The 243793-nt window shown below is 38.3% G+C and overlaps 1 protein-coding gene across 1 annotated transcript; it reads left to right on the forward strand.

Moving 5' to 3' along the window:
- The first annotated feature begins 11716 nt into the window (after positions 1-11716).
- On the forward strand, positions 11717-242487 carry LOC136872318 (zinc finger protein 341). The gene is made up of 14 exons (XM_068227436.1): positions 11717-11848; positions 11946-12047; positions 20264-20368; positions 46552-46805; positions 81607-81774; positions 137067-137411; positions 154313-154468; positions 160260-160355; positions 174342-174458; positions 181940-182130; positions 192404-192665; positions 202853-202979; positions 220754-220908; positions 242059-242487. The coding sequence occupies exons 1-14, from the start codon at positions 11818-11820 to the stop codon at positions 242485-242487; spliced, it is 2538 nt and encodes an 845-aa protein (XP_068083537.1). The 5' UTR covers positions 11717-11817.
- The last annotated feature ends 1306 nt before the right edge of the window (positions 242488-243793 follow it).

Genomic DNA, 243793 nt, shown 5'->3' on the forward strand with positions numbered 1-243793 from the left:
CTTATTCGCCAACGTTCTAAAGCTAGGTCTGACTCCAATAATTTCGTCTGGTCCGTTCATTTCTTGAAGTCTTTGTCAATTTCGATTATCCAATTACGTTTTTCTTTTAGTGAAGAGGCATAATTGAATATCACTTTAAGTAAATCGTTCATTGATCATTCTTTGAAAATGGCCATCAAATTTCAGGCGTCTTTTCCTAAATGATATTTTCTCAGAATGCTGGTGTAACTCAGCAGACCTCATTTTCATCCACACTCCTTCTATGCACACTGAGACAAAAACTTTCCTAAAGACTTTCCTCCTTAGGTTCTCGAAATTTTTAGTTAGTGATTGGCACCAGTGATTAGGTTTTTAATCCATATAATGCTTCAGTCTTATGGTGTTCTAATTTAACATTCCAAGTTACTGAATTTTTGTTGTACCTCTTCCACGTAATACTACAGGTATAGGCTTTTTGTAATTTAAACATTCGCTCTCTTTATTTCCTTCACGATTTAATTCCGATTGTTGGATGATTTCCCCTAAGTATTTGAATCAATCAATCAATCAATCAATCAATCAATCAATCAATCAATCAATCAATCAATCAATCAATACTGATCTGCATTTCTGCCCAGGTGGCAGATTCCCTATCTGTTGTTTTCCTAACCTTTTCTTAAATGATTTCAAAGAAATTGGAAATTTATTGAACATCTTCCTTGGTAAGTTATTCCAATCCCTAACTCCCCTTCCTATAAATGAATATTTGCCCCAATTTGTCCTCTTGAATTCCAACTTTATCTTCATATTGTGATCTTTCCTACTTTTAAAGACGCCACTCAAACTTATTCGTCTACTAATGTCATTCCACGCCATTTCTCCGCTGACAGCTCGGAACATACCACTTAGTCGAGCAGCTCGTCTTCTTTCTCCCAATTTTTCCCAGCTCAAACTTTGCAACATTTTTGTAACGCTACTCTTTTGTCGGAAATCACCCAGAACAAATCGAGCTACTTTTCTTTGGATTTTTTCCAGTTCTTGAATCAGGTAATCCTGGTGAGGGTCCCATACACTGGAACCATACTCTAGTTGGGGCCTTTACCGAGGTCTATAGCTGCAGTCGCTTAAGACCTATCTGTGTCGGTACGACGTAAAGCAAATAGCAAAAAAAAAGTTGGGGTCTTACCAGAAACTTATATGCCCTTACTTTTACATCCTTAGTACAACCCCTAAACACCCTCATAACCATGTGCAGAGATCTGTACCCTTTATTTACAATCCCATTTATGTGATTACTCCAATGAAGATCTTTCCTTATATTAACACCTAGATACTTACAATGATCCCCGAAAGGAACTTTCACCCCATCAGCGCAGTAATTAAAAATGAGAGGACTTTTCCTATTTGTGAAACTCACAACCTGACTTTTAACCCCGTTTATCAACATACCATTGCCTGCTGTCCATCTCACAACATTTTCGAGGTCACGTTGCAGTTGCTCACAATCTTGTAACTTATTTATCACTCTATAGAGAATAACATCATACGCAAAAAGCCTTACCTCCGATTCCACTCCTTTACTACTATTTTTTTATATATATATAATATAACATAAAGGTCCGATAATACTGCCTTGAGGAATTCCCCTCTTAATTATTACAGGGTCAGATAAAGCTTCACCTACTCTAATTCTCTGAGATCTATTTTCTAGAAATATAGCAAGCCATTCAGACATCCTTTTGTCTAGTCCAATTGCACTCATTTTTTGCCAGTAATCTGCCATGATCTACCGTATCAAATGCTTTAGACAGGTTAATCGCAACACAGTCCATTTGACCTCCTGAATCCAAGATATCTTCTATACCTTGCTGGAGGGATTTTGCCAAACTGAGTATAAGTATCGAATATCCTTCTCATATGAGATTTGTGTATGTATTCTACCGCCTTCACCGCCAGGGGGGTAACACGTGACACCCTAAGCCTTTCAAACTTTAGTACCATCGGGGACAAGTAAGCAAGCGTTGACGCGGGGAGGTCGGTGAGGAAAGATACTAGAGGTTGGCAGAAGTAAATAGAAACCATGCAGACTCCGGTAGGAGTCCTGCGGAGGAAACATCTTCACTGGGGTATTCATATAAATGGGATTGTAAATAAAGGGTACAGATCTCTGCACATGGTTATGAGTGTATTTAGTGGTTGTAGTAAGGATGTAAAGGAGAGGGCATATAGGTCTCTGATAAGACCGCGAATAAAGTGTGGTTCCAGTGTATGGGACCCTCACCAGGATTACTTGATTCGAGAACTGGAAAAAATCCAAAGAAAAACAGCTTGATTTGCTCTGGGTCATTTCCGACAAAAGAGTAGCGTTACGGAAATGTTACAATGTTTGGGCTGGGAAGACTTGGGAGAAAGGAGACGAGCTGCTCGACTAAATGGTATGTTCCGAGCTGTCAGTGGAGAAATGAAATGACATTAGTAGACGAATACGTTTGAGTGGTGATTTTAAAAGTTGGAAAGATTACCTACAATATGAAGATAAAGCTGGAATTCAAGAGGACAAATTAGGGCAAATATTCGTGTATAGAAGAGGAGTTATGGAATGGAATAATTTTCCACAAGAGATGTTCATAAATTTCCAAATTCTTTGCAATTATTTAAGAAAAGACTATAAACAACAGGCAGGGTATCTGCCACCTGGGCGACTGCCCTAAATGCAAGTCAGTGTTGATTGATTGATTGATTGATTGATTGATTGATTGATTGATTGATTGATTGATTGATTGATTGATTGATTGATTGATTGATTGATTGATTGATTGATTGATTGATTGATTGATTGATTGATTGATTGATTGATTGATTGATTGATTGATTGATTATTGGGAAGGCCGAGGCCCTACCTTGCCCCCGAGTATGGGCGCCCTAGGTAGAAGAACCTTCACAGAACTCTTGTCGGTGGATTTCCGAACTCAGAGATACTGCATTAGGTGCTATTCACACAATTGAATCATTTATATGAAAATAAACATGATTTCCTTGACGTACGTGAGGGTCACAATGGTTTGAAATCGAGCCCAAAACTGAAGACTTGAATATAGTTTTATTGAGCAAGTGAGCAACTTCTCATGTACCGCATCTTAGAGGGTAAGAAAACAAAAAAGTTATAGGTACCATACTGCCCAAACGTTAGACCAAGGTCTTCTGTAGTCTATAGTTTTGTTGAGCAAATGAGCAACTTCTCCTGATTCTCAGAGTGTGTAAAAATACATTTAATTATAAGAGTTTTGTTCAGGAGTAGAATAGTGGAGCAAGGAAGGATTGGTCAAAGCAGTTTCTAACAGACGAAACATAAAAAAAATGGCTTTTGGTTTTGTTACGGAGTTATCCGTGGTAGTTAGAGGTGAAAGAAGGTGCGGGCTGGAATAGGTCTCAACTACAAAATTAATGTTAATTTAAAACTTTAACAAAGGTTATATTTTCTTTTCAAAATCAACAAATAACAACAACAGAGTAACAGGTACCAAGTAGCAGGAAAACAAGTTAAGAAATTACAATTCGTTACAAGATTTGGGCTTCGAGCCCCAAGATTAATTTCTGAGCTCTCAGCTCACCACCACAATTGCTAAAGGGCAGAAAACCCCTATGTACGAGGAGCACTTGCTCCTAATTACAATGTTAAGAAAAAGAGCAGACCCGCTCTCAATTTTACAAGCCTATCAAAGGCTACAACAAACTTCATTTCTATCTGCCCTTAAGGCACACAAGGAAACACGGATAATTAGTACCCAATCTACTGGGCCTTCGCAGGAAGGAAAACAAAACGGGTTAAGTAAATGGCCCAAAATACAAAATGAATGGAGGCGATAACTTGCACTCCTACACCAAGTTTTTGTCTAAAACCTATGTGGCGCTAGGCCGATCATACAGGGGCTAATCCCAAGCTAGGGAGGTGACACGTATGAGAAAACTTTACTACATTAAAGAAGAGAAGAACGGTTATGAAAACGTAGTCACCCCCTTTTCAAAAATGAAGGGGAGTTCGAGAGGGTGAAGCACACTCTATCCCCGCTTTACAGATTTGTAATTTATAGATAGACAGAAAATAATTTACATCTTAAAAAGGTAGGTTACATACGAAAGGTTCCGAACCTTCCCCGAGAGTTAAACTGCTGAGCTAGCAAGAAATGAAGATGTTAACAGGCCATTACCTTGTAGATGAACTGCTGCTTGAAGGAAGAGGCGCTTCCCGCCCCCTGCTACATATTCACACACTAAGAAAGATATTAGTGAAGTGGCACCGAGACAAAAGTCAGCAGTTTTTATACCCTCGTGGAACATTCGAGACCTTTCAGGAATGAGTAGACAGACCCTTTGGCTTTTATTGGATAACAGCAAAAACTAATACACAAGATGAGGAAGAAGCACCTTATTGGTGGAAAATTAATTACATAAATTCCCGATTGGTTGCATTCAAAACGGGCGGAAAGAAAGGATTTATATTGCCAACCCACAAACCACAGAACAAAATTTAGTAAAAAAATCTTAGGAATACTAAATTTCTTCAAGAAAGTTCCTTCCTTTACACCAGAGTGCATTATCAAAGTTTAGGTAGAGACATCTGTTACAGAATGTCCAAACTTCTTGATACGGAGCAAACAAACACACATCAAAATAGACACAGTTCAGAACACTTCAAAATTACCAAATTTACAGTTGTGACATCTTCCGAGAAACCATTGAGGTAATACAGTTTGTTAAAGTTCATGCTTTCTCCTGTAGAGAAGTTTCAACCGTGGCAATATTTGAATTAGCGGCGTGGAGGTGTACCGCCCGGTACAGGTTTAATAACGAAGAGCATACAGAAGTTGAAGAATGCTATCATCAAGCGATTTTATAGCCAGAAATGTAGCTAACAGCAAATACACTATAGAGAATACCTTGCGAGATATCGTAAGACATTGATTGCCAGCGCACCTAGCTGGACGGCCTTGAAACTGACTGTAGTAGTGAACTATACACTATGAATTATGCCGAAAGTGTCAGGTTCCAAGTCGTCTTTAATTAAAAAGCAGTTGCAGGAGTTTCCCCGTTTCATATCGGGTAGTAAAATTATATGCTGTGACGTTCACAGCAAAGAGATGAGTGAAACTTGTTTTATATTTTCCGCTAACGAGTTATTATCAATTTAGCAAAATAAATGTGGTTTTTAAGTGATGCTTATTAAAATGCTGTACGTAAAATTGAAGCCGCCTAAAATATTTGAGAACCTATTTGAGAGTATTTTAGGCAGCTAAAATACCATTCAAGTATCTAACAATCCGAGGCCAAGTACCGGTAATCACTATTGCATGTTTCTGTGGTGGTTGGAAGTGTAATGTGTTGTCTGAATATGAAGAAGAAACGCGTTGATACAAACACAAACACTCAGTCCCCGATCCAGAAGAATTAATTCCCGACCCAGCCAGGAATCGAATCCGGGACTTTCTGAATCGAACACCTCAACGCTGACCATTCAGCCAAGGATTCGGACAAAACGAAATCGTCATTGAGTTTCATTATTTATGTCAGTATTAATATTCAGCTTTCGTAGTAGAACAAAGCAAAGAATCATTATTTCTATCAGTTTTAACATACAACTTTTGTAGTTTCAATCTTGCCGCCTGAGTTTAAGGTCGGGCCACCAAGTGTGCCACTGTCAGCATGTCTTTCAGTTTAGCACGGGAGAATACGGAAGTGTCCAGTATTATCTATAGTGTGTTTGCTAATATCTAAATTGAAACTTTTGTAACAATTGTGCAGCATGAAACGCTAGATTTAGCTACAAAATAGCTAAGTTGGCAAGGTTGCTGCGCTTTGCAGGAAGTAAGTGTACTGTATCTGGTACAGTGGCGTATGATGGGATCAAGACATGGACTCCACCAGACTTAGGTTATCCCTTTTCGATTGTTGGTTTAGTGAACGTCAAGCCTTAAGCGTTTTGAGCTGTAGCCAATAGCCAACGGAGAAGCCTGTTGTGTTGTGAAGGCTGCTTCATGAGCTACTGCCCTGGCCTCAGCCATTGCCAATACTCAACACCTGAGCAGTCGAGATGATAGCCTAAGGTTTAGCAAATTGAAGTTCGGTTTTGTGGCTAAATGGATAGAATGCTTGCCTTTGGTCGGATGGCCCCGGTTCAATTTTCAGAATCTATCCCCTCGTAGGCCTACTCTTAATTTCCCTGGCTTGGGGACCGGATATTTATGACATCTTGTAACGGTTCAAATCCCGTTACAAGATGATATCTGTATTTTTATTATTGTATGATTTTATCTGTATTTTATTATTATTATTATTATTATTATTATTATTATTATTATTATTATTATTATTATTATTATGTCAGTATTATTATCATTTTATCTGTGATATTATTACTATTATTGTAATTATCCGTTTTATTCAATTCGATTTTGCAATTGCCTGTTGCTTGCAAGATTGTACTTAGATGTATGCATATATACGTATGTGTAGGATAACACTCAATACCTGTACAGTGAGAATTGTTGTATATATCAGAGATTGGATGTGACGTTGGGACATTGTGCAAGATTAGTGGCGATTCTGCCAAGTCATCGCCGCGCCATGGCTACGGCATTGTATTTATTTAGATATGCGCTCAGCGAGTCGGCCGCCGCAGGGCTATTTCACCACTGTATGTAATATCTGTCGCGTAGGTGGGAGTATGTCATTGTTATTTCTGGAGATTACGTAGTTGTGTCAACCAACGTCTATATAAGGTGGATGCATATTGTAGCGTCAGTCATTAGTTATACGGATGCAGTACAGTGAAGAAGTCTACTAGATCAAGAGACCTTAGTTGGTCAGTCAACGAGTGTGAACGAGAGATGGAGAAGACTCAGTGAGCCATTAATTATTGGTCATTGAGAGAGTGAGGCCAAAAGTTAGGTTGGTCGCTCACTCAGTTGAAGACACGGACGCAAGGGCTTACCATGGAGTCAGAGAGGGCAACCCTGGACCTGCCAAGAGGTAATACCATATTGACTTACAAAGAAGTCAGATGATATGGAGAAGAAGCAGTCACAAGGATGTATCACCAAGTTAGGCGTGACACATCTACAGTAAACACCAGAGCAATGGAATACGTCGTAATTACACTAAAAGTGTTGAAGGTACAGTCAAGTGAATCAGTGAGGGAAATATTTCGTATAAATTGTTAAATGTCCGGTCAAGAAGAATTCAAATTCATGCCTAGTTTCTTTCAGTTGCAATGTCATAATTTCATATTCTCATCTGTTTTAGGCTCATTCTCCACGAGCAGGTAAAACGCCGCTGTTCGCCCGCTACAAACCCGCTTGCGGAACAGAACCATGGGGTATTTGTAGAGCTGTCTACACGAGCGGTTTGCACGCCGCGGGTGGACGCGTCCATGAGCGGGCAGGCGGGTCTAACGCCAGCAGAGACGTCATTCCCGCTAGCGGTAGAACAGCGAATCATTCTCCACGTGGCGGCAGTGAGCAGTTCACCCGCCTCTGTCGCACGATAGGAATTGCCTGAAGTGTAGTATATTCTTTACTAGCTGATGTACCTGTGCTTCGCTACGGAATTCTACATTGTATACAGAATTCTAGGTTGGGTAGTGTATATGTTGTGAGCAAGATTGTATTAAGTTCCATACCTCTTAACGTTACCCTACAAACGCGACGGGAAAGTCACCGAACGTCTTTTCTCATATGAAGACTGTATTAGGGAATATCCATTGTAACAATAGGCCCGCTTGCCTACCGTCAGTCAAAATCAAGTTGGGGAGCATTATAATGGCAGACACTCAATCTCCACCTGCCTTTTTTACATCCTCAGAAAGACTGTCTTAGTCATTTTCCCAGCTGAAATTAACATAGGTCATTACAATGATGTCAGTAGGAATGATACGATTAAAAGCAATCTTTTGATATGAAATATTCGATCAAATGAAAAACCACACATTTTCTCACTTTTAATGAATAGTACTACGCTTGCGATCTAACATTCCAAATTTTCAGAGCTGGAGTGACCAAGCCGCAGACAATCGTGATCCGTGAACACTCTTCGTCTTTTTTTCGGGGGGGGGGCAGGGTCGAATAGTGGAGAGTCCCAAGGCAAAAACTATGCCCTTTTACTACTCTTGTTTCCTAGCAATACACAATGAAGCGGAAAATCTCAATTCACTACACTGGCGGGGAAAGAAACTATCTGACTTGGAGGCAAATTCTTCCTCAAAGCCAGAGGAGAAAGCCCCTCTTCACGGCTAATTTGGAATAAAATGAATATAGATTTAATACAAGTGAAGCGGAAGAAGCTTTTCTTAAGAAATGGCTCTTTTCAGGGTTGAATTTTGAATTATTTAGTGAATTGTGGTGCTATAATTTGGAGTAGACCTAAATTGTAATTCTGGACCAGGTCATACTACTACTACTACTACTAAGTGAGCCTCTGCCTTAAATGTGCACACTGCTCATTCAAAACAGCGCGTCAGAGTAGGGATGGAATAGCTGGAATACTATGATGAACAAGTGTGTTACGTACCAGCAGTATCAGGAAATGTATGAACCAGAGGAATGGAATGCTAAAGATGAACGTTTTCTAACTCCCCAGCTATTTCTCGCCAATATTCAGTCAGGCTGTTATACTCTGTACGCAGCAGTAATCGGAGTTAAGCGGCAGCATAAGAGCCAAAGAACATCACAACAAACAATGGTCAACATAATGTTATTGTTGCTCAATGTTATGCGCTTTCGATATAGTAGGCCTTCACATTTAGTTTTCTTCCGACTCTGAAATACCACTCTTATCATAGTCGGTGTGGTGAAACTGAATAAAACATAAAGGTAAGGGTGTACTCTGCTCAAAGGCAGGTCCGAACCTCCGCAGAGGTGTGCCTGGGCCGGAGTTTACGTGCGGTGGAGTGGCCAGTTCTTTTCCGCTCCTCCATTCCCTTACCCCCACCAACAGCGTGTGGCAACCTATCGCAAGCTTGACCACGCTCAATGCTGCTTAACTTCGGAGATCTCACGGGATCCGGTGTGGCAACCCATCCCAATCTTGACCACGCCCAATGTTGCTTAACTTCGGAGATCTCACGGGATCCGGTGTTTCAACACGGCTACCGTCTTTGGCAATAAAACATAAATGGTCGGAAATTGCATTATCTCTAACTTTTGTTATGGAGTACTTTTCGATAGGACCAATAACCTATTGTAGGTATTAAAAATACATTTTAGGTGCCTTTTCCTAAACTGCAGCTTCATCCAGCGTGAATAAAATTGTCTATAGCTTAGACTGTAGTTTCTTATTCCCCGACTCTATGTACCGATTTTCATCATATTCTGTTAACCCATTTTCTCCTGATTCGGCGTTGATATGGACTTAGCAACAAAAATATAAATTCATGAATGTCTCTGTTTCATAGCCGGTACGGTAAACATGTAAGAGACATAAATGATCGGAAATTTAATTCTATATAACTTGATTTATGTAATATTTATTGATAAGACCACTAAAAATATAAACATTTGAGAATTAAATTTCAGGACTTCCCCTAAACTACCACTTCACTAGTTTAGTAATACGCAACTTAATAAGTTCAAAAAGCTCATCGAATGAAGCAACTGGCATTCTGTAATATTGGAAAAACATTTCCGGATAGTTCCTGTGTTCGCACAACTTTAAATGAAATTGTCCAGTGGTGAGTCGATTCGATAACGCAGGGTGAGTCCACCAACTTCTTTTCTTACCAGGTTTACTTTTTAATATTGCTAATAACTGTAGTTTAACAGCTCCGACAACACAACCTATTTGTACGATATCCATCATTACAGTATGGCGGGTTTATCGCTGGTGGAGAATGGCTGCGCGTGTCGCCGGCGTTTTTGACGCTGTTTACAGGCGTCAATTCAACCGCTCGTATAGAATAGGCAAAAAGTTTGAGCGTTCAGGCGGGCGAACAGCGGCGTTTTACCTGCTCGTGGAGAATCAGCCTTATAGCAACAAGACTCACTATTTTTTGATATATTATTTAAAGAATATATATTGTTCTATCAAACGAATTCATAGTTTCATTTCTTTGACAGTAAAATATATCTTAACCTCAAAATTAATGGGGAAACCGAACGCCAATCTCCTTTTCCCAGAACTTATATGGTATGTTGTCAAAAGTAAGCTTATTACCCCACACCCTAGAGATAGTCAAGAGTCTCATTCTATTATTGCTGTACTGAGTGACAGCTGGCGCCCTTCAAATAACGTATGTGTAAGTAAGCAGGTAACAAGTAAGTGTGAGTACAAGGTCCAACGAGTGTGTATTTTATTTAATGAATGTTAATTTTCATAATTCCCATTTTAAATGCAGATATTTTCAGATTTTCAAGTTAAATGCAGATTTATATGTTTGTAAAATTAGTCAGCGAGTTAGGAAGTTCTCAATCTTCCCCATTCATTTTATTCTCATTACGTCACCACCAAGCCTATACAGATGCCATGCACCATTATTATTATTATTATTATTATTATTATTATTATTATTATTATTATTATTATTATTATTATTATTATTATTATTATTATTATTATTATTATTAAATAAAAATGTTGAATTTTACAGTGGTCGTACCCAACGTTCACTGGCTAATTACCTTCCTCGGAAGATTAGTGGTGGTGTCCGACCCATGATCACGGGTTCGATTCCAACGAGCAATATAGAACACTAAACCTGAAAGAGTGCACTTGATTTTAGCAGGTCTACCTATAACAATAAAACTATATTACCGGTACTCCTATGACAGCAGCCCTGCAGTGTCTTCCTACAAGGATGCAGAAGTAAACGGGAGTGAAATACCAGCACTCTGTTATCTATATAACGAAGTCAGAAGGATGAGGTGAGGAAGTATATACGATGAGTAACGCATGGTTGATAGTTAGCAGTGGCTATCTGACGGACCGAAGCCTAGCACACCTATTCTCCCTGGTCCCCACTCCTATCAGGCACACAGTGGTAAGCCGCGTGAGGAGAGTCTGGGCTGTAGTATCAGTTCCCGAAGCCTTGTTCTGAGAAATACGTGCGACATTTTTTCTCATTGCTTTCAAGGGCTGTAAATGGAACAATGTGTCAGATGCTTACATTATAATGTGCTTTAGATTTCCATCGTTCGCATTTGAGGTTTGGGCTTCACTGATAGCCTTGGTAGCTCTCAGTATACCCCAGTGGTTTGGTATTACCATAACTCGCTATGGAATTACTGTGCGAGTGCCGGTAGTCTCTTCTACATCTGTCGCATTTCTATTACAGACTCTAGCGCAAACTAAGCTTAGATTTTAAGATAAAGAGTAGGAATATAGATTTACTTCTTCACGATAAGTATTTATTTGCATGTTCAGATGAACCACGATGAGCTTATCCCACCCTCAAGAAGATTCGTCAGGTGTTGTTGGCTGCTCTGACATTCTTCACTTTCCCATTCTAAAATAAAATCAGGATTCATGAGAAGAGGTGAGAAATATCGCAAAGCATTTGGTAGGAGTGCATATATTCGGTAATAAACAAATTGCTCTTGGTACCAGTGTTAGTGTCAAGAAAAGAAAAAAAAAATATTGAAAAGAAATTTCATGTATCGAATTTTGTGTTGGTCAACATGATTAAATAAATCGATTGATGCACTTGTTCCTCGAATCATCTCGCTGGTTAGCGCTGGTTAGGCTGCAAACATGTATATGGCATGAGGATGAGAGTGATTGTGACAGCTTTTGTGTTAAAACTGAACATGTGAATAATTTCGTCGAGTGAATTCCTTTTGTACTTTCGTTGACATGGCACATTTACTCTTCGATGCTTTAAATGGTAAAAGGTGTTTATGTGTATGTTTATGTATAATACGGTAATGGTGTAGTTCATACCTGTGTTATTTAAGAACTTTTATGTGACTGTTTGTTTATAGGTGTGACGCTTGACAGTCAGACTGCATTGACGGTTCAGTCACTTCTGGAAAATCAAGTATTACCTGGATCATCTACTTCTAACATCAGCATAGGGCCACCTAGTAAGTAGGGTTGATGAAAAACTATCATCATCCTCGAACTTAATCAGTTATGAGATGGCTGATAGAATCTTCTCAAAATTTCGAGGATTCTAACACCTATTATATGATACCTAACGAGAAAAATGGATTCATTGCACATGTAAACATTTCACATTATCAGCCCTTTAACCTGTTTGGTAGTCAAATTTTGACAGATCATATCACTTGTATCCTATACCTTTCGTTCCTTTACCCTTGCTTTTACGGGAATAACGTGTTTTAAAATGTACTGTAGGTGTATTACTGATTAGTAGCCTAGAGGTTCTAATTTCATACCTTTCTGACTAACCTGTTGTGCCAACAACAAAATGAGAGAACAGATATACATTTTTGACCTGTTTCCCTTCCTATTTTAAACAATATGAAGTTCTGAAGTTATTTCAGGAATTATATTTTTGTGGGGCTCATATCACTCACAATTTTCATTTTTATGCAATTTTAAGAGCATTATTTCATGCCTTGAACATTCTTGGATTTAAACAATTGATCAAAGTTATATTTCTGTAGCTTTTTGATGTAATCAGTGTAGCTATTGTGGAACTTTATTTATGCAAAATCTGTATTGTTTACATAACATTACTGGATTGTTGCTAGTAAAATTTAAATTTGTAGTCTGAAAGATATAGCCTATTCTCTGGGTTGCATTGGGCTTTATTATAATGCTACTGATTATAGTATATATTACACATAGGCCTAGGCCTCTTACTGGGAAGGATATTTACTAGGATCTAAGGGTTGGTTCAAGATAATCTCAGCTGATGGTGAGAGTGGTCTGGGTCTAGAATGCCAAGAATAATAGCCAAGAGGATTCATCGTGCTGACCACTTGTCACTCTATAGTATGCAGGCCTTCAGGCTGTGCAGCAGTCACTTGGTAAGTCAAGACATAGTCAGGGTTGTACCGCCTAGGGATTTTGTATTTTCCTTTTGTTGTCAGTTAAGTCCACTGACATTGCTTACTTTCAGATGAATGAAGTAGTCTTCTAAATGTTTTCTTTTAGTATATTAAGTCTTCACACCCTGGCCAGACAGTCATGTGCTCACTGGAATCTTCTGATTTTAATAATTCCAGTGACAGCATTTTGCCATTCCTACTTCCTTAAGTTCAGTGTTGCCTTATCCATTTTCTGGTGTCAGAGTCTTTGACATTACCAGAGTCATCCTGTGGGCGGGATAAGTGGGGCAGTCACCTGAGGCCCTGCAGTGTAAGAGGAAAGAGCTATTTACTCTAGGGAAATAAGTATTTTACTATTTATTTAGTAGTAATCAGACACAGTTATGAAGTACTCCATTTTAGCCTTACACTAACTGTATAACAATATAAAATATTAACAGTAAGAAAACATTTAACAAAGAAGAGACTTAATATTAACAAATTATTTAAATAACAAATAAAATAAATAACAAGGAGGGAAAACAGATGTCACTACCATCCATGACAAATTACGATCGACTACTTACGGAACTGAAGCAGAAAAGAGAAGACATTTGGTTAGATTTCTATGCAATGGATGCTATGACAACGCGGGGATGGATGGAAGCAAACTACGAATTAAGACATATTGTAATTAGATTAGCTGTTCATGGTTTTCACTTTAAGCTTTGCAAAACCAAAACATTTCATGAACCTGAATTCGGACGCATGTGTAAATTGTGCGATCGTGAATGTGATAGATACCACGTCTTAACATGTCCTAATAGAGGGAAATCGTTGATTAAGTTCTGTTCAGAAGAATGAGACCTATGTGGCTTGGAAATGTTAAAATTAATGTACTTACTTACATGGCCATTTGGCTGTAATAAAACTATTATTAAAACACATATTATAGGCTAATGCCCATGTTACTAGCAATGTTCTGTCCAGGTTGTCAACAGAGAACCGATAGCTTACTCTTTTAGTATACATTTCAGTTTGGTTTTCAAGAGATAGGGAATGAAGACATCAGTTTCATGTAGGGCGTTTTGCTGTTGTGGAAAGGCGATAGAATATGGAGCATTGCTGGAGTGTTACGCACACTGGGGAACATGGAATAGTGGTCTATTTCACACACCCTGTGGATAGAGGACGGAGACGAAGAATACACCCGCATTATCCCCTGCCTGTCGAGGTGACTAAAAGGGGCGACTGGGGGATGATGAAATTAGAACCGTGAGACTACTTGTGATTAGTACCATTACGTGAGGAGCACTATGGGTCGATGTTAGGCAAAAGTTCAGTTAGACTTACCATTTTTCAGCGCATGCATCTAGGCGCGATTGCAATGTCATTTGTTTCTCTCTCGCTCGCGTCTCGTGATGGGCATGATCGTGCGGTGGACAGAGCTGCCAACTGTTCATATAAAATACCAGTCCTAGTGCAGCGGTGCTACTTTTGAATTGGTCTGGATTGGTTAGGCCAATGGTCCGGATTAAGCAGAGGGTTCTGGGGGCGTAAGCTCCCAGGTTAAAAGCCGTGAAGCGGCCCTAGGCCTCCAGTATCCCACGTGACGCCTCCGTTGGACTTGTGTATTTCTTGTGCATGGGTTGGTAATGGAATTCATTTTACTTCATTGCTTGGAGTGACATTATATACCATTGTGTCTCACCCAATGGAAATGCTGGTACATAGTTAGGTGATGGACTATGGCGCGTGATAAATTGTATTAGGTTATAAAAGCAAAATTATTTCTGGGGGTTGGCGGGTGGGTTCTTGGCTGTCGCAGTGAACACCTCTCTCCTCTACAAGTATTCCAGTTAAGATTTCTAACATATTGCATCCTTATCATGCTATAAAAATGTAGTTAGTCATACTGAATTTCCATCCGATGTTACTTGCGATTAGTACCACCATGTGAGGAACACCATGGATTTTTGTTACCTAGGAGTAGTACCCTTATGTGAAGAACACCGCGGGTCTGAGTATTGCCTGTGTTTAGTACCATTGTATGTATCCCATGGAGGCGGGATGCGGGCACTCGGCTGCGTACGAGAAAAGGTGGCGTTCGCTACACTGGAATGTGTCTGTTCCTCTGCGATCAGAATAGGTCAGCGTTACCTATGAGTAGTACCACTATATGAAGAACGCCTCGGATCCACGTTGCCTTTGATTAGTTAGTACCACCATGCCAGGAACATTATGAGTCGTCGTTACCTGTGATTAGTCCAGTACAGGAGAAATACCATGGTTCTGCTTTACCATTGGTTAGTATTATTATGAGGGTCCGGTGACCTGGATTTTGGACTCCTGTTTTTAACATGCATCATCTCAGAAAAGAAGGCATTGCGAATTGGATCCACTGATTGTTTTGTATTCATGTTCATTTTATCATCATCATTTGTTTTATATTTTAGTCAGTGGATACATTTTGAAGTTTTAATTATCATTTCACATTGTTACCTCGTACCACTAGGGGCTGATGACCTAGCTGTTAGGCCCCTTTAAACAACAATCATCATCTCATCATCATGTCTATTTCAGATCCTATATGGATGAACATGTAATGGAAAATGAGGCAACATAGATGTGCATTGAGGAATACCATTAACAATTCTGTGAAGAAAGCAGATCTGTGTACTGTAGATGTTTACTCAGGTCCAAGATGTTGAATTATGACAGAATTAGGTTGGTACTGTGCTGTCTCAGGTTGGGGTTACAGGTCTCCACAATGTACACAAAGAATGAGAATATGCGGTTCATTTTATTAACTTGGGGGCGCAGCAGCTGATGAATAGATGGGTGAGCAGAAATCAGAGATGGGAAGAACATAAGTACAGAAGTATAATTTAAGAGCATTTAAGTCACGAATTTCAGTAAATCTGAACAAAAGTCCATGAGACCTCATGGCATGGGATTTAACTTGGTCTCTGTGAAAAGATAAATTTAGTTAGCTATCATGAATTATTCCAGGATCTGTGACTTAAGTGGAGTGCCATTTATTTCATACCTGTGGGTAAGCTCATGTTCATTTTGCAGGATGAAAATTTTAATGCATTCTTTAACATTAATTTTTGGTTTCCATCTAGTTATGCAGTCATAGCACAAGTCTAAAGCCTTTTGAATGCTATTGCAGTCACTGGAATTCACTATGTTTTTGAAAATGTTTAAATCATCTGCGTATAGTAGGCCTAATATCGAACATGGGGTGCTCTTTATTTCATCTGTGATGGGAAAAAGCAAACCTCTAGGTGGAATAAATAAAGTTCAGGAAACTCAGTCATAAGATTACCAGAGTTTCGTCCCAGTGTGGCATGGGCATGGGCTCATTAGGTCGATACCACACCTTCCCAAGACACTGGCTGGCTAGTATGCCAGTAGTGGCACCACTGCAAGCTATCATGTGATGTGGAACAAATTAAATAAAATTCAGGAAAATCAATCGTAAGATTACCGTATTTTTAGTCATCTTGGTGGAAACGTAAAAAGGAAGGCGTATCAGAAATGGCTCCAAACAAGAACTGATGCAGACAGGGAATTGTATGCAGATGAAAGAAACGCGAGCGAAACAAACAATTGTTGAATCCAAGTGTCATGGAAAGATTTTGGTAATAACCTGGAAAGGCTATGTCAGGCAGCAGGGAAACCTTCCTGGACAGTAATCAAGAATCTTATAAAGGGGGGGAAACAAATGAATAGTGTTTCGAGTAAATCAGGTGAACTCAAAATATATATTTTTTATTTTGCTAGCTGCTTTACGTCATCTGTGTCGATTCAAACAGATACTGTATACCTGAAAATCGCCTTCATTGTCTTCTTTCCTCCTCATTGCATTCCTATTTCGGGGGGGACACCATCAGTCATTGTAATTGTCATCATCATTTGCCTGTTTTTGATTCTCTCTGGGCAGGGTAATTTACTAATGCCCCCTCTCTGTCCTTCCACCATTTTTCTTTGAACACTATGCCAGTGTCTATTCTTCTGTTTTTAATGGACTCCCTCACTAGAGTGTACCTTGATTATCTTATTTTTGTTTATTTTATTGTTTCAAAGATCCCACGTGCTAATGCTCGTATTGGGGCAGTACATTAAAGAGAGCTGGCACAGTTACAATATTAAAGAAAAATTGAATTATTTATATTACAGAGGTGATAAAAATTGATAATTTAAATCTAAAATGTAGCATTTTTCAAGGATACAATTGTTGTTTAAAAGTTTATATAAACACAACCATATAGCTCAAAATGAAACCTTGAAAATAAGTTCATTTAAACAGACTAAATTCAGGAACAGTGAGTGGCAGTGGACAAAAGCACAGCGAGTCGTTGAGCAAGGAATGTTTCATCATCACAACAAGGTCGAGCAAACCTATCTGATCTCCCGCATGCCAGCCAGTCACACACAACTGTGACGTCTGCAAAGTTGAAACGTGTACACCCTTATTTGAGTTGATCGACAGATCACAGTCAAAAACCTCGCGAGTGGGTCAAGGGGAGATGTCGGGGAAAGGCGAGGGGGGTGAAGGGGAGGAGGGAATTAAGGCAGGGCTGAAGGATGTGGGAAAAGATTTGGAGTATTCAAAGCTTTGTTCACGCTGGGTTCCTTGACACCTAACGGAAGACCATAAACAGCTAAGAAAAAACAGCTGTGCGGAAGTGCTTGCTCATTATGAAGCTGAAGGTGACAATTTCTTGTCAAACATTGTCACAGGTGATGAAACATAGATTGATCATTTCAAACTGGAAACAAAACAGCAATCCATGGAGTGGTGCTACACCAACTAGGAAAATGTTCAAAACCATACCCTCGCCTGGTAAAGTCATGGCTATGGTCTTCTGGGACTCTGAAAGAGTTATTCTGGTCGATGTCCTTCCTTGTGGTGAAACGATCAACTCTGAAGTGTATTGTACTGTTCTATGAAATTGAAGAAACGACTTCAGCATGTTCGTAGCCACAAAAATGCAAACAAACTTCTCCTTCTCCATGACAACCCAAGACCTCATATAAGTCTGCGCACCCAACAGGAGCTCACGAAACTTCAGTGGACTTCTTCCTCATCCACCCTACAGCCCGGATCTCGCGCCTGCTGACTTTCATCTCATTGACCCAATGAAGGATGCACTTCACGGGAAGCACTATGTGGATGATGGAGAAGTTATCAATGCAGCACGACGTTTGCTCCGACATCGAGTTGAGTGGTACCATGCAAGCATACAGGTCCTCATATTACGGTGGCGTAAGGCCATAGCATTGAACGGAGATTACGTTGAAAAATAGGGAATTGTAGCAAAAGGATTGGGGAATAACATGGTGTATTTGAATCCCCAATAAAACCAACCTATTAGAAAAATGTGTTGCATTATATATTGAACTCCCTTCATATAAAAGGCTCTGAGTGCTTTATTTTGAAGAATTTGAAGTTCTACTATTTGTACTTGAGTGCAGCAACTCTATACAATATTAGTGTATTGTAGATGGCTATGAATTAAAACATAGTAAACACTCTTTAAGTTAGAATCGGGAATCATTCCACTTATACACCTATAGTAGGTACTATTTCACTCTGAAATTTTAAAAATAAGGTCACAGCTGCTTCATTCCTAGTCCTTCTTCCCTATCCTATCATCATCGAAACTGTGCAAGTTAGTTTGATGCTAAGTAACTAGCAAAAAAATGAAATACTGAGAAGAGCTGAGCAGAGGTGGTGTTTTGTTAGCTCCATATAGCTGTGTGTACCATGGGCTCTTCCAGGTCTCTTTGAGTGGGATATCTCTAAACATAGCCCATACAGCACTGACCTCATTCCCTGTCACTCTACTCTTCTTCTATGAGGGAGAATCGAATATAAACAGGATTTTATTTGTTATTTAAATTCATTTATTGTAAAACACAAGGCAGTTACAATTTATTTTTCCACATAGTTTCCTGCTTTAGAAATGCATTTGTCCCAGCATATGGGTAGCATTTTGATGCCCTCATCGTAAAAAGATCAGGGTCATGTCTCCAGCTAGTTGCGTACGAAGTATTCCACACTCTCATCATCTTCAAATTGTTGCCTTCCTGGAGCTTTTTTAAGCGGTCTGAACAAATGGAAATCACAGGGCGATAAGTCCGGGCTATACGGAGGATGATCAAGTGTAGTCCAGTGCATTTCCTGTAGCTGGGAGACAGTTAGAACTACAGTTTGGTCTGCGCATTGTCGTGGAGGAGGATGATCTTTCGAGTCAGTTGGTCTCGTTTGTTGCGACGATATGCAACCTTCGCCTTGTTCAACAGCTCGCAGTAGTAAGCAGCATTGATTATGCGTCGCTCATGCAAAAAAAAAATCGATCAACAAAATGCCTCGCCGATCAGAGAAAACGGTTGCAAGAACCTTGCCAGCTAACAGTCGAGTCTTGGCTTTCACTAGTGCTGTGTCCCTTTTCCTCCTTACTGCCTTGTTTGAATTTAGGTGTGTATTGGTGGACCCATGTTTCATCGCAGGTGACAATCTGACTCAAAAACCTTCTTCTGCAAACCTTGCTGTAAGCCTGTGACAGACCTCCAACGTCTCAACTTCAGATTTTCGGTCAAAAGACGAGGGACCCATCTGGAACACACCTAATGGAACTGTAGGTCGTTTGTGATGATTGCTTGACAGCTCCCATAACTGATTCCGACTTGTTCTGCAATTTCTGATACTCTCGCCCGTCGATCGTTATTAATAATGTCTTTAAACGCACAAATGTTTTCGTCTGTAATGCTGGTCTGAGGACTGCGATTGTGTTGCTGATTTTCCACACGTTCTCGTCCTTCCTTGAACTTTTATGCCATGCAAACACACACGTTCTTGACAATGTTTGATCACCAAACTCTGCAGTCAATCTCGGGCAAATTTCCGCCGTTCTAACTCCTTCACGAGCAAGAAATGTTATAATTATGCGTTGCGCAGTGGAGGGTTGCACCTGTTGCTCCGACATTGTGAGCGTTACTGATGAAACTGCAGGAAATAGCTAACAGCATACTCTCCTCACGCCTAACGGTCCCGCATAAGCATAGCAGAAGCGCGGGGCCAGTTCTACCAACTGTTGATATTCAGGAACAAAAATCCCGTTGATATTTGATCGACCTTTGTATGTAGCAGAATTATCTTGAGTAGTGCCATGCTACAACTGCCTCAACCATAGTGAATGCTCATAATTTTGTTTGTTTTACTGTTCGTGTAAATGTTAGTATGAGTACTTACAAAATTCTTTGTTGCTTGATATTTTTTTGATGTTTTACAGCAACTGTTACTTTGGATGAAGAAGATGTATTCCAGTGTGGGAGATGCAAAAAGCAGTTCACATCTTTTTCTTTATTCATGTGTCATAAGAAGGAACACCATCCTGGTGAGTACTTACCTGCTAGTATTTAGTACAACACCATGCTAAAAAAGAAAAGTTTTGCATATTTCATTTTCATATGGTGTGTGTCATAATACCTCATACATGTATACAGTATGCAGTGTAGGCCAGTACAATGATGCTAAACCCAGTTCACGTTTGATAAGTGTTCAATAGGAAGCATTTGTTGTGTCGATCAGTTTAACATTACCACTAGCAAGGTTGGCGTTTTATAGGGACCATGCATAAAGGATGTAACTGTACTAGTGGCACCACACAACACAATTTAAGTGTTGACCACACCAGCAATAGAGTGTGATCAAGGAATAATGCTTCTCAACATTGAATGCAGATTTCTTTCAATTAAAAGTTCAGAACTCAGTTTGTCAAACATTTTCCATGCATTAGTGGTCATGCAAATTGTGTGAAAGAAATGAGAAGAGATGGCATATTAATTATATCCACAGAAGTGTTTCGGTAAACTTCTGTGACATTACCACCACACATTTTAAAATTTCGGCGACTGTTATATACATGATTATCATTTCTTCTCCTTATTAAGAAAATATGAAACTGCCAAGTCTTCTTGATTTGGAATGTAATGAATGGAGAATACCTCTTCCCTCTAAGAGAAGATGAAACCTGTACACACACAAGTCTCTTTTTTTTTTGCTAGTGGTTTTACGTTGCACCGACACAGACAGGTCTTATGGCGACGGTTCGATAGGAAAGGGCTAGGAGTGGGAAGGAAGCAGCCGTGGCCTTAATTAAGGTACAGCCCAAGCATTTGCCTGGTGTGAAAATGGGTAACCACTGAAAACCATCTTCAGGGCTGCCGACAGTAGGATTGTAAGCCACTATCTCCCGGATGCAAGCTCACAGCTGCACGCTCCTAACTGCACGGCTAACTCTCCTGGTAGATAAGTCCTTTTTGGTACATCAACAATGAATGTTTCTCATCCAAGACCAGAGCATAAACTGCTGCCATGCTTCAGGGAAGAGAAGGGAGTGGAAGTGGGGTGTATGATGGAGACAGAGATAATGCTCCGCACATAAGCACAAGTTTCCTCGTTCGACTTGCACAGGCTTGTTCTTGTCTCTTACGGGCAAAATCCACAGTTTGTTTATTAAACAGCCGTAACTGCACACACAGTACAGGAACACACTGTAATTAAGACACACTTATCAGTCAAGGAATACACCAGATCATTTCTCCTCTCGTCTGTTGGTCGCAGCAACGTTCTTTATTATTTAACATGCTCAAAGATGCAATGCTGCCGCCCCACGATTGTGTATTCCTTCACTCACAACATTGTAAATGGAATGAAATGCTGAACAAAGGAAACAATTCTCCCAATGGTTTGATTACAGTAGATTTTCAATATGCTCCCCTCCTACTTCAATGCACAGTTCGCAGTGGTGTAGTAGTGACATCTGGACTCTATTCAGGATGTGTGGTGTGTTGCGCATTACCTCTGTCTCCCACCTCCAAATTCCCCTCCCTTCCCTTCCGTCTCCTGACGCACAGCAACAGGCAGAGGCTGGCTCTCTGGCATAGCAAATACGGCAAATTCATCAGTTTGAATCGCACGCCCAGAAGTAACAAAGTAACTCATTTTCTCGGAAAGAAAAATTTTCTCCGTCAATCTGATTGCACCATTGTTCTTAACATAACACAAAGAGCATTCCTGATTTTTTTCACAATAATCATCATCATCATCATTTCCCAACTCCAGTTTCCCGGGTGTGGTGTACAAGCGCTCGCCATCTTCTTCTGTCTTCATACATCTTCTGATCCAGTACATCTTCCCATTTGTATCCTCTCCCCTCCACATCTGATCTTACAGTCTTTATCCAACGTTTTCTTCCCTGTGGTCTTCTTCCTACGAGATTATGGTCAAAATATTTTCTGGCAGGTCTTTCCCTGTTCATTCTCATTATGTGCCCATACCACTGAAGTCGGCGTTTCTTGATGGCACTGATAATAGGAACCTCAATACCAGCTATTTTCCTATTCACTTCATTTCTGATCTTGTCCTTTCTGGTTGTTTGGTTCATGGTTCTAATGAAGCTCATTTCAGTTGCTTGGATTCTATTGAAGTCTTTGTTTAGTAGGGTACATGTCTCTAAACCGTACGTGAGGATTGGTACGAAGTAAGTGTGGTGTGGTACATGATTGTTTTCGCTTTCTGTGGTATTTTGCAGTCCCAGAGGAGATTTTTGACTTGACTGTAGAAGTTCGATGCTTTCTGTGTCCTGCTGAGTATTTCCTGCCTAACAGTGTTGTCTTTCGATATTGTGCTTTGGAGGTACTTGAAGTGGGAGGCTGATTCGATTTTTTTCTCCTTCCAGAAATATATTTGAGCTTGTTCCTTCCCTGTTGATGGTCATTTCCATTGTCTTTGTTTTGCTCATCTTCAGTCCAAAATTTTTGAATGTGTTGTTCCATTCATTAAGTTTCTTCTGAACTTCAGCTTCTGTCTCTCCCCATAAAAGCACATCATCAGCAAATACCAGGGCGTTTGGTTCACTGTCCATTTTCTTGATAGATTTGATGACCTTGTCCATTACTATTACGAACAGGAGTGGTGACAGAGCACTTCCTTGTTGGACACCTCTCTTTGTTTCAAACCATTTTGATCGTCCGTTGCCTATCTGGACACAGCTGTAGCACTTCCGGTATAGCATCTTGACTTTGTCAATTAAGTACTTTGGCACCTTTAGGTCTTCCGGACATTCCTATATCTTGTTTCGAGGAACACTATCATATGCTTTTTCAATGTCCACAAATGCAGTCACAAGATTTCTTCCGTATTCCCTGTACTTTTCTGTCAGCATCTTTACTGCAAAGATAAGATCCACAGTACTTCGACCTTTCCTGAACCCGTGTTGTTCTTCCTCAAGCAAAGGTTCCACTATCTTCCTAAGTCTTGTTTCTATGATCTTTTCCAGCAGCTTCAGTGAGTGTGACAACAACGTGATGCCTCTGTAATTTCCACATTTCCATCGGTTGCCCTTTTTGAACAGTGGGATGATGACTCCTTTACTCCAATCTTCTGGAATTTTGTTACTTTCCCAAATCACTGATAACACTCTATATAGCCAATTCAAGCCTGGTATTCCAGCTGCCTTTATCATGTCTGAGCTGAGATCATCAAAGCCTGGGGACTTCCCATTTTGCATGCTCTTTAGTGCTGTTTCTACCTCAAGCCATGTTAATGGGTATTTGTTGTTTTTGTCTTCATCTACACTACAATCATTGGTGGTGGTGTTGCCCCCATCTCCATTTAACAGCATGTTGAAGTACTTCTTCATTTCATCCCTGATCCCTTCCTCTGTTTGTACTAAGCTACCATCATCTGTTTCCAGTGCAAGGATGTTTATATTTTCATTTCTTTTACTGTTTACTATTTTGTATAGTAGTTTCCTACTTCCTTGACAGTCATCCTCTATCCTTGCAGTAAAGTCATCCCAGCACTTTTCCTTTTCTTCCTGGATCAGTCTTTTTACAGCCAGTTTCTTTTTTCGGTATTTCCTGTGCTAGATGTTCAATTTCTAATTCATTTCGTCTATCATCTGTTTTCTGTTTTTCGAGGTCTAATTTTCTTTTCAGTATATTTCTATCTTTTACTGCTGTCTTCACTCGATCATTCCACCAAGGTGTTTCCTTCTCTTTAGGTGTGGCACTTGTTTTTCCACAAATTTCCGTGGCTTCTTTTACAAGGGTTTCTTTGAATAAGGACCATTCTTCTTCTACTCCACCTTTCTCAGTTTTGCGTAATTTAGCTGTTATCCTTGCTCCATAGTTTCCTTTCTTTTCCATGTCCTTCAACAGCCATGTCTTAATTTTTGGCATTTTCTTTTGTTTAATTTTGGGCACATGAACATCTTTTAGGTCAGCGATTAATAGCCGATGGTCGCTATCTAGGCACTCGCTGGGTATGACTTTAACATCTGTAACATACTGACCTGCTTTTCTATCAGTGATTATGAAGTCGACCATAGTCTTGAGCTTTCCATCCCAGCAGTATCTCGTTATTTTATGGCTGTCCCTCTTCTGATACCATGTGTTCTGGATGATTAAGTTGTTTCGCACACAGAAATCAATCAGGCTCTCTCCTTCAGAGTTTCTGTTACCAAAGCCATGGGGGCCAACGATGTTTTCACAGTTTAGTCTTTCTTTACCAACTTGGGCATTCAGATCACCCATAATGATTGTGTTTTCCTCCGTTATTTGTTCCTCAAGTTCGATAAGGAATTGCTCTTTCTCTTCTGTGGTACATCCTGTCTGCAGTGCATATACTTGTAGGACAGTTTGATGTGCATTACCAACACTTAGTCTCATCTGGATGATCCTATCACTCACATATTTGACATCTGTCTGTGTGTCTATATCTTCATGAAGGAGGAAGCCAACTCCATTTTTGGATTCATCATTGTTCCCACTCCAGTACAGTACATATCCATTTCTCAAGGGCTTTTTCCCATATCCTTTCCATTTTGTCTCACTCGACCCCAATACCTTGAGCTTACGCCTCTCCATAAGGTCCACAAGTTCTTCATATTTGTTGGTGAGAGTAAGGATATTGAGTGTACCAATTTTCAGTCGCTCTTTCTTGGGAGGGTTTTGTGTCTTCTGGTATCTCCGATGAGCATCAGGCTTTTGGCCATCATAAATTCGGACGGTACGAGAAGAATTGTCATGTCCGGTATTTAATTTATTCTTCCATCCGAGGCTTGTTTTAGGTTTGAAAGCAGTATATTCATACTCAACTGTTGACTTGCTAGGCCTAACACAGGTGAGGATTTTCTTTCGGGGTTTACTCCCTTACCCTTTGAAGATCCCTCTTCTCCACAAGGCAGTGGTGTCCTCTTCTAATTTTCCCCAGGGAGGATGGGTTGCCTCATCCGCCATCTCTGTCATTCCGAAGGTCTCCTTCTCTGCCAAAGATGCCGTTAAGGTCTTCACCCGTAACCCTGGGCATGGGTTCCACGTTATACCCTGTGGTGCTGGGTCCTTGTCTGAACTTAGCCATCCTTTCACACCGGTTTACTGATGTGGAGGATGCCCACCCCCGCAGCGTGGATGCGCCAGGCAAGAATTACTCAAGTGGAGAACAGGGAAGGTGACCCCTCTCTCCCTTGAGCCGGGTTAATGGTTGCGTATGATGCCACAACCAAAGGCTTTTTCACAATAATAATTAAATTAATGTCATAATGGTCCACCTTTTCAATACTATTGTAACGAGTTGGTGGGGTAGTAGGATCAATTAACATTAGACTGGTAGCTTCAATACTAAGATTTATTAGCTAGGCACTAAACTACACAAGACTACACACAACTTTTGCTCATAACACACACTTACGCAGTTCGCGCGCTCTCTCTCCCTTCGTTTCTCACTTGATCTCACACTACACAGTTTTACACTCACGCACAAGGTCTCACGTCGCACGGCTACACGTTCTCCCCCCCCTCGCCGACAGTCCGCACTGTAGCGCACTAGTCCGATAATCACGGCAGTTCACATACTTCACTACACTGGCAGTCGCTCACGACTGAACCACACCAAATTCTAACTCTGTCTAACTCACTAACTCCAGGCAGGTCGTTCTTCTCTTATATACCTGCGTTGGCTCTTCTAGAATCGTCCGGATGCTGGATGGATCCAGGAACATCGCGAGATGGAACACTCCAGATTAATCGTGGAGTCATTTCCATACTCCTCTGCTACGGGACCGCGAGCGGAAGCGAGTGGGGCTGGCCTAGCACTTAAGCGCTGCTAGTGATTGGCGCAGTTGAAGCATAGGGGTGGGTCTATACGGTGCCGGGCCGGGCCCACTGCCAGTTGACATGGCGGACGCTATGACCATTACACTATAATATGCAATGTTTTTGAATTACAGTACATTACTAAACTAGGGACTAGGTTTGGCCTTGGCTGGCCATCTTCAGCCTTCATCTGGAGTATGCTCATCATCCAGACTCTTTCTTGCATTAATATTCATAGAATTGTTAGTTCCATCACTGCTAATCATTACAATTTCAATTGCAAAATGGGAACTGGTAAATGTAGATTCTGTAGTCAGATCATCAATCACCAAATCTACTTGAGTGGTGTTAGCAGTATGCAAGCCACTGGACACCACTGTAAATAACCACCAGCTGATGCAGAACTGCTAGATGGTGTTTCCACATCAACCAACGTAAATGAAATGTTCCTATAGTGCTTGTTATAATCATGCTGAAATGCTGTTGGACACTGTCAGGACAACACATGAAGATATGGTTAAAACTGACACATTCTTAATTTGTGGATGGTATAAATTCGCAATTCATTGCGGTGTCCATAAAGTTAACCCGAATAAATTATAGATAAAATTAATGAATTAAAGTAGAGAGCGTGTTAGTCAAATGGCATAGGTTATGAGACTTACCTCTCATTGCGACATGTGGTGCTTGGCCTATTGTTGTGTGCCTCATACTAACGGTTGTGAGATTCAAAGCAAAAGGGAGAGGCAGGGCAAGGGGAAAGGTCGGAGAAGGAGAAAGGAGAGGGGCTGGAGGGGAGGGGGGAATTAAGTCGGGGCCGAGGGATGTGGGAAAAGAGATGGCTGCTGAGGAAAGGTGCTGTAAATATTATGAAAAACTGAATTATGACTTGTTGGTTTGACGTTTCTAAAAACGGGAATTAGAAGGTCAAATAGGATATTTCATTTTTCTGAAATATCATTAAGATTATGATCCAGGTAAAAATATTGTAACGTGTTGGCGGGGTAAATAAGTAAATAAATGAGTACATGTGTACCTGGTAGCAACCTATTTCTAAGATTTATTAACTAAGCACTACCACTACAGATTTACACACATACAGACGATAGCCGAGCCACAAGTTACACACGTACACGATCACACACTTACAGACGGTTTGCGCTCTCTCTTGGTTTCTCTTTTTGTTCCATCTACAATGACACACACACACGTACACAGAGTCATCGGTTATTTACAGTACACTCTCTCAGCCACTCAGTCACACTCGTTAGCGCTGTCACGGTCGTCAGCCTCGCAGGTCGGGATAGTATTCGCTGTTCACTCAACCCGTTGAACTCCGCAGTCTTCACACGTCGTCTCCTAGTGTTCCCTTCTTCGCCGCTCCAGAACACAAGGGACGCACACACACATACGACGTCAGGGGAACAGGCACGAGTCCTCGGCTCCAACAGGCTGATACTCGATCAGGCTGACATCTCAGCCCAGGCTACCACTGACTGCACTCTCCGCTCTCTAACTCTCACTCACCAATTCTCACTGACTAGCTCTCACTGACTCCAGGCAGGTCGTTCCTCTCCTATATACCTGCGCTGGTTCTTCTAGAATCGTCCGGACGTTCGATGGATCGAGGAACCTCGCGAAACAGAAGACTCCAGATTAATCTTCCAGTCGTTTCCGTAGTCTTCTGCGGCGCGACCACGGATAGAAGTGACAAGGGCCGGCCCAGCGCTTGAGTGTTGCTCGCTGATTGGCGCGCTCGAGCGTAAGGGGGGTGGGGCGATGGGAGACGCCCCCGGCGCATAGCAAGTTAGCATGGCGGACTCTACAACCATTACAATATGTATGAAGCAGCTTTCAGTAATGTAAAGGAGGGGTCCTTTGTTGATGATTTTGAGAATTTTCATATTTTGTTTTATGTCTGTGAATTTGTGATTATAGTAATGCATATGCTGTCCTACAGCTGAAAATTTATTGTACTTCAGGGCATTGACGTGTTCCAAGTACCTTATGTTCAAATTTCTCCCGGTCTGTCCGAACGTAAGAAGAATTACAACTGTTGCAAATAATCAGGTATACTCCTTATTTTGAAAAACTATTGAACTTGTTTATGGATGTGGCGTTATGTAAGACTTGTGCATTCCTGTTGTTGGTTTTGAAAACTTATTTACATTGTACTTATTAAAGATGTTGGTGACTTTGTAAATTTGTTTGTTGAACGTAAAGATAGAAAGGGAGGAGTTGTTTTGTTTATCTTTTTTCAAAGTTGTAAAGGGGCGATGTTTATATTTACTGGTATTATTTTTTCAATAAAGGAACTGTTGTATCCATTAGATTTAGCTATATTACGAATGGTGTTCAACTCATTTTTGAGGTCTCTTTTAGACATTGGAACATTGAAGACTCGGTACGCCATGCTGTTGTATGCTGCTCGTTTGTGAATTTGGGGGTATAAAGAATCTTGACAGATTGTAGTGACTGTTTGGGTGGGTTTTCTGAAAATCTTTTATCTGATAATAGTTAAGTCTAAAAAATTAATTTTCCATTCAATTTCGGATTCAAGTGTGAATTTTGTATGTGGGTCAATGTTATTTAGATTGAGGGTGGTAGCAGTGTCTGTGATGCTCTCATCCATAATTACTATGGTGTCATCTACATATCTTGCCCAGAAAAGAATGTTGTCAAAGTTATTACTATGTATTATCAATTTTCGTTTGTTCTAAAAATCCAAGTAAATCTCAGCTAAGATACCCAAGGTCGGCCATCCATAGCCAATCCTTGTTGATAAATAGCATTATCGAAAGTGACATAATGTTGCTTATAACTAGAGCTCGGATTTCCATGCACTATCAAATCTCAAAATATGTATGCATTCATGCACTATCAAATGACAGAACATGCAAAATAAACTAGAAAATATGCGCTATCAAAATTCAGTTCCATATTTCCTTTTGAAACACTGTACAACAACAAATTTATCCACATTTTCTTCATTTAAGTTCATTCTTTTATCTGATGATGATGATGATGATGATGATGATGCTTGTTGTTTAAAGGGGCCTAACATCGAAGGTCATCGGCCTGCTTTTATCTGACAGAACATTTCTGAACACAGAAAATTATCTTCCTATGTCACAAGAAGTGACACGTTCATACTTAAACGAAGACATTTAGGACAAAGTATATCTGAAGTTGTTTCTTTTAAGAAAATAACTTAGAAATTCCTTTCCCTCAGTCCATTTAGACATGATGTCTCTTCATAGACTTTTAACAGGTGGCATAACACCAACACTTCACAGCACAGCCCAACACTAAATTACAGTTTGAAGCGTGTTAGCGTACTGCTTTCCAACTCCCTTCTTTTCGCAAATAGTTTGGCCTCAGATGTGTGACCAGTGGGAGTTCGGGGAAGGAAATTTGTACCAAGGTTTGTAAGCTTCTTTCTCAGTAACGCGGCGTCACAGAAGTGTGATTCCAGTTTTGATTCCTTCGTCTAACATAGACGAAAAAGAAATAGCCGTCATTTAGTAGTATAAAATTTAGGGTTCAGTTTTTACTGGGACACCTTATTTCTAAGGATTAGAGCGTTCGACGTGGAAATCTTCCTGCTTATGTCAATGTTTACTCAACAGAGAAGAAAGTGCTTGGCTAATTGATTATAGGACATCTATGCATCTTTGGTTGTCAAGTAGTATGCCAGGAATACATTTTCTTTCTCTCGCAATGATAGACAAATGACGTGGATGTACAGTCCCAAATTGTGCAAACCAATGTTCAAAAAAGGCACTATCATGCAAGTTAACATAATATATGCGTCAAAGTCAGAAGAAAAGTCATATAATCTACTATAAATGTCCAATTATTTGCTATTAAATTCAAAATTTTCAAAATATGCATTATGCGTGAATTTTCTCCCAAAAAGGCCAAAACATGCAAACGTGCACGGAAAAAGGATGGTTATTTAGAATTAATTAGTCATAAAACGAATATTTGCAAGTTTTCACAAGTGTAAGCAGCTTATTTAGGAACATGCATTTGCATGGAAATGCAGGCTCTACTTATAAGTAATTTAAGCATAAGAGTTTTGTCTGTACATTGCTCAGAATTTAAAAAGGATGGTATTTATGTATCGGTCGTGTCCATAGTAGCAAGGAAAATGCACTTTTTAATTTTCCGTATTGTCTGTACGTATGTACACGCATCATGAGAAAACGGCTGAAGATAATTTAATGAAAATTGGTATGTGGTATCCGGGAATAAGTCGCTACAATCTACGCTATAAATAATCTTATTCATGCTGAGAGAAATGGTAGTTTAGGGGAAGGCCTAAAATTTAATTCTCAAATAGTTATGTTATTAGTGGTCCTATCTTAAATCAGTATACAAAGTCAGGAAATAAGTCGCTACAATCTAGGTCGTAAATAATCTTATTCACGCTGAAAGAAATGGTAGTTTAGGGGAAGGCCTAAATTTAAATACTTAAATTTTTATGTTAGAAGTGGTCATATCTTAATGAAAATTGGTATGCAAAGTTGGGAAAAAAGCGCTACAATCTAGGCTATAAATAATTTTATTCACGCTGAGTGGAATTGTAGTTTAGGGGAAAGCCTAAAATTTAATTCTCAAATATTTGTGTTATTAGTGGTCCTGTCGACAAATACTACATTACTAAAGTAATATTGTATTAAATTTCCGATCATTTATATCTTATACATTGTTACCATACTGGCTATGATAACAGATATTCATGAATTTGGATTTTTGTTGCCAAGTCCATATCAGCGCCAAGTCACAAGAAAATGGGTAAACAGAATTTATTGATATTCGTTATGTAAAGTTGGGGAATAAGGAACTACAGTCTACGCTATAAATAATTTCGTAAGACGCCTTAATATCATAGAGTCGAAAGGAAACTAAATGTGAAGGCCTACAATACAGAAAGCTCATAACATTGAACAACAACAATATAACATTACATTGGTCATTGTTTGTTGTGATGTGCTTTATGTCTTCTGTTGCCAGTCATGCCCGATGGATGGGATTACTGCTGTATACCGAATATATATATATATATATATATATATATATATTTTTTTTTTTGCTTTACGTCGCAGCAACACAGATAGATATTATGGCAACGATGGGATAAGAAAGGGCTAGGAGTTGAAATGAAGTGGCCCTGGCGTTAATTACGGTACATCCTAGTGTGAAAATGGGTGATCACGGAAAATCATCTTCATGGCTGTCGACAGTGGTTCGCAAACACACTACCTCCCGGATGCAAACTCATAGCTGCGCTCCCCTTAACGCACGGCCAACTCGCCCGGTTGTACCAGCCTGAATATTGGCGGGTAGTAGCTGTGGAGTTCGATAACTTTGTTCTTAAGCATGTCATTCCTCTGGTTCTTAAATTTTCTGATACTACTGGTACGTAACAAACTGGTTCATCATAGCATTCGAGCTATTCAGTAACTACCCTGAGGTACTGATTGGAATGACCAGTGTGTATATTTAACGGAACAATGGCAGAGGAGTGTTCATGGCTGTCCGCGGTCTGGTCATTCCAGCACTGGAACTTTGGACTGTTAGATCGACATCATAGTACTGTTAAAGTAATGAAAATAATTTTCTCCGTATTGAAAGAATCTTAATTTATAATAATATAAGAAATTTATTTTAACTCAACCTATTCAGTACAGTACAAGATGTTAACACGTTAGTTAAACATCATTAAAAATCGTTGAGACATGTTTCGCCCCTTCTGTGGGGCATCATCACTCATATCAAATACCTCAAAATTCTACCAGACATCTGGTTGGAAATTATAAAAATATGTTACATGAGTGAATACAATAAAAAGCACTTACAAGATCTTATCATTAACAAAATATCAAATTAATTAAAAAATGTTACACTAGTGAACACGTTGGTGAATTTTCACTCAAAACAAGGCCGTCATATGTACAGTATTGACAATAATGGTAGTTAAAGTCTTATTTGGTGCTAAGTTCGAAGACAGTTTAAAATTTATATACAAATGTTGAGAATGAATGCAGAATACATATAATAGCAATTTACTGTACGCGTATTTTACATTGTAAAATAATGTGGAAAAGCATTCCAAATTACTATTATTTTCCATGAAAAAGAAATTTTTTTTGGACCTCAATATTACGGTCCTGGTGCAGTCTAATCAGAAATGGCTTCAAGATGTGAAATTTCGTATGTGATTTATGACCAGCGCATGTAAAAATGTTGCATTACGTTGTAATTCAACTTGGATGTTTATGTTGACTAATTATATGTTAGACTAAAACAAAATAGTTTGTCGAAGTATCCATGGGCTAATCACCTCTGTTGGACACTCTCTATGAAGACGGAGTGCCTAATGCTTGTAAACAACAGTTGATATTTGATTCAAAACGAACCATGTTGAAAAAAGTTAAAATAATGGCTTGAATGAGGGCGGTTGAAATGTTGTTAAATCTTCCGAATTGACTAGTATTTTTAAGTTTTCTGTGTGTTTATGTTGTTGAAGTATGGGATTTCAGTTTTATTGGTTGAATGGGCTACAGTCGAAACGTTGTCCGATGTAATTAATGTTGAGCTGTCTTATGTATGTGAAAATCTGAAAGGAAGGATAAGTCCTTAATTAGTTGAGTGAAATGACGGGAAAAGAGAAAGAATGAATGTGTTGGAGAATTGAGACTGTGAAGTTAAAACTTACCTGAAGTGTTGTTGGGCTGTTACCTTATTGCTAAGAGGTTTTTAAAGCACTGGCTGTCACTAACGTCTTGCTCCTCGTATTGTATGTGTGACGTTTTGGTGGAGGGGAGTGGGCCTGTGATTGGTGCATGGGAAGGAGTTGTGTGTATAGGAGGGACATTCAAAAAATGGAGGATTTCTTTTCCGACAATTCTTACTCAATCTCTAAAGATCCTACCTTAAAAACCCAACGTAGTCTAAAAACACTCCTAAAAAACTCACCTTTCTTATGTAACGAACACGAATATCATAAACTCATCAACATGAATCCCAAATTACCCAGCGTCAGAGCATTGCCAAAAATACGTAAAAAGGACGTTCCCATTCGACCTATCATAAATAGCCAAAATAGTCCGACGTACAAAAACTTCACAATTCCTCCAGAAATTTCTCAAGAAACATTTTACATTCCACAACAAACACCGTATAAAAAACTCAATAGAACTATGCGAAACCTTAAATAACTTTAATTTACAACCTAACCAATTAATGTGTTCTTTCGACATTACCAACATGTATTCGAACATTCCCGTTAAGGAAACTATAGAAGTCATACGAAATAATCTTTCCAAACACAGCACCTTAAGTTGTATAGAAATAGAAGAATGTTTAAAATTGCTAAATTTCGTTGTTCATAATAATTATTTCACTTTTAACAACAAGATATACAAACAAGAAGGTCTAGCTATGGGCGATCCCATCTCAGGAATACTCGCTGAAATTTACATGGATAATCTCGAAAATAGTAAAATAAGAAATAGCATTAATTTGTGTCTTTGGCTACGCTATGTCGATGACACATTAGCAATAATAGATAAAAGTTGCAACAATAGTGAAAACATACTAACCTACTGCAACGCCCCTAATAACTATGAGTAAATGACGATGGTCATAGGGACGAGCGCTTACAAATAAATTTTCAGCAGAGCAAAAAAATAAGATAAGACAGTAAAACATACCCAAGGAAATAGACAAGAGGAAGCATGTAGGGACCAGGAGCCTACCCATTTAATGAGAGAGGACGGGATCAGGAAATTGCTTAGCAAACACACCAAGAAATGACACCAGAAATATTCAAACAATTTAAAATAAGATATAATAAATAAATCTTTTTACACTACAATTTAAACCTTTGGATAAAATTTAAATAACTTGAGAAAAGTATTGAACTTACAATTAGCACCCAACATTTAGGGTAAAATAAATATTCAGAAAACCAACGAATAATATAAGTAGAAGGAAATTCATTTCTAATAAATAAAATCATTCATTTCTTTACAAACAACCATTCTTATATACCTATATACTGATGCATCAGGAAAACTACGTAGGTACCATGGTACTCACATGTTTGACGTATTCTAAAATTAAATGAAATTTTAACATTTAAGCCCGAAAGGGGAGAATGGGGTTAGCAAATCAAGGACTGTGACAGCACCCGGTAGAAGTAAATGGCCCACACCAAACCCGGATACGAAGGCAGCACCACGGAACGTGACAGTCAAATCAAGCCACGATTACGAACATGTTACAATCACAAGCTCACACGGCACCGTTTAAAAGAAATATATCCCAAGTTACAATTAATTTTCAATCACCAAACCTTGGTAAACAAACGTAAACATGAGCCACAGTAACATCAGGAAAAGCACGAACAGATCACTTAGCATAACCCAGAACACAATATAAAACCAACTGATTCAGAAGAAAAAAAAATCAATACAACGAATAATTTTATGGAGTATAATTCACGATACAGTCATCGCGGCAGCCACAATGCACACACCCATCACACTAATAATGTTACATAACTGTCAGGCACGAGGAGATAATAACAACAATACCCACACGAAAAGATAAGATAAGGAACCATCCTATTCTCCAGGGGTGTCCAGCCCTCGACCTACTAAACGTTACTTGTATTGTTGAAACTGATAACATTTGTACGATATTACACCAACAATGGAGTGATATTTAATTTAAAGCCCTCAAAGGGAAAGAATATAACTAAACCAGACTCAACTCAAGTATTCACCAAGAAAATTAAGCATAATTCAACTTACCAAAGGTGACTAATAATAATAATAATAATAATAATAATAATAATGTAAAAAAAAAGATTAAAGAAAATTATAGAGAGAAATGTAGGTGCAGTGTTAGGTCAAAATACGTGCACAGGATAGCCAAAACATGCGACAAGCAACATAATTCGCACAAGGAGACAAGCAGAAACACAAATATACGCCAACAATACAACACGTAAGAAAACGATAAAATGCCACAGTTTAAAGAAAAGCGGCACACGCATACGGGCATTACAAGGAAAATCACAAGCAAAAACACCGAAAGGTAAAGCCCGAGCGAAGAGAATGACAAATTTAAAACAAGGACGTGATAAAAATTTTCAAAATGTTATCTTAGCACAAGGATGGCCTACCGTTATATACCGCACGTACACTTGGAGCAGAACACGGCATCACAAAACTTAGATGTCCACAATGTTCATATTTCACACCAATTCGAATAGAACACATACACGCACAGTAAAATAATATTAATAGCAATGATACATTAAAATACTTACAAGCAGGTCTTATGCCAAGATAAACTCACCTCGTAGTTTGACCTAACATTTATCACTCCACAAGTACAAATAAAACTACCTATATAATTACATATTTACACATTAACACACATATTATACACCAAAATAAAATGTTTAAATTCCCATTACTCGATGTGGTTTTTTGTTTATCATCCAACACCAGTTGGAGTACACATCGTTCTGGTAACAGTCTCCGCTGCCATCATTGCTACAACCAGCCTCCAAGACTTCCTGCGCAGAATACAGCGCTACCAAGTTCGCCGCTAGGCGCGACACCTGGAAGACTAGATAGCGCCCTGGCGAGCAACTGTCACATCACACTCGTTAGTACTACATTCAATCTGATAGATAGCGTAGCAGTCCCCGTAGCTGGCCTACAGTGCAATTACACGTTTAGAAACTACACACATAGAGTAACCATACAACGGAAAGTTCATCTCTCCTCGTATAGGCAGAGCAGGTACTTAGTAGCCAAACGTCCAAGGTGCTAGGGCAGATATAATCCAAGTTCACGAAATACGAAGTCTTTCTTAATTTATACTTCAAATATAGTCGAACTCCAGCCTCATATGAACGTGGTAATATAATAGTTCAACACAGTTACTAGGCTGGGAACCCAAGGTCATTAGCAGAGAATAAGAATTACAAGTGTCAAAAATAGACACAATTTAAATAAATGTCCAATAACCGTAGATTGTCGAAGGTATATGATTCAATAAGAGTTTCTATTTTAATAACGCCACACTACTTAAATAGCCTAGACAACTGCATCAAGTTCACCAAAGAGGACGAGGACAATAATTTTATCAATTTGCTCGACATTACAATTACCAGGACCTTAAACAATTTCGATTTCCAAATTTACAGAAAACCTTCGTTCACTCCTACAACCATAAAACAAAATTCTCTTCACCCACAGTCACACAAACAAGCCTCATTTTACAGCTTAGTGTACAGAGCGCTAAAAGTTCCCATATATCATGGAAAGAAACGAAAGATCCACCTGATCAGTACTTATTTATTAAATTTCTTAATAACAGAATTAATTAATCAGGACAAAAATTCCCATGTCAACCTCCAACTTGAAAAAAGAAATAAATACCATAAAAGAAATAGGTAGTTTTAATGGATACAATCCCTCAATCATACATAAAATAAATAAATTGAAATTGACCACGAACCTCTCCCCAATGGAAATAAAAAACAAACCAAAGTACGCAACCTTTACCTATATTAATCCCATCATACATCAAATCGCTATCCCTTTAAGGAAACATGATATTAAGATAGCCTTGAAGACCCAAAATTCAAATCAAAAGTTATTCTTCAACCACAACAAGATAAACTCGGACAACAATAAATTTTCGGGTTCCGGCATTTACAGACTGAAATGCGCTGAGTGCAATAGTTCGTACATCGGTCAAACCGGTAGAAGCTTCACAACTAGATATGCAGAACATTTTAATGCCCAGAAACACAACAAACACTCAGCAATGAGCATCCATATGAAGGACACAGGACACAGTTTCACCACAACCGAACAAGATCTCCAAATTTGAAAAAGACTAGATAAAGGCAGACTCATGACCGAGTTTGAAAATTTTCTTGGACCAAAAATACAACAGTAATGAAAACTTAAATGATCCAATAGACAACCGAAGCCTTCTTTATGAACAATTAATAATTTCGTTCAACAAGTTAAACCTGAAAGACAAAAGATTAGTTGACGTCCTCAAAACAGCCTCGTCAAGCACCCCCACTAATCCGTTCAACTTTTCACGCCCCTGTTCTCCCTCCAATACACACAGCTCCTTCCCATGCGCCAATCACAGGCCCACAGCCCCGCCTTCTCAGTAGTGTTGGCTACTGAATGCATGATTCGAAGCAGTGTATCGACTCATTCAAGTGTCCGAGTGAATCGATTCACAGGAACTGCGAGCTCACGGCACACGATTCAGCTTACTCCCAGCGGACAGTGCTGAGTGGCGCGCTCACTGGACGTTGACGGGGAGCCGAGCTTCCGCTGCAGCGAGACAGTGAATCATGGCACATCGAAAGAATCGTGAACAAGCGCGGCTCAGTGAGACACAAGATACACACGGCTCCTTATCGGCTCACTGGACACTGGCGGGTGGCGGAGAGCCGAGCTTCCGCTGCAGCGAGACATACAGTGAGCCATGGCACCCCGAAAGAATCGTGAACGAGCACGGCTCAGTGAGAGACAAGATACACACGGCTCCTTATCAGCACACTGGACAGTGGACACTGGTGGAGAGCCGGGCTTCCTCTGAAGCAATACATACAGAGTCATGGTACACTGAAAGAATCGTACGCTAAATGGACTCCTGAGCTCAGCTCATTTGAAAATAATACCCACTTGCATTCACTGTCCTCTTCTTACAGGGAGGTTTAAATAATAGATGGATTTATTTTCAGTGTTGGAAAGGTAGTCAAAACATAATTCTAAAGTAGCTAGTAAGTAGGTTATACTATTTATTAGTTTAATGAAACTTAGTATTATAACTTAGTTGACATTTGAAAATTAATTAAACTCAACTCTAGCCTCCCCTATGACTATGAGTCATGCTCATGACCACTCAAAAGTACCTGTTTTATATTGGGAAGAACGGCTCAGTATTGTCTCAGTTGGTATGTTACATCGTTGCACAAGACTTCAATAATATGTGGCATCTGGGAGATAGTAGGTTCGAATCCCACTGTCGGCAGCCCTGAAAATGGTTTTCCGTGGTTTCCCATTTTCACACCAGGCAAATGCTGGGGCTGTACCTTAATTAAGGCCACGGCCGCTTCCTTCCAACTCCTAGGCCTTTCCTATCCCATCGTCGCCATAAGACCTATCTGTGTCGGCGCGACGTAAAGCCCCTAGCAAAAAAAAATAATATGTGGACAGCAAGTGAGCCGACTGATGCAGTAACTTAACCAACAGTATGTTGAATCAGAAAACCAGTGGGCTACTGTACATCTCGGGTAGCCTATACAAAATATGACGATTTAAAAAATCCTCTGCTGATAAAAAAATACAGTACATATTTTCAAAAATGACTTAGCGAGCTGGACGTGCGGTTAGTATCGCGTAGCTATGCGCTTGCATTCGGGGGATGGTGGGTCGAATCCCACCGTCGGCAGCCGTTAAGATGGTTTTCATAGGTTTCCCCATTTTTACACCAGGAAATCCCGGGACTGTACCTTAATTAACGCCATGCTGCTACCTTCCTAATCCAGGACCTTTCCCATCCTGCGTCGCCGGAAACCTTCGATGTATCAGAGTGACTAGCATTTTTTTTCTAAGAAAGGAGTTCACAGTATGAAGACCAGATGGCAGCAGCGAACAAAGAATGCTGTTGCTGCTGTCTTACCATTACATGCTACACAGATGCAGTAGGAGCGGTGACTCTAATGTGCCGTGAATTGGATCACTGTATCGATTCAGCAACATGATCGGAATCAAATGAATCGATTCAATAAAATGAATCGAATGTCCCATCACTACTTCTCAGGCCCACTCCGCTCCACCAAGACATCACACATACAATATGAGGAGCAAGACGTTAGTGACAGCCAGTGCTTTAAAAACCTCTTAGCAATAAGGTAACAGCCCAACAACACTTAAGGTAAGTTTTAACTTCACAGTCTCATTTCTCCAACGCATTCATTCTTTCTCTTTTCTCGTCATTTCACTCAACTAATTAAGGTCTTATCCTTCCTTTTAAATTATCACATATGTAAGACAGCTCAACATTAATTCCATCGGACAACGTTTCGACTGTAGCCCATTCAACCAATAAAACTGAAATCCCATACTTCAACAACATAAACACATGGAAAACTTAAAAACACTAGCCAATTCGGAAGATTTAACGACATTTCAACCGCCCTCATTTAGCCATTATTTTAACTTTTTTCAACATGGTTCGTTTTGAATCAAACATCAACTGTTGTTTACAAGCATTAGGCACTCCGTCTTCATAGAGAGTGTCCGACGGAGGTGATTAGCCCATGGATACTTCGACGAATTATTTTGAGTCTAAAATATTAGTCAACATAAACATCCAAGTTGAATTGCGACGTAATGCAACATTTTTACATGAGCTGGTCATAAATCACATACGAAATTTCACATCTTGAAGCCATTTCTGATTAGACTACACCAGGATCGTAATATTGAGGTCCGGAAAAAAAATTCTTTTTCATGGAAATTAATAGAAATTTGGAATGCTTTCCCACATTATTTTAGAATGTAAAATACACGTACAGTAAATTGCTATTATATGTATTCTGCATTCATTCTCAACATTTGTATATAAATTTTAAACTGTCTTTGAACTTAGCACCAAATAAGACTTTAACTACCATTATTGTCAATACTGTACATATGACGGCCTTGTTTTGAGTGAAAATTCACCAACGTGTTCACTAGTGTAACATTTTTTAATTAATTTGGTATTTTATTAATGATAAGATTTTGTAAATGCTTTTTAATGTATTCACTCATGTAACATATTATTATAATTTCCAACCAGACGTCTGGTAGAATTTTGAGGTATTTGATATGACTGATGATGCCCCATACAAGGGGCGAAACATGTCTCAATGATTTTTAACGATGTTTAACTAATACGTTAACATCTTGTACTGTATTGAATAGGTTGAGTTAAAATAAATTTCTCATATTATTACAAATCTTTGTACTGTTCGTTGAAAGTGAGAAAATGTGCAGTTTTTCATTTGAGCGAGTATTGTATATGGTAACATTGCTTTTAATCCCTGCATTCCTTGTGACGTTTTTGTAATGGCCTAAGTTAACTGTAGTTGGGAAAATCACGAAGACAGTCTGTGTGAGAATCCCGTAGCGAAGCACGGGTACATCAGCTAGTTTATAATATACTAAGGCCCTGTACTACGACAGCCAGATAAAAGTGCGGTATAAATTTATTTGGCAGTTTGGACATTTATCTGGAAGTTCAGTTGAAAACGCATACTACGACTTTCATTTATGTGCAATCTGGGAAAATATTCTCGAGTATAGCTATGCCGAAGTTAGAGAGGCTGTTAACGCTCTTATCTGGAATTTCGCTTCTATCGGGGACGCTAGTGTAAAGAATCAAGATGGCTACACATCAAGATGAATCTACATCTGCATGATGCTGTGCAAAATTAAGTTGTCACAATGTAATCTATGTATATATTTATGAAGTATGTCATGTTTCCTATCCAGCTATCACAGAATTCTTAAAGATTTCTCAAGCTTGCGAGTTGTTGCTACTGACTATAACATAGCACACAAGCAATCAACAGGAAGCTTCATGGGTATCCGTGGTCGTTAGGGCAACATCGTTTGCTGCTATGCAGTTTTTCGTGGGTTTGAGTCCCAATAGTCTAACATTTTTTTACCTTCTAAATTGTAGTCGGTAGGGTACTAGAGGTAATAGTACACATTTCCTAATCATTACCATGCGTGTCAAAAGCATGGGTTCTATTCCAAACCTATCCGCGACGCACATATGGGATAAAGGTACCGTATACGACGTTCATGGCGATTCGTCCATCGAATGAGGATGTTAAGGAGGTTATATTTCTTTTACTTCATAACAACTTGCTACAGAAGTATTTACGCTAAAGTGAGATAAATGCTTGCCAGTTACTATTCTCACATTGTATTGAAAAGAAAGAAACTTACTACTTATTCAATGAGCAAACAATAAATTTAATTAATAATAACATTAATGATCCCACGCTTGATCAGTGGCATTAATCACGAATATAAACTTTACATTCGCCATAACGCGCATCCTCATAAATAATACTAGACAAAGAAAGATACATATTCTGAATCTTAACTTTTGCGTCCAGGTTACATTTTCAAGTCTTTTTATTTTCTATAACAGTTTCAGTTTCGTTGTACAGAATTTTAACATTTCTTCGTATGTGTATATTTCAGTCCTAATTCTGTTTTTGACCTGGACTTCCACATTATAGCTTGGATTGGATTTTAGTAATACAGTTTCAAAAGGAATAGAGCTAAACAAACGAAAACACCAGGGAACACGTATACCACCGCGCTAAATTTCACTATATTTTCAGTAACCTTATTACCAACCCAATAAAAATGTTACAGCATCTTCCGCATTACAATACCATCGTTAAAATCCGTTGGTAGTACGCAAGAAAATATTTAACTTCTAGTTTGCAAAATTGCAGTCTACGTATCTGGCTGTTTACCTGACAGTCGTAGTACAGGCCCTTAGGCTGCTGTATTTGGTTAAATTGTTTTGAATGATGGGGTATACCTTGGAGATTTGTATGCTAGGATACATGTTTACAATATCGAATGAGTGGAGAGAATTATTGGATTGAATGTTAAACTTTTTAATTTATCAATCAATTTTGTAGTGTTTTCTGATGCCTTCTTAAAAATCTTTGAGCCAGTATCCAGTATTTGGGAGATCATGGGTTCGAACCCCACTGTCGGCAGCCCTGAAGATGGTTTTCCATGGTTTCCCATTGTCACACCAGGCAGATGCTGGGGCTGTACCTTAATTAAGGCCACAACCGCTTCCTTCTCATTCCTAGCCCTTTCCTTTCCCATCGTTGCCATAAGATCTATCTGTGTCGGTGCAACATAAAGCCAATAGCAAAGAAAAAAAAATCTTTGAATGAATTGTGATGCTTTATATAACGGACTCGGTCTAGTTAATGAACGGGCAAATGGGGACGCCAGTTTTGTGTGTCTTGGGGAGGGCTATGGCAGTGGGTAAACCTGGGTTCATATCAATTAATTTAGTTTTTTCTTGATCTGTCAATAGATATGAAGTATTCTTAAGGGTCTGCGTAAGTTGATGTTGGATTCTCGGGGGAGGGTCCTTCTTTACTGGAGAAATTGAGCTATCTTTAAAAAGTTGACTTGTTTTGCTTACATATTCGTTTTTGTCCACTATAACGGTATTGTTACCTTTATCTGCTTTTGTAATTATAAAATTATCATCATTGATTTTCTTCTTGAGAGCATGTATTTGCTTTTGTATGAGAATCGAAACCTTGTAGCTATTGTCGTCATGAGTAGTAAGGGTTGAATTACAGGAGTTAATATTGTTTTTTTTGGGTTAAGAATGGAGTTTAATTTTCTTTTTAATTCAATTCTTACTTCATTTTGTTTATCTGCTGGCAATTTGCTAACGGCTAATTCTGCTTGTACTGTTGTAGTGATGGCTGTGTTCAAAGTGTTAAAATTAGGCCAATCGTGTGATTTTTTTTATATATATAGTTATAATTTATCCTGTATGTACTTAAGATGGAATTGTTGATCATTTTTTTGAAATAAAATGTGTATCATCTTGTAATAACAACTTTATTATAGATGAAGCAGGAAATGCCAGTGTTAAGTACCTCTACTGTTTGTAGATCAGTGGTCTGCAGACATTTTATATCACCCCCCTCTTCTGGAACATAACGTTTCTTTTTTAAAAAAATTTTATGTCACGCTCCTCTTCTGGAACATGACGTTTCTTGTGTGCCTCCCCCTGCCCCCCATTCTTCCTTCTCACTTCTTGTACCTTGCATAGAAAACTGCCTCACCAAAATTTTCCGCTTGGATCTAACAATAATAATAAAAAATGAAAATCCACAGCCTGTTTGCAGTCATTCGACCAGGTCAGGAATGAAATGAATGAAGCCCCCATTTAGTGACGAGGGTAGGAATTGTGCTGGCTGCCGACTGCCCCACTCTGGGGCAATGATTAACGGCTGATTGGTGAAAGGATATGAAATGATAGTGGAGAGGGTTGCTGGAATGAAAGATGACAGGGAAAACCAGAGTACCCAGAGAAAAACCTGTCCCACCTCAGCTTTGTCCAGCACAAATCTCACATGGAATGACCAGGATATGAACCACAGAACCCAGCGGTGAGAAGCTGTTTCGGCCATCTACATTTGACAACCTTTGCAGTATTTTTAGCCTTCTCTGCCAGTATCTTTTCATCCTTTCTCCAACTTCCTTCTTCTGTTGTTCCGTACAGGACCTCCCTTTCCTCACTAGTGTTTCCCCAGTCTCCTGGAAACTACGGAACGTTTTGACGAGTTGTCTAAATTTATTTCTGTCCATGATATAATCTTCAGGAGCTCCCGTCTTCGTCAAGTCCAACCTCACTTCTCGAAATCAGTTCAGCTCTGTATTCCTCTTCCTGAAGAATTCAAAGATTGTCTTCGTCATTATGTCACTGTCCATCCTCAACAGGTGTCCATGAAACTGTAACCTTCTCTTCCTCATCTGTTCAACCACTCCTTCAGTTCTTTGATACAGATCTTTGTTAGATTTGAGTCTCCTTTCCCCCTTTTTTTTTTTTTACATATGGGCCCAGACTTTTTCTTAGCATTTTTCTTTCTCTCCGGATATCTTCAAGTCCACCTTTTGCAATCATGTCCAATGTTTCCACTGCATGCAGGCATTCCAGTTTAAGAATGGTGTCAAGATGCGTCAGTTTAATCCCATAAGATAAAACCTTTTATCGCAGTTCAGTAGGTTTTTGAAGTACCTGGTGAGAATATCACAATTTTCCATGTTGTTAAATCCCTAATTTCCCTTCTTCATCTCTGAAGCAGAGTCCTGGTGCATGATACCTTTTAATTGTGATTTGAATGTCTGGTAGAAGTCTCGGGTGTTATTCCTCTGCATGTCATCTCGTGTTTTCTTGAACTGATCTTTTTCGTATTGTCTCTTGATCCTTCGAAATACCTGGGCTATTAATTTTGTCTGGGTTCTGAAGGATAATAGGTCCGCTTCCTTTTTGGTTGTGCTCCATCTCTTCCACGCCTCTGACCTATGTCTGAGTGCCTCATCACACTCTTCATTCCACCACTCCCATCTCTTTTGTTTTGCCTGGAGGAGTGTTCTCTCAGCTGCATCATTCACGTAGTGGTCTGAGTCGACTTCTTCTCCCCTCGCTACTTTTACATTCATGATTTCTTTCTTTGCTGACCTAGAAATTGCTGCGTGATCAATCTGAAACTCTCCCAAAATTTGATTCGGAGATCTCCAAGTCTCCTGTTTTCTTGGTAAATGCTTGAAATGTGTTGACATCAGTCGAAGTTCAAAGGCACGGCACAGTTCAATGAACCTCTCACCATTCTTATTTGCCTGTTTGAGCACTGGATATTCTCCTATCTCTCTGTACTTCCTCTCTTTGCCAATCTGTGCGTTGAAATCGCCCATCAGCACCTTGATATTCCTCTCTGGAATCTTCGACAACTGGTCTTCTATTTCTTCCCAGAACTTTTCAACTTCGCATGATCCTTGCAATTATCTTCATTTATCGGGCGACGGGCATTTATTAGAGTGTATGTCTTGTTTCCACATCCTAAGTGCAGAAGCGAGAGTTTTTCTGATGGACTTTCAAAGCCTATTTATTACACTTTTGTCTACTATAAAAGCTGTCCCAAGAACTAATATTAGAATCGGGAGATTGGCAGTGAGATGGATGTCCTTTCACCTCTTTTCTTCATGTGTGGGCTTGAGAAAGTAATTCACAAGTGGTGCAAAGGTCTGACTTATCAGGGGTTGGAAAGGGGGATCAAAATGTTATTAAAGAGCCTGAATCTGACAATCAGCTGTCTAGCCTTTAAAGATGATCGTGCTGTCTTTTCTCTTTTTCTAGACACTGTCACAGAACAAATCAGTGAACTCAAGATGCAAGTTGCAAAGGCTGGCATCCAAAGAACTGCACGTGGAACAGGAAAAATTAAGATAGCAGAAAATTTTAAATATTAAGGTGATTAGGTACTACCAAACACAACTGAGAAAGAGGCCTTCATATTAATGCTGAACATGATAGAAATGGCTGTCAGCACCGGGAATCAAACCCGGGCCTCCGAGGATGGCGGCTAATTGTGCTATGGAGGTGGACACCATGAATTGCTAGACTATGCGTTGTAGTTCATAGTGTGCCTTCGTCCAGTTCATAGCAAACACGGTGTCTGTGATGTAGAACCATTCTCATAATACTGTTTTCTTTCCATGTAGCTTTGTTTGTAGTGGGATAAATTCATTTGCACCGGGCGAGTTGGCCGTGCGCGTAGAGGCGCGCGGCTGTGAGCTTGCATCCGGGAGATAGTAGGTTCGAATCCCACTATCGGCAGCCCTGAAGATGGTTTTCCGTGGTTTCCCATTTTCACACCAGGCAAATGCTGGGGTTGTACCTTAATTAAGGCCACGGCCGCTTCCTTCCAACTCCTAGGCCTTTCCTATCCCATCGTCGCCATAAGACCTATCTGTGTCGGTGCGACGTAAAGCCCATAGCAGAAAAATTCATTTGCAGATGGCAACACCAGTTTGCAGCAGAGTTCTTCCGTGAAGAAGAGTTAGATTGTGAGGTTATTACATAGTTCGGAGGAAATACATTTGAAAAAGTGTACTAGTCTTCCTTGTAGATTCTGTTTGGTAAGGCACTTCCATAATTAGTTTCAGTCTCCCTTGTATAGGTAGTTCCTGATGTTTGAAGCGTGAAACTCAAATATTTAAAGTTGCTTGTGATTTGTAGAGGTTCTCTATTCTCGTAAAATGTTTTCTCTGTTAGGGCTATTCTTCCTGTTTTGTGGACAGTCATTTGCACTGTTTGTTGTCTGCTGGTTAATTGAAATGAAAATGAAAACTCTAAATTACCAAGTCCCTAACCCACTTATTCAAACCCTCGTTTTAATCATAATTGGCACCTCTCAACAATCTGAATGCTTTGTTTCTCCTCATTTTGAATTGTGACACCATGGCAATTAGACCATGGACTGATGATGAGTTGGAAGAATTAGTGACTAGGCAAATGAAGAATCACTTTTTGAGTGTGAAGATCATGTCAGTAATGCATCTGAAAGAGTGTGTTCTGATGACAATTACAGCAGTCCACAGCCTGTACAAAATTGTGTAGGGGCTTCATGTTTTTAAACATCTAGTTTATTTTTGCATGCCTGTTAACATACCTGGTTGGTTTAAACATTGCTTTGTTTATACAGTAATATAAAGTAATATATCTGTTTACTTGTCATTAGGGTCTGCTGGGAAGGTTCCTACCACTGGTACAAATGGTGGAATGTCCTTATCTCTGGAAGGAGACCTTCAGGGACAAGAAAATCCTCAAGTTCCTGGGCATAGTGATGCCAATGGTTATCATCATCTTCAGGTGCACACACTTCACAGTGGAGTAACATCTCCGGACTTGGGACAGCCGATAATCCTCGGTGATGCTGATATATTATCCTTCAGCATAGATCAAGCCTCCCTCAACCTTGCCTCCTCAGCTCAGGTAACTCAGCACAGTTCAGACTTGGAATACTGTACTGTATTTATAAATGTGTGTAAGACATAAGACTTAACCCTGCTGTCCTCTACGGGTCTATATGATCCGAAATGAATATACACATTATTTTTAATATTTTAAATACCAATAAATGTTCATGAATCTCGGTGAGTTTGTCTGAAAATAGAAGAGCAGCACAGGTTTAAAAAGGTTTTTAAATAGTTTAACCCTTTTTGCCTGAATAGTGAAAAATAATAAGTATACTTGATTTTTTCACCTTATTCTAATGTAATATGTTCAGATAGTAAATGCTAATACTTTCAAATCATAATTTTAATTTTTGGTATGTTTTTGGGGCCTGGTACTTTTAAGTACCATCAGGCATGTAGGAGGTTTCATATTCGGGTAGATAAGAATGTTCACATTTTGGAATTATATCACATTTATTGTCTCAGAATATTAGTAGAACATGTTTTACATACCTAAAACATATTATAAAAATGTGAAAGTAAAATTTAAAGGAAATATGTGTAATAAGAGTGAAGTTTCCTAATATTATTGTTCATATGTAGAACATCTTGCATACATACTATACAACTGACACATTATGATACTCTGCAAAGCAATTCTTTTTTTCATTGCAGCAAAGAAAAAACACTACATATAGTACACTTTGAATGCGGTCTTGACTGCATCTTCTTTCTCGAACACACCTCACATCGACCACGGTCTTTTACAAAAACAACAAAATGATTTCCACGATTACTTAGTCTGACATCACTGGGCATAGAATATTCTGTTTTCCTCCATTTTGGTAGACAAGTTTGCTCTGGTGACTTTGGTGACCTCATATCACATGAAAGTTTTCCTGGAAGAGGAATTTCTTTCTGGTCCATCAGTCCTAAGGCCACATTACGCCAGAATGCCATTAGAGGGACTTTTTCATGCATATTACAGTATATGATGTAGGCATTGACAAATGCTATCTCAGTCATTCTCCAAAGTAATCTATGCCACCATTTTTTGGATCGACAGTCTAAACCACATACGCCTCGAAGTCTGTCAGCATGGTCCACTCCACCCATGTGTGCATTGTAGTCTTGCACAACAACCGGGCAATCAACAGTACCACATACCTACCAACTTTCCCGATTTAGGCGGGAGACTCCCGATTTTCCACAGTTTTTCCCGCCTCCCGATTATTTTATTATTTCTCCCGATTTTTGCTTATTTTTTGGTGAACTTCAAAAATTTGTTTTCAAATCCCGCCATTTCAGCTTTTTTTTTTTACGCCAGTGGCCGGCAGTCCTTCGCTCATTGGCCGTTTTCAAACGAAATATCGACGTTTATTAATGGGAGAAATGTGCGCGAATGTGTGATGATTATTGAAATCTGTATATCGCGACGCGTATATCGATTGTCAATCTCTCGTTCTCGCGTGCTATGTTCGTGTTCGTTCACATCAGTCTAGTCGATTCTAGAGATTCAGATTCTAGTCGCTAGATATGGTTTCATTTTTAGTAATTTAGTAACAGAATTTCAATGATAACGACTAGTAACTTTTCTAGAGATTTTAGGAGACATTTCCGACAAATTTTAATTTATCTCAATATAAATAAGAGTGTCTGTACATTGCTCAGAATTTAAAAAATAATATTTCTGTACCGGTCGTGACCACAGTAACAAGGAGAAATGCACGTTTTAATTTTCCGTAATGTCTGTCTGTCTGTCTATCTGTATGTATGTACGCCCATCACAAGAAAACGGCTGAAGAGAATTTAACAAAAATCGGTATATAAAGTCGGGGAATAAGTCGCTACAATCTAGGCCATAAATAATTGAAGGGTACAGAGAAAGAACGCACAGAGTCAGGGAAACCACATTTTCAAGGAGAGCATTTTTAAACTTTGAAACGCTTTTATGATTGTAGTTTTGAATATATCACAGTTTAAAACATATTGTTGGGTGTGTGAACTTGTTGGTGATAAGCTTTTAGTAAAACACATCATTATTGGAAGTTCATACAGTACAAAATAATTTTTTTTGTCCACCTCTACATTGACTCTGATCGTTCTTTCTCTGTATCACTAGGCATAGAGATTGTAGATCACTCAAAATACTAGCAATAATTTCTGTTATTATGTTAATGATAGCAGTTATAAACTGAGGAGTTGACTACATATATATTATAATTTGAATGTTAAATTTTCCTTGAATGTCCAGTTTTCTTTCTTTCTTACTACTGTTTTAGAAGAGACGTCTTCATTTTTGTGTCTGAAATGGAAACAAAAATTAATATTACTTTTTATTATCTGAGAAGTTCCGAGTGATGAAGAAGTGAAGAGTAACGTAAAATTTTATACCTCTAGTAATCGCTGTCCCTCTCCTCTGGGTGGTTCTTCTCAGTTCCGACTACTGGAAGTGTGTCGAAAAAATGTTGTGCTTCCTGTCTGCAGAATTTCTTCAAGGATTGAATGTCTCTGTATTTTGCTACATTCAAAGGAATACGTTCTTTATATAACATTTCGGGTTCTATGTGCCGTAGGTGATCAGGTTGTTTGTTACTTTGTTTACCTGTTTTCTTTACAATGACTGTTGATCTGTATCCACCATTGTACGTGTCCCGATGCTGAATTGTTTGAGTATTTTCAGCTGTAACCACAATCTGCTTTATAGGGCGTGTAGCAACTGCCAACTTCTTGCTGTAGTTCTGTTGTAAGGCATTTCCCCAAGCTTTGAACATTTTCAAAGAACATTCCACGACCCCAAAGGGTGTTGGTTTGACTCTGGCACTAGAAATTGCGTCCCGCCAGTCTCCTGGAGTTTCGGCTGGCGTCTTTTGGTTAATGAGGGCCATATTCCGGTCACACTCCATATATGAATGCCCTCGCACAGGGTAAGTCACTGTAATTTTGTCAAACCTCTTTAACACAACCGTTGTGTAATGCAGAAACCGAATAACTGTAAAATTCTTATTCTGTCCACTACAGGCATCGCAGAAAATGTGTAATTCACGGACTTCAGGGCTTAGAAAGTTTGTAAAAAAGTGGTGAAGCATAGATACCACATCATCACTTCCCTTTCTGGCAACTGTTTGATCATAAGTGTAAAAAACAGCTGATCCATTGGAAAGAATGTGTACATTAAAAAGATAAAAAGACAGTTGTCTTTTGTAGTACACATCATTCGTCGTTATATTTGGAACAGGCAAGTTTTTACCAAAGTCTATAGTGATTGCTTCGTATCCTTCAGTCTTCTGTGCATGCTTTCTGGCATTCCGTTTCACACGGTAAAACCAGTCAGCGTTGCTCTTATGAAGCTGCATCTCACTGTGAAGGGTTTTCAATTGTTGATCGAATTCCTTAATTTTCTCTGGATCTGCAGAGTTACTTTTGGCTTTTTCTGTATTAACTTCTTGTGCCTTTTGAACATCACAGGTGCCGGAACGTGGGTACCCGAAGGAAAAGTTGTAATGCGTTACAAAATATTCTCTAAATTTTTCGTATGAAATTTGAATACTAGGGTTACTTTGAAGAAACATTCCCAAAAGCTTTTTGACAGTTAAATCCTCAGGTAGGTATACCTTCTGTGTGTCACTAAGACTGTAGTGTGCTTTACGCCCTTTCAGAGATTTGAAAAATGTGTCCATTGCCTCATAAGTTGATTGAGGTAATTTATTCCCCCCTCGATTCTCATGTTTTCCCCTTTGATCCACTGGAGCTCTTCCAGTCCTTGATAATGATGTTTTAATTGTATGAAGCCGACGGGGTGTTACACCAAATATAGACAAAAACCCCTTAAAACAAACCGGAATCTCAGCAAGTTCTTCATCTCGGGAAATTCGTACCTTGTAATTGTAGGAGAAGCTGTTTAAATGGGCATTCTGTTCATCCTGCCTAGGTCGCCTTTGTTTAACTGCATTTACACTGATCAAACCTGATAAGTAAGCGTTTTGAGAATTTCTATCTCCAAGTGCATTAAAATCCCTAATGAGGGCATCTCGCTCACATTCTGAAACATTTTTAAAACATTCATAACGCTTACAGCCGCAGTCACTGCCTGTTTCATGCATTGTGTCTCTTAACTTTTTTGATGCACTAAATATACTGCCATATTTACGTTTCTTTTTGGAAGAACCACTTATGTAACTGACATTACACAGTTCACCATCACTTGAGCCTGCACTCATCTCTGCGAACTTTTACAAAACTGTGTATAAACAGATTAATGAACACGGTCTCTAAACAATGACTTTTCACTTCACAACCACCATAACCTCAGAACGAGTTTCAACTGGCAAGCTATGGCGCCACATGCAGTATGCAGGGGCAGGCTAGGCAATATCGTGACTCTGTGCGTTTCTTCTCTGTTTGAGGTTGACTCTGATCGATACTTCTCTGTGCACAAAATCTTTTCCAGCGCATAACATGGACTACGTTCGTTTATTCTCTGGGTTGTCTGCACGTGGTTATGCCTTACATGGTGATGAATCCAATGGTACCAATAACTAAAAAATAGCTTTTAATTTTCCGTAATGTCTGTCTGTCTGTCTATGTGTATGTATGTACGCCCATCACAAGAAAACGGCTGAAGAGAATTTAACAAAAATCGGTATATAAAGTCGGGGAATAAGTCGCTACAATCTAGGCTATAAATAATTGTATTTATACTGAATGAAATGGTAGTTTAGGGGAAGGCCTAAAATTTCATTCTCAAATATTGTTATTATTGGCCCTGTCATTAAAAACTACTTCATTAAAGTTATGAAAATTCCTATCATTTACATCTTAACTTATACATTTTTACCGTACCGGCTATGATAAGATATATTCATGAATTTGGATTTTTGTTACCAAGTCCATATCAGCGCCGAACTACGAGAAAATGGGTGAACAGAAATTAATGAAAATCGGTATGTGAAGTTGGGAAGTAAGGAACTACAGTCTACGCTATAAATAATTTTGTTCACCCTGCTCGAAATGGTAGTTTAGGGGAAGGTGCCAAAAATTTAATTTTTAATTACCTATCTTATTGGCCATATTGAAAACTACTACTTAACAAAAGTTATAGAGAGTACAATGTCTGGTTATTTATGTCTTATTCAGTTTTATCGCACCGACTATAATAATATTGGTGGTGATGGTGATTAAATTGTGAAGATGATTATAAGAATGAGAAAAACGTCATGAAGGAACGATTACTTAAATAATAACACATGAAGTCATGAAGAAAGGACTCGCTTTAGATAAGATGCTGTAATATCGCAGAGTCGGAAGATAACTAAATGTGAAGACCTGCAATACAGAAAGCTCATAAAATTGATCCACAATAACATTACATTGACCATTATTTGTGATGATGTGCTTTGTGTATTCTGCTGGCATTTATCTCCGATATTACTGCTGCGTATCGAGTATAACAGCCTGCCTGAATATTGGCGGGAAGTAGCTGGGGAGTTAGGTCTCTCTCTTCTTAAGCATGCTATTCCTCTGGTTCATAAATTTCCTGATACTGCTGGTACATAACACACTGGATCGTCATAGTATTCCAGCTTTTTGATCCCTTCTCTGAGGCAGTGATTGGAATGAGCAGTGTGCATACTTCAATGCAATAATGACACAGGAGTGTTTTGCGGCTGTCTGCGGCCTGGTCATTCTAGCTCTGGAACTTTCATCTGTTAGATCGACACCGTAGTACTTTTTGTTAAAAGTGAGAAAATATGCTGTTTTCCATTTTATCGAATATTCCATATGACAGCATTACTTTTAATCGTGACATTTGTACTGACGTTATTGTATTGACCTATGTTGACTTCAGTTAGGAAAACTATAAGGATAGTCTTTCTGAGAATACTGTAGCGAAGCACGGGTACAACAGCTAGTTATTTGATACAAATAGCATTGAGCTTCACATGATCGCGCAGGCACTTGATGCAATATACCGTAATCTATGCATTTACTGAGTAATGGCATCTGAGTGCATGACTGATTCACACGTGTGGAACATGAGTTCATACTATTTTCGGAAGGCTTATCAGAGGTCAATCATCTCACTCACATACTTTCTGTGAGGTAATAGAGATGTGGAATTTTTAGCCTTGTAGCCTCGTATAGCAGCAGTCGGGCTGTGAGACTATAAGTGTTATAAATATATCATAGTACTGTATTGCACAAGTCATGTAGAATAAGCAGTTTTGACCAATTGTAGCTCCTGATTTCTCCTGATTTTTCCCGATTTTCACATCAGAATCTCCTGATTTTTGGTTTTGTAAAGTTGGCAGGTATGGTACCATTACTTCCATCCTTTTGTTTCCTAGAAATAGTTGTGGCTTCTGTTCCATGGAAATTAGATGCTAAGCACACACCTTTACTGTCTTTCCATAGAAAAACACTGATGTCCATCGAAGAAATTCTATGGTCAGAACACCCCCTTCTCATTTCTTTTTCAGTCATAAAATTCTGTGGGATTCCCTTTCTAGTCATTCTATTGGTTCCACATGCTAGAGTATTATTCCTCTTTGAACTTTTCAAGAAGTGGGAGAGAAGTAAAATAGTTATCAAAATACAATTTTCTGTGTTGTCCCCAGAATGGCTTTGAGAGGCTCAGCACAACTCTTTCCCCAAACCCATAATTCTGGAATTCTTGTTCTAGGGCCTGATTCTTCACTTGATAGATGTCAAATTTCAGAATGTACCCCCTCTGATCTGCAAAGCACCACAGTTTATAACCCCTTTTTATTGGTTTCATGGGATTGTACTGCTTGATACTACTCCCTCCCTTGAACAAAATCATCGACTCATCAATTATATCAACATCAGTCAACCTGGCTGCTTTGTCACACATACTGCAAACCTGTAATGTAATAGATACTAGTACATTGCTGCAGTCGCTTAAGTGCGGCCAGTATCCAGTATTTGGGAGATAGTAGGTTCGAACCCCACTGTCGGCAGCCCTGAAAATGGTTTTCCGTGGTTTCCCATTTTCACACCACGTAAATGCTGGGGCTGTACCTTAATTAAGGCCACGGCCGCTTCCTTCCCACTCCTAGCCCTTTCCTGTCCCATCGTCGCCATAAGACTTATCTGTGTCGGTGCGACGTGAAGCAACTAGCAAAAAAAAAAAGATACTAGTACTTTTATTTGAGATGCGGTATGTCTTAATATTTGTAGAAATATTCTTAAACTAGCGAGATACCCGTGCTTCGCTACGGTATTATACTGAAATTTATAATTGAATGCTTATTGTTTTAGATATATAATCCTCCGAAATTCGCGATCTGACTCGTTTTCTGCGAGAATCCACCAAAATTCCCGATCTGACTCGTTTTCTATTATTTTACGGCACGTTTCCTCCCATTTTTCAATCTTCCTTTTCAGCAATCGATTTCGTACTTCCCGGGTTAGGCTCAGGTATTCCTCCCGGTCAGTTGGGTCCGTAAATCTGTGCCATCTTTTCCTATAATCATTTTTAATATGGATAAAATCCTTCAGGAGATCCAGCGTGGTGTCATATTGGGTGCCTTGGCGGCACTGAACCCGCGGCCAGGCTGCATTCTTAGTCATTACCCGTCCAGGAGCCGTTTCCAGCGCGGTCCGCACATTTGACGACGGTCCGGAACATTATTATTATTATTATTATTATGTGTTGCTGGAATGGCTGATGACAGGGAAAACCGGAGTATCCGGAGAAAAACCTGTCCCGCCTCCGTTTTGTCCAGCACGAATGACACATGGAGCGAACGGGATTTGAACCACGGAACCCAGCTGTGAGAGGCCGGCACGCTTGCGTCTGGGCAACGGAGGATCCTTATAAGTACATTAATAACAGTAAAATCAATTGGTCTCACCTCCTTCTACACCCCACCGCCGTTAAGTTTATTTACCGCCACCTCCCCCCCCCCCCCCCCCCCCCGACGAAAAATTAAAAGAAGGCTTGTTTCTTTATGTTTAAGGGAGATTCCAAACACCAATGTTCACGTCTATTACCTTCAGCTTTGAGATATAAGTATCCCCATAAAAATAATTTACTTTTTGCACTTCATTTCACACTACTCCCCCCCTCACCAAGTGAATTTTCCCGCAAAAAATACTTGTTTCTTTAATAGTAAAGGATCTTCTAAATACCAATTATCACGACTCAAAATTCTTCAGTTTTTGATTTATGTGTCCTCATTAAAGGAATTCAACTCCTTGACACTCCCGCCCTCCAAGATGGTTCCCCGCCCCCCCCCCCCCCCCAAACGCGTTTTTCTTTGTTTTTAAAGGAGATCCAAATACGAATTATCACGTCTGTAACAACTTTAGTTTTTATTAGATGTATGTATTCTCATACAATTAAGTCAATTAATATTTCAATTCTTTTCCCCCCCCCCCCCCATATTGGATTTTCCGACAATACGTGTTTCTTTACTTTTAAAGCAGATTCCAAATATCAAATTTCACGTCTGTAATATCTTCATATTTGAGATATCAATAGCCTAACTAAAAGAATTCAACACCATTTTCAGTCACTTTTACCCCACCCCCCCCCCCGCTCCACCCAAGTGGTATTTCCGAAAACTAAAAATACACGTTTATTTATGTTTAATAGAGATAAAAAAATACCATTTTTCACTTCTGTAACATGTTAAGTTTTTTGAGATATACTGTAAAAATTCTCATTTTAAAATTTCACCCCTTTTGAGTTCCTCTTAAGTGGAGTTTCCCAAAACAAATCACATATGTTTCTTTACATTTACAGGAGATTCCAAACACCCTCTTTTTACGTCTGTAACATTTTACGTTTCCAAGATATTCTGTAGATATAGTCTTTCAAAAAATTCACCCCATTTTGTCACTCCTGTTTAACCGCCATTAATTGGATTTTCCAAAAACTAAAAAATACGTGTTTCTTTATTTTTAAAGGAGATCCCATATACAAATTTTCAGTTCTGTAATATCTTTCGTTTCTGAGATATATGTATCCTTATTAAAGGCATTCAACCCATTTTTCACCCTTTTAAACCCCTCCTATTGGGATTTAAGGAAACAGAAAAAGACGTGTTCCTTTATTTTTAGAGGAGAATCTAAGTACCAATTTTACATCTGTAAATTTTAAAGTTTTAAGATAGACACACTCATTTTAAAAATTCACCCCCCCTTTTCACCCCCAATATTTGGATTTTCCAAAAACGAAAAAATACGTGTTTCTTTACTTTTAAAGTAGATCCCAAATACAAATTTTCAGGTCTGTAATATCTTCAGGTTCTGAAATATAAGCAGCCTCATTAAAGGCATTCAACCCATTACTCACCCTTTTACACCCTTCCTATTGGGATTTTCCGAAAACAAAAGAATACGTGTTTCTTTATTTTTAAAGGAGATTCTAAATACCAATTTTTACGTCTATAAACTATAAAGTTTTGAGATATAGATACACTCATTTTAAAAAATCACCCCCTTTTCACCCCGCATTAATTGGATTTTCCAAAAACAAAAAATACGTGTATCTTTATTTTTAAAAGAGATCCCAAACACCAATTTTCAGATCTGTAATATCTTCAGTTTCTGAGATATAAGTAGCCTCATTAAAGGATTCAACCGCTTTTCACCCCTTTTCACTCCTCCTATTGCGATTTTCCGAAAACAAAAAAATACGTGTTTCTTTATTTTTAATGAAGATTCTAAATACCAATTTTTACATCTGCAAACTTTAAAAGTTTGGAGATATAGATTCACTCATTTTAAAAATTCACCCCCTTTTCACCCTCCGATTAATTGGATTTTCCAAAAACAAAAAATACGTGTGTCTTTATTTTTAAAGGACATTCTAAATACCAATGTTTACATCTATAAACTTTAAAAGTTTTGAGGTATAGATACACTCATATTAAAAAATCATCCCCCTTTTACCCCCACCATTAATTGGATTTTCTAAAAACAAAAAATGCGCGTTTCTTTATTTTTAAAGGAGATCCCAAATACCAATTTTCAGGTCTGTAATATCTTCAGTTTCTAAGATATAAGTATTCTCTTTAAAGGCATTCTACCCCTTTTTCACCCCTTTTCTCCCTTCTTATTGGGATTTTCCGAAAACAAAAAAATACGTGTTCCTTTATTATTAATGAAGATTCCAAATACCAATTTTTACATCTCTAAACTTTAAAACTTTTGAGATATAGATGCACTCATTTTAAAAATTCACCCCCCTTTTCACCCTCGCATTAATTGGATTTTCCAAAAACAAAAAAATATGTGTTTCTTTATTTTTGAAAGAGATCAAAAGTACCAATTTTGAGGTCTGTAATATCTTCAGTTTCTGAGATATAGGTACCGGTATCCTGATTAAAGGCATTCAAGCCCTTTTTCACCCCTCCTATTGGGATTTTCTGAAAACAAAAAAATACGTATTTCCTTATTTTTAAAGAAGATTCTAAATACCAATTTTCACATCTGTAAACTTTTAAAGTTTTGAGATATAGACACACTCATTTTAAAATTTCACCCCCCTTTTTCACCCCCTTAGCGACGGAATATCCAAAAACCCTCTCTTAGCGAGCACCTACATCTTAATATGAATATATCCCCAAAATTTCATTTCTTTATGTCCAGTAGTTTTGGCTCGGCGATGATGAATCAGTCAGTCAGTCAGTCAGGACAAGCTACTTTATATGTATATAGATTATTGAAGAAAACATCATAAATGCCAAATAATTTGCATCAGTAAAGCATTACGTTTGGTTTTGGATATGACTAACATGAGACCCTCCATATGGCCTGACGGTACTTCTAAGTATCTCGCCATTTACTAACTATGTATCCACACCAATTGCAAATTTCATCAATTTGAGTATTTTATTGCATTACAGAAGGATACTTACATGTACTAAGATCACTTGCAGGTCGAATGTAACAATAGGAGCTAAGAAATAATCAAAATGTCATTTGTTTTCAGTGGTAACACTATGACTACACTCCTAAGAATAAAACGATTTCCCGCATTTTTCATCAATAGCAACGTCAAAAATGAAATAGCTCTGTTTCAAAAATTAGGTACTTGAAAGTACCATGAGGAAAATATAAGGGTGGTATTTACTGAATAATTCCAAAGCCACGAAATATGAGATGGTACTTTAAAGTACCGTCAGGCAACAAAGGGTTAAGTAGTTTGAGCGTTTAAACTGTAATACAGTATTACCCCGCATTTACATTCCCGGCTTTTACGTTTTCCCGTCTTTTACAACATTTTTTGTTGGTCTTCTGAGATTTCCTATGCTCACAATGTATTAAAATCCTCGCATTTACGTTTGCAAAATTTTATGCTTCCTGCCATTTACACCAAGACAGACTGTTCAAGAGGAAAAAATTCGAGGTAAAATGGTGTCGCAATTAACCTAAAACGCTTTGAGTAACCATGGCATGACGACCAAATCAAACAACCATGGTCTAGAACTCTCAGTATTGAACTTCCGCTTAACCAACGCAGTGCATTCTTTGATATCAGCATTTAGGGCAGTCGCCCAGATGGCAGTTTCCCTATCTGTTGTTTTCCTAGCCTTTTCTTAAATGATCGCAAAGAAATTGGAAATTTATTGAACATCTCCCTTGGTAAGTTATTCCAATCTCTAACTCCTCCTACCTATAAACGAATATTAGCCCCAATTTGTCCTCTTGAATTCCAGCATGCTTGTGTAATGAACGCCACGAAAGAAATGGAAAAGCCTAAGAAGAGATCAAGAGCTCCTAACTGGGATAGTAACAGAAAAAATAGGCAATTGTAATTGAATCGGTGAGTTGAAAAGGGTACACATTACAAAATCCTTACTTTTCGGGAGAAAGGAAAAACTGTTTTGCAGCTAAAAGGAAGGTTTGATCAAAACAGTTTCTATTAGGCATTTATATACCATATATCTGCATATTCAACTAAAAAATATGGAAATCATATTACGTATCTTTTTCAAGTTATACCATTTTTTATGTCAAGGAATATGTTCCTTATTATACTCAAATTTGAGGAAGATCTTTGTAGAGGCAATTTCAAAAGTCTATTAAACAGTAACACATTATTACACAAAAATACGTCCAACCATCATTTATTTTATAGTTTTGCATTGTCATTCCGTCTCTTTAAAGTGTTTTACTTTACGAAGATGTCTAGCCTCCATAACCTCTAAATGGTGTATGTCTTCTATGTTTGAAATATCGTGAAGATCATCGTTATCATCCATTCTTTCAATGTGTGTTCTTTGTTAAATGGTTAAGTCGAATATTTCACCACGATTATATTACTGCAGACAGTAAATACCATGAAAATAAAGTTCACTCGTTTCTTTTTCCGCTACTCGCTGCTATACAATGCTTATACAAAGATCCTGGTTTGTATAAGCAATTCAATGAATAACTATAACAGATGTATACACAGGAGGCTTATACACGGTTTATTAGTAACAAATTTCACATAAACGGTGTATAAACCTTGTATAAAAGTTTATTCGTAAGACAGTTTGTCTTTCCCGAGTGCGTTGTTTCACAGTTATTGGTTTACAATTGGAGTTGTTAAAGTTATTGTTGCTGATTTGTTACATTTACTGCATTTCATTTGTTACTTTTTTGTTCTTCTTATGTGAGTCAAGCGGTCAAGAATAATAATAATAATAATAATAATAATAATAATAATAATAATAATAATAATAATGTCATTCTGAAAAATATCTCATGTGAATTGCCGCGATCTTCCTTTCCTGTCGTGTGTATTTGTTAATCCTTCTTTGTTATTGCTTTATTGTTTTCCTGCTAATAATGGAAAAAAAGAAGGAAAGAAAAACTTTCACTATGGATGAGAAAGTTTGAATATTAGAAAAGGTTGATGCGTACCGCGGAACACGTGTTTAACTGGCACACGAATTGCAGCTTCCTGTATCCATGCTGAATACAGTTGTGAAAAGCAGAGGAAGCATTACATCAAGTGCTTCAGAATGAGGACCAAACTCCAAGAAAAGGGAGTTTGTGCCATACTGCAAATACGAGAAAATGGAAAAAATTGTATAAAGTTGGTTTGAAACTTCTAGAGCCATAGGCATTCCAATTGCTGGTGTGCTCTTACGGGAAAAGGCGCTTAAAGTGGCAAACATTCTTGGCATTAAAAATTTCAGTGCGTCCAATGGCTGGATCGACCGATTTAACCTATAAAACTGTTTGTGGGGAATCTAGTGCAGTGTGATGAAATTGTGGAAGAATGGATGGATGGAAGATTGCAGGAGCTGACCCAGGAACATTTTTAACCTAGATGAAACTCAACTGTTTTTCAGTGTGTTGCCTAGCAAGACTTTGGCATTCAAAGGAGATAAATGCCATGGTGGAAAACACAGCAAGGTGAGGCTCACAGTGATGTTGGGAGCCAATGCTGATGTCTCTGAGAAGATCCACCCCTATGTAGTAGGGAAATCTAAAAAGCCTCGTTGCTTCAAGAATGTGCAATCCTTACCTACTGCCTATGATGCCAATCATAAAGCTTGGATGACCTCAGATCTTTTCCGACAGCAATTAATTGCTCTGTATTAAAAAATGGGTGCGCAAAATAGGAAGATCCTTTGTTTCATCGACTATTGTCCTGCACGTTCCATGGATGTTAATTTGAGGAATGTGCAGTTAATTTCTGCCTGCTAACTGCACAAGCAAGCTACAACCTATGTATTTAGGGGTTATTTACTCCTTTAAGTTGGATTATAGGAAGAACCTAGTGCAGCAAATTTTATTCCTTATGGATGCTGGAAAGGATCCATCATCATTTAAAGTTTCAATCCTAGATGCGCTTCACTTCGTTGCAAAGTCTTCGAAAGCTGTGAAGCAGACTACCATCTCATTGTTTCTTGAAAGCGGGATTCTTCAAGAATCATGCCACATCTCGGGTGCCAGAAGAAGGCCTGCTACCTGATGTATAGAGAATGTTGCAGTCAGACTGCACTACTGAAGATTTTCTTCGGGTAGATGATTTTGTGATCACTGCAGAGGAAAGAAGTGAGGAGGAGTTGGTTGCTGAGCAAACAGCAGCCGAGTCTCCCACCAGTGATGGTGATGAAGCAGAGGAAGACAGTGAAGTGATGCCTACCAGTGCTGATGCATAAGTGCAGCAGTGGATGTTTTATGCACGTATCTGTCATCTGTAGAGGGGGGTGAAAATAATTTTCATAACCTTTATGAGCTTGAAAAACAAATAGAGAGGTCATAAGAAATAAGAAGTTGAAACAGAGATTGATTCTGGACTATTTTGGTAGGAAGCAGTGATTGTGTAGTTTTCCATCTAAAATAAATTTGTGTTAATGTTGTAAATACAGTTACAATAGTAGCAATTAAAATGTTTCATTCAGAGAAAATATTGCATCTTAGATAATTCTATAGCCATTCTAAGAAAGTAACAACTGTATATTAAAAGAATATATTACACAAATTTTTAACCATCTACCAGTAACCTTCTCCTGGGCAAAGGATGAGGAGAATTACAAAGGCAGTGTAACAGTTAATACAGTACAGTATTTAACTTACATGGACCTTTATTTGAGGTAAGTACAGTAAATCGATTGAGATTGAAATACTCTATAAATTAATAATATGCATTTGTGTAACATTTACCTCCTTTTCCAGAGCATCTTTATATATACAGTACCTATACAAGTTCTTTCCCACGATTTACACTTTCCCCCCTTTTACACCATTATTCCTTGGTCCCTTGAAAAGTGTAAAAGAGGGGTTATACTGTAGTTACATATGTAACGTTTGGGTCATTGTGACCGACACAATTATGATTACTGTTATTCAGATTTATTTTAAAGAATGGAAATGTTGAACTTTGTTTTTGTTATGTTTTATGGGAAAAGTGATTTCTATCATTCCAACTTACTCAGCAATCAACTAAGCCTCCATGTGTTTACGACAATGGACTTGTTTCTTGTTTCTTGCTCTTTAGTAAATCATAATTGGCACCTCTCAACAATCTGAATGCTTTGTTTCTCCTCAGTTTGAATTGTGACACCATGGCAATTAGACCATTGACTGATGATGAGTTGGAAGAATTAGTAAGTGCCTAGGCAGATGAAGAATCACTTTCTGAGTACGAAGATCATGTCAGTAATGCATCTGAAAGAGTATGTTTTGATGATAATCACAATAGTCCACAGACTGTACAAAATAGTATAGAGACTTTTCTTTCTAAAAATGGGAATATAAAATGGCAGTTGCATCCACCAGCACAACGCCACATACCAGCTTCAGACATCATGAAGAGTACCTTTGAATTTAGCAGGCAATCAGAATGGCACCAGAAAGAAATTGGGGATTGAGGGTAGTATGTGATCTCATTTTTGAGTTACATGGTCAGAATATCACGTGTGACAACTTTTTTACGTCATACGGTTTGGGACAACAGCTTCTGAAAAGGAAATTGACTATGTAGGGAACTATATGGAAAAATAAGCCAGAGTTTCCACATAAAATGATGAACAAGGAGGTACTAGCTCTTCATTCTACTTCACAAATGACACTACTGTGTTCAATTATATTCCTAAGAGACGTAAGAATGTTTTACATATGAGCACTCTCCACCATGATGAGGAAATCAGCGACAGAGATGATAAGAAGCCAAAGAGGATTTTGGATTATAATTCAACCAAAGGGGCTGTAGACATGCTTGATCAGCTATCAGATACATATACATGCAAATGAAAAACCACAAACCATCTTTGAGACGACTGCAAGCAGGTAGAGATGAGTTATTTATAAGGTTCAACGTATTGAATACTAATTACGTGTTGTATAGACATTATTCACAACATTTATTCAACATGGGACCGGTTTCGACATTTAAATGTCATCAGCCATAAAACAAATCACAAACAAATGAGCAAGGACACATTAATTAAAACTAGTGTAGAGTCACATTGAAATATGTACATTGAAAGTCTTTACACGTCCATTCACACCATGTGTCAAACCGTCAAAACAAAAGAGCAATGGCATAGAAAAACTGGCGCAGTGACACACTGAAGTATGTACATAGCCTCTCACTATTCAAAGATTAAAAGAAGGTTCCTTGATATGTTTTCATAGCACAAAAGTCGTTGTACATCCATTCACATCCCATGTTAATTAAACAATAATAATCAGATCTGGCGTAGTGACACAATGAGATACAGTATTTGCATGGTCCTCTCACCAATCTAAGTCAATAAAAGGCTCCAACACACTTCCAAAGTTAAGTCATTAAAACGTCCATATACGCTATGTGTCAAACAAAACGTCAAGAAGTTACTGGAATCACTTGGTATACAATTTTTACCTGTTAAAATTTACACTGATGTATATGAAATTATAAGAAATAGTCAGTGGTAATAGGTTGTCCTTCAGTATTTTTCTTACAGTACAGATGATCAAAAAAAATTTCTCAGTTCAATTTGGAAGAATTCTATCAGCTTTGGAACAGCATGTTCAGACGTTAACCTTGTGAGCGGTAGGTCAGGAGGGGAGAAGGTGGGGGTGGGAAAGGGAAGGATCATGTTGGGGGAGTAGTGGATTTCAGGTGGGTCTTTTGAACAGTGTGGTGGGGGTCTGTAACTTGATAGGGTATTGTGTATCGCGCTAAATATTGACCGCCTACTCGGAAGATCAACACACCTAAAGACTTTAATTAAAAAATCAAAAAGAATGTTGGTTTTTTCTGAGATTTTGTTCAGGTTTGAATTGGAGTTTAAGAACTGGTCTAAGTGAATGAAGCAACTTTCTGCGACATCCTGCTGGTATATTGCACCCGCTCACCTCCTGAGTCCCAGACTAGCCTTAATCACAGGGGTGATCAGATCGTATAAGACGTTAAAAATTTATTTTAAAAAACAATAAAAATATATATAGGCACACCAAATGAACACAGGGATGAACGGGGCATGCAAATTAAGGTAACGGCTCGTTCATGGATATAAATTATACACTCCTCAATAGGAATGGGAAGTGACAACTTAAATTTCATGGGCATACTGGACTATGGAAACTGTTTCCTATTGAAATTGCAATGAGGAGCAATTTATTGACTTATTTTGCAAACTGCACATGATGCCAATTATTACATTGGGAAACTTCCATCCTGAAAAAGAAATTATGTAATACTTGGATTCACCTCACTACTCTGGTAGTGTAAAATATTTGGTGAATTCGCCCCATTGGTTACTGGGGATCGAATCCACATCCGTATGAGTGGACATTTCACCGCTGGAGATCTTCTTTCGGAGACGAAGGCATGAGAGTAACTATTTACTGTCATCTCCCCGTTCCGTTAGACATGAGTCACTTTCGGTATATACATTCTGGTGGGCCGGACTCCCACCGTGGGAATGTTATCGTATTTAAAACGGGAATTTATAGTACGGACAAACTCTAGCCTATATTTCCAGATTCACAAACATGCCAGGTATAGCTCATTAACTCAAAGCTTATCTCAATATTTACATTTATCAATATGACAAGACGTACTGAAAGGTTCATTACTATGCTCTGACAATGAAGACAATGTGGGTTATTTCGCATCTACCGCTAACAATCTCCCACGTGGAAATTCAACATCTGGTTCAGACCAGTTCGACACATGATGACTGTCCCTATCATATCTTCCTATGATTATTAAATAATTACATTATCATTCTTTATCTGATCATTATCATATTCTTTGATTACCATCAATTATTTTATTATTATCATTAATTTCAATTATAATCCTATATTTGATTATTATCATTTGTCATTCGGGATGATTATGTGCTAACCCTTGCCGACGTTTCAAACAAAGGGTCTTCTTCCTTGTAATTTATCTGCACAAATTAATGGTCAGTTTCCTATTATTATTATTATTATTATTATTATTATTATTATTATTATTATTATTATTATTATTATATTTGTAACAATAAATCATCGTCCATAAAATATCTTAATTTCCTTTCATCATAATTATTATTCTCAAAATACTATTGCAAGTTCTTCTTCTGCCTCTTCAACTTCTTCTTCTTCTTCTTCTTCTTGTACCGGTTAGTACACCTCTACGCCGCACATTTGAATTTTCCGCCTTAAAATATCTCCCTACTGGAGAAACCCAGAACTGTACTGAACTAACTCTACTGTTTATCAGAAGAGGTCATTGTGTGTTTTTGATTTGCTTTTGTTTTTCATTGATCAAGAAGTGCGGACATTCTCTAACAGAGGTCTCTACCAAAAAACTATGATTATGCACTCTAGTGTGAAGGAAAGAACTTTCTTGAAGAAATTTTGTATTCATAAGTTTTGTCTTTACTAAATTTTGTTCTGTCATTTGTGGGTTGGCAATATTAATCCTTTCTTTTCACTTGTTTTGAATGTAGCCAATCAGGAATTTCTGTAATTAATTTTCCACCAATAAGGTGTGGAAAAAATGAATGATAGAATAGAGAAGAGCCGACTAAGATGGTTTGGGCACATAAAGCGAATGAGCGAAGAAAGAATGCCAAAAAAGGTGATGGAAATGCAAATCCAAGGAAGGAGAGGCCGTGGACGACCACGATTGAGATGGAAGGATACCATCCAACGCAGAAACCTGGACTGGGACACAGTGTTGGAGGAGGAGTGGTGGAAAGACCGAAAAAAGTGGAGAGGAACCGTATTTGCCCTTACCCGGCTACAGCTGGATAAAGGGAAATGATGATGATGATGATGATGATGATGGTGTTTCTTCATCGCCTTGTGTATAAGTTTTTGCTGTTATCCAATAAAACTTTGTGGGCGGGTCGTAATCATTCATTAAAGGTCTCGAATTTTCCACGAGGGTATAAAAACTGCTGATTTTCTTGTCTCCGCACCACTCGAATAACATCCAGCTCAGTGTGTGAATATGTAGCAGGGGGCGGGAAGCACCTCGGTCTTCAGGCAGCAGCTCATCAACCTTTAATTTGCTATTCAGGCCTCGTAGGTTGGGTACTAGATACCCCTGTGTCCTTATAATTATGCCTTGAGAGGCAGTGTAGAGGAAAGTTTGTTGTTGCCTTTAACAGGCGTGAGAAATTGAGAGCGGGTTAGCTCTTTCTGATGTGTTAGATGTGCCTCTAGGAGGCCCAATATGTGTTTTTGGAGCTAACGCTCCCGGTAATGAAGGGGTTTTCTGCCCTTTGAGAAGTAATTCTGTAACTTGGTATTGTTGAGCTAAAGTTCAAAGATTGTCAGATTGAGGGCTTGGAACCCAGGACTTGTAAGAACCCAAAAGTCGGGCTTTCATTTGTAAAATTTCCATTGTTATTTCACCTAGTGAAAAATGTTAAATTGCCTCTAAATATTGTTAAGTTTAGATATTTTTGAAAATATAACCTTTATTGAAATTTTAGGGTAATTTTGGCCTTGTAGTTAGACCCATTCCAACCCGCACCTTCTTTCAATTCTGCTGTTCCACAGATACCTCGGAACAATTATTATTATTATTATTATTATTATCAGTGGAGATTATCATTATCGCATCACTTATTCATCATGGATTTAATATTTTACATTGATCTCACCATAATTATTCTCAAATTAATCGAATAAATTCTTCCTATTATTCCTCTTCATATTATTATTATTATTATTATTATTATTATTATTATTATTATTATTGTAACTTAATTTCACGTGTTACACTACCGTTAGCGATATTTATGGTTAATGCATAAGCTTTTACAATTTCACTCTGCTTTGGCACAAAGCAGTTGATTTAAGACAAGATTCTCTTGGATTATTATACATACATACATACATTATCATTATAGACTGTTATGCCTTTCAGCGTTCAGTCTGCAAGCCTCTGAGAATTTACTAAACGTCGCCACAATCCTCGATTTGCAACTAGTGTTGTGGCCTCATTAAGTTCTATACCTCTTATCTTTAAATCGTTAGAAATAGAGTCTAACCATCGTCGTCTTGGTCTCCCTCTACTTCTCTTACCCTCCATAACAGAGTCCATTATTCTCCTAGGTAACCTATCCTCCTCCATTCGCCTCACATGACCCCACCACCGAAGCCGGTTTATGCGTACAGCTTCATCCATCGAGTTCATTCCTAAATTAGCCTTTATCTCCTCATTCCGAGTTCCCTCCTGCCATTGTTCCCACCTGTTTGTACCAGCAATCATTCTTGCTACTTTCATGTCTGTTACTTCTAACTTATAAATAAGATATCCTGAGTCCACCCAGCTTTCGCTCCCATAAAGCAAAGTTGGTCTGAAAACAGACCGATGTAAAGATAGTTTCGTCTGGGAGCTGACTTCCTTCTTACAGAATACTGCTGATCGCAACTGCGAGCTCACTGCATTAGCTTTACTACACCTTGATTCAATCTCACTTACTATATTACCATCCTGGGAAAACACACAACCTAAATACTTGAAATTATCGACCTGTTCTAGCTTTGTATCACCAATCTGACATTCAATTCTGTTGGATTTCTTACCTACTGACATCAATTTAGTCTTCGAGAGGCTAATTTTCATACCATACTCATTGCACCTGTTTTCAAGTTCCAAGATGTTAGACTGCAGGCTTTCGGCACAGTCTGCCATTAAGACCAAGTCGTCAGCATAGGCCAGGCTGCTTACTACATTTCCACCTAACTGAATCCCTCCCTGCCATTTTATACCTTTCAGCATATGATCCATGTAAACTACAAACAGCAAAGGTGAAAGATTACAGCCTTGTCTAACTCCTGTAAGTACCCTGAACCAAGAACTCATTCTACCATCACTTCTCACTGAAGCCCAATTGTCAACATAAATGCCTTTGATTGATTTTAATAATCTACCTTTAATTCCATAGTCCCCCAGTATAGCGAACATCTCTTCCCTCGGTACCCTGTCATATGCTTTCTCTAGATCTACGAAACATAAACACAACTGCCTATTCCTCTCGTAGCATTTTTTAATTACCTGGCGCATACTGAAAATCTGATCCTGACAGCCTCTCTGTGGTCTGAAACCACACTGGTTTTCATCCAACTTCCTCTCAACGACTGATCGCACCCTCCCTTCCAAGATGCCTGTGAATACTTTGCCTGGTATACTAATCAATGAGATACCTCGATAGTTGTTGCAATCCTTCCTGTTCCCTTGCTTATAGATAGGTGCAATTACTGCTTTTGTCCAATCTGAAGGTACCTTACCAACACTCCACGCTAATTTTACTACTCTATGAAGCCATTTCATCCCTGCCTTCCCACTATACTTCACCATTTCAGGTCTAATTTCATCTATTCCTGCTGCCTTATGACAATGGAGTTTATTTACTATCCTTTCCACTTCCTCAAGCATAATTTCACCAACATCATTATCCTCCTCCCCATGAGCTTGACTGTTTGCAACACCACCATGATGATTTCCTTTTACATTGAGAAGATGTTCAAAATATTCCCTCCACCTCTCCAGTGATTCCCTGGGATCTGTTATGAGTTCACCTGAATTACTCAAAACACTGTTCATTTCCTTTTTCCCTCCCTTCCTAAGATTTTTTATTACCGTCCAGAAAGGTTTCCCTGCTGCTTGACCTAGCCTTTCCAGGTTATTACCAAAATCTTCCCACGACTTCTTTTTGGATTCAACAACTATTTGTTTCGCTCTGTTTCTTTCATCTACGTACAAATCCCTGTCTGCCTCGGCCCTTGTTTGGAGCCATTTCTGATAAGCCTTCCTTTTACGTTTACAGGCTGCTCTCACTTCATCATTCCACCAAGATGTTCGCCTTTTCCCATCTTTACACACACTTGTTTCTAGGCATTCCCTTGCTGTTTCTACTACAGCATCCCTGTATGCCACCCATTCACTTTCTATATCCTGAACCTGCTTACTGTCTACTGTTTGAAACTTCTCACTAATCATATCCATGTACTTCTGTCTAATTTCCTCGTCCTGGAGATTTTCTACCCTTATTCGTTTGCAGACAGATTTCACTTTCTCTACCCTAGGCCTAGAGATACTTAGTTCACTACAGATCAGATAGTGGTCTGTATCATCGAAAAATCCCCGAAAAACTCGTACATTCCTAAAAGATTTCCTGAATTCAAAGTCTGTTAAAATATAGTCTATTATGGATCTGGTACCCCTAGCCTCCCATGTGTAGCGGTGAATAGCCTTATGCTTGAAGAATGTATTCGTAACAGCTAAACCCATACTAGCACAGAAGTCCAGCAAACGCTTCCCATTCCCATTAGCTTCCATATCTTCCCCACATTTACCAATCACCCTTTCGTATCCTTCAGTTCTATTCCCAACTCTCGCATTGAAATCGCCCATTAGCACTATTCTATCCTTGCTGTTCACCCTGACCACGATGTCACTCAATGCTTCATAAAACTTGTCAACTTCATCCTCATCTGCACCCTCACATGGTGAATACACGGACACAATTCTTGTCCTAATTCCTCCCACTGACAAATCTACCCACATCATTCGCTCACTTACGTGCCTAACGGAAACTATGTTGCGTGCAATGGTATTCCTGATAAAGAGCCCTACCCCAGACTCTGCCCTTCCCTTTCTAACACCTGTCAAGTACACTTTATAATCTCCTATCTCTTCCTCCTTATCTCCCCTTACCCAAATATCACTTACTCCTATTATTATTATTATTATTATTATTATTATTATTATTATTATTATTAAAAATCGAAAGTTTTACATTTTAATTTCCACTCTTTAGAATTCAGTCACATATGTTAAATCCTTTTATGAACCACCAAGATCTGCTTTATATCGGTCGGGACAACACGGTATTCAGGACTGCACCTTCAGTTTCGTACTGCCATTAATTTTATGGGGACACATGTCCTCCTAAGATACATCTCACAACCTATGGCACATCGCGGCTGGGCAAATACCTCCAATGTCGGCGATTGATAAACTATTCCTTCCAATTTATTTGAAGTCCATTCTTTTTACATTGGAACTCTTCAAACATTTAATTCATAAATTAATCCTCGGTGCGTGGATTCTGCCACTCATAACACCGGAATCGGCATTTTATATCATCTTAGGCCTTGAGATTCATCTATTTCATCATCACAAACAGTACGGCTCAATTTTACTTCATGCCGGATTTTCGTCCCTCATCACTTCCAAGTCTAAATATGGGCTCAAACCACTCTGGGCTTTCAACATAACGTGACCATTCTATTCACGTGCCTCTATCGCTTTTAAACAACTTTTAATGGTTAAGATAACGTCCAAAAACGTGAAATCAACAATTTACGTAAAAATCAAACTTACTGCCCGAATTAAAGTCTTTAACGCTACATGTTATCTCCACATTGATTATTATTTCCGCTAGCAAACTCGCAAAGCATTATCGTTATTATTATACTTTAACTTGAAAACGCACAAAGTATTATTATTATTATTATTATTATTATTATTATTGTTATTATTATTTACGTAAAAATCAAACTTACTGCCCGAATTAAAGTCTTTAACGCTACATGTTATCTCCACATTGATTATTATTTCCGCTAGCAAACTCGCAAAGCATTATCGTTATTATTATACTTTAACTTGAAAACGCACAAAGTATTTTTATTATTATTATTATTATTATTATTATTATTATTATTATTATTATTATTATTATTATTATTATTATTGTTATTATTATACTTTCCTTCGCCAACTCACAAACATTATTATTATCTCTCACTCCCAAACACACCAAGCAGTATTATTATTATTATTATTATTATTATTATTAATTATTATTATTATTATTATTATTATTATTATTATTATTATTATTCATTATTATTATTATTATTATTATTATTATTATTATTATTATTATTATTATTATTATTATTATTATTATAGAACTTGCGAACACACAAAGCACATAAAGCAGTATTATTATTATATTATTATGACCTTCCGTACGCAACACAAATTTTACCCTCTGGCACTTTCATAATCTGGCTGTCTGGTAAGAAATATTCATACTAACATACAAATAATCACCGCAGTGATTGAAAATCAAATAAATGGGTTAGCACAAAAAGAAATCTAATACTTGAAATGAACTTAAAACGAAGTATTCACAAACAACATGCATTAATTGAAAGAAATGTCCCATATTTACATTATATACAACAAACAAATACTCAGTTAATTAATCTAACCCATAATTACGTTAATATAAATTAGTTCGTCCGTCTATCTTAAAAATCGTGGATTCGGAAGGCGATCCTTGTTAAGTAACCATGATTAATCTACACTGAATCCCGTTTTGTCGCGATAACATCCCCAAATATTAAACTTGTGTACTCATTCCTATGTACAATTCCATTGTCTCGTAGCGGATGAGAAGCCTCATGGCCTCATGGTAATTTACTCGTACATCATATCGCACTTTATAAAATTAACACAACAAAACACTTCTAGGCGATTACCCATGATTAACACCTTACTAGAGAATTTACAATAATTTATACGAGAATTAAAAAAAAACACTTATAGGTGCCTCTAGACCCATTACACTTGCACAATATATTCTTCCTTGAGCCCGAACTACAAGTCGTGACACATTACGACGAAGTGTCGTTTCATTCTCACTGGCGCGTATCGTGTTCTTTAACGGCACTTCCTGACATATACGATGCCGTCTTGTGATCGCCTCGCTTCTACAGTTCCCTGCTACAATAATTGTTACACCGTCTATCATGAAATATTTATTTCAGGCTCTGAACACTGCCTTCAAAAGGTACTATCGGCATTCCGTCGATCCTTTAAATTCCAACACATGAAATGTTGAGAAATATATTATTTTCACATACAGTGATACTAATAATTTACACTCGATATTCTGAATAATTATCACTGTTCGTCTTCACCTTCATGACTACTAATGTACTTTCAACTTTAACAGAATCTATAATGTGTTTTCTGGTACAGAGTCACCGTGTCAGCGTATCAAATTATTTCAAACGACTGGTTGATGTGAAGCGCGACTCCCTAGTATATATGGTCAGCCTGGTTTCGCGCATGGTTTATCTGCGTTCACTCCAGAGGGAGGGGGGTTGGTTATCCTAAATCGGCATTTGCAGGTGGATTTGGATCTCTGAATTTATCCCACTTAATAAACTGGCGATACACATTCACGTGTCTTATTCTGATCTCATATTGTTCAGCGATCACGGAGATATTACTTGATTTCTGTCCTCCACTTTTTGCGCGCTAAGTCGGCGTCCCTGATGGCGTGATCGTCTTGACCAATGGCGAGATAGCGTGGGTCATTTCCTAGAATTCTTTACTTTAATTTATTACAATTACAATTAATCAACATGGGAATGATATCAAAAAAATCCCCTCTATTCAATTTTGTGGTTGGAATAATTTAATTAGTGTTATCGGAGAAGCTAACTGAAGTTCACCTTAGTTTCTCTTATGTTGGCGCATCTGCGAGTCTCTGATGAATTTTGTTATTGGCTAACACTGCAGCCGTTAGTTTAAATATCTTTTCCTGGCAACCTGACAACAAAATGCCTCGAGGTGTGGATTCTTTATTTTGTCATATTCTCCGTATTGGTGATGCACTTGGCCTCACCTTGTTCAGAAATAAATGCTCCTTCACTTCCTTGTAGTAATTATTTCTGTTGTTGTGAGCGCTTGCTTTTAATCCTCTTAACTTCTGACCAGGAAATATTCTACCCATTATGACAGGCTAAACTTTGGCGACAGATTGTCGCGACCACGTCTGACTATGTTGAAACTCTTCCTTCCACACAAAACTGACACAGTACATAATTTAATATTCCCATATGTCTGCATTTATATTATAATATCAAATCATGATAACTAGGGTCCATCTCATCCGGGTACAATATATAATTATTGAAACTGAAGAAATTATTCTTAACTACTAGTTTCCAAATTTCCATGAAATCTTGGATCTCAAGTGCTATATTTATTTAGATTGTTTTGGATTATTGGGAAAAGTTTCTTAGTATTGATGCTCGGATAGATATTTGTTATGTCGAAAGAATGCTTTGAGTGGAAAGGCTGCATTTTAAAGTCATCTAGTTTTTTAACTAACTCAGTGGTATTTTTCACAGACTTATTTGGCAGAAAATTATAGTTCTTTTTTAGAAATTTCTGGATGAATTTTGATAGCTTATATAATGGGCTTGCCTATAATTTATGATGGGGCGTATATGGGGACGCCGGTCTTATGGATCTTGGGTAAAGCTTTCACTACTGGTAGTCCTGGGTTCATGGTTATTAGTTTCGTCTTCTCTTGTTCTGTGAATAAAAATGATCTATTTTTTAGGGTGCCGGGCTGAGTGGCTCAGACGGTTAAGGCGCTGGCTTTCTAACCCCAACTTGGCAGGTTCGATCCTGGCTCAGTCCGGTGGTATTTGAAGGTGCTCAAATACGACAGCCCCGTGTCGGTAGATTTACTGGCACGTAAAAGAACTCCTGCGGGACTAAATTCCGGCACCTCGGCGTCTCCGAAGACCTTAAAAAGTAGTTAGTGGGACATAAAACAAATAACATTATTATTATATTTTTTAGGGTTGCTTTCAGGAGATGATGTAATTTTTGCATCATATTTTTTTTAATCGCCGAAAATGAGCTATTCTTGAAAAGTTCTAGTTTTTTCAATGTAATGAGTTTTATCCATTGTTACTGTCGTCTTCTCTTTATCTGCCCTAGTGACAATAAGGTTCATATCTTTAATTTTCTTTTTGAGGTTAATTATCTGTTCCCTTTCTACAGAATATTCTTGGTTTCTATTGTTAAGCAGTGGTTTTCTATTTGATGCATGGATTTTATTCAGTTTTCTCCTAATATCAAATCTGACCTCATCTTGTATTTCCAGGGGCATTTTATTAACAGCTGCTTCTGTTTCGATAATTAATTTGGTAGTGGCATTGATTATGTTAGTGTGTCGGAGCCTTCTATTGACTTAGATTGGTGAGAGGACCGTGTAAATATCTCATTGTGTCACTACGCCGGATCTGATTATAGTTGTTTAATTAACACGGGATGTGAATGGGCGTACAAAGACTTTTGTGCTATGACAACATATCAAGGAACCTTCTTTTAATCTTTGAATAGTGAGAGGCTATGTACGTACTTCAGTGTGTCACTGCGCCAGTTTTATTATGCCATTGCTCTTTTGTTTTGACGGTTTGTTTGACACATGGTTGAATGGACGTGTAAAGACTTTTAATGTACATATTTCAATATGTCAGTACACTAGTTTTAATTAATGTGTCCTTGCTCATTTGTTTGTGATTTGTTTTATGGCTGATGATAACATTTAAATGTCAAAACCGGTCCCATGTTGAATAAGTGTTGTGAATAACGTCTATACAACACGTAATTAGTATTGAATAGGTTGAACCTTATAAATACGAGGACGGTTTGAAAAGTTCTCGGAATCACTGCTAGATGTCAGTGCTAAAGCAACGAGGTTCCCGCGCAATAATCACACATCCTCTGTGAGTGAACACGTGGCGCATCAGTGCTGTAGCTGCAGGAGTGTGGTAGTGACGACTCTTTGTTGTTGTTCCCACGTAGTGATTTGTGACAATGGAAAAAACTGAGATTCGATCAGTGATTAAATACTTTGTAAAGAAAGGTATGAAAGCAAAGGAAATTCATGCCTTCTTTCAGAACACACTGGGGGACTCTGCTCCTTCATTTTCAGCTGTTGCCAAGTGGACCAGCGAGTTTAAATTTGGTCGAGAGAGCTTGGATGATCCGCGTAGTGGATGGCCAAAAAGTGTTACGACCCCAGAATTTATCGCAAAAGTGCATAAAATGGTCATGGAGGATCGTCGACTGAAAGTGCGGGAGATTGCTGAAGCTGTAGGGATGTCTTCTGTACGGGTATATTATATTTTAACTGAAGAATTGGGTATGAAAAAATTATCCGCAAGATGGGTGCCGCGGCTCTTGACATTGGACATTAAATGCACCAGATTGGAAATGTCTGAACAAAGTCTGGCCCGTTCTCAGTGCAACCAGCAAGATTTTTTGCGCTGATTTGTGACTACATATGAAACTTGGGTCCACTACTATACCCCAGAGACAAAACAGTGGTCAAAGCAGTGGAAACATGCTGATTCACCACCACCAAAGAAAGCAAAGGCAGTGTGTTCGGCTGGAAAGATCATGGCCTCAGTTTTCTGGGATGCAAAAGGCATTCTGCTGATAGATTATCTTCCTACTGGCCAAACAATTATGGGGCAATACTATGCAAATCTCCTAGACCAACTATAGGAAAAGATACGCGAAACAAGGCCTGGTTTGGCAAGGAAAAAGGTCATCTTTCATCAGGACAACGCTTCGCCGCACACAAGTGTTATTGCCATGGCAAAACTTCATGAACTGGGGTACGAATTGTTGCCACATCCACCTTATTCACCTGATTTGGCACCATCAGACTTTTATCTATTTCCCAAGCTGAAAATTTTCCTCGGTGGACGGAGATTTTCTACAAGGGAAGAACTGACAGCCGAATTGGAGAGGTATTTTTCAGGCCTGTAGGAATCTCATTTTCGAGATGATCAAGGCATTTGAACATTGCTGGACCGAATGCATTAGTCTAGAGGGAGACTATGTTGAAACATAAAAGCAGTTCCACCAAGGTAAGATACTTAATTCTAGTACGTTCCGAGAACTTTTCAAAGCACCTACGTAACTCATCTCTGTGATCTCGGTTCAATACGGAAACAAGAATGAAACTCATATCTTTGAATGTGCAAGCAGGTATGCGAAAATGGAATAAAAAAGATAAAAATATGACAAAAGTATAAAATTTCACAGAGAAATATTACCATAATATAAAAAAAATACCAGAAAATGACAAGAAACATTAAAAAGCCAAAATATGACTTTGTATGACCCATGAAAGATTGTTTCAGTCACCGTAGATAAAATCATGCATAAGTTGAATTTTTCATGGAAAGAATATAAAGAAAAAATGTGACATGTCATAAACATCTGCGCCCTAGTCATGACTGTATAGAGAGATCTCTAATCATTATTTACAACCTCGTTAATATGATTAATCCAATGAAGGTCATTCCTCATATTAATGCTTAGGTACTGACAGTAATCTCCATGAGATGCTATCACCCCATCAGCACAGTAATTAAAATTGAGAAGATTTTTCATCATGGTGAAACTTAAAACCTGACTTTTCATTCATCATACCACTGCTGTCCATCTTACAATGTTGACTAAGTCTTTTTATAGTCACTCACAATGTGTGTATGTTCAGTCCTCAGCCCAAAGGCTGGTTGGATCCTCAACAGCTCCACCATTGGCTGTCATAGTTGGACTAGGCCTGACTGAAGAGCGATACTAGGGAAATGAGGAGTGAATTAGTTTCTCGTTGCTTTCCTCACTGAGCCAGAAGTTACTATTACATATCAGTCCACCATGTCCACTGAAATGTATGCACTACCCGACCCCAGTAGCATCAGTTCTAAGTAAATAAAACATTCTTTACTACTAAAAGTACGAATGGTGATGCAAAATGTTTATAGAGTCCCTTATCACAGACATGATGACATCATACAGGAAGTCTGTCGAGAAACCCACATTAGACAAGATATATATATAAGAAGAAGACAGAAAACTGAAGAGGTACCAAAAATACCCAGACGTGGCAGGAGTTGGTTAAGGGGAAAGGAGGAGGATGATATTGGTATTAAAAAACATAAAGGTCCAGTAATTCTGCCCTTTGTGCCCCTCCTCCCCCCACCCCTACTTTACATACTTTGATTCTCTGAGTTCTCTTTCCTAGAAATTTAGCCGCCCATTCAACCACACTCATGTCTAGTCCAATAACCCTCATTTCCATCAGTCATCTCCCCTATGATTACCCTATCAAAAGCCTGGGAGAGTTCAATAGTGAAACAGTGTATTTGACCTCCTGAATCTAAAATATTTGCTATATCTTTAGTCTCATTGGAATAACCTTTTTTTTTTCTTTTTCATTTAATCTGCATTTACGGCAGTCACCTAAGCGGCAGATTCTCTGTGTTGTTTATCTAGTCTTTTCTTAATTGCAAAGCATTTGGAAATTTATTCAACATTTCCATTGGTAAATTATTCTAATCCCTAACTCCCCTTCTATATACGAATATTTGCCCTAATTTGTCCTCTTGAATTCCAACTTCATCTTCATATTGTGATCTTTCCTACTTTTAAAATCACCACCCAAACTTATTCATCCGCTAATGTCATTTCACGCTATCTCTCCACTGACAGCTCGGAACATACCACTTAGTCAGGCAGCTTGTCTCCTTTCTTCCAAGTCTTCCCTGCCCAAACATTGTAACATTTTCATAAGTAGTTTTTTTTTTAAATTTTTTATTTGCTATTTGCTTTACGTCGCACCGGCACAGATATGTCTTATGGCGACGATGGGAGAGGAAAGGGCTAGGAGTGGGAAGGAAGTGGCCATGGCCTTAATTGTGGTACAGACCCAGCATTTGCTTGGTGTGACATAACTAGTTTTCGTGAATTACTGTGCGATTTCTAACAGCTGTTTTTTTATGTTTTGTTACTTTTGACCAAAAAAGTAGTATTTTATCCCACTGTGGGCTGGTTGGATCCTCAACAGCTATAACCTAGTCACTGAAGATGCGTACTAGGGAAATGAAGAGTGTTGGTCTCCAATTGGTTTCCTCACTAATTTAGTGTGTGCTATTACATATCAGTCTGACAAACTCACTGAAATGTATACAACCGAGCTCGATAGCTGCAGTCGCTTAAGTACGGCCAGTATCCAGTATTCAGGAGATAGTGGGTTCGAACCCCACTGTCGGCAACTCTGAAGATGGTTTTCCGTGGTTTCCCATTTTTACAACCAGCCAAATGTTGGGGCTGTACATTAATTAAGGCCACGGCCACTTCCTTCCCATTCCTAGCCCTTTCCTGTCCCATCGTTGCCATAAGGCCTATCTGTGTCGGTGCGACGTTAAAGCAACTTGCAAAAAAAAAAAAAAAAAAAAAAAAAAAAAACAACTCTGTAAGAAAAACTTTCACACTACTCATCACAGGGGCAGGCTGCATAAGGATGACCTTACTACTGTTGCTTATACCTAGGGGCCTGAAAAAAATCACATTTGCAATAAATGCAAATTTTTGAATCTTGTACTGAATCCAAGTCTACGGTAATTCTAATGTGGAATGAAATTATTTTTACGCATAAATAGAAGTGCGACAAAATGCGAATTGTGACCCAAAATGCGAAATCAGTATGAATATGTAATTTTGCTGTGAATTCTGCAAGAATGTGCTATTTTACTGGCAAAAACAACATAGTTTGGCAAAATCGTCAGAAATACTCAAAATATGATGCATATATCTTTTGACCATTCCGATCGATAAAGAAAAGTAGCCAATCAATTGCTGCTTGCTGACTTTAATCGATATTTACAATGGGAATAGCAAGGGGAATAAGATCTGTATCGATTAGTATCGGAATGTAAATTGAGTGTCATGGAAATAACGAGATAGATCAGCGTTGTTTTCCTGTTGTTCAAAATTGAAACTAGTGAAGAGTAGAAAGTGGAGCGATCGTTTAGGTTATGGGGCTCACAACAAAAACTGCGCACGAAAGGGCTCAGCAATATGCTCAGGATGATTTATATGCCACAGATTCAACGACAGTGTTTTGCAAGTGTTGTAATTGCCGAGTTGGGTGGGAAAAAAAAAAAAAAAAGATAGCATTGTGAAACATGTTAAATCTGAAGAACACATCGGTAAGCGACGCAATAACAAAAGTTCAACCTCTGCTGCTAGTACGTCTCAAAGAAAGCAATCTTCTGTGCTTACAGAGTTAGAGAATTGTAAACGACGAAAAATTTCCAGAGATAACTTCTCAAAACGCACATGTGAAGTATTTGCCAAAGCAAATATACCTCTGGATAAGCTGAAAGAAAAGAGCTAAGAGCCTGGATTACTGAGTTTTCAATTGAAGAGCTGCCATGTGTGAGAACTCTACGTGAAGTATATTTACCAGGTAAGTTTCGATTTCATTGATCGGGTACGGTTTAGGTATTACAACATCGAAACCATGCGCAAAATTGAAGGATAACGAATTTGAGTGCGATTTCCATATCAAACTGTCTTACCTGTACCCAATTGATCCTGTAATTTTAAATTATTTTGTTATAATTTGAGGTCCTTCTTCCTTTCTAGAAGTTGCATCTGACCACCAGAAAAGAACAGCAGAGGCTCTATTGGGGAAGAACATCAACATACTCTGTGATGAAACTACAGATAGAATGGGCCGTTGTGTTTTTATCATCATATTCCAAGTCCCTGCTGGATCGAAAAGAGAGCTGCACGTTGTTTCTGTGAACTATCTTGATGCAGGAAATGCTACAAACTGTTTTAGATGCTCTGTGCAGTTTTAATGTACTATATGATGCAGTTAAAGAGTTTGTTAGTGACAGTGCCCTGTACATGACCCGGAAAGTATCTAGGAAGTGTAAAAAGTTGATATATAAGGTATATATAAGGTATAATGTTATGAAACATTAAGTGTGGTCATAGGGGATCATTTAATGCATGTACAGTGCTGGGCACATATCAGCTTGGTTGGCAATAGTTGGGTCGCAGTGATGACAGATTTAAATCATGTGGTTGCGATTGTAAAGTCTGCATTTTTCAACACAAAAAAGTGAAAATATAATTATTTACAATTCTTAACATCAAAGTATGGTGCTTCAAAGGAAGTAAAGCTTTTTCCTGCACCTGTCATAACCCGATGGAATAGCTGGTTTCAGGCTGTCTTCTATTTGAATGCTTACTTTACTGATGTTACATTTTTCAAGATGTCTGACATGAAGGACATCAACAACTGTGGTATTAAGTACCTGACTGATCTGAGTGACCGGGAAGTGAATAGGCTTCACTTCCACATGGTTTTTGTCACAGATCATGCAGCTGGATTGGTTGACCTTACTGAACTTGAAGGGTCTCTGTATCCTACCTCTCATCTCCTTTACCCCAAACTGCATAACCTTTATGCCAGTTTTACCTTCATTTGTGAGGGGAATTTTTCTGCGGCAATTAATGATGCTTTGATTAAGCTCACTCCTCTACAGTAGGCTGCATGTAGAGACACATTTGTCAAAGGTGCTCATTCTTCACAGTGCAACATGCAATTCAAACCCAGATGAAAGAAAGTGAAGAATGTGATGTCATGCTTGCAGTTCAGAGTCCAGCATTGAAACTAAAGACTCCAACCGTAAGCATATTGTGTCAATTTCTCAAGCTTTGTATCCAAAAAATATAATTTTGAATAATACTTATAAATTAGATCAGCTTGAGAAATTGTTTAGAGTAACAGATCTCTCATGAAATGATCTGGTTTGGTTACTGTTCTCTGAAACATGCAATTCAAACCCAGATGAAAGAAAGTGAAGAATGTGATGTCATGCTTGCAGTTCAGAGTTCAGCATATTTGCCAAATAGTGTCTTGAGTTGTTGTGGACCCCAACAAACAATGTAGATAGCAAGTGTGCGTTGTCCCATTACAACACAGTGGTTACAGACAGACGGTGCAATTTGATAAAAAGCAATGCCAAAGTACTGACAATGCTTTCGTTTGAACAATGAATTTGTATTGTGTGTGAACCAAGGACAGTAATTGCACTTCATAAACTTGGAATCATTAAAATAATTAACTTTGTAAATAGATGCTAATTTTAGAAAAATACTGTAGATGCTAATTTTGGAAAAAGTAGTTGCTAATTTTGAAACAAATAGATGCTAATTTTTCAGGTCCCCTACTCATATCTCACTCAGTTTCATGTTGTCAAAGCTAAGGATTAAACTGACACAGGACATTGAAAATAAGAAATTTGTTCTAGCCCATACCAGAAGATATAGTGCATTGTGAGCACTGGGTCCCACCAGAAATGGATCTGGACCAAATTCGCTCTCTCATTTCTAAACCTGAACTGCCTTCTATCAAACCAGTTAGTATTTTGTAAATACAGTATGTCTAATATGATCAGAAAGAACGCTTTCCCCAGAGTTTACAAACAACACATGTCAAGCTGACTGGCCTGTAATTATCTGCTTTATGTTAATCACCCTTTCCCTTGCAGCCAATAAGTATTTCAGATATGACACTATAACCCAACCCATTACCTGTAATATATCCTCAGAAACTTTTGTATCTTATTGCAGATGTCTTTATCATCAAAGGAACATTTCAGTAATTCGCCAGTATTAGTTGTCTCCTCTATCTGAACATTATTGCTATGTTGTAAAACAGTATGGGAGCCATGGCCAGAATGTTGAAATCACTTGAAGTTGTAATAAACCAGAATTTTAGTTGCTTTCTCAGAAATTGTACTGTGCATTGGTGTAAGAACATCAGTGGGTTGTTTGAAAAGAATTTTGATAGTAGACATTCAGAAGAGAAAGTGTCTAGGAAGTGTAAAAAGTTGATATATAAGGTATATTTTTGCCCAATTCTAACATTTGCAGTAGAGACCTGGACACTGAAAAAAACGAGAGTAAAATCCAGGCAAATTAGATGAAAGACCAGAAAATTCTGTCAGAAATGTGGCTGTCAGGCATTAAATTGGTGTAGAAAAGTTTTGAGGCAAAATGGAGAGAAATAAACTGAGTTGTCTTTGACATGTTAAAAAGGATGGAAGAGGGAAGGATACCAAAGCAGATGACCTCTCAATCCATGCTATATGAACCTGGCACAACAGGTGTATTTTTCATATAAATTCAATATCATTTAGAAATAGAATTGTCTTTTATTATGTTACAGGGTATACCATCTCTGTCGAATGTTGTCCAGAATGGAGCTTTCTTGACTTCTGCTGTGGATCCCTTGGGCAGTCCCAAGTCTCTAGTGGAAGATGAGACAAACTCTACTTCCAGCAGCTTTAATGTAGCAACATTGAGTGGGCAGCCTATCATTCTCACATCCTCTGAGGTATGAGTCATTTTGGATAGAGAGATTTTTACTGTAGATGCCAAGAGTCTGGCTGCAGGATACTATTGAAGTTGAATATCATTAGAATATGTTTACTGAGCAAGTTAAGGGTGCACAGTTGTGAGCTTGCATTCGGTTGGGTTCAAACCGCACTGTCGGCAGCCCTGAAGATTGTTTTCCATGGTTTCACATTTTCACACCAAGCAAATGTGGGACTGTACCTTAATTAATGGCCTTAATGGCTGCTTCCTTCCCACTCCTTGCCCTTTCCTATCCCGTCATCGCCATAAGACCTATCTGTGTCAGTGCGACGTAAAACAAGTTATAAACAAATAAAATAGAATATGCTTAATTTTATTTGGATATGAGTCAATAACTGATTATTCAGACTGTTTTGTGGATGAGTGAAAAGAGTACCAGTATGAATTATTTGTCTATGTGGAATGTGGAATTACAAAGAACAGAGACTCAGAATTGTGGTAGTGGTAGATTATTCTGAATCCTTATTCAGAAACAGTAGACACCATAGGTATGGATTTATAAATAACAAAGCTAATAGTACTTTATCATTATTCGGTATTTACGCAAATAATTCCCGCCACCGAACAATCCCCACACCCTAATTTTAGGAAGGATCATTTTGAAAAAATTTAAATGAACTAAAATTCCCTCCATCGAAAGAGTAATGTACGCATAAACAAGCATTTCATATCACTTTGCGAGGTCCGCATGGTCTTAACACGAATATCAATGTGTAAATTTACGGATATAGCTGCTTTGCCTGAACGTATTTGAGATGATAAAAATACATTATCACTGCTGTAAAATATATTTGCCATGAAAATTAGCAAGTAGGCCTAGGTATTTCACTTACCTAAACTTGCAATAGGCTCGATTCCCTGTAGATCGGAAGATTCGTTGTCTCTTGCATCACTAGAATCCTCTCCTAAATGACTTACAGATTTGTCACACTCAACGTCTAAAACACTTTTCACACGTGGTCTCTTTTACTTGGATATTAACACGACCGGTGGTGAATAATTCTTTTTTGAAATGTAAACACTTGAAAAAGACACACCGGCAAACACTGATGTTAATTGTGCGATACAGTAAAACCTCATTAATTCGAACTCTTTGGGACGCAAAAATCTGACTTCGAATTAACTGCCAACTCGTGCTCCGGAAATGCCAACCGTTGCCACGTCACAAAATATTCAAGACCCGTTACTGCATACAACTAACATTGATTCACAGTTTAAAACTTTCAAATGCCATGGTAAAAAAGAAATTTCCAAAATGTATCCAACAAGGTGCATGTACAGTATTCAAGTAATGCACTTGGATAACTCAGTGGCAAACATAACCTCACACAATGAAAGAAAAAAAGAAACACGATTCAAAGACGAGGACAAATTATGCTGGCTCTACTGTGCAAGTGCTTTATTTTTTGGATTAATGTACTGTTTGCCTTTTTAGATGCCTTGTACTTCCACAGAAAGTAACCAACGCCCTTAAAACATTGTGGCTTATTGAGCTTTCCTATGACGAGGGGAGGAAGTCTTTCGCTTCCGTCTGCATTGCAACATATTACAGTGACCCCATCTCCTTTATAAAATTTCCGTTTTGGCTAGGCATAAAAAAACAGTGCACTTGCATTGGCATTGACAGTATTGTTTGGTGCGTACAAATTTATTGTAATTATGAGCTACGCTTTTTCACCACCTGTCGGCATCGCCAGTGTTCACGAATTTGCTTCTCCTAACACTACCTGTTACGTGATATTGTAGCATTCCTTAAAACGCTGAATACAAAAGAATTATGATTTCACTGGAACTTAGCAACTATGAAACACACTGTCGACACACCAAAGTGAAAGAAAGTGCGGAAAGCTACCCCTGTACGTTCCGGAAGACGCCTTCTATCGTGACACTGAAGAATGTTGAATTTAAATTACTCTGTAAAGTTCTATTTTAAAAAAAAAAAATGTAGTTTTAAATTAAAAGTCTGAATTGTTTTCCATTTACATATGAAATAGTGGGCAGTTTTCTTTAGTCTGCGACTACACAAAGCATAACTGTACATCCAGCATCGAAAACTTGCCAGCCTTGATGCAAATAAAACTCACACCCCAATTTCGTGCCTCAATTTTTTTTTTTAATATGCAGGGATTATTCGCGTAAATGCAGTATTTATATTATGGCCTTGACTAGACTACTTTAGTCAATTGTTTAAATAGGTTTTTTTCAATTTCCTGTCAGCCCAGTACGACTTCCTTCTCGGATCGTAACTTTTTCCTTCATCAGAAATCACCCGACCCATTGTCCATCTGTTGATCTTGGTTTGTATTCTGGTTTGTCTGTAAGTTTTTTACTTTGTCTGTTTTGTTTTTTTAAATCTTCTATTCTAATTTGTCGATCCCAGGTATCTTCTTTGATTTCTGTAATCCATCTGATGTTGCTCTTACAGTTTCATAATTTTTCTATAAATCTCCTGATTATCCCGTTTTCTGGTGTCCTGGGTAGATGTTCAAAGAATGAGATTCGTTTCTTCCAGATTGTAATATGTACAGGTCACTATCTTCTTGTCCACGATACGGACCCTCGTAGAGCCTGAAAAACTTGTACCGTATTAGAAGAAGAATCAACTCCTTCCTAGAACCCGTTTACATATCCCGATAACCCTGTGGCAGTGGCATGCTAAAAGTCAACTGGTAGACACTTCTGGCATCTTAGGAGTCAGTGAGATATTAAAAAAATTCTTTATTCCTTTTTTAGGAAAGGGACATGTTTCCTCTCTATTTGAGAGACATCTTCAGCCTAATGACAAAAGTATGGTAAGATTTGTGGCGTTCCTAACAAACTGCTACAAGAGGCATTATACGCAAGACAAAATACCTTCTCAGAATTTTAGAGCCACATTTATCCCCACATACTTACAAATGCTTTTTCGTGTACTAAAAAATTGTTATATACTTTTAACATTCAGATCTTTTAACCGAACTGTAGACCCACTTCTTCAGTTTGTTTTTAAATTAAGACTTATTTAGACAATGTAGTTCTTTAATACTTATCCTAACACAAAGAATGTCTATAAACTTTTTCAATTACACCAACTTGAGCTTAAATGTATAATATATCATTAGCTAAGAACTTTAGTTAAGTACAATGTTAAGTGAAACACATAATTTTAAGCTAAAACATCACTGAAGATGGCCCACAAATAAGGGTCGAAACATGTATGATTTTTGAACATTTGACATTAACGTTTGACCCCCTCATGGAGGATTGAATTGTGTATTGAATAGGAGGATGAATAAAGACTGATATTGTATAACTATATTTGGTAGCGATTATGTTTCTTATCTGTAGGCAGGCTATCACACGACAAATATTCACTGCCTTTCACTGTACAGAATAAACGTCTAACTTCTGAATGGAACACTAATTTAAGTATTGACAGAGTGGATTCATAACATCACCTGTTTCTTCAGTGTTGAGATTATTAGATAAAAGTCAATACGGACCAAAAAAAGACCAGAATGGTCAAAATAGTACATTCTGAATGGAATGCAAAATACAAGCACAAACAGACTCACTGGGTTATTCAGCAATCTCACTGCTAACCGAAAAGCAAAATTGAACATTCCTATGGCTGATGGTTTGCTCCCCGAAGGTTCAACTTTCCCTGTGTTAAGTTAAAGATTTCTACAGCTTTTCCCTTTATTGCATGACTTTTTCCAACCTGCCTTCTGTCGAAAGGGCTCTTATCTGTGTTGGAAATCACTTTCCTTTCACAAGGGGTGACAAAGAATGAGGTTTCACTGTATATATATATATTAAAAAATGCATTATTTTCGACAGAGTTAAAAACTTTAGTTGTAGATGACCACTGATTTACATTAAACCAACAGTCATGTAAAGAGCTGCAGCACACATCATAGCTTGCAGTATCTGTCATAGCATGACTATGCAAGTAGAAAAGACGGTGTGTATTGCAGTGTGTGATGCTGTCGATGGACGTCACTCAACGTGGTGCGTCTCGGAGGATGTCACAACGGCCTGTGCAGGGCTCCCAACTTAGGAACTAGTTGCAAGACTAGGCTATTAGAAAAGATTATAGGTCCGGCTTGTAACAAGACTATTGGGCAGAGGGCAACAAAGCGGTCAATAGGCCTCTAGCATCCCACACACTTCACAAGGTACAACGCGTTTAATCACCCTTTGACTAATAAAACACATCCGGCGCACTGCGTGATTTTCTCATAATCAACGAAGTTGGGAGCCCTAACCAGCCTATACCAACCAGTGATCTCAATATATAGGTATTAGAGCTCAATGATACTAACACAGAAAATGTTGGCAAATTTGAGTTTTACACTGCCTACGTTTTAATTCTCAGCTGAGATTCCAGGACTCGCCTCACAGTGCTCGCTCGGCTGCCTCAACTTTGAGACACTCCCTGTAAAACTGGCTTTTTGGAATTCTAGCAAACCACTGTGCACTTCAGTTTATCAAATGTTCTCTGATTGATTTTATTTTTGTCGTATTCTTGTAGAACTCACTAAGGTTAATCATGCAACCTCTCATGCAACGTGCTACAGTGCCAGAGTCCAGAGTTCCATTAATTGTTACTCGTACAGCGTGGCGATTACAGTGCCTCAAGATGGCGTGCTCTTATATCATTAATGATGTGATGCTGAAACCAGTTGTTGCTGGATGCATTAATCCATCCTCTTTGAACATTATTGTTGCATGTGTTGTCTAGAAATTATTTCAGTTTTAAAATTTTCATGTTCACCATCCTAAGTATGTTTCTGAAACCACAGATCTATTCTTTGTCAAAAAATGATTCTGATAAAAATCAAATTCAAACATTTTCCTACATTTTTTTTCCTCGAGTCAAAATGATTGTCGATGGAAAAGCAAATAAATCTCACTTACTGGAAATTTCAGTACAGTTTTTAAATTTTTAATTTACTTCTTTCTTATTTTCTTTATATTTACAATTTATTCAAAATGATTTATAGAATATAATTATATGATTATACCATTTCTTGATGGTTGGAGTGCTTTTTTTTTTTTTTCCACTAACAGTGTTTGAGATAACACCAAGAGTTTGAGAGAACACAACACCTCACTCTCTGGACTAGAGCATTCAGATAGACATTTATATGTCAGTTCCTTGTATCATGGCAAATGTTTTATCATCAGTATTTATTAGGAGTGGAGTGGGCATAGCTGTTGGGATATGTATGTATGCATTTTAGTTCTTTTAGGTTTTTGTGAGCAGTTTACATTGAAATATCACCTAAGTCATTACTTTGTTTGGAATGTGTTTTTACAGCTGGCTCAGAGTTCATTCCTAACATCAACTCTTCCTAGTATACAATCAGTAACATCTCAAGGCAAACTGGCGTCCCTTCAGACTGATCCTTTGGCTGCTGGTGGGAAGGATTACAGTCGGAATATCAACATCGTGGCAGCTTATCCCAGTAGACTGATGAAAGGCTGCAGAGTGTTGCTGCCTAACATAGACTATGTTGAGAGAGACCCAGAAGGAACTAGGTAAGTTCTGTGATTGGAGTTGCAAAGATGCCTGTTTCCATATTTTCAGTTTCTTGGTTATGTCAGTATTCCTTGCACCATCACCACGTTTTCTGTTGCACCAGGAATTGTTTCATTGTTCACATACTCTTTGATGGGCATTACATATTTTTTTAAAAGCAGCCTAGCTTTACTACCACTTTGTGATAAATACAGTAGAAGTTCGCAATAGCGAGTACGGCATATAACGAGAACACCGTTTTAACGACAATATCTTTTTGTCCATTCAAAATTCCTATATTAAACTGTGTGACGTCCTTCGGTTACAGCGGGAGACCTATCACTGACGCATCTGTTATTACGAGCAATTAAGCGCGCGCGATTTTTTTACGTTCCCGATATTTATGCACTCCAGCGATTATATTGCATGCGATCAATTACCTTCGGTATTGTTTCTTCCCTATGTCCACTAGCGAGTTTTCTCGTCGACATTCGAAGGCAATGTCGGAGTCGATTAGTAATACCCGTCGACTGCAGTTCAGTAAAGAAAATTCGAAGTGAAAGAGGACAATTTCGTAATAAATGCGTAAATAAAGTGTCCGATAACGATTGTTAAATCGTTAAAAATAAAGGCTGACTAAATTACCGTTTAATTTTAAGGCTAAATACTGCAGTTTAGTAAGAATGGGATACACCTCAAGATATGGTAGAGGGCATAAGTGATTTCAGAGGTTAGTTTATATTTTCTTGCGTCTGGATAATTTACGGAAAAGCTATTATGAACACTTATAGAGAGAAGGTTATCATTTCTCTACTGGCGCTTGAAGTGTGTTTTCATCATACGTATAATATGGATAAGTTAGGATAGGTGACGCTGTTTGAATAAGTAAACTGAAACGTTTGCTACAAAATGCGATCGATCATCTTTGGTACGGTATAGTTTTCTCACTATGTGCACTTGCAAGCTCTCTCGTCGACATTCGAAGGCGATGTTGGAGTCGATTAGTAATACCTGTCGACTGCTATTCTCTATAAAAAAATCGAAATTAAAGAGGATAACACGTTTTCGTAATAAATACGTAAATAACGTGGCCGATAGCAGTTGTTAACTCGTTAAAAAATAAGACTGAGGGAAACGACCTCTTAATTTTAATGTTACATACGGAAATTAAGTAAGAATGTGATACTCCTCAGAATATGGCAGAGTACATCACTGATTTCAGAGGATAGTTCATATCTTCTCGCGTCTAGTTAAATTTCGGAAAGGCTATTTACATGTAAATTTTTAGCGAGGAGGTTATCATTTCTCTGCATGTGTTTCAAATATGTTTTCTTGATACATATACGGTTAGGTTAGGTGACGCCATTTGAAGAAGAAAACTGAAGTGTTTGCCACGGAAACCTCTGGAGTGATACAATATTTCTCCGAATTTACGTTGAAAGTCAACGAACGAGTTTATTGCGCCACGGTATGGCCATTTCGCCCATGCGATTTTCGTGTACATACCTCACAATTTCATCTTCGACTTCTTTAAAGCGTCCTTGTTGCGGACCACAGAATGCATTTTTTGTAAAGTACGCATTTTTTTAGCTCTGTCTTCACGCTAACACCAAATATTGGCTTTAGTTAGGCCTATGCCGTATTTTCTTCCGGCTGCACAATTACTTTACATTTCCGAGTGTTTAATCATTAACTTAAAATTGGCATCATAATATCGACGAGAACCCGTTGAAAATTTGCCAGCAAAACCTTTTCTCCGAATCCAAGACGACGTTTTTTTCTCTCTCTCTCTCTCTCAGAATCTCATGCGAAAACTCAAGGGTTGTCTTGCATTCACAGCCTAACAGTAAGTTAATGGATACCACTGGCAACTACTGCGGTAACTACGCTGTTTCTTTTTACCCCCACATGCACACGTACACACAAAACTCGTTGACAATAAATGACGGCCTCATTATTATACATCGCTAGCCGCGACAACCGGTTGTACGGTGCCTGTATGTAACATCACTGGATCTCGGGAAGTAGTGAAGAGAGAATGACGTTCTATTAGCCTCTACAAAAACGTTCCTCAAACCTGCAGAATGGCATCAAAACAGGATAGAGGCATCCAGACTTACATGGTATGCACACATGAAGAGAATGACAGAGAAAAGGATACCCAGGAGGATGCACGAAATGGAGATAACAGGAAAACGACCGAGAGACAGGAGTGGAAGAGTGTGTGCAGAGAAGAGGAGAGGACTGGGCAAGAGTGACGAGGGAGAAGTGGTGGGTAGATGAGAGGAGATGGAGAGGTTTATGTTCCAAGCAGACCTGGCCAACAGCTGGAAACTGCTTGTGGTGGTGGTGGTGGTGGTGGTGGTGGTGGTGGTGGTGGTGACGACTTTCCAACTTATTAAGACACTGACGCATAAATTGTGGCATTACGTTCGTAACCGAGCACACAGCTTCTCTATGAATGATGAAAACTGTTACTTGTCACAATTTTTATTACAAGTTTTGCTCCACAACACGTAGGTAGTTCTCTTCCCTGTCCTATCTATATTGTTATTTCATTTCGGTGTTTTCCAAATTCATACATTTGTCATTACCAGTTGGTTCATTCCAGGCTATGGGTTATGTCATAGTGGAGTTTAATATTGTTGTCAGTTCCCGCTTGGAGCGCTGTGCCAGCATACAGGGAGCCACTTGGTGACAAATGAGCATACCACTACATTTCTCCGACTGTAAGATATTATTATTATTATTACTACAAGATATTAGAATCATTCCGTCGAACCAACAATAGACTCGATCACGCGAACGAGACCATTACTTTGAGAAGGCCAGGCCATTTGAGAGGACAACCATCTGCTAAACACCATTAGAACTTCATTGACGGTTTCCACTAGATCACTTACAGTTTACTATGCATCTGTCTTCTACCTAACACAGCTTCTCAATTTTATATCATGGCCCTTCCGACCCTTTATAATAAGGCAAGACACCAGCCAACATTATGGAACAATAATCAAGAAAGGGACCGCTAGATTGAGAAGATATTGAGAATGCTGCTGTTTCTAAAGCTTTAAATTTCATTGGTGTTTTTTCCTTGTCACAGGCTTTTCGCCTGCACGTTATATCAGGCTTGGTTTCTCAAAAATGTTTGCTCCCGCTCCCCTCCTGACCAATTTAATGTGATGGGTTTCTATAAGGATGATTTTCGACAGTGATTTCAACCTGTTTTGTTACTGTTACTAAACAATATTTTGTAAACTATGAGGTCCACAACCTCATCATGTGCTACTATTGTTCATTTCCATCTGCATCATTTGTTTTTTCATTCCTTTGTTTTCTTAGGTTAACACAGTTTTTAGTTTCAATTATTATTTTAAATTAACATCTTTTCACTGAATTTTGTCGCACTGAGTTGTTTTTTGCTTCGCATATTGATGTAAATATTTTATATTAGTGCTAATTTTGTTTCTGTCTAGGCTCTCTTTTGTTTGTTTTTTCATTTGCTCCTTCATTATGTTTTTTAGCATTTTTTCAACTTATATTATGTAAATTATTTCAAACTCCCCTCATTTTTCACTGAAGATGGCACAAACGAGCCGAAACATGTTTGAATTTGTTTACTCTGTCTAATGACGGAATATTTATTGTATTGAATTAGGAGGATACTCTCATTTTTCACCTTTGTAAAGTGTAAGATATTCTTAAATTCAAACACTCATTATTATAGAACTCTTCCTCGGGAACAGTGGAGATTTTTCTTCTGATGATGTGGAGCAAAGTTCTCTGTGAAACATAGAGTTTCACCATGTTTTCTTGACACGGCATTAGCCCAATAGCCCATATCATGTCTACAAGGAACATTGTTAGCTGTGATGCAACTGTAATGAACTCGTGCACTCACAGCCAATTTTAGGCATAGTTTAGGAAAGAACTACTCCGATTTTATGTGGAGAAAAAAAATTCTTATGACTTCCAAGAATTAATGGGGGTGTTATAGGCAGTTGGATTTATAGTTAAGTAAATACAGAGGTGCCAACTATTACAGATTGTCCGTAATTATTACGGATTTCACCTCACGATTACAGAGTAACGGTCAAAGGGGAAATTATTACGGAAAAGCTGACATTATTACGAAAAAATAATTTTCGATGGAAACAAAAGGAAAGGAAGAATGTTCAGTCCTTTCGAGCCTTTCTCCTAAATCGTCTTTATTTCAATGCTTGTGAGTTGGTAACGATACTTACTCAATCATGACTTTCTTTTGCTACCCATAAGCGTTGTAAAATTCATTGTGAATGAAGGAGCTCAGGTGCTGCTCTTCTTCACTACAAATCCTTCAGTAATGTTGTATTTGCTGTGTTAAGTGTACCCGACAGTTGACAGAAAGATTGAGAAAGAAGTGAGGCCTACATTAAGCGCATCTGCACTGGTATCGCTTATGGTTCAGAAAACGAAAATGTCATCACAGCCGGAAGGATGCTTCAAGAAAAACTACACTGAAAAGCAGCTGCTGCGTGAGAAACAAGCTACAAGGAATGTTTTATCACAGAACCAACAGGTTGCGTGCAAATGTTATTGTGTAATATGATATACTTTTGGATAGATTGCTAGAGGGAAGGGAAAAATGGGTGTCATTGTCAAGAAGGAAGGAGCATGCTTTGGACTTGACTAAAAATTTTTCTTGGGGGCGGAGGGCGATTACTGATAATCCACTTCAAAGTTGGCACCTCTGTAAATACAATATTCTCTGCATCATTTTTGTGGAGGAGGAGGGAGAAATCTGTCCCATTCATTTAATACATCCCCAGCTTTATAAATGATCAAGCAAGTTGGCCGTGCTGTTAGGATCGCGCCGCTGTGAGCGTGCATCCAGAAGTTAGTGGGTTCGAACCCCGCTGTCCGCAGTCCTGAAGATGGTTTCCCCATTTTCACACCAGGCAAATGCTGGGGCTGTACCTTAATTAAGGCCACAACCACTTCCTACCCCATTGTCGCTATAAGACATATCTGTCTCAGCGAGATGTAAAGCAAATTGTAAACAGAAATCTTTATAAATGCTGGTCGGTTGCTACAATATGTATTTTGTTTTATGTAGGTATAAAATGTGAACAAGACGTTGATAAAAGAATTGGGGCTGCTCGTGCAGCATTCGGACGGTTAATGCACAAAGTCTTCATGAATAACGACCTAAAACTGCATACCAAACTCATGGTGTACAAGCTGTTGTCATTTCCACGCTGCTGTATGGCTGTGAAACTGGCACTCTACCGCCGTGATATCAAAAAACTTGAGCGCTTCCACCAACAGAAAATGAGATTCATCTTGAATATTACCGTATTTACGCAAATAATCCCCGCGACCAAATAATCCCCGCATCCTAACTTTAAGAAGGCTGATTTTGAAAAAAATGCCAACATTGACGCAAATAAAACCCGCACCCCAATTTCGTGCTTTAAATTAAAAAAAAAAAATAAATGTGTGTATTATTCACGTAAATACGGTAAGTGGGAGGACTATGTGACCAACACGGCAGTTCTCGACAAAGCACAGCTAAATAGCATTGAGGCAACAATCGTTGCTCATCAGCTGAGATGGTTAGGCCATGTTCACTGCATGGGTGATACCAGGCTTCCCTGCCAAATTCTTTATGGTGAACTTTGCTCTGGCAGTAGACCTCATGGAGCCCCTCTTAAGCATTTTAAGGACCAGCTGAAACACATCATGAAGACAACTGGTATAGATATACAGACATGGGAAGAATGTGCTGTGGACCGCTCTCTGTGGCGAACACTACATCCACCGCTGTCAATTTGTTTGAAAGAGAATGCCGCAGACATCATGAGGCCAAGCGATAAGCAAGAAAACTCCATCAGCTACAACCCTGCCCTCCTCCATCCATTCAATGTGATTTGTGTGAGCGTATGTTTTATGCCAGGATTGGTCTGTTTATTCATCGTAAACACATCCATAAACTGAGTTGAACTGGTGAATGTATGCAGGAAGAAGTTATATATACTCAAATTGAGTTAAAGCCGACGATGACGAATATGTAATTAATTTTCAATTTTCATTGAGAGTTGATCCTATGATATAACCTGAACAGGATATTTCATGGGCAAAGGTTATTGGTGATGAAAACCAGTAATGGAAAGGAACAATCAAGTGACGAATCAACTCACATGTAGAATGATAGGAACATGGTTTGGAAAGATAAAACACAATGATAGGTCAGCATCAGAAGGAGCAACAGCAGAAAGAAGAGAAGACAACAAACATGGAAACACAAGGGAATATGGACAACAGAACAATCTAAACCCCAGTGCATAAACCCTTCATTATCACCACCTTCTGATTCACACGAGACTTCACTATCACCACTTTCGCACAAATAAGTTCCGATATTCTCAAATGTTTACACCTGTGCGCAGCCATTTTGACAAGGAAATACAGCAGCTGAAGACACTCCACATAATCTTCAAAGATTTAGGTAACGTAAAAAACAGTATCAATATTGCCTCTTTCCAGAGACGTTCAAGGAAGACTATAGAACAGCATAATACTGCCATATATTTGGGTCATGCCAAACTATCGACACCAACTTGTGACAAAGTTGAGCACGTGTGGGATGTGGTCCAGCTCTTCGGTCTGGGCAGCTGACCCGTCTCCAAGATGATGTTAGATGGCAATGGCTTAATTCACTCCCTTGGAATTTGAAACTGCCAGCAATTTCAAGGCTTCGATCATCAATTTTCACAATGCCTTTCCTTTGTCTTTCTCCTCTTGATATCACCATGGTCTTGCTTTTCTCTGCACTGATTTTCATACCATACTTTTCACTTGCATCAAGTTGTTCCCGTACTTCTTTTTCAATTTTCTTGTTCAGTGAATCAAGTTGTTCCTGTACTTCTTTGCTGTTTGTTTCCCAGACCACAATATTGTCTGCAAATAGTGATACCTTCATTTCCTTATTCCCGTATGCTTCCTTTGGCACCCTGCCGGGTCTTAATCCAGTTCCATTTCTAAACCAGTTTGTCTTTCCAAATGGAGTCTGTATGCTGCTGACACAGTTTTTATACATTGCTTGCACCATTTCCACAGTTTGTGTACCCAGTCTTTTTGACCATGGTTTCGCACACCTCCCTGGGAACACTATTGTATGTCTTTGTTAGATCTATGAATGTCATGACCAGATCCTTTCCATATTCCCAACTCCTTTCCATTAATTGCCTCTTGTTGAAGTTTGAGTCCACTGCAGATCTTCTAAAGCCATACTGTTCCTCTTGCAACTCTCCTACCTTTCTTCTCATTCTCCTCTCTTACATTCTTTCCAATATTTTTGCCACTTGTAATAGGAGTGTGATTCCTCTATAGTTATCACGCACTCTTTCTGTCCCCCTTCTTAAAGACTGGTATTATTATTCCCTTTCCCCGGTCTTCTGTGACATATTTCTGTCTCCATATGCACTTTTAACAATCTGTACACCCATTGTAGCCCAACAGGCTCAGCAGCCTTTATCATTTCCACACTAGTTTTATCTATTCCTGGTGCCTTCCCCATTTTCATTTTACAGGCTGCTAATTCCACCTCTGACATGTTTATATTATCATCATCTACTGTTGAGTCATCACACCGTATTATTGTCGTCCGCTCTGCACAATTTCTCATATTCAGCATTTTTTTTAAAAAAGACCTCCTTCCATCTTTATTTCTTCTGGATGTGTTATCAGTTCTTCACCTTCGTCTTTCGTCAGCTTTGTATATAAACTCTTTCTTTCCTATTACTTCATATAATTCCATACAGCCATGAGAGAGTAGAGTGATGCCTCGGTAGTTGGTGCATTTCCGTCTGCTGCCTTTTTTGAATATAGGTACAATTATACCTTTCTTCCAGTCTTCTGGGATGCTATTTTTCTGCCATACTAAAATTAGGAGTCTATATAGCCATTGGATTGCTGGGATTCCTCCTGCTCTTAACATGTCCACACTTAACTCATCTATTCCTGCAGCTTTCCCTTTCTTCATACTTTTAAGGCTCTTCTCTATCTTCAGCCATGTGATTGGTGGCTCCATATTTTTACTGGGCTCTTCACTTTTTCCAGATTCTTCTCTCTTTTGAATTACATTGATGCCTCTCCATTCAGTAGCTTGTCAAAGGTCGTCTTGAATTCTCTCCTGATTCCATCTTCCTCTCGTACTGCTGATCCACTGCCCTGCTCTATTACCTTGATGTCTTCTAGATTATTTCGCTTGTTTTTAATTGCTCTGTAAAGAAGTTTGTTTCCTCTGCTGTCCTCTTCAAACTTTTCCACAAACTCATTTCATTTTTTTCTCTTCTCTTACTATCCTCTTAGCTGTAAGTTTTTTTGCCCTGTAGAGTTCCTGTACTTTAGTTATTTCTTGGCCACCTGGATCTTGTGCATCTCTTTGCTTTGCTTTGTCTAGCATCTTTTATGCCCAATTTCTCTCTTTTATAGCCAGTCTGACTGTCATTCCACCTAGGTGTCTCTTTTTCTTTCATGGTCGATCCTGATACTCCACACAGGTCTTTAGCTGATGCTTGTTGTTTAAAGGGGCCTAACATCGAAGGTTATCGGCCCCAGGTCTTTAGCTTCACCCACCGAAGTATCCTTAAAAATTTTCCATTCTTCTACTGTATTCATTTCCCCTTTTAGTAAGTGTCTCTGTATCCTTATTTTATATTCTTCCTTCAGCTTGGGTTCTTCTGATTTCCAAGTATTCACTTTACGTTTTTTTATTCTTATCTTCAAGGTTGTGTTAGCTACATGATTTAGGTCTGCAATCAATAATCTATGATCACTGTCCATACTCTCACTAGGGATAACTTTGACATCAGTTACATATTTCCCTCCTCCTTTGTTAGTGGTGATATAGTTGATGAGAGACTTATGTTTTCCATCCCAGCTATATCTTGTTATCCTGTGACTGTCTTGTTTTTGGAAGAAGGTATTTTTGATGATCAATCCATTTCTTCTGCACAAATCAAGCAGTTGTTCGTCTTCTGCATTTCTGTTCCCAAACCCATGTGGTCCCAACTTGTGCATTTAAGTCCCCAATGATGATGACATTTTCTTCATCAATTATATCTTCTAGATCTTGAGAGAATTGTTCCTTGTCTTGAGCACTACATCCAACCTGTGGTGCATATACCTGCACTACCGTGTAATTTGTGGACTCCAGCTGCATAGATAATTTAATGATCCTATCATTCTTATAGGATACTTCGGTAATGGTGTCCATGTCTTTTGTTATCAATTTCTGGCCTCTTCCTCGCGTCCACTCCATACTAATTTGTAGCCATCTCTGAGAATCTTGCTACCTGCCTTTCTCCATTTTGTTTCACTCATTCCCAATATGGATAGATTTTTCCTCTTCATCATATCGATAAGTTCTTCACCTTTTCCAGTCAGGGTCAAAATATTCATAGTCCCAATTCTTACATTGTTCTTCGGACATATCTGTCTTTCATCGGAGCCATGTTGGCCGTCATACCTGCCAGATCTGCTCGAAGACTTTGTCAATTTTGTTATTACAGTAAAACCTGCCTTAACGGACACCTCTCATTGGCGGATGATTTTCTAGGTCCGTAATTAAATGCCATGTTATGTATAAGTAATTTACCTCTCTTATACAGACACCCTTTATTACGGACGCGGATACACATAGCCACGAGAAACTCCAATTAAATCTCTCCTAACAGACACTTTCTTTTTCAAAAAATACTGTATTTGTGACCTGTACAGTGTGTATTCGCTTACTTTTTGCACAGGCAGTACTTCCAAGAATCGCAGACACGTAACTTTTGATCCAGGCTGTACACATTCTTGGAAGGCAACACTAAGCTACGCTATCACTTCCGGAAGTTGTGTGATCTGACATGCTCGACAGCGCTGGAATTCGTACCTTCACTGTCAGGTTACTTTTCATTGACTCGTGGGCTTTTGATGTGTTCAGTTTTACGTTAGTAAGTTGGTGTAAACATGGCTTCAAGGAAGTTTTTAACTTTAAAAGTAAAGGTAGGCATAATAGACTATCATAAACGTGAGAAGTGTGGTGTGAGTAAACTGTCCGAAGTGTTTAAGATTGGAAAGACACAGGCAGCTGAAATTGTGAAAAAGCAAAAGAAACTAGTGAAAGAATGGCATTTAAATGGCAACGAACAGCGCATTAAACTGTTTCAAAGTGGTAGTGTAGCTCTCATTGACAAGGAAACGCTAGAGTGGTTTGCTAAAATAAGAAGTCAGAATGTCCCTGTGTCAGGACCAATGATACAAGCAAAAGCGTTAGAATTCGCGACAGAATTAGGTATTGGAGATTTCAAAGCCTCAAATGGCTGGCTAGAAAGATTCAGAAAGCGACATGGTATCAACTTCAGAGTGATTTGCAGAGAATCATCCAGTGTTAATATGGAGATTGTTGAAAACTGGCAAGAAAAAATACCTTCAATCATAGACGGGTATGCTCGGGAAAATATTTTGAATGCCGATGAAACTGGATTATTTTTCCGTGCTTTACCCGACAAAACTGTGTGTTTCAAAGGAAATCGTTGTACTGGTGGAAAAGTTGCGAAAGAACATCTTACGGTCTTGTTGTGTGCAAGTATGAGTGGAGAATGCAAGGAGCCCCTTGTGATAGGAAAAGCTGCAAAACCAAGGTGTTTTAAGAATATGGACGTTACGAAGTTTGGCATTGAATGGAAAGCGAATAGGAAAGCATGGATGACCAGAGAAATAATGACAGAGTGGCTAGGACAATTGGACAGAAAAATGATACGCCAGGAGCGAAAAGTGTTATTATTCCTCGATAATGCAGCATCGCATCCGGATACAGTAAAGTTGCAAAATGTGAAGATCGTCTTTTTCCCACCGATTGTAACATCAGTTTCTCAGCCGCTTGACCAAGGAGTGATACAGAACTTCAAGGTTATGTACAGACAGTTGGTGATGAAGCACATAGTATCAGAATTTAACGGGAATGATGTAACCCTTCATACACTGACAAAGGGACTGAATGTTCTCCAAGCAATTTCGTGGATAACCAATGCATGGAAAAACGTTACAGCCTCAACAATTCGTAACTGCTTTCTGAAAGCTGGGTTTCCCGCTAGTAGTGGACATCCCGAAATAGAATCGGATACCCTTTCTGACAGCATGGAAACCACACAACAGTTGATTAATGCAGCAGGTTACAGTGTACAATTTAACACCTATATCAAAATTGATTCAGATATTCCAACAGAGTGTGAGAGTGGAGACACGAAAACGATTCTTCAGTCAATCCAAGGGAAGAAGGACAAAAATGAAGATTCTGGCAAAAGCGGGGGTGAAGGTGATGCTAATGATGATTTTGAAGAAAATGTGGAAATTAATGAGCTGCCAATAACCTCATACAGTGAGGCTCTCGGCTTTGTTAAGCGACTGAAGGAATTCTATTATAAACAAAACGATGAAAAAGGTGTAAATTTGACCCAGGATTTAATTGCACATAGTGAAAACATCATTGCTAAACCGAAATGTACAAAACAAACAAACATTAAGGAATTTTTCAAGTGCTAAAGTTTTACTGTACTTTGCTAGAGATTGCTACATCTACATACTGATTTAAAGTTTCAAAAACTCATGTGTTCTTAATTTTAACATGGTGAATGGTAATAGTGTACAGTGTGCTCAATAGAGGTTTCCATAGAAGTGTTTTTGTCTCTTTAATACAGTACATCGCAGATGCAGCAGCCCATCTACAACTTTCTCATGTGAGTACAGTGCAGTATATTGTACAATACTGTATACAGTATACAATTAAAGGTACATTTACGAGAATTGTTAACACATACTATACATGGGTTATTGTGTTCCAACTTATATTTAATGGTACCGGTTTCATAACCTCTCTCGGGCGGACACCCCTTCATAACAGACATTTTTTTCGGTCCCGATGGTGTCTGTTATAGAGAGGTTTTACTGTATTTTTTATCTCCATTCAAGGCTCGTTTGATTGTTGAAAGCAATTCGAAGACGCTACCACTGGCTTGCTAGGCCTACCATGGATCTTTGCGTTGATACTTTGTTATGCACTAGATGGTCAGTGCCTGACACGCATTTCCTCATGTCAGTTAATATTATTACAAGTAATGAAAATCATTTTCTTCATATTGAAAGAATCTTAATTTATAATAATATAAGAAATTTATTTTAACTCAACCTATTCAATACAGTACAAGATGTTAACATATTAGTTAAACGATATGTGCTTTGTCACCCCTATTATTTATCATTGCAATGGATACCATATTAAAGGCGCTAAAAGAAAAGGGGCAACAATATGTTAACATCTTGTACTGTATCGAATAGGTTGAGTTAACATTTAACTAATATGTTAACATCTTGTATTGTATTGAATAGGTTGAGTTAAATTAATTTCTGATATCATCATAAGTTAAGTCTATGGTTTACCCGCCAATACTCGGGAGGCTGATTGCAGTGGTTGCCCACTGGGCGATGGGGTCGCCACATTCCTACGCCTTCTGTTTCTTGACATCGAAAAGGCCTATGACAGCATACCAAGAGAGCTTATTTGGGAGTGCGTGAGAAAGCTCGAAGTTCGAGACAGTCTGATTTCAAAAGTTAAGGTGCTTTACGAGAAAACCAGAAGCTTTTTCCAGTCGGTTCTGGACTGTCAGACTGGTTTGAGACAAAAAGGGGAGTACAACAAGGTAGTGCTTTGTCACCCCTATTATTTATCATTGCAATGGATACCATATTAAAGGCGCTAAAAGAAAAGGGGCAACAAGACTTAAAAGAATTTGCATTTGCAGATGATGTAGTAATTTGCAGTAACTCAGAGAAAGATGTAGAAGAGAGACTGCAGGGGTGGAGTCAGGAGTTTGGGAGATATGGATTAAACACCAACAAGGCTAAAACAGTAGTGTTGAAGGTACAGAAGGGTGACAGTCAACCAGAAATCATGCTAACTGGCACTAAGCTGGACAGTGTCACAGAATTTAAGTACTTGGGTAGTATAATGTCCAATGATAACTTAGCTAAATATGAAGTAAACAGTCAAATCAGCAAAGCAATACATTTTTACCTCCAAGTAAGACAGCTACTATGGGATAAACAGGTACCATTCAAAACCAACATGACAATGTATAAATCATACTACATCCCTATCCTCACATACAGCCTGGAAACCGCTACATTAACAAGAAAGGACAACTCAAAACTCCAAGCAACAGAAATGAAGTTCCTACGCACAATGATCCAGAAGACCAGGAGGGATAAAATCAGGAATGAAAAAGTCAGAGAAGACGTAGGACTAGAAGACTCCTTACTCCAGAAGATCCAAAAGGCAAGACTAAAGTGGTTTGGTCATGTGAAAAGAATGAGTGCCACCAGGTCTGCAAGAAAGGAGTATGAAAGAGAAATCAGGGGAAAGAGACCAGTGGGCAGACCTAGAGAAAAATGGACGGACTTAGTCAAGAAGGATGTAGAGGAGAGAGGTCAAGATTGGGAGCGGATTGTGAATGAAGAATGGTTCATGGACAGAACAAGGGGCTCGTATACCACACTTGGGAAACTGGAGTTGGTCAACGATGATTATGATGAATTCCATACAGCATTCTTTTACTGCCAGCTCCATCTGTTCCCATCTTTTGTGCAAATTCTTCCCAACTTTTCTTCTTTTCTTCTCTTATCAATTTCTTAAATTTTCTTTTATTACCAAGATACAGTGGAACCTCGATTCTACGTTTTGGGGGGGACCTTGGGGAAAAAACGTATAAAGCAGGAAAAACAGAAAATGCAGGAACGAATTCAAACCATCAACAATTTGGCTAAACATCACAATAATTAAATATGTATAATTATAATCTTACAAACACTCCTAAAACAAACCATATTTCAGTCCCAATGGGTCTTCGCCTACCAAGCAACCGCTGCTCACCCCGAAGGTCTGCAGATTAAGAGGTGACGCATGATCAGTGTGATGTGTCATCTCGGCCTTTGTTCCTGGCTGTCTAGAGCGGGGTCGCCATCTCACCGTTAGATAGCTTCTCAATTAACGATTATCACGTACGCTCAGTGAACCTAAAACCAGCCCTCATATTCAGGTAAAAGTGCCTGACATGGTTGGGAATCGAACCTGGAGCCTGCAGGTGAGAGGCAGGCAAGCTGAACCACACTGCTGGATTCAAACATAATTACATGAGTTAAAAATCTTGATACTTTACATTCAGTTTTACCAGGGAAACTTCATCATTTTCCAGTGAAAACTTCCTTCATGTCAGAAACTTTGAACAGCCAAGCTCATCAAAAAATCGAAAAAAGAACGCCAAGCCAAACAACAATCGATCGCGGGTAGTTTTATTTCTCTAATCTAATAAAATAAAGCACATCAGATACAAAAGCACCCAACATGATAATGAAATCTCTTCTTTCTTATCGTTCATTGTAATTTGATCGCCGGTATACTGTTTGTGGTAGGTTTCTGGAAATCTTGCATCGTGTAAATTAGGCCTACATCGACTTTTAGAAAGGCTATGTTGAACTTGAGAATATGGATTCAGATATAAGTATCGATTCTCCAATGCATTATATCTATATTCAATTCTTATCACAAGCAAATTGGAAAGAGAAAGAAAATCATCATAACTCCAGAAATTTTGGTTTGTTCGTGACCTACAGCTCGGTTGGAAAGCGTGCTTGCTGCACAAGTCGGTGGGAAATGATACAAACTTTTTAAATATTATGCTGCGCAAATAAATCTGCTGTTTTTATAAGGACATTTTAACATAAAAATGTAAATGTAAAAATCCCGATTATATTAGGCCCAAAACAGTAATGGCTTAATATATGTAAGGTGCAACATCTCTTCTGGGCTCAAGAACATGATTGTACCGGGCGAGTTGGCCGTGCGCGTAGAGGCGCGCGGCTGTGAGCTTGCATCCGGGAGATAGTAGGTTCGAATCCCACTATCGGCAGCCCTGAAAATGGTTTTCCGTGGTTTCCCATTTTCACACCAGGCAAATGCTGGGGCTGTACCTTAATTAAGGCCACGGCCGCTTCCTTCCAACTCCTAGGCCTTTCCTATCCCATCGTCGCCATAAGACCTATCTGTGTCGGCGCGACGTAAAGCCCCTAGCAAAAAAAAAAAAGAACATGATTGTATCCGATTATATAAAAATACTAGATTACTATTAGGAAGGAGCATTTAAATTCCTGTCTGTGACTAAGCATAAATATAGTGTCCTGTAGGAAGTGCTGTAAAAACTGTTCATATTCCTATCTGAATGGCCAGTGACTAAGTGTAAATATAGTGCCCTGTAGGAAGTGCTGTAAACTTGTTCATCAATACAATCGAAAAAGGCCAAAAATAAACTTTTAATCCTGGACATAATGTAGATGTTTTACAAGTGCGAACATTTGACGAAACTTGTTCCGTCTTCAAGTAGAGCTGTCGAAATGCGCTCTGTCTCCTTCCAGTTGTCATATCCACTCTCTGCTTTATTATTTCTGAGGATTCTCTACCAGTTGAATGCGATGCTAAGATGATCCCTTATGCAAGTTCACCGCCACTCGCTTTCCCAGAACAGTACTTGAACAGATTATCACAAAACATCAAGATCCATAGATATTTCGCAGCCATCCTTTTGTGAGATACTGTTTCTTTCAAAACGCTTGATCGAGGATTTAGTGTTTTATGGGACTGAAATTTCTGGATGGTTGATCTGTGAAATCGTTTCTTATAGGAATGGATAACGTGGGATTTTTACAACATGAGTTAATTAGGATGTTTGCAGGACCATATAATTTGAACAAATAATCCGGGAAAAACGTAGTTTCTGGGAACAGATAAACGAGGTTCCACTGTACTTCCTTTTGCTCTCTTCTATTTTTATCTCTATTCCATTTTTGCCATGCTTTTCTCTCTTCTTTCACTGTTTCTCTCACCTTATTCGATATTCTACCACAGGCACATTCTCTGTCTAATTTTCACTATCCTGTCACTCTACCATATCCACATACTCTTTCAGCTGTTTTGAAATTATTAGGCTCATTCCAGTTTTTGCCTCTCTGCCACCACTCCACATTCTCTTTTGTCCTGCCCCTTCCACTTAACTTTGCTCAACTCCATTATTTCTATACCCTTTTTCTCCATAAAATCCACCAACGGCTACGGGTGGTGGAGCCCTCCCTTTGGAGACCAGGTGAAGCCTTTGTGTAGCAAATGACACAAATTCACCTGAAAGGAGAACATGGTGAACAGTTTAGATGGCGGAAGAGGACTACAGTCCCAACGGCAGATAAAACGGAAGAACTTTCTCCTGTTAGCAACATCTGTACTTCAGTGGAGTGGTTGCAAAAGGCATCTGTACTCCTGAGGAGTGGCCTAAAGTTACACCTGTCAGCAGGTATAAAATACCTCTGGGAGTTTTTTTTTAATGATCTGCTTTACTTCATACCGACACAGATAGGTCTTACGGTTCCCCCTTTGGGTGTCAAGTTTGGTAATGGCCGCTTGACCCTTGGCCATATATGAAATAAGATATACCAAGTTAAAATCTTAAAATAAGAAAATTTACATATCCCATTGAACCAGCCTATATAATCAAAATCTTCCAGGCTATTCTGCCGTGATCCACTCCTCTCATTCCTGCCAGACGTTTAGACTACCACAGCAGTATTGGACCATGGCAGAATAACCCGGAAGATTTTGATTATATTGACTTCGGCCGTGAAAGCCATCATACTTTGAATCAGCCAATGCTCCATGTGGAACAAGTGCTACACGGGAACTCGACTGTCCCACACCAGACACAAGTAGAGAATGATACACACTCAAACAGGTGTCCAAGCAGAAACCCCATCCTGCGTGAGGCAAACTCGCAATTTAGCAAACGTCGGTGACCATTCAGCGTGCAGAATTCAAACTGGACAAACCACCAGATACAATGATAAAATTAAATTTTCTAGTCGCTTTGATTAATTCTAAAAATAGTTTCTCTCTATTGCTAGATAGTCAGGTGAAAGGGAAACACTTGCTGTCACTGGGTGTTTCAAAAGTTGTCTTCTCAAAATTATTGCGCACTTACAGAAATGTTGCAGTTGCATTTACAGTACTTGTAGCACTTGGCACACACAGTACCGTATGTGTTCTTGTTATATCTTGTTATATATTCATTTGTTGTATTATATTTCTATTAAGAGCCTTTAATGATATATTTGAAGTTGTTGCCACCCATTAGCTTCTGAAAAATACTGATGAGATATGAAATATATTGTGTGAATAACCATTTCTTTAAAGGAAAGATAAAGCGACTAAGTCTGTCCGCACACTACCGCAAGATCAGCTGTGTCATGTATGTCAACTCTATAATATGACATTGTGCTTTGCATGCTTTTGGCATTTTGGAAATGTCAAGAGGTTTGAACTTCTCTGTAGCTGAAAGAAATGAGAGAGGGACCAAGTGATCTTGACTACCTCTGGAGTGAAAATCTGTACTGCATTGATGCTTTCTTCAAAAAGAAAGCCCACGTGGAGAAGCCCTGACTGACATCATTGTTTTTTTATTATTATTATTATTATTATTATTATTATTATTATTATTATTATTATTATTAAAACGAGATTGACTGTATGCTTACTACATGGAAAGATATGTACACCATTTTGACTTAGGCAGCGATCACAGAATAATACAAGCTAGATTTAATGTTTACATTAAGCTGGAAAGAAGGAAGTTTACGTGAAAAAACAAGTACCTAACCAGAGAACAGGAAATTGATCAGGAATTCATTAGGAGGGAAATGGGGCCAGCTTGTCTGGGTTGAAACTTGACGACATATGTTCAACCTAAAGGCAACTGAAGTCATATTGCAATGAAAGAAACCCAGATAGCAACAGACTAAGCTGCATGGAGAAAGTTGAAAGAGGCCTGCTTTCACAAGCGGATGGCTACAGGCTGGAGGAGGCATGTACACAGCTGATTCCAGGTAGAGATTGATTTGTCAATCACAGACTCGTTTGTAGTTTCTACTTGTTTGTTATATCGCTATGAATGCTATCAGTTATTCAACATTCAACGTGTCTGATGTTTTCATTACAGATTTTTCCTCATATAAAATATGCACCCTAAATTTTTATTATCAGAATTGGAATAAACTGCTGGAAGGCATGGCAGTCTTTAATGAAGTTGAAAATTTGTCTGTTATGTGAATAAGTACGGTAATAATGGGTAAAATTTAAAAACTGGTAGGCTGTAGTACACCTTTACTGACTAATGCCACAGTGTGCATCCATGATATTCCTTGGCTGTGTATTTGCTGAAAATTGTTTTCTTGTAGACATGGAAGTTCCAAACAAATTGTTTCCTGACAACGTAGGATGGTACAAGTTGTTGTCATTTTTCATCACTCAGAACTTCCATGAGCTTCCCATAGATTTCTCTTCTGACATGTTATTTAGAATGTCAGTAATTTCCTGTTTTGTTAATTATTTGATGATACAAGGCCATTGTTAACTACTCCCACATTTTTTATGCAGTGATACTGAAGGACTGGAACCCTATTGCGCCTAACTGTTCACAAGCAGCATCCAACTAGCATGCTTGTTCAGACATAACTGCAGCCAATGCAGTGTTGCTGGCTTGGGCAGTGCATGAGGTTTTAAAATTCTAGGGAAACAAGGACAAAAAAAATCACAGCGCTATATGGAAGAAAAGATGTTTAGTTTACACATTATTACAAAGGGCAAGTGAAATCTGCCCCCTCTGAGGTTCTAAATAAATCTAGATTTTTTGGGGGGGAGGAATGCTTGTGATTTTTAATGACCCATTTTTATTTTATAAATGAAAATTCATGTAAATCTAGCACACCAGAGACGAACACAACAAAGTGGGAAACGCTATACAATGTGTATTACACTGATTGACCAGAAGTCGTGGGAAGACACTGAATGTGATGTTAATAACGAGTTGCTCCTCCGCGAGCCCTTCAAACCGCAGCAATACAGCAAGGCATCGACTCTACAAGGTGTTGAAATCTTTCTGGAGGGATCTGGACCCACACATCTTGCGCTGTTACCCACAATTGGTCTTCTGTAGTTGGTGCGGGGTTCATGGAGCATACACCAGCATTGACAGCATCCCGTTAATGCTCAATTGGATTAAGATCGGGGATCTGGAGGGCCAATCCATGGTCATAACTTCACTGGAGTGCTCCTCCAACCACCTGTATGCCACCACAGAGCAGTGACATGGCGCATTGTCCTGTTGAAACATGGCATGTGCATCAGGGTACTCTAGGGCCAGAAACGGATGCAGATGGTCTGAAAGAATGTCAGCGCTCCCTGCAACCGGACAGTGGGGCCTAATTGTGACCATTAGAATGCTGCCCAGACCAGAACTGAGCTACTTCACACCTGGACACAACCTTGTTTACACGCAGGATCTGTAGCTTCATGGGGCATACGCCACACTCACGCCCTTCAGCTCGATACAACCGGAACTATGATTCATTGGACCATACCATATGCTGCCACTGTTCTATGGTCCATTGCCGATGTCCGCGGGCCCATGCACATCGAGCTTTGTATTGAGTGTCAGCAAAGGGACCCGAGTTGGTCGTCGACTGATGAAGCCTATGCTGTGCAGTTGCCTCCTTACAGTCCTGGTAGAAATGGGTTCCTGACTCCCAACATTCAACTGGGCGGTGATCTGACTCACACTAGCCCATTGAGCGCCCAGTATGGTTCTGCGGAGGTGATGTGACGTCCGTTTGTTAAACACCTGTGGTCTTCCCGTGTGGCAGTTTATGTGGGTGGTAACATTTTCTCTGAGATATTGAAGATCCACCCTCGACACTGTTAACCTCGGAAACCCGAATCTGCGTGTAATCTCCACAATGCTATGACCCAAGGTAACTAGAATATAAGGTAGGCTACTCCGACGGTTGAAGCTTCCATTGGCTGGAGCGCTCTGACGTCACGCGGTATGAACGATAGCGAGTAAGGAACACAGTCGCAGTACAGCAAGCCTGTGAATTCTCGTGCCTGTGAAACATCTTCTCAATCTTTCATCAAATAATAGTCTGGTTTAGTCCGATTCGATAAGTAACGGCACTTCCAATAGATTTTAAAAAATGTGAAAATGCGTTAAATTTCATCACATGCTGAGCAGGTAGAACATCAACTATCAAATACATGACATATAATACGATAAGAAATAAAATATTGCCATGCAACTCAAAATAATTAATTTATTTCCTGATGAAGTAAATATTTAGATTAAATTGCATAGGAAAATATGCATCATATCGACATCATTATGGAATTATATTAAATTATTAAAACGTACGTGTCAGACTTAATTACTTGTTGAACCAGCCCAAAGCTTAGCCTTCTTATTGGCATATTTTCTCAGTGCTAGCTCCTTACTCTTTGTATTAAAATGCCATATCTTAATAAATGTCCTGGTCCTTACGTAGAGACAAATTATTTTGTCATGGATTACTGGAAATTTTGACTTAATAATAGAAGTAAGAGTTTTCACTTTTTTGCATCTGAATACAGTCTTACCGTGAAACACACCAAATGAAATTTTGAACTAGGCTATATTTTTTAACCACTCATGACTGGGATGTGTGAGGTCCGCTTTTGAAATAACTGAGATCCAATAACAGGTCTCTTCTCGCACGACATTTTTGTCTCTTTCTTCGTATTTACTGTATATCGGATCACGGATACTGTATTATTTCACGAGCTTCGAAATATATTCAGAAATATAAGTTATTAGCACATAATAATGTTAATGTTATTGGATTTTACGTCCCACTAACTATGTTTTTGAGCACCTTCACCACCGGACTGAGACAGGATCGAACCTGCCAAGTTGGGCTAAGAAGGCCAGCGATCTACCATTTGGGTTGTTACTCAGCCCGGCTATTAGCACATAACAATAATTATAGAAAATATGATTTTCATTCAGTCATTTATATCTGACACCTTTTTACCGTACGAGCTGTAATAATGGAGATATTCTAGAGTTTATTACAAGGTGTTTCAATAACCAAGCATTGCTGACAAGGAAGTATTGTTATGCCATCACAGTAGCAAACTAACTGGCTATGATGGTTGTTGTCATTATTGTCTCACTAACATTTATGGTTTTATGAGACTCGAGGTGCTGTAATTTTGTCCCACGGGAGTTATTTTACGTGCCGACAATTTATAGCGCCACACACGTTTCCATAATATGTTGACTGCATTTTAATTAGTACAGTGGTTCTACTTCAGATACTGACAACACGAACACTGTTCACGTAGTGAACCACTATAAAATTACTTTAAATCCGTGATCCGATATACAGTAAATACGTAGAAAGAGATAAAAATGTCGGTCAGTCACTTGCTTTCTTGGCTTACGCTGCGTGAACCATCGACGATAGACCCCAAGTGTAAGCGTACGAAATGTAGAGCATAGAATCCTCTACAAAAAAGTCCGCGATGGCACATACCTATTTCCAACCGGCTGCCCTCTAGAAGCGATTTTATGGTGCAGTCCGCGGTAAAAAATGTAACTCCTTAAAATTAAATAAATATTTCGATAATATCCTTGAGTTCCTCATCAAAATAAATTGTTTGACCTCCTCCAGTATTTTATAAGGATTACAATAACCTTGTCAGGACATTATTTGCATGAATGTTTCAGAAGTTATGACCATTTTAGACTGTAGTGGTAATACGTGTCAGCAGGACGGGCGACCGCTGTTTCATACCACATGACGTCACGCAGAAGGCGGACAGGGAGAGAAACAAGTGAGCGCGATGCGGGAAGAGACCCCTGTGGCTATGACCCATGCGCCATGTGCTTACTTGTGATGTGTTGCCATCTTCACGACACTGGTGTCTGTGACACTGCACCGCTTAGGGGTCATACACGGCACATTTTCTAAGGGGACACACCTTTCCGTGACTTTTGGCCACTCATTGTATGTCACTGTAGATAATTGTGGTCTGTAAGGTTCAAGTGGTAAGCTATACATAAACATTCTCTTAGATATACTCTTTACTTTAGATTTACTCTTTTTTTTAATTGTGCATGGTAGCATTTTTGTTTTATTATGAATGTACTGGGTACAGTCTATGAACAGGACCATGCTGTTGGAATGTGCTGATGATTCGAGTAAGAAGACTGATAAAGTGGCAGAGTTCGAAAGAGGAGCACTTGACAGTAACAAGACTCTGCTGCTAGACTATTCAACTGGTGAGAATAGAAAGACTTGCAAGGTAAGCAGTGTTAGCTGTCATTGTTTATAACATGTAGATACCAATTACAGTAAGGCCACAGCAGCTATTCATGCTTTATCCTATACTAACTCTTTATAGTGCATTGCATTTCTTCCAATTAATCTGAATACTAACCTTCTCACTACAGACTACTTGGCCATCCACATTCAGCCTGCTAGTCTCTCCTTGCGAACCAGGCCAGTTCTCCGTGCTCACCTTGGTTATCTCACATACCACCTTATCATGACTTTCTGGCCATCTGAGGAGGTATTGCCTGCTTGGCCTGATTTGATGCAGTTCTCCACTTTACCCTCCCCTGGGCCATACTCTTCAACATTACATGATTTTCACATCCCACATACATCCTAATTTGTTTCTTTTGCTGATCCCTTGGTATCCTTGACCATTTTAATCTTGTACACCTTTTTCCAAAGATCAGGTCCTGCATCTGCTTGTCCTTTATATTTTGCTCTTTGTTTTTTTACATTGCAATGATGCAGACAGTCTTATGGTGAAAATGGAATAGAAAAGACCTAGGGCTGGGAAGAAAGTGACCATGGCCTTAATTGAGGTACAGCCACAATATATGCCTGATGTGAAAATGCGAAACTACAGAAAACCATCTTCGGGGCTGCTGACAGTGGGGTTCGAACTTCGGATATTTAAGTGTAAGACTGTGTGAAACTGCATTCTTGCAATTCTTAATACAGGTGAGCAGAATATGAATTACCTTTGCGTATGGTAAGTCCAGTCCAGCTACGATGTTGGCTAAGACCACATCCAGGAATCCTGAACTTCATGACACTGTGAGTGCATTATCAGTCTGAGAGCTAAACAACAACTGTTTACAGTGAAACCTTGTTAGTGCGTTCCTCATTAACACGTTTTCCCGCTTAGCACATTGTAAATTCAAAGTCCCAGATCTCATTGTATTAAATCTATATAAAAATACCTTACTTACAGGGTCACAAATTTTCGCTATTACTGCTTAGTACGATCACATTTTTCCCAGCCCTGAAAATATTATTTGTAATCCCTTGTGAAACAAACGTGACTTTCAACTCGGGTAAGATCCATCGCCACAGTTTTGTGATTACGGAAAAAGTGAGCCTATTTGTGCTTGTATTTCACAATCCATTCAGAAGTTAGAATTTCTTTTGTGTTGAGTGATACAGTGAAGTTTTGTTGCATTATACGGTAGCGTATATCTGGATTAGAAACATGTGAAATTGACTAGCATGGTGCATATTTGTCTTGTGGTAGCCTAGTTATGGATACAGAAAAAGTAGTGAAATTCCTTACTAATGAAGATAAAATTAAAATCTTTCAGAAAGTGGACTGGCATCCGCATCTTTAACATTCGCTACCTCTGCACGCTTGATCTCGCACCTTTGAGTTTTGACTCAGTCATTCGACTTGATCAAAGTTTTTCAAAATGGCGGTCAAAGTTATTGCTCCTGATTACTTGTGGTCGCACATGGTCGAGTGTATCCTCCAATTCATTGTCTAAGAGTGTTACCAGAAAATATTTTAAAACATTATACTATATAAACTGCACACAGTACAGTCAAGCTGCACATACAAATATACAGGGTAAAACTGTACACATCTGCCAATAGGAACAGTTCTTGAAAGTTTTCAGGGCCATAACAAGGAAACAATGCACTTCTTGAGGGTTTGATTGCATTCAGTCAGTCTACATTGAGAGTGTGTAGCAAACATGTGCATTAACTGATTTAAGCGAAATAAGTCATTTTCTGTAGAATATAGTGAACTAAATAGGATAACATTGTCATGCTATATTAAGTGTGAGGGAAAGTTACAAAAATTACTGCTCATATTTGACAGTGTCGAAGCATATGACAAATCTATACAAGCAGTATTTTAGGAAAACAATATTTCGAAGGAAGAACAGCTCATGGCACCAAAATGATGCTACTTACCAGTGCAGAATAGACCAGGCTCTACAAAGAGAAGAGAAACATATGAGCAAAATGCCCAGCCTCTTACCAGCGATCATATGACTGAATATAACCATTCATTTTCTTTCATAAACCAAGATCTGGATATCACATATGTAGCTAACAGAGATGCCTTTTTCAATACATACATACATACATACATACATACATACATACATACATACATACATATCCAACGTCGTTCCATCTTAAGCGATGGGTCGGCAAACGAGGCTTCTCCACCAGTTGCGGTCCCTGAACTTCTCTCCTTCTTCAATGCTTTCCAAAGTATGTCCTCTCTGTTGAATGTCAATCTTCACCATGTCTTGTACCTGAGTCTTGGTCGCCGTCTTGGTCTTTTGTTTTCAAGTTTTAGATCGTACATTTTTTTTGGTAATCTGTTGTCACCCATGCGTCGCATATGTCCATACCATCTCAGTCGCTGCACTGTTATTTTGTCCTGCTTGTGGATTTCCTCATTACGGACTCTGTCCCTCCGTGTTTTGCCAATCATGCTACGGACAAATTTCATTTCTGCTGCCTGGATTCTACTAACATCTTTGTTTCTCATGGTCCATGTTTCGCAACCATAGGTCAGGATTGGTATGTAATAAGTTTCATATATGACTCTCTTACATTTTGTTGGTATTTTCTTGTTCCATATTATGTCTTTAACTATTTTGTAAAAGTTGCTACCTGCCTGAATTCTGTGGGAAATTTCCTTATCTATAGAACCAGTATCAGAGATAACACTTCCAAGATATTTGAACTGATGGTTCATCTGTAGCTGTTTCCCCTCCATTTCAATGTGTCCCATTGGTTGCCCGTATCTCTTCATGACCATAACCTCACTTTTCTCTTGGCTGAAGATGAGTCCATATTCTTTAGCAGATTCTGCCCAGGAGTTTATTTGTCCTTGAAGATCTTCTTTAGAGTCTCCCCACAAGTATATATCATCCGCGAAGAATATAACTTTCATTTTTTTACCTCCAATGGTTTGGTGAACTTTTCTCTGAATCTCGTTCATCACAGTGATGAAAAGAAGAGGAGACAGAACACCACCCTGTCTTAACCCAGATTTTATATCAAAGGTTTCAGTCATTCCTACAGGTATTTTGACTTTACTTCGGGTATCTTCATACAAATTCTTGATCCGGTGTATCATGTCATGCTGTATTCCAATTTTCTTCAGTGCTTCCCACACCTTCTCTCTATTCACTGCATCAAATGCTCTCTTGATATCCAGAAAGGCTAACCACAAATCTCGGTTGTGTTCATAGTATTTTTCCATTAACTGACGGACTGTAAAGATTAAATCAGTTGTTGATCTCCCCTTCCTGAATCCATACTGTTCTTCGAAGAGGTTCTCTTCAATAAGGGGTCTGATTTTACGGTCTATAATTCTTTCATAGTTTACCAACTTGAAATGTTAAAGTGATGCCTGTTTTCCAATCGACTGGTATGTCCCCTTCTTTCCAGATCTTACGAAAGAGTGTGTAGATCCAATGTTTTTCAGAAATGCCCATTGCCTTGATCATTTCTCCATTAATTTCATCAGCCCCTGCTGATTTTCCAGTTTAGATGTATTTCCAGGCATATTCTACATCGTTCCATGTTAATTCTAACCTGTTGTCAGAGGCAGACTTGCAGGCGGTAGTACTGGTACTGTCTTTTTGTGTAGGCTGCATGCAATTCACATTTAGTAATTCATCAAAGTAAGTCCTCCAAGTCTCTTTGATCTTTTCATCTTCAGTGATCAGCTTTTCATTATCATCTCTTAGGTATTTGGAGGGTTCTTTATCTCTTTTTCTATTTTTCATCATCCCATATAACATTTTCTTATTACCATTAACATCCTCTTTCAATTCATCACTCCACTTGTTCAACCACTTCTCTCGTTCTTCTGTAACAACTTTGCTTGCTTGTTTTTTAGCAACCCTGTATAGTTCCTTATTATGATCAGTCCGGTTCTTGAAATATTTTCTGAACATGTTGTTCTTGTTCTGTCATTCCACCATGGAGTTTCCTTCCATCTTCTTGTGCCACTGGTTCGTCCACAAACCTTCTCAGTTTTCATGACTAGATTTTCTTTCAGATCCTTCCATTCCTCCTCAACTGTTCTTTCATCTGTCTTTTTCAATATACTTGAAAATATCCATATATACATTTGACCACAGAAATAATCCTAACATGAACCTCAACGAAATTTCAGGAAAGATAAATATTCTTTTCGGACAACAGCAAACTAATAAGCCTTTTGAAACACATTACAAGCAAGCCCCTCCCTTCCCCTTCACTGTAGCTTCCCCTCAACAGTGGGCTATTTGGTCCTCCTTAAAGCCAACATGTAAGATCGATGTATGTTAGCAACAGGCAGTGCCGGGCTGAGTGGCTCAGACGGTTAAGGCGCTGGCCTTCTAACCCCAACTTGGCAGGTTCGATACTGGCTCAGTCCGGTGGTATTTGAAGGTGCTCATATACGACAGCCCCGTGTCGGTAGATTTACTGGCACGTAAAAGAACTCCTGCGAGAATAAATTCCGGTACCTCGGCGTCTCCGAAGACCTTAAAAAGTAGTTAGTGGGACGTAAATCAAATAACATTATTATTATTAGCAACAGGCAGTGGTCAAGTTGAAGTAATGAGTACTATACTCTCTTAGTACTGGCAAACTTGAGAAAATTGAATTAATTTACACATTAAAATTTAAAATGGAACAGAACTCTTCCATTTAGTTTCTCGTGAATGTCTCTTCTAATTTTATTCTTACGAGTGTGGTTGACCATCGACATTATTACTGCACAATACCATATATCAACAATATCAAAGCATGCGTCATGGAGGAGGACAATACACTGGACATCACAGCAATTGGCACATCACTTTCTAATACCCACACATTTGAAACACTTCGATATCCCCGAAAATACTTGTCTGATTTGCAAAGTAAGCATCACTGAATTTGTTGCTCGATTCTTAATTGTTCTATTGGGTGCAATTATAGAGCCATTTAAAAAAAAAGTTGCTACCTGTTTCTCGGTAATTACGTATGTGATCAAGAGGAATAGGACAGTATTTTGTGAGCTCCTTAATATAGTTTAAGAATTTGGAAATAGAATGTCTATATCTTTTACGAATCAGAAGTTATTTGAGGTGAAGTGCTTAGCTGAATTATGCTGTATACCATCTATCACTTCAGTTTCTCTATAGAGCTTATCCGGTTTTATCAGCACCACATCTACAGTATTTTTCCCTCCAGTTGGTTCTATCACTTTTTGATTGAGCTGTCATTTCCAGATTAACTTATTTACCGTTTGTTGGATGACCATCTCATGTTTTCTTTCATTCACAATATCTTCCTGGTTAACTTTTGATAAATCAAATCAAATCAAAATCTCTTTATTTGCAAATGAGGTGTCTACCTCGGTGGCAAATGGTACACTAAAATACATTATTGTCAAGCACTAAATTTTAAATTAACAGGAGACGAATAAAATTTTCCTAGAATACAATATTATACAATTTACGCTAATAATTTTTTCTCTTAAACACACACATCATCCTTAATAAATTTATATTGTTTACAAAATTCTACTTATAATATCTTACAAACATAGTCAACTCATATACAGTACGGTATGTGAAATTACTTCTAATAATACTATACAACTGGTATAAGATTAAAATTAACATTGAATTTATTTACATATTTATATTTTACCCATTTTGGAACCTAAGTAGCATAACGACCTGCTGCGTCTTAACCAGAGCCCCTTTTGCCACCACTTTTCAGAGTTCCTGAAGGGCCTTCACAGCTACCGTAGCGGTCCCAGGGCCCTCGAAGTCCCCACTGTACTTCACCCCTACAGGCAGTCCCCTACTTGGGCTGTCCAAACTCCTTAGACCAGGGGATGGAATTAATTTAATCACACACATTTATTATTTACAATATCCTGCACTGGTCGAATGCCCTCTAACATTTAATTTATTATCTCTGTTGTTGTTTATTCTCTTCTTGAATATCTGTACAGATTTTGGAAAAGGATCAAACACTACCCCTGGTAAACTGTTCCACTCCTTCACGCCCTTCCCAATGAAAGAAAATTGACCCCAATCGCTTCTGCTAAAATTTCTTCTAATTTTGTACTTGTGGTCAGTTCTACCAATATAATTATTTTCCAACCGAAGCCTCTCACGGATATCTCCCCATGCTTCTTCTCCTGTATAGGCTCTATATAATCCTATAAGTCTACTTTTCTCCCTTCTCTTACTTAAAGTTTCCCACCCAAGTTCCTTTAACATTTCCGATACACTACTCTTTCTCCTGAAATCCCCTGTTACAAACCTTGCTGCTTTCCTCTGCACACCATCTAGTTCTTTTATTAGGTTTTCTTGGTGAGGATCCCAAACACTGTTTGCATATTCCAATAATGGACGAACCATACTTAAGTAACATTTTTCTTTTAATTCTTTATTGCATCCTTTAAGTAGCCTCATTATGACATGTAACGATCTGTATGCTTTCCCAACAACGTCATCAACATGACCCTTCCAGTGCAAATTACTTTCAACTCTCACACCTAAGTATTTGCACTTGCCATCTTTTGGGATAACTACCTCATCCAAAGTATATTCAAATTCAGTTTTAAAGCTCCTGTTTGTAAAAGTTGTAACAGTTGATTTGGCTCCATTAATCTTCATATTATTTTCTTCAACCCATTCCTGGATACTGTCAAGGTCCCTTTGTAATTCTGAACAATCCTCAATGTTATTTATTTCCCTATAAACAATTACGTCATCTGCATACAATCTTATTTTCGATGTTATATTGTTCCCTAAGTCATTTGCGTATATTAAGAAAAGTAACGGACCGATTATACTACCCTGTGCAATTCCCTTCCAGACTTTCTCTTCCTGTGATATATTATTTCCTACTTTGACTTTCTGAACCCTTGAATTTAGAAATGTTCTTATCCAACGTATAACCCTTACGTCCAATCCTATTCCCTCCAATTTCTTTAATAATATTCCATGTTCCACTCTATCAAAGGCTTTGGAAAGATCAATGGCTATGCAATCTAACTGGCCTCCTGAATCTAACTGATCTGATATGTCCTGCTGAAATCCCACCAGTTGTGCCTCGCAAGAAAACTTCTTTCTAAATCCATACTGGCTCCTCATGAACCAATTTTTATCATCACATATCCCTCTGATGTACTTTGCTATTAAACTCTCCAGTATTTTACAAACTATACTGGTCAGGCTGATTGGTCTGTAGTTCTCTGGTTTCCTTTTATCACCCTTTCCTTTATAAATTGGTATTATTATAGATTCCTTCCATTCCTTTGGTATCACACTATTATTTATGACATAGTCAAAGAGAAATTTTAAATAAGGCACTATATACCACCCCATTGTCTTTAATACCTCCCCAGTAATTTGATCACTTCCTGCTGCTTTTCCTTGCTGAAGCAGTTGGATTTCTCTGAAAATATCTTCATTTGTGAATGAGAAGCTTCTTGTTTCCCTCTGTGTCTCTCCCTCTCTATCTTCTGTTACGGTTTCCAAGTCCTGACAATCTTCTACTGAATCTCGGAATTCCCTACTAAAGAGGTTTGCTTTCTCAGTATCTGTTAAATAGTGTTCACCCCCTTCTCCCACCATTGTAGGAATTTGGATTCCTTTTCCTTTCCGATTCCTAATATATGAATACAGCTTTTTCCATTTCCCTTTGTGGTCATTACCCTCTTGAAGAATGCCATTCATATAATTCTCTTTTGCTTCCTTTTTCACTCTATTCAGTTCCCTCATTAGTTGTTTTCTAGTTTCTCTATTCTCCCTACCTTCTTTGATTTTCCTGTTTACTATTCTACATTTTCTTTTTAATTTTCTTATTTCCCTTGTATAATAAACAGGGTCTGAGGTCATTTTACCCTTCTTAACAGGTACAAATCTCTTCTCTCCTTCCCAAATTATTCCTTTAAATTTAGCCCAAAGTGTATCCACATTATTCCCTTCACTTATCCAACAACTGAATTGTGATTTAAGGTAAGTCCCAAATTCATCAACTTTAGTTTTTCTGTATAATTTCTTGTCTTTTGTGACCCTCTTATTAAGCATTTTTGGTACGAGTCCTACATCCATTATTACAGCCTTATGGTCACCTATTCCTTCAATTACCTCAGTTTTATCAACAATTTCCCATGGTTTAACCAAGAATACATCTAGCAAGTTATTGAGACGAGTTGGTTCTTGTACTACCTGTGTAAATCCTCCCTCCCAAATTAACTTATTTGCCAGTTTCTGTTCATGGGCTTCACTTGCAGCTCCATTCCATTCAACTTCAGGCAAGTTTAGATCTCCCCCCCTTTATTACCGTATCATTATTGTTTTTATGAGTATAATCTATTATTTTCTCAAATATTTCCATATCTCTTTCCTCTCTTCCAGGCCTATATGTTCCTATAATTCCCACCTCCTTCATATTATCACAAACTAATTTTATCCCTAATATTTCATCCCTTTCATCAGTAAACCATTCATGCGAACAATAAGTTTCCTTCACCAGAATAAATACCCCTCCTCCTTTTTTATCTCCTCGGTCTCTACGATAGACTGTATACCCTTCTGGAAATACTTCTGTATTACCCACCCCTTCTCTCAACCACGATTTCACTCCTATCACCACATCCGTCTCATAAGTTTCCATCAATGTACCGAATTTTAATTGTTTATTTACTACACTCTGACAGTTTACCAAGAGCAATCTCAGACCTCCTTCCTCCCTAAAACTTGACTGTTGCAATTGGGTAACGTTTGACTCATGAGTTGAGAACTTCCCTGGAACCCAGATCCTTGTACATAGATGTTGATTTAAGGGTCTGGGTTTTCTGGCAAGTTTCCCTGTATGTGCCAGTTTAGTGGTATGGGTTTTCTTAAGTACCGATTAGTTTGCAAATCTCTGTTGATAATTGTAGCAATTTGTCTACAGAGAGTTGCTTTTCCATTACCATTTAGATGTAACCCATGTCTAGTGAACATTTGCCTGCCAAGACCTAAAGTATCTACTACATAGACATTTCTAAAACTCTTACATAATCTCTTGATTTTTATATTTACATCATGTACAGCTTTGTTCACACATGAGTCCTCTAAAAGGTCATACCTGGGTGGCACATTTACTACAATTACTTTTGAGTCAGGTAGTTTGGAAATCTTACCTCTGAGAGTCGTAATTAGTTCCTCACCTTCATTTTCAGCAATGTCATTTGTACCACTCACAATCACCACATAATTGTCCTTCTCTGACACAGGATCACAACTTGAAAGGACGTCTTCAGAGATCACCTGCAACAATTGCATTCTGTTCCTTGCCGTTGCCTACAGAACAACAAACTCAACCCTTTGTAGGTCTGTACACCCTAAAAACATTCAAGTTGCCTACTACCATTAGAGATGAGCCGAGCCATATACCTAGAATTTCATGATTCTCGTTGCTAACTTTATCATAGCTTAAAAATTCTTCTTTCACTGATACAAATTCTTTCCTACTACCGTTCTCATCCTGTCTCTATGATAGACACTCCAGTTCCATGAGAAAACTTCTGCTCCATATTACTTTACATGTAACAAGCTTTAACAGCTTCATTTTAGATAATAATCCCATATTGACACGCCCTCTCACTTCCCCTCCACATTTCCCACTCAACGTAGCAACTACCAGTACTTCTTGTAGGGTTTCCCACGCTCAGACTGAGAGAACGTACAGTAAATTGAAAAGACAAATGTCTAGAAGATAGACAAATATTTTCTGTACCGTCTGTTGCATTCAGTCGCGGAACCGCTTCTCTTATCTACACCCGTAACTAGGTCAAATATTTCCCATATTTTACACAGCTGAACTGAAAATGGTAAAGTTTGGTAAAGTTTATGCCCTCGGAAAACGATTTACACAGGCAAGCTACTATGCACTTTGAAATAATTAAATGGAACTGTTCTCTCCCTTTGGTAATCGTAAGTTAAATGCCATTCTCCCAGTATTAGAAAACTTGAGTATATCAAATGTAGACTGAGCGTCTTCCAACAAAATCTTACGAGTCCCCACACGATCACTCTCCTAAATAAAAACTTCTTCTTACGATATTACCTGCACAGAATCTCGCCGAATAATAGGGTAACTAACTGACGCGGTCATCGTTTTTATTAACTCGTCCTCGAAGACGCAGTCGTATCCTCGATTGGGGCCATCTTTTCCCTAGACCAATGCCTACCCATATAGATGGTGGCTCTATCATTTCATTCGCTCGACGCATCGCGTACCTGACGCTTACTTCAAACATTTCTTATAAGCGACCTTCGCCTCTTGCCCGGGCATCCGAAATGTTGTCCGTTGGAATTCTGTTGTCCCCTTGTTCGACTTTGTGTGCGTCATGTAGAAATTCCACCTTCCAAACTTAGCTGGTGAGCAAACAAATCCGCGCTCCAAGCTCCCTGCAGAAATTGCGACATGGGCTGCTGAATGTAGATGTTTCCTGCCAGTATTAGCACTTAATAAAATGAAATATTCTCTGTACATTCGAATAAATGACTGATAAATTAAATACCGGGCGAGTTGGCCGTGCATATAGAGGCGCGCGGCTGTGAGCTTGCATCCGGGAGATAGTAGGTTCGAATCCCACTATCAGCAGCCCTGAAAATGGTTTTCCGTGGTTTCTCATTTTCACACCAGGCAAATGCTGGGGCTGTACCTTAATTAAGGCCACGGCCGCTTCCTTCCAACTCCTAGGCCTTTCCTATCCCATCGTTGCCATCGGTGCGACATAAAGCCCATAGCAAAAAAAAAAAAAGATAAATTAAATGAGCACTTCAATAAGGGCTCAAGGTTTAATGGTCAACAGTTCATAGGTTGTATATAGATTTGATCGGCGAGATTGTGTTGATTTATGTCTCAAGTATTATTACACACACTATCCTACACTGTCACTTATAATTATACGACACCTCCATCTTTAAGTGTACTACCTACGAATCTACTAGTTTTTTAAAATATCATTTGAATGTATTGTATATCTTCACTGTAATGTTTTTTTATATGCTTTCCACTATGTGTTGGATATCTGGTATTGACTAAGGTTGATCCTGATAACGCTTCACACAACAAGTCAAACGGGCTAACAATGCCATAGAACCAACCAATCACAACAATAATACAACAGCCCCATCAAACTTCCACATTATCTTCAATAATATAAATTACCACTATCAATGTTTTGAAAAAATATATTGTCATCAGATGAAGAAAATAACAGCCATTCAACCTTCGCGTCAAAATCGTACCAACGTAAAGAATAACAGCTCATCATCATCATCATCTCTACAAACTCACTTGGATGTCTTAAAATAAATTTAAGCTAACTACAAACTTTGTGTCAATACAATCTCGCTGATCAAATCTATATGTCTGTCTGTTAGGTCATCAGCCCAGAGGCTGGTTGGATCCTCAAATAGCACCACCAAAGGTTATGCGGTTATAAGGAAACTGCAAAAACCAATGGCAGCACCAAAATGAGGCATACTAGGCAAGACGAGGAGTGAGGTAGTTTGCCATTGCTTTCCTCACTGGGTCAGAAAGTGCTATTGCAGCACGACTGACCCTATGAGCAACACCTTTCATAACACTCAGATGCACTAGTCGTGCTCTGAATGTCATTACTCAGCACCACCCATACCCCAGCAGCTTCCATATTGTCACAGCTATGGATGAGACTGGGACTTCGGTGGAAGCTACACTTTACTCTGGCCTGTGCCAAATCTATATACAACCTATGAACTGTTGACCATTAAACCTCACGGGCAAATATAAGCTAACGTTAAATATTTGCCCAGCAAAAATTGGAATTTTTTCCCTTTACATTTTATATTCAACAATGTAATTTATTTCATATTTATTCATTATATATTAGCATGTTATTTTACTTATACTTCAAACATTGACTAAGGCTTTAAGCCATCAACTGTCACTTATAATTATACGACACATCCATCTTTAAGTGTACTACCTAAGAATCTACTAGTTTTTTAAAATATCATTTGAATGTATTGTATATCTTCACTGTAATGTTTTTTTTATATGCTTTCCACTATGTGTTGGAAATCTGGTATTGACTAAGGCTTTAAGCCATCTTCTTGCTACTGTACCATCAAATGACGTCCTATTAATCAAGTGAATTACACATGAGTTTATCATTATATTAGATTTTTAGTTATTCATGAACATTTTTACAGTACATACATACATACATACATACATACATTATCATTATAGACTGTTATGCCTTTCAGCGTTCAGTCTGCAAGCCTCTGAGAATTTACTAAACGTCGCCACAATCCTCGATTTGCAACTAGTGTTGTGGCCTCATTTAGTTCTATACCTCTTATCTTTAAATCGTTAGAAACCGAGTCTAACCATCGTCGTCTTGGTCAACCTCTACTTCTTTTACCCTCCATAGCAGAGTCCATTATTCTCCTAGGTAACCTATCCTCCTCCATTCACCTCACATGACCCCACCACCGAAGCTGGTTTATGCATACAGCTTCATCCATTGAGTTCATTCCTAAATTAGCCTTTATCTCCTCATTCCGAGTACCCTCCTGCCATTGTTCCAACCTGTTTGTACAAGCAATCATTCTTGCTACTTTCATGCCTGTTATTTCTAACATATGAATAAGATACCCTGAGTCCACCCAGCTTTCGCTCCCCTAAAGCAAAGTTGGTCTGAAAACAGACCGATGTAGAGATAGTTTCGTCTGGGAGCTCACTTCCTTCTTACGGAACACTGTTGATCGCAACTGAGAGCTCACTGCATTAGCTTTACGACACCTTGATTCAATCTCACTATATTACCATCCTGGGAGAACACACAATCTAAATACTTCAAATTATCGACCTGTTCTAGCTTTGTATCACCAATCTGACATGCAATTCTGTTGAATTTCTTACCTACTGACATCAACTTAGTCCTCGAGAGGCTAATTTTCATACCATACCCATTGCACCTACTTTCAAGTTCCAAGATATTAGCCTGCAGGCTTTCGGCACAATCTGCCATTAAGACCAAGTCGTCGTCATAGGCCAGGCTGCTTACTACATTTCCACCTAACTGAATCCTTCCCTGCCATTTTATACCTTTCAGCAGATGATCCATGTAAACTACAAACAGCAAAGGTGAAAGATTACAGCCTTGTCTAACTCCTGTAAGTACCCTGAACCAAGAACTCATTCTACCATCAATTCTCACTGAAGCCCAATTGTCAACATAAATGCCTTTGATTGCTTTTAATAATCTACCTTTAATTCCATAGTCCCCCAGTATGGCGAACATCTTTTCCCTCGGTACCCTGTCATATGCTTTCTCTAGATCTACGAAACATAAACACAACTGCCTATTCCTCTCGTACCATTTTTCAGTTACCTGGCGCATACTGAAAATCTGATCCTGACAGCCTCTCTGTGGTCTGAAACCACACTGGTTTTCATCCAACTTCCTTTCAACGACTGATCGCACCCTCCCTTCCAAGATGCCAGTGAATACTTTGCCTGGTATACTAATCAATGAGATACGTCGATAGTTGTTGCAATCCTTCCTGTTCCCTTGCTTATAGATAGGTGCAATTACTGCTTTTGTCCAATCTGAAGGTACCTTACCAACACTCCACGCTAATTTTACTACTTTATGAAGCCATTTCATCCCTGCCTTCCCACTATACTTCACCATTTCAGGTCTAATTTCATCTATTCCTGCTGCTTTATGACAATGGAGTTTATTTACTATCCTTTCCACTTCCTCAAGCATAATTTCACCAACATCATTTTCCTCCTCCCCATGAGCTTGGCTGTTTGCATCACCACCATGATGATTTCCTTTTACATTGAGAAGATGTTCAAAATATTCCCTCCACCTCTCCAGTGATTCCCTGGGAACTATTATGAGTTCACCTGAATTACTCAAAACACTGTTCATTTCCTTTTTCCCTCCCTTCCTAAGATTCTTTATTACTGTCCAGAAAGGTTTCCCTGCTGCTTGACCTAGCCTTTCCAGGTTATTACCAAAATCTTCCCATGACTTCTTTTTGGATTCAACAACTATTTGTTTCTCTGTTTCTTTCGTCTACGTACCAATCCCTGTCTGCCTTGGCCCTTGTTTGGAGCCATTTCTGATAAGCCTTCTTTTTACGTTTACAAGCTGCTCTCACTTCATCATTCCTCCAAGATGTTCGCCTTTTCCCATCTTTACACACAGTTGTTCCTACGCTTTACTTTGCTGTTTCTACTACAACATCCCTATATGCCACCCACTCACTTTATATATCCTGAACCTGCTTACTGTCTACTGTTTGAAACTTCTCACTAATCATATCCATGTACTTCTGTCTAATTTCCTCGTCCTGGAGATTTTCTACCCTTATTCGTTTGCAGACAGATTTCACTTTCTCTACCCTAGGCCTAGAGATACTTAGTTCACTACAGATCAGATAGTGGTCTGTATCATCAAAAAATCCGTGAAAAACTCGTACATTCCTAACAGATTTCCTGAATTCAAAGTCTGTTAAAATATAGTCTATTATGGATCTGGTACCCCTAGCCTCCCATGTGTAGCGGTGAATAGCCTTATGCTTGAAGAATGTATTCGTAACAGCTAAACCCATACTAGCACAGAAGTCCAGCAAACGCTTCCCATTCCCATTAGCTTCCATATCTTCCCCACATTTACCAATCACCCTTTTGTATCCTTCAGTTCTATTCCCAACTCTCGCATTGAAATCGCCCATTAGCACTATTCTATCCTTGCTATTGACCCTGACCACGATGTCACTCAATGCTTCATAAAACTTGTCAACTTCATCCTCATCTGCACCCTCACATGGTGAATACACGGACACAATTCTTGTCCTAATTCCTCCCACTGACAAATCTACCCACGTCATTCGCTCATGTACGTGCCTAACAGAAACTCTGTTGTGTGCAGTGGTATTCCTGATAAAGAGTCCTACCCCAGACTCTGCCCTTCCCTTTCTAACACCCGTCAAGTACACTTTATAATCTCCTATCTCTTCCTCCTTATCTCCCCTTACCCGAATATCACTTACTCCTAGCACATCCAGATGCATCCTCTTTGCTGACTCAGCCAGTTCTACCTTCTTTCTTCCATAAGCCTCATTAATATTGATAGCTCCCCATCGAATTCCATTTCGTTCGCCAAGTTGTTTCCAAGGAGTCCCTCGCCGTCAAATGGGAGTGGGACTCCATTACTCCCATAGATCCGAGGCTTGCTTAAAGTGTTCTGAGCTCGGTAAATTCATGAAGCAGTATGCTACCCTACTTGCACATAGTCCAAGTGAGGATCTCTCCTCTAACGGGTTATGGACCACCGGTGAATTGTATAATCCTAGCCGCACAAGGAGAGCCACGGCTCAGAATATGTCCGAGATGCCCACTCGCATTCCATAGCAACTGGTATCCCGACTCTCAGGACCACTTACTAGGCCACTCAGCCGTTGCCCATGGTTCACGAACTAGGACGTGACTACAGTAACCCACAAACATGAACCACATTTTTACAATAACTGTAAAATTTTTATCTCACCTACAATCATTATCAAACACATTTTAGGATAATTGCAACCTGTTGCCTGACAAAAATAATAAGGTTTTGATAGTGACTGAAGATGCCTCACAGTAAGAGGCGAAACATGTCTCACATTTAAAAAAAAAAAAAAAAAAAAAAGAAGAAGAAAATGTTTTAACTTAAATGCAACATCTTGTATTGTGTTGAATACGTGGAAATAAATATTAAATATTTTCCTATATATATTTTTTTTAGTTCTTGAGGTGGCGAAGAGATCAATTTGAAGGTCATATTATTCTGAAACATGGTTGGATTTTAATTCTCAGTTAGATGCGGAAATATAAAGACATAATGAGCGTAATAAAAGCCAATTTAGGTGAGGGAAAGATTTTAAAGATAATGAATTGATCGAGAGAAATATAATATATAACTCGCATTGCACAGCGTGATACAGTGAGGGGCTGAATTTGGAAATGTGTAAGAGAGCGAAGAGGAAGAAAGGAGAAAGGTAGAGGGAAAGGAGAAGGTGGGGAAGGGGTAAAGGAGGAAAGTAGGGTGAATTTAAGGTGCGGCAGGTAGGGGAGGTAATGGAGGTAAAAGATGTGGATGGGTACTATGCAAGGCGTGGAAAATCAATTTTGAGTTTAAAGATTTAACACTTTTAAAAATGAACGTAAGAAAATTTTAAAAAAATATTGGTTTCTCTGAAATGTCGTTTAAATTGAAATTAGGATTTAAATACTGGTCAAGATGAATGTAACAATTTTTGGTTGTGTTAAGATGGGGGCCTTTGTTTATTATTTCAAGTATTTTCGTGTCCTGTTCTTTGTTGGTGAAATTATGATTAGAATCGTGTATATGCTGTCCTACTGCAGAGAATCTGTTGTATTTTAAAGCGTTAACATGTTCTGAGTATCTAATAGTAAAAGTACACCTGATCTGCCCAACATACGAACAACTATACGGATCAAAACTGAAATTCTTATCTTTCAAGGTGATCATGGTTTGAGGCATGGGGTTGCCCATGCCGTACAATAGACCCACAGTGGGTGAAGTAGATTGCTTTTTCCTTCATTCCAAATTACTTAGAGTATTGAGCATGGTAATGTAATTCATTACACTGTCATCCATGACAAAACTTGACACACAATGTCGCACTATGTCCATAGCTTCTACTGGTGCCAAACGTGTTGGTACTGCAGCGCATGTCTTACTGGTTTCATTTTCATCCTCAGGTTCTTGCTGGTTACTGTCTTAACAATATTCAGCTGTTCATCAATTTTGTTTACCATCTGCACTTTGCAGGAGACAACATTATCATCACATTCAACATATGTTGCAAAATTCTTCCCTTAATTTGTCCCAAGCTTGGCTACATTCTTCATCCACATGATCAGTGCTTTCCATTATTTCCTGCGAAATGTCATCAGTGGCTGAATGCTTTGCAGAAACAGTTTCAAAGTGTGGTTTCGGTTACAGATTCCCAAACACATTTTAAGAAAGGAAAGCCAACCTCTTCTGCACGAGCATCTTTCCATATTTCTGCTTCACGCACTGGATGATGCCCTGTTCCATGGTTGGAGATCGCTTGTGCAGTTTGCAGGAAGAAACACTACACATACATTTTCAAATAAGATGTATCAGTTGGTGTGCAGTCCATCGGTCAATGAACAATACAATTTTCCTCTGCCACACTCCCATTCTGGCAAGTGATGGCAAGAAGTTCTCAAAAATTGATGTCGTCTAAGCATTGGTATTTGTCGTATACCTGCGTGGAAAGGTATGTACATTCTTAAAACTGTGCAGATTCTTCCATTTCCCTGTTATGAGCAATGTCATCTCCGTACCACTCTCGTTGCAGCATAATCTCACTGTTAGTTTCTCTTTACCGAGTTTACTTATTTCCATGGCATTTTTCTCTCTTGAATGCATAGGTTTTATCAGGAAATAGCTGGAAAAATAGCCCTGCTTCATCTCCATTAATAATAACATCAGGACTACTGTATAGTCCTTTATTATTTCCAGCAGTGTCATATCAAAGTCTGAAGAGTATCATATTGACACAGGCAGCCTCCTCACATATGAATTTGTATTGCGACACAGTTACATTTGGCAGCGTGCCATTCAAGCATGAAGGAAATTTAATTCCTGCCCAAAAAAAGAACAACCTACTAACAGAAAGCATAAAAACAAAATAACCAGGAAAAAGGGGTCTTATGAGCATGAAAGAGTACACTCGAGCCATGTAATCAGAGGCACACAATCAAAAACACTACTACCAAACAAACAACAACAAACAAGTTTGTAGGCATATCAAAAACAAGAAACCCAACACAAGAACAAATAAAAGGAACCACACTTACTTGATGTTAGAATACAAAAATGTGACATCCCAACATAAGGTGAACCGGGCGAGTTGGCCGTGCGCGTATAGGCGCGCGGCTGTGAGCTTGCATCCGGGAGATAGTAGGTTCGAATCCCACTATTGGCAGCCCTGAAAATGGTTTTCCGTGGTTTCCCATTTTCACACCAGGCAAATGCTGGGGCTGTACCTTAATTAAGGCCACGGCCGCTTCCTTCCAACTCCTAGGCCTTTCCTATCCCATCGTCGCCATAAGACCTATCTGTGTCGGCGCGACATAAAGCCCCTAGCAAAAAAAAAAAACATAAGGTGTACACTGCACTGGAGCTCAGCTAAATTTAAAGAAAAGAGGGACAGGACCTAACAAACACAAACTTTCCCCCTTAAATGAATAACTCTCAAATATAATTAAACCCAGGAATAATTTAATTAAAATTAATGCAAAGATATAGAAATAACATAGCTATAAATAGAAAAAATGAGAATTTACATTCAGGGTTCCAAATCTGGTATGGTATTTCTTTTAAAACTTTGAGGTGATAAACATTAAAATGGCAAGGAAGAAATGAAACTTTAATTCAAGTACACCCTGTCAATATAAGGATATTTTTTCTTTTTACATGTGTCACCTCAAGTTAAGGGCAGGTTAAGCATCCTTCAAGTATAAAATTCACATTTCCCACACCTAGAAGTAATCATCATCATCATCATCATCATCATCATCATGAATTCCTTCCAGCGAGGATGTTAAAGAACAATGTGCCTCCATTTATTACGGTGCTGGTATGCTTCTTTTCTCTCTAGGGCATCCCCTGTTTCTCCTCTCTTCTCTAGGTCTTCTCTTATCTAATCTAACCACCTTTTTCTAGGGCGCCCAAAAGGTCTTCGTCCCGGAACAATATTTTCAAGATACTGCCTAGGTGGTTGAATCTCCTGCATCCGCTTAACGTGTCCTAACTACTTCAGCCTTGCAACACTCAGCCTTTCTTCCATGGTTAGGTTGACCTTCAGGTCTCTTCGTATCTGTTAATTCCTAATTCTGTCCTTCCTTGTTCTCTGCCATGAACGTACTACGCTGGCATAGCGGGGGAGAGGTGATACTCCCACGTGGCGCGTCCCAGGTAGCGGATAGTGGGGTCCTAACCGGCTTGCCGGCGGACTTGAGGGAAATAAAATACCTCTCGCGGACCAAACACAAAACCCCCCTGTCGGTGGGGGACGCAGAGGAAGAATACACCCACGGTATCCCCTGCCTGTCGTAAGAGGCGACTAGAAGGGGCGTCCAAGGGATGTTGCAATTAGAACCATGAGACTACTTGTAATTAGTATCATCACTCAGGGAACACCATGGGTCGCATTTACTTGCGCGTAGTACCACTATGTTAGGTACGCAATAGGTTTGTGATTAGTAGCGACAGTGTGTGAATCAGGAGGTGGGTCCTACAGTACCTGTGATTCGTACCCCTATATGAGCAACACTACGGGATTAGCAACACCATGGTTCTGCCTTACCTATGCTCAGTTCCCACTGTGTGAGGAATTCCACGGGATAGTACGAGTCTCTGTGGTTAGTCCACTTATGTGAGGAGTGCCATAGGTTTGCGTTGCCTGTAAATAGCACCGCAGTGTGTGAAACACCATAGGTCTGTTACATGTACGCATTACACTACCTGTGAATAGTACCATAATGTGTGGCATACCGCGAGTCTCCACTACTTTTGATTAGTACCGCAACATTACACATAGCATGGTTCTACTTTCCTAGCAATAAATACCTTTACGAGGGGCCGATGACCTAGATTTTGGACCCGTTTCGACTATAAGCATAATCGATTCAGCATCGTGCTATAGAAGCAGTCCCTTGGTCAGTAATACTATTGTTTTGTGCCAGCTTCTGTGCATGTGAGGCACTGTGGGTCATTTCCACTGATTGTTTTAAATTCATATCCGTTCATCGATTGATTCTTCGTCCTCACGCTTTGAATTCTGGTCAGTGGAGGATTTTGGACTTTTAAGTTTTTGTTTCATTTCATCTCATTTCGTACCATTAGGGGCCGATGACCTCGACATTAGGCCCCTTTAAACAACAAACATCAATTGATCTTGTTCTCTGTACAGCTGATCTAAGGAACTTCATTTCAACAGCTTGCAGTTGATTTACTTCTCTTTTATGTATGACGCAACTCTCCAAACTATACGTCATGATGGGCAGGAGATAAGTCTTAAACAGGATCTGTTTAGCCCTCGGAAGAACTCCCTTGCCCCATACTATGTTCCATACTTGATGGAAAAAGTTGGATCCTTTTTGCAGCCTGTTCAATACTTAGTTCTTGGCACTTCCGTCATTTGACATTGTACTCCCCAGATATTTAAAGGTATTCGCACATTCAATCTTCTCTCCCTCAAGGGTGAGGTTACAAGGTGTATTTTTCCTACTAACTTTCATTACCACTGTTTTGCTCTTGCTCACAGTTAACTTATATTATTTAAACTTGGTGTTCCAATGATCCATTCTCCTCTGAACATCTCTCTGTTTCTCCCCAAATGACAAAGTCATCAGCAAAAACCAATACATTAAGATCTTCTTTATCTATTTCTTTCAGTATCCATGAGTGAAATGAAGAGCAATGAGGAAAGAGAACTCCCGTGTTGGACACCTCTTCTTGTTTTAAACCACTGAGATCTTCTATCTCCTACTTGCACATTACTTTCACAACATCTGAACTTTTTAAATTAGTGCTTCTGGGATGTTATGTTTTTCTAAACATTCCCATATTTTTCCTCTTTCCACCCTTGTCATATGCTTTTTCCAAATCCAAAAACACTATTATCAAGTCCTTCCCTTTTTCCCAACATTTTTCCATTGGCTGCCTGAGTGAAAAAATTAGGTCTGTGGTTCCTCTATTTCTTCTGAATCCATGCTGTTCCTCTTCAAATTGATCTTCCATTATTTCTCTCAGTATAAATCCATGTTGTTCCTCTTCGAATTGATCTTCCATTATTTCTTTCACGAGGGAACACATACATGTGTTTCACTCGGATTCGGTTGAAATTTGGTATGAATATTCGTGGGAGGCAGTAGAATGCTAAGGTGAAAACTGCATGTCCCTAGCACAAGTTTAAACGCCAAAATAGAACAAATAAATAGTCGTAAAATTAGAAGTGCCGCGGGAGTATCAGGGTTTGGCGGAGAGGTAGGGAGGAGCGAAGCAGCGGACGTGACTCAACCGGGCTGTGTCGAGCTGCGCCAGCAGCCAGGCAGCGTATAGTTAGCGCGTTCCCCTTAAGTTCCTGATTAGATGTGCAAAACGTAAATATGAAAACAGCACATGAAACAAGTGTACAAAGGACGATGTTTGAACAACGATGCCAATAAGGTTTGAAGAATTCACGCCCAAGTTCTTGTTACTCGTTGTAATGAGTGCAATAGTGAGTGTTTACAAAAAAGTGTGCAAGGCACAGATACTGTGTACACCATGCACATCTTACAGCGCTGTCGCTTTCACAGGTATTACATTGATTATAGGAAGGCTCTTCTTTGAAACAATAATTGACTAGATTAACAAATTGTGAAGGTTTCTTGTTAACATAGCCACATTTGTACCAACTATACTGCCACATCTACGAAAACGCGGAGAGGAGACCTGGTTGTGCGTCAAAGATTGCACTTGTAAAATGTTGTTCCTTAAATTTACCTTGATGTCTAACGAGTTTAACAAAATTAAATCGTACAAAATACGTATAAATTGCTTCCAAATGCGGAAGCCCAAAATATCTAACGGCTGGATAAGTCCAGTGGCTCCTTTCGGAATTGTTTGAACATTAATGATTTTCTTACTCCCAATTTTAGCATTTAAAATATTTTCTTCTTTCTGTCCGGTCCAGGAATCGAGAACTAAAACACTGTACTCTGGTACTAGCTCACAATAAACATCCCGTAACCATTTCTGTACAAGTTCTTTGGTCAGTTTTCCAGACTTTGAAGGCAAAGTGTACACATTTGGTGCGGTAAATATTTTTCTTTCTATATTAGGAGCAAATTTGCTATTTTTTTCTTTCAACACCACTAGCAACTTCGGCAGGAGTTGTCCATCTGCCGAAATTATTGGCTGTATTGTGTAGCTATGAGTTAGTGAATTCATAGCTTGTGCTTCCGCTAATATGACTTTTTCTCCTCGTTCATTATGGGTCCTACCAGAATGGAACTCTTCATGAAAACCAGACTGATCAGTATTAAACACGCACTCTGGGCCGTAACTTTCTATTACCGGTAATTGCGACACTTCTTCAACAAACAGTGTAGCGTTACAATTAGTATCTTCTTGTTCAAATTGGTACTTTTTAAATACGAATTTGCAAATTTTTCTTGATCCAGTTTTGAATTTCTTTTTAAAACTCATTACCCAGGAATGAGACGCTCAAAACGTGTCGTAGTTAACTAGACGAGCGTACTTTAAGGCCCATTTTTTAATATTTATATCGTGAACAATTTTGTTTCATTATCTACTTTCTTTGAACTTTTGATAAGTCTTCGTAAGAAATTAATTTTTTTTCTACCATTGTGCCACCGTTTTCCAGTTGTTGCTCCCACCTGTAAAGCTCTTGCTGGAACTTTAATTTACAAAACCTGTGTTTCACTGATGCGAAGCTCCTCTGTTTCCCACCTTTGTTTCGCCAATATTCGACGACCTTCTTCTTATAAGTTATTGGGATTAGGCATTGTTCAGCCGTTGTTGTGGATGCAGGGTTAAGAGCAACATTTGGAGATGAGGTCAAATAACGGTGTTTCAATATTGTCTTCCTCGAAATCAGTCATCATCCGACATATCCAATGTGCCATCCAGTTCCACTGTCATATCGGTATCCAAAACATTTGTAACATCATCTTCACATTTATATTTAATTTAAATACAATCAGGTACCTGATTTTTTTCCTTTCAATTTGAGATATAGGCTGATGATGCTCTTGATTGAAGAGCAAAACATGTCCCTACAGTTTTAATTTTTTTTTAAATTCTTTTTATGTATTGAAAAGGTGGAACAAATAAACTTTCATATTTACTTGACTTTGTCCAAAACCCTGTCGGCAATTAGACCTGTAAAACGGAGACAAGAACGCAATTCCTGTGAACGCTTGTTTTTCTCGTAAAAGTAAATATATATAAATACATTGATCTACTTATGATATAATTCCAATCCCAAATTCCTTTCATCTTCAGAAAATGGGGTGTCTTTTTTGTCACACTCTGCAAAACAATTCTGAAGGCACATTACTACATTGCACGGATTGAATGACTTCTGTAGTGGGCGTTTTTTTGTATCGAGGTGTAAAAAATCAATTATTACCATACATGGTTAAAATAAATATACAGTCACCATTCATAAAAATGACTATAAGAACGTCAGATTTTACCTGTCATTGTAAGAACGTTGTCTCATCGGACGACTAATCAATGTGCACCTCTTGATCTGCTTTGACGTTTCTAATCGGGAAGATACGAGGTATGTGCGAAGTGCGGTGTAGTAAAGAAGAGTGGCCGGGAGGGTGGGGGTGGGTGGTCATTCATTCGACTCGAGCGAGCAGCCCGACTATACGTTGCTGACGTCCGCTGCTTCGCTCCTCCCTCCCTCTCCGCCACACCCAGATATTCCCGCGGCACTTCTAATTTTACGACTATTTATTTGTTCTATTTTGGCGTTTAAACTTGCGCTGGGGACATGCAGTTTTCACCTTAGCATTCTACTGCCTCCCACGAATATTTCTACCAAATTTCAACCGAATCCGAGTGAAACACTTGGATGTGTTCCCTCGTCAGTCTTTGTTCTATAATCTTCTCCATTATCTTAAGGCAATTAATTATTTTATATTATTTATTTTTTTAATATTTTTTTTATAGTCATCTGGTAATTTGTTCTCTTTCCATATAATTCCCATTGTTTGATGTAGCCACTGTATTCCAGGAATTCCAGGCATTAAAACCAACCCAAGAAAAATAGAGAAAGTATCAAATTAACACAAGGCAATAAACACAAATTGCTTAAACAGCATAATTTTCAATGTCCAAAATACAAGGAAACATTTCAAACAATGGCCTGCACACAACAGGATACGAACTCTCGAACAATCAAGGAAGGAACTGCAATGCAATTCCACTCGGAAGCCAGGTACAATATCACATCGGATAGAATAAGATAAGAGATTACGTAACTGTGGGCAGAAGAGTCCAAACAGAATTCTAGTTGAAAGATCTTAAAGAGGAATATTCGAAGCCCAAGCTTGTTTAAAATTTCAGCAGAACGTCTGGAAACTGGCTTTAATGAACACATTTCATTTGGCTGCTTCCTCCTTCCAGGTAAGCAACTTCAGTCTTCTGTCGGTTGCTTACAACTGTGTCTACCCGTTAGTCCCATTTCCTGATGCAGGGTCGGGTATAAAGTGAGATGAAATTACGAGGGAAGATCAAATATAAAGCGGATTTTATTTTTTATTTAAAAACTCAAGGCATTTACAATTTATTTTTCCACATGTTTCCTGCTTTGGAAATGCATTTGTCCCAGCGTGTGGGCAGCTTTTTGATACCCTCATCATAAAAAGAACAGGGTCATGTCACCAGCCATTTGCGCACGAAGTCTTCCACGCTCTCGTCATCTTTAAATCATTGCCCCCTTAGAGCTTCTTTAAATGGACCGAATCAATGGTAATCGCAGGACAATAAGTCCAGGCTGTAAGAATGATGATCAAGTATAGTCCAGTGCATTTCCCATACCTAGATGACCTGTCGAATCGGTTTGTCTCGTCTTTTGTGGCGATATGCAACCCTCGTCTTGTTCAGCAGTTTGCAGTAGTAAGCAGCATTGATTGTGCGTTGCTCATGCAAAAAATCAATCAGCAAAATGCCTTTAACCGCTCAAATGTTTTCGTCTGTAATGCTGGTCTGAGGACGGCGATTGTCTTGCTGATTTTCCAAACGTTCTCATCCTTCCTTATACTTGTTATGCCATGCAAACACGCGTCCTTGACAGTGTTTGATCACTGAACTGTGCAGTCAATCTCTGGCAAATTTCCGCCGCTCTAACTCCTTCACGAGCAAGAAATTTTAAAATGATGCATTGTGCAGTGGAGGCGTGCACCTATTGCTCTGACATCATGAGCGTTACTGACGAAACGGCAGGAAGTATCTAACAGCATGCTCTTCGCACTCCTAACGATCCCACCTAAGCATAGCAGAAGTGTGGGGCCAGTCCTACCAACTGTTGATGTTCAGGAACAAAAATCCTGTTTATATTTGATCGACCTTTGTATGTGGCATTTGTTTTTTAAGGTTGGATGTTCTTCCTGATGCCAACCTCAGTTGAGGAGTTAATGAATGATGCATACGATAAATTTCTTCTTAATTCCATATTGACAGTTTACAAGGTAATAGAAAAATGGTCATATATTTGTGCAGTTAATCAATACAATATTACATTATTTACAGTTTTTAAATTTAGAAAAATTAAATGTAATTGTATTGATTATGTGGACAAATATATGACAGTTTTTCTATTCCAAATGAATGTTGGTGAATATTGTAAATATTTAATTGTAGTATGTTACACCACCCAAGGTACTGAAACAGCTAGATCTGTTAACATAATGCAATAGACGTGATACCTTGCACCAGAACCCCTACAGTCACAGGTTCAGGAGGGATTTCTCTGCGACACTACCAGCGTATTGACTTTTGTTCCTTCCTTCCTTCCTTCCTTCCTTCCTTCCTTCCTTCCTTCCTTCCTTCCTTCCTTCCTTCCTTCCTTCCTTCCTTCCTTCCTTCCATTACATTAATATTTAAATAAGTTTTGACAGTTCCACCTTTTCAATACAACATTTTATAGAATGTGAGTTACATTACAAGTTACTTCAAAATGGTACTAGTTTCGACCTTGGTCGAGGTCATTGTCAGCCAATAACTCAAATTATACAAAACATCAAATAGACCAAAAACAATGTACAAGTACAATAATGTTAGATAAAACGTGTGAGAATTAAAAGTTGAGCAGATTTTGGTTACTATAGTGTAACCTTGCGAAGTTAAAACTGAAAATGAGAAATGGACACAATGATATTAATTTGATAAAAACTTTTAAGCTGTGCACGTAATATATTAAACCTTAAAATAAGACTCAAAGTAGTCATTAAAAAATGTTTCTAGTGAAATGTTCTTGATGGAGAAGGATCTTGAAGCTTGTGTTGCATTTATAATAAAGTTCTAATGACGAAATGACATTGTATGGTAAATGTCATATGATTCAATTGTGCACATGATGCAAATAGTCGAATGCAGTACAATGATGTCATTGAAACAAGTTACATAGAGATTCTTCATGCAGTGGGCAAATGTTGCGCTTGAAGGTCAGATTAGTTCAAAGGCCTAGGCAGTAAAGACTCGCAATCAATACAGAACGAGTTTGACCTAATGAATAATAAAAGCCGAAATTAGTGAGAGGGCTTCTGAGAAACAAGGGGATGGAAGAATAACATAAGTAACATTAATTGCGTTCAGGAGCCAGTTACTCTTAGGTTAGATTTATGGCTTTATGATCTCAAAACTATTTATATATCACCATTCTCCCACGCCATAGTCAAGGGTCACCTAACCACAAGAAAAAATAAGAAAATCAATAAACTTCATTATTGAGAAATTATTAGGAAAATTATCCGCACTACCATACAGTTTGCATCTGCCAAGACAGTAAATTAATGGATATCTGCATCCGTGCAGGGCTCTACGAATTGGATGTATCCTGTAATTATAAATTGCCCCAGTATTTGCCTGGAAGTCAAAATGGGAAACTACAGGAACAATTCTTGGAACAGCCTATGGTTGGGTTTGAGCGCACTCATCTCCTGAATGCAGCCACTCCACTCAGAATTAAAAAGCCATGTGAAAATAAAACCTCTTTCATTTTCTAAGAACGACTGAAATATAGGCTTTGGAATTTTACAACTTTTTTCTGTGAGTTCTGTTACAGTTAGAAAATAATAGGAAAATAATAGTATATATTTTTTACTTAATTTGGCTTTTGAAGCTTAATACAATTTCTATTTTAAAATGTTCATCAATTTCAAAAATCTAATTTAATTTTTTGCAGTACTTTGTCCATTTTGGCATGGAATATTCTGTATAGTGTAGTTGTGATTGTGAAGGTTATATTATTTTGCACAAAATGAAACTGTCACATCAGTAGTAGCTGAATGAATTGAGAGCATTTTAGATTCAGTCCTGTTATAATACTAGCATAGAAGGATGTATTTTAAGTAGGAAGTTCAGCCATAGTGGCAAATATTTTTCACTTGTGTGTTGTTATTGATAAGGTATCTTTAATGAAGTTTTGAGGGATATTTGTAATATTCCATTTCTCACGAATAATTTATTTTTAAGTGATTTTTTTATGGGAGGTGGGAAGTCCTTATAAAAAGTGTTATTTGCTTAATACAATTACTGTACTGTGTTTTATTTGTAGGTTTTGTTACCAAATGTTGAGTATTCAGAGACAAGTATCGAATACATAGACTGTTCTGCTGATCAATCAAACATCATTCCATATGAGAGTATGGCTGATCAAAAGCCAGTGGACATGTTGGATGGTGTTCAGCCATCTGATGCTCAAACTGTCACCTTAAATCTTTCTAAATCCAGTGGTCTGACAACAGGAGATGCTATGGATGGTCAGACCATATCTATTACAGGAGATACTCTTCCATTAACTATACCAGAGACTGATAGTTCAACAGATAATAGTGCCAAAGTTGATGTACCTGTGAATACTCTACAACATACATTCCCAGTCCCAGCTAAAAGCCAGAAGGTAAGAAGTTCATTACAAGAATTATTTTAAAGACTGTATAAATTGCTTACTTTGATTGAAATAACTTGCAGTCCAACTCCAACATTAATGCTAGGACTGCCATATAGTAATTTATATGCTGCCAGGGAGAAATTTGGTAAAAAGCTTCATCAAACTTAAATGGTTATAACCAGAGCCTGGATTTCCATGCACTATCAAATCTCAAAATATGCATGCATTTATGCACTATCATATGGCAAAACATGCACAATAAACTGAAAAATATGCACTATCAAAATTCAGTTCCTTTTGAAACATTGTACAACAATTCATTTTTCCAAATTGTCTTGATATAAGCTCATCCGTTTATCTGTCAGTACATTCTTAAGCACGGAAAATGACCTTCCTACGTCGCAAGAAGTGACAGACATTTGTGACAAAGTGAGGTCAAATTGTACATCTGTGCATTTTCACCACAATACATCTTTTATAAGCTTGACGAACTTAAAATCAGGATTTGAACGGATCACTTTGTTCAACTCATCTCTAGCTGCTGCAGCCACTACTCTGTGTGATGATTGCAGATGATGATGTCTTAAATAACTACTGTACTAAAGATTGAAGCTGCATTGTTTTTCGAGTTATAATCGGCTGATGATGACCCAGACTGGGGTCGAAACCAGTACCATTTCCATTTTTAATTAAATAAGAATGTAATCTCTACATCTCTTATTTACTTGTATTGAATAGGTTGAACTACCATATTTATTATTTCAATTTAACTGTGATAATTTTCAATACGGAACAATGAAATTTTTATCTTTAAATAAACAAAGACGTGTGGCGAGTGCGAGTTCCGGGTAGAAAAATCCAGCTTAACAACGGAAGAGGGTTCAGTGCAAAACAAAGGTTTGTAAGGAGCTGTTTCAGTAATGCGGCATCGCAGAAGTGTGATAAAAGTTTTGTTTTGTTCGTCTAATATAGACGAACAAATGAGTAGTATATAATAATGCACAATTTACGACTCAGTTTATATCAATTTATAACTGTGACACCTTATTCCTAACAATTACAGTGATCGACGTGGGGCCTTCCGGCTTAGCCAATGTTTACTCAAGCAACAAATAAAAAGAGTGCTTGGTTAATTGGTTTATAGGACCTCTACTGTATGTACTAAGATAGGATGCCAGGAATACATTCTCTCTCTCTCTCAATAATAGACATTCTCTATAACCTGGAAAAGCAATCTGCACACCATCTTTCATAAAAGGCACCATCTTGCAACTTAACATTATATATGCGCCAAAGTAAAAAGAAAAGTGAAATTATACAATATAAACATCTAAATATTCGCTATTAAATCCCAAATCTTCCAAATATGCATTATGCCAAAACATGCAGGGAAAAACAACGGTTATTTAGAATCGTTAAGTCATGAAACCAATATTTGCAAAGTTTGAGATGTGTAACCAGTTTATTTAAAAACATGCATTTCCATGGAAATCCGAGCTCTAGTTATAACATTGATAATTATTAAGCTAGAGGAGTATTTTTGATGTCGTTACAAATTTCACAGCCGGGCTGTCAATTATCATCATTATTACAGTATATAATATATGTTGATACTAACTACCAACAACACTGATATAGAAAGTTCAAAAGTTTTTGTAGATTTCATAATTGTTAATTGCTACAAATAGTTACGTATGACAAAAATTCTTAGAGATACAATATAATGACCAATATACTGATTGGAAGACAATATATTGAAAACTAGCAAGATACCTGTGCCTCGCTACGGTATTATACTCAAATTTATAATTGAATGCTTAACATTTTATATATAATCCGCCAAAATTCGTGATCTGACGGCAAATTTCCTCCCATTTTTCAATCTTTCTTTCCAGCAATCGATTTCATACTCCCCGGGCTAGGTTCAGGTATTCCGTCCGGTCAGTTGGGTCACTAAATCTTTGCAATCTTTTCCTATAAGCACTTTTAATATGGATCAAATCCTTGAGGAGATCCGGCGCGTGGTGTCGTCTTGGGTGCCTTGGCGGTACTGAACCCGCGGCCGGACTGTATTCGTAGTCATTACCCCGCCAGGACCTGTTTCCAGCGTGGTCCGCACATTTTGATGGTCCAGAACATCATTATTCTTATTATTAGGGTGGGTGATATTAGCTGAATTTAGGTCATTATTATTATTATTATTGTTCTGGACCCCGCAGCAAGATGCAAGACCACTACTTGGCAGTAAATTACATCTGCTGCCATTGTCATTGCTGACAATGTGACCAAGACCATTGTCGTGCGTAGGCAAGTGGGCGGGATTTCTGGCGATACGAATGATATACTTCCGTGCATTATTGACCTTATTATAAAGGTGAACAATTGCACGGTCAGTATCATTCCTACCATTTATTTAAAATGTTAACATTTTTGTTTATATGCCAGGAGAATCTACTGTAATCTAACTTTTAAGTTCTCCGAAGGAAAATATGGCCCTTAAAAACAAACCCAGGAAAGATTAAAAATGATCAGTTTATGATGAGAATCAAGTACATTCTTCTTGTTCTTTTTTGACCACATAGGATCACTTTAGTCAGTCCGTCGTTCAGGTCTCTTTGAAGGGATTGTTCAGGCTTTGCGGTCCTCCCAGTACTTCTTCAGATGCTCCGAACTTCGTGCCCTTTCCTCAGTTGAAAATATGCGTGTTGGTTTGTTTTGTGTAAGGGTAAAGCGGAGGTTTGTATTCTTGAGTTTTGTATTCAATTTTATCTTATTTGTGGTGTCTTCTGTTGTAAGGCATATTTCCTTCAGATCCTCTCTTACTTCTCTGATCCATTTACATCCTGTTGTGGTATTTTTTGAGACGAGATTGTGTTGTACTAGTTGTTTCAGAAGTCGCGAATCCTGCATCCTCATGATATGTCCAAAGAATCCCAGTTGTCTCTTATGCATAGTATCTGTAATGGGTTCTAGCTCTTTGTACAGGACTTTGTTAGGTATTAACTGCCACTGTCCATCTTTCTGGTATTTTCTGTTGATGCAGGTTCTTCCAATCCTCCTTTCAATTTTGATTGTTTATTCAGGTAAAAGAGTGTTTCTGCTGCATATGTAGCTTCCAGTTTTATAACTGTGTTGTAGTGTTTTATTTTTGTATTTATTGGTAGACATTTCTTTTTGTAGATATCCCATGTTAGTTTTTGTGCTTTAGCTAATCTGTTTGTTCTTATTTGGATTGAGATTTTTTCATTTAGGTTATGTGTTATTACTTCTCCAAGATATTTAAATTGAGTTACTATTTTGCTTTTATTACCATTTATGGTAACTTCTTTTTGCTGTGTTGGTTTTTGGGGCATAATTTCTGTTTTTTCAAATGATATTTTGAGGCCAATTTTATTTGCAATGTTTTGAAGTTCTGATATCTGGGTTTTTGCTTCTTTTATGTCCACTGCTAGTAATGCTAAATCGTCAGCAAAACCCAGGCATTTTGTTTTGATTTCTCGGCCAATCTTTATTTTGGGGGGACATTTCCTAAACCATTCCCTCATTACCATTTCTAGAGCACAGTTAAATAATAGTGGTGAGAGCCCATCTCCCTGCCGTAGTCCAGTTTTAATTTCAAATATGTCTGATGTTTCACCCCTAAACTTCACTTTCAATTTGGTGTTGGTGAGAGTCAATTTTATCATGTTTATTAATTTGCGGTGTAGTCCAAGGTGTCTTAAAATTTTAAAAAGAGATTCTGTATGGATGCAATCATAAGCTCTCTTGAAATCTAGAGATGTTATCACTAGGGCTCGGATGTTTAGGAAAAGTCATATTTTTTTCTTTGTCTCTATTTTCTTGTCTGATTGAATTTCGGTGCAAATCAGGTGATTATTGTCAGAATTAAGTGATTTTAATTTGTCATATAAATGCATATTTTGGCTATTTTTTGCCATAAGGTCATATTTTGAGCTATTTTAGTAGAAACGTCATATTTCGGCGGTTTGACGACAGCTGAAGGTGTGCGAAATCATCTTCAACTTACCGCATGCGAACTAGTGTTTACAAAACTGCTTCTCAGTAAGTTTATCACGCTGTTGATACAAGTCGAAGAGTGGAATAACCAGCCCGCTGTACTCGGCAACCCAGTCTCCCAGGTAGAGACAGAAATAATCCGGAAAATTCCGTCCCAGCAGTGAGCTAATTACTTCTGGTAATCGCTCACTTGTCTTAGTTCAGATATTAGAACCTACTTTCACTTACACAAGCGTTAGTTTACAGTAAATCGTATCCCAGCACACATTCCAGTATGCCTAAGGAAAAGTCTACTAGTGTTAAGTTACGAAGCTTTGTTAAGGAATTTGGAGAAGAATATTTCTGTACAGACGGTTTAGTTCTATTTTGCAAGTTGTGTGAAGTGAAAGTCGTGGCTGAAAAACGTTTCAATGTGCAACAACATTGTAACACGGCGAAACACAGCAACAATGTCAAATGACAACATGTCTATAAGAAGAGGCAGCAATTGATATTCGATAAGGCTGTTACATCTTCAGCGATGAACGGATGTTCGAATTTTTCAAAGGAACTTTGTGATATGATGGTGTCTGCAAACATTCCTCCAAACAAGGTGAACAATACCCATTACATGAATTTTCTGGAGAAATACACTAAAAAATCTGTTCCTATAGAATCAACACTGCGAAAAAACTATTTATCGTGTTGCTATGAAGATACTCTAAATCGAATATGACACAGTGTAGCAGACAATAAGATTTGGATATCTATTGACGAGACGACAGACACTGCAGGCAGATATATAGGGAATGTAATTATTGGAACACTCCATGCTGATCGCCCTGGGGATATTTTTCTACTAACCTCAGAAGTTTTAGAGAGAGCAAATCATTCAACGATTGCAATTCTTTTTGATAATGCACTAAAAATTTTGTGGAACGATGAAATTAAGTGGAAAAACGTTCTTCTCTTTGTTACCGATGCTGCTCCGTACATGCTGAAAGCTGCTGAAGGCCTCAAGCTGTTTTATCCAAGGATGATTCACGTCACTTGCCTTGCGCGTGCTCTGCATAGGGTGGCAGAAGAAATTCGTGGACATTTTCCTGAAGTTGATAAATTAATATCTAACATCAAAATTTTTTTTTTGAAAGCACCACTGCGGGTTGCGACTTTCAAGGAGTTAACTCCTTCGACGCCACTCCCTCCACAGCCAGTTCTTACTAGGTGGGGGACGTGGCTCGATGCTGCCGCGTATTATTGCGTAAACTACTCCACTATCAAAAACATTGTTAAGAGCTTCAACAAAGATGATGCCTCTTCTATCAAGATTGCCCAGGAATTGTTTTCCAACAGTTTGTCAGATAGTTTGGCATATATTAAGTCGAACTTTGGAATGATATTGAGTGCAATTACTCATTTAGAATCTGCTGGCTTAGAAATTCATGCAAGTATTGACATTGTGAGTAGTGTTGAACTTTCAGTACAACAATCACATGGAATAGTTGGTGACAGTGTAAAACGGAAACTTCAAAATGTGCTTAATCGAAATGATGGTTTTCACCGTGTGTGCAAGATAAATGTTCTTAGAGGAGAAGGTACCAATACACTTCAAGACGAGTGCATACTCGACAGCAGTGATTTAACATTATTTAAATATGCACCAATAACGTCTTGTGATGTAGAAAGGAGCTTCTCCTCTTACAAGAATGTGTTAAGTGATAATCGGAGGTCTTTCGCGCCTGATGCTTTGAAGATGAATCTTGTCGTACACTTCAATTCCACCTGCGGAGAAGAATGAAAAAGGTATGCGAGTTTGCATTATAGGCTCTGACGCCCTACCATAATGTACTGAAAGACATCTATTTAATTCGTTTCTTGGTACTCAGTTTAAACTTTAACGCATTTGGATAATGTTAATGAAATCTGGGCTTAAAGGTTCCAAAATGTATTTTTTAAATAGATTGATTTCTAGTTTTCTCGTATTTCAAACCACCAATGCAGGGTGCAAACATGGACTTTTACGATGTTGTGTGATCTTATAATCTTAGCAAACTTAGTTCACAAAAGTTTGATAAGTGAATCAAGGGTAATAGACTGTGAATAATTGCTGCACATGTATATTCAGAAAACTAATATTAAAGAAAGAATAAAGAATTTAGTTAACAAATATGTATCAGGGAAATTACCGTTCCGATTTATAATTTATTTTAAAATGCCCATATTTTGATTAATCATTTTCAGGTCATATTTTGTCATTTTTACGTCATATTTCGTCACTTTTGAGGTCATATTTCCTCATTTTTGAGGTCATATTTGCTTGCTTATTAGGGCTATTTTTAGGTCTTAAACATCCGAGCCCTAGTTATCACCATATCTCTGTTTCTTCTCCTGTTATAGTCCATTATCAACTTAAGACTCATGATCTGATCAGGACAGCTCCTCCAGGGTCTGAAATCTCCTTGATATTCTCCTAGTTCTTTCTCAAGTTGTAAACTTATCCTATTAAGGATGATTATTGAAAATATTCTGTATGTTATGTCTAGGAGCGAGATTCCCCTGTAGTAAGGGTCGGTTTTGTCTCCTTTTTTGTGCAGTGGATGAATGAGGGCTGTTGTGCAGTGTTCTGGTAGTTCTTTAATCCAGATAGAGACAAGTTGTTGATGGAGGGCAACTTTTGCTGATGTTCCTGCATATTTCCAGATTTCCGCAAAGGTCTGATCTTCTCCTGGCGCTTTGTAGTTTTTTAATTTATTCAGAGCTTGGTAGACTTCCTTTATTGTGGGGGGATTGATGTTCTCTGGTGGTGTTTTTATCGGGCTGTTGGTGTCCAAATGAAGGAGTTCTGTAGGTTCCTCACAATTTAAAAGCTTATTGAAATATTTGGCCGGAATTTCTGCATTGTCTTCATTGTTATGGGCCAGCTTACCATCTTCATCCTTCATCAGTAGGGTCAGGGGTTCATATTTTTGGAGCTGCTTTCTGAAGGTTTAGTAGTAGTCCCTTGATTGAGTTTTATTGAATTGTTCTTCAATTAACTGCAGGGTGTCCTTATGATGTCTTTTTATTCTTCTTAAGACTTGGGTAGTTTCTCTTCTCTGTTTCACTAGATTTTGATAGGATATTTCTGTTTTTTGGGACTGTTGTAATAGCCATGCCTGATGTCTTCTCTCCACTGTTTCATCACATTCACTGTTCCACCATTGGTGTTTTTTACGTGTTTTAATTGGAGCCAGGTCTTCTGCAATTTGTTTAAGTTTGTGTACTAAGTAAACAGTAAACAGTAAATCAATTCGTCTCGACTCCTTTTTCACCCCACCGCCGTTAAGTTGATTTACCCCCTCACTCCCCAAGAAAAGAAGGCATGTTTCTTTATGTTTAAAGAAAATTCCAAATACCAATTTTCACGTCTGTAACAACTTTAGTTTTTATTAGATGTAAGTATATAATTAATTTAGTTAATTTTTCAATTCTTTCACTCCCCCTTCATTGAATTTTCCGAAATCAAAGGAATATGTGTTTCTTTACTTTTAAAACAGATTCCAAATACCAATTTTTCACGTCTGCAACATCTTTCGTTTTTGAGATAATAGTATCTTCATACAAATAATTAGCGGCCTTATATTTTGGTGAAATAAAACTGTTGATTTCGGTGTTAAAACTGACACTATTTCGGTAAGTATTTCATGAAATAAATTGTCATACTGATCAATGTTTCTTGTGATATCTTCCTTATAAAATGATAACCTACAACCTGTTTTCCAGTCTTTGACCGGGTCAGGGATGTAATGAATGAACCATACATAGGCTATTATTACAATGGGGTCGCCACTCCCAAGGTGATTAGTAATGACTGATAAATGCTATGAAATGATAATGGGGAGTGTTGCTGGAATGAAAGATGACAGGGAAAACTGGAGTACCCGGAGAAAAACCTGTCCCGCCTCCGCTTTGTCCAGCACAAATCTCACATGGAGTGACCGGGATTTGAACCACGGTATCCAGCGGTGAGAGGCCGATGCGCTGCCGTCTGAGCCACGGAGGCTTATCTTCCTTATAGTATGGGGTAAATCTACCTAATTTTGTGATTAGGGTTTTAAAGTGAACTCTTGTAATGTATTAAATTTTATTAAATCTTAGAATTATACAAAATGTTGTAGAAATAAATGCCGGTATATAAATCACTGATACGTCAAAATGAAGTTAGGTGATCTGCCCTGTAATATGAACTTATACATAGCCTACATTTTTTTACATTTTGAATTACTTGTCTGCAAAGTACAAAATAAGCTTGGTTTCAAAATTATCAGGATGCAGATTGAGTGACAGTCGGAAAGTATCTTTGTGTAAGCAGAGAAGCCTCTTTCGGTGACCACATTAGACGTCGGAAACCATAATGCTTGCGAACAGTTGGGTGCAAATTCACTGTGGTCTTCTATCAAACCTCCTAAAACTTCACTAACAATGTTGTCTTCCTTCTCCTGTACCAGATGTGCTTTCACTGCATTTTGCAAAGCCATATAACCCTGGAAGATGTTCATGGATATGATGGTGCTTCCCAACCAGGGATGAGTAGCTCAGACTATTAAGGTGCTGGCTTTCTGAGCCCAAATTGGCAGGTTCAGTCCCGTGGTATATGAAGGTGCTCAAATACGTCAGCCCCGTGTTACTAATTTTACTGGCACGTAAATGAGCTCCTGCAGGACAACATTTTGGCATCTCGGCGTCTCCGAAAACCGTAAAAGTACTTAGTGGGACAAAAACCGTAACATTATTACTACTCAACCAGGTTATTTATTTACAATAGGCCTACTAATACTGTTGTATTTTACTAAAAAGACAGTATTACAGTAAAACCTCATTAATTCGAAGTCGTTGGGACGCAAAAATCAGACTTTGAAGTATGTGATTTTGAATTCACCGCCAACATATAATTCGGAAATGTCATCCCTTGTGGCATCACAATATATTCTAAGACCCGTTACTGCATGCAGTTAACCTTGATTCACAGTTTAAACCTCTCAAATGCCATGGAAAAAAACTATTTTCATAATGTATCCAACAAGATGCACTTAATTCAAATAATTCACTTGGATAACTCACTAGCAAACATAACTTCACGCAGTGAAATCAAAAGAAAGAAAACATGATTCAAAGACGAGGAGAAATCTATACTAGCTCCCGTGTGCAAATACTTTATTCATTGGATTACTGTACTGTATGCATTTTAGATGCATTGTACTTGCACAGAAAGTACCCGATGCCCTTAAAACATCGCGGTTTATCAAACTTTCCTAAGACGAGGGGAGAAAGTCTCTCTCTTCCGTCCGCATTACATCAGTACAGTGACTATACTTGTACGATTTCCTGCCATGGCACTTCTAAGACCCATTAATGCATGCATTCACCTTGATTCTCAGTTTAAACATTTCAAATGCCATGGAAAACACAAAAAAAAAAAAAAAAATGGCAAACATAACCTCATGCAACGAAAGAGAAAAAACACGATTCAATGACTAGGACAAATTATGCTGGCTCCCCTGTGTAAATGCTTTATCTTTCGGATTACTGTACTGTTTGCATTTTTAGATGCCTTGTACTTGTACAGAAAGTGCCCGATGCCCTTAAAACATTGTGACTTTCTCAACATTCCTATGACGGGGAAGGAAGTCTCTCGCTTCCGTGTGGACTGCATAGCAACATAGTACATTTCCTGGCTGGCAATTCTCTCCTTTAAAACCATAAGTCCGTTTGGCCTCAACATTTAAAAAAATAAAACAAACAAACAAACAATGCAGTTTTATCGGCATTGACAATATTGTTTGGTGCATACAAATTTATTATATAAGCCACGCTTTTTCGCCAACTGTGGGCATCGCCAGTGTTCGCAGATTCTACCTCTCCGCATACTGCCTGCTAAAAATACTGAATACAAAATAATTAAGATTCCAGTCAAACTTAACAGATATGAAGCACACTGTAGAAACGTCGAAGTGGGTGAAATTGCGGAAAGTTATCCCTACATGTTCCTTAAGACGCGTTCTTTCATGATGCGGAGAAATTTTGAATTTAAATTACTCTGTAAAATACTAATTCTTTTTTTTTTTTTTTTTTTTTTTTTCAAATATAAAGGCAGTTTCGAATTAAAAGTCTGAATTTCGGTAACGGTACCAACATTGTTCTTCGAATTACGAATTATCCGTATTTTGAATTAAACAATTTAAATAACATGCAAAACCGTACCTCATGTTTTGGGGAACGAGAGCTGCTTAGAATTAGGTGAGATGTTGAATTAACCGATTTCGAATTATCGAGGTTCTACTGTATTTTTCTTTCCTTTAATAATCATCCATGTCCTCATGGCAGGATTATCCAGCTTTTCTATAGGAATGGTCGCTTGCATGAATGCTTTTGTTGTGTCTATTACAAACTGCTCTCTATCAATTTGCAGCTTCTTTACAGTGTGTAAAGTATCGCCGATTATTATTTGTCGCTTAGAAATATGTTTATTTGCTTCATTCTTCTTCTTTTTGTGTGTTTCTGATTTTATGCAGTGTTTATCGCATGTGTCTTTTCGTTTCCACGTAATACGAACATTACAGTACTTATACATTGGAATCTTTCTTGCAGCATCAAATACATAGAACGCCTCACTGTTGTATTCCTCGGCTCTCGAAGAAAACTGTTGTGACTTTAGTTTTCGGCATTTTAATACTTAAATGCTGGACATTTACTAGCAGCGAACTCTCACTGCCAAAGAGTATAATGCGCACTGCTACATCTACGACCGAACTTGTTACGACCGCAACGCCATTTGCTGTAATCGATATCATATACTGATTTTTATTGATTGCCTCAGAAATCGCAGAACTGAATACACATACTTCTGATGCACAGTGCTCATTGCTTTGTGTACGTTTGTGCAACTGAGAAGGAAACTACATTCTAGTTCTCTGAAGCATTCCAACGTTTATTGGAGAGCTCTTCCGGTACTATTTTGCGTTTTTCATACCAAGTGGGTTCATTTTGCTAAAATACGGTACTTTAACTATCTACAAGGCCATATATATGCAAGAAAGAAAATATGAAAAACATTTCTGCGTATCGCTCTTTCCAAAAAAAATACAGCCCCTACAAATAATTCAACTTATTTTTCAATTCTCCGCCCCCTCCCCCCTTTAAGTGGATTTCCGAAAACAAAACATCCATATTTCTTAATTTTTAAAGGAGATTCCAAATGCCAATTTTTACGTCTGTAACATCCTCAGTTTTTGTGATATCAGTATCCTAATAAAAAGAATCCAACCCCATTTTCAGTCACTACAGTCACCCAAGTGTTTTTTTTTTCCTAAAACAAAAAGTACATGTTTCTTCATTTTTAATAGAAATGTAAAATACTGTTTTTCACTTCTTTAGCATGTTAAGTTTTTGAGATATACTGTAGACATGCTCATTTTAAAATTTCACCCACTTTTTAGTTCCCTTTAAGTGGAGTTTCTGAAAACAAATAACCTATGTGTCTGTACTTTTACAGGAAATTCCAAATACAAATTTTTACGTCTGTAACATTTTATGTTTCTGAGATATACTGTAGATACAGTCTTTCTAAAAATTCACCCCATTTGTCACCACCATTTAACCCCCATTAATTGAATTTTCCAAATACAAAAAAATACGTGTTTCTTTATTTTTAAAGGAGATTCCAAATACGAATTTTCAGATCTGTAATTTCTTCAGTTTCTGAGAAATAACTATCCTCATTAAAGACATTCAACCCCTTTTTCACCCCTCCTAGTGGGATTTTCCAAAAACAAAAAAGAATACATGTTTCTTTATTTTTAAAGGAGATTCTAAATACCAAATTTTACATCTGTAAACTTTTAAAGTTTTGAGATACAGATACACTCATTTCTAAAATTCACCCCGTTAGCGACAGAATATCCAAAAATCCTCCCATAGCAAGCACCTACATTGTAATAGAAATGTATCCTCAAAATTTCATTTCTTTATGTCCAGTATCATAGCGTACCGAAAAGGAAATGCGACATCTTCACGAGTTACCTGGACTGCCGCACAGATGGCACTGCCATCCACAGTGATGACTGTGCGCGAGGGTAACGGAGGCATTATTGGGACTGCTACTTCAAAATCTACTAAGAAACTCAAGCATGCACCTTACGTTTGAAAATTATTTCATCTGCTGGACACTTTGGAATATTTCCTGGATGATTTTGCTGCCTTCAAAGTAACCAGCTCCCTTCTTATCTCCTTCGTGCAAAAGAAGAATTGACATTTCAAGTAGTGAAATACGAGTTTCGGTAGCAAACACAGTACGTGATCTTCACAGCACCCCAACTGCGATGACTTCACTTCAATAACATCTAATTTATCCAAGCACTCAAAGAAAGTATCACCCCACAAACTATCCATACACGATAGCTTTTCCACAACAACATTTTCCACTTGCAACAACACTTTATAAACACTTTCCAACGCATACATGAGATATGTGTCGCTTTGCATTGAGTCGTAATCTTCAATATTAGTGTTAGGGAAGCAGGCACATTATCAGTCGGTTTGCCGGAAAGGAAAAGACGACATAAATCATACTGAATCACTTTTGAAATATTCTGCACTATGTATCCAGCTAAATGATACTCTAAGTACTCTTTACTACAATTCCACCCACTTAACTCAGATAAACTGTTTTCCCAGTCTAATATTTGAATGTCATTTTTGATGTTCACAATATTTTCCCTAATTTTATCTACAGCTTGTGTCTTCGCTGCACGAGTTTTACTTTCAATTTAGGAGAGTAGACTTGGGGTCAAAATAAAATTAACCCCAATGATAAAGAAAAACCTCCAAACTAAAAATAGGTGAAAATTCAACCCAACTACATTAATAAAAAAATATAAACAATGGAAGCATCTATGAACACTAAATCACTAGAAGAAATGACCACCAAATTAAAATTGAGAGCAGAAGAGTTAGCTGCAGTGAATACCAGGAAAAAACAAATGGTGAAGTGAAGAATGTGATCAGGTGATAGAGAGGACACCAAGCTTCGATAAACCATCAAGCCCAGAAATCAGAAGAATCAAATTTAGAACTAATGAAACAAAGAAAGTCAACCCATAAAATCATCAGACAAACCAAATGTAAACATCTTAAAAATGCCCTAGAAGGGGTAGAAGAGAATTTTCTAAAAAAAAAAAAAAACAATCATGAGATCCTTACAAAACATTCACCAAATACCGGTATCCTCAAAACATTAATGCTGAGAGATAAATCAGGAAAGGTAGCCCATAGTAACCAGGAAAATGCAGAGATCCTCGCAGAGACATTCAACAAACTTCTAAATTACAATGACCTATTTGAAGTGTTTCAATTAAACACTAACCCACCCTTTTTGATCACCAGTGATTGAATGGATCCTCCAACCATGAACGAAGTAGAACTCACAATTAAAGAACTAAAAGTTACAAGGAATGTGGTAAAGACCTAGTCTTTTTCAGAAATCTGGAAAAACACTGGAAAACCTGCGAACATAAATCTCCAACATCAATTAGAAATGTGGATTGCGGAGAAAATTCCAAAGCACTGGACTACAGCAGTAATCTATCCATTATTTTAAAGAGGAGATAAAACCAACCCCGATAATTACAGAGAAATAACCCTTCTAGACTGCACGTACAAAATTTTCTCTCACATAATTTACAACAGAATCAAAAATACTCTGCCACCACACCTTGGAGAATACCAAAGAGGATTTTGCCCATATAGAAGCTGCCCAAACCAAATTCTCAGCCTGAAAGTAATAATGGAATATTACAGGTGCAGAAATAAACAGCTCTTTATCTCGTTCATAGATTTAAAAAAAACGTATGAAAGTATCCATAGACCCACACTTTTAAAAATCCTCAGATCATATGGTCTTCATCCTAAATTATTAAAAATCATGAAACTAACTTTAACAAACACAACTTCTAAGATAAAGTTCAGGGGAGAAGCATCAAATGCTTTTACAATAAACACTGGCCTCAGAGAAGGTGACTGATTATCTTCACTGCTTTTCAGTATGGCTCTCGATTACATCATGAAACTTTGGCAAAAGGAATACCCGCCTATAATCAAAATTGGAGCAAAACCCTCAATAAGAATGAACTACCTGGGATTTGCAGACAATTCAGCTCTTTTAGCCCTTGACTTCGAAGAAGGTTGTGTCCAGATCACCAGTCTCCAAAAAATCGCCCTAAAAATAGGATTACTGATATCCTTGAAGAAAACTGAGAACATGCCCATAAAACCCCTGAACATACTATAAATAATGTCTTACCTTACAATTATCTGTTACTGTTATTTGATCAATATTTTCTTCCACCTCATGCTTAATTCTCTTCTTCTTTCTTCTGCACTTTGTCTTCTTTCCTCTGGGTCTTTTCATTTACAGTTGGATGCTGTACGTCTACCTAGATAATGAGGTGCATTAGTAAATACTGTTGGTATGGTATTTTAATGCAAAACAGTTTTCTTTCTGGGAATTCCTTTCAATTTCTATCCTTGTCTATGAACACCTCCGTGAGCTCTAAATCATCTTGATGAAAGTGCTTAATACACAGAACTGAACTTTCAGATGGTGCCCGGTTTTCTTGGGAATTGCTGGAAGCTGCAGTGTACATAATTACTCATTGTTTGGGAATAGAAATCATTGCACATTCACTCTTTATGCTATCATAATTGGATTTACACTCTGGAGCTACACACCTATCCAGCATCTTAAACATAATAGTGATCAAGAAGTGAGTAACACTAAAGACATCCTGAACATTTTTGCAGACACTTTCAGTAATATCATGCCCCCTCCATGACCTGTAATTCACCATTCAAATTTCTCAGCGACTCTACGCTGGAATTTACAATAACTAGATTAGTCACTTGCAATCTACGCTGGAAACCGTGGTGACATTCGCCAGTGAGGTTATGGAAATTCTTTCGACAGTTGACATCAACAAGTCAAATGGACCAGATAATATCCCCGGTGTTGTGTTAAAAGTGTGTGCTCAGGAGTTAGCTATCCCAGTAACCTGCCTACTGAACAAGTCTTTTCAAGCTGGATATTTCCCGTCCGAGTGGAAGAGGGCCTATATTGTTCCAGTGTTTAAAAAATGGCTTAATCGTAAATTTGATAATTATAGGCCTGTTGTTTTGCAATCACTGTTGTTAAAGGTGGCTGAAAGAATAGGAGGCTATACACCTGTTTGAACCAATACCTTTCAAATGAACGGAATGGTTTTGTACATAAGCGTTCCACGGGGACAAACCTTGGCCTATATTGTAACTACATCTCCCAATCTTTGGACAATGGCTCACAGATAGACTCCATATATACTGATCTCTTGAAAGCTTTCAACACAGTACAACGCAGTGCCCTGATTCTTAAATTATCTGCGTATAGGGTGCATGGAAGGATCCTAGAATGGCTGAAATCTTATCTATCCAGTAGAACTTGTCTTCTAAGACTCTAAGACTCTAAGACTCTGCTTAGCAGTGGTAAACCGATTGCATGGTTCTGCTGTGCTAGCAAATATGGATAGCTAACCTGCTAATGGAGAAGTGAATTCTCAGTTACCAAAAGAAAAAAAAAAATCTGCTCCCCATGGAAATCTCTTGGATGGGCGTGCCAATCCAACTGATGAACCCAAATGGCACCTCTGGGCGAAACTCGGCAAATGCACAAGGCCTAACCATCCAAAAGCTGGTTCTATAGACCATTAATTGTTTCAATATTATTGCAAAAAAAAAAGAAGATAGAAACAAACATGACAATGCAAAGAAAAGGTCATTTATAGCCATGCATGCTTGTAAGTTTTGTTTGTACATTTGAATTAAAGTATATCATTCCACAAGTTTCAAGAGTTTCTTCCTTCATTGCTTTCCAGTATAATATTGAATGAAGATATATTTTTAAATTTAACAATAATTGCAATTATTCTAGGCCTATCAATTGTCCAAATATTTCAAACACCACTATTAACTCATTGGGCTCAAGCCATGGAACTCTTCCGTGTCTCACTTAACTATGTAATTCAACTTTTCCTCAAGAGATGTCAGAGTGAGTTGCATTTGTGATTTATGTGGGGACTCTCTATTTTGCAATGCTCTTTGCTAATATATATCGATAGTGTGCTTGGTAATATTTGTTTGAAGTGAGCTATCTCAATACTTTGAGATTCGCTTGTAAACAAGATGGCTGCCAGTTAATAACTGCAATTTACAGATGTATAACCCCTTTTAGAAACTAATGTTGATTAGGAATATAATTTTGTTAGTGAAATTAGTAGTAATGTTAGTAATAATGTGAGCAAATGCTCCTGAAGAACAAATAGATGTGAAAATTGAAGAGGAAGTGCAAGGAGAAGACTGTGTTACAGCTCAGCAGGCGGACTGAGTAAGGACCCGTGTTGCTAATAAAATACATTTTTTTAAATGTATTCCTTGTTCTGCAGTTTGTGGAATGAAAGCCATTTATTTTCATGGATATTTAAACCCTTATGGTCTTGTAAATAAGAAATTTCTCAAGATATGATGTGACACTATATTTCCTCCAAAATAATCCCAGCCTCAATGCGTTGTCAGTCCAGCGAATATGCAGAGTTCAATAGGTTTTAAAAAACGGCCTTTGTGTTGTTGTCTCCTTCCCCAAGAAACGACTATCAACCCCTGTCCTCTGTAGCAAGTAGCAACTGCGCATGCGCGGATTATGTTTCATCAGCTGGGGGCTGACTTCATGTTCATTGATTGATTGATTGATTAACTGTAGGGCAGTCTGGAGGGGATTATGAACAAACCTTAGAATGCATTGTTTTGTTGGAAGTCCTCGGAAGATTCTGAATTTTTTAAATTTTCTTTTCCAGTTGAAGTGTAACTTCTGTCCCAAGTCATTTGCGAAGAACTTTGATCTTCAGCAGCATCTCCGTAGTCACACGGGAGAAAAGCCATTCCAGTGTGTTGTTTGTGGACGGGCTTTTTCCCAGAAATCTAATGTTAAGAAACATATGGCCACTCACAAGGTATGTCTGAATTGCTTTGTATTTTGTCTGTTACATATACTGTATGATATTTATATCGTCTGTTCAAAAGGACATCTGATGTGACTTTTATGTTGTAATAATATTATACTTTGTTGTTAAATTTTACACAGTTCTAGATACAATTTATAAATCTTATTTTTTAAATCCCATATTGGCTTTAACTCAACTGTGGTCAAAGGATTTTTCCCACCTTCCAATACTTTTATTTTTGTAGCTAGATTTTATGCATAAACAAACATGTCATCTTAAATTGTAGCTAAACATTACAAGAACATGTTTCCTTCCATTCTGGAAAATCTTAAGCTTAAAAAAAAAAAAATAATAATAATAATAATAATAATAATAATAATAATAAGTACAAATATTGGCAGACATAAAATAATGAGAACACTAAAGGTGATAATGAAGTTAAAATGCTCTTCCTTAGAGAATTAAAATACTGAACACATCATTGCTCTATTGATAATATAGTGCATTGTGGCATTAGTCTTTAAAGGGAAGGGGCTCTTCTTTCTTCTAAGTATAATAATGTTACAACAATAATTTAATATTATGGAATCCACCTTTTCAATACATACAAAACTGTTGCACATAAATTATATTACAACATTTTAATTATTATAAAGGTACCGGTTTCGACATGTCTTCAGTGTCATCGTCAGCCTTACGTAAAACCAAACAAGAGATTAAATTCACATATAGCAACAATACACACATACTAGGTAAAATTCGTATGATGACACATTTAAAGTAGTTCATATAAAATATCTGAGGATTGCTACGCGTTGGCGGCGTAATAGTCTTGTATTGTTTTGGTACATGAGTTGGGGCACTTTCTGTAAAGTTGTGCTTTGGTATGATAAAACTTTATGAACACATTAAAATCTGGATAAGTATCTTATTCATAGAGAAATACAGCACTGAGGAATAATCTGAGCACTGAGCATGGTCTTCTTATCTTAAAATTGTACTATGTGCATCGGAAGGTGATTTTTAGTGTACATGTAGGTCCTAGGATGATATGTAGGACCGAGGTTCCTCAGTTCAAGTGGAACGTGAAACCTAGAGAAAACGGAGAGCTGATTTTAATATGGAGCTCTGTGAAGGGCAAGTCAAATGAAGCAAAGGTATAAAAAGTTAAAGTGTAAGAACTCGCCTTGCCACAGCATGCCAGGAAACTTACTCTATGAAGAGGAGTTGACAACTGGAGCAGGTTTGTGGGTAGAGGTAGTTGGGAGAGGGGAGGAAAGGAAGGAAGGGGCTTGGAGAGGAAACGCCTACGGGGGAGGTGTTGGGGGTGGATCTGGAGGGCTATGCGGTAGGGACGTATAGCAAGGTAGGGTGTTACGTAATTGGTGGAAGATCGAACGCTTTCTCGTAAACTTAACATCTTTAAGAACCATAATTAGAAAGATGTAAAGAGCCTTGGGTTTCTCAGAAATTTCATTTAAGTTTAAATTGGGGTTGAAAAACTGATCGAGGTGTATGAAGCAATTTTCGGTGACATCTAGGAGAGGGCTTTTTCCTAAGGTTCTGAGAATCTCCAAGTCTTGGTCTATGGTGGTAAAAGTTTGTTTCATATCATGCATATGTTGGCCCACTGCCGAAAACCTATTGTATTTAATGGCATTGACGCGTTCTATGTACCTGACTTTGATGTTTCGTCCGGTCTGTCCTCTGTACGTGGAATTGCAGTTATTGCAACTAAACCGGTATACCCCTGACCTCAAGAAGGTGTTATTTTTGTTTATTGTGTTAGAGTTGTGTATTATTTCAACATTCCTATTGTTAGTACGAAAGAATATCTTGACATTATGCTTCTTAAAGATGTTGGTGACACTGTAAACGTTTTTGTTGAAAGTGAAGGTAGAATATGTGATAGGGTTGGGTTTTTCTTTTTCTAACGTTGTATTTAGTCGATTAGCTAAGTTTAGTTAAGTTTACGAGAAAGCGTTCGATCTTCCATGCATTACATAACACCCTGCCTTGCTGTATGTCCCCACCGCATAGCCCTCCAGACCCGCCCCCAACACCTCCCCCGTAGGCGTTTCCAATCCAAGCCCCGGCCTTCCTTTCCTCCCCTCTCCCAACTACCTCTACCCACAAACCTGCCCTAGTTGTCAACTCCTCTCCATAGAGTAAGCTTCCTGGCACGCAGTGGCAAGGATAGTTCTCTCACTTTAACTTCCTTGCCAGTCCTTGGCCTTTCCTGTCCCATTCTCACCATAAGACATATCTGTGTCGGTGCAACGTAAAGCAAAAAAAAAAAAAAAAAAGGGAATGTGATTGTACCGGTAGCGGGAGATCTGAATTTACCAAATGTCAATTGGGAAGGAAATGCGAACAACAGGAAGCATGACCAACAAATGGCAAATAAGCGAATATGGGAAGGACATCTGATTCAGAAAGTGATGGAACCAAGTAGAGGGAAAAATATCCTGGGCATGGTGCTGGTAAAACCAGATGAGCTTTATAGAGAAACCGAAGTAATAGACGGTATTAGTGATCATTAAGCTGTTTTTGTCTCGGTTAAAAATAAATGTGATAGAAAGGAAGGTCTTAAAAGTAGAACTATTAGGCAGTACCATATGGCTGCAAAAGCAGGCATGAGGCAGTTTTTAAAAAGTAACTATGATCGGTGGAAAAATGGTAAATAAAAATGGAGACTCTGGGATGGGTTTAAAGCAAATTATTGTGGAATGTGGTAAGGTGGTAAGAAATGGTAAGGACCCACCTTATTATAATAGAGAAATAAAGAAACTGTAGTCGGCGTCAACTCAAGTTCTAAGCGGTCCTTTTGATTGTATACCGAACGTCAATTCAAGAACCAAGGAAAATATCCTTCCTCGAGTGAACACGTCCTCTCTTTCCCATTCCCCATCTCGGGTCTCCTCCTGAACCTAGCGGGTAATGTAAGGGGCTTTTATATAACAAACATAACATTAAAGGTATCACTTAGGACTTGAGTTGACTCAGAGTATAAGAAGGAGGTGCAGATTGGAAAGAAATATAGAAATGACTGTGGAAGTAAGGAGAAATTGAAGGAACTTGCTAGGAAATTGAATCTAGCAAAGAAGACAGCTAAGGATAACATGATGGGTAGCATAATTGACAGTCATACAACATTTCAGTGAAAACTGGAAGGGTATATATAGGTACTTTAAGGCAGAAACATTTCCTAAGAAGGGCATTCCAGGAATAATTAGTGAACAGGGGAAGTGTGTATGTGAGGATCTTCAAAAGATAGAAGTATTCAGTCAGCAGTATGTAAAGATTGTTGGTTACAAGGATAATGTCCAGATAGAAGAGGTGATTATTACTAAAGAAGAATTAAAATTTACATATGATAACAATGACATTTACAATAAGATACAAAAGTTGAGAACTAGAAAAGCGGTTGCAATTGATAAGATTTCTGGGGATATACTAAAGACAGTGGGTTGGGATATAGTACCATATCTGAAGTATTTATTTGATTATTGTTTGGTTGAAGGAGCTATACCAGATGAATGGTGAATTACTATAGTAGCCCCTGTGTGTAAAGGAAAGGATGATAGACATAAAGCTGAAAATTACAGGCCAGTAAGTTTGACATGTGTTACATGTAAGCTTTGGGAATGCATTCTTTCTGATTATATTAAACATGTTTCCGAAATTAATAACTGGTTTGATAGAAGGCAGTTCGGTTTTAGGAAAGGTTATTTTTCCACTGAAGCTCAACTTGTAGAATTCCTGCACTATATAGCAGATATCTTGGATTCTGGAGGTCAATTGGACTGTATCGCGATTGACCTGTCTAAAGCATTTGATAGGGTGGATCATGAGAGACTACTAGCAAAAATGAGTGCAATTGGACTAGACAAAAGAGTGACTGAATGGGTTGCTATATTTCTAGAAAATAGATCTCAGAGAATTAGAGTAGGCAAAGCTTTATCTGACCCTGTAATAATTAAGAGGGGAATTCCTCAAGGCAGTGTTATTGGACCTTTGTTTTCTTATATATATAAATGATATGAGTAAAGAAGTGGAATCAGAGGTAAGGCTTTTTTCGGATGATGTTATTCTGTATAGAGTAATAAATAAGTTACAAGATTGTGAGCAACTGCAACGTGACCTCGAAAATGTTGTGAGATGGACAGCAGGCAATGTATGATGATAAATGGGGTTAAAAGTCAGGTTGTTTCACAAATAGAAAAAGTCCTCTCAGTTTTAATTACTGCATTGATGGGGTGAAAGTTCCTTTTGAGGATCATTGTATCTAGGTGTTAATATAAGGAAAGGTCTTCATTGGGATAATCACATAAGTGGGATTGTAAATAAAGGGTACAGATCTCTGCACATGGTTATGAGGGTGTTTAGGGGTTGTAGTAAGGATGTAAAGGAGAGTGCATATAAGTCTCTGGTAAGACCCCAACTAGAGTATGGTTCCAGTGTATTGGACCCTCACCAGGATTTCTTGATTCAAGAACTGGAAAAAATCCAAAGAAAAGCAGCTCGATTTGTTCTGGGTGATTTCCGACAAAAGAGTAGCATTACAAAAATGTTGCAAAGTTTGGGCTGGAGAGACTTGGGAGAAAGAAGACGAGCTGCTCAACTAAGTGGTATGTAAGTGTATCTTCAATACGGAACAAAATGAGATTAGTTACTTGTTACTTGTAAGTGATATGTTGCTGGTTGTATGTTCTGAGCTGTCAGCGGAGAGATGGCATTCAATGACATCAGTAGACGAATAAGTTTGAGTGGCGTCTTTAAAAGTAGGAAAGATCACAATATGAAGATAAACTTGAAATTTAAGAGGACAAATTGGGGCAAATATTCATTTTTAGGATGGTGAGTTAGGGATTGGAATAACTTACCAAGGAAGATGTTCAATAAATTTCCAATTTCTTTGAAATCATTTAAGAAAGGGCTAGGAAAACAACAGATAGGGAATCTGCCACCTGGGCGACTGCCCTAAATGCAGATCAGGATTGACTGACTGACTGACTGACCGACCGACCGACCGACCGACCGACTTTTCTTACTTTGGCTAAGTGCATTCTTTTTTTTCTATGCAGAAATGGAAGTGCTATGTATAAGCAGCCAGAAACTTTGAGTGTTGTGATTATTTTTTATAATATACGGAGGTTGATTTAGCAGGATGTCACTTTGTTATGAGACTCTTCAACCATCCATGCACACAATATTCAGTGACTGGGTAAACCATTTCAAGAGCAGAATCCTGAATTTATCATATTGATGCAACTTTCATAACATTTTGTAAGATTGCTTTCACAATGTACTGTACATATAATTTTTAAGATTATCATTATTAGAACTGATTTTGGTGGATTTAGCAGACTAATTAAGAAAGAGGCTTACAGTTGAGATTTAACAGAACCTCATTTATATAGCTCAATTGAGGGAAGAATTTTTATCTGTACTTTATCATTCTGGCCTTTCAATTTTTTTCACCAATTCAAGGCAAAGCACATGTTAAAATAACACATTTCAAAGGAAATCTATTCTTTTTTAGTCTAGGAACTTGATAAGCGGGTTAACATTAATCCTAGGTTCTCACCAGTGGCACTGCAGTTTGAATCCCAGCCTGTCCATGTGACATTGAAGTTCTTGTCAATTAAATTTTAGTATATTTGTAAAAGATGAAAACCTATTTGTAAATTTCATTGTATCTATGTACCCAAATCATAATCTACAGACAGTGAATGACTGCCTTTTATCTTTAGTCTTTTGTTATATATTGTAATTACATCAAGTTCACCTTCTGCAGGTCTGGCCCAATGGTCTATCAAGAACATTACCAAAGCAACCTCTACAAGTCATACGTAAAGATGGTGGAAAACCTACTGAAGAAAATACTGATGGGGTAAGTTGCATTAGATTAATGCCAAGTAGAGTCAGAAGGTAACCGAGCACAGACGTGACACACTTTACACACCACTCCCTTCACATTAAGTCACTTGGGCAGACACATACTTCTGTCAGTGTCCATGTCGAAACAATCCTGCAATCCATCTTGGGTCACTTCGCACAGAGCGTGTGTTGCATTCATCTTTAGCCCAACATGTACCTCTGCTTCTTGAACACTAATCAAGTACAGTAAAACCTTAATGCATCGTTTTTTCAAGGGGGAGGGGGAAAATGTTGATGGATGCGGGTAAACGATAAACGCCGGTGACATAAAATAGGGCGAAAGCAAAATAATAAAATATGGGTACTGTATTTGGGCATTGTCATTCTTGACATTAAATAACATTATTTGTCATATAAATATAATAATGATGTGTGGCCTCAGATCTTTCTTGTCGCGTGATAGGCGATCTACGCGCTTGTGAAAATGCAGCTACAGGTATACCTAAGATGAATCCTAATGCGTAATCATTTAAAGTTAAAAACTTCATGATCGTTCCGTATTGAATAGAGAAATAAGAAGATGTATAATATTAGAAGGATCCACCTTTCAATACTTCGTTGTAAGTTGAACTAAAAAGAAGTCACAACTTGTTTATTGGGACCGGTTTCGACACATTACAAGTGTCATCATCAGCCAAATAGTAAAGTAGGGCAAGATATAAAGATCTTAAAACAGCTAATACATTGAACACAGGCAAAAAATTAACATTGATTCATATCGTAGCAATTCAGTTAATGTCCAAAACACAATGATCGCAGTCAAGAGAGTCTTGCGCCGAAAACAAATATAGTTGAAGTTCACAAGCAGGTCAAGTATGCACTCATGTAGAGTCGTTGCTAGACAGGTCTTGAAGGCATTTGTTTCTCAGGCCGAAGAGTAAAAGGTGACGTAATTGAAGTCTTAGGAAAACAGTGTAGGATTTAATTTCGTCAAATTCAAAGTAGATATATAAGTTTGAGAATAATTTAAAACATTAAAAAGAATAAAGCCAAATAAAAATATATTAAAAATAGGAAGAAATAATAAAAGAAAATTGCAATGTGAGGTTCAACTCAAAACACTTGCCGTAGTAATTGATAGATGAATGGGAGATGATAAAGAAAAGGTTGGGGAACGTTTATTAGAGGGTGGTGGTGGTGGTGGTGGTGGTGGTGGTTTTTGTTATTAGAGGAAGTACAAATGGGTAAATATCTTCTATATAACACTTTTCCGACCCCGATGCTATTAGGTTTCCGAGGGCTAGGGAGTCTTTCATTTTCACGCCCTTCGTGGCCTTTGTCTTTCTTTGGCCGATATCTTCATTTTTCGAAATATCGGATCCCTTCCATTTTTCCTTTCCTTCCCACTCTCTAACCCCCCAGGGGCTCTGAACTTCGGAGCGTGGGTTGGCGACCACGGGGCCCTTAGCTGAGTCCTGGCATTGCTTCCACTTACTCGTGCCAGGCTCCTCACTTTCATCTATCCTGTCCGACCTCCCTTGGTCAACTCTTGTTCTTTTCCGACCCCGACGCTATTAGGTTTGCGAGGGCTAGGGAGTCTTTCATTTTCACGCCCTTCGTGGCCCTTGTCTCCCTTTACCGATTTCTTCATTTTTCGAAGTGTCGGACCTCTTCCTCTTTTTCCCTCGGTTTAGTGTTATATAGAAGATATTTACCCATTTGTACTTCCTCTAATAACAAAAACCACCACCACCACAACCGCCCTCTAATAAACGTTCCCCAACCTTTTCTTTATCATCTCCCATTCATCTATCAATTACTACGGCAAGTTGTTTCGAGTTGAACCTCACATTGCAATTTTCTTTTATTATTTCTTCCTATTTTTAATATATTTTTATTTGGCTTTATTCTTTTTAATGTTTTAAATTATTCTCAAATATATCTACTTTGAATTTTACGAAATTAAATCCTACACTGTTTTCCTAATACTTCAATTACGTCACCTTTTACTCTTCGGCCTGAGAAACAAATGCCTTCAAGACCTGTCTAGCAACGACTCTACATGAGTGCATACTTGACCTGCTTGTGAACTTCATCTACCGAGCTCGATAGCTGCAGTCGCTTAAGTGCGGCCAGTATCCAGTATTCGGGAGATAGTAGGTTCGAACCCCACTGTCGGCAGCCCTGAAAATGGTTTTCCGTGGTTTCCCATTTTCACGCCAGGCAAATGCTGGGGCTGTACCTTAATTAAGGCCACGGCCGCTTCCTTCCCACTCCTAGCCTTTCCTGTCCCATCGTCGCCATAAGACCTATCTGTGTCGGTGCGACGTAAAGCAACTAGCAAAAAAAAAAATGAACTTCAACTATATTTGTTTTCGGCGCAAGACTCTCTTGACTGCGATCATTGTGTTTTGGACATTAACTGAATTGCTACGATATGAATCAATGTTAATTTTTTGCCTGTGTTCAATGTATTAGTTGTTTTAAGATCTTTATATCTTGCCCTACTTTACTATTTGGCTGATGATGACACTTGTAATGTGTCGAAACCGGTCCCAATAAACAAGTTGTGACTTCTTTTTAGTTCAACTTACAACGAAGTATTGAAAGGTGGATCCTTCTAATATTGTACATCTTCCTAATGCGGAAGTCAGCGCACACACACAGCCTCTGAACTGTCAGAATTAACCAACGACAATTAAAATCCGCGACTCAATCGTGACCCCTTGAACTGAAGGCCAACACATGCAAACCATTTAGCCATGGAGCCGGACATGCTCGTACTATACATAACGGTATGAAAATATTGCAATCGTTATATACGCAATGAAATTAAAAAGCGCAACTTTTACGCCGTTTCGTTTCATTTTTCCTTACATCTCATAAATATTGGAAAACCTTCAAGGTCAGTTCTCTTATTGCAAACTAAACAGGAATTTTGGCAGAAATTTATTTAGATTTTTTAGAAGGTACGCAAATCATTAATGATGACAAATTTATGAATGTTCTATTTTGGTCCAGGTACAGTGGAACCTCGATTATCCGTTCCCGGAAAATACGTTTTCCCGGAATATGCGTTCAAATTACGTGGTCCCGCGAACATCGTAATTAAAACACATTGTAAAAGTCCCGCATTATCCGTTCCTCGAAGAAACGATTTCCCGGATCAACCGTCCAGAAATTCCAGTCCCATCAACGCTAAATCCTCGATCAATCGTTCTTTAATAAACTGTATCTCACGAAAGGACGGCTGTGGCATATTTATGGATCTTGGCGTTATTAAAGGAAGTACTGTACCGGTACTGGAAAAGCGATCGGCGGTGAACTTGCATAAGGGACGATCTTAGCGTCGCATTCGGGTGGTATTGTTTAGAGAATCTCGGAAAATCATAAAGCAGAGAGTGGTCACAACAATTGCAAGGAGACACGGTGGATTTCGACACCTCTGCTTGAAGACGGAACGAGTTTCGTCAAATGTTCGCACTTATAAAACGTCCATATTATGTCCATGGTTAGATGTTTATATTTTTACATTTTTTCGATCGTACTGTCGAAGAGGTTTTCGGCACTTCAAATCAAAAAAAATCAAAATCTCTTTATTTGCAAATGAGGTGTCTACCTCGGTGGCAAATGGTACACTAAAATACATTATTGTCAAGCACTAAATATTAAATTAACAAGAGAAGAAAATTTTTCCTATAATACAATATTATACAATTTACGCTAACAATGTTTTCTATTAAACACACAGCTCATCCTTAATAAATTTATATTGTTTACAAAATTCTACTTATAATATATCCTGTCCTACTTACAAATATAGTCAAATGATATACAGTATGTGGAATTACTTCAAATGATACTATACAACTGGTATAACATTAATATTTACATTGCATTTATTTATTTACTTTTTTTTTTTTTTTACCCGTTCTGGATCCTAAGTAGCATAACGACCTGCTGCGTCTTAACCAGAGTCCCTTTTGCCACCACTTTTCAGAGTTCCTGAAGGGCCTTCACAGCTACCGTAGCGGTCCCAGGGCCCTCGAAGTCCCCACTGTACTTCACCCCTACAGGCAGTCCCCTACTTTGGCTGTCCAAACTCCTTAGACCAGGAGATGGAATTAATTTATTCACACACATTTTTTTTATATACAATAACCTGCACTGGTCGAATGCCCTCTAACATTTCATTTATTTTCTCTGTTGCTGTTTATTCTCTTCTTGAATATCTGTACAGATTTTGCTCAGGGCACTGCAGAGTAACTGGGCTTTCAGGCAGGAATCGAAACTGCTCCTTCTTAATACAAATTCAGTATTTTTGATATTATCGTACATGATTATGTTAGCGAGACCAAAATAGATGTTGCACCTTACATTAAAAAAAGAAAGCTATGGGAGGTCTTGGGATTGCCTATTACTGTTTAGGTCCTAATGAAAGACAGGGAATTTTACGTTTTCGTGTTAAAATACCAAAAACCGCAGTCGTTTTATTTGCGCACGTTATGTTTTAAATGGTTGGTATCATTTCAAACTCGTACTGACATATGCAGCGAGCGCGCTTTCCAGATGACCTCAAGGTCACGAATAACCGTAATTTCTGAAGTTTTGATATTTCTTTTATCTTTCCAAGTTGATTGGATTTGTAACGCGCAGAATTGAATATAATCCATTCGGGAACTTTTAAGAATCGATACCTACATTCGAAACCGTGTTTTCGAGTTCAACATAACCTTTAAAATGTAGGATGTTAAAAGGTTTGTTTTTTTTCACCTATTCAATACATATAAATTTTATAATTTAGGAATTTATTGTAGATTCCACTTGAGACATGTTTCGCCCTTCATTGAGGGCATCATCAGTCAAAATATCACCTCAAGGTAAAAAATCAGGTAACTGGTTAGTAGTAGACATGTACAAATTAATACATATTATTAACAACATACAAAAATTAAGTATGGGAAATAGTTGCACAAAAGTGATGGTTGAACATGTAGGTTTATAGATGAAAGGTCAGCACCAATGCCTAAAATTAACATAGTAGAGTTCTGCAGTGGTGCTCTGGAGAAACAGTTGACGCAATTATATGATAATAAAAAGTTAAAAATATTTACATTAGAGCACCACTGCAGAACTCTACTATGTTAATTTTAGGCATTGGTGCTGACCTTTCATCTATAAACCTACATGTTCAACCATCACTTTTGTGCAACTATTTCCCATACTTAATTTTTGTATGTTGTTAATAATATGTATTAATTTGTACATGTCTACTACTAACCAGTTACCTGATTTTTTACCTTGAGGTGATATTTTGACTGATGATGCCCTCAATGAAGGGCGAAACATGTCTCAAGTGGAATCTACAATAAATTCCTAAATTATAAAATTTATATGTATTGAATAGGTGAAAAAAACAAACCTTTTAACATCCTACATTCAGTATCTTCAATACGGATAACAATGATTTTTATCACTTGTAACCTTTAAAAGTCGATGTAGGCCTAATTTGCGCGGTACGAGATTTCCAGAAACTGACTACGAACAGTATACCGAAGACCAAATTACAATGAAAGATTAAGAAATGAAAGGATTTCGCCATCATTTTTGGGTGCTTTTGTATCTAATGTGCTTTATTATATTAGATGAGAGAATTAAAAACTACTTGTGGTCATTTGTCGTTTGGCTTGGCGTTATTAGATTTTTCGAAGTGTTTGGCTAGCCTAATCAAAGTTGCTGAACTGAAAGAAGTTTTCAAGGGAAACTGACGAAGATTCCCCTGTAAAATTGAATATAAAGTATCGAGATTTTGAACTCGCGTACCGGTAATTAATGCGGTTTCGCGGTCTAACATGCCCGCCTCTCATCCAGAGGGCCCGGGTTCGATTGCGACCAGGTCAGGCAATTTTACCTGGATATAAGTCTGATTCCAGCTCCACTCAGCCTACGCGATTACCTTTAATTGTGGAACTATCTAATGGTGAGATGGCGACCCCGATCTACAGAGCCGGGAATATCGGCCGAGAGGATTCATCGCACTGACCAAGCGCACCTCGTAATCTGCAGGCCTTCGGGCTGAGCAGCGGTCGCTTGGCAAGCAAAGTTCCACTGGGGCTGTAGTTTGGTTTGGTTTAGTTTAGGAGTTTTTGTAAGAATATAATTATACATATTTCATTTTTGTGATGTTTAGCCAAATTGTTGATGGTTTTCATTCATTCCCAGATTTTCCGTTTTCCCGTGTTGTACGTTTTATTTTCATGGTCCCTCGAAAAATGGAGAATCGAGGTTTCACTGTACGTAGACAATGCTCTTGTTATTCTGGATGAACACATAACCAACACCTCTACTACTCTTAATAATCTTAATACAATAGATACTGATGTAAAATTTACTTTGGAATCTGAAATAGAATAATCCATTAATTATCTGGACCTAAAGATCAATAGGCTCGCTTCATTTTCTTTTAGCGTTTACAGAAAGCCCACACAAACTTCAGTCGCAATACGACAGGATTTGATACACCCCTCAGCTCACAAATGCGCAACCTGTAACAGCTTGGTGAATCGCGCATTTAGCATACCAATGTCCAATGAACGTCATTCGATCCATGGCTAAAGCTAACGGTTTTAAAGGGGATTTTATAGAGCAAATAATAAATAAATTTAAATATCGCCCTCACACAAACCTGATTAAAGATAAACCAGAACTAAAAGAAATTGTGACCTTCACGTTTAATAAAGAAATTTATAGAATTACAAATATTCTCAAGAAACGTAATATTAGGATTGCGTTCAAGACAGATAACAGAAGTACAGCAGTTTTATATAATGCTTCAGTTGTTAATAAAGTCAATCCATACTCGAAATCAGGTGTATATAGGTTAGAATGTAGAGACTGTGGAAGCGGATATATAGGGCAAACTGGACGTAGCTTTAATGTCAGGTATCAAGAACACCTTAACGCCGTAAAATATAATAGATTTTCAGCCATAGGCCAGCATATCCATGAGTACAAACATAAATTCACAGACATAAATAAAGACCTTGAGATCGTGGAAAGACTAGCTAAAGGACCGAGGCTTGACATTACGGAAGCGTAATCTACATCTAGACCAGTATTATAACGCTAACCTTAATCTGAATGAAATTTCGGAGAAACCCAAAGTATTATAGGATTGCTTGATTCTATTACTTGAAAAGCTAAGAATTCCAGAAAATTTGAACGTCTTTCGAACTCTACGAAACAGTTTTTCGTACTACGGTCTTCGTCCACAACGCCCCCCGGACCCTCTCCTACATCGTCAGTGTTCTAGAAACATCTCCCTTGCCGCCCCTACTTCCCTCTCCTTAGCTCTTCATCACATAGCACATGATACGAGCAGACACACTCGTTGTGCTGCAGTTGTCACGCGAAGTATACAGCCGTAGAAGGTGAGTTGGCCTCATCAATAGTTTGATCCTATCAGTTCTTCATCAATTTTTCTTGCTTTTGTATTAACATTGGGCTTTCATCATTACAGGGTTGCATTGAACTGAGAAGCTATGCCCGCCTAATTACCGTATTTCACGGCATAATCGTCGCCACCGCGTAATCGTCGCATCCTTTATTTTCAATACAAAAATCGGACTTTAAACCTTTAATTACATAATCGTCGCACGTCCAAATTTTGTTCACTAATCTGGTTAAAAGGTAAATGGAACTGCAACGTAAGTTGCACATGAATGCGCAATTTAAATACGTGTATGGTTTATGGGCAATTTGGCAACACAGTCACGTTTGCGACATGTTGCACAACGTATAAATAAATAATACCGGTATATGTACGACGCATGGCTTACCGGTAGACTATCGGCAGTTTGACAACGTGGTCGTGAGACAGTGTACTATTTATTCACCACCTACATATTATGAGTTCCCATTTGAAATACGTAAGGCTGTAAGTTATCGCTTATCGGCAACGTCGCCAGGAAATACCGGCTAGGTAGGTTGAATGGACCTTCAACCAGCCCTCAGATACAGGTAAAATTCCCTGACCCGGCCGTGAATTGAACCCGAGGCCTCCGTGTAAGAGGCAAGCACGCTACCCCTACACCATGGGGCCGGCTCCTGTGTTATTGCACATGAAGTGAAATCCAAGACGATAACGCAGATTTCCACGGAATTATTCAGCCGAATTATTTACGATGTCTCAGTTGTCATCGCTAGACTCTTATCTTACTACTACGTCATAAGTGTCCGGGCATGGGATGAAAACTTTTATCCAAGCAGTCAAGATAATTATTATCCAATGCTATTAAAGTTTTATTTTATAAACTCGTCAATAATGTAATGTAAAATCATCAATAACTGGGAAGAAATAATTACCGTATGTTTAAAAGAAATTGAAAAAAATGAATGTTTGTTACTGACGTCTCGGAATACAGTCAACTATACAGTAGATTTACACCGCGCTAGCTAGAGCTCCGGTTTGCGAGCTTTGCGCAAGCGCAGTAGTGTGTTGCAACCAACGAGCTAAACTGATAAATTGTTGCATGCTTCCTTGCTGCCTAACAGTATTGGCTGCTCTGGAATGGACAGATCACAGATGCATTTATTTGTTTCAGATTTACGTGATTACTGTAGACATGTGTGCGTGAGAATTTAAGTTTTTAATTTGTGTTTTGGGTGTTTACAGAAATAATTTGTTTTAATAGTGAACAATTACGGAAAGTCATTTATATCGCAAAACATTAACGTGTGAAGCATTTATAAGCGATTATGGGTAAATATAGAAACTATTCTGCGGGCTTCAAGCTAAGCGTAATTGCCTTCGCTGAACAGCACGGGAACAGAGCTGCAGAAAGAAAGTTTTCTGTGAGTGAAAAGTTGGTGCGTGACTGGCAGAAAGTAAAAAAACAAGCTAAAAAGCACAAACCCTTCTAGACGCACGTTTAGAGGTCCTAAAACAGGGAAGTTTCCTATAATTGACGAAGAAGTGTTTAGGTACGTCAGTGAAATACGTAACAATGGCTGCAGTGTATCATATGAAATGTTACAAATTAAGGGACAGGGGGTAGCGCGCAAACACAACATACCGGTAACTCAGTTTAAGGCGACTCGTGGGTGGATTAAGGGGTTCATGCGACAACACAATCTGTCAGTCCGAAGGAGAACAACACTAAGCCAAAAGTTGCCTGCTTATTACACGGACAAGATTGTAAATTTTCACCGATTTGTCATACGTTTGCGCAAGGAAACTTCGTGCTTGCTTTCTCAAATCGGTAATGCCGATCGGACTCCAATCTTTTTTGATATGCCTCGCAACAGCACTATTGCGCTAAAAGGATCGTGGAGTGTATTAATGAAAACCAGCGGTAGTGAGAAGTTGCGATGCACGGCAATGCTAGCCATTACAGCTGACGGGAGAAAGTTGCCGCCTTACATCATTTTCAAGAGGAAAACGATGCCTAAGAATATACAGTTTCCCCGTGGAATTCATGTACGAGTGCAACCAAAGGGTTGGATGGACGTAGAACTCATGCTGGACTGGGTTAAAACTGTGTGGAATAGAAGACCTGGTGCACTACTAAAACAATCAGCTCTGCTTGTTTTAGATAGTTTCCGAGGTCACCTCGTGAACGAAGTGAAGCAAATTCTCACTACAAATAAGACACGACAGATAGTCATTCCTGGTGGCCTAACATCTGCTTTGCAGCCACTAGACGTATGTGTTAATAAACCCTTTAAAGACCACTTACATCGATTTTACAACGAGTGGATGATGAGCGGCGATCAGCAATTGACGCCCGCCGGAAATATCAGGCGTCCACCCTTGGACTTGTTATGCTCGTGGGTGAAGAAGAGTTGGGATCTTATACCACCTGAACTAGTCTCCAAGAGCTTCAAAAGGACTGGGATTTCGAATGCACTAGGCGGTTCCGAAGATGACGCAGTGTGGCAGGGAGACGAAGAATCTGATACTCGTATTAACAGAGGCGAGGACGGCGTATCGGATAGCGAAACCTGCGATAGCGACACCGAAGATTTGGAATAAATTGCGTACCGGTAAGTCCGCATTTCACAACAGAGCGATAATTTTTTGCAAGTGTAATATTTTAACTTTAATACTCAAATTAATGACAAATTAACTTAATACGTTCATTTTTATTTTCAGGTTGGAAAGACGTTCGCCGAATTGTTGCGAAAAATTATGAATTTTGTTTTAGACTATTTCAATTATTTTGATGTATAAACGCGAGTATTACGTGCATCTTAAATTTGTATCAAATACAATTTAGTTATAAGTACATTTTTTGAGTAATACAAATACTGGTATTAAATATTCATCGTATAATGGTCGCACCCTACAATTTTTTTTCGAAATTTTTTGTATAAAAAGTGCGACGATTATGCCGTGAAATACGGTAGGACAAATTAAAATCACAGTTCCAACCATTACGTTTACAGCATAAAAACTACGTTTCTGCACACCAACAAAGTTAAGAAGACGGCGCAGTTTAATGATTTTTATTGTACACAACGAGTTTTTATCCAACAAATGGCTATCGGCGTATATATGAAATGAACATTTTAACATTAAAGGACTGTCTTCAACTTCATTCCTCAATTTTAAGATCATATAAAAACCTGACATTTACGATTGTGTAGATTAATAGCCACTACGGAATTTGAAAGAACTCGGAGATTTTATATTTTTGACTTACAAGGTTTTTCTTGTTACAAATTAGAATTTTTAACCTAGCATAATATAGATGTTAAGGAGTTAAGTATAGTAATATGTTGTTGTTGTTCATGTTTATATCGCCAAGTTTTTTCATTTACTATGCAGCTGATGATGGTGTCTAGAGGAACACCGAAATTAGTTCTGTAATGAAATTTATGTTGTAAAAAACCCTCCAACAACATTGTATTTTGTATTGAAAAAGGTGGAACTTGTTAGATTTTTAATTCAATTGTAAACTAATGGTATACGTGGATATTACGGTGATAACCTGTATTTTGGTCAAGATTCCGTAGACCCTTGGAAACTATTCTCTAACCCATGGGTAAATAATGAAACTATCAAGCTCAATTATTATTATTTACGTAGTTATGTCAGACTTTATTTGGTATAAATCGTGGTCGTAACAAAACATGAGGTTATGTCACGACACGTCTGCTGTATGTATATTAATATGAGTTTATTTAATGTAAGAACACGTAATTAATAGTATATAATTTATTTTTACCTGTATAAATCCAATGTAATGTTGTGCAACACAGGGTAATAGTCCGGAACAGCATATCTTTGTCACTAGAGAGTTACAGAATATTTGATTCATTTGTAAATATGTTATTAGAGACTCTAGAAATTACGAGAAAAACATGTTGTGTCATACTTTTCTAAAAGCCTGGCCAGGCAGTCTTGGGAGTTGGAGTTGAGTTGTTAGCGAGAGTTAGTGAAATTCGTTAGTCAAGTATGTGAACTTATGTTGTGTTGGTTGACATGCGAATGTTGCAGTCTTCTTCTTCTTCTTCTTCTTCTTCTTCTTCTTCATCGTAGCAGTGTTTTGTTCAAGATGGCAGTTTATTAGTGCAAGGATCATGTGTGTATAATGTGTATATAATTTGTTAATAAAATAGTCTACACAATCGACAGCATCGCGTGTGTTTGTCTTTGTAGTTACAAAATAATAATAATAATAATGATAATAATGAGATAACAACTGTCTGCCACGTTTTGCATGCGCTTATTATGAAAATATGTCCTCACCTTTCGTTTTGGACTTGAATGCTTGTTTGCAATGCAATATAAAACACGCCATCAATAATTCAAACGAGGGATCATTTACCAAAATGGGCAAAAAGTACATCAATTAGAAAATATTTCACCATGCAAAATGAAAGTTGAACTATCCTGTATTACATCTGCATTTATCATTTCCATTCAAACACTAAATTGGAATAGAGTTACCGTACCAAGCCTTTACTGGGAGCTGCCAGAGCCCCCACAGTCACTTTTAGGATTACTGCATCTGTGTTTGGTGGGTTGTACTGCTGATGCTTCACTTACCTTCACTCTTTTTTTTTCTGTGCAAATTTCTTTATTCGTCTCCAATGTTCCCTAAAAAAAAAAATGCCAGTGAAGTGACTGGGGTGCTCTTGAACCACCACATACTGTTTGTGAAACTTTTTGTACACTTGATACTACATTGCACTGGCTTTGTCTTTGATTGAGTGTATATTTCTACAACTATTACAGAGTGGTTTATCTTTATTTAATTTCTGTGTGACCATAATTCAGGCACAGAAGTGTCCTTTACAAAAACCCTAAATGAAGATGAAATTATTCGCTCTGGACCTCTAGAGCAATATCATGGCTGCCAGGGAAGATGAGTATAAATCAGAAAATGACTTGTACCCTTTTCCCCGAGATGGATATTAACATCGGGTACTTATCATCATCATCATCATCATCATTTAACCGTCTCCAGTTTCCCGGTGCGGTGCAGAGCGCTCTCCACTTATGTCTATGCAAGTACACTACTTCTACTTCTTCAACTTTACTCAATTCCACTCCTCTTTCTTGCAGATCATCTTTTATTTGGGAGATCCATCGTGTCCTTAGACTGCTCCTAGGTCACTTTCCCTCCAGATCTTTGCCAAACCATCTTAGTCTTGATGTTGCTAGAATTTTGTTGAGTGGTATCACTTGGATGTCTTCGCAGACCTTTTCATTCCGGATCTTATCTCGTCTCCTTTTCTGCAGCATTGATCTCAGGAATTTCATTTCTGCAACCTGGAGTTTGCTGTTATCCCTTCTGTTGATGGTGCAAGCTTCCAGACTGTTTGTTGTTATTGGTACAAAGTAGGCCTGATACAAAGTTTTCTTAGATATAAAACTAAGTTGGCTGTCCCAGAGGAGGTTCCTGACTTGATGGTACAAATGAGCTCCTTTCTGAATTCTGTTGGTGATTTCATCTGAGCAATGGCCATCCCAAGTTACAGTGCTGCCAAGATATTGGAAATGATCCACTTCTGCTACTTTCTTTCCATCCAACATAATATTCATACTTTTTCTTTGCCTGCTAACCTTCATTGCTATGTGTACTGTTAGGACCAAATGAAATACTGTATTGTGCATATAGTTTAGTTCTGACTTAAACTGCTTAGACCAAAGATTGGAATCTCTTCAAAGACTCACACTGTAGACTTATCTTACTTTGAACATTTTCTAACTTATACTCTTTTTCCCTGGCAGCCTAGATATATCGGAAGGGATGACTTTAGTCATATGATGCAGAATAGTAAATACTACCTTCAAATAATACTCAGAGGGAAATTAATGGAAAACATGGTCTGGGGCAAAGTATGACATCATGGTCGGCAACTTGAACCAGAGGTTTGAGGTGATGAAGCTTATTCTAATCAGAACAGCTACTATGAGCAAATAACAGATCGTTCTACTGATCGCCAGCGTTCTGCGAGCACATGGAGGAGAAGAAGAAGAAGAAGAAGAAGAAGAAGAAGAAATTGTGAATAACAGGTGTCCATGACCACTCAAATTGATAATCTCTAACACCTTCACTACTGTTTTCATTGATCACGTGATAACTGCTTTTAAGCTGTACATAATCATCTTTTTACTTATTCTCATCACTACTTTCAGCTAATATCTTAACTAAACTTTTCTCAGACAAGTATAAACCTGTAATGTGCCTGCCATGCTGGTCACTGTCAGCTGATCATAGGATAGCAAAGTGAACTTCTGTTATGTACTACCCAAACACATTACCATTGAAAGAAGGTCACTCCAAGACAAAACACTATGCTTCAAACTGTACTAATAGTTTATGGACAGTCAACAGATGGCAGGAAAGTGAATATTTCCTACACAGCTAGTGGAATCCATATGCTTATATGTTGAATTGCCCCCGAGATAAAATTTCTTAATTTCCTTATCATAAGTGAATTAATGGTGCATTTTCTTTTTCAGGCAAATGCCATAAGTGGACAGGAGAATGAGAAAGAAACATGCGTAATCATAGATCGATCATATGTCTGTCAGTATTGTAATGCAGTTTATCCGTCATATTTTGAACTGAAAACACACATGAAAGAACATTCTCATCAAAAGGTAAGTGCACTGATTTATTTTGCTGCATTCCACATGATGTAAATACTGTATTTTTGGGCATAATTGTCTCATATCTTGGCCTGTTTGGCCTTTCAAAAAAAACAGAATGCAACAATTATTAAATGGCGAATTCAGTCCGAAATGAGAACACTTGCAAAATTCGAAATACATATTATTATTATTATTATTATTATTATTATTATTATTATTATTATTATTATTATTATTATTATTATCAAACTAAGTAGCCACAAAACTATTTATAGCTGTGAGCTTGTATTCGGGAGATAGTGGATTTGAATCCCACCATCAGCAGCCCTGAAGACAGTTTTCTATGATTTCCCATTTTCACATCAGGCAAATGCTGGGGCTGCACCTTAATTAAGACCACGGCCACTACCTTCCCAATCCTAGCGCTTTCTCATCTTCCCATCGCAAAAAACCTTTGTGTTAGTGCTACGGTCAACCACTAGCACATTCTTCAGAGGCAGTCATCTTGCTAATCTGAAAGAAAATAAGCAAGTGGTTTACTGATTTGTACTGGCAGTATTTTTACCTCATTACAGTTAAAATTCAAGAAATTACAATGGAATCTATCACAGTGGCAGGGAAGTCTTTGAGGTGTTACGTACAAGTAGCTGTGCTAGTATGCATTCCAAAAGTGAAAACATTTTATGCCCAGAGTAATATTTTAATTCTGTTTACAAGGGTCGAGTCATAAGTCATGGCAACTATTTTTTTTTTCTTCTCGCGAACAGGAGCCAACATGGAAAATCTGAGATATGCATTTGGAAATATAGGGCATGTACTTATGCATAGTGCCTGAAGACAAATTCAGTCTTCAGGAGATTCTTGTAGGAAAGTGATACAACACAGGCCATTGGTAAACATTGATTTATTATGGTATAGACAGAAAATACACATGACTACGTACAAAGGACAGGTCTCCACTGGTTCCAGACCTTCAAAATAATCACCCAAGGTTTTCACTGCGCGTTGCCAGCGGTGGAGCAGGTGCTGAATACCATTCGCTGCATGTGTATTGCTAACGTGTGACACCTCTCTCCGAAATGCTGTTACGATGTCCTCATGTCTCCACACACCTCACCACTGTTCTTTAGGGCATAGCAGGCACACCTAATGCTTCCCGCAGTTCTGCATGGCATTGGCGTGCATTTCTGCTGCGGAGAACTGCTGTTTTAATATACGATCGTTGCTCCTGCTTGTTGATTTCCAATTTGTGATGCTCTCACTCACACACTGAACTTGGGAGCATGCTTAGACCCACACTGTTATTTTCATACACCATCTAGTGGCATCATACACAAGTACATACCGTACGTTTCCAAATGCATATCTTAGATTTTCCGTGTTGTCTCCTGTTCGCGAGAAAAAAAAATAGTTGCCATGACTTATGACTCGACCTAGGTATGTAACATTGAAAGTACTGAAATTACGCACAAAGACAAGCCATGCAGCAGCCGATAGGTGAAGTAAAAACACAGGTGGTCATCTTTAAGTTTACAGTAGAACTTTGTTTATACGTTTTCCAGGGGACCGAAGAAAAAGAACGCATAAGTATGAAAAACGCTTAAATGATATTCTGTAAATATGAAACTGAGTTATACAGTATTCCAAAATATATATGGCAATATGAAACAATATAATTATGTTTTTGCATCTTACTAACTACTTATGATGGTTTTTGGAGTTGCCAAGGTGCTGAAGTTTTGTCCCACAAGAGCTCTTTTACGTGCCGGTAAATCTACCAACACGAGGCTGACGTATTTGAGTCCCTTCAAATACTACCGGACTGAGCCAGGATTGAACCTGTCAAGTTGGGATCAGAAGGCCAGCGCCTCAACCGTGTGACCCACTCAGTCTGGCAATATGAAACAGTATAAAAGAAGTGCACTCAGATGGGAAAAAATTACAAAGAGAGGGGAAAGAGTTACTTTATGCAATAAAGTAGTCCGTTATCTTTGCTTGTTTTTTGTTCGCAGCAGCCACGGCATGAACAGTATTCTCAAACCGGTACAATTCCGCTATTATTTCCTCAGAAATATTATGGCGCATAACAAAATTGTTGATAGTCCATAGAGCATTGACAGCATCATTGAAAGTCCACTGAAGTATGCTGTGATCGGTATTATCGTCGTCATCGTCGTTATTACAGTCCTCACTTGGACCCCTTTGTGCATCTTCAGCTATCATCATCGGTTTGCCCTTCCAATGAGCCGGGTAGGGTGTTTGAAAACGAGCATCTTCCAAAGTTGCCTATTCAAAAACATTTCGTTGTCCAAGACAGATTCCCAATTCCATCCTCTTCTCCCCACGTCTTCCCTCAGTTGGTCCATCCATCTTCTTGTTGGTCTTCCAGTTGGTCTTCTACCTGTTATTCTCTTTTCCAAATAAGCACATGGTAACCTTGTGCTATTCATTCGTTTAACATGCCCAAACTATTTAAGTCTAGATGACCTAAGTCTTTCCTCCATCGATTCATTTAGTCCTAGGTTAGATCGGATCTCATAATTTTTCACATGATCAAGTTGGGTCTTTTAAAGGGCAGTTCTAAGAAATTTCATTTCACAGGCTTGAATCCTACTACAATCCTTTGATGTTAGTGTACTGGTTTCCAGAGAATATGTAAGGATGGGAATGAAATATGACTTGTACAGGGTCATTTTTGTTCTTGGTGGGACCTTCTCATCCCATAGTAGGTGTCTAACGATACTGTAAAAGCCTTTGGTTACTCTGTTTGTTATTTCTATCTCAGCTCTGTTATTACTAGCCATTACGCTTCCTAAATAACTGAATTGGTGTACTACTTCAACTTCAGCTATCTTGGAGATAATCATGGCTTCTGCAGTGATGATAATCCTAGAATGATGTCTCCTCTTTCATTTTCCTCCATTCGTCGTCATTACCAGGAGCATCTCCATTATTATCAATGATATTACCATCATAATAAAAACTACCCCCAAATCCAGCTTTTTGGAAACAATTTTGAATTGTAAGTTCTGAAACATGGTGCCTTGACACTGCGATATAATTCATTGCCTACCAGAAGAAAAGAAAATCGTATATATTATTTTATTGTTTTTGAATATATTTGAAGACACAAAATAGTTCTAACAACTCAGAGAGTCGTATCTTTTAATGCATAGTACTGTGCTAAGTCCTAAGGCAAATATTTCACATAAACATGAATAAAAATACAAAAAGGAGATATAAATTAGTGCAATCTTACCTGTAATTTATTGATCTTCATTTCAAGCTGCTTACCGACATTTACACATCTGATTGAGAGTTGCACCAGCATCTTACGATTAACACAACTTGAAGTTGCTTATCACTCCAAGATCGAGTGGCTACAATTCGCTCTTGCAATTCGCAAGGAAAAATTCCTCAGTCACATTCCTCAGATAAGAAGTAATAGGAGGATGTGCTACACATCGGTCCACAAACTATAAGATCATACAACCTTTTGCTCCCATTTTGACATCCATGCTTTGAAGCCAGTCTTCAAAAACTTTTGTAATGAACCAGGATTTCTTATTGTTGGTGTATTTTATGGGGAGCATAGCAACATTTTTAAAACAATAAGGCCTTGAAAATTTGCCAATTGTCAGTGGTTGCAGCTTTTCACTTCCGTCACTATTGGCACACAACAGAACTGTTAAGCGTTGTTTGCTGTGTTTCCCACCATGACATTCCCCTTTGAAAGCCATTGTACATCCAAGCATTAAATTTAAAAAACAGGCCCATCTCATTCATGTTGAAAATGTCCGGAGCAAATCAAGATGTCAGTTCTTTCAAATTGTTTTCTTTTGAATCTACAAGTCATTGACTTCAAAAACTTTTGTAGTGACGACACAGGGTTTCTTATTGTTGATGTATTATTTGGGAGCAATTCAAGTCATTGACTGCCTTAACAAAGTCATTGACTTCATTGATGAAGGGATTGCATATTGTTCCTGAAACATGTACAATAGAATAAATAACTTTCATTCATTAAAAGTTCATTGATAAGGTGGACCCAACATAAACTATTTGCCATAGCTACTATCGTATTTAAGGTAGACGGAGCAATCCCCAATTGCTTAACAACTTCAACTCGTTTCATGTTACCGCTCTGCTTCACTACACTCAGAATACGTAATTTTTCAGCAATTGTAATGCTCATTCTCATTCTTTCACCCATGTTCACTAACGAATTTCACAATGCAAATCACAACTTAGTCACAACTGAAGCACACAATGCTGAAAAGTATGCTTGAAAACAGCTTCAAGGTCACTCACGCTAGCAGTCATGCACGTCAAGGTATGATTTCCAAGAAAAGTATAGTGCGAGTCATAAGTTTGTGTTTCTTGTGATTTTGAAAATGGAAACCATCGTAAACCTATAAAGGATGCATTTTGCCCTCAAAGACTTAAGATGCAGTTGTAAAAATTGTATGAATGAAAGACGTATAAACAAAATAACTTGCCGTAACACATATAGGATTTTGATGGAACCACTGAAAAAAAGACATATAGATGTGGAACGTATAAAAGAAGTTTTAATGTAGTCAGTTTTATACCAACTATATTTCCACATGTTGAGGAAAAGTGGCATAGACAGTTGGTTGTGTGTCAATACTTCGATTCTCAAAATATTATTATGGTACATATATGAATGTTGGCATCAGTAGTATTTATCAAGACCAAGTCGTTAAAAGCTGACATGAAGTTTTTCCAGATGCAAAACCTGAACCGTACCCATAATATCCTTTGGTATAGCTTTTATTTTATTTTATTTCCTTGCTTTGCTTGCTTTAGCAGTGGCAAAGTTAGGGCTCGTGGCTCTCTCTTACACTTAACCATGTAAATAACAAGATAATATGTACATATATAAAAGAGGTGTCTTGTGTTGAACAGATACAAAATCTGAAGACCATCCTTCAATATAGCAAGAAACGATGCTGACAGTGGGTAGCTATCTTTGTCGACTTTCAGAAGGCATGTGACTCCATGGATAGAATCACACTCTTCAACACCTGAAGAGAACTGGGACTAAACAAAAAAATTAATAGGTTGGTGCAAGCCATCCTGCACAACACCACTTCCAAAGTTAAGTTTAGAGGTCAATTATCAGAGAGCTTCACAATTAAAACAGGGGTGAGGCAAGGAGATGGTATCTCATGCATATTATTTAACTGTGTCCTGGAAAAGATCATAAGAGAATGGACCCGGTCATTACCTGAGAACACCAGATTAAGGATAGGGATTAAAGCAGACTACTTGATTCCATGCCTGGCCTTTGCTGATGACCTTACTTTATTAACAAACGACATGCATGAGGCCACTATGGAGCTTCAAACACTACACTCTATAGCAGCTAAAGCGGGTCTCATGATCAACATTGGAAAGACTGAGTTTATCACCAACATCAAAGATGCCCCTAGAACAATGGGAGTCAGTGATACAAAGCATATCAAGAGATCTAAAAATGTGAAGTACCTCGAAGAGTGGATATCGGAGGACCTAAGTGAAACGATGGCTCTTGAACAAAGAAAAATCAAATTAGACAATGCCCACCTTGCCTCAGAAAACTGTATGCCTCAAAGCATTTATCAAAGAATGTAAAACTGAGACACTATAATGCAGTAGTCAGACCATCAGTCCTCTATGCAGCAGAATGCCTATCCCTAACTAAAAAGACCCCACTGAGAGCCCTGGAAGTGCAAGAACAGAAATTCCTGAGAAGAATAATAGGGCCAAGGATCCTACCAGATGGAAGGCGATGGTACAAACCCAACAATGAGCTCTACCAGTATCAAGAAAACCTCATAGATGCCATCAAAAGAAAACATCTGACTTTCTATGGACACCTACACAGAATGGATCCTAATAGATTATGCCATAAGATCTTCAAGGTTGCTAACAAAGGCAAAGCTACTGGATTCCCCAGGACCAAACAAGTGGACAGAGATCTTGCAGAGCTTAATATTAATCCAGCCGCCATTGCTGACAGGAATGCATACTGTTTAATGGTCAGAACTAAACCTTTCCTAACATCCCTTACATCAGCTAGCCACAAAGGAGCCGGGAATTGGTCAGAGGAGCGCAGGAAAGAATTCGGCGAGAAAATAAAGGAATAATGGGCCAACAGGAAGGCTCAAGAGGCTGCTAAGAACACAATCCGGTATGCCAAAAGGGGCAGATGATGGCAAAAACACAGCTAGAACACAAGCACCGTGGTCCACAGATGACCTAAACGCAAAGAGAAAAAAGAGAGTTGTACTGTTCTATTATAAAATTAAGGAAACCTAAGCTAAATAACACCTATGGAGAACATACAATGAAGAATGAAAGCAAAGCTCAATAAATAAAAGTAAGATAAAAAGAAATCTGGAGCATGAAAGTTAAAAAGAATGAGAAAAAGTCAAAATGAAAAAGTTACATACAAACTGAAAAATATATGAAATGCATAGAAAAACAGCACATAATAAAGTAACGGAAATAAAAGTATAGCCATAAACAGTGATCTATGTATACGAGTTAAAAGCTAAATATTATGTACATTTACTCTATAACAATAAAAATATAATAATAATAATAATAATAATAATAATAATAATAATAAAACATGAATTATAAGAACAACAGTGTTTTTTCAGCTGTACAATAAAATGCCAGTGTTACTTGCCTACCTACTACAATCACACAACCTATCATACATCACCAGTCACACTAAACAATCAGCGGTATTCAGTAGGAAATCTCTGCATGCAGTTTTAAACTTTGATATTGACTTAAGAGTACCTGACTGCAGCTGGAAGTGAATTCCGAAGTCGTGACCCACCCACAATGAAGGATACATTGAAGAGTGGTTGATGGGAACAGCAAGGGAAGTGTCAGATCTTGTGTTACAATTATGGAATGAGGATAATAAATGAAATTTTGAAGAAATGTATTTAGGTAGATTTTCCTTCAGAGTTCGATAAATTAGCGTAAGTATGTAAAACTTCCGTCGCCTTTCGGGTATCAGCCCAGAGAAAGCTGTGTAGCTAAGGGTTATGTGAGCATCGTAACTCAACAATAGGTTAGCCTTTTCCGGGAGTGTAGCCCCTAATGTGGACTTTTCTGTTTGTCCCGTCCGTGCATCAATGAGAAAAATGTTGAAAGCGATGAATACTCTTCTTCTGAGCAAACCAAATCTACACTCAGACTGCATAAGTGTGGCTCATCCCTGTCAAACTTACCTTAGCTGCTTGCTGCTTCATAGCATGCCTCAGCACATATTTTCACAGTTTTACCTATCTGCTAACTTTTAATGAAATCAGTGTCTAACATTTTGAAGACCTCCTTTATCAGCAATTACTGAAAAATGCTGTAATTCCTAAAATAGATAGTCCTAGGACTTGTAGAGAAGTTGTAGTAAGGATTAAGCTGAGAGACATATTTATTGTTATTTCATGACTCATTGTTTCATTAAGGTGTACAAGTGTATTCAACGGAACTGCCAGAAGACTTTCTTAGACTTGGATTCCTTCCTGGAACATACAGCAGGTCACTCGAATGAAGTTCAGTATTGCTGCCATATATGCTGCAAGAAGTTCACATCACTATCTGATCTTGGTGTTCATCAATACTGCCACAATCAAATGAAGGTGAAAGCAGGTACGAAGTTCAGGTAAGAATACACTTGTTTTGTTAAATATACTTTACTACTGCTGAACATCTGTAACATGTATGTGAATTTTATAGACTCAAAGAACTGCTGTAGTACATTGGTGAACAAAGTGTTACATTTTAATTAAGGAACAGGTTAAGAAATGGACTGAAAGAATGTTACCAATGGCACATTGATCAGAAATTCCTGTTCCAAAACTCCATAAATTTAGTCCTAATTACAATAAAACTTCAATAATTCAAAGTGATCAGGACCAAAAGAACCTGGCTTCAAATTACGTAACTTTGAATTAAACTAATTTTCCCATTTTTTTCAGTCTAGAATACAACAAGAATAAAAGGAAGCAGCAAAAATAGGATATACGGTACAGAGACTCTTGTAATAATAAAGAAGTCCAGGGTTCATCAGTCATAAAATTTATGTTCTTAAATAGAGTGGCCTGCTCTTCATAAATGTTTACAACACTCGTATCCATTATTTTGATTACTTTTTCACAAATACGAAACGATGAACTGAAACAACAAAGCTATTGTCACTTGCTATTGGCAGAAAGGATGTGGGATTACAGCGAATTCCATTAGACAGTTGGAAATAATTCACAGGCAGGGTCTACAGTAATGAAAAGAATACAGTATTAAAATGCGGATGCAGCAAGAACTTTAAAATTGACGAGGTATGCTCGGTTGACTGGTCAGAAATTAGGTTAAGTGCGCCACCGGATCATTTCCGGTCTGTGGTGCTTTATATCCGATATTTACGAAGAAAAATAAGCCCAGCGGTTATCTATGATATGAAGTACTCGCATAACTATTGTAAGTTGATTATAATCCAGGATGCAGTCGTATTTACATCCTGATACAATGCACACACGATATTCTATTTGATTTTGTTTGAAAACCATCAATACCTTGATGTTCAAAGCACACGAAACAAATGAAAACACAAAAAAACTATGTATGATAGGGTGGCCACTATAAAGTTATTCTAACATGGTAGCCTACATAGAAATTAAGTTCCCACAATAACGCATTTCAGCATCTTCCTCGTTAGGCAAACACTGAAAACAGTGTTGTTCTTTTCTGAAATACAAGTCAATGGTGCGCTGCTAAGTGCATTTCTGTAATTTGTTGAAATTAAATCTTCTGTTACATCCATTGCATTCACAGCATTTTCTGGGACATTGCTGGTAGAGATAACACTGTCCAGAATCGATAAGGCTGTCATTGCGTCTTTAGCCGGTGAGAAGATGCTCCGTTTCTGATGTTTCGTCTGCTTGTGATTCTACTTCTGTTAACTCACACGGGTCAGTTGCATCAAAAGAGATACAGTCTGTTACTTATACTTGATTGTCAGTATTCACAAAGTCTTGGAAAGTTTCTTCCAACTCCATATGCTGTTGTAAATCAGTCCAGTCCCTGTTATCAGCATCATCGCACTGTTTCTTCTGTATCATTTGCAAAGAATAGTATAGATAAGAAATGCGTTTTTCCACCAATCAATACACAATTTATTTTAAATAGATTACACTAGTACTTTGAATCTGTCAATACAGAAAATGAAATTTATAAATAATAATTTATAAATAATAATCATTTGCAAAGAACCAGCACTTCTGGAAGCAGTTCTTTATAACAGATTGTGTTACAGTGTCCCAAGCCGTAGCTATACTCTGTATAGCATGAGTTGGGTGCATTTCTTGATATCTCTCTTACTAAAAAATGAACAAGTCACTTCTGATATGCACGTTTCACGCAATAAATAATCCCCTTATCCAATGGTTGCATGTGGCAGTTAGTGTTTGCCGGTAAGTACTGCAGGAGATGGATAATGTTCCTGTCCATCATAGTTGTGGGCAGCGCATTGATCCAAAATAAGAAGAATATTGAGGTCTTTACATGCCATCTTTCTTTCCAAATGACCAAACATTCAAGGAACAAATTTCCTGTCATCTAACCATTTTTAGAAGATCTGTAATCACACACAAAATTCTTCACACTCATAAAGCATCAGGGCTTTGCAAACTTGCCTATTACAAGAGGGCGTATTTTCTCACTGCCATCCACATTACAGCATAGCATCACTGTCACTCTGTCCTTAAAAGCTTTTCTGCCGTGACAAGCCTGTCCTTTCACAGCAAGAGTTTTCGTTGGTCGGGCATTGAAAAAGAGAGCTATCTCGTCCATATTGAACACGTCTTTGCGTACATATTTTGCTAAAATCAGTGCCACTCGTTCCTGCCATTCTTTAATACTTTCTGTGTCAACCCTTGCACTTTCGCCACTCACTGGCTGCCAGGTGATATTATGCCGTTCTTTGAATCGTTGTAGCCAGCTTTTCGAACACTGGAAGTCCAGTCCATGCTTCACTGCCAGTTTGTTGGCTTTTTCTTTTATCAGTAGACCATTACCAGAATATTATTTAAACAGGCTTGACGAAACTATTCTGTTAACTCATCTTCTACCTCCGTGTGCCTTGCTCCTCGAATTTGCCTCCATTGATCAATCTTCTTAGCTTCGATCGCCTGTTGTTCAATCTTTTCTTGATTTTTTTAACAACATCAAAAATGTTGATAGCGGTATTCCGTACGTTTTGGCTATTTCACTTTTAGATTTTTTCTTCTCGACTTCCTTGAATATCCGCAATTTCTCCGCTATCATCTTCGCAGAATACATCTTCTTTTCGGCCATTATAAAAAATTGTGACTCTATGAAACTTGAACAAAAATAACTCCGCGACCGTACCGTACGCGTACTTCACAACAGTAATAAGGCTTTTGACAATGCGATTAAAAAGTAACAAAGAAGCAGCAATATAAGCTTCAGTTCCAGAAAAACTGAAGTAGGGCCAACCTACTATTCTGGCACATACGCGACAATGGATATGAGACAGTTTCTCATTGTCGTAGTCGTTTACATTGACTTTATTTGTTAGCTGCTTTGCAGCAACCAGATTACAGTACTGATTTTGAATTACATAGTTTAAGGGCCTGATGAGAACTTAAAATTACATATTAACACGTTCGTGGCCGATGACGACACGTGCGTCACACTCCGTGCCAAATATTAAAGCTCGTATTTCCGCCAATATGTATGTAAACTCCGGGCATCAGATCAATTGTTAGTTACAATCTTGGTAGCCATTGCAAGTCTGCATACATTTCTGTGATGTCAAGAGAGAACGGTGAAGTTTCAGAACCTTCTCACCGGAAGAGGGATAAACAGGCGATTTGCAATTAATGATGATAGTCTGGAAGCTCTCCTGAATGTTAGTGACAGTGACAGCATTAATAGTGATGACATTGATGACAGTGTGAAAAGTGACTGTAGACACCTGAGTGAGAATTTTAATCACGGATGTGTGTGTCGAACGTCTACTCCCAATTCTCACATTACAGAAGTTGAGGAAGACGTAAGTAATATCTCATCTCCAAATATCCCGCCAAATAACATGGGCAGTATTTTAGGGGTCATTTCTAGGAGTTCAGACTCGTCCTCAATGAAACAAATAAACTGTATTGGTTGGCCGGGAATGAAGGTTCCACTGCCAAGTGACGCGAAACCTATTGATTATTTTTGCTGGCTTGCAGATGACATCTTACTGAATAAAATTGTCAGTGAATGTAATGCACTTGCAGAAGAGTTATTTTTGCGAGGAAATGTCACTGAAAACTAGCACACTGCATTGACTAGTTACATTGTACAGCTTATGGAGTAATGTAGGTACACATTGTTCACACAGCAATAATAAGATTCTACTGCGGAGTAGTTTTGTGTGAAATGTTCAAAAACTTATTTTTCTGTTGTAAAGAAATTACTACAATCGAACAAAACATTATTTTCCTCGTTCCACGTCATTAAGAGTCATGATGCACATGCTGCGTCAAACGGTACCAAAGGCGAAAAGCTCATGCTGCGTCAAATGGCACCAAAGGCGAAAAGCTCATCAGTAGTGTCGCTGATGCAGCGTGTGCGTCATGGCTCGTATGCACATAAATAATATTGAAATAATGAAAATAATAATCTAAAGTGCATAAGAACACAGAAATGAACTCCTTTAAATAAAAATAAAAAATTTCGGTACCCCGGTAATGGTTGCCGATATCCAAGCGGCCGCGAACGTGTTAACCATATTTTGCGTATTTCGAATTAACCGACTTCGAATTTCGCACTTTCTGAACAGCTGATGATGGTGTCAAAAATTGAACGCCGAAACATGTTCTGTAATAAATAATATTGTAAATACCATCCAACAACATTGTATTTTGTATTGAAAAGGTGTAACCCGCTAGATTAATTTAATTGTTAAAGAGTTTTCACTGTAAATCATTGGCTTGTTTGAAACTCAGCTATGCACGTGCTTTGAAGTGCCATTGCTTTTGATCTTGTTTAATGTGGTTTTTGGTAGTTTGATAATGCATTAATTTTTTGTCCTTTCCCTTTTCTCCTCGAGTATAATTGAAGACTTGTATACAGGAACGATCTAACCCTCACTTTCTTCAAATGCAAAAAATGGAAGTTTTGCAAATATCTCAGAAAAGAATATTGGTAACGTGTTTACTTTCTATTTCTGAACCTTGCATAAGTACACATCCCAAAGTTATTTATTACAATGATTCAAGGAAATTTTAACTGAAGTAACTGAAGAAATGATTGATTGAGGAGCACATTTCCAAAATTTCCTATTCCCTTTTACAACTTGCTTTATGTTGCACTGACACAGATAGGTCTTCTGGTGACAACGCAATAGGAATGGGAAGAAAGCGTCCACAGCCTTGATTAATGTACAACCCCCATCATTTGCCTTGTGTAAAAATGGGTAACAATAGTAAACCATCTTCAGGGCTGTCGACAGTGGGGTTCGAATCTCTTATCCAAAGTGACTTCCGAGTAAATAAGGTAAACATAAACAGTAGAAGTTCATTATAGTGAGAATTCAGAACGGCGTAAAGATTACTCGCTATAGCGGATTGTCGTTATATCCAACTTTTCGTAAAATCGGTATGGAACGGATATCAGTTGGGTTCAAAACTTACATTTTCGCAGATTTCCATACTATGACTTACTCTATAGTTATTTTCCTAATTCCATGAAAAGGTGAACGCATATGTTCAATTTCATTCTGAAAAATTGGAGTAATATCACTCCAGTGGCTTTGGTGGCAAACGTTTTAGTTTTCTTATTCAAACAGCATTATCTAACCTAAAACCTACATATTTCAAGCGCCAGTAGAGTAATGATAGACTTTTTGCTATAAGTCTAACACCCGCCGGGCAGAGTGGCTCAGACGGTTAAGGCGCTGGCCTTCTGACCCCAACTTGGCAGGTTCGATCCTGGCTCAGTCCGGTGGTATTCGAGGTGCTCAAATACGTCAGCCTCATGTTCGTAGATTTACTGGCACGTAAAAGAACTCCTGCAGGACTAAATTCCGGCACCTCAGCATCTCTGAAAACCGTAAAAGTAGTTAGTGGGACCTAAAGCAAATAACATTATTGTTGTTGTTGTTGTTGTTGTTGTTGTTGTTGTTGTTATTATTATTATTATTATTATTATTATTATTATTATTATTATTATTATTATTATTATTATTATAAGTCTAACGAGACTTCAGAAAATACAGTCAAACCTCCTCACTGGATTTTCTCATTAAGACAGTTTCTCACTTAACACATCATAAATTCGAAGTGCTGGTGCACGTTGTCTTAAATCTATATAAAAACACCTCATTCATCGCATCACAAATTTCCACCGTTATGATCACATTTTTCCTAGCCCTGAAAATGTTCTTTTTGTCATCCCTTGTGAAAGGAACGTGATTTCCAACACAGATTAGAGTATGCATACAATTTCCAGAATATTCGTTTAATGTCAACCTAGTCAATGCTTACAATACCACATTTTGTGGTTAGATAATTATAAAAAATAGACAGATCGTGAACATGTTTCGCCCTTCCTAATGGGCATCATCAGCACAATGGATAACCTTAAAACAAATGATTACAATTAAGACTGTTTACAACTATTAGTCATATAAAATTGGAATGAGATGTTGTGATATTAAAAGTTATTTTCAATATCATGATAAAAAAGTTTGATGTCAAAATTACAAAAACAAGTTAAAACAATTGTAGTACAATTTTACAATATTGTCTAAAAAAAATTTATTTGTTAATATTGGTGAGAAGTTTGTCAATCGGCATTCGTCTGGAATTGAAATGGATCCTTTTCTTTTAACTTTAGGTGAAAGTCAATATTATAATCGTGTTCACCAGCAAGTAGAATTTGCAGAATAGAATATATTCTGAAGTTAAAAGAAAAGGATCCGTTTCAATTCCAGACGAATGCCGATTGACAAACTTCTCACCAATATTAACAAATAAAATTTTTTTAGACAATATTGTAAAATTGTACTACAATTGTTTTAACTTGTTTTTGTAATTTTGACATCAAACTTTATCATGATATTGAAAATAACTTTTAATATCACAACATCTCATTCCAATTTTATATGACTAATAGTTGTAAACAGTCTTAATTGTAATCATTTGTTTTAAGGTTATCCATTGTGCTGATGATGCCCATTAGGAAGGGCGAAACATGTTCACGATATGTCTATTTTTTATAATTATCTAACCACAAAATGTGGTATTGTAAGTATTGACTAGGTTGACATTAAACGAATATTCTGGAAATTGTATGCATTCACTGTCGTCAATACGGACCAAAAAGTGAGGTTAATGACTTGTAACAGATTAGAGTACTCGCAACAGTGGGCCGGTCGGAGAAAGTTGGGCGAAAAGGAGAAATGGCCTTGAATTCCTGAACTTTACAGGTTAAGCAAGTCGTTAGCTTCAGGAAAGTTCAGTTTTGCTCTCCGGTTTTCATTGATATTGCTGAATAACCCAGAAAGCCTGTTTGTGCTTGTATTTCTAATTCCATTCAGAAATTAGAAATTTATTCTGTGTTGAGTGATACAGTGAAGGGTAGTGAATATTTTTTGCATGATAATCTACGTACAGATTAGGAACATAATCGCATGAAGAAGACTAGCATGGTGCATATTTATGTAGCCAAGTTATGAATACTAGAAAAGTCATGATGTTGCTTACTAATGAAGACAAAATTAAAATGTAGGTAGTGGACAGGCAACCACATCTTTCAACGGTGGCGCATATGTTGAAACTGCGCGACTCGAGTCAATCAAAGTGTTGCCGCATTCGAGATCATGATCAAAGTAATCCTCTTGCATGGCCGGGTTTAACCTTCAACTAATTCGTGGTCGAAGAGTGTGACCAGAAAACAGTGTTTAATAACTGACTGATCCGAAATATAAGGCTTCAGCTGACATTCGTTTTACAAAAACTGTGATCTGCAAATAATGCGCTGATACTTTAATGCACCCCAGTGCAAATTTTTTATATTAATGTTGTCTGGTGTTTTACATACCTATTAATAAACGGTTGTTATTTAATAAGCCCTAGTGGAAAAGGTTTTTGTATTTCTCTCTTATTTTTCATGCTGTTTAATATTCTCATCTTTAGAAACGGTAGTTGGCCTATATCTTTCACAGTACCTGTTCATACACAGCATAAAATGCACGTGTATATTGAAAAAAAAAATACATATCAAGTGTTTACATATCCCTATTGGATAGTTCTGATTTGTGTATTCAATAGTACATTTTCTCGCTTAACACATTCTCTTTCCTTGTCCCCTGCAGAAATGCTGTAATGTGGTTTTACCGAATAAACTAACCTCTGAAATCAGTCATCCACCCTGCGCCATATTTTATGGTGTTTCACATTCTTACTTCATTTCAGTACTGCTACGTAGCATTTAAATTAACAACGATAAAGACAAATTTAAGGTATCCACCTTTTCAATACAAAAAAGTTTTATGTTCTAGTTAAAACACAACACTTATGTTGGGACTGGTTTCGACACTGGGCGAGTGTCATCATCAGCCAATCTTGCAAATAGGGTCAAAGAACATGTGGTACAAAAAATTGTTACATACATGTAGATTATAAAACCTTAATGCTATTGACCAAGAAAATAAGAGAGAATGATAGAGTTAAAAACATGAGTCTACTGTTGCTGATGAAATGAAATCTTGAGAGTCTTATGCGATCTTAAATGAGAATGAAAACACGTATATTGCTAAAACTTTGTTGATCCACTTTGTTTTAAATTATGCGATCGTTTACTTAACTGCTGTTATCGGCCACGTTATTCACGCATTTAAAATACAAAACCTGTTTTCTTTCATTTTCAAATTGTGTTAACAGCACTCCAGTCGACGAGTATTACTAATCGACTCCAACTTCCCCTTTGAGTTTGAATGTAGACAAGAGAGCTTGCTAGTGCACGTAGCACTAAAACTAATCCGATGGAATCAGTCACTACGATTTGCATTTAGTGCAGTCGCCTAGGTGGCAGATTCCCTATACTGAAGATGATCGATCGCACTCAATATAATTGCTGGAGTGCATAAATATCGATAACGGAAAAAATAACGCATGCTAAATAGCTCGTTATAACGGGTGCTTCAGTGATAGGTTTCTCGCTGTAACCGAAATTTTCAAGGGACAGGAAAAGTCATTCGTTACACCAGAGTTCTCTCTATATGCCGTACTCGCTATAGGGGACTTCTACTGTATAACTAAAAGTGTTTGTTTTCTCATTTTTGTGATTTACTATACTTATTTTATCTTTAGAAATACTATTTAAGAGTCTTGGAAATTGATATCGTCATCATTTTCAAGATATTTCACTTCAAAATTTGGATAAGACAGATTTTGGAACAAAACAATGGATGAGGAAAGTTTAGAACAATGAAACCTGGAAAAGACCCCTTTTGGAACTGATTTTGTTCAAAATTATTTCATTGCTATGAAAATAATTGTGGTTGTGTATACTGTAATAAAAATGTAATGACATTACAAGGGTATGAAAATATTTGAAAATAAATGTTGCAGGATAGAATTGGCACCTCTTGTTACACTCACAGTTCTGGTTCATCCTTGTTAGTAGAATATTCTTCCTCTTTATGTCATCATTATTCTCATCTCTCTCACAAATTTTATCAACAGTTTCTTTGATTATTTTACACAATCTTCTTCTAGGCAGTTGTCTCTGAAATCGTGTCAGAAAGTTGCCTTCATCCCAAAGTTTGTTCAGATTTACACTTAACTTACCTTTTTCTAATCTGTGAAAATTCTTTGCCCTTCTTGCGTACACCCTTAAGTTGGGAGAGGTCTGATCGATAACTGACTTCACATCTGATGGTAATATTATTACTTGAAGTTCAGTTTTTCAAGGAAAGTCTTTTGCAGAGGAGAAATTTGAAGTGCCAGCTTCCTAGTGGCTTCATGTTTTCAGACACAGCTATTTCCACTTTTAAACAGAAATTCCTTCCTTATCAAATTGATGAACAGTACCTAATTCAGAGAATACAGTAATATGTTCTGCAGGGTCGGTGATAGTGTCCTTTTTACGTACAACTTTTTCTTTTCTGTGAAAACCTTGCCTTTTAGTATAAAAGAATGGCTAACCTTAGGAGAAGATGAAAATTATTTACTTGATATTAGTGTGTACATATTTGCTGAGCCAATGAAATAACATGCCTGCCACGGTGCTCGTTTTATTTTTGTTCACCACAGCAGTATACCTCCATAGAAAAAAGCACCAATTCAATATTTCCATTACTGCAGATAAGGCAAGTTGGGAAAGATAGTTCATTTACATACAAAATTTTTATAAAATGTAAATAAGGTGTGTTTCAGAAATACATGCCTTCTTTTAACACAATACCATTATGGGATTTATAGTTGAAATCCATTTCCAAGAGAAGATAAACGTGAGAATGTTAATAGCATATTATTAATTAGATGAGCATTGGCATTTCCTGCTCTTATTAATGATAAAAAATGCATCTTAAGAACCAAGTTAAAATGGTATTTTAATGGTTAAACAATTTTTATGTTCACAAAACCACCTCAGCAAACATGGAAGAAATATATTTGGATGTATTTAGCCACATAGAGCTTCCGTATTGCTATGTTAACCATTATTGGTCTGTACACATCTTAACCAAGTGATGGCAGCACAAAGGTCAAATTTTTACTTATTTTTTTTTAGGGTTAGACCATTTTTTCATGTATGTATTCAATTGTCTTTTTTTTCTTACATACCTCGTATAAGAGGATTCTCATTTTTCTGTAAATAATTTATTATAACACTAAAAAGGTGCGTGTTGGTTTTTGTTGCAGGTATTTTCTCTGCACAAAGTGCAAGAGTAAGTTTACCTCTTCAAAAGCTTTGGAGCATCACTTGTCCACAACAGATCATAATTATCCTTGTCCAAATTGTGGGAAGGTGTTCGCATGTGAACGTTACTTGCGTCGGCATCTTCCCACTCATGGTGCTCCAGAGTCCTACATATGCCCAGTATGTGATAAGGGATTCCGCACAGAGCAGTACCTCAACACTCATCGCTCCATCCACACGGGAGAGAAGCCCTACACTTGCCACGTAAGCTGTTCATAACTTAATATAAAATAAGGAAACAGGTAGAGAGTAACAAACAAATGACATTTATATTTTAAAAATTATAATATAAGCATGTGCCTCATACTTCTTAATTCCTCACAGATTAGATATATTGGTTCAGTTCAAATTTTCGCTGTCTGTCTGAGTGAAATGGATTGCCAGAATTTATCAAAAATCAGTATTTAGGTTGAAAGTCAAGATTTGCATTAGGTTGTATGTTAATTGATTAGTATACAGTGGCATACCAATATTATGGGGGCCAAGAGATGAAGTGTCATATTTTTCTTTCAATATTAGCTGTTTCTAAATCTACACATTAAAGATGTATGTAAAAAAAAGTTCCTTATCTTTTATGTTTCATGCATTTTTACTGTGTGAGGAAAATTTTATTTTGTACATACCTCCAAGTATGTCCAGAGATGTTACTTCTGTCTGATGGTGGTGGTGGTGATGATGATGATGATAATGATGATTATGATTATGATTATGATGGACTATCACTTGCTGACAAGTATGATTGTCTTCTTCAAACCTCAATTCTTGTGGGTTCTTTAGATGGTTGTAGAGGCCAGTCTTGAAGCCACAGATTCTACCACATTATTGACATATATTTGGTCTGGTGGGGGCTGACTGTGTATTGTTTTTCTTCAGGAGTTCCCGTTGTTTCCTAGCATTGCGCTCTCGGTTTCTGTTTTGCGATGTTGTTTAGTATATCTTTGTACTGCTTCTGCGGTCGTCGGTGTTGTCTTTGACCATCCTTTAGCTGGGACACAGGATTCGTTTTGGCAGACTGAATTCAGGCATATGAAAAAGCTTGGCATGCTCAGCACGCAAAGGTTCGTCTGGATGCTTTAACCCTCAAATGGTCTATGTAAACTACTGTTATGGCCACACGATTTTCAGGATTTTTGTACTAAAAATTCTTAAAAATAGGTTTTAAAAGGAAACCATGCAGTGTAATATATTTTATTAAATCATAATATCATAGGCTATTGCAATAAATATATTTTTGTTTTGTACCTTTCATTATATCTTTACAGCCATCCTGAGTTTCCAAAAAAGTGTTCCAGAATGATATTATCAAAATGTTTGCGCCCATACCAGACACTAAAATACTCGACTTGCCCAAGAAAGTCAAATCACAATGTTGTTCACAATTTTATGCACTTGAAAAAATATAAACACTTTAGATGTTATATATACAAATAAAGATATATATACATATATACACAAGCACTAGAACGCCTCCACAGAGTCACTCAGAAGAGCTACCAGAACTAGACTGCTCTCTCCTTTTTCTTCCTCTCCTTTTAGGCCTCCAAAAGTGCTGTAAATTGTGGTAACACTCCCTGTGAACTGCACAGTTACAACCCGAGCACAAATACTGGGTCCTTCCCCTTTTTTTTGTTGGTCCACAGATTACGCATAAATGTTCCAGCTTTCCAGGAAGTTTGTCACTGTCATTTACACTCATATCACTCGCGTCACTCATTATTTCATCCAACATCTTCCGAATGGGACTTGAACCTAAATTATTCGCCATTTCCGCAAAACACTGATAAAAACAGCGCGTACAACAGAACTATACCGTGACGCGGCAAGGCGCCATATTGTACTTCACAGTTAAGGTAGCGAGCCTAACGACTGAATTTTAAGACTGCGCAGTTTATTTAAACGGCAGTCTACAGCCTAGCAACTAGACCACGACATGTACAAAAAGGGCGATGCATCGTCGTTTAACCATTGAGAGTTAATGCATGCACAACAGTAAATTTGTAAGGATACAGATGCAGGCCTTTTTTTATAATGTTTTGACAAGATGATCTTTTACCTCATGCACAGATAAACGGTGTTGAGATTTCGTCGGACTTCATTCCAGGCTCTCTTTCACTCGAACAATGTTTTCTGGTGTTCAAACTCTTTTAGAATAGTTACAGTTTTTATTCGCTACAGAACCCTTTTTACACCATTTTGCCACTAAGTTTTGCATCGCAGTCTTTGCTGAAGGTTATGTCAAAACTCTTGTGCAAACAGTTCTGCACAGGTTTTCCACTAATTGTGTTTCACATAACAATCGACAATGAACACGCGCTGTTTTATCATGACCACCAATTTGTGTTGCATTTAGTTTTAGTAAACACATCTGCTCCTCTCATTCACTCACTCACTCACTCACTCACTCAATCACGGATTGTCCGTAAATATCACAGATTTGACCTCATGATTACGTCGGTACAGTTAAAGTATGTCATAGAATGTCATAGAAAGAAAGAGATCCACCTTATCAATACAAAATTTAATATTGTTATTTAAAACAGGACCGGTTTCGACTTATTACAAGTCATCTTCAGCTGTCATTTACATTCACATTAGAATACATGTTCAAACAGGTGTATCTTACAAATAAACATGTCGTGTTTGATAGACATTAGATAGTATGTCTAGAAGTGAAATTCTGCTTCTTATATCTAAGTTTAAAGGATCAAAAATATTAAAAAGATATCTATCTTTAACACATTAAAAAATTACAACACATGATAAAATTTGTTGTTTACACCTGACCTTGAATATAGCATTATCGTTCAAGTTTAACTAATAATAGTTCTTAAAAGGACTTTTATAATGCATTGTTTTTAGTCGACTAAATATGCTTAAATGTAGCTGCATGTGCTTATACAGATACTTCTTATTAGGCTTAGACTTCGTCAAAATGAGTAATGTGAATTCAAAGTTGAAATTACAATAACAAAGTGAAGTGCGTTTGAATTAATATTGAATGACCTCTTCAAATATATACTGTGTAAAATACATTAAAATCAACATAAAACAATGGTACATTTCAATATAAGTTAAAAAGTAAGAGGCAGTCCTGCAAATTTGTAAAACTTCATATGAAGTACTGTTCTTCATGTGTACATGCCAAGTTCAAATGGGGCACTATTGGCCACTATTTGCTTAAAGTCCAATCACTATAAATTTATATTGTCTGGTTGAATATACAGATTGAAGATGAATGTGCTGCTGGGGTTATGAAAGCTGTTGTTGTAGGTGGTTCTTTTTCGGTCTATGATACTTGCTAACTATCTGTAAAAAGTAAATGAAATCAATTAGAAGCGCATTAGAATGTTAAAGTGTTAAACTTGTGTGTGTCTGTGTGTGTATTGTAGAGATTACTTACTGTCGTGAGATGATTGGGAAGTGTATCGCTTGGCAGCTTGGCGTGTACTATATCGTGAACTTGTGGTATTGGTATCTGTTCGCGTGAGGGGAATGGAGGGGTGGGGAAGGGGAGTTGCTAATTGTGTAGAGGTGGAGTTAGTTGTGTCTTTCTCCTGCGCTGTGGATTGCGCGTGGTGTTTATTGACTGTTCTCAAATAATAGTTTTTTATAAAAGGGATAATTTTATTAAATAAAATATTGTTTTTTTCTGTGATTTCATTAATATTATAATTAGGGTTGGCATATTGGTCTATTGTTATATATAGTTCTTCAGTAATATTGAGTAAGGGTCCTTTGGGGTTTGTGCTTAATATTATTTAACATTCTAATGCGCTTCTAAGGGCCGGTTGCATAAAAATCGCTAACTGTAGTTCAGTTTTGATCGAAGATCGGAAATGAACTTCGTTCTTTTCTCTGTGTGAGTTGTATAACACTAATCTGAGATCACTGAACCAAGTTCAGTTTTGATCTAAGGTCGACGAAACAGAGTTGACAACATCGCTAAACAAGAGAGATAATTGCGATTGTATCGAATCGAGTTGTATCGAACATGCGATTTAGATAGAAACGATCGACAATTCTCGACGCCATTCGACATTCATTTGTCTGCGATACGTAAACAAAGCCGCAAAATGGAGAAGAAAGATGAGTAACAAGAAGACACGTACTGCAAATTTTAAGAAAGAGGAAAAAAATATGTCCTTCTTACTTCACCCTCCTCAGCAGGCATCTTGATGAATTGAGGTTTTAGAGCTGCAATCTCTCTAGTGACTTTGTGTATAGTCCTACTTGCAGTTCCTTTATTTACATTAAATACATCTCCAATTACTAGCCTATTTGGAAGCTTCCAGTTGCGTAAAATCTTTAGTGTGAGAAGGATCATGAACATTGGATTCAGTGCATGATTTCGTTTAGTTTGTATCCTTAATTGTAGATGTAATCTTTGTTCTAGTTCTTTAACTACACGTTTTCCTAATCGAAACCGTATTTTAAATTGTCGATCATTTAGTTCTAACAAGGGATTCCTTCTATGTTGAAACACGCGAGGAGCTCTTTGGAGTTCAAACTCTCCATTCTCGGATGAAACGTCAGAGCAATCTGAAATCTGAAAATAGCATAACCTATAGGCCCTAAGCATAAAACAGTGGAGAACAAACAACTTGTCAATAGTAGGATTATTGTTCATTACAATTAGCATTAGGCGTACTTATCATTTTACTTTAGTCAACAGTAGGCCTATTTATTATTTTTCTTTGTAATTATGTCATAGACACCTAAACAGATTTATTTCCAACAAAAATAATAATTATATTCCTTCTGCTGAACTTAGTTCAACCAGGTTAATCTGAGAAAATTCACCAGTCAGATTTGATCTTCCATCAAGAAGACATGATCTTGGATTAATGTTTATACAACCAAAATTCTAAGTTCAGCTTGACTGGAGATCAGTTTCGGGTGGTTGAACTCAGATTAACTTTTATGCAACCGGCCCTAATTGATTTCATTTACTTTTTACAGATAGTTAGCAAGTATCATAGACCGAAAAAGAACCACCTACAACAACAGCTTTCATAACCCCAGCAGCACATTCATCTTCAATCTGTATATTCAACCAGACAATATAAATTTATAGTGATTGGACTTTAAGCAAATAGTGGCCAATAGTGCCCCATTTGAACTTGGCATGTACACATGAAGAACAGTACTTCATATGAAGTTTTACAAATTTGCAGGACTGCCTCTTACTTTTTAACTTATATTGAAATGTACCATTGTTTTATGTTGATTTTAATGTATTTTACACAGTATATATTTGAAGAGGTCATTCAATATTAATTCAAACGCACTTCACTTTGTTATTGTAATTTCAACTTTGAATTCACATTACTCATTTTGACGAAGTCTAAGCCTAATAAGAAGTATCTGTATAAGCACATGCAGCTACATTTAAGCATATTTAGTCGACTAAAAACAATGCATTATAAAAGTCCTTTTAAGAACTATTATTAGTTAAACTTGAACGATAATGCTATATTCAAGGTCAGGTGTAAACAACAAATTTTATCATGTGTTGTAATTTTTTAATGTGTTAAAGATAGATATCTTTTTAATATTTTTGATCCTTTAAACTTAGATATAAGAAGCAGAATTTCACTTCTAGACATACTATCTAATGTCTATCAAACACGACATGTTTATTTGTAAGATACACCTGTTTGAACATGTATTCTAATGTGAATGTAAATGACAGCTGAAGATGACTTGTAATAAGTCGAAACCGGTCCTGTTTTAAATAACAATATTAAATTTTGTATTGATAAGGTGGATCTCTTTCTTTCTATGACATACTATAGATATCAATACGGAACATCATGAAATTTATTAATCAAGGTACAGTTAAAGGGTAAATTATTACGGAAAAGTGACATCACGATAAAGCAATTCTCTACACGAAAAAAGTGCATTATTGCTCAACCCTTCTCGTTAGAACGCTTGTGAGTTGGCAATGATACTTATTCGAACATCTTTTCCTTCTGCTATCTGTGAGCATTGTGTAATTCATTGTGAATGAAGGATCTCTTCTCTGCTATAAAACCTGAAGTGCCGGGCTGAGTGGCTCAGACGGCTGAGGCGCTGACCTTCTGACCCCAACTTGGCAGGTTTGATCCTGCCTCAGTCCGGTGGTATTTGAAGGTGCTCAGATACGTTAGCCTCGTGTCGGTAGATTTACTGGTACGTAAAAGAACTCCTGTAGGACTAAATTCTGGCACCTCGGCATCTCCGAAAAACATAAAAGTAGTTAGTGGGATGTAAAGCAAGTAACATTATTCTTAAACCATAAGTAATATTATATTTGCAGTATTAAGTGTACCTGTCAGTAACTTTCCCACAGAAAGAAATTTCAGTGTTGATAGGAATAATCAAACAGAATTCAGGCCTACATTAAGCAGTCTACACTGGAATTGCTGATGGTTCAGAAGACAAGACGGTCATCACATGGGGAAGAATGCTTTAAGAAAACCTACACTGAAAAACAGCTACTGGGTGCAAAACAAGCTACAAAGAATATTTTATTAAACAAATTACTGGTTGTGTGCAAATGTTATTGTGTATATGATATACTATAGAACAGATTGCTGTCAGGACGGTCATTATCGAGAAGGTTGGTGCATGCTTTCGATATGATTAATGGGGGGCAGAGTTTACTGATAACCCACCTCAAAGGTTGGCACCTCTGTATAATGACATAGTGACATATTGGGGAAAGAGCATGCGGGAGATGCACACGCGCAGACATGTGACAGTAACCAATTGGTGCATCACCCTTTCCAGCATTTCCTGTGATTGGCAGTTCTTCGCGTTAGTCTTATAAATATTTTTTCGGCCAGTTTTATTTTGCCCTCCCTGCACAATCATAATCAGCAATATTGAGCCTGTACCAAACTTAAGACTGCTTCCTTTCCTGTCCCATTTTTGCCAAAAAACCTATGTGAGTTAGTGCAACATTAAACCACTAGAAATTTTCTTTCCTATATATGACTTGATCTGTAATACTATATTTGTTCATGTAATGGATGCCATCACATAATGGATGAACCCTAATTTTCTGCTTATCGTCGCCATAAGACCTATCTGTGTCGGTGCGACGTAAAGCCCCTAGCATTTGGTACAATTGTCAACAAAAATTGTCGTATTAATATTATTATCTTAAAATTGGATTGATTGCAGTATGCAGTAAAACTAGTAAGTGGTGATAAATGTTAGCAGATTCAGTTGTGTTGACCACACAGTATTACTTTCTGCAAAGGATAGCAAATATTTTCGTAGCACGTCGATAAAGGGGTTGAGAGTGAGCCATTTTTTTTTGTCACACTGACACACATTGGTCTTTTAGCGACAGTGGGACAGGAGTGGGAAGGAAGCAACCATGGCCTTAGTTAAGGTACAGCCTGGGCATTTCTCTAGTGTGAAAATGGGAAACCACGGAAAACAATCTTCACGGCTGCCGACAGCGAGGTTTGAACCCACTATTTTCTGAATGCAAGCTGATAGATGTTGTGTGACCTAAACCGCACAGCCACTTGCTCGGTAAGGCAGGGTGTTTTTTTTACTCTGTGTGTTTTCTTCTTTGTGAATACAGTGAAACGTCAGAATTCTAGTAACTTGGTCTACGAGTGTTTTGCAAGACGAGCAAACATTTTAAATAAATTGTAACTTGATAAGCGAGTGAGGTTCTGCAATACGAGTGTCACGTGTGCCTATGTTTTTCCTTCTCCTGTTCGTTTGTTGAATGGATGAACGGATCTTTGGTCCTGTAGTGAAGAAATAATTTTCAGAAAACAATCTGCCACTCAAAGTCTTGCTGGTTATGGACAATGCTCCTGCTCATCTTCCAGGCCTTGAGGACGACTTACCGTAGGAATTCAAGTTTGTTATGGTTAACTTCCTTCCTCCCAACACTACTCCAGCCGATGGATCAGCAAGTCATTTCGAACTTTAAGAAGCTATACACCAAAGCACTATTTCAGCGATGCTGCGAAGTGACCGGAGGAACAAACCTTACCCTACGAGAGTTTGGGAGAAATCATTTCCCCATCGTGAACTGCCTGAAGATCATCGATAAAGCCTGGGATGGAGTCACCAAGAGAACTCTCACTTCCGCTTGGGGAAAGCTGTGGCCTGGCTGTGTTCTTGGACGTGACTTTGAGGGGATTGTTGGTGACAATGAATCACCGATTGTCGATGAAATTGTGTCCCTATGGGGCTGGAGGTGAATGACATGGACATTCAAGAGCTGTTGGAAGAACATAGCCAGGAACTGACCACCAACGAACTGATGGACCTGCATCGCAAAAAATAGGAGGAAGTTGTGGAGATCTCGTCCTGGGAAGAGGAGGAGGAGGAAAAGTCAGTGGAATCTCTCACTCCAACTGAGATTTGGGAGAAGTGAAAAATGTGGGAATGCAAAATTTTGTAGAAAATCACCAACCGAATAAGGCTGTAGCAGTGCGAGCGATTAATCATTTCAGTGACAAGGCAATGTCACATTTTCGTGAAATCCTAAAAAAGAGGCAAAAGCAACAGTCCTTGGACAGGTTCCTCATTAAAGTTGCATGAAAAGAAAACAATTCCAGTGAGCCAAAGGATAGCAGTGATTCCATTAGTGAAATTCGTGCTACACAGTAATTCTTTCCATGTCATCTCTCATCTCCCTCACACCAACACTGATTCTATTGTAAGGAAAAGTTCACTTTAATTTGTTTTACGTTATATTTTGTTTCAGAAATGGTATGCGAATAAATATTTTTGTGTTGTGGACGAATCATCTGCATTTCAGTTGTTCCTTATAGGAAAACTTCCTTCGATATACGAGCACTTTCGATTACAAGCATGTTGCCGGAACAAATTATGCTCGCATTCCAAGGTTCCACTGTATTTTCAAAAGGTTTTGACTCCCAACTAATGTTCTATGGGAAATGACAACTGCGATTTTGAGAGATCCACTCCAAATAATAGAAAATAATCTGTGTAACCTAAAAGTTGCTTGAATGGGAGGCGGGAGTAGCTGCCCAAAAATTAATAAATACTGCAACATTTTTTAAAATTCAAATGAAAATTAAATGTATTTTCTTATTTACCTTATGGATTAATCAGTAGGCTGAACCTTTGTGGTTTCCCTAGAATAAGGGCAACTAACCTATCTCTCTCTTAGTGATGATGAGAAATGAAGTAAGTGTCATGTTCGAATTAAAGTTTTTAAACAACATTGGTTGAATAAGACTAACTGCGATTGGTTCTTTGTAGTGCAGACAAAGTAATGAAATCCCCAGTATTCCGGTAGTCTGATGATTTGATGAACAATATTTTTGCAATGGGTAGAAATAACTTGTGAAATGTTCAAGTTACACAGCGAGATAGTAATGTTTTGTTTTCATTCATGTTGCTGGTGTTTCACATTACAGTATAGCCTACTTATGCCATCTGTTTCATTACACAAATTATACAGCTGGTGCTAGTTATCAATCAATCGTAGACTCGTGTGTAGCGAGACCAGCAATACGTTGTTTCAAGTTTCTTCTGGTTTGCTATATTGCTGTTCATACTCTGATAATTTCACATTGGAATTGGTGTGTGTTATAGTATGTTTAATTTTTCTGTTGCAAACTCTGGATTTTTGTTATAAAAATTTGGGGGGGGGGGGGGAATGTGTGTGTATTATGTGGATAAGTACGGTAGTTACATTATATATAGTCTGGCTCCATTGCTAAATAATTAGTCGGGAATTTTAACCATAATTGTTTTATTTTGCTGGCACGGGGGCTGGGTGTATGTGTCGTCTTCATCATAATTTCATCCTCATCACGATGCGCAGGTCGCCTGCGGGAATCAAATCGAAAGACCTGCATCTGGCAAGCCGAACTTGTCCTCGGACACTCGGCACTAAAAGCCATGCGCCATTTCATTTTTTACCGTTTATATACATAATAGTATACCTTTTTGGATCCAGGTGGCCACTTCACGGATCCTTCCAATCAGGAGCATCGTAGATTTCCGCTTTTAAAATTTGATAACCCTGGATGACTTGTGTTGTCTTTGCTTTCCTGAAAGATTTGCTTTGTTGTTCTGCTTTCTGCTCTGCTGAGTTTTTCATTGTCATATGTGTTAAATTGTTGTATTCCAGCTTCAAGTTTAATTATGATGTATCTCAGATTTGTTATCAGTTCAGAAGAATGAGTCATTCAAATCTTCAATCAGCCTTCACAATCTACTCTGACAGTTATCAATTTATTCTTCAAAAATCTGCATATCATGCTTGTATTTTAGCATGTCATTCTTCAGTGCATGTAGTTGCAAAGAGATTGGTTTCCTTTAATCCCTTCTCAGGCATCTAGTGACATGTTATTGCTATTATTTGAACCTTATATTCAATGATCTTTTATTTCTTTCAGCATTGCCCTGCAGCGTTCAATCGCAAAGACAAATTGGCAAGACATTCTTTAATTCACCAGGCAGTGAAGAAGTTCAAATGTCCTTTCCAGAAGTACTTGGGATGTACAAAAGCCTTTAACAGACAAGGTAAATAATCTTTCTTATTCAGAACACCCTTAAGGATATGTGGACTTTAAAAGTCATCAGAAATTCACATTTTGGTTTTTCACTTCTGAATACAATATGTGTTTGTTCTTGCAACAAAAATGTATTTTAAATGGTAAATCATAACAGGTGAAGTCCACAAAGTGAAGGAATGGTAGCCCCGTAGTACAAAGGCATGGTTGTTTACAGATGACATAGTAATCTTTGGAAATGATGAAAAGGAAGTCCAAATTCAACTGGATACTTGGAACAAGACATTAGAGGAGTAGGTCAAGCAAATTTTGATTTGTGAGAGAATGGTCAGACTACATAACCCTTGTGTACTCCCACATTTATGATTTCTGGAGAGAATTTTCTAGTGATCGTTACATGATTGATTTTTTATATTTGCCTAAGTGATTCAATGGTGATTTTCAGGTGGTCATTATCCACATGGTTTCTTAAAGTGAGTGGACATTAGTTAGAGATTGACCAGTCTACATGCATGAAATTAATAACAAACACACTGTACGCCCAACCCTTGTATAGTTTCTCTACGGGGTCGACTGTGAAGTGAGATGGATGTTCGTGTTGAGTTTTTATGACCAGATGCCCTTCCTGACATCAGCCTCGTCAGAGGAGTTACTTACGTGAAATATGGTGGTAGGAAGGGAAAGGGTGAAACCTGGTGCTGGCACATAGCCTACTCTTGTCGAATAGCACCAAGGGGTCTGCTCAAGGCTTAAGATCCGATGCATAAATCACCATCAACAGCAGCTTGTCCTCATTCCATATGAACACCGCAAAACGGTTTGGAATTGAATCCAGGCTTTTGGCATGGAATCTAGTCATTTTCTCATATTATTGTTCAATTTATAAACTAAAACTATAAACATAAACTAATGTTAAATTTCCCCACATCTATCATTCCTTGAACTATCATTTTATCACATGCACAGTCAGAAAAAAATTTGTCCTCAGCCACAATTTTTCCACACTGATCATTCATGAGAAAATATACGCAAAAGTTTTCTTGAATTTAAAGCAACAGCTCAATACTCTAGCATAGAAAAGCTGCAACCTGTTAAACAAGAATGTACAATCGATTCTTAGTTGCTAGGCTTGAGCAAGTGTCTTGGTTGAATCAAGTATCTTGTAGACTGGAGTGCAGCGCACAGGTTATTCATGCACAACCACACTATATAACCATGCCTACGAGCTTAATGGCAACAAGGCATTATTGTGCTGTTTCATTTCATTTTGAGTGGTCCTATGCTGTGTCTTGGTCGTTTCCAGTGGTTACAATATTATCTTTTTTTTGTAATTACATTCTGTTTTGCTCATTTTTTTTTTCCTGTGTAGTATTGTTATTTATACAAGTCACGAAAAGTCATGAAAAAAGTAAGAACTCTTGAAGAACGATTGAAAATTATCAAGAAGTTGGAATTCATCTGTTAAAAAACATGGTAGATATCGCAAACTTCTTGGGTTAGCATCTTCAACTTTCTCCATATTTCCCAAAAAGAATGAGATAAGTGAGCAAATTGATAAATGTTGTATTTCAGGTATTAAAAAAGAAAGGAAAGGATCTACATTTGCTGAGCTGGAGAATATACTTTTCACTTGGTACCAGCAAACAGCCCTTCCAATATCCCTGTAGATGGAACCATATTATGAGAGAAACAAGAAGATAGTTTTTCTATTATATGGATGGATTGCTCACTTTAAAGAGCGACATGGACTAGTCTTCAGGACGGGTTCCTGAGAAAGAAAGTGCTTCTGTGGTCACTGAAGGTGAGGAGCTGTGGTTCAAGAAACACTGCTGGAGGCGTACAAGCCTCATGACATGTATAACACTAATGAGACCAGACTTTTAAAATTTCTTTTTTTTACAATGTCTTTCCGAACAAAACACTCGTGCTGAAGGGTGAATCTTGCCCTAGGAAAAACATTCTATAGATCAACTGACTGCTCTGCTGTGCATCAGCAGTGATGGCAGTAATAAGAGAGTGCCGGTCATAATGGGAAAGTCATTAAAACCATGTTGTTTCAAGAACACTAAAAAAAAATACTCATGAAATATCACACAAACAAAAAGGCTTGTATGACCACTGAAATTTGTTCACAATTTTTTAAGGTCATTCGATGCCTCTGTGGGTGCACAAGAAAGAATAATTATGCCATTCATCCACAGGACACATCATTTCTTTGTAATGTGAAAGCTGTGCATTCGTTCCAAATTATACCACTATGTTGTAGCCTTTTGATCTTGGGGTAATAAAATGTTTCAAGCAATTGTATCTTAAGCGTCTAGTTTAAACTGCTGTGTACCTGTTTGTTGCCGTGAAAGAAGTAAGCAAGGTGTTAATGGTGAAAATAGTGATGATTACTATGCCTTTAATGATGACTGGGAATTATTATGGGCTGTAAATGATGCTGTCCCCATAGATTTTAAAGATTAAGTGATTCTGATGTAGCTACATGTGGAGTGGAAATAATTGAAGAGCTGTGTGATGGAGCAGGGGAGAGATGAGTAGTGGTGAAGGGGAAAAAGCCTATCATAAACCCCAAGTTTTGCCGAAGTGCATGCCATCTTAGCGAAGGTAAAATCATATACTCGCATGATATCGGTGATCTTAAAGAAGAGAACATTATGCAGGTAGAGAAGGTTTTGTTTCTTCTGAAATGTGAAGCTTCAGTGAAACAAAAAACATTTTGTAAACTAAAAGGAGAGAGTAATGAAATGAGAGATATGAAATTATACCATTAATTTTTTTCTGTTTTTAACAAAACTGATACGTATAAAAATTAGCATTTATAGCATCAGTTACTTGAAGAAAGAGCCGTTATTACCTAGAACCTGTTTTGATGTTTTATTTAGGCCTATTTGAGAGACATAAATGAAGTTAAAATATTATGTTTATATAAATGAGGAGTGTGGAATGGAAGACAAGGAGGGATAGAGTGAGAAATGAAGACGTACAAAAAGAGTTAAATGTGCAAGAACTAGGTGATAAATCGGAACAGAACAGTTTGAGATGTTTTGGACATGTCGAGCGGATGAAAGAAGAGGGAAAGGCAGATGACAGGAAATAGATAATGAAGACCAAGGTTATAATGGATGGACTCTGTGAAAAACAGCATAGGACGATGGAACCTGGCCTGGAACACAGTGTTGGATGAGGAATGGTGGAAAGATAAGACGAAGTGGAGAGGAACCATATTTGCCCCCAGCCGGTGTCAGCTGAAAATGAGGAAATGGGGATGATACATGAACATACGTAACCTAACCAATATTGTGGCATGTTGTTAAATAATTAGACCAGTAATAGTTTGAGTATTTTTGTCAAGAAAAGGAAATAGAAACAAACATGACGATGCAAAGAAAAGGTCACTTATAGCCATAATTTGTTTGTACATTTGAATAAAAAATTAACATTCTATAAGATTAAAGAATCTCTTCCTTCATTACTTTCCAGTTTAATGCCGAATGAACATTTGTTTTTAAATTTAATGATAACGCACAATTTTTGTAGGCTGAACCCAAAAATTGACAAAATATAACAAACACCACTATTTAAAAAAAGCCTTTGTATTGGTGCCTCTGTTCACCTCCCAAAAACCGACCGTCAACCTCTGTCATCTGTAGCAAGTAGCAATTGTGCTTGCATAGAGTACAGTTCATCAGCTGGGAGCCGACTTGATGTTAATGGTTACAATTTACATCCAAGTTATCTATTTTCCGTAAATTGATTATACAATTCAGGATTTTTTAAAAAAATTTTTAATTATTTATTATTATTTTTTTTTTTTTTACGTCGCACTGACATAGATAGGTGGGACTCGAACCCACTATCTCCCGATTACTGGATACTGGCCACACACAATTCAGGAATTGTGAAGGGAGAATGTATAGCAAGTTTTCAAACATGTCATATGTACGGTAAGAATGAAACAAAGTCTGAAAACTTTATTTTTCTAAATAACAGGGTGTCCACCCATATGGAAAACCTGGGAAACAGGGAAATGTCAAGGAATTAGATAATTAACAGGAAAACCTGGAAATGTCAGGGAATTCAGGAAAAAATCTGGAAATTCATTCTTCTGCCAGATAAAATTGACATACCGTATTTATCTGTGTAATACAACCACATTTTTCAGTTTTTATAACATTAATCTAGGGCATGTCTTTTATGCCAGGAATAAATTTTAATGAAAAAGTGTGATCTCGAATGTGAAGTAATCAATAATATCAATAGCTATATGATTGATCGATCGAATTTTCAATGTTTTGATCTGCTTACTATTGAATATTCTGTGTTGTTGGGGAATGGTGAGCTCGATGAATTAGACCTATATTGCGTTCTCAGTTTTTTCCAGTAATGTTTCCAGACTCTGAAACAGCTTCGAAAGTTCAACTGTACAGAACAAAAGTTGCATATACAATCACTCATGGTTTGGCTCTCTATTTCCATAAACAGTTCTCGAGATGGGTAGTAAGTGCACACATTTCACCATTGGGTTTGACGAGTCACTGAATAAAGTTTCTCAGATAGACCAAATGGAACTTGTAGTTCATTGTTTCAATCCTGATACTAATGAAGTATGCACTTCTTATTTTGATTCCATGTTTCTTGGTCACTCTACCTCCTCAGATTTGTTTATGGTTTTTTTGCAAGCACAGCAAGGACCGCATCTAAAAAAATTACAAATTTCAGTGGATGGTCCAAATGTTAATAAAATGTTCTTTCAGGATTTTGGTAATTTATTAGATGATCTAGATGTTCCTATTTTGTTGAACATTGGATCTTGTGGCTTGCATAGTGTGCATAATTCATATAAAATGGCAGTAAAAGAAACCCAATGGAATATTGCAGAATTTCTTCGTGCTCTTCTTCTTGTTTTGCTACGCTCCTGCAAGTCGTGCTGATTATATACATTATTCAGGTTCAAACGTATTTCCTTCGAAATATTGTGCTATAAGACGGCTTGAAAATTTTCAAGTCATTGAACATGCTATAGATATCCTACCTAATGTCAAAAAATATGTGGAAGGAACAAACAGAGACAAGAAAATCCCAAGCTGTAACAGCTTCAAAATAGTATCAACTTCACTTAAAGATAAAGTTCTTAAGGCCAAGTTGTCATTTTTATTATCACTTGTTGGAGATTTGGAACCATTCCTAAAAGTTTCAGACAAGTCTCCCATCTGCATCACTCCTTTATGAATCTTTAATTGATGATAAATATCATGACAAGGTTTGTTAAGTCTGAGTCACTGCAGTCTTCAGAAGATCTCCTAAAACGTATTTAGACAGTAAAGAAAATCTTCTGCCTGCATCTAAAATTGACATAGGTTTGACCCGCACAAACACCCATCCCCACAGTGTCCGCACAGGTAGCAACAAAACAAGAAATATAGGTTTTAAAAAAAAACCAAACAAGGTGGAAGCAAAATTATCCAAAAGTAAACCATCACAAAAGGTACTTACCACGAATAAGACAAACGACCAGAGGCCATGGAAAGAATGAAAATAACTATCACTGTATGGTTTCAAATACTACAATAATAACACGTCCAGGTTCTTTTGAAGTAAATAAATATATTTAATAAGAGAAAGAAGTAAAAAGTAAAATTAAAATAACTCTGGACTCAGAACATCAACAGGAATAAGAAAAATATTCAAAGAGAAATAATACCAAAACACAACTAACCTACGGTTCGAACCGGCCTAACTTATTGGGACCCAATATAAAATTTCAGTACTAGCCTAACCTACCTTCTTATTTATAAATTACCAATAAATCATGATACGTTTTAAAGTCTTTTGGTTTAGATTAATTATTTTCGCACCATTAACTTAGTTAATTTGCATGAAATTAATTTGTTAAGTTAACTTTTCTTCTCTTAGAAAATACACTAAGCGAATACAGAAATTCTTTGAGGTACTAAGCGAGGAGGTGGTATCAAGTTCATTGTACCCACACCCAAATAGAGGAAAACAAGGAAAAACCCGAAATTAAATTGAGAATAAATCAGGAAAATCATATCACGCGGGTAAACGGGGATACCAAGAGATAAATCAATAACCAAAGATAAGCGAGCCAAAAATTAAGGACAAATTTTAGCTTTCAACATTACAGCATCCCACAGGAGCATAAAACCTTTTGTCAACAACCCTCAAATCCGGCTCCATAGCAACAACAACAATTAACATTCACTTCAAAGAGAGTGAACCAATCCCAATGAGAAACGCAACAATGGCAAAACAGACCGCTTTAAAAGAAAACCGCAATTTCACAAAGGGAAAAGAAAAGTCTAAAAAGAAAGGCAGAAATACGCAGAAAATTCGCACAGAAATACCTTATACAACTTCCTCGCTTAGCATCTTTCGTTACCCAAGAGTAGGCCCTCTAACAAGGGTTTAAGACATCACCTTTTTGAAAATGAAATAACGGAAAGGTGACCAGAATAAATTTTACAATATTAGTAACACATTTTTAAGGTTTCCAATTTTGAACAGTTCCTAGTTTGGAAAACGATACAAAGCATGGGAACTGATTTCTAATCACAGCACACCGCCGAAAAAGTTGTTATTATTATTATTATTAAATTCAAGTTCAGGTAAATTTCGATTTGTAATTCCAGTAGAGGCATTCCATGTATCACAACCCAACTAGCACAATCACTTCGACGAAATCGTAGATGAAGTTAGAGGAAAAGTTATAACTTACAGTCTTGGCGGTGACGTAGAGGAAGGACCCCGTACTTACATTAGGCCGAAGTTCAAACAAATAAAACTAGTAGAAAATACAACATCTGCGATGCTCCCAAAAGTTCGTCCAGAGTACAGGAACTTATAAATCGGGGAATGTGACCCCGAAAATGCACTGGATCAACCAGGCACCATCTTGAAGTTGAACATCATAGCGGAGCTATACATGCACGTCTGTTCGGCTTCCATGTTCTCGGCAGACCACCTCTCTCTTCTTCTTACAACGGCAAGCGGAAGTTGGCTTTCGTTACTCCAGGATCGGGATGCGCCAGAGGTTGCGCAGTAGGTTACAGTCCACGGAAATTAAACGACTCCCGGTAGGGCATATTAACCAACAGAGTTTACAGACCCGATGTAACTTCGAGTAGTTGCGTATAATCAAGTTTCAAATAAATAGTAACTCACCCACAGTCGTAGGAGAAGGAAGCAGTTCATTGATTTAAGTTACTATGAGGATTAAGTCCATATCTCCCAGGGAGATAAAGTGAAATAATTTCCACGGAGATAGACTCCAACTCGAAAATGTCAAACAAGGAGACAGTGTATTAATACTGTCTCAGCCTCCCGCCCAGAAACCACACGTACACTCGTACTTTATGTTACACATACTGCGGTGGTCCAGAAGTATACTAAATTTTGGTGAAGGAGTCCATATGAATAAACGACACACCGAGATAAGTTCACTTCCATGCACTCCCCTAACATGACTGCATTATGCCTCAGGAACGCCAACATACCAATGTATATGCCTTCCAATTGTAGTTAGTACCTTTAAACCCAATGCTTGTTTAGTTCAGATATCACAAGAATAATAAGACTGTTATACTACACCAGCCATATAACCAACATGTTGGTTCATAGTTCACATACAGTAGATATGTATTACGATGAATACCCGGAATTATCTTCTTCAAAAGAAAATTAATTTGCAAGATCTTGGTAATTTTCTTTTACCATAATTATATCACCTCTGTACCAGAACATGTTTCAGTTAACGAATGGAAAATTCCCAAACATCAATTTTAAACCTTTTGAGATAGTAATAGAGTTATTCTCAATCTTAATATCAGTTTTATTTATAGAGTTCCCATTTACCTACTAAGAAATGCAATCTTCTTGTTTCAATACCAAGATTAAACGAAAATTACCACCCGAAAAGAAAGGAACGCAAGGGAGTAAGGAACAGGGAACAAGAAAGGATCATAAATTGGTGTATGCAGTACTACATGATACCCAAGATCCAAGTATTAGCTTTAATTTAAATTTTTAACTTGCGCTCGATTGAACTAGGGCCCGAGTATACCACCAAAATACCCCAAATAATGCATAACACAGCCAGAACCAAGGTAACCAGAACCAACTCCAACAAGTAGAACAGAACAGAGGCTGACCTTCAACACAGCGAGCTCGCAAAATTCCAAATTTCACAAATACACCAGAAAAGATGCAAATGAATATCCAACAAATGAGGTTCAACATTCCATATACACCATGCATAACCAAGATGAACAAGAACAAGGAGAGGGAACCAATACACAGTCAATTAGCAAAGTTTCGGGTAAGCGAAAATAGAACATAAAATATGGAAAAATCCAAGGCTAAAAAGGTAAACAAATTCATAGCAAGGGAAGAGTAGGCAGGATCGGTTGGAGACCTCTTAAAGATCATTTAGATGGAGGGTACGCGTTTCAGTTTGTCATCAACAACAGACCAACCAACAAACACCAAGCTACCAAAACTTACAGATCAAAATTAAGTACAACACAGGACCATAATTAGCTCCATGGAAGCAACGGGACAGAAATAGGGACAGGAGAAACTCAGGAGGGAACAAAATCTGGAATCAGGTAACTAACCAACTGCATGGAAACATAATCACAATTCATTCCACAAAGGGACACCCAATCAAATTAAAAGGAAATTTAAAACCTCAGATCAGAAGACCCCAAAAGGAAAATAACGAGCACTGACCAACACAGCGTACACTACCGGTTACCCAATAGGGTCTCAGCATTACCTGGTCTACAAATACGTGACTTTCCAATCACACTGTCGCTCTACAGCCAACAGGTGCCTCCCCCTATCTCCCAGGGGAACAGGCAAATAAAACATAAGTGGCGGAATACGAGGCAAGTCCATGGAAAATGCTCACAGAAGCATGAAGAAGGCAGTTCTCAACTAATAGACCCCATAATCTATTAGCAGGAAGATTCCAGTACCGACTAAGAGAATCCTAATCCGTCCCATACCAGAGTAGCAAACTCAAAGCACGGTAAGATGGTCAACACCAATGTCAACAGACACCAAAGAACCACTGAGAGAAGAACACCATAGAGTGGCAGATAAAATTTAAAATGAGCATTACAGAAGAACCAAAAACAGATACGATGACATCAGATCAACCAGAAATGCAGGGCGACAGGAAATGAAGGAACCAGGAAACACGAAACCAGCAAGTTACAACAAGGCAAGATAGTTCCAAACGAGAAATAAATTCATGCGAGGGGTTATTCCCAAATCTACAGAGGCACAAGGTACAACATCAAGGCAACACATCGCCCATACCTGACATGCCATAACCACAATTACACACACTACAATAATAATAGTAAAACCATAATGACTACCCCAAGCCACGTGTTAGCCCTTAAAGGGATCAAAGGAATACACCATCCTCAACAACATGCTCAGTAATCAATATGCAAATCCCAAAATCAAACTTACGGTACCGTACACTTTCCTTCAAACACAGGATCACGACCAAACCATTACAGGTTAAAAGGAACTCAGTCCTCAGGTGTTATGACCCTACTACATCACTCAACTCCAAAACAATAAGTAGATAAGGTAAAGGGTTTCACAGAACTCACAACTCGAAATGGAACTAGGCAAATAAGGATAGGTTAAATGAATTTTGCAGAAGAAGTATACCTAGACACATGATGACTTCAACAGGGTACCAAGTCAGATATGCCGAGAACTACCAAATACAAGAACCTCCATATATGATCAAAATTTTCATCAGGATGACGACAAGGTCACAAATTTCAGACAGAACGGGCTAGTTTAATAATTCCACCATAGACAATTCACCAGCAGGAACACTTGAGGCAGGCCGCACGGTACAAATACTTCCAACCAGGTAACAAATACAACCGATAATAGGGTACAAAACACAATGAAACAGAGAACCACATGCAATCAATAGTTGGAAAAAGGGTAAACAAGCAAAGACACTAAAATGTCCAGGCACGTGGCCAACAAGTCACCAACCCAATCACCGATTAACAGAGTTCAACTATAGCCCATAACTACCCAATAACAGATGACATAAGGTAACATGCCTCCGTCCACCACCTAACGACACACCAAACGGACACCAACAGCAAGACAGGGTAAAAATGGAAACCACTCATGCAAAAAGCACAGCCAAGTCTCGCGGCTAGGACAGATCAGCAATCGCACAGCAAACATGGAAACACATCACCACCGACTGGTTAAATAAAACATAAATGATGACTTCCAAGTAGATATAAGGCTCTACACTTTAAAGACAAGTTCCCCACGGGACTAATGGTAACAAAACAAGGTTAGGAAACATTTACCAGACAAAGTAAAGGTAAAGATTTTCGAGGTAACAACCGGCCCAATGTAAAGAAACATCACAGGCAGGATTAATTTCAAAGTTTAACAATCATCAAGAATTAAGTACTCGAAAGAAACAGGTACAGGCATGCACACAATCCCATTTAGGCCAAAGTAGGTAGCAAGGCATAATTTCAATCGCACAGAGCAAATAACAGTAACACATACATGCCAATCACATAAACCAGTAAAGGTTAAAACGGGTTCATAGACACTAACGATGGGAGGATACGATGAAATGCCAAACAGTTCAGCAGTAAATCACACCCATACTGACCAGGCACAAGGTAGACATGCCAGTAGATTAAGTACATGCAAGGTTCGCACGCTGTTAGCAACGCAGTAGGTAAAATCAACAACGATAGTTTCTCGCAGAATGATTTTAGCACAGTCGAAGCATCATGTCAGGTAAAATAATTAAAATAATAACAAACCTGGGAAGCAAAATAAAACGTCAGGACAGATAATGTAATAAGTTCCCAGAGTACAGGCCAACGATCATAATCCAGTAAAACAAATAACGTCACACGCAACATATCCGAGCAAAACCAATAACTCGGTTAAACACAATTAATTCCATAACCACAGATTAAATCATTTTCGCAGGTAGAAACTGAAAATACTGAACAAATAACCACCAAGAAAATCACAGAGTACACGGCAAACTGTGGTACACTCGTAGCCCAAAGCCAATCGATTCGTGCTCAAGTGTCGGTCATTTCACAATTTTTTAAGATAAATGATGATAAATTCAGAATTTAGAGTAATTGATAAACTTCAAACTCACCAATTTACGAAGAAACAAGAAGGGAATGATACAAGGCACCTGAAAGCAGTAAGGCAGGCAGGCGGGAAACACACGAACAGCAGCTGGTAGGGCAATACCAACATCACGTACACAATCCAAGAAGGTAGCACACAGCTCGACAGGGAACCGGACAAAACACCCCGAAGATATTAACATGAAACAAATTTTTGTACAGTTAAACAAGATGAATGCATTTCCTTTACATTTTTTTTATAGATATCTTAACATGCCTTTCATTACCCAGACACACCTTTTAAAACCATACAGTGACAACGTTAAGGGGATGCCAAGAGGATCAGCTACGACCCCACGAAACACAATAACACAAGGGTCTACTAACAGGCGAGCAGTTCTGAAGGAACAGCTCGCATACCGCCCAGAGCGAAGGGAAAACAAATGACAACCACGCTCTGAAGCTACCACTGACTGACCCGCACAAACACCCATCCCCACAGTGTCCGCACAGGTAGCAACAAAACAAGAAATATAGGTTTTAAAAAAAAAACCAAACAAGGTGGAAGCAAAATTATCCAAAAGTAAACCATCACAAAAGATACTTACCACGAATAAGACAAACGACCAGAGGCCATGGAAAGAATGAAAATAACTATCACTGTATGGTTTCAAATACTACAATAATAACACGTCCAGGTTCTTTTGAAGTAAATAAATATATTTAATAAGAGAAAGAAGTAAAAAGTAAAATTAAAATAACTCTGGACTCAGAACATCAACAGGAATAAGAAAAATATTCAAAGAGAAATAATACCAAAACACAACTAACCTACGGTTCGAACCGGCCTAACTTATTGGGACCCAATATAAAATTTCAGTACTAGCCTAACCTACCTTCTTATTTATAAATTACCAATAAATCATGATACGTTTTAAAGTCTTTTGGTTTAGATTAATTATTTTCGCACCATTAACTTAGTTAATTTGCATGAAATTAATTTGTTAAGTTAACTTTTCTTCTCTTAGAAAATACACTAAGCGAATACAGAAATTCTTTGAGGTACTAAGCGAGGAGGTGGTATCAAGTTCATTGTACCCACACCCAAATAGAGGAAAACAAGGAAAAACCCGAAATTAAATTGAGAATAAATCAGGAAAATCATATCACGCGGGTAAACGGGGATACCAAGAGATAAATCAATAACCAAAGATAAGCGAGCCAAAAATTAAGGACAAATTTTAGCTTTCAACATTACAGCATCCCACAGGAGCATAAAACCTTTTGTCAACAACCCTCAAATCCGGCTCCATAGCAACAACAACAATTAACATTCACTTCAAAGAGAGTGAACCAATCCCAATGAGAAACGCAACAATGGCAAAACAGACCGCTTTAAAAGAAAACCGCAATTTCACAAAGGGAAAAGAAAAGTCTAAAAAGAAAGGCAGAAATACGCAGAAAATTCGCACAGAAATACCTTATACAACTTCCTCGCTTAGCATCTTTCGTTACCCAAGAGTAGGCCCTCTAACAAGGGTTTAAGACATCACCTTTTTGAAAATGAAATAACGGAAAGGTGACCAGAATAAATTTTACAATATTAGTAACACATTTTTAAGGTTTCCAATTTTGAACAGTTCCTAGTTTGGAAAACGATACAAAGCATGGGAACTGATTTCTAATCACAGCACACCGCCGAAAAAGTTGTTATTATTATTATTATTAAATTCAAGTTCAGGTAAATTTCGATTTGTAATTCCAGTAGAGGCATTCCATGTATCACAACCCAACTAGCACAATCACTTCGACGAAATCGTAGATGAAGTTAGAGGAAAAGTTATAACTTACAGTCTTGGCGGTGACGTAGAGGAAGGACCCCGTACTTACATTAGGCCGAAGTTCAAACAAATAAAACTAGTAGAAAATACAACATCTGCGATGCTCCCAAAAGTTCGTCCAGAGTACAGGAACTTATAAATCGGGGAATGTGACCCCGAAAATGCACTGGATCAACCAGGCACCATCTTGAAGTTGAACATCATAGCGGAGCTATACATGCACGTCTGTTCGGCTTCCATGTTCTCGGCAGACCACCTCTCTCTTCTTCTTACAACGGCAAGCGGAAGTTGGCTTTCGTTACTCCAGGATCGGGATGCGCCAGAGGTTGCGCAGTAGGTTACAGTCCACGGAAATTAAACGACTCCCGGTAGGGCATATTAACCAACAGAGTTTACAGACCCGATGTAACTTCGAGTAGTTGCGTATAATCAAGTTTCAAATAAATAGTAACTCACCCACAGTCGTAGGAGAAGGAAGCAGTTCATTGATTTAAGTTACTATGAGGATTAAGTCCATATCTCCCAGGGAGATAAAGTGAAATAATTTCCACGGAGATAGACTCCAACTCGAAAATGTCAAACAAGGAGACAGTGTATTAATACTGTCTCAGGTTATGCTGCTAAAGCAGCACTTCGTGGCAATCCTGGAATAAATAATAGAGATATATTAGTGTTTTGCACAGATTGTCTAAGAGGAATGGTAGCTTTGTGCAAATAGTTACTGTAAAGGTCACCGCTGGCATATCGTCGTCATCATCTGCAGTTTCCAGCTGTTGGCCGTATCTGCTCACCGCTAGCATATAAACTGACTAAATTAATTTCTTGTTTCGATCTAAGTGTAGCCAAGTAGCCTCTAAGCAGCAGACTGCTAAGGATAGCTTTAAATGCCTTTGTTGAAAACAAATGGATCTCGGGTAATGAAGCTGTTCATGTACAAAGGGAGTTCACTTCTGTTTGTGAGAATGATACTTTGAAAGAAGTGAATTCTTTGTATTCTAAAGACGAGAGGTTAGATAACTTTTGGCTTCGCACTGTTCTTCCAATAGTAAATTTGAAAACAGAAAAGTCGGCTTCATTTCTCAAAATGATACTAATATTGTTTCATGGAAATGCTTCACTTGAATGTGGTTTTGCTGTTAATAAATAAATTATAGTAGAGAACATGCTAAAAGTATCCCTTGTAGCACAAAGAATAATATATGATTCTATCCCAAACACTGGTGGAATTGAAAATGTCCCCATTAATAACATGCTCCATGCTGCAAGGAGTGCTCATGCTTTGTACGTTCAAAATCTAAAGGAGAAACGTGAAATATTGGAAGTAGAAGATTCTTTGCAAAAAAATAAGAGAAAGGCCGCTTTGTTGCTGAAGGAATTAGAAGAAAAGAAGTGGAGGGGGATGGCAAAAGCTCGAGTCGTCGGTGACTACAAAGAAGTTTCTTCGCTGCAGCAGTAATGGTAATACATGTAAAAAAAAACTTAAAGTGAATTTAATCAGGCTAAATTAAACTTCCAAGTTTTAATATGCACATTAATTGCTCATTTATTTTTTTGGATGTTAAGTTTTAAAAATATATTTTAATATTACTGACACTTCCTTTATAATTATGTTTTTTGTCATCATGTGTCAGGGAAAAAACTGGTTTTTATGTCTGGAAAACAGGGAAATGTCAGGGAATTTTAAAATCTGGATTTGGTGGACACCCTGAATAATGAAAAATTACACATTCTTTGAAATAGTTTGTATATTGCTGAACGTTATCGCTATAATATTCACTTATAGCATTAATTTGCAATAAGAGAACTGACCTTACAGGTTTTCACTCATTATGATATATAAAGAAAAGTAAAAAAAGGAACTGCATAAATATCACGATTTTTATTTTCGTCACGTGTATCGTGGTTGCAATATTTTGATGCCTGTTTTTATAGTATGAGTTGTGCATTTTAAAGGAATGTCCGAATACAGTACCTGTGTTTTGTTATTTTTCCTTACCCCTATTTTTTGTTACCCACATTTATCATTCTCCCACATACACTGTCATTTTCCCCCCTCTTCCTTGAAAAATGATGCAATGAGGTTTTAGTGTAAGAGAAAATAATAAACTTCTTCTAAAAAAACTTTTTTTAATGAAAGCATAAACTTGATTGATGTTTCTGAAAGTACGAGGATTGGTGCAAAAGTCATGGCAACTATTTTTTTTTCTTGAAGATACCAGTCCGGTTGGAAAATGACAAATAAAGACGAAAGAACAAGGTGTTAACTACATGTGTGCACAATGAATAGCACTGAAATATAGTAACACACTAATTTATGACGGTAGTTTACAGGGCAGTAGGGCCTTCCCATGCAAAAGAATGACAACACAGTACATATAAAGTTGACAAGACAAACCTGGGCCTAAAGACCCTCAAAGTAGTCCCCTGCTACTGACACCACAGGCTGCCAATGATGTGGGAGGTGCTGAATACCATCTGCCTCAGCATTTGCCGCACCACGTGTGAATTGGGTCACCCGTCGTCGCACAGCGTTAGCAATGTCCTCTCATATTGCAAACCGCCTACCACGTAGTTGTTCCTTAATCTTTCGAATGAGATCAAAGTCACAGGGCGAAATGTCAGGAGAGTACGGTGGGTAATGCAATTCTTCCCATCCCCAACGTCGCAGTAGCTGCCCTACACACTCTGCTTTATGTGGTTTTGCATTGTCGTGCAGAATTATTGCACCGTCCACAAGATCCGGACGTTTCTCCTGAACGTCACGTCGTACCTGTCGCACCAGGAAGTTCCTGTAGTACTATGCGGTCACTGTTCTGCCATGTGGAACAAAGTGGCAAACGAGAACACCTCTGACGTCAGATGCGACGATCACCATCAATTTGACTGTGGAAGGATTCTGACAGACCTTCTGCCTCCTTGGTGATCCAGCATGTCGCCACTCCGCGGACTGTCGTTTCAGTTCTGGTTCGTATGCCCTGGCCCAAAATTCATCAATGGTGATTATTCATGACAAGAATTGATCGCCGTCCTGTTGCCAGCGTGCAAGGTAGTCGGAGCATATTGCATAGCGCGCCACCTTTGAACTTCCGTCAGTGCATGCGGTACCCACCACGATGTGATTTTGCACAGTTGCAGATCATTACGCAGTATCCTGTGGACGGTGCATTTCTCAATGCCGCTTGCCCTCTCTAACTCCAGTAGCGTCCATTTTCTGTCTTCATCCAGGAGCTGCTCGATGACGGCACGTGCCACGTTGGTCCGCACACTAACAGGTCGTCCCGAACGTTGCTAATCACTGGTTGACACGTCCTTGCTGAAACTTTCCTACCCACCGTGCTACTGTATGGTACTGTATAGGGCTTCCACTAATTCACTGTGACATTCCATTGCATTTCTCCCTCGGAGAACGGCTATTTTGATGTAAGCGCACTGCTCAACACGGGTTACTTCCATCTCGCACGACACACGCCAACTGACTGATTTCACAGCCCTTACTGCGCTACCACCAGCTATCACAGAGCCATCTGTTGTTCTGCATACACACTATGCCTGCAGAACACAACACCTATACATTTGTGATCCGTTCACATATCTACAAGAAAAAAATAGTTTCCATGACTTTTGCCCCAATCCTTGTATATTTCTGAAACATGGCATGGTATGAGTGAAACGTGGATGAAAACTGCTACAAAAAGAATATCAGCATTCGAAATGTGGTGTTATAGAAGAATGCTTAATGGGATATTGGTCGGTCGGATCACGGATAAAAAGGTATTGAATTGACATAAAACTACGTTATTCTACTCTACTTAGCAGGTATGATCCTGGCTCAATCTGATGGTGTTTGAAGTTACTCAGATACATCAGCCTCATGTCCGTAGAATTACGAAGAGACAAGATGGAGTGGAGAGGAACCATATTTGCTGCTACCCTGTGTCAGCTGGAAACGGGGAAATGATGGTGATGATAAATGACGTTCTCAACGTCGAGGTGACGTATTATCATATGCTTCCAGCGTGCTCCGTACTTAGAGCTGAACGTTTGTCTAATACTAGATCAACAGCCTGACCACGAGGATAATCCAGCCCTTCTTATGTTAATCTCAACAGGGCTCCATTTTAACTGTTTAAAACTCAATGTGACAACACACTCATGTAAAATCAGATGTTTTTAAAATACACTGATGGTGGACCTTAGAGTCCAAAAACCAGTTTTGAAATGAAATTTAGTGTGCCAATACGACTGTATATGATTAATTATAATAATAAGTATTACCATCAGCACTCTTAATAAGATGGCTTTGACACTTTATAATGATTAGAATTACCGGCATGTAAAAGAAGTCCTGATGGTGGGGGGGGGAATATTGTGATGCCTCAGAATCTCCAAAAACTGTAAGAGTTGCTAGTGGAACGTAAAGCCAATAGCATGAATACTCTACTGTACTTGATCTTTAAAATTTAAACTTAATTTCACTTAGTCATGGAGTGATTGTAAACATATGCTTGTTTAAGCCTCTGTAAGAATCCTATCAAAATGGAAAAATTTAACTTGAATACCAATATTTTTAACATGTTTGATTTATCTTCTGATATGATATGAAACAACCGAAATGATGACTGCTTATGATGGAGACTTACCTTTAGAGACAGATTCAGATTCCTAATTGTCAAAACTCATTATTTTCCATTCTTTTAAAGAGTTTATGATAACCTGCACTTTATTGAGATTTATATGTTTCCTTCTGATTCCAGATAAATTAAAACTTCACATTCTAACTCATAGTGCAGTGAAACCTTCGCAGTGCAGGAAGTGCAAGAAAATCTTCAACAAACAGTCCCTATTGAAAGAACACGAAAAGTCGCATCACTGTGAAGATGAAGCCTTCTCGTGTGAACATTGTGGCACAGTAAGTCTAGTGTTTTTCTCTTATCTTCGGTCCCCCTCATCAACTCCACTTATATTGTACCCTATTGACGTTCGTTTATTGTCAAGTAATTTTTCAAAATCTGTACTAATATTATAAAGAGAGAATGTTTGTTTGTTTGTTTGTTTGTTTGTTTGTTTGTTTGTTTGTTTGTTTGTTTGTTTGTTTGTTTGTTTGTATCTCAGGAGCCACTCACCAATTTCAGAAATTGTTTCATCATTAGAAAGCTTCTCTCTCCAGATCATAATAGGCTGTATATCATTATGATAGCTTATCACAAAAGCAGGTCATTTTATAAAAATTAGAGCGAGTTGAGAAAATTGTGCATCTGGGACCATTATAAGTGAATATGCAGCCTGAACTGTTAGTCCATATTAAAACTGGTGCCTGCCAAAACTACATGCAATTCAACAAAAAAAGAAAAGTCCATGTGCATTTTCTTCTTAACCTGTCAGTTTTCCAGGAAAAATTACTTTTCGGTATTTTGATGCATGCTTCATCCTATTAGAAACCAGTATGACAGGTAAACTGTTTGTCATATCAAAAAGAGAATTCATGCAGCATTTAGAATTAAATATCTTACAAAAATGACCTTGTGTATTTTCTTCCTTACTCCTGCAGTTTTTTAGCTGAAAAGCTTTTCTCTTTTCTGTTTATAAACTGTTTGTTATATCAGTTAAAAGGAGCACAGATGTAGGATTCAAAATAAAAAGTCCTACAAAAGTTTTGTCACAGATTTTCTTCATAACTCTGTAAGGCCTGGTTTCTTTAATGGTTGTTAAATGAATACTAACAAGTTGTTTGTTAAAACCATGTTAAGCTGGGCTGAGTGGCTCAGACGGTTGAGGCGCTGGCCTTCTGACCCTAACCGCAGTGGTATGTATAAGTTAGGAAATTTGTTTGGAAGGGTAATAGGGAGGTACATTCAGGGAAATGGGATGGCCTAGGGAGCGGTGATAAGGGAACAGGGAACTGGAAATCAAGTAGGGATGACATAAAATTGTTAGTGCTGAACTGTAGAAGTATTGTAAAGAAAGGAATAGAATTAAGTAATTAAGTAATTTAATAGATATATATTTACCAGATATTGTAATAGGAGTTGAATCATGGCTGAGAAATGATATAATGGATGCAGAAATTTTCTCACGGCACTGGAGTGTGTATCGTAGAGATAGGATAGGAAAGGTGGGAGGGGAAGTTTTCATTCTGGTGAAAGAAGAATTTGTAAGCTACGAAAAAGTTAAAGATGAGACACATGAAATTCTAGGTGTAAGGCTCATTTCTAAAGATAATAGGCAACTTGATATATTTGGAGTGTACAGATCGGGAAAGGGTAGCACTGATGCGGATTCGGAATTATTTGATAGGATAGTCAGCTATGTGGGAAACGACATGGAAAGAAATGTGATTGTAGCGGGAGATCTGAATTTGCCAGATGTAAATTGGGAAGGAAATGCGAACGACAGGAAGCATGACCAACAAATGGCAAATAAGTTAATATGGGAAGGACAGCTGATTCAGAAAGTGATGGAACCAACCAGAGGGAAAAATATCCTGGATGTGGTGCTGATAAAACCAGAAGAGCTCTATAGGGAAACTGAAGTAATAGATGGTATTAGTGATCATGAAGCTGTTTTTGTGGTAGTTAAAAATAAATGCGATAGAAAGGAAGGTCTTAAAAGTAGGACTGTTAGGCAGTACCATATGGCTGATAAAGCAGGTATGAGGCAGTTTCTAAAAAGTAACTATGATCGGTGGAAAACGGTAAATAAAAATGTAAACAGACTCTGGGATGGGTTTAAAGAAATTGTTGAGGAATGCGAAAACAGGTTTGTACCTTTAAGGGTGGTAAGGAATGGTAAAGACCCACCTTATTATAATAGAGAAATAAAGAGACTAAGAAGGAGGTGCAGACTGGAAAGAAATAGAGTTAGAAATGGCTGTGGAAGTAAGGAGAAATTGAAGGAACTTACTAGAAAATTGAATCTAGCAAAGAAGGCAGCTAAGGATAACATGATGGCAAGCATAATTGGCAGTCATACAAATTTTAGTGAAAAATGGAAGGGTATGTATAGGTATTTTAAGGCAGAAACAGGTTCCAAGAAGGACATTCCAGGAATAATTAATGAACAAGGGGAGTGTGTGTGTGTGAGGATCTTCAAAAGGCAGAAGTATTCAGTCAGCAGTATGTAAAGATTGTTGGTTACAAGGATAATGTCGAGATAGAGGAAGAGACTAAGACCAAAGAAATAATAAAATTTACATATGATAACAATGACATTTACAATAAGATACAAAAGTTGAAAACTAGAAAAGCGGCTGGAATTGATCAGATTTGTGGGGATATACTAAAGACAATGGGTTGGAATGTAGTACCATATCTGAAGTACTTATTTGATTATTGTTTGGCCGAAGGAGCTATACCAGATGAATGGAGAGTGGCTATAGTAGCCTCTGTGTATAAAGGAAAGGGTGATAGACATAAAGCTGAAAATTACATGCCAGTAAGTTTGACATGCATTGTATGTAAGCTTTGGGAAGGCATTCTTTCTGATTATATTAGACATGTTTGTGAAATTAATAACTGGTTCGATAGAAGGCAATTCGGTTTTAGGAAAGGTTATTCCACTGAAGCTCAACTTGTAGGATTCCAGCAAGATATAGCAGATACATTGGATTCTGGAGGTCAAATGGACTGTATCGCGATTGACCTGTCTAAAGCATTTGATAGGGTGGATCATGGGAGACTACTGGCAAAAATGAGTGCAATTGGACTAGACAAAAGAGTGACTGAATGGGTTGCTATATTTCTAGAAAATAGATCTCAGAGAATTAGAGTAGGTGAAGCTTTATCTGACCCTGTAATAATTAAGAGCGGAATTCCTCAAGGCAGTATTATCGGACCTTTATGTTTTCTTATATATATAAATGATATGAGTAAAGGAGTGGAATCGGAGGTAAGGCTTTTTGCGGATGATGTTATTCTCTATAGAGTGATAAATAAGTTACAAGATTGTGAGCAACTGCAACGTGACCTCGAAAATGTTGTGAGATGGACAGCAGGCAATGGTATGTTGATAAACAGGGCTAAAAGTCAGGTTGTGAGTTTCACAAATAGGAAAAGTCCTCTCAGTTTTAATTACTGCGTTCATGGGGTGAAAGTTCCTTTTGGGGATCATTGTAAGTATCTAGGTGTTAATATAAGGAAAGATCTTCACTAGGGTAATCACATAAATGGGATTGTAAATAAAGGGTACCGATCTCTACACATGGTTATGAGGGTGTTTAGGGGTTGTATTAAGGATGTAAAGGAGAGTGCATATAAGTCTCTGGTAGGACCCCAACTAGAGTATGGTTCCAGTGTATGGGACCCTCACCAGGATTACCTGATTCAAGAACTGGAAAAAATCCAAAGAAAAGCAGCTCGATTTGTTCTGGGCGATTTCCGACAAAAGAGTAGCGTTACAAAAATGTTGCAATGTTTGGGTTGGGAAGAATTGAGAGAAAGAAGAAGAGCTGCTCGACTAAGTGGTATGTTCCGAGCTGTCAGCGGAGAGATGGCGTGGAATGACATAAGTTGACGAATAGTTTTGAATGGCGTTTATAAAAGTAGGAAAGATCACGATATGAAGATAAAGTTGGAATTCAAGAGGACAAACTGGGGCAAATATTCATTTATAGGAAGGGGAGTTAGGGATTGGAATAACTTACCAAGGGAGATGTTCAATAAATTTCCAATTTCTTTGAAATCATTTTGGAAAAGGCTAGGAAAGCAACAGATAGGGAATCTGCCACCTGGGCGACTGTCCTAAATGCAGATCAGTATTGATTGATTGATTGATTGATTGATTGGCAGGTTCGATCCGGTGGTATATGGAGGTGTTCAAATACGTAAGCCTTGTGTCGGTAGATTTACTGGCACATAAAAGAACTCCTGCAGGACTAAATTCCAGCACTTCAGCATCTCCAAAAACCATAAAAGTAGTTAGTCGGATGTAAAGTCATTATTATTATTATTATTATTATTATTATTATTATTGTTGTTGTTGTTGTTGTTGTTGTTGTTGTTGTTGTTGTTACGGAGATACCTGTGGACCAGCAGAGGTGAAAAGAAGGTGCGGGCTGGAATAGGTCTCAACTACAAAATTAAAGTTAATTTAAAACTTTAACAAAGGTTATATTTTCTTATCAAAATCAATCAATAACAAAGTATAACAGGTACCAAGTAGCAGATCAACAAATTAAGAAATTACAAATTACAGTTCGTTACAAGATTTGGGCTTCGAGCCCCACAATCACAATCCTTGAGTTATTAGCCCAACTTTACCAAGGTACAAAATTGAACAAAGGGGCAGAAAACCCCGTCATGCCAAGGAGCACTTGCTCCAAATTACAATGTTAAGCCTCCTAGAGGCACACAGAAGTCAAATTTAGGAAAGAGCAGACCTGCTTTCAAAGTTCAAGCCTATCAAAGGCCACAACGTATTTTACTTCTATCTGCCCTCAAGGCACACAAGGAAACAGGGGTATTTAATACCCAACCTACAGGGCCTTCGCAATGAAAATAAAACAACAGTTTAAGTTACTGGCCCAAAGTACAGAGAGGACTGGAGGCGTGAACTTGCATTCCAAATACACTTTTAAAACCTAAGTGACTCTAGGCCGATACACAGGGGCTAGTCCCAAGCTAGGGAGGTGACCCGTATGAGAAAACTTTAATACATTAAGGAAGAGAAGAAACGGTTATGAAAACGTAGTCGCCTCAATTTCAAAAATGAAGAGGAGCTCGAGAGGGTACAGCACTCTCTATCCCCGCTTTACAGTAAAAGATATTTGTAGTTTTTACATAGACAGAAGAGGAATTTACATTTTAAAGTGGTAGGTTACATATTAAAAGGTTTCGAACCCTCCCCGAGAGTTAAACTGCTGAGCTAGCGAGAAATAAAGATGTTAACAGTCCATTACCTTGTCGAAGAGCTGCTGCTTGAAGAAAAAGGCGCTTCCCGCCCCCTGCTACATATCCACACACTAAGTTAGATGTTACTGAAGTGGCCCCGAGACAAGAAAATCAGCAGTTTTAATACCCTTGTGGAAAATTTGAGACCTTTCAAGAATGAATAGACACACCCCCTCAACTTTATTGGATAGCTTAGAGCTACATATCCATATCGAAGAAGACATACACTATTGGTGAAAAATTAATAAATAAATTCGGGATTGGCTGAGTTCAAAACTGGCGGACTGAAAGAATAATATTGCCAACCCAGAAAATAAAAGAACAAAATGTAGTAAAGACAAAACTTAAGAATACAAAATTTCTTCAAGAAAGTTCATTCCTTTGCACCAGAGTGCATAATCATAGTTTTTAGTAGAGACATCTGGTAGAGAATGTCCACACTTCTTGGTCAATTACAAACAAAAACACATCAAAATTCACACAGAGCCATCTTCGGAGAAACTGTTGAGTTAATACAGGTTTTTAAAGTTCAGGCTTTCTCCTGTAGACGAGTTTCAACTGGCGCAATATTTGAACTAGCGGTGTGGATTTGTACCGCCCGGTACAGACCTCCCCCACCAGAAAAAATTCCTTCCAAGGGGTGACACCGAAGAAAACAAAAAAAAAAGTTTTGAAACAAAGTCCAAGTTTTTTGCTGATGAGTTGAAGAATTTAGAAGAGAAAATATAACATTTCAGTAGTCGGAGTCTCAGATGTTTTTTGATATAGGTGGATGTGACTAGTTTAAATTCAGCCTTAGAGTTTCTTTGTAGTAGCCGAATTGCGAAACAAAAACATTAATTCATGGAAGAAAATTTTTCTAAGTCCACGACAGGTTGATTGAAGCAAAAAATTATTAATTGCATAAATAGAATGTCCATGTAGCTGAAGAAGTACATAAGATGCTGATTGGTTTTTGACGGCAAGACCTGCCGCCACAGTCTGTATCCAGAGGAGGCCGCTCGGAGCCCTTAAATACCCTGAGATACCGTTCTTCCGCACTATGAGAGGGGTAGTCGTGCTGCAGCACGCTGCAGACGCGACGATTTTTTTCAGTCTTCGAGCAGTTTGCAGGTGGTGCGCCGCACATCAGCCTTGGCTGGAAGGAGGGCTCCGGCTCGCCGTACACTGGTTGACCTCACTGGAGTGGAGTGGGCCCGTACCCCACCTCAGTGGCGGTACGGCGCCGCACGGCTGCGGGGGCACTGAAACATTAAGATCTCGGCGGCAGAATTTTGTTGGAATATAATGTTTTAGGGTACTGTCTTGGAGTTGAGGCTGAGGGGCCAGCGGCGTGGAAACTTTTATTTTAATGCCACTGGTGTGGTTTAGCAGGAGACGGGAGCTAGGTAATAGCCATACGGAGAGGACAGCAGAGTAACCTCAGGGAAGGTTTCACAATATTTATACAGAGCAGATAAAGAAAAAACGAAATTTAAAACTATAAGGGGCAGAAGGCCTAGGATTTAGAGGAAAAAATATAACCTTTTGGGGTTCTTACAAGATGTTAAAGATCCGATGAGCAAGTAATTTACACAGGTTTCACCTGGGACAGGTAAACCCTAAAGATTCTCTCGGTGGCTGGATTGCTCACTAACAATGTCACCGGCGTTAAAAAATCCAAGACGGTGCACAGCCCATGAAATCTGGGGGCAAGCTTGCCCGCGGGAACAAAATTCTTGACCATAACTTCGTCTCCTACCTTTAAGTTGGTGGGCCTCCGTCCACGATCATACCTTTCCCTAACCTTTTCATTAGAAATTTTAAAATTGGCCTTAACCTTCTTCCAAAGATCTTTAATATTATCAGGATCTATTGTCTCAGGTAGAAGATCACTCAGAGACCAAAGGTTAGAGAGCGGCGTGTTGGGAACAAACTTGAACATCAAAGAAGCCGGAGTAAATTTATGGAATTCATGAACCGCCGAATTCAAAGCAAAAGCTAACCAATGCAGGGACGTGTCCCGCCTCGAATGATCGTCGTGATGATAGGCAATAAGAGCTGACCTCAGATTACGATTGACCCGTTCAGCTAGAGATGGTTGAGGATAGTAAGCAGAAGTAGTCACATGAGAGATGGACAAATCTAAACAGAATATACGAAAGAGATTGGATGTGAAAGCTTTAGCATTATCAGACACAATATATTGACACGGACCAAAAGAAACAAAAATAGAATTTAAACAAGAAATAGTAGACTGAGCAGTAGCCAGCTTACTAGGAAATAACCATGAGAATCTAGTGAAGCCATCTACACACACAAGGATGAACTTGTTGGCATTCCCCTTTGACTGGGGGAAGGGTCCTACGTAGTCGATGTAAAGACGTTCCATGGGGTGCGACGCTTGATGAGAAGACAAAAGCCCTTGCTTAGTGGACATGGTGGGTTTACTAAGCCAACAAGATTTACAAGCTTTTACTAATTCACGGCTTTCTCCGTCCATACCCTTCCAAATGAACATTTCTCGGATCTTTTCTCTAGTTTTGAAGATACCTAAATGCCCCCCTAATGGGGTCTCATGATAGTACTTGAAGATCATGGGCACGAGGACAGCTGGAACCACAACTTTCATCTTCTTATCATGCCCCGACGGACAACATAAAACACCATTCCTCAATACATAAGGGACAATATGTTCCCCAGAAGAAAGGGTTTCCATGATAGGGGCCAGCGTCGGATCTTCACGTTGATATTTCTCAAGATCCCTAAACAACATGGGAGCATCTGTTAGAATGGCATTAACCTCAGGTAATATGGACTCAGGAGGTGAAGAACTATTAACCTGTTCAGGGGTCTCTACATCATTAGAAAACATACGGCTTAATCCGTCAGCAACCACGTTTTCAGTACCTCTAATATGCCTAATGTCAAACTGGAAGGCAGAAATTCGGATGGCCCACCGGGCTATACGACCAGTACGACGCGGCCTACCTAAGACCCAACTTAAGGCTCCAAGTCGAACTTGACATGTTCCAGATAGGGGCGGAACTTTTCTAGAGCAAACAAAACTGCTAAACCTTCAAGTTCGTAGATGGAATACTTGGATTCTTGGGTCGATAGAGTCCTAGATGCATAGGCGATGGGTCGCCTCCCTAGTTCAGTCTTTTCAAGAAGGACTGCTGCCACCGCCGACGACGACGCGTCGGTTTGGACGATGAATTGCTTCGAGAAATCAGGCATAGCCAGAACAGGGGCATTACACAGAGCTAATTTGAGATCTTCAAAAGCGGCTTGTTGAGAAGGTCCCCACTCAAATTTGACGCCTTTCCTACGAAGTAAGTTCAAGGGCGCCGCTCTATTGGCGAAATATGGAATATATTTCCTGAAGAAATTCACCATACCAATGAACCTAGCAATACCTTTGATGTTCTTGGGAGGTTTGAAATCACGGATGGCCTGTGTTCTAGAATGATCTACAGCGACACAATGTGCCCTAGAAATGACATAGAAGGCTTAGCAAAAGCAACTTTGGACAGCTTAACTGTTAACCCTTCCTTATGAAGACGATTAAGGACCTCATTCAGATGATCAAGGTGTTCTTCAAAGGTCTCAGAAAATACGACGAAATCATCAAGATAACGGTATAGGTACTCGAATTTGATATCGGAGAAGACCCTATCTAGCAGTCTCGTAAGCACAGCTGCTCCCGTGGGGAGCCCGAAGGGCACGCGGTTGTATTCGTACAAGTTCCAATCTATGGCAAAAGCTGTCAGGTGTTTAGATTCCTCTGCTAGCGGTATCTGGTTATAAGCCTGATTGAGGTCTAATATGGTGAAGAACTTAGCTTTATGAAACCATGAAAAACAAGAATGAAGGTCGGGAAGGGGCACAGATTGTAACACCACCTTCCGATTGAGAGCCCTATAATCAATCACAGGCCTGAAGCCACCTTGTGGTTTCGGGACTAGGAAGATAGGCGAAGAATACGCCGACTTAGAGGGCCGAATAATACCATCCTTCAACATCTGATCTATGATTTCCTTCAAAGCTTTCATTTTGGGTGGAGACAGCCTATAAGGTGGAAATCGGGCCGGAATCGAATCAGTCACCTCAATCTTGTATTCGATAAGGTCAGTAACACCAAGAGTCTCGGAGAAAACATCCAGAAACGACTGACACAACTTACGAATACTCTCTGCCTGCTCCTCAGGTTGATGTCTAAGGTCTAACAACATATCCTGGGTAGGGGAAACAGATGAACACGACACAGAACTACATTTTAATAAAGGGATTTTGGAATTACTAGCAAATTTGAAAGTGCACGACTTGCTCTGAAGGTCGAGCACTAGACCAGAGTGAGACATGAAGTCCGCTCCCAATATAATGGGGCAAGACAAGTGCTTAGCCACAAACAATTTAAATTTCCAAGTAAATTTGGCAATTCTAATTTTGGCATACAGAAACCCTAAAATTTCTAATGGAGAGGAGTTTGCCGAAACGCATTGAACCGAAGACAAAACTCAGGAAGTTTACAAACAGATTTCAATTTGGAATACCATTCAGCCGAAATAATGGAACAAACACTGCCTGAATCTAAAAGAGCAGTTACAGGCTCATTATTCAGTTCAGTTTTGAGAAATGATACAGGTGCGGGGGTGTCCGCCGCAATCCTAAGACATTTTTTGGGACATTCAAATGGTAATGTAGAACAGTTCCGACTTTTCCCTGAATTTTCATCAGGTTTAACCGGGGCTGAGCCTTGGGAAGAGGAAGTCACGGACTCAGCCGATGCCACTAGTCACTTTTTATTATTGGCGTTGGTGGAAGTTGCACCAGAAGTTGAGCAGGAGGGGGTGCTATTTGAATTCGGGCAATTCTTGGCAATATGAGAAAAAGCGCCGCATTTAAAGCAGCCTTGGGAGGAAACTGCTCCATTATTTGTCCTACTAGATTTAATTAAAGGACACTTGTTCCGGTGATGGTCAGGCGACCCGCAAGCGTAACATTTATGGGGTGTGACGGGTCGGCGAGGTGGAGGCTGAAAATTACTAGGGAATGGGGGGGGTTCTTTCGCGACATGTAAGGTGTCGATAAGAAATGTGTTTTTCCACCATTCAATACACAATTTATTTTAATAGATTAAGCTAGTACCAGTTTCGGCTCTTTAACGGCCATCATCACCATTAGACATCCGGATGCCTAATACAATAACAACTTGTGAATTGTCTAATGGCTAAAACAAAACATGTACTAGCTGATGATGGCCGTTAAAGAGCCGAAACCGGTACTAGCTTAATCTATTAAAATAAATAAATTGTGTATTGAATGGTGGAAAAACACATTTCTTATCTATACGTAAGGTGTCGACGTACCTAACTCCTTCCGCGGAGACAGCCATAGTTTCCAACTCGGCGAAGGTTTGTGGACACGACGCAAAACACAAGTATGACCTGTAAGATTCCTTCCACTATAGCCTGAACAATCTGGTCTTCAGGAAAATGAAGAGCAAATACCCTGGTGTAGAATTTAATATCTTGAATAAGGTCGGCAAGGTTCTCATCCAGACGCTGTACTCGGTACTACTATTTTTGAATTAGTGATGACCAAGCTCGAGCGGGGATAAAATTTGCCAGAAGGTATGCATGAAACTCTTCAATAGTTGATTGTTCGGCAATTGCCCTGACTATTTTGTCTGAGAGGACACCAATGGAATAAGGGTAAATAATTTGAAGGATTTGACACGGAGAAAGAGAAAAAACAAGTGCATGATCCTGAAATTCAACGAAAAATCTTAAGAATGAAATTAACGTCGCTGGTGGAGTTGACAGAAAACTTAGAAATACCTCTGAGCAACATTGCTAAAGGATGGGGCAAACTGCTGAAGCCAGGGGACATAGTAGGTAGAGGCCTAAGTGGCGGAGAAGCCGTTTCAGAAGGTGCATTATTCAAAGAGGTACGACGTTCAAACTCATTGTCTAGTGGGGCCGAGGTTTGTTGAACTCCTACTGATTTCCTATTTTCTTCTCCTTTAGAAGAATCTTCCTCGCTAACTACGTTTACCGTAGAGGGTTGGTCGGTTTTGGGAGGGACTGCCCCAGTTAACAATAGGCTAACCTTACCGGACAAATCAGAAAGGTTTTCGAGAACAACACTAGCTTCCTTCCTTTGAATGTCATTCAACTTTAGAGACAACAGATCGTTAACTCTATTAGAAAAATGAAACAATCTAGCTTGCACACGTTTAAGTTGATTAGGTGATGGATCATTTTCTTCAAAAAAACTAACTACAGATGCTAGCTCAGTAGTATTATCAGTGATCGTGGAGAGAGCGTCGTCAATCTCTTTCTCTCCCAAAGTGGGGATGGAAATAGGCAAATCAAGGGACTCTTTAAGCTTTGAGGTATCGGCCGCAACCGTGCCTCTAGATTGAACATTTCTAATTGTTAATTCATAGATCAACTCCTCCTTGCGCAAATAGCTGGGATGGAGGACATCGCGAGGGCCGGGCATGATGACAGAGCTTTACAAATTTGGAAAAATCGAAAAATTCCAGCGATGGAGAAAATTGTTAGAGTTCAAAACAAAGCAAATTTTAGCCGTCAAAAGGGGCTAAATTGAGACCCATTCAACCACGCTCTGCTACCACTTGTTACGGAGATACCCGTGGACCAGCAGAGGTGAAAAGAAGGTGCGGGCTGGAATAGGTCTCAACTACAAAATTAAAGTTAATTTAAAACTTTAACAAAGGTTATATTTTCTTATCAAAATCAATCAATAACAAAGTATAACAGGTACCAAGTAGCAGATCAACAAATTAAGAAATTACAAATTACAGTTCGTTACAAGATTTGGGTTTCGAGCCCCACAATCACAATCCTTGAGCTATTAGCCCAACTTTACCAAGGTACAAAATTGAACAAAGGGGTAGAAAACCCCGTCATGCCAAGGAGCACTTGCTCCAAATTACAATGTTAAGCCTCCTAGAGGCACACAGAAGTCAAATTTAGGAAAGAGCAGACCTGCTTTCAAAGTTCAAGCCTATCAAAGGCCACAACGAATTTTACTTCTATCTGCCCTCAAGGCACACAAGGAAACAGGGGTATTTAATACCCAACCTACAGGGCCTTCGCAATGAAAATAAAACAACAGTTTAAGTTACTGGCCCAAAGTACAGAGAGGACTGGAGGCATGAACGTGCACTCCAAATACACTTTTAAAACCTAAGTGGCTCTAGGCCGATACACAGGGGCTAGTCCCAAGCTAGGGAGGTGACCCGTATGAGAAAACTTTAATACATTAAGGAAGAGAAGAAACGGTTATGAAAACGTAGTCACCTCAATTTAAAAAATGAAGGGGAGCTCGAGAGGGTACAGCACTCTCTATCCCCGCTTTACAGTAAAAGATATTTGTAGTTTTTACATAGACAGAAGAGGAATTTACATTTTAAAGTGGCAGGTTACATATTAAAAGGTTTCGAACCCTCCCCGAGAGTTAAACTGCTGAGCTAGCGAGAAATAAAGATGTTAACAGGCCATTACCTTGTTGAAGAGCTGCTGCTTGAAGAAAAAGGCGCTTCCCGCCCCCTGCTACATATCCACACACTAAGTTAGATGTTACTGAAGTGGCCCCGAGACAAGAAAATCAGCAGTTTTAATACCCTTGTGGAAAATTTGAGACCTTTCAAGAATGAATAGACACACCCCCTCAACTTTATTGGATAGCTTAGAGCTACATATCCATATCGAAGAAGACATACACTATTGGTCAAAAATTAATTAAATAAATTCGGGATTGGCTGAGTTCAAAACTGGCGGACAGAAAGATTAATATTGCCAACCCAGAAAATAACAGAACAAAATGTAGTAAAGACAAAACTTAAGAATACAAAATTTCTTCAAGAAAGTTCATTCCTTTGCACCAGAGTGCATAATCATAGTTTTTAGTAGAGACATCTGGTAGAGAATGTCCACACTTCTTGGTCAATTACAAACAAAAACACATCAAAATTCACACAGAGCCATCTTTGGAGAAACTGTTGAGTTAATACAGGTTTTTAAAGTTCAGGCTTTCTCCTGTAGGGGAGTTTCAACTGGCGCAATATTTGAACTAGCGGCGTGGAGGTGTACCGCCTGGTACATTTTTTATTATTATTATTATTATTATTATTATTATTATTATTATTATTATTATTATTATTAAAAACCATGTTAAAAATTAAATAGCATGTTAGTGTCAATCACCTGAACATTAATAGAAAATTAACCCTTCTGATTGTGATATATTTCAGCTCTTTTGCCTTAAGGTGATTGGATTCTTAGGAATGTACAATCTGTTGCACCTAAAACACCAGAAAAACAGCATTTTTCATAGAAATCTCTATTAATGTATTGATGTTCTATTGAAGATAGAGGTATCTATTCCATATGGGTGCTATGGCTGCAGAAACTCTGCTAACAGTTCTACCAACTGTAGCTTTTGAAGGTACCGCATTGTCTCCAATCACTACATGAAAGAGGACAGTAGGATAAAATCTTAAAATTATCAGTACTTACAGCATGGGAAAAAGAGGAAAGTTTCGGTTCATGGGATATTCTAACTTCGCACAAATTTTGTGAATTACGTCTCTAACCTGTGTCGTTGTATGAATTCTGCCTCTGTCATATTTTTAAAATCACTACATCGCAAAACCTTTCCTCCTTGTTCACAGGATATAAATACAGCAATTCCACATCTAAAACATGATTCACAGCAGCCATTTTGGAACAGTTAGCATATGTTATGATATTTAACATGGGGGAAACGGGGATGTTAACTTAACACATGGTTGAACTATGTCTTACTATAAATTCTTCCGAATACGTATACTCAAGATTTGCTATGCAGTCAGCTTATGCCTTGTAGCTGATACAGTGAAAAATTTACAGCAATATGTTGACAATGTAGACATTTCATATCTTAAATTTGGCTTTGTGATCGGTGTGTGTACCGGAGTAACTGGAGCACTAGCTGGAAAGCAACTTGAAGAGGTGACATCTTTTTGAGACCTGGGAAGTTATGATTCACAGCTGGAAACTGAGATTGCTGCACGTATTGCTAAAGCTGCCGCTACCTTTGACAAGCTCAACCAATGAGTTTGGAAATCACTGATTTACAGCTAAAAACCAAGACAAACCCATTCATTTGTATGCCTCACGGACCTGGTGCCTATATAAACAAGATATTCAATGTTTAGACAGTTTCCACATGAAATGTATAAGGATAATTCTGTGAGTGAAGTGGTAAGATTATATACCCAACTCCGAGATTCTGCAAAGATCCAACATGTATGGCATGGAGTCCCTGCTGATAGGTCAATTGAGATGGTGTGGACATTTGGTGTGCATATTGATGCAGACTACCAGAATCAGTATTCTACTCAGAACTTCAGAGTGGTAAACGTAAGGTTGGTGGTCAGTACCTGGGTTACAAAGACGTCCTGAAGTGACACCTAACGATGTGCAGCATATCAGTTAGCTATTCGGAGACACATGCACAGTTAAGGCCAGAGTAGCACGAAGGAGATTGAGGTGGGTGTCCAAACCTATGAATGGGTGGGTCTTCAAGATCTTTATTTGAAGTGCCATCTCAAAATAATTAGGCCAAATTTATCATATTCGTACTTCTATGGCATTGGGCAATTGTTCTGTTCGCAGTGCAAACAGATATTCAAGTCTAAGATTGGATTAGCTGGTCGCATCAGTGCACACTCAAGAAAATAATAGTAATAATAATAATAATAATAATGCCAGGATATTGATGGCTACATCGAGGGGGACATCATCGTTATCATCGTCATTATCATCACAGTTATATACAAGTTTACTTGCGCTTGAGTTTTCCACTCAGCACAGTTTTTACTCATGATTGGTTGAACACAGTGCACAAACTTTTTGTTTCCATTTCCAGCTCATTCTGGGCACATTCTTCATTGTCAGTTAGCTTCTTCTAGGAACTTCCTTATCGCAAGCCTCAGCAATTTGCCAATGCTGGTGACTTACCCACATTGTTGCTGCTCCACCAGTATTTTGGTTTGGCCAGCTTCTCTGAAGACTCGGCCTTCATTGTCACAGTATTACAGTAATATACGCTGACAAAAAATGAAATCCCAATACCAAGAAGACATTAGTTTGGAGAAATGTAATTTAGGTAACATATTTATGTGATTGAAGTTTCCAGATCAGTGGTTCAAGTATGCATGAGAAGATATGTGACATGGTGGTACATTAATAACCACTATAACCACAATTTTGAATGCAAGCATGCATTGTGTCGTACAGGTGTTGTATTTCATTTTGTGGGATGGAGTTCCGTGCCTGTTGCACTTGGTCAGCCCATTCAGCAATGAATAATGCTGGTATTGGGTAACGCTGAATTTGTCGTCCCAGAATGTTGCATACATGCTCAGTGGATGAAAGATCGGGTGATATGACAGTCTTACTGCACTGAAGAAACAGGAGATACTGAGCTCACGTTATCAATACTATTCAAAAAAATTATTATATATATATATCATATAATTGTACATCTTTTGAGAAAAGATGATTCTCTTCTTCAGCAAACTAGTATTTTACAAATTCCAATTACTTTCTTAAAATTATAAAATAATTAGATGTTCAATTATTATCAAAACATTACTTACACAGTTGAAATATTACATAATGTCTACTTTTCTATTATCTCCTGTCTTTTCAGTGCAGTAAGATTGTCACTGTAAGTAGTATTTCACTATAGACCATTAATATGGTCAAGTTATTAGGTCTGGTGATGTTGCAGGCCAAAGCAACTGATCGACACTGTAGAGCACATTAGGTGACAGCAGTAGTATGAGGACAAGCATTATCTTGTTGGAAAATACCCCCTTGAATACTGCGAATGAAGACAGCACAACCGGTTTAGTCACCAGTCTGGTGTACAAATCTGCTGTCAAATTTCTTGGGATAAGGATGAAAGTGCTTCGATTGACAAAGGAAATCGCTCTCTAGACCATAACTTCTGGTGTACAATAGGTCAAGTGTGTCAACGCCGCAGCCAGCTTGGTTCCAAGTGCTCACCTGGCCTCCTCCTTACCAACTGTCACCAAGACAGATATGGCTCTAATCTGAGAACACAACACATCTCCTGTCTGTCCTCCAATGATCTCTAGCCTGACACCACTGAAATCAAGAATGGCAGTAATTCAAAGTTAGTGGGATGAATGCTACAGGGTGTCTGGCTTAGAGCTGTCCCTCAAGTGATCGATTTGTTACAGTTCGCTGTATCAACTGAAGCTCTAATTGCTGCTGCAAATGCAGTATGATCCATCACAGCCATGCAGCGAATACGGCGGTCTTCCCTCTCCATAGTGGCCCACGTGCGGCCGGACCCCGGTCTTCTTGAGACAGTGCCTGCCTGTGACCATTCTTGCCAACACCGTTACTCTGTGGATACATCCATGCCAAGTGTTTCTTCAATATTACTGAAAGGACATTCACCTTCTCATAACCCTATTACATGGCCTAGTTCAAATTCAGTAAGCTGCTGATACTGCCTTCTTCTTCTCCATAAAGGCATGTTTGAGTCACATCTAAATAACATCAACACCAGACGATGACTTAACGCTCACAAGTGTGCAGTGCTTATTTAAAGCAAACTTGCTTTGGAAGGTCCTAGTGGCATAACTAGCACCACTCTTCATGGACTAGCACGCAAATTTGAACAGGCGTTCTCTTTCAAATATGCAAACGTGTCTCCTGAATTTCCTTTATCTAGCACGACTCCTTCTTTGTGCAGGGATTTTGTTTTCTGACAGTGTAGATTATCAAGTTCAAAACTAGAATATGATTTTGTTATCTGGACTTCCACAGATATTGAACACATCAGATTGATAAAATACAAAAGCAGCTTTCAGTATTTGCAAAATTATCATTCATTAAAACAAGATTTGAGTTCTACTCCCCACTATTTAATGTTAAAACTATGGAACAGACATCTTCGTTATAGACCACCATACCTTCCATTGTTCTGTCTGAAAGTCTGTGAAATAACTAAGTGCCTCCACTATCCTCTATTTGTAACTAGCTCTTTGGCTTCATTTAGTTCTTTACTTCCTATATCTAAATCACGAAAAGCTGTCTAACCAGTAATCATTCTCTTCGCCTTCATGTCTATTACTTCCATCTTACGAATAAGACATCCTGAGTCCACCTGGCTTTCTGAGAACAAGCCAATATAAACATTTTGTCCAAGAGCCGACTTCTTTCTTGTACAATATCATTGATCACAACTTCAAGTTCACTAAATTAACCTTGTTACACCTTGATTTGATTTAAATTACTATACTACCATCCAGGAAGAACACAGACCTTTAATATTTGAAATGATTTTTGTATTCCCAACCTGCCCTTCAGTCCTTGTAGGCTTTTCCAAACTGACATACATACATACATACATACATACATACATACATACATACATACATACATACATACATTATCATTATAGACTGTTATGCCTTTCAGCATTCAGTCTGCAAGCCTCTGTGAATTCACTAAACGTCGCCACAATCCTCGGTTTGCAACTAGTGTTGTGGCCTGATTTAGTTTTATACCTCTTATCTTTAAATCATTAGAAACAGAGTCTAACCATCGTCGTCTTGGTCTACCTCTACTTCTTTTACCCTCCATAGCAGAGTCCATTATTCTCCTAGGTAACCTATCCTCCTCCATTCACCTCACATGACCCCACCACCGAAGCTGGTTTATGCATACAGCTTCATCCATCGAGTTCATTCCTAAATTAGCCTTTATCTCCTCATTCCGAGTACCCTCCTGCCATTGTTCCCACCGGTTTGTACAAGCAATAATTCTTGCTACTTTCATGTCTGTTATTTCTAACTTACGAATAACATATCCTGAGTCCACCCAGCTTTCGCTCCCGTAAAGCAAAGTTGGTCTGGAAACAGACCGATGTAAAGATAGTTTCGTTTGGGAGCTCACTTCCTTCTTACAGAATACTGTTGATCGCAATTGCGAGCTCACTGCATTAGCTTTACGATACCTTGATTCAATTTCACTTACTATATTACCATCCTGGGAGAACACACAACCTAAATACTTCAAATTATCGACCTGTTCTAGCTTTGTATCACCAATCTGACATGCAATTCTGTTGAATTTCTTACCTACTGACATCAATTTAGTCTTCGAGAGGCTAATTTTCATACCATACCCATTGCACCTATTTTCAAGTTCCAAGATATTAGCCTGCAGGCTTTCGGCACAATCTGCCATTAAGACCAAGTCGTCAGCATAGGCCAGGCTGCTTACTACATTTCCACCTAACTGAATCCCTCCCTGCCATTTTATACCTTTCAGCAGATGATCCATGTAAACTACAAACAGCAAAGGTGAAAGATTACAGCCTTGTCTAACCACTGTAAGTACCCTGAACCAAGAACTCATTCTACCATCAATTTTCACTGAAGCCCAATTGTCAACATAAATGCCTTTGATTGCTTTTAATAATCTACCTTTAATTCCATAGTCCCCCAGTATGGCGAACATCTTTTCCCTCGGTACCCTGTCATATGCTTTCTCTAGATCTACGAAACATAAACACAACTGCCTATTCTTCTCGTAGCATTTTTCAGTCACCTGGCGCATACTGAAAATCTGATCCTGACAGTCTCTCTGTGGTCTGAAACCACACTGGGTTTCATCCAACTTCCTCTCAACGACTGATTGCACCCTCACTTCCAAGATGCCAGTGAATACTTTGCCTGGTATACTAATCAATGAGATACGTCGATAGTTGTTGCAATCCTTCCTGTTCCCTTGCTTATAGGTAGGTGCAATTACTGATTTTGTCCAATCTGAAGGTACTTCACCAACACTCCATGCTAATTTTACTACTCTATGAAGCCATTTCATCCCTGCCTTCCCACTATACTTCACCATTTCAGGTCTAATTTCATCTATTCCTGCTGCCTTATGACAATGGAATTTATTTACTATCCTTTCAACTTCCTCAAGCATAATTTCACCAACATAATTTCTCTCCTCCCCATGAGCTTGGCTGTTCGCAACACCACCAGGATGATTTCCTTTTACATTGAGAAGATGTTCAAAATATTCCCTCCACCTCTCCAGTGATTCCCTGGGATCTATTATGAATTCACCTGAATTACTCAAAACACTGTTCATTTCCTTCTTCCCTCCCTTCCTAAGATTCTTTATTACTGTCCAGGAAGGTTTCCCTGCTGGTTGACCTAGCCTTTCCGGGTTGTTACCAAAATCTTCCCATGACTTCTTTTTGGATTCAACAACTATTTGTTTCGCTCTGTTTCTTTCATCTACATACAAATCCCTGTCTGCCTCGGCCCTTGTTTGGAACCATTTCTGATAAGCCTTCTTTTTACGTTTACAAGCTGCTCTCACTTCATCGTTCCACCAAGATGTTCGCCTTTTCCCATCTTTACACACAGTTGTTCCTAGGCATTCCCTTGCTGTTTCTACTACAGCATCCCTGTATGCCACCCATTCACTTTCTATATCCTGAACCTGCTTACTGTCTACTGTTCGAAACGTCTCACTAGTCATTTCCATGTACTTCTGTCAAATTTCCTCGTCCTGGAGATTTTCTACCCTTATTTGTTTGCAGACAGATTTCGCTTTCTCTACCCTAGGCCTAAAGATACTTAGTTCACTACAGATCAGATAGTGGTCTGTATCATCGAAAAATCCACAGAAAACTCGTACATTCCTAACAGATCTCCTGAATTCGAAGTCTGTTGAGATATAGTCTATTATGGATCTGGTACCCCTAGCCTCCCATGTGTAGCGGTGAATAGCCTTATGCTTGAAGAATGTATTCGTAACAGCTAAACCCATACTAGCACAGAAGTCCAGCAAATGCTTCCCATTCCCATTAGCTTCCATATCTTCCCCACATTTACCAATCACCCTTTCGTATCCTTCAGTTCTATTCCCAATTCACGCATTGAAATCGCCCATTAGCACTATTCTATCCTTGCTGTTGACCTTGACCACGATGTCACTCAATGCTTCATTAGACTTGTCACCTTCATTCTCATCTGCACCCTCACATGGTGAATACACGGACACAATTCTAGTCCTAATTCCTCCAACTGACAAATCTACCCACATCATTCGCTCATTTACGTGCCCAACAGAAATTATGTTGCGTACAACGGTATTCCTGATAAGAGCCCCACCCCAGACTCTGCCCTTCCCTTTCTAACACCCGTCAAGTACACTTTATAATCTCCTATCTCTTCCTCGTTATCTCCCCTTACCCGAATATATATATATATATTTTTTTTTATTTTTATTTTTTTTGCTAGTTGTTTTACGTCGCACCGACACAGATAGGTCTTATGGCGACAATGGAACAGGAAACGGCTGGGAGTGGGAAGGAAGCGGCCGTGGCCTTAATTAAGGTACAGCCCCAGCATTTGCCTGGTGTGAAAATGGGAAACCACGGAAAACCATTTTCAGGGCTGCCGACAGTGGGGTTCGAACCTACTATCTCCCGAATACTGGATACTGGCCGCACTTAAGCGACTGCAGCTATCGAGCTCGGTACCCGAATATTACTTACTCCTAGCACATCCAGATTCATCCTCTTTGCTGACTCAGCCAGTTCTGCTTTCTTTCTTCCATAAGCCCCATTAATATTAATAGCTCCCCATCGAATTCCATTTCGTTCGCCAAGTTGTTTCCAGGGAGTCCCTCGCCTGCTAAATGGGAGTGGGACTCCGTTACTCCCATAGGTCCGAGGCTTGCTTAAAATGTTCTGAGCTCAGTAAATTCATGAAGCAGGATTCTACCCTACTTGCACATAGTCCAAGTGAGGATCTCTCCTCTAACGGGTTATGGACCACCGGTGGATTTTATAGTCCTAGCCGCCTGAGCACAAGGAGGGCCAGGACTCAGAATATGTCCGAGATGCCCACTCCCATTCCATAGCAACTGGTATCCCGACTCTCAGGACCACTTACTAGGCCACTCAGCCGTTGCCCATGGTTTACGAACTAGGACGTGACTACAGTAACACACAAACATGAACCACACTGATATCATTCTAGTCATAAAAATGCTAATTTTCTTGTCATTGTTTTCAGTAAACTCATTTTAAGGTGACATATTTTCTTTCAACAGAATTTCAAGAAGAAAGCTGAGCTAACTGCACACAAATGCACTTCTCCCCCGGAAGAGCAGGACTCTTCTCAAGAAGGCAAGGAGTCTCCCGCCATGCCAACAGCGAAGCCAGAACCTCGCAGTAAGAAGCAGAGGAAAGTGAAATCGCAGAAACAAGTGAACAAGTCTACATCGGACAATGTACCAACAATAGAGATTATTGTGATGCCCCTGGATAGGCGGGAGCAAGACGAGCAAGATTCCGAAGACAAGGGAGTATATCATGTTATGTTCCCCTCCAATACTGAGCAGAGAGCGCCTTCTACAGGCAAGCAGACAATGGTAACTCTTCTTGAAAATGCAGTCAGTGATGATAGGAGTGAAGATCAGCAAGTGCCCGTAGCAGATGATAGGTTGTTAAACCTTATTATCCCTAGCAATAGAGCGTGATAATTCAAAGGTCATGATCACATCACAGAAGAATGCTCATACAGTAACATCAATTAGTTGTATTCTGTACGTATGTAAGAAATTGTCTTTCATGCTCTTATTCCAGTCCGAGATCACACTTATTCTTCAGTGAAGTCAAAGTGTATTTCCGTTGTTACTCATTTAGCTTTTATGCATCCTGACATATTTGTGTTTTTTAATATATATTTTATAGTTGTTATTGATTGCTTGATCGTGTATTCCATTAGTTCAGCTTTTTCTGGTAGAAGATGTGAAAAGAAAATGTGAAAAGAAAATGTGAATGGAAAATAATTTACATATTAGAGTATATGGTTGTTTGAGGAGCTCATGTTAAGTCAGGGCACTTCAGGAGTCATTTGAGCGAAACATTGGTCTCTTGTGTGTAATTTTGTTGAACTGTTGGTATTTTACACCACAAGCTATGGTCACATTCATCATCATCATCATCATCGTCATTAGTTTCCCTTTTCCGACTCCAGCCGTGTTGGGACATTAATGACACCTTTTCATCCTCCTCTATCTGTCCACCAGTGCAGTTCCAATCCAGGTTCCTTCTTATTATACTGTATACTCTTCCTGATAGAGAAGAGCCAGCTTTATACAGGTTTACCTCTTGTTCTCCTTCCTTTAATCTTAGGTTCCATCATCCACGTTGGTGTTCATCCTTCTTCCATCCTCTTAACATGTCTAGATCATTTTCGTTTACTTCTGTCCATTCTGTTAGCAAATTTTCCACGCTGATTTCCTTCCTAACTTCCTTATTTCTTACTTTATCCTTTTTTGTCTTTTTCTGTCATAATTTGCAAAATTTTGTCTCACTGGCTTGGATTTTACTCTCTTGTCTTTTCATCAGTATCCATGTTTCTGGTGCATATGTCGGTAAGAAGCAGTAATATATCTTAAAAATGACTTCTTTATGCTTCCTCGGTGCTTCTTTCTTCCAAATAATTTTCGTCACACTCTGGTGAAATGCATTTCCCTGCTGTATCCTTCTACTGACCCCTGCATCCTGCAATGGTTTGCTTCCCAAGTACTTGAAGCTTATCACAATTCCCAGGTTTTGGCCTCCAATTTGATAGTTGTTATTGCTTTCTACTGTAGTCAGCATCATTGTCTTGCTTTTCTTCTTGTTGATTTTTCATTCCATATTTACCAGTATACCATATTTACTCACGTATTAGACCCCTTTTGTTTTCCACATTTATAGCCAAGTAAAGTAGGTGGGGGGGTCTGATATGTGATTTTGTGCAGTGAACACATGACTTCTAGGCTATAAAGAGCTATA

Source organism: Anabrus simplex, chromosome 4, assembly GCF_040414725.1.
Source record: "Anabrus simplex isolate iqAnaSimp1 chromosome 4, ASM4041472v1, whole genome shotgun sequence".
In the NCBI taxonomy this organism is placed as follows: Eukaryota; Metazoa; Arthropoda; class Insecta; order Orthoptera; family Tettigoniidae; genus Anabrus; species Anabrus simplex.

What these genes read in the sequence shown, in the direction of transcription:
- LOC136872318 (XM_068227436.1), top strand. Translation starts at nt 11,818, where the DNA reads ATGGCACATTTACTCTTCGATGCTTTAAATG. An exon ending in ACTCTTCGATGCTTTAAATG is followed by an intron (nt 11,849 to 11,945) that starts GTAAAAGGTGTT and finishes GTTTGTTTATAG; the next exon opens with GTGTGACGCTTGACAGTCAG. An exon ending in TCATTCTCACATCCTCTGAG is followed by an intron (nt 81,775 to 137,066) that starts GTATGAGTCATT and finishes TTTTATTTGTAG; the next exon opens with GTTTTGTTACCAAATGTTGA.